The 288,358-nt window shown below is 37.1% G+C and overlaps 1 protein-coding gene and 1 pseudogene across 3 annotated transcripts; both read left to right on the plus strand.

Moving 5' to 3' along the window:
• The first annotated feature begins 52,532 nt into the window (after positions 1-52,532).
• On the plus strand, positions 52,533-189,956 carry TRPC6 (transient receptor potential cation channel subfamily C member 6). 3 transcript variants are annotated; one of them, XM_036862392.1, is made up of 13 exons: positions 52,533-53,012; positions 131,752-132,526; positions 157,108-157,293; positions 159,178-159,342; positions 165,136-165,352; positions 171,180-171,413; positions 173,862-174,126; positions 175,370-175,565; positions 176,373-176,576; positions 178,240-178,314; positions 185,673-185,756; positions 187,551-187,626; positions 188,329-189,956. In XM_036862392.1, the coding sequence occupies exons 1-13, from the start codon at positions 52,843-52,845 to the stop codon at positions 188,478-188,480; spliced, it is 2,799 nt and encodes a 932-aa protein (XP_036718287.1). In that variant the 5' UTR covers positions 52,533-52,842; the 3' UTR covers positions 188,481-189,956. The 3 variants fall into 3 exon arrangements, with proteins under 3 accessions (XP_036718287.1, XP_036718289.1, XP_036718290.1); XM_036862394.1 differs by lacking the exons at positions 185,673-185,756; positions 187,551-187,626; positions 188,329-189,956 and adding an exon at positions 183,885-184,116; XM_036862395.1 differs by lacking the exons at positions 185,673-185,756; positions 187,551-187,626; positions 188,329-189,956 and adding an exon at positions 179,011-179,105.
• Positions 189,957-249,721: 59,765 nt separating this feature from the next.
• LOC118899392 lies at positions 249,722-250,788 on the plus strand (annotated as a pseudogene).
• The last annotated feature ends 37,570 nt before the right edge of the window (positions 250,789-288,358 follow it).

A 288,358-nucleotide genomic window follows, 5' to 3' on the forward strand; every position in this document is an offset into this window, starting at 1 on the left:
TTAAAATTTAGCTTAATAGAATATATCAAAATTTCCTTTAAAGTTAATTCTTTTTCTGTCATCTCTAAGAAATATTTGCCTATCCCCAAGGTCATAAAAACATTCTTTTTTGTCCCTTAGGGGTTTATAAATTTTACTAGTCTTCTTAAAGGAAAAAACTTTTGGCTTTATTGATGTTCATTTGTTTTCTATTTCATTCAATTCTTATTTTATCATTTTCTTCTTTCTAATTTCTTTGAATGTTATAGTTTTCCTTCTATCTTCATGAGATGAATAATTAGCTCATGCATGCTAAGAGTTTCATCTTGTCTGATAAGTTGCGCTTAAGGCCATAAAATTTCCTCTAAGCACAGCTGTAGCTTAACTCATGAGTTTTACTTATTACCTATGTTTTTCTCGATTGTCAGTCCATTCTTATCTTTTAATGTCTGTATGTTTTTGATTGAATGACAGCCTCTGTGTGTAAAAATATCAAGAGAACATTTGAGGCTCTGGTAATGGTATATTCATCCAGAAAGGATTTATTTTTTCTTCTAGCAGTCTTGTTACATTAATGGCAGACCACTTTAATTCAATCAGGGATTAAGCTGATTTGAGGCTAGAATTTTGGCTCTGTGAGGGCTCAGATTATGTCCAGTGTGCTCTTTCTCCTGGGGTACATAGTTCTTTATGTGCCTCCTCTAAGCCAAAAGTGTTCAGTAGCAACTCCCCACCTTGACAAGCCCTGAACTCCATTGATTTTTTTTTTCCCTTCACAGTCAGACCATTGAGAGCTTAAGCAATGCTTGTTTATCTCTATGCTGCCACTTGAGAACTGGCAAAATACCTAGAGGAGACCATCAGTATGAAGGCTTGGTTTACCTCTCCTTGCTACGTTAGTCTTTGATACCTTGGCCACTCAGTGTTGATTGTTTTATTAGCATTCTTATGCCCTCAAACATATATTTTATCCACCTCTGTTAGTTGTTCTTATCTTTAAGATTAGTCTGATAATCTTCCATATGCCAAAGCAGAATTCTCTACCAGTCTTCTGCAGAACAGCCAAAATAATGTTTTCAAATCATGGATCAGATCAGATCACTTTTCTAATTAAAGCCTTTTGAAAGCTTTTCAGGGCACTTAGAATAAAACTCAAACACCTTACCATAATCAACAAGGCCTCACATGATCTGGCCCCTATTTACCATGTAATCTCTTCTAACACTGTCTTCATCTTTTACTGTGTTCCATCTATCATGGTCATCTTTCTGTTCTCAAACACACCAAACTCCTACCTGCCTTGGAATCTTTTGTTCTTTTTGTCTGGAGCACTCCTACTCAAGAGGGTCACACGGATGATACCTTCTTATTATCCAGGACTCCACTCAAATGTCATCCCATCAAAAAGGCCCTTCCTTGACCAGCCAGGGCTATACAGTACAGCTCAAGGGGACATGATTCACATCATGGTCTGTGCAATGGCACTGGAGTTGAGCAGTGCACAGCCTGGTGCAGCTTTGTACATCCATCCTGAATCACGCTGTCCAAAATTGCTCTCTACCATGCTTGAGCACAGAACTTTATCATTACCTGAAATAATGTTATTTATTCATTTACTTTATAGAATGTGTAGTTGCATGCTGCCATTTTTATCCCAAGAAGGCAGCGCCCTTGCCTTATTGTTCACTGCTATATTCACTGAGTTTAAACCTGGAACGTGGTTTGGCACTTCATATATATTTGTGTAATGAATACAGGTGGTAGGAGTGTCTTCATGCTGATCATAGGTTATAGATCTTGTCGCCCAGGTTTTGTTTGCTCTGCTCCTATAGGGGCTCAGTGGCTTATACTGGTTTCTTATAACAGATGTTAGGTGCTTAATAAATATTTTTTGAATGAAATTATTTTAAGGATTCAATAATTAAGATGGTATAGTATTCATGCAAGGATAGGTAAACAGAAATATAGAGCACAAGAATGCAGACAATTTCAAAAAGATTTTTATGTAATTAAAAGCAAAATGAATGTTTTGTCAATTAATGGTACTGGAGAAATGGTAAATTCATATGGAAAAAAGTGACCCTTTACCCTCTAACTTACACCATATATAAAAATTTATTTTAGATGGGACATAGACTTAAATGTGAAAACAAACTGTAAAATTCCTTGAGGAAAACAAGAGAATAGCTTTAAGACTTGGGGTATACAAATATTTCCTAAACAGAAAACTAAAACACTAGGCATAAGAGAAAAAAAATAAATTAGACACTATCAAAATTAAAAATCTGCTCATCAAAAAACATCATTAAGAAAGTGAAAAGGCGGACTTCCCTGGTGGCACAGTGGTTAAGAATCCGCCTGCCAGTGCTGGGGACACGTGTTCAAGCCCTGGTCCGGGAAGATTCCACATGCCGCAGAGCAACTAAGCCCGTGCGCCATAACTACTGAGCCTCCACTCTGGAGCCCGCGAGCCACAACTACTAAAGCCTGCATGCCTAGAGCCCATGCTCTGCAATAAGAGAAGCCACCGGAATGAGAAGCCTGCACACTGCCATGAAGAGCAGCCCCCACTCGCCGCAACTAGAGAAAGCCCGTGCACAGCAACGAAGACCCAATGCAGCCATAAATAAATTAATTAATAAAAAAAAAAAAGAAAGTGAAAAGGCAAGACATAGGCTGGGAGTAGATATTCATAATTCATAAATCGGACAAGATCTTGTATCAAGACTATATAAGGAAAAATAAAGACAACCCTAATTTTTAAACACAAGCAAAATAAAATATCTCCAAAGCTGATAAATGTGTAAAAAGGTGACCAGCATAATTCATCATCAGGGAAATGTAAATTAAAACCATAATATACCACCACACATTCTCCCAAAGGACTAAAATTTAAATGGCTGACAATACCAAGTGTACTTCCAAGAATTTTGAGCAGATAGAAAGCTTTTTAAAAAAATAATAGCCCAAACTGGAAACAATCCTAAATGGAGAATGGAGAATGGTGTGAATACACTATAAACAGTGGATATATGCCACATCATAGAAGAATGTTAAAACATTTTGTTGAGTGAAAGAAGTCAAAAGAGTGCATAGTATGTGATTTCTTTTGTATGAGGGTCAAGAACAGACAAAAATGATCTGTTAGGATTGATTGGGAAGATACATAGGGAGTGATGAAAATGTTCTATATATATATTTTATTTTAATTGGAGTGGTGGTTACATGAATGTCTACGTAAGAAAAATTCATTGAACTATACAATTAAGAGTTGTGCATTTTACTGCATGTAAATTATAGTTCATTAATAATTAGACTAAATAAAAAAGAGAAAATATGTATTGAATTGAGAAAAAGGAAATTGTTTACTACATAAAAAGTGTTCAACAAAGGGTGTAATACATTTTTCCTTTAGAACCACATTTATCTCAGTTGATTTTAAGCACTTATTAATGCTGCATGTTGCTTTAAAGTAATGACATATGCTAAAGCAACATCATTTATATTCAGAATTTTGAGCCAAAATTTTAAACTCTTTTTAACTGAAGAAAGAAGGAAGCCATGATTTCTACCCTACAAACAACAGAAATTGTCCTGTCAGACTGTTGCAAATAGACTACACCATACTGTGGACAGGAGTTATGAACCTATAATAACAGCAAGGTGACCTTCCCTCTGGTTCCATGAGATAAACAGCTTAACATCCTAATAAGTTACACAAATACTTATCTCAGCAGCAAAAATGGAACATATTTATAAACCATGCTTTGTACATTTCACATATTTCCTTTTATGGTTTTCAAATTCTGTCATTTTCCTTCTCTCTGTATCTCTCATACTGACCCCCTACTTTTTAATTCTTAAGAGTCACACCATCATTCAAGACCTTGAACATTTCTCAGGGAGAGTGAAGATGGTATAATAAAGAAGCATGATGACACTTTCCCCAATTATTATTTGATTCTACTTTTAATACTGGCATCCACAGATTCAGGGGCCTCTGCCGGGCCCAACAAAGCATATTATGACCCGTGATATTTAAACCAATTTCCCACTTTATTCTCCATCTTCATCACGTGTCCTCTTTTAAGCCTTCATAATATTTTTGTCCCAACTCTTTTCTCTATCATTTTTCTCATAATCCCCTTTACAATTCAAGATAATGACTTCCTATTGCATTTTTTACTGGTGACTCTTCACTCAGCCTTTCTGGATTTGTATAGTATTCTGTGTTTAATATGTACCTACTGTCTTAAGATATGGTATAAATATAGGGTTACCTAATGTTCTGGATATTTCTGTTTGCTTTTCCAGGTCTACTCTCGACCTTTGCCACTGGGCTCTGTGCCTTAGGAGACTGACTACTTTAACTGTATCACTCATATTCCTTCACTCTCTAGATTCTGGTTGGATTTTGCAGGTGACTTTTATTGGCCAGATATTAGTAAACAGGAATAGAGAGAAATGGGGGTATTTATTTTGGGGGTATTATAGTGGCTGCATTCCTTTATCTAAGGCCATGGTTATTGTCATATGACACCTCTCCCACAACTATAAATTTTGCTGAGTTCTCTTAAAAGCTACCTCTCCTTACCCCTTCAAGCCAAAGGAGGGTAGAAGCTTCCTGTGATTTCTAGCCCCAGGATTCTTCACCACTCCTTATGAGTTCCAGGACTTGCCTAAGCCTCTTAAATCATTTCTTCATAAAAGTCTCTTTGCTTTCTTTTGGTGTGCTATCTCCCAAGACCGTGATTAATCTGTTTAATGTAAAACAAAAGAAAATGAGACTTGAATATGTGACCATCTCAAAAAACATGAGTTGTTTTCCTCAGTTTTAAAATAATTTATCTCTATTGCATTTCTAGAGGATGTGTGTAGAGTGCAGCTGCAGCCTGGCAGCCTCATGGAAAAAAAGCCTCTGTCTAGCCTTTTTTAAAAATGAGATTTACCTAGCTTGCAGCTTTGGGCTCCAGGTTCACTGGAGATTTGAATCACAGAGCCAAGAAATCAGAACCAGAAGGGACTTCAGCCATCATCTAATAAAATACTGATTTTTCAACCATATTAATTGGAAGCAGGTAGGGTCCTAGTCTGTGGAACTAATGGAGGAGCTGAGCATATAAGATTTCAATATCCCTTGCAACCCCCTTTTCATGAGCAGCTCCACTTTTATCAGTCTTGCAGCTTGAGCTTTTATAAGTATTTGGGTTTGAAATATGTCATTTAAGGTCAAACCCCTGAACACAAATATCATGGAAATAGTAAATAATAGCTAGGATTATATAATGATTACCATATATTGGGATAACTGCTTTACATTCATTATGCCATTTAATTATGTCTACATTCCCCCCCACCCCCCACAAGAAAAAAGAGTAATGAAAGCTCACTCCAGACTGTGGGGATTTTACTGAATATGAGTATATAACTCTATGCTGTAATGTTTGTCCCTTTCAGTTGACAACTGTCAAGAGGTTAAGAATATGAAAAGGGTACATACTGAGATATCCCAAGATGTCTTTAAAGCTTACTCACTGGAAATATTTTATTTCTCTAATTAAATTCATCCCTGAAACAGTATCCCTAGTTGAATTTTCTTCACGGTGAACTGACTTGTGATGAGGGTTTGCTTTCAATGAACATTTACTGAACATTCGCTGAACATCCTCTATGTGTCAGATACTGTCCTCTCAGTGATAGAAAGATGAACAAGGACAAGCCTGTGCCCTCAAAGAACTCACAAACGTGAATATCAAAAAGGGACCATGCAAATATGAAGTGTTACCTAGGTCAACTGTAGCTCCTGAAGGACTCTTGGAAACCATCTAGCCCATCCTGCTCATTTTATACATTAAACCCAATTCTAAATGATGTCTGCAGCTCCCAGATCTTCTGAATTCATGGGCTCTTTAGTTTAATGTTAAAATTTAAATGGCTACAAGTCCTCATTCCTTGTATTGAGGGACTAGTGTGTCTTGCCAAATGTATACAATTTGTCAGGGATTTAAATTTTTATGGGCCCATTCCACTCCTATGTTTTTAAGAATGCTTGGTCTTATTCAAGTCTCCCTTTCTGCAATCACTCAGTCCTCTGTCTCTGAGATGTTCAAGAGATGGAACATAGTTCCTCGTCTTTGATGTCTCTGAAGCATCACCCACACAAGGCTGTCAGCAGGTTTTTTTTTCTTTTTTTTTTTTTAATTTTTAATTATTTATTTATTTATTTTTATTTTAATTTTTTTATTTATGACTGTGTTGGGTCTTCGTTTCTGTGCAAGGGCTTTCTCTATTTGCGGCAAGTGGGGGCCACTCTTCATCGCGGTGCGCGGGCCTCTCAGTATCACGGCCTCTCTTGTTGCGGAGCACAGGCTCCAGACGCGCAGGCTCAGTAGTTGTGGCTCACGGGCCTAGTTGCTCCGCGGCATGTGGGATCTTCCCAGACCAGGGCTCGAACCCGTGTCCCCTGCCTTGACAGGCAGATTCTCAACCACTGCGCCACCAGGGAAGCCCCCTGTCAGCAGTTTTGAGTGTAAGGGAGTGGCACACTGCAGCATACCAAATCACATAAAATTTAATATTTAACTTTATGGTTCATAAAAGTCACTCGTGCATTCCCTATGTGAGGAATCATGTGGAAGAAATAGTGTAATGAGCTAGTACTTGAAGAACAATAGGATTTATACATTTAGAAACTGGGGAGAAGGGCATTCGGAGAAGAAATGCTAGAAACAAAGGTAAGAATAGGGAGTGGGACATGAACAATGATCTTTCATGAAAACACCTTTCCAGATTGTCCACCACTATTCCTTCACATACACTCTTAATCTGGCCACAACAGAGGCTTTCACTGGCTTAGGGATAGTGGTCTGGCTAAATTGAGGATGCACGTAAGAGTACTGTGGATGAAACTTGGGCAAGGTAGTTTTGGGGAAAATAAAGGAGAACTAGCTAAATTTAATTTTATTGTATTTGTTAGCTAGATGAAGGTTTTTTTGAACAGTGGAGTGTCATGACTAAGCCTGGCCTGTCCGGAGATTAATCTGGGTAATCTGGGATAATATGTGTGGTGAACTACAATGTGGAGAGGGTGAAGGGGGAAGCTAGTCATGGTAAACAATGGGATGTGCCCCCAAATAGGGGGAATGCTACTGGGAGTGTTGTTCATAGACAGCCTTCAGTTGTCCAGCTTGCCATGGATTGGCTCAGCTACCTTGGCCAAGGTCAGGCCGCTAGCAGGAGCAACTCATATCCAATAACTACTTATGCAGGACTATAAAGGCTTGCATATCTTGTCCCAACTTGGTACAACTCAGAAGAGTCATCTTGGCTTCTGAGCTTCCCAAGGGGTAGGGGCTGAGCTCAGGCTGTCCTTGGACCTGACTGTTGCTTTACTTCTCTCTCTGTTCTCTCCTGCTTCCTTCTCTTCCCTTCCACAGGTATTGATCCCAAGGGAAATTCTTAATAAATATCCTGTATCCTAAACTCCATCTCAGAACCTGTTTTCCAGGGAAAACAATCTGTGACATTACTCAGGATATGATTACACTACTAGTCTAGATGATGGGCAATAAGGACATAAATTAGTGTCATTTGGAATAGAAAGGTCAGACATAAAGAAGTCAGCTCATCCATTGAATGGTTTTGCTATCATGTAGACATCGCTGGGGATTCTGTAATTAGGATTCACTAGGACCAAATATATGTGACTGCAAAAATGATTCAGCCTAGTCCATTCAAAGTATATGTGAAAACATAATGAGTGAATAAATTAATGAATAAATCAACAAGTGAAACAGATGTGGCAAGTCCATTTATAGTTCCATGAATGGAGTGGGACCAGAAATACAGATTCTACTGTTTGGAGGGCTATAGTAATAAGACACAGAGAAGCTGACTGGCTGTCTTTGTTCTCGAATCTGATCCTGCTGTACTTGTATATACAAAAACTGGGATGAGTAAAGCAGTGCAGAACATTTTCAATGAGATATTTACTTTGCTACATTTGCAAGTCCCATGAACGCTAATCAGGGATTTGAGATACCCTAAATAGGTGCATCTTATCACCAGCTGGGAAACCTGAAATGGCCCTTTTTCCCAATTAAGGAACGCGCTTTATAAAAAGGTACACTGAAGCTTCACCTAACCAGATCCAAATATTTGTAACTGTGAAGCATCCAGGATTTTTTTTTAAATCAACACTTTTATTTTATGATCTAGTAAAAATAAAGCAAGATGATAAACAGAATTTACAGTAAATGAGCTTGTTCTGTTGTAATGTGTTTCTTCCTACTAAAGGTTGAGAGTAAATAAAACCTGACTAATTTTAAATATTTTAGTTGGGCACCAGCTAACTGGTTTGTTATCCTATTAAGGAAAGATAGTTCAGAGGATAGCATAATTTCTACACTGGTAGAGGCAGCTTTCTACCCTGAGTATGTCCATACCTCAGACATAATAGTTCTTAAACAGTAAAATATACTTAATACCCAAAAGAAATTCATTTTTGCTCAATATGTTATCATCAGGGCCATGTTTATTAATTTCAAAAATATTTATTGAGTACTAAACATGTACCAAATACCATGCTAAGCAGAGGGATTTAAGTTTATGAAAGAATGAAATCAGCTAAGAAGAGAGGGAGGAGGAGGGAGATGAGGAAGGAGGAAAAAAGAGGGAATGTCTAAAAAGAAGCAATTTTTGACAGTTTCAATGTTTCCGAGGGTTCAAATACAGTAAGAACCAAAAAGCACCCATTAGATTTGATACCTGGCTCATTATAAGTAACTTTTGAAAATTGGTTTCTGCAGGGAAGAGGCCAGAGTGTAGTGGTTTCATATTAAGGAAGAAACTGGACACAGCAGGTTCTGAATAGTTTTCAGAGAACTCAATGTAAAGCAAAGGAAAAATGCTGGGGATGACTTGAGGAGAGGAATCAATGTAGAGGAAGAAGATGTTTTCAGATGTGAGAGAACTGATCTATGCTGAGAGGAAAGAGCTACTAGAGAGGAAAATTTGGAAAATACAAGACAAGATAAATGATGAAGTGAGATCCCCCAGGAGGCCGCCTGGGATAGGACTTTGAGGACAAATGTTGGGATCAGCTTTGGAAAACAACCATAATAATAGCAGTGATGGTGACTATTAGGTATTGATCACTGCATGACACACCTGCCTCAGTATTACATATTATTTACTCTTCCCCGCAAAGCATGGTCAGATGTGTGTAACTATTACTCCATTTTTATAGCTGAGGAAAGTGAGACACAAAGAGGAGAGTGTAGATGCAGATGAGTTTTTAGTTGGGAGAAAGATATCAAGGTATTTATTGCTTGTAGACCTCACTTTGGCCCTAGAAAGCAGAAGGCAAGGAAACCTGCTGAGAATGAGGAGGAAGCTTACACAGTAAAAGACTGGAGTTGGATTTCGAAGGTTGGAAATAGTTGTGAAGGGGCTGAGAGTGAGCTCTACCTGGAAATCACAGGAGACTCCCTGAGCAGAAATAGCTGAGTTTCAAGATCACGGATTTTCACTATTTCCAATTAATTTAGCTGTGAAGCATTGGCTCCTAGAAGCCGAGAGGGTGAACGTTTAGCATTGACACCAGGATCACAGTCTTTATCTGCACCACTAAGAACTTCTGACATCGTGGAGGACATCAGTGTGCACATGTTAGCCCATAGAATACTCCATCATCAACGTTCCTTGACCCTCTCTATTCCAATTGTATTCCTGGCCACTTCGTTTCATCCACTCACCCCATGGACGTTTCATGAAGTTTATTATGAAGCTTATTCACACAACATATCTACTGGCACCTCATTACTTCCAACAACTTAAATTCCCTATCTTCCCCCAAGCTATATGATTCTTCTTATCTCATCCTGTTCCCAGGTTTAATCATTTTATTAATTCATTGATGCCCTTCCAAGCTACTGCCTCCTACCTCCTTGCACATGCTCCTCCCTCTGTCTAGTATATACTTTTCTATATATATATATTTTTGCCTGACGAAAGCTGTTCCACATCAGCTTTTCCAGGAAGCCCTCCAAGTCCCCTCATCCCTAAGTTTATTTTTTTAGTTATGTGTCTCCCCCGATGCTCCTTCCCAGCTCTGCATAACTCCTCACATCCTGCAAAGTGATGATTAGTTTATTTTCTGGTCTCCCATACAACTAAATGATCAGGCTCTTGAAGCCTGAGATTGTATTTTTGTTTAATGTCTGTACGCATGTATCCTTGCATAGTGACTTATAGTTTATTAAGTAATTCCTTAATAAACACTTGAAAGGTATAATCAGTTTCTTTTTAACATTCGAGACCATATAAATGCTTCTCTACTCAATTTTGTTTGAAATTTCAACTTCATTTGAAAACGAAATTCTGAATCAAACACCCATTCTTTGTGTAAGAATTTAATAAAACTGATTAATATACCAATTTTTAGTAACCTACACCAGTATTCAGACTCTTGATGCTGTGTTAATCCTTTTATTTATGATTTCTTAAACAGTGATACATCACATGCAATTCCAGAGAAAGTATCTCAATATTAACATCAGTGATGTTAGCACTGGACTGACAAAGTTATTGTACTTCAAGGAAAGTTTTTTTTTGTTTTTGTTTTTGTTTTGTTTTGTTTTGTTTTATGCACTGGGTATCCAGTGCATAGTCTGCCTGATTTATCTTGTGTGGAGTACCATATACGGAAACTAGATTACGGGTCCATTATAAACAAATATAATTCAGGAGCAGCCATGCGGAAGAGATGCATTAGGACAAGGTATGGGGAAAGGGTGTGGAGCTTCCATGCCTTTCCCTAATATGCCACTCTCCCAATATGCCACTCTCCCAGCACCTCCACTGGTTCACCAACCTGGAAGCTCGGAAAGAGTTTTTTAAAAGGGAATTATCTATCCTCAATGGAGATGAAACATTATTTTCACCATTGATAGAGCATTTTGCTATTTAGAAATGGTGATAAATAGTTGGTCTTTAAAAGTTAAGTTTCACCTATTGAAGAGTTGTTTAGCATTTCTAAGAAAAAGTAAGAGTATAGGAGTAACAATGTAGTACAAAAGTTTGAAGAAGTTTAGAATTGCATCATTTAAATCTGGAAGTTTATGATGCATTCCGCACCTGATACGTCACTGCCTCCCTCCATAACTGATCTATGTACAGAGCTCACAGAGTGGTGGTCCTTTTGACAAAAGAACAATCTGATTCTAATGTCACTGAGCTGCCTGCAGATGTCACTGAGAGATAAGGCCAATGGCTCTGCACCTGTCTTCCTCTCCTCTCTCTGGACAACTGTTCTCTCAAATAAAGAGGAAGAGAACTAACATTTTGTTGTCTATTATGTGCCCGACCTTCTTCTAATTTATTTTATGTTATCTCATCTTATCTCATCCTCACATAGTACTACAATGTAGGCATCCCCTAAAATTTATAGACATGGAAACTGGGGGCTACCTACATTAATTAGAAATAGTGAGACCCCCTGAAAGGAGCACAGGCTTTGAGTTCAAGCATTGGCCTTAACCATTTCCCAGATATTATCTGAGGCAAACTATTTACTCTCTCTAATCCCCAGTTTTTTAATATGTAAATAATGATAATAAATATCTCCCTTAGAGCGTGATTTTGAGAGTTAAGGTAACATATAAAGCACTTAGCACAGTGCTAGGAACATAAGTATTACTACACAGATATATATTATTATGTTAAATTATTTAGAGTCTAACATCTGTATGTATCTATTGCAGGAAAGTCAAATATCTCTTATTAACCCGGTCTTGAGCAGGTCATTTAAGTTCTACAAGTTTCTGCTTCCTTAGTTGTAATATGGAGATAATGTAGCTATTATAAAGACACAATGAGATGATTTGTATAAGAGTATTTGCAATAATAATATTTTAGTGTTTTCCACTAAAATTACCATAACTTCTACCACTCCTTCTATACCTAGTACTTGTACTTCTATAACCATGTCAAGAGCTTTCTCCACATGATTTCATTTAAAGCTCACAAAACCTTTGATATAATGACCTTTTTTATCCAGTATTTACAGATGAAGAAATTAAAGCTTAGGGAGTTTAAATCACTTTCTCAAGGCAACAGAGCTAGTAAGTGGTAGAGTAACTTGGGACATAAAGGCACTTTACAAAGTAGTTTGCCAGTAGAGACATGACATGGTGGTAGAAGTTAATTGTATCATGTAACAGAATGTTTAATACTCTCAGCAAGCATTTGGAAATTTTCTCAAGAATTCATACTGAAGCTTCTTACCTCTGAATTAACAGGAGCTTTGGGCAGTTATGATTATCCCAACATAACTCACCCTGGAAGGATATAGGTCCACTGCTAAGGCAGTAGAGGAAACCTTCACATACATGCCCAGAGCAATGGGGGCTCAGACATTGATGGAGGCAGTGTTAGGCACTGGAAAGAGCCCTGACTTTGTTCCACACACAAATGGACTAGAAATCAGCTTTGCTATCTTGTGGCTTTAGAAAGTTAGCATTCTATACCTCATTTTTCACTATCTATAAATTAGGAATGACTGTACATTAATGACTTCATTAACTTGATAGTACAAACAATGACTCATAACCCAGAAGATTTGCAAGAAAATAACTAGAAGGTCAGGGCATGTCTGCAAACCTTCACCAGGGAAATGTCATTAAAATAATTGTTCATTGGTGTGGCCCACCTTATGATCCAAATATCCAGCTTGAATTGGAACTTGTTTCATGAAAGACAGAAGAGCCAACATGAAGGGGGAAACCCATACAAATTGTAATCTGAGAGATGGGAACAAAACATAGCAATATTGGTTACTTAATAGCCCTCACAAATGAGATGTGTCCAATCTGTTAGGATGAAGCATTACATGAAGTTATTCCTTGTTTTTGTATGTGTGTGTGTGTGTGTGTGTGTGTGGATCATTTTTTTCTGCTTCATTAATATATTGGTACTTATTAACCCAAATCATTTTGGTATGCCCTTACTGCCACCTCACAGAGTGGAGTGCAGAAGAGAGAGCCTTTTGAGAAGGAGCCTTCAAACAATACTAGAATAGCACTCACTCCCCTTGTTCTGAGTCAAAGTTAACAAAGGAACATCACAATTCACATTTAGATCTGCCTATGGGGGAAAAGTGCATTGACAATAAAGTGTTCAGGTATTTTCTATCTCTAAGACAGAGACTCTTCACAATTTTTCAATAGTTTCCCATGCTGCTTATGACAGGAAAAGAATGTGTTTGTCCTACATCTGCTGTCACTGTGGCAGCTGTTTTCCGCTGGGTAATGCTAGTCTCTTGTGTATTTTGCCCCGCATGAGTCAGGTTCTCAGGGCTTGACCACCTTGAGTCACTGACCAAATATTGTCTCTGGGCCTACAAAGCAGAGGTATTTTCTCAGAAAGTGCAGCTTCCCCCCACACATCAGCCTACTCTTACACACAGAGCATGCACATTTTGGACAGGAGAAATAAATGTACTTGGAGAACTTCTTAGACCCTAAGGTTAGCATGTAAGTGCCCAGAAAATTATAAGAAAATGTACTCTTAAAAGAAATCCGTTTTGTGGCCCTAGGCAGGCCATGGGAAAAGTGACCTATGCCAGTACTTCCCATCATCCCTCCTGTGACCTTGTTCCTGCTTCTTGATTCCTCAGATCTGTGTAAACCCGACTGAATCCCAGTGTTGCAAGACAACTTCATAGCATAAATTCAAAATTCACCTGAATATTTTAGTCTGACTTAATAATTTTCCAACTCTAGAAGTAAGTGAACACTGAACACACTCAATGCACACGTGTCCACACCACATCTCAGGACAGGAGATGACCATCTGGACGAATGAGTGAAGTCTTCTATTTATGTAGCATTTCATAAGTTCAAATTCATATGAGCACAAAGTAGACAACATACTCATGGAAGCTCAGTTAGACACATTTTTCTCTTAAAGGCTGTCCCTCACTTATCAGTTTTCTTCTATCAGCTTGAGTTCACTTGTGTAAAATTCACTTTGAATTTACTTGCATAAAAACATGAGTAAAATACAACTTTTTGAAGACTCCCTGGAGGATACAGAAGAGATTTACCTCACAAATCCCACAGTCAACAATTTAGAAGAAAAGACAACTGACTTTTTTCAAGTTCTTTCTTAGCCAGGGATCCTGGGACTAGAGGAAATGGAGTGTTTCCTCTCTTTTCTTCAAGTAGCATCACTGACACCTCACTGATGCTTGCTTCCTTCCTTTCAGATTTTCCCTTGGGAATTTGAAATATTCCAGCCCTTTTGGAGGATTTCTTTGTCTCACCTCAAGAGACTTATAAGCAGATTGGCCTTGCTGTGTGAGAGATTCCTATACTAGGTCCTAAGGGACAAATTGCATTATTATTTATTATGTAACAATATGAAGAATATTCTTATTGTCATGTGATAGTGCAGTAACAGTATGCTATAGAGTGAGGAAGTTTTTTTAATATTTAGGACAATTAAAAATAAAGATAAACCACAAACTTATATTATTTATAGATTAGAGATCTATCTAGAAATAGTACTCTATACTCTTCTGTGGAATAACTGGTTAATTATAATCAATAATTGAAAAATTATTTAAAAATCTAGTATACAATGTCATAATCAATTATCAATAGTGATTCTAAAAAGAAAAAATTACAATAGTTGTTAGTCTTTGTTTTGGAAAAAAAATTAGCTGTACTGTATTTGAGAATGTTTCTCAGACAGAAGACATTTGATTAAGGTTAATCTATTTTGGCACTGGGATCACACCTTACATGTGGTCATATAAATGGTTTAGAGGAGCTGGATGCTTGATAAGTCAGCATCTAACTGGGAAAAGAGAAACACTTTATCGTTTTCAAATAGAGTAAATTTAATACAAGAAATTGGTTATACAGGGGTAGAAATGATTTTTTTTAAAAAGCCAATAGGAGGTGCTGAGGCAACTTATAGATTAGCAACAGCAGGAAGATAACAGAGAAATGATTCCAGACTCTAAAAGCGAGGGCTGTTTGGAAGTTGCCAGAAGAAGATAGGAGTTACTGGTTGAGAGCAGAGAACACAGCTTTTTAAGATCTTGAACTGTAGTGAAGATCTATCTGCTGCCAAACACCATAAGAAGAAGACAGAGAGGGAGGGAAAGAAATACCCTGGCTTATCCCTTCCTTCTGTCCTCCTTTCTTCTACCAATGACACCAACTAGTCAAAATTACCATGAGGCCAGAGGAAAGAGGTGCTAGGAAATGTAGCTCCCCATAACACAGAGTATAGGAAGGAAAAGGTAGGAAATTAATCTAAGAGAAAATGGAGTGTTGACCTGCATTAATGCTATTTTGATAATCTGTATTTGTGCTAAGAGGCTAATAAGGCATAAGTTTTGTGAAAAGCATTTAGAGGGGACATAGACATTAACTTTTTCCATTGTCCTTCATCACTCTACCAAGCTCTTCTTCATCACACCCATCCTTACTCTTTTACTTCCTTTCTTAAAGAAAAGCTGTCCTTACTAAATCCAAGTTTCATAAATCTAACTGCACTCAGATGCTGTACTGCCATAATTATATTTCATCTATTAATTCATGGATCCTCCTCTAACACCCTTCTCTCCCCCATTCTCCCACTTCTCTCTCTCTCTTTTTCTTTTCAGCCAAGACTGTAAATATTTATGCACACAACATCAGATAACTTAAACATACAAAGCAAATACTAACAGAACTGAAAGGAAAAGTAAACAAAAATACAATAATAGTAGGGGACTTCAATACTCCATTACATTAGATAGATCATCCAGACAGAAAACCCATAAGGAAACAGTGGATTTGAACAACACTATAGACAAAATGGGTCTAACAGACATAAACAAACATTCCATTTAACAGCGCCAAAATACACATTCTTCTCAAGTACACACAGAACATTCTCCAGGATAGACCACATGACCTTCAAAGCAAGTCTTAGCAAAATTAAGAAGACTGAAATCATATTAAGTATCTTTTCTGATCACAGTGGAATGAAACTAGAAGGCAATAGCAGGGGTAAAACTAGAAAATTCACAAACACCTGGAACTTGAACAACATGTTCCTGAAAAGCCAGTGGGTCAAAGAAGAAATCAAAAGGGAAATCTGAAAGTATCTTGAGACAGACAACAAAACAAAACAAAATAAAACATACCAAAACTTATGGTATGCAGCAAAAGTAGTTCTGAGAGGGAAATTTATAATGATAAATTCCCATATTAAGAAAAAGAAAGATATGAAATAAACAACTTAACTTTATGCCTCATGGAATTAAAAAAGAAGAACAAAGTAAGCCCAACTTAGCAGAAGGAAGGAAATAATAAAGACTACAGCAGAAATCAGTGAAATAGAAAATAGTGAAAGAATAGGAAAAAATCAAACTAAGCTTTTTTTTTTTTAAGATCAACAAAATTGACAAAATCTTAGCTAAACTACCCAAGAAAAAAAAGAGAAAGACTCAGATAAAAGTAATAAAGAAAAAGGAGACATTACATTTGACACACAAAAATCAAAGGATCATAAGAGGCTACACTGAACAATTATATGCCAACAAAGTGGACAGAAGAAATGAATAAATTCCTAGAAATATACAGTATACCAAGTCTGAATCATGAATAAACAGAAAATCTAAACAGATTAATAATGAGTAAGGACATTGAAAATCTAGAAACAATCTAGAGTCTAGAAACAATAAATGCTGGAGAGGGTGTGGAGAAAAGGGAACCCTCTTGCACTGTTGGTGGGAATGTAAATTGATACAGCCACTATGGAGAACAGTATGGAAGTTCCTTAAAAAACTAAAAAGAGAACTACCATACGACCCAGCAATTCCACTACTGGGCATATACCCTGAGAAAACCATAATTCAAAAAGGGTCATGTACCACAATGTTCATTGCAGCACTATTTACAATAGCCAGGAAATGGAAGCAACCTAAGTGTCCATCAACAGATAAATGGATAAAGAAGATGTGGCACATATATACAATGGAATATTACTCAGCCATAAAAAGAAATGAAATTGAGTTATTTGTAGTGAGGTGGATGGACCTAGAGTTGGTCATACAGAGTGAAGTAAGTCAGAAAGAGAAAAACAAATACCACATGCTAACACATATATATGGAATCTAAAAAAAAAAAAAAAATCGTTCTGATGAACATAGGGGCAGAACAGGAATAAAGACACAGGCATAGAGAATGGACCTGAGGACACGAGGAGGGGGAAGCATAAAATGGGACGAAGTGAGAGAGTTGCATTGACAAATATACACTACCAAATGTAAAATAGATAGCTAGTGAGAAGCAGCTGCATAGCACAGGGAGATAAGCTCGGTGCTTTGTGACCGCCTAGAGGGGTGGGATAGGGAGGGTTGGAGGGAGACGCAAGTGGGACGGGATATAGGGATATATATATATACATATAGCTGATTCACTTTGTTTTACAGCAGAAAACAACACAACATTGTAAAGCAATTATACTCCAATAAAGATGTTAAGAAATAAAATAAATAAATAAATAAATAAATAAATAAATAAATACCATTTCACTGGAGATTGCAAACCTCCCCATTGAGGGAGAGTTCCTGTCTCTGTCAGTTTACTAGTGAATGTCGAAAGAGGAGGAGAAAAAAATTGTTCTCCTTTAGATAGTAATGGTTAAAGAAAGGAAAATAAGAGAGACATTTTTATGCTTATTTCATTTTAATTTGGTGATTCTGCCTTTTTTCAATGGACTTTTTGGACTTTCCCTCATTTCACCAGAAAAGACATACTTCCTCCTTACTTCCTGAAAGTAAAGGTCATGGAATGTTCTAGAATGCTTATTCTAAATTTCTTCAAGTGGCAAAGAAAACATAAATTCTTTCTTTATTGATCTTGGCAGGAACACGGGAATAGCACCGCTCCCCAACCGTCTCTACATTTGTGATTCTCAAAATGTAGTGTGCATAAATACAACCAGGGAAGTTTATTAAAATGTGAATATTCTCATTCTGAGAATTCTCATTCGGTATGTGTGAATGAAACATGCTGAAGTCCAGGAATATGCATTTTTAATAAGCTTTTCTCTGGATTGTTTTTCAGATGGTCCTTGGATTCCACTTTGAGAAACACTCAACATAGTGTCAAGTACCTGTACATAAATTTATAAATTCAAAGAAATAATAAACTCAGAAATAGCTTCAAAAAATAAAAATAAACAAGTGGGACTGCATCAAACTAAAAAGCTTTTTTTTTTTAATTTTATTTATTTATGTATTTTTGGCTGTGTTAGGTCTTCGTTTCTGTGTGAGGGCTTTCTCTAGTTGCGGCAAGCGGGAGCCACTCTTCATCGCGGTGTGCAGGCCTCTTACTATCGCGGCCTCTCTTGTTGCGGAGCATAGGCTCCAGAGACGCAGGCTCAGCAGTTGTGGCTCACGGGCCCAGTTGCTCCGCAGCATGTGGGATCTTCCCAGACCAGGGCTCGAACCCCTGTCCCCTGCATTGGCAAGCGGATTCTCAACCACTGCACCACCAGGGAAGCTCAAACTAAAAAGCTTTTACACAGCAAAAGAAACAACAAACTGAAAGGCTAGCTATGGAGCAAGACAAGGTAACCACTATCCATGTATCCGAAAAGAGATTAATGCCTAAAACATATTAGAAGTTCATACAACTCAATATAATAACAAAAGAAAAATAATTAATTCTATTACAGACCTGAATTGGCAAAAGGTCTATGGGCAAAGGACCTGAATAGGCTCTTTTACAGAGAAGACATACAAATGTCCAATAAGTACATGAAAAGTTGCTCAACATCAGTAATCATCAGGGAAATGCAAATCAAAACCGCAATGAACTATCACCTCATGCTTGTTAGAAGGGGTATAGTAAAAAAGACAAGAGATAACAAGTGTGAAGAAAAGAGAACTTTTGTGCACTGTTGGTGGGAATGTAAATTGGTACAGCCATCATGGAAAACAGTATGCAGGTTCCCCGCAAAATTAAAAATAGAACTACCATTATGAGCCAGCAATTCCACTACTGAGTATATATCTGGAGTTATATGGAATCACCATTTCAAAGGGATATCTGTACCCCTCATGCTCATTGCAGCATTATTCATAATAGTCAGGACATGGAAACAACCTAAGTGTCCATCATAGATAAATGCATAAAGAAGAGGTCATATATGTATACAATGGAATATTATTTTGCCATGAGAAAGAAGGAAATCCGGTCATTTGCAACAAAATGTATGGACCCTGAGGGCATTATAATAAGTAAAATAAGTCAGACAGAGAAAGACAAATACTGTATGACCTCACTTTTATGTGGAATCTAAAAAAGCTGAACACGTAGAAACAGAGAGTAAAATGGTGATTGCTAGGGACTGAGGGGTGAGGGAAATGAAGAGATTTTGGTCAAATAGCACAAACTTTCAGTTATAAGATGAATAAATTCCTGGGATAAAAGATACAGCCTGGTGACTATAGTTAATAATACTGTATTGTATAGTTGAAAGTTGCTATGAGACTAAAGCTTAAATGTTCTCATCATAATAAAAGCAACAGTGACAAAATGGTAATATGTAAGGTAAAGAATGTGTTAACAAACTTTTGTGCTAAACATTCTGCTATATATATGTGTATTAAATCATCACATTGTACACCTTAAACTTACACAATGTTATATGTCAATTATATTTCAATAAGTAATATGTAAGGTAAAGAATGTGTTAACAAACTTTTGTGCTAAACATTCTGCTATATATATGTGTATTAAATCATCACATTGTACACCTTAAACTTACGCAATGTTATATGTCAATTATATTTCAATAAGCCAGGAGAAAAATAATTTTGCTGCTGAATTTGCTTTTATTAACCTCTCTCTCCTTCATATTCTCTCTTTACTTGTAGCTGTGAAGCCAGTTCCTCTAAGTTTTCCTCTTTCTTCTTAAATGGGCAAGGGATAAATTTATTATCTTGATGGGAAGGAGACAAGAAGAGGAAGGCAAGGCCAGGTGGGGGGAAATAATGGACTATCTTTCTTGGAAAGAAGAAGTTGGAAGGTAGGTCCCAACATCTCCAGTAATCTCTCAGGGCAAATCTTCTATTTTGTTCCAACTAAATGGATGCTAGTAACTATGAGATTCCTTGGAAATATGCCATATTTCCCTTGAAAAAGAAAGAAAATCTAATAAAAGATCATATAGTTCCCAGTAGAGTGGATGCTGTCAGCCCCTACCCTCAGGCCCAGCTACAAATCAGATACCATATGCAAGCTGTGCTCATAATGCAATGAAGCTGAGCTGGGTGTAATGTCACCCCTACCAGTGGTTGTAAATTACTCAATTACTCAATCAGTATTATCGAGTCTTGTATAGCTTTATGTCAAATGGCTAAAATATGGGAAGGAATTAAGTTCTTTGGTGTGAGTTTTAGTAACACTAACAATTGGCCACTCCCATGGAAGATAGTCTGTCCAATCTTTTGGGTTCCAGAATTTCTTTCTCTCTGCTAGGTCACGACTCTGCCAGGCATCTTGTACTGTACTTAAGCCAGCTGGCTGGGACTTGCATTCTTTTCTCATTCCTGCCGAGCTTTGTTTCTTTGGACTCAGCTCTGTTATGAGTATTCCATGGTTCATCTCAGAAAGACATTATCCAGGGTATGTCTCTGCCATCTGGTTGCTATGTCTTTCTCTGCTCTGCCCTCCTGAAATCAAACCTTTGCTTTGTTTCTTGAACTTGAGGCTTTGCTACTTGATGTGAACCCTGGTAGCCACCCTTTCCTAGGGTCAAAAATTTCTAACCCTGGTGGCGTCTCCTCACTTCTGCTAATTCTTTCCTCCCTCATACGTCTTCCTTGGAAGAGAGAACATGGATGGGAGCAAGCAACTGAAATAGTTAAAGCATGCTCTTAGAAGACAGGTTTTCTGTGGCTGGAAACTGCTTATACAATTACTCAATCAGTATTATCGAGTCTCTACTCACACTGTTCCCAACTGTGCCAAATATCTAGGAAGGAGACATAGGAAGGATACCCATAGACCCAGACTCTAAAGAGTTTATGATCTAATTGAACAGACGTATAAACAAGTTATTAAACCTTTGTTCCAATCTGAACTCTGTCACTAATGGTGTGACTTTGAGGCTTAAATAGATAAAGCACTTGTCTTTCCTATAGAATACGAATATAAATACATGGAGCAGGAATTGGAGCCACAGAGAAGCTGCCCTTAACCACTGGAGAAGGGGCCCTTGGCACAGAGAGAGGGAAAAAAATACCCTGGTTTCTCCTTTCATTCTGCCCCCCAAACTTCAGGGAATGCCTCCCATTAGCTGAATCCTGCTGGAAACCAGCTTACTCAGAACTGGGAAGTGAAGCTGGAAAAGTTTATCCTCCATTCCCTCACTCTCCCTTCAATGAAGCCAGGGAAAAAGATTTAAGGGCAAGCATGGCATTGGCACAAGCACTTGCTGTAGGTGTAGTGTGTTGGGTTGGGTGGGGAGTAGGGTTAGGGATGTGTAGTGTATATGTGCTGGAGACAGAGATGACACTGGTGGGGGACAGAAGTGCATGTGGGGGCCCTAGGAAGAGTAAGTCCAGGACAGTAGCCAGTGATCATGTTTAAGAAAACCAGATTGAAGCAATGGCAATAGGGAGTCATTGCTGATTACTGAGCGAGAGCAGCGACAAGATGTGTGATATAGTGTCCAAGCCAGGGCCTTGCAAACACTGGTGACATTTAGAGCCAAACAGATTTAGTACTTAAAATTTAAGTGATGGCTAGTCTCAATAATCTACCTGCTGGTCTATCTGGGTAGTAAGAAATGGAAACCCGTACTTTTTAAAAAAAGATTTGATTTTGTAGAGCAGTTTAAGTTCAAAACCTCATACCTTTCATGGCAATAATTTACGAATGCAAAGGAGACTCTCTCAAGAGTTTTCCTGATTTAGTCATAATTAAAATATACCTGAATTTACTCGGTAAATATAAGACGGGATTAAATGATTATTTACAGAAATTTTTACACGGCTGCTTTGAAAATTTATAGTGTCATAAAATTCAGCTCTATTTCTAATGAATTTTCTTAGCTGTCTCTGTGTAATATAAATCTGGCTATCTCAAATGACAGATCATGAAGCAGAAAAACCTGTGTGTTTCTTCCCACACAGTAAATTGGTAGTGGTGAGGTTCATACTAAAGAGTTTCTGTACTACTCTACAATGTTGTTTCCTTCCCATTTATCTTGCTCGCCCACTGGGCGCTGAGCTCCTCTGGGGCAAGATGTATCTTATTTTCTGATGCCCAGGACCTAGCACAATGTCTGGCACACAGTAGGGTCCGAGTGCATGTTTGACAATTTGCTCTCATTTAATCAACTGCAGAATATTCTTACCAATGATGTCGCAAGAGGATACTCTTTCCGTCTCTTCTGTTTCTCTGATGAATTGTCCAAATGGGACTTGAAGTAGTGCTTCTGACAAAGGGTGGACTCATTTTCCCCTCTCATGCTCTCTGATCTGTATTCAGATTTCCCCTGTACCATGTAAAACTAGTCTCTACTCATGCGAAATTAGCTTCTCTGACTTCAGCATTCACATTTGTGAGCTCACCATAGTTACATTCAGAGGGCTGTGAAGGTGAAAGAAAATCACATAGCTGGAAGCGAACAGTAATGATTAAGCATCTACTATAAGCCTGGCACTGTCAGCCATTAATCCGCTAGAACACGACTTATTCCCAGTGCGGTAACACTTTGGACTGCTTTCCAGGTGATATGGAAGTCTCACTGAATTTGAAGCTACAGAGTTAACTTCAAGGAAGTTGGCTAGGTGTACTATAGCTGTTGAGCTAAGTATATGAGCACCACATGCATTTAACAATTCTTTTCTTCTATTTATTTGCCATGGCACAAAGTCCTACTGGTTCTTCCTCTGAAATATGCCTTACATTTCATCTCTTCTATCTATTCCCTTTGCTACCATATAACCATAGGCTCTCAACCCCATGCTGGATTACTGCAATAATTTCGTTATCTCTTCAACACCTATATTTCTGTCCTTCCATTTCCATACATGCCTGCTAGATTTATCTTTCTGAATAATCTGCTCTAAATCTTACTTTGATTAGAATTATGGTTATAAAGTTTAGGATTTCCAAGAGTGTTTCCAAGCAGTCTCAAAAATAGAACAAAATAAAAGCTAAAAACAATTTTTACTTTTTTATTTAACATTTTAATAAAATGATTTTGAAAATAGCAGTATAGACATCTTTCAGAATATAGGATATTACATCAATTTGGTAATTTTTTGCTTAATATAAAATTCATTAGTGCTCATATTTTTCTCTCCTGACTCGGATCATTAAAAAGTTTACCATAGACCAGTATTCAAAAACACTAAAATATACGTGTCCTTTAACAGGTGTTTGGAACCAAGGGCAATCTCTAAAACCAACTCCAGTAAATAGTTGAGAAATTTGGGGGTTGGGAAGGCAGGATAAAGAAAGGGAATAATTTCTCCCATAAACGCCACTGAACTAGTCTTTTTCCCTTCCTATTCCCTCCCCACCTCTCTAACCTAAGGGACTGTCCCACTGTGCCACTCACCCCGTGGAAGATTTCCATCCATCATTATCCCTGATCACATACATCCTGCCTAGCTCATCACTTAGACTGGGGTAAACAAAGATGGAAAGGCCATGTATCCCAGATCATGAGCTTTGGACTCGAGTAACTCTGTGTTAGAAATCTCAGGTCTACAGCTTAACTGTATGACAGGAAAGTTTCTTAAAATATCAGGGTAAAAATGTCTAGTACACATAGTTCTTGATGTATCAAAATTGCTCAATAATTGGTAGCTCATATTATAACTATTTTAGGACATGAGAACAGGAATCGAAAAGGTGAAAATATTGTTTCAAAGCTGTTTGTATGTGCTTAGTCATGAACAAAAAAGAATTAAAGATTCTGAGTCACCTTCTTTATTTTCTTTCTCATGAGCCATTTTGTTGTTGCTTTGTCTATTTTGTACAGAGCAGAAACTGTATTTCCTCTTACCAATATGCAGAGAATGAGTTCTGATTTTTCCTAACATCTATGTTAGTTGCCACCAGAGCTCTGACATTAATGGAATATGTCACATTATTTCAGAGAAACAAAAATTAACTTAAAATTCGCCCTTAATTGTTAATTCCATATATATATAAAGGCAAATCAAGGAGGATGGGAGTAGGCAAATCCAGGAAATAAGGATCATAGTACTAGTGGGGGAATGTCCAATAAATCCTCAGAGGGAGGCTCAAAGGAAAGAGGTGCTGCTTAAGCAGAATAGTAAAGGTCACCCTTGCTTATTTTTGCTGTTTCAGGGAGAGAAGAGGCAGACTTAAATATATTCAAGGTATTAAAACAGAATGAAGTTGAGACTGTCTGGGTTATCTGACTGCTGGACTTTTTCAGTTCCACTGCATTCTAAATAGTGTCCATCTGTGCAAAGTGTTGAAAACACACACTGAGAAAACAGAGGACACGGAACCACAAAGACGCCGTGGAAAACAAACCAAATTTAAGAGAGCTGAGACGCAGGGTTTATGTCCTTACATATGTAACTATCAGTAAATGTCATAAAACAAGGTACATCCTGAGCCGGCACCTTATGAAAGTTAGTTTAAGTCTCTTCTCGAAAAATCTGTGAACTTCTAATACAAAATCTAAGAAAGCAAACATTACATTGAAACATAGCACCAAATTTCTATTTTATTTTATTTAAAAAAATTTTTATTGGAGTATAGTTGCTTTACAATTTTGTGTTAGTTTCTATTGTACAACAAAGTGAATCATCTATACCTATACATATATCCTCTCTTTTTTGGATTTCCTTCCCATTTAGGTCACCACAGAGCACTGAGTAGAGTTCCCTCTGCTATACAGTAGGTTCTCGTTAGTTATCTATTTTATACATAGTATCAATAGTGTATATATGTCAATCCCAATCTCCCAATTCATCCCACTGCCCCCTTTCCCCCTTGGTATCCATACTATTGTTCTCTACATCTGTGTCTCTATTTCTGCTTTGTAAATAAGGTGGTCTATATCAATTTTTTCAGATTCCACATATATGCATTAATATACGATATTTGGTTTTCTCTTTCTGACTTACTTCACTCTGTATGACAGTCTCTAGGTCCATCCATGTCTCTACAAATACCCAATTTTTTCCCTTTTTATGGCTGAGTAATATTCCATTGTATATACGTGCCACATCTTCTTTATCCATTCCTCTGTTGATGGACATTTAAGTTGTTTCCATGTCCTGGCTATTGTAAATAGTGCTGCAATGAACATTGGGGTACATGACCCTTTTTGAATTATGGTTTTCTCAGGGTATATGCCCAGTAGTGGAATTGCTGGGTCGTATGGTAGTTCTCTTTTTAGTTTTTTAAGGAACCTCCATACTGTTCTCCATAGTGGCTGTATCAATTTACATTCCCACCAACAGTGCAAGAGGGTTCCCTTTTCTCCACACCCTCTCCAACATTTATTGTTTCTAGATTTTTTGATGATAGCCATTCTGACCGGTGTGAGGTGATATCTCATTGTAGTTTTGATTTGCATTTCTCTAATAATTAGTGATATTGAGCATTTTTTCATGTGTTTGTTGGCTATCTGTATGTCTTCTTTGGAGAAATGTCTATTTAGGTTTTCTGCCCATTTTTTGATTGGGTTGTGTGTTGTTTTAATATTGAGTATGAACTGTTTGTATATTTTGGAGATTAATATTTGTCAGTTGCTTTGTTTGTAAATATTTTCTCCCATTCTGAGGGTTGTCTTTTTGTTTTGCTTATGGTTTCATTTGCTGTGCAAAAGCTTTTAAGTTTAGTTAGTTCCCATTTATTTATTTTTGTTTTTATTCTCATTACTCTAGGAGATGGGTCAAAAAAGATCTTGCTGCGATTTATGTCAAAGAGTGTTCTGCCTATGTTTTCCTGTATGCAGAAAACTATAAGATACTGATGAAAGAAATCAAAGACTACACAAACAGATGGAGAGATATACCACGTTCTTGAATTTGAAGAATCAACATTGTGAAAATGTGTATACTACCCAAAGCAAACTACAGATTCAATGCAATCCCTATCAAATTACCAATGGCATTTTTCACAGAACTAGAACAAGAAATTTTACAATTTGTATGGGAACACAAAAGACCTTGAATAGCAAAAACAATCTTGAGAAAAAAAAAAAAAAAAAAAAAACCCAGAGCTGGAGGAATCAGGCTCCCTGACTTCAGACTGTACTACAGGGCTACAGTAATCAAGACAGTATGGTACTGGCACAAAAACAGAAATATAGATCAATGGAACAGGATAGAAAGCCCAGAGATAAACCCATGCACCTATGGTCACCTAATCTATGAGAAAGGAGGCCAGAATATACAGTGGAGCAAAGACAGCCTCTTCAATAAGTGGTGCTGGGAAAACTGGACAGCTACATGTAAAAGAATGAAATTAGAACACTCCTTAACACCATACACAAAAATAACTCAAAATGGATTAAAGACCTAAATGTAAAGCCAGACACTGTAAAACTCTTAGAGGAAAACATAGGCAAATTTCTATTTTAAATCTATATTTTAGAGTGAAGAAGCTTTATCTAATAGAGTACTGATTTATCCAATATCTAACCTGAGATATTTACATAATAGTATATTTCTTTAAATGTGTGTGTCCCATACATTATCAAAGCAACTGACAGTGAAGACTGGAATGTGAGAGAAATACTGGTGGGTCATTCCCTCACCAGGAGAAAAGTTGCAAAGTGTGAAAAACAAGTCTTAGGAGAAAGAGCTGGAGTGAAGGCAAAGAGAGACAATCACTTAGATCAGATCATTAGCTGAACTGAGATAGCTCATACTTATGACCTTTACTCTCCTGGAACTCTAGGTCATTTGGGTAAACAGTGGGATCCTAGGTCAAACCTGGGAAGAATGGAAGTGAGGGACCACAGCTAGAAGCGGAACACAGAACTGTGAACAGCTTAGAACACTGCACTGTTAACAAGTGAATGTTAAGCCCTCAAGGTAGTTGTGGGTGATGCAGAAAGGTAGGATGGGATTAGAAAGCATTCATGATGTGCTTAGATCTACCCTGGATGGGTCCGCCTGGTGACTTGAAAGTACCATTACAGCATCTTCTCCATCATCTTCTATCTGTTACTGATAGAAGAGTCACCGCACCAGACACTCATCCCTGCCTATGAGCCACTCAGGGCCATCCTTAAATCTTTTCCATCTCAAATCTTAACATATATTATCATGCTAAGATTTAGTTGTGAAAAGAATGGAAAAGAAAAACCTAAGCTAGAGGACTACAAAATGAAAATTTGTTGGAAAATTTCTGTGACGTTTCTGTACTAGTAAAGTGGGAATTTGAGGCTGTTATTAAGGTAGGTTAGACCACTGAATTTCCTCTTACAGTGTATATGTAAAGGAAAATTAGGTTTTAAACATATTTTTGTTTGGTAGTTTGTTTAATAATCAATTTCATTTTGCTCAAAATGGTTTAATATAAAGGTACGAATGACTTCTGGAAAGCATTCTTAGCTTAGATCATACCATTTTAGAGTTATAAGGCTCTTAGAAATAAAGCAATCCAACATTTAAATTTTGTAGTGGAGAGAGAAAAGACCCCAAAAGATGAAAGAGACTTAGACAAAGTCATATAACCCATTCATTTATTCCTATTTTAATGGCCTATAATGTGCCAAGTATGTGTACTAGATAATGACAAAGAATACAGGTATTCTCTGCCCTACCTCAGTGGCCTTACTACTAAACTCCAGGTTCTGGGTACACCTCGAAGCCCCTAGATCCTTCTGGCTACACCATCTTCTTCAGAGGAAAATGGTGCCAGGTTGTTCTTAATGTATAAAGAATCAACTAATTGCAATCTGCCTGCCTGGCTATTGGATCAAGTCAAAGGAAATCTATATCAGGTGGCACAGTCCAATTTGAAATGCCTGGACACTATCAAATTTGTTCTTCGGCAAGGATAGATACTAGAAAAACGTAGGTGGATAATGCAAGCTTTGTTGACCAGTTTGGAGAGCACTAGACTCAGATTGGCTATATGGAGATAAAGAGATTCCCTGATTTTGTCCCCGTAGTGAATGCAAGGTGAAACAATAATATATTATTGTCTGAAGGTACCACAGTTTATTTATCCATTCACTTACTGAAGTACATCTTGATTGCTTCTAAGTTTTGATAATTATGAAAAAACATGCATGTACAGGTTTTTGTGTGAACATAATTTTTCAACTTCTTTGGGTAAATACCAAGGAGCATGATTGCTGTATCATATGGTAAAAGTATGTTTAGTTTTGTTAAAAAACGTCTAAGTGTCTTCCAGAGCAGCTGTACCATTTTGCATTCCTACGAGCAATGAATGAGAGTTTCATTGCTGCACATCCTAGCCAGCGTTTGGTGTTGTCAGTATTCTGGACTTTGGCCATTCTAATAGGTATGCAGTGGTACTTCTTTGTTTTTAAATTTGCATTTCCTTGATGACATATCATGTGGAGTAACTTTTCAGAGGCAAATGCTTATTTTCCATCTGTATATATTCTTGGGTGAGGTGTCTGTCTGTTAAGGTCTTTGGGTCATTTTAAAATTGGGCTATTTGTTTAAAAGTTCTTCGAGTTTTTTGGATAACAGTCCTTTATCAAATATGTCTTTTACAAATATTTTCACCCAGTTTGTGGCTTGTCTTTTTATTCTTTTGATGATGTCTTTTGCAGAGCAGAGATTTTAAATTTTCATGAAGTCCAGCATATCAATTTTTTCTTTCATGGATCATGACATTGATGTTATATCTAAAAATTCATCACCAAACCCAAGGTCATCTAGATTTTCTTGTGTTATTTTCTATGAGTTTTATAGGTTTGTATTTTATATTTAGGTCTGTGATTCATTTAATTTTCATGCAGAATGAAAATTTTTGTTTAGATCTATTATCTTGTTTTTAAATTTTATTTAATTTAATTTTATTTTTTTTAGATCTATTATCTTTTTGCATGCAGATGTCTACTTGTTCCACCACCATCTGTTGAGAAGAACTTCTTTTCTCCATTGCTTTTGCCCCTTTGTCAAAGATCAACTGACTACATTAATATAAATCTATTTCTAGACTCCCTATTCTGTTCCATTGATCTATTTGTCAATTCTCTCATGATTACCATACTGTCTTGATTGTTACAGCTTTATAGTAAGTTCTGAAGTTGGGTAATATCAGTCCTTGAACTTTGTTCTTGTCCTTCAATATTGATTTGGTTATTCTGGGTTTTTGCCTCTCTATATAAACTTTAGAATGTTTGTTGATAGCCATAACATAGCTTGCTGAGCTTTTAATTGGGATTGCATTGAATTTATAGATCAAGTTGGGAAGAAATGACATTTTGACACTATTGAGTCTTCCTATCCATGAGCATGGAGTATCTCTCCATTTATTTAGTTCTTTGATATCTTTCATCAGTGTTTTGTAGTTTTCCTCATATAGATCTTGTACATATTTTGTTAGATTTATATCCAAGTATTTTTTTGAGGGGTGCTATTGTAAATGGTATTAGTTTCTTAATTTCAAGTTTCACTTGTTCATTGCTGGTATACAGGAAAGCAATTGATTTTTGTATATTAACCTTGTATCCTGTAACCTTGCTCTAATTGTTTATTAGCTACAATAACCTTATGGTCAATTCTTTGAGATTTTCTTTATAGATGACCATGTCATCTGCAAACAAAGACAGTTTTATTTCTTCCTTCTCATCTTTATACCTTTTATACCTTTTATACCTTTTATTTCCTTTTCTTGTTTTATTGCATTAACTGGGACCTCAATGTGATGTTGAAAAGCATGGTGAGAGGGGATATCCTTGTCTTGTTCCTGATCTTAGTGGGAAAGATGTAATATTTTTCTACCATTAAGTGTGATGTTAGCTGTAGGTTTTTTGGTAGATATTCTTTAACAAGTTGAGAAAGTTCCCCTCTATTCCTAGTTTACTGAAAGTTTTTGTCCTGAATGGGTATTGGTTTTTCTCAAATGCTTCTTCTGCATCTATTGATATGACGAAAAAATTTTTCTTTGTTAGCTAGTTTATGTGATGAAACTACACTAATGATTTTGAATGTTGAACTAGTCTTAGATACCCTGGATAAATCCCACTTGGTCCTAGTGTATAATTCTTTTCATATATTGTTGAAATCAATTTGGTAATATTTTGTTGAGGGTTTTTTTGTATCTATGTTCATGAGAGTTTGCTCTGTAGTTTTTTTTTTCTTGAAATATCTTCGGTTTTTTCTAGTCTTCTGAAAGAGATTGTAGAGAATCGATATAATTCATTTATGAAGTGTTTGATAGAATTCAACAGTGACCTATCTTGGCCTGTTATATTTTGTTTAGGAAGGTTACTTATTATTTATTAAATTTCTTTATTAGATATAGGCCTATTCATACTATCTATTTCTTCTTGTATGAATTTTGGAAAATTGTGTCTTTCAAGGTTATCTACGTTATCAAATTCATGGGCAAAGAGTTATTTACAGTAGTTCTTTTTTTTTTTTTTTTTTTAGGTTGATTATATAACATTTACTAAAATAATGCTATGGGTTAATAGAAAAAACAAGGAACCAAAGAATTAAAATGCAAGCTATGTAAAATCCCAACTAAAACCCAAAATTATCTAATGTGTTCATACATTAGTTAACTAAAAGCCCAAGAAAGACAAGACGCCCAATATAATAAAACACTGCAAAACAATTGGCATTTTTCAGTTAACAAAATTGTGGATTTTTCATTTTTTATCCTTTATCAAGAAAAAATTCCTTTTGAATGTTATATGACACATATAAAACTGGATAGAAAATATATTATAAGTGTGGAATAATGGATGTAAATAAATTATGTTGCATGTTTCTTATAGGCTATAGCTTGGTTATAGTACATACATAGCATGAAATTACTAAGATAATAAAGAATAGACAAAAATACATGTGAGCTGTATGGTAACATACAAGCAACACTCCATCTACCCATTCTAAAAAATTGTATAATACTGTCAGAAAAAAAATTCGTAGTATTTCTTGATTATTCTTTTAATGTCCATGGGATCAGCAGTGATGTTCTCCCTTACATTTTATTTTTCTTTTCTTTTTTTATTAAAATATTATTGATTTACAATATTATATTATACAATATATTATATTAGTTTCAGTGTACAATGTAGAGAGTCAATGTTTTTATAGAATATACTCTCTTTAAAGTTATTATAAAATATTGGCTATATTCTCTGTGCTGTACAATATATCCTTGTATCTTATTTTATACATAGTAGTTTGTACTTTTAATCCCCTACCTCTATTTTGCCCCTCCCCATCCCTCTCCCCACTGGTACCTACTAGTTTTTGCTCTGTGAGTCTGTTTCTGTTTTGTTATATTCATTCCTTTCTTATATTTTTTAGATACCATAAAAGTGATAACATACAGTATTGTCTTTCACCATCTGACTTATGCAAATGACAAAATTTCATCTTTTAAAAAATGACTGAATAGTATTCAATTTTATATATACATACACATATATATCTATATATATGTATATATAGATATCATTTCTTCTTTATCCATTTATCTATAGATGGGCACCTAGGTTACTTCCTTATCTTGGCCATTGTAAATAACACTGCGATGAACATTGGGGTGCATGTTTTCTTTTCAAATTTTTGTTTTTGTTTTCTTCAGATATATACCAAGGAGTGGAATTGCTGAACTATACGGTAGTTCTATTTTTAGTTCTTTGAGACACCTCCATACTGTTTTCCATAGTGGCTGCATCAACTTACATTCCCACCAACGGTGTACGAGGGTTCACTTCTCTCAACATCCTCTCCAACATTTGTTATTTGTGTTCTTTTTGATGACAGCCATTCTGACAGGTATGAGGTGATGTCTCATTGTGGTTTTGATTTGCATTTCCCTGATAATGAGCAAGGTTGAATATCTTTTTCATGATTATTATTTTTTATTGATGCATAGTTGCTGTACAATATTCTGCAAGTTATAGGTGTACAATATAGACATTCACAATTTTTAAAGGTTATACTCTATTTATAGTTATTATAAAATATTGGCTATATTCCCCCAGGTGTACAGTATATCCCTGTAGCTTACTTTTACCTAGTAGTTTGTACCTCTTAATCCCCTATGCCTATATTGTTCCTCCCCCATCTGTCTCCCTAATGATAACCATGTTTGTTCTCTATATCTGTGAGTCTGCTTCTTTTTTGTTTATTCTATAGTTTGTTGTATTTTTTAGATTCCACATATAAGTGATATCATACATTATTTGTCTTTCTCTGTCTTATTTCACATAATGCCCTCCAAGTCGATCAAGGTTGAGCATGTTTTCATGTTGCTGTTGGCCATCTGTATATTTTCTTGAAAAATGTTTATTCTGGTTTTCTGCACATTTTTTAATCAAGTTGTTTTGTTTTTTTGAATATGGAGTTGTATGAACTGTTTACATATTGTGGATATTAACCTCTATCAGACATACCATTTCCAAAAATTTTCTCCCATTCAGTAGGTTGTCTTTTCATTTTATCAATGGTTTCCTCTGGTGTGCAAAAGGATTTAAGTTTAACAATGCCCCATTTGTTTATTTTTACTTTTGTTTCCTTTGTCTGAGAAGACAGATCAGAAAATATTGCTATGACTTATGACAAAGAGTGTTCTGCCTATGTTTTCTTCTAAGAGTTTTATCGTTCCTGGTCTTACATTTATGTCTTTAACCCATTTTGAGCTTACTTTTGTATATGGTGTCAGAAAATGTTCTAATTTCACTTTTTTACATGTAACTGTCAAGTTTTCCCAGCACCACTTATTGAAAAGGCTGTCTTTTCCCCATTGTATATTTTTGCATTCTTGTCATAGATTAATTGACCATAAGTGCATGGATTCATTTCTGGGATCTCTGTTTTGATATAGTGACCTTTGTGTTTGGTTCTATGTCAGTACCATATGGGTTTGATTACTGTAGCTTTATAGTCTGAAGTCAGGAAGTGAGATACATCCAGCTTTGTTCTTTTTTCTCAAGTTTGCTTTGGCTACTCAGGGACTTTAGTGGTGTCATATAAATTTTAGAATTATTTCTTCTAGTTCTGTGAAAAATGTCATGGATATTTTGATAGGGATGCATTAAATCTGTAGATTGCTTTGGGCAGTATGTACATTTAAAAAATATTAATTCTTCCATGAGCACAGGATATCTTTCCATTCCTTTGTATCACTTCCGGTTTCCTTCATCAATGTTTATAATTTTCAGAGTATAGGTCTTTAACTCTGTGGTTAAGTTTATTCCTAGGCATTTTATTCTTTTTGTCGTAATTCTAAATGGGATTTTTTTTCTTACTTTCTCTTTCTGATAGTTCATTATTAGTGTATAGAAAAGCAGCAGATTTCTGTATATTAATTTTGTATCCTGCAGTTTACCAAATTCATTTATTAGTTATAATCATTTTTTAGTGGCAACTTTAAGGTTTTCTGTATATAGTATCATGTCATCTGCAAATACTGACAGTTTTACTTCTTCCCTTCTAATTTGGATGTCTTTTATTTCTTTTTATTATCTGATTGCTGTGGCTAAAACTTTCAATACTATGTTAAATAGAATTGGTGAGAGTGGGCATCCTTGTCTTGTTCTTGAATTTATCGGGAAGCCTTTCAGCTTTTCACTGTTGAGTATGATGTTGGCTGTGGGTTTGTCATAAATGGCCTTTATTATGTTGACATATGTTCCCTTTATACCCACTCTGATGAGAGTTTTTATCATGAATGGATGTTGAATTTTGTTAAATGCTTTTTCCATGTCTATTGAGATAATCATGTGATTTTTATCCCTCCTTTGTTAATGTGGTGTGTTACATTTATTCATTTGCAGATATTGAACTACTCTGCATCCCTGGGGTAAATCTCACTAAATCATGGTGTATGATTCTTTCTATATGTTGTTGAATAGGATTTGCTAATATTCTGTTGAAGATTTTTGCACCTATGTTCATCAGAGATATTGCCCTTATAATATTCTTTTTTGGTAGTGCCTGTGTCTGGTTTTTGGTGTCAGGGTAACTGTAGCCTCATAGAATGAATTTGGGAGTGTTCCCTCCTCTTTAATTTTTTGGAATAGTTTGGGAAGAATAGGTATTACCTCTTCTTCATATGTTTAGTAGAATTCTCCTTTGAAGCTGTGCAATCCTGGGCTTTTGTTTGCTGGAATTTTTAAAATTACTGATTTGTTTCACTACTGGTGATTGGTCTGTTCATATTATCTATTTCTTCCTGATTCAGTTTTGAAGATTTTAGTTTTATAGGAATTTATCCATCTTTTCTAGATTGTCCAATTTGTTGACCTATAACTATTTTTAATATTCTCTCATGATTTTTTGTATCTCTGGGGTATCAGTTGTAATTTCTTGTGGGGGGTGGCTCTATTTTATCTATTTCTGCTCCAATCTTCATTATTTCCTTACTTCTGCTGACTGTGTTTGTATTCTTTTTCTAATTCCTTTACATGGTAGGATAGGGTGTTTATTTGAGATTTTCCTTGTTTCTTGAGGTAGGCTTGTATTGCTATGAACTTCTCTCCTAGAATTGCTTTTGTGCATCCCAATGATTTTGGAAAGTTATGTTTTTATTTTCATTTGTTTTGAGGTATTTTCTGATTTTCTCTTTGATTTCTTTATTGACCCATTGCTTTTTTCAGTAGCATGTTATTTAGTCTCCACACATTTGTGTTTTCCCCATTTTTCTTTCAGTAATTAATTTCTACCATTTCATACCATTTCATACCATTGTGGTTGGGAAAGATGTTTAAATAACTTCTGTCCTCTTAAATTTGTTGAGGTTTGTTTTGCAGCCCAGCATGTGATCTATCCAGGAGAATGTTCTATGTGCACTTGAAAAGAATGTGCATTTTGCTGTTTTGGGGTGGAATGTCCTGTAGATATCTATTAAGTCCAACTGGTCTAACATGTCATTTAAGACCATTCTTTTCTTATTAATTTCCTGTCTGAGTGATCTGCCCATTGATGTAAATGGGGTGTTGAAGTCCTCTACCATTATTGTATTATTGTCAGTTTCTCCCTTTATGTCTGTTAATATTTGCTTTATATATTTAGGTGCTCCTATAATAGGTGCATATCTGTTAACAAATGTTATATCATCTTTTTGTATTAATTCCTTTATTGTTATATAATGCCCTTCTTTGTCTTTTGTTATAGACTTTGTTTTAAAGTTTACATTGTCAGATATGAGAATTGCTACCTCTGCTTTCTTGTCATTTACATTTGCATGAAATATCATTTTCCATCCCCTCACTTTCAGTCTGTAAGTCACTTAGACAGCTGTCATTTCTTTCTAGTGTATTTTTCATTTCAGTTATTGTATTCTTCATCTGTTTGGTTCTTCTAGTTTCTCACTCTGTTCATCTAATTTCTCTTTAGTTCTTTGAACATCTTTATGATCCTTATCTTGAATCTTTATTGAGTAGAAACACTTAACTCTACTTAGCTCTTCTTTTGGGGCTGTCTTATTCCTTTGTTTAGAACATATTCATCTCTTGCCTCATTTTGCCTAAATTGTTGTTTTTAATTTCTATGTATTTGGTAAGTTTGTTATGTTTCATGATCTTGGAGAAGTGGCCTTTTGTAGGAGATATTCTATGTGTCCGAGCAGCGCACTTCCCTCTGGTCACCAGGGCTATACGCTCTAGGAGTGCCCTCTATTTGTGCTGCATAATTCCTCCTGTTTTGGCAGGCTGACTGCTGGTGGTCTGGCTGGCATGGCCGGCCCCAAGTCTGGTTGGTTGCCAGGCTTTGTCTTATGCAGAGACTGCTGGCCACTGGTGGGCAGGGCCAGGTTATGAGGCTGCTGGCTGTGGGGCCCTGGGGGGTCCCAGGGCTAGTGCTGACCTACTGGGGCAAAGCTGGGTTATGAAGTGTGTGGTTGTGGACCTGGTGGTCTAGTTTCTACCTGCTGGTGGGAAAGGACAGTCCCTGGCACAGTTGGCTGCAGGGTCTGGGGTGTCCCCAAACTGGTGCATATCCACTGGTGGGTGAGGCTGATCCTGAGGCTCAGTGTCAGTGCACTGCTGTGCAGAGCAGAGTCCAGGGGTCTCTGACTGCAGGGCCCTGGGGGGTCTCATGCACTAGTGCCGGTGTGCTGGTGTGTGGGGCCAGGTTCTGGGCCTTCTGGTGGACAGGGCAGTGTCCCAGGGTTGCTGTGGGTCCATGGGTTCTTAAGGCAGTAGCCCTGTTGGTGGGTAGGACTGTGTCTCCACCCAGCTAGTTGCTTGGACTGTGGTGTCCCAGTACTGGTGGGCATCCCAGTAATGGACAGGCTGGTGGATGGTGCTGGGTCTCAGTGCTAATAAGCTATCAGGAAGATTCCAAAATGGTACTTGTCAGCACCAGTGTCCACTTGGTAGAACAAGCTCACCCAAATGGCTGCCATCAGTGTCTAGGTCCCCTTAGTGAGCTCCAGTTGCCTCTTGACTCTCTGGGAGACTCTCCAAGATCAGCAGGTGGGTCTGACCCAGGTTCCTTTCAAATTATTTCTTCTTCCTAGATCATGTGAGATTTTGTGTGTGCCCATTAAGAGTAGAGTCTCTGTTCCCCACAGTCCTCTGGCTCTCCTGAAAGGAAGCACCAATGGGCTTCAATGCTAAATGTTTTGGAGGTTCATCTTTCTGGTGCAGGGCCCCTAGGCTGGTGAGCCCAGTGTGAAGGTTGGACCCCTTGATCCTTGGGGAGAACCTCTATAATTGTAATTATCCTCCCATTTGTGGGTTGCCCACAGGGGGTATGGGTCTTGACTATATGCATCTCTGTCCCTCCTACTGTCTCATTGTGGTTCTTTATATTTTTAGTTGTAGAAGATCTTTTCTGCTATTCTTCCAGTTTTTCTCATCAATTAACTCTTCTCTAAATGTTTGATAGAATTTGCCAGTGAAGCCATCTGGTCCTGGGCTTTTGTTTGTTGGAAGATTTTAAATCACAGTTTCAATTTCATTGCTTGTGATTGGTCTGTTCATATTTTCTATTTCTTCCTGGTTCTGTTTTGGGAGATTGCACCTTTCTAAGAATTTGTCCATTTCTTCCAGGTTGTCCATTTTATTGGCATATAGTTGCCTGTAGTAGTCTTTTATAATCCTTTGTATTTCTGTGGTGTCCATTGTAACTTCTTTTTCATTTCTAATTTTATTGATTTGAGCCCTTTCCCTTTTTTTCTTGATGAGTTTGGCTAAAGGTTTATCAATTTCATTTATCTTTTCAAAGAAACAGCTTTCGGTTTCATTGATCTTTTCTATTATTTTCTTTGTTTCTATTTCATTTATTTCTGTTCTGATCTTTATGATTTCTTTCCTTCTACTAACTTTGGGTTTTGTTTGTTCTTCTTTCTCTAGTTGCTTTAGGTGTAAGGTTAGGTTGCTCATTTGGGATTTTTTCTTGTTTTATGTGGTAAGATTGTATTGCTACGAACTTCCCTCTTAGAATTGCTTTTGCTATGTCCATAGGTTTTGGATTGATGTGCTTTCATTTTCATTTGTCTCTAGGTATTTTTTGATTTCCTCTTTGATTTCTTCAGTGATCCATTGGTTGTTTAGTAACATATTGTTTAGCCTCCACGTGTCTGTGTTTTACAGTTTTTTTCTTGTAGTTTATTTCTAAGCCACTCCCTCTTTTAAAACATTTCTTACAGGGCAATTCTATTGCCAAAAAATTCCCTCAGTTTTTGTTTGAGAAATTCTTTATTCTCCTTCGCTTTTGAAGGATAATTGCACAGGGTACAGAATTCTAGGTTGGTAGTTTTCTTCTCTCAATACTTTCCATATTTCACTCCACTCTTCTTGCTTGCATGATTTCTGAGGAGTTGGATATAGTTTTTATCTTTGTTCCTCTATAGATAAGGTATTTTTTCCTCTGGCTCCTTTCTGTATTTTTAATTTATCTTTGATTTTCTGTAATATGAAAATCATATGCCTAGATGTTGGGGGTTTTGTTGATTTGTTTGCATTTATCCTACTTGTTGTTCTCTGCAATTCCTGGATCTGTGGTTTGATGTCTGACATTAATTGGGGGAAATTTCAGTCGTTATTATTTTAGATATTTCTTCTTTTCCTTTCTCTCTTTTTTCGTCTGGTATTCCAATACCACATATGTTACACCTTTTGTAATCATCCCAGAGTTCTTGCATATTCTGTTCTGATTTGTTTCAGTCTCTTTTCTGTTTGCTTTTCATTTTTTGGAGGTTCCTACTGAGATATGTTTAAGCACAGAGATTCTTTCCTCTGATGTTTTCAGTTTACTAATAAGCCCATCAAAGGCATTCTTAATTTCTACTCTGGTGTTTTTGATCTCTAGCATTTCTTTCTGGTTCTTTCTTAGAATGTCTATCTCTCTGCGTATGTTGCCATATTGAAGCTGAATCTGACCTCTGTACCTCAACACTGAATTAAATCTCAGAGAAAGAGTTTTGGGTGAAGTAGAAAAGAATAGTTTTATTGCTTTGCCAGGCAAAGGGGGCCACAATGGACTAATGCCCTCAAAACTGTGTGTCCCAACCTGGAGGGTATAGTGAAAAGTTTTATAGTAATGGTTCAAAGAGGGCACGATCAGCTTGTGAACATTCTTTTGATTGGCTGTTTGTGAGGTAAATGGGAGTCAGCATCATCGTGCTTGAGGGCAGCATACTGTTAATTTCACTCACCTGATGGGGGTTTCAGTATCCACAAAACAGCTCGAAGATATTGTTATGTATATCCCTAGATGGGGAACCAGGACCTTGCCCCAAGGCTGCACTATTGTTTCCATATCCCCTTCCTTTCCTAATTAGCAATGGTTTGAACCTACTCCTTGGAACTCAGGGACGGTCATGGAGGCTGAATGAAGACTATTTTCTGTAATCAAGAAATGGGGGACACAGAAAGGCTTTTGTACCCAGGAGCCCCACATGGTCCTGCTCAGTATCAATATTTCCTTATATTTATCCATTAGAGCCCTTAGCATAGTAAGCATGTTTATTTCCTGGTCTGATAATTCCAATATCCCTGTCATATCTGAGTCTGGTTCTGCTGCTTGCTCTGTCCCTTTAAACTTTTCTTTTTTTGTCTGTTAGTACGTCTTGCAATTTTTTTTCTTCATAGCTGGACATAGTGTACTGGGTAAGTAGAATGGTTGTAAGTAGGCCTTACACAATGTAGTGGTGAGATGTGGGGGAGGAGGGGAAGTGTTCTACAGTCCTGTCATTAGGTTTGAGTCTTTTAGTGAACCTTTACCACTGGAATGTGAACTTCACACAGGCTTCTCAGTTCTCCTCACTTCTTAGGCTTTCCATCCCCCCACTCAGGTGAGACAGGATGACTGGAGTGGACTGGGATACCATATTCGAGTTCACTCCAGTCATCTCCCATATAGAGGCTAGAGGAGGTTGGAGTGGAGTATTTCCTTTCTTCCACATGGAAGACTAGATCCAGCTGGAGTCAAGTATTTCCCTTCCCCCAGGTCAGTTAGGCTCTGATAAATCACCAGCAGATTAAGCTCTGGTTAACTAGTTTCTCCTGAGGTCAGACTTTATTAAGAAGAAAAGAATGCTCTGGAATATTTTAAAAATGGTTTCCTTTCCACTTCCTCTGCAGGAAGTACTGGGGGATTTTCTTCCATATTTACCGTGAGAACCTGGTAGAGTTTCAGAAGGTAGAATTCACAAAAGTGTGGGGGCCTTCTGGTGACTGGCTTTCCTGAAGGTTGAATCTCTCAGATTGCTCACACCAAGCAGCAATTTGTTAATTGCAGTTTAGATTTTCCTACTCCACCACTGGTTCCCATGGTGGTTCCTGCTCCAGTGAGTATGATTCTCTGTATTTGCTCCTAGGTCTCTTCAATTTAGGGGAGCAGCAGTTTGCCCTGTGAGCTCACTTCTTTTATGGATCTAACAAGAGTTGTTAAGTTTTCAGTTTGCTCAGCTTTTTATTTGTTGTTAGGATGCAGTGGTTTCTTCCAAGCTCCTTAAAGGCTGGACCAGAAACTGAAAGTCTCAATACATTTTAAACAAATATATTGGACAAGTAATGTTTGACTGAGGGCCATCTCGACTTGGATTTGAGAGGGTGATCAGGGATATCCAGACAAATAAAATTTCAAAGAATTTTTCCAAAACTGAACAAAACCAGGTTCTTGGTCTAACTTACAGATGTTTAATATACTCACAGAGTTTACATCCCTGTCTATTTCCACTACGTGTAGCAGGAGGCAGTAATCACTCTGGAGAGGGCCCACTGGAGGAAATGTTGTGTTATAAAAATAAACTTTCCACCTTTTTATTTTCTCAGTAACTGACAGAAACTGAGTTATCTTTGGAACATAAAGCCTTTTAAAATGAATTTCAGAAATATTTTGGTATCATTCAGCTGGGAAAAAACAAATTTTCTCTCTCCATATTTCCCTCCAATTCCCAGGGGGCTTCTAGGGCAGAATCACAGACTAAAAATAGCTTAGACTAATTTAGGCTCAGTTAGACAAGCTATTTATCCTGTTGTGCATAGCTGCTTTTTTTTCTTTCCTTTTTGGACATTTAGTCATTCCATTAATGTTATGAAAGCATCTATGTGGTATGAACAAGACTGCTGTACATATTGAGTCACTTCCTTGAAAGTAATGCTCAGAATTCAACTTTTGTTGAGCATCTATATTTGTCTTTCCAACTGCATTTTGTTACACACTGTTACCACATTATAACCACAAATCCTTTATCATCTGCCTAGTTACAGAACAACATATTCAATTATGCAAACAAGTACATTCTCAACATCTAAATATTTTGGTTGTAACTGGAGAAAATTAAATAGTTTTATACATTTCCCTTTCTTTAATTTCTCAGTTTCATAGGTCACTGTATATTGAGTATTTGCATCTAGATGTTTCTGTAGTTTTTCCCTGCACATATAGAGTTTATTTGAGTGAAGATACTTTCTTCATTTCTTCCTTGCACACTGTGATCATTATTCATTAATGTTTCATCCATGCTTAGGTTTCTTACTCATTATATCTTTCAAGTTCTTCCTTGAAATTTTCTTCAATTTATCTAAAATATGTCTATCCTCTCTATTTCTTCATATGGCTTTTTATGAACATCAGTTTGTGATTCTTTCAGTGTGTAGAATAGCTATAAAGACTAATGGCAAGTGTGTACTTTCCATAGTTAAGTACTTTCTGGTTATGCACTCTCTTAACTATGTTTTAAGTTAACTATTCCATCTTTCAGCAACTTCTAAGTCTTGCCTCACTTCATCACCCTTGTCCCCAACAAGTGTCAGGTTCTGGGGTGCATTATATTTTGCTAAATTAATAAAGGGTAAAGTGGTTGAATTGGTAAGACCCAAGGCATATTTTTAATGTGGCAAATAATCCTTGAGTACTAATTACATGCCAGGCATTGTCCTCTGGGCACTAAGAATTCATCAGTAAAGTAGAAAAAGTCCCTGTACTCAAGGATCTCATAATCCAGTCAGGGAGACAGCCAATGAACAAATTAGCATTAGCTATAAAGAAAACTGAGAAAACAGGATAGAGAGTGATGTCCTGAATTTCTTTTTCATTGGATACACATTTTTAACTTTGATATTCAGGGAGGGCTTCTCTGATGAGGTAACAATTAAGCAGAGACACAAATGAAGGCAAGGAGTCAGCTGTGTAGGTATCTACAAGGAGGAGCATTTCAGATGGAGGGAACAGGATGGTCAAAGGTTGGAAGGCAGAAGTGCTCTTGGCATGTTTGAAGAAGAGCCAAGAAAGGAAGTGGAAATGAAGAACCACATTGGCCATTCTCTGAAGTGATCATATCTGCTAATACCTCCTTGCCAAAGCAAGTAATACAGCCAACCACAGAATCAAAGGATGAGAAAATTGACTCTGTCTCTTTAGCAGGAGAAATTACAAAGGTACGTGGCAAAGGGCATAGACAGAAAAATGGATGAAAAATTGACATTATCTTAGGTAATCTTTGCTCACACACCTAATTATTCACTTAGAGTAAAAAAAAAACAGGAATTAAGAGATGAATGATCTTTTGAGTGTTTTCCTTTAAATTACTAATGCACCAAATAGCTTGTTTGATTTTTTAATATTAAATCCTCCTTACATTCTTAGGATAAGGTCAATTTGTTCATCATGTACATGATATTTATGTATTTATGTTTTTGGTTTGCTTATATGTGTTTAGGCTTCTGGATGGACTTCTGGAGATACATGAATGCATAATAAGTGAGATTGGCCTGTAATTTTCTTTCTTACATGGCCTAGTTTGTTTTGATATTAAGACTATGTTGGTCCTATGAAAGTAATTGGAAAGTACCCTTTTTTACTATTCTGTGTATAAGTTGGTTTCAGACTGGACTCATTGTTTCTTGAAATGTTTGGTAGAATTTTCCTATGAAGTCATTTGGTACTGTTTTCTTTATGGGACACTTTTAAATGCTGGTTCGATTCTTTAATACTATAGGACTAGTAAGAGTTCCTATTTCTTCTTGTGTTAGTTTTGATAAGTTGTATTTTTCAAGGATTTTGTAGCTTTTGTATGGTTATAACTTTGTTAATAATATTTTTTTTCCATTAGTGTCTATAAGAGGTACAGTGATATTCCCTTTTGCAATTCTGGAATTGCTTTTTTTGCCCCTTCTCTCCTTTTCTTGATAAGTCTTGCATTACATTTATCAATTTTATTAATTTTTTTAAAATTGGACTTTTTATTTTATATTTACATTGAATTTTATTCCTTTATTTTCTGATCTCATTTATTTCCTTCTACTTTCTTTGGGATCACTTTGCTTTTGTTTTTATTACACCTTGGGATGGGTGCTTCAATCATTAATTTTTCACCACTCTCCTTTTGTAATATATGAATTTAAAGCTGAATTCTCCTCTAAATGCTGCCTTAGCGTCATCTCTTAAACTATGAAATGTATTTGTGTTAGCAAGATAGGATGGGCTATTAATCCAAAAATCAGTGTCTCAGCATAGTAAAGATTTATTTTTCACTCATGTATGAGTCTAATGTGGGTCAAGTAGATCTCATGGGCCAGTCTTCAGGTGGTCACTGAAACACCCAGGCTCCTTCCGTCTTAACATATGCCAACCAAAACTCCTGCTCTGAGAGAGTCACTATGGAAGAGAATTTAAGAGTAAGAGGGATTTATGGCTAGGTATTGAAGTGTCATACATAATTCCCACCTCTGTTCCATTGGTTAGTGTTCTAGTTACTGAAGCTGTATAACAAACTACCCCAAAACTTAGTAGCATGAAATCACCATTTTATTACATTTACAGATTCTGTGGGTCAGGTATTCCCACAGGGTACATCAGGAATAGCTTGTCTCTGTTCCACAAAGTCTGGGGCCTCAGTTGGTAAAACTTGATGGCTGGGAGTCACTTCAAGGCTCAGGACTGAAATCATGGCTGTCTCCATGCATATGTCTGGCTGTTGGTGCTGGTTGTCAGCTGGGACTTTCAGCCAGAATACCTGCCTCTAGCCTTTCCACGTGGTCTGTGTTCTTCACAGCATGAAGGTCTCAAGGTATTTGGACTTCCAGTAGGGTCACTGCAAAGGCAAGTGACCCAGGAGAGTTAAGTGGAAACAGAAAAGCCTTTTCTTACTTTGCCTTGGAAGTTACTCATCATTGTTTTTGCTGCAGTCTAATGGTTATAAGTGAGTCATTAAAGTTGATCGCAATTCAAGGGGAGGGGGCATAGGCCCCATATATCAATTGGAATAGTGTCAATTAATGTACAGAAATGTTTAGAACCCCCTCATAGTCAGTTACATGGCCCTTAAGTGCAGAAGAATCTGATAAGTGTTACTTTCTTACATGCTCAGAAAGAGGAAAATGAAACAGAGTTTGGTGAATATATCACAAGTAGATGCAGCAGGATATTTTATCATTTATTAAAAAACCATTATGAGCTACTCTTTGACTGATATTTTAGTATTTCAGGTATGTTTATAAAGGGTATGTCCTACACTCTGTGCAGGGGTTAGCAATTTTTTTCTCTGAAGAGCCAAATAGTAAATATTTTAGGCTCTGTGGGCCACATATGGTCTTTGTAACAAATTTTTCTTTATTTTTTCACAATTCTTTTAAAATGTAAAAACCATTTTTAGCTCACATTTCATTCAAAAACAGGTCACAGGCAGAATTTGGCCCAGTTTGCTGGCCCCTGCTCCAGTTCATTGCTCTATATATGACTATTAGGTCAAGTTTGCCAATTGTGTTCAACTCATATCTTTCAATAAAGAAAGATTTCCCATGTGAAACATGAGAAGAGGCATGTTAAAATCTCTGAGATTGTGGATTTATTTCTATTTGTAGGTCTATTAGTTTTTGCTTTATACATTTTGAGGCTTTATAGTTGAGAATTGTTATATAAGCAATTTCTGCTTAACATCAGTAATATGCCCATGGAAAAATGACATTATATGCAAAAACACAAATGGGAGCCAATTTATCATTATTTTAATGGAAAAAAAACTATAACGCATCTATGTCAATGGCAAACGCTCAACCAATTTCCTAAAATGTTACTAAAACACAGTAAAAAACTTATTTGTAACTATCTATATGGCTATAAACTAACATGTTAGGCTACAAAATGTTCAAAACACCACGTCCTAATCACCAAAAAACTAATTTATTTGTTAACCAATATCTGCTTTGTATGAAGTAAGTCTCTTTTAGCATCAATAATTCCTGAGATAAACATTCCCTTTGTTGACACTCTGAATGCTTTTCAAAACATCTACTTTTATAGCACAAAAATAATGTTACAGATCAATATCTCTTGTGAATATTGGTGTAAAAATCCTAAATAAAATATTAGCAAGCAAAATTCTGCACCATATTTAGAACATAATATATAATGATCAAGTGGAATTTATTCTGGTACTGCAAGAATGGTTCAGTATTAAGATATCCATTAATATAATGGAACACATTAATACATCTCAGGATAAAAGTCATATGATTATCTCCATAGTTACTTGGAAAGCCTCTTAAAAAAATGCAAAAACTCAAGAAAATAGAAATTAATGGACATTTCCTTAGCATGTGCACGTGCGCACACACAAGCGTACATTTGTATGTATTTGTATTTAATCTACATTACTACTGACAATGTACTCGTGGTGTTAACCAATGTAATTAGATAACAGGAAACAACTAGAGTAATAGAAATTTGAAAAAAATAGAAAATCTATCTCTAGTTCAAATGATATGATGGTATTCCTAGAAAACTAAAGAATCAGTGATAAACTGAAACAATAAAAGAATTCAGTAAAGTATCAGGATATAAAATTAAACTAGAAATCAGTGGACTTCATGTAAGCAAAAATAACTGTTTAAATAATGTAATGGAGATAAACCATATTCAAAATAGGTTGATAAAATTTTAAAACGGGATTGTGTTTAGAAAGAAATGTGTAAAAATTATATGAAGAAAACTTTAAAATGATTTTACAAGACACGAAAATAGATACGAGCAAATAAAGTCATCCCTTGTATTTGAATATAACTTAGAGTCAACAACAATATGAAAATACTTATGTATAGTTATTCATTATAGCATCATTAATAATTAAAAATATCAGATACAGTCTTAATATCAATACATTGCATATTATTTGAACAAATTATGAATAACTTTCACCAAGTGATAACCAATTTTTCTTAAAGGGCCAGATAGTAATTTTTGGCTCATACTGTCTCTGTTTCAACTACTTACCTCTGTGGTTGTAGAAGTCATAAACGGTCTGTAAGCAAATGTGCATGGCTGTGTGTCAATAAAACTTCATTTACAAAAACAGATAGACGGTAGGATCAGATTTTGCCAGTGGGTCACAGTTTGTCAACCTCTGATTTACATAATGGAGTACTATGTGCCTTTTTAAAAAAAAAAAAACTGACTCTCTATAAACACATGGAGTAAGTTTAAAGAGGCCAAATAAAAAGGGCCTAATCAAGGGCCATTCGAGTATTAACATAAATAATGACAATAATGGATTATAACACTTTTAATAAAATATATACCCATGAGTTTATGGAAAATGAATGAACGAATGGTAAGGAAAGAAAACGTCTTTCTTACAGTAGAATGTCAACAAATGAATATGGAAGGAATGATGGTATTAGAGATATCACTATTTTGTAACCATCATAGTAATAATTAATTCAGACAAGAATCATCAATGGATGCTAAAACTAGTGGGTATAAAGTTTGGTAAGGAACAAGGTATTTGTTTTCATAGACCCAATGTTATCACCCTATAAATTACTTATTAATCACAAAGGGAAAATAATAACTTCACAGTAGAAACCAGGAGAATACCATCTTAACCAAGTGATCAAGGTTAACATCACCAATAATGGACAAAATGATATATGCTTCCTGATGTGCTGCACCGAGGAGAGCATAATATCACTTTTGTGGTATTCCTACCCATCAATCTAATGATGAAGAAGTGTCAGATAAACTGAAATTGGGGGGCATTTCACAAAATAACTGACCTGTACTTTCAAAATACCAACTTCAGGGTGAAGACAAGCTGAGAAACTGTTCCAGATGAAAGGAGACCAAAGAGACATGGCATGTGAATGCAATGCATGAACCTGGACTGGGCCCTGGACCAAAAAAAGAAAACTGCCAAAAAGGACAACCTTGGAACAATTTGCAAAATCAGATTAAGTTCTGGAGATTATATAAGAGAATTGTATAATGTTAAATTGATAGCTGTACCTGAATATCCTTGTTCTTAGAAAATTCACATTGAGGTATTTCGGGGTAGAAGGGAATGAGGTCTTCAGCTTACTATCCAATAGGTTAGAAAAAATGTTATCTGTGTATAGAGATGATGATGTACCAAGTATGGAATATAAATAAAAATATAACAATTAGTGAATTTGGATGAAGGGTATATGTCAGTTCCTTCTACTTTCTATAAACTTTTCTGTAAGTTTTTACTTGAAATTATTTCAAAATGAAAATTTTAAAAGAAAGAAGTAACATATCAAGCTACCATCTTGCCACAGCAGGAGGTTCTCAATAAAACTTCCTACTTCTACGTATTTGTGATTTTCGATGTTCCACCTATTGTATTTGAAATGTAAATCAATGAAACACACATAATTTTGTTAAAACTGTTGTTTTTAGTTTGAGTATGTAAATATTAATTTATCACTTAGAAATAGTGTCCAAAAATGTATTGAGAACTAAGTACTTTCTATAAAGTTTGGGTATTGAAGGAAATTGGAAAATTATTAATAGGGGGGTGCTTTGTGTGGTATGACCGTATTTTCTAAGAAATTAAATATTTTGTCACTATGAAGTTCGAAAACTCGGGAGTTTCTCCAGTGAAATCTGAAACTGGCCCCCCATACACAGAAGGCAAGGAGAGACTGAAGAAAGAGCAGACCACTCCAGATTCGTCGGTGGCAGGATTAATAACCAAGGCTTGTCTTGGGCAGCTGCAAGAGATGAGTAGATCTCTGCTTCCACCTGCCGGAATCTTAAAAGTTTATATATAGATCTTAACTGGGCCCAGTCATGTATACAGTCCAGATGATCTCAACAACACATGGTCTCTCAAGGCTGTGTCCTTGAAACGGGTCCCACTATGGGTATTTCCATACATTGCAAGGACAGGGGAGGGTGTAGGAGTCTCCGATTGCTCAGGTCCAGCTTGAGGGTCAACTGGGAGTCATGTCCTCTTGATGACCTCCTCTAACATAAGTAACCCTTTTTATTTCTGTCACCAAAATTATAATTAGAAGTGGGGTGATTGTGTAAACAAAACAAGACAAACAAACAAACAAACTAAACTAAAATATGTGGCATTTCCTCAGATGCCAGGTGATGACAGACAAGGAATCTGTTATCAAATGCAGGAAAGAGGGTAGTTCAAGAGTAACTGGTGTCATGTGGTAGGAAAAAATGGCAAAACCTGTCACCTTCAATTACTTGGAAGACAGACAATGTACCTAATGAGGTTTTAATTGTAAAGAAGAATTGAAAAAAACTAATGTTCATAGCAAATGTTGGTTGCTGTTGGCTACATTTGGCAATTTAATATAAGAAAGAGATGATCTCTAAATAGTATTGGAAAGTTTGCAAGCAAAACTGAAAGAGAATAGAGTCCTGAAATGCAGAGACCTGTAAGGTTGAAGAGGCTGTTGGTTTTCATCCCCAGACAGTAAACTATAAAACTGTGAAATTATTTGAGCCCCAAAGGCCTATAAATCTCAGTCTTAACATCAAGGATCAAATCCTTGATGCTTGATCCTTGGCTATTGCTAGTAGATAGGAAAAACTACTGAAATTTCTATGCTTGCCTTTATAATACAACAATGTTCCAAACACATTTCTTACTCTACAGTTCTAATAATTTTCAGCTAAAAGTCTTGAAATTTTTACAGTAGGCAATTATATCATCTGTAAATTAATAGCTTTATGTTCTTTTTCAAACTTTTCCCTCTTATTTATTTATCATGTTTTATTTAGCTTATTATAGAAGTTCTTAGCTAATAATTATTAATAATGATTGTAACATCTTTATCTTATTCCTTACATTGATGAAAGCATCTCTGGTATTTCTCCATGTTGGTTTTATCTGAAATAGATCATCACCATGTTAAAGACATGCCTTTTTACTAAGCTTTTTTGAAAAAAAATAATAAATCAGGAAAAGATATTGTGTTTTATCAATTGTGCATTTTGGATCCACTGAGATGATAATAAGTTTTTGAATTTCAGCCTTTTTCTTAAAGGATCTTAGAGGTCATTTAATTTGCCACAAATACATTCATTTATTTTATAGCATATGTAAAAAACTGAGGTCTATGCTGCATTTGAATGTGTTGAGTGATAGGAAACTAAATACTTATAAAGTAACTCCCTCCATTTTTGATATGTCTCCATCTACTAGGCCTGGGTGACACTGATCCATAGGTCAGCAGTCTTCTCAACAGTCTTCTGACTACTTACAAGTCATTCCTCCATTACTCAGTCCATATTTTTCAATCTTGCTGACAAATATATTATACGATGCCCTTGGCCAATAGTTTACTGAAAGCATTCTAATAACTCTATTAAAAGAGAGATTAATTTAGTTGAACATGACTTGTTCTCAGACCATGGTAATCACAAGTGCTTAAAAAATACCCATACGATAATGTTAGAATTTTGGATAGTTATGTTAAGCTCAAATCAAAGAAAATATTAAAGTCGGTTGCTACTTTAATTTTACTGTTTCTAATATTTAACATAGTAAAATTTTAATATCTGCAGTAGAGGTTTAAATGTAATTATTACAACCCCTTTACTTTAAAAATTAAGCAATTGAGGTTCAAAGATCTGATATCACCTGCAACTATTTCACTCAGTCCAGAATTTACAGAGGTCCTTTATTTATAGAAGATCAAGCCTTCTGAAGCTTCTAAGGTGCTTTTGTTTTTTTCCCTGTGGATTCTACATGCATTAGAAGTCAGGGCTCTGGGTCTCCATGCTTTGAATTATCCGCACGAATTTCCGACTAAACTATTGTTTGTAGCTGTTGGCCAGCTAACCCCAAATTGCATTTCCCAGAAAAGCTGTTGTGTCAGTGGCTTCCCATCAACAATAGCACCTCATAAACCGCAGCTGCCCAAAGTCTTCAATGTAACACCTTCTTTTTGAATCATTAGGCATCTAATAATGTTTTCTCAACCTTTTGTCCCTGATGCCAGTAGCAATATCATTTTCTTTCCCTTTGGGGTCTTAGCCTGAGACCTTCTAGAGGGCAACTCTTTTTCTTGACTTTTCAAAATACTGTGTTATATCAAAATCAATCAATCAAACAAACTGCAGGTATGTATAATGAGGTAAAAGTCATCTCTTAATGGCATCCCTCCCTTTCCACATAGAGACACACAGTCTACCTTCATCTCCATATCTTGGACCTACAACTTGGTGTTCTTTTTTTTTTTTTTTAATACCATAAACATACTACATAAACATACATAAAATTGCATAGCAATTTTTTTAGCTCATGAAAACTATACTTTCTTTACTCATCCAACTATTTTTTAATTTTTAACTTCATTCACCAATTTTCTTCATTACTCCAGATCTACTCAGCAATGCCTCACGTGATTAAAAAATATATTAACTGTCTGGGTTGTCTTTGTTTCACTGTTTTTTTTTTAACATAATTGAATAGATAAAACTTCATAGATAAGCATAAAATGCAGAAAATTAGAGATTGAGGAGTACTTAGTAATTATATATCTGCCTACTGATTAGTAAAGGAGGCATAGAGAGATTAGATGTCCTCTCTCAAGTCATACAGCTTCAGTTAGGGGAATGGTTAGAACAAGGCTTTCAGCCTTCCAATCTAATGCTCTTTCCACTTCCTCATATCATTAAACTGTTTCAGAATCCTCTAATCCTTTGTACACCACCTTCTCCCTCCTGGGAAAATGTCCCTAGGATTTATTGGTCCTGTACTAACTATATTTAAGAAACAGAGAAAAGCATGTCTTATCTTGCAAAGTGATAAGTTGATATCACATTATAAGTTTACTGTAATAATTTTTTCAGTGTGAAGGTTGCTACCTGAGAATGAAAAACTTCATTTTTTGAAATGAAACACTTCATGAAACACTTCAACTAACACCACTGGTCTTTTCTAACTTTTCTTTAACTCATAGAATTTGAAATGTCAAAAACATTTGAATATTACCTTCCCCACTAAATTATTTACTATACTTGATGTTCCCAAACAGATTACTTTGGCACTATTTAAATTAAACATTTATTAACTAACTCATTCAAGCATCAAAGCTACTGAGTTCTTACAGATGGCAACTGCCACAGACAAATTTCACTATGCATAATTATTAGGCGAAAGTAAGAACTTTAAACCATGGCTCCACATGATGGGAAATCAAAGAAGGAGATTCTTAAATCCGGAATAATGTACTTCACAATGATGGTGATTAGTTTTTCAGGGTAAATGTTCTTTTAGTGGCCAAGACTGTTTTCTTATTTTTTCTGTACTGCATCCATCCATCTATTCATTCACTCATTCCACATACCAGTGACAAATACAGACGCAGGCCCTCAGCATACAACAGTTCCTGTCCTCTCTGAGCTTTAGTTCTTAGTGTACTGGCAAAGTCAAAAACACTAAATTTGTGACCTCTTTTCTCCTCCATCAAGTTCACTGCTTTCACACTTCCAACATCCATTTTATCATCCACCTATTTATGGGAAGCAAAAGTACCTTCTTTGTCAACAGAATTTCAGACTGTCTGGCTTTCTTCAATCCTATTGCAACCAGTTTCTGATCTTTTCATGTCTGGCTCCTTGCCCTGTCCATCTCCACTTAACTAGCACCTGCCTGGAAAGGTCTCTTTTAACCTCCTAATAATCTTAAGTAGTCAGTCTCCAGTTACTATCACATCAACCTGTCTTATTTTTATTGTAGCCTTTTTCTCTGATACTTTCTCATTTGCTCATTTAATCTCTGTCTCCTTCTCTTCCAGGAAGGCAGACAGGCACCTTATCTGGCTAGTTTGCCTCTGAATCCTAAAATGGTTCTTGGCACACAATTGGGATCAATTAAATATTTGTTGAACTAATGGATTCCTAAATGACAACTACTCGAACTACTACAGATAGTGATTCATCCTTGTTGAGTTTCTTTTACTTTGCACATGTATGAAGATTAAATCTGAATTTAAAACTAAGTCTTAAAATTAAAAACAGTTCGGAAATGTGGGAAACATCTGGCCGAGAGATAATTCTGGCATTTGCAATGATGGAAGGAAAGTTTTTCTCTGAAGTAAGCAGGTTGTTGGTCTCTATTGGTATCATCGGAAAATGCCTATTTTTGTTGATTTGCTCAGGAACTGGGAACATTTGGCATTGGGAACACAGAATGTTGTTCATTTTAAAGTGAAGAGTTATAACTTCGGGGGTTGGGAGTGGGAGAGAAAATGTCCTAAGAAATGAAGGCAGACAGGAGAAAGGAGAGGCTCCTGTCTCTTTTAAAAAAGAGTTCTTTGAGTCTTACTTAAGAGAAGCTTCCTAGAAAGTTCTTAATTTGTATAGTTTCTATATAAGCAAACTCTTAGGCCTCCCCCCCTCCCCCAAAAAAGTGCATGTGTGGCTCCACCTACTTTAGGTTCATCTTGGCCCTGAAAGTTGCGGCTACACGACAGGCTTTGGCTGCTCTCTGGAACGTCGTTCCAATCCCTTTAAAGGTGGAATCATGACGGAGGATGCGGGGGAAGAAGGCGGGAGCCGAGGGCTGGAGAGTCTCGGTTGACATAGTAACTCTTCAGCTCTGTCTCCCTTGCTCTCAGCTCTCAGGTTCCGCTGCCACCCGCCGCCCCGCCTGCGCTCGCTCGGCCCGGGAGCCCCGGCCGCCTCCTCGAGGGGTCCCCTGGCCGGACGCACCCCAGACAAGGCCCCTTTGCGACCCGCTGCGTGGTGACTTCTCCCAGGGCCAGCGGGTGAGCCGCTCGCGGAGCTCAGCTCGCAGGGCGTCTGCGCTCCTCGCCTCACCCTCGCCCCCTGGGCACCAGTCTGCCGCGGGCCAGTCCGGCAGGTGACGCGGACCCCTCCGCACCGGGTCCCCGCTGGAACTGCCGAGGCGCCTCCCCCAGGAGCTGGATCCCGGCCAGTCGGGCGTTCCCGCCATGAACCAGACCTCAGCATTCGGGCCCGGGAGGGGAGGCTCTCCCGGGGTGGCTACCCCGGCCCGCGCGCGGCGCAACGAGAGCCAAGACTATCTGCTCATGGACTCGGAGCTGGGAGACGACGGCTGTCCGCAGCCCCCTCTGCCTCCCTACGGCTACTACCCTTGCTTGTGAGTGCGGGCGCTGCGGGCAGGCCGGGGGTGCTGCAGGCGGGAAGTGTGCGCTCGCCGGAGAAGACTCTGGGGCTCCGCACGCGTCTGCCTTCCCAGGGCCGCGCGAGCCGGGCTGAGACCCGAGTGAGAGGAAGGCGCGCGCGGATCTAAGGTTTGCTCCGGGCGAGCACGCACGGGTAGGTTTTCCCGAGAGAGTGGGACCGTGGGGTACCGACGCCAATACAGGTGATAGGTGTCTGTCGGTTTCTTTAGTCCCAAGTAATCGGGCGCCCTCAAAGAGACCCTGTGTCACTGCGCCAAAGGCATGGTCTGGGCGGGGGACTGATGCAAATTTGCGTCCCCTGAGACTCTTAGCAACTGTGGGAGGGACGACCAGAACTCTCGGTCCTGGGCGCAGCTCGGCGCTCCTGCCGGGGGAACTCGAGAACCCGCGCGCCCGCCCTCTGCACGCTCCCCGCCGTAGCCCTTCAGGTGGCGCGCACAGGTCCTCGGCTACCAGACGGCCGCAAAGTTCGAAGGTGCGCGTGGGAGGGGGTGCACTTACCCCAGGCATCCTCTCCCCAGCCTCCGGTTCGCCGGGTTAAGTAGGAGAAATAGAACCTCTAGGCCTTCCCACCCATAGCGCGAAGCTTTTACCAAGGGCGTCCGGGGGAGGCGAGCCTGTTACAGGTGCGGGCCGGAAATTGATAATTGTAGAAGCCAAAGAAGGTCGTCTGCTGTGGACCCTGAGTGACTACGAGATTTTATTTAAGAATCTGGAGTTTCTTTTTTGGCGGGGGATGGGTGGCAGGGGCAAGCAGAGGACGGAATGAGGAAGTCTCCCCTCCCCCACACGCCTGGGACCACAAGTGCAGCTGGCAGATAGCGTGTCTGCCTCTTTGCTCCTTTAGTTGATTGGGCAGTCTGGTTTCTTGACATGTCACATCCATCCGCATGCGGTTTCCCGAGGAAAGCAGTTCTCAGTAGCAGTTCTGTAAGCAGCTGTAGAGGGGTGTGTGTGTGTGTGTGTGTGTGTGTCTCACTCTCGGGGAATGGGGGGCAGGATGGATGGGTGCACCTTCAGATCATTGGTCAGGGCTGCCCAGAGTCAAGGCCTGCTGTAGATCCCTTTCCCAGTAAGAAGTGAGCCCTGGGAAATGGTGCATCTAATTTTTCCCCTAGATAAAAGAAAAAAAAAATTGGAACTGGTTCCATTCATCTACGTGCTGTATGGTTTGAAAGCATTTACTGTTACTTATTTTTTTCTTTAAAAAAATTAAGATATATTTCACATTTCATAAAATACATCCATTTAAGTTGTACAGTTCAGTGGTGTTTAGCATATGCACAGATTTGGGGAAACCATCACCACTATGTTATTCCAGGACATCACCCTCAAAAGAAATCTTGTACTTGACGTTAAATTAGAAAATATTTCTGTGTCTTTTACTACAGAACTTCTCAAATTTTAATGGCATATGAATTACTTATGGAGCTTGTTAAAGTGCAGATTCTGATTCAGTAGGGTCTAGATGCAGCCCAAATTTCTGCCTTTCTAACAATCTCTGAGAAGATGTAGAGGCTGCTGGTCTGTGGAGCACACTTTGAGTAGCAAGGAGATATATGCCAAGAAAAAATAAAAATAAATAAATCAATTCTGGATATTCTGAATGCAGCTACTTTCAAATTTGTTTTGAGGGTATGTTTAAAACATAGATGGACTTTTTCATTGACTTAGACTTAAGATCTACCCTTAAGCCTGAGGGTTATGTTTGTTAATGTTACCTGTGGGTAAGTTAAGCAACTTATAAAAGCTATACTGCTTTTTAAAAATTAGACTGTTCCATAGACAAAATCTTTTTTTTCTCTTTATCACCTAATCATTCTACAGTCACTTGTTACTGTGTGGGGAAAATAATTTGACTTTAAACACTTGTGGCTATATGTTAGTAGTGAGAGAGACTAAATAAAACAATAATTGCAAGTTGTCCTGAAAAGTTTCCCCAATGCTTTCTTCAAATGTGGTTTACTGCCTTATTGATTTATCTAGTTTTCACATCATCTACTATTTAGAGAATAAATATTTTTCTCCCTTCATTCAGGAATCCTAGATCACTCTTAATGGATAGGCCTTGGCAGTAGAGAGATGAACAGAAATATTTTAATGTGCTTCAATTCTTAATGAGCACCCCCTGTCATGTCAGAGGTATGATAGTAAATTTAAGAGTGAGCCATGTTTCCAAGTAAGACTTTGGTCTTGTCCAAATCTATTATTTCCAAAAGGTTCTTAGTTACTTTTCATCACTATTTATTCTGGCAAGGTTTTTATTTTTTCCAGTTGAATAATCAAGTAACTGAAACATTTTAACCAATAAACAATAGTACTTCACACCTGTGATGTATGAGAAAGAATGAAAGAAAATTATTTCCCTCTGGTAGAGAGTACAAATAAGAGCTTCTATATGCTTTTGACTTGTAATTTAAACAATTGCTTGTATATTTTCCTAGAGTGAGAAGCATTATATTTGTGAAAGTGGCAATCACTAGTATACTTTAGATATGGGTACTGCCATTATCTCAAATCACTGAGATTTTTTCCCTTGTAAGATAACAGATTTTTGCAAATTGTCAATTCTGTGGGATAAGTTCTATGACTTGCTAAAATATTGCGTCATAGTTCACTTATGTAGAATGATTTTTACATATATTTATGAGGCTTTTACTACTGAAAATTGTGGCAAATTATCTTATTTGAGAGCAATTACATATTCTCAGAACTTAAGTGTAAGAAGTAACATTTTGAAGTGGTGCTTAGAAGAAAAAGATTCAAATTCTCCCTTTTTTCAACTTCTAATTGGAAATCAATTAATACAATCTATTTTGATCAGTTTGTAATGATGGTTAGCAAGAAATGTCCATGTCCTAGGAGGATCCCAGGAGTTATATCAGAGAGTTCCTTCATTTAGAACTTAAAAATGTCTCTAGTCCATCCCTTCTGAACATGGAGAAGAATTCTGGACATAAAAAATGTTAAGTGTTTCTAAATTCTCAACATCTGAAACAGTCCAACTGAAATTTCTGTTTGGAAAAGACTAATTATGAATAATGAAACAAACTGTAAACTAAAGCTCTGGCAAAACAATAGACTGAGATATTCTAAAAAAAATTACGGTTACAAACACCTAGCAGTACTGGATAAAATAATCTAAATGATTTTAACGTGGTACCCAATTTTGCAAAAAATAAAAGGGATTACCATTTGCTAAAAGCAAATAAGTTAAAAGCCAGAGTATATCCTGTGAACCGATGCTGTGGTTGCCCCAGTGATGATGGATCTGGGTGACCAGGAGGTTGGAGTCTAATGTCCATGTGAGATGGAGAAAAGCTAAGGCCTTGGTTCCAGATGAGGCAGAGAGTTGGAACTGAGACATCCCTGTCCACTGCATAAAACCAGGACCCTTATTTTAGTGAAAAGTTAGGCTAGAATAATATGCCATCAGCACAGAGTGAGAACAAGAAACTTTGTTAGTAAGAGGAAAAGGAATCTTCTCCTAAGAATTTCATTCTTTGGGCCTGAACATCATGTGACTCTATTTTTGCTTTTGTATTTTACACTACCTAACTGACCTAGAAATCTTCAAGTTGAAAAATACTCCTGAGGCTCCTAGAAGAGTAAAACAGAAAACCATTCTGAAAGTATAGTACCAGCTATCTAGACTGCCAAGGATTTTCAAGAAAACAGCAAGCCCTGCTAAAGATATGCTCACTATAATACATGACGAAACACACAAGGAAACAATCAACTAAGAACAAAAGTTAGCAGACAGTACAGTCCATGAGGGAGAGTTAACATGTGACATAACAGCAGTATTGGATCCTTAATAACTTGAGATAATATAGCAACATGAAAGAGAATATATAAAATGAATATGTATAAAATGTTGACAGTATATAAAGAAGTTAAACCCTAACAAAGAATGACTTATTTTTAAAAAACAGACAAATAGAAAACCTGTAAGTGAAAAATATAATTTTGAAATAAAAACTCAATGGAAGGGTTAAAAATGCAGATTAGCCATGGTATAATCGATGGTAATACCTAGAATGCAGAGACATAAATAAATGGAAAATATAAACATTACTGAGTTAAGAAACAAGAAGGTAGGAGTTCCAGAAGGAGAAAATATAGAGAATGAGGGAGAGGCAACATTTGAATAGATACTGGGTGATAATTTTCCAGAAGTGATTAACTCTCATGTTTATGAAGTATAAGAATATTAGTGCGATACAGAATAATAAACCCATTTAAATGTATTATATTGAAATTGAAGAACACTAAAGATAAGAAATATAAAAATGAACCAAAATATAAGAGATTCAAATGAGTAAGTTTTAAAATTCAAAATAAGAAAATACACTCATAGTGTATTTTGATACCCAGGTTATGCAATGTATAGCTTATAAAAACTATGGTTTTTCTTTTACATGAAGCATTGTTTACTTTCTAGTTATTAGTGTAGTTTTTTATACAAAGTCAGTGCTCCATTGCTGGTAGGATCTCTTTAAACATGGATATGGACAAAAAGGGATTCCAAGTGTCATTAAATCATGGTCTTAGGAGAAACCCAAAGAGATTCTTAATTGTATACTTTAATTCATATTATGAAACAAAAATGACCTTTTAAAAAAATGTTTTAATGGGTCATGGATCTTTTTAAATTTTAATTGACCTCAGGATGGTTTTGGATGAAACCCATCTATGAGCCCTAGGACCCAGACTTTGAACTCTTGATTTAAGAGAGGTAACCTAAGGTCAGAGACCACAGATAAATAGACTCCCCCAACATAGCCTTCTTTTCTCCAGGCAAAATAAAATATGCCTTGAATTCATTTATGTATTAAAAGGGAATGAAAAATTCAGACTGCAGGCTAGAAAATGTTTTCTGACATTAACTGCTGATAGAGTACACGAATCCCTTGAAAAAGTTTAGGACTGAAGTTAGAGTATGGACTCAAGCCTATGAATCACATTACATTTTTGTTTTTAATAGAATTTTTTTTAAATTAATTAATTAATTTATTTTTGGCTGTGTTGGGTCTTCGTTTCTGTGCGAGGGCTTTCTCCAGTTGCAGCGAGCGGGGGCCACTCTTCATCGCGGTGCGCGGGCCTCTCAGTATCATGGCCTCTCTTGTTGCGGAGCACAGGCTCCAGACGCGCAGGCTCAGTAGCTATGGCTCACGGGCTTAGTTGCTCCACGGCATGTGGGGTCCTCCCAGACCAGGGCTCGAACCCGTGTCCCCTGCATTGGCAGGCAGACTCTCAACCACTGCGCCACCAGGGAAGCCCCACATTACATTTTTATGTGCTTGTTATCCCTCCATTATTTTTGCCTCCCTATGTCTGATAAATATGTCTATTCAAACATCCGTTTTACTTTTTGCTCACAAATCTCTTTCTACCAGACTGTATGCCTCTAGTCCTTCATTTCTCTACTCTTAGCATAGTATCTAGCAAAGAGAAGGTATAAATTAATTTATTCCTCAACAAAGACATTATCCTCTCATCAGTATTTATTCTAATAAGGAATAACGTGATGCCAGCTCTTTTCATAAAATAGCATCTGAGTCCTTTAAGGAAGACAGAAGAGTGAATGTCCACATAGAAGGAGATACCCAGATCTTATATTCCAGCTGCCTGTCCACTGAGATTCACCTTCTTCTGGGGGATCTGTCACTAATTACTATGCCACTACCATGCTGCTCTCCTTTTAGCTCTAGCCCCAGACTCTTCCCTTCAAGTTCCTTCTCCTCACCTGAGATGAGGCTGTATCTTTATCAGTACTTGTCAAATGCTTAGGAATAACCAAAGAGAATTAACATACAGAGAAAAACTCCTGGCTGGCTATAACTGTCTTTCAGCTCATTTGTGGAGTCTCCTAAGGACTGACCCCTGCCTAACCCCAAGTTTTATCCAACTGGCAGAGAGTATTCTTCCCTCCCCTCCTCAGACCATCCCCAGACAATCTAGCCCTTAATAGTCAGTGTTCCATAAATTGGGAGATTGGGACTGACATATACACACTACTAGATATAAAATAGATAACTAATAATAATCTGCTGAATAGCACAGGGAACTCTACTCAGTACTCTCTAATAGCCTATATGGGAAAATAATCTTAAAAAAAAGAGTAGATATATGTATATGTATAACTGATTCACCTTGCTGTACACCTGAAACTAGCACAACATTGTAAATCAACTATACTCCGATAAAAATCTTTAAAGAAGTAAAAAAAAAAAGAAAAGTCAGTCTTAACCCAGATGGACAAAGGAATACCACCCTCCTCCCTTTACCCAGTGTAAGATATGCCTCTCAAACTCCATTTCTTTTTCTAGGATCTCCTTCTTTCCTGGATCATTGACATTAGGTATATCTACTCTTTTAAGCAGAGATCCTACCACTTACCCACACAGGTATGGCTTCACTCTCTGACCCATAGGGGCAGTTACCTTAGAACACAGCCACTCAGCAGCAGTACAAGGGATTTCCAAGTAAAATCAAGGACTCATTTCCTTATAAGAACACACTTATCAAATGAAAAATAAAATCAATCAAATAGAGTACGTGTGATATCATGATTTCTTATGATATCACAAACATATGTAGTGGTTTAGAATTCAGAGGGAATGCTAGTATCTATTATGTCCTTTGAAAAAAATAGCATCTATAACCATAAAGCAAAGATGTGGACCTTGATTAAGGGTATGCAGTTTGGAAGCTGCTGTGCTAACAGAGGAAAAACAAGTGTAAAAATCACCTTTGGATCTGCTTCCCCTTCTTCATTTAGGAATCAACAACTCCTCCAGCTGCCATTTGGATTAATGGTGTGTCTCTTTTAACTGACCACTTTAAAGGTCTGTGTTCTGCATGACAGAAACCATCTATTTTGTTTCTAAACCTCCCCTGGCTTGAAGTAATCAACATCTGCTGATAACAATTTATTATCACGGAACATCTTTTTTAGGGGTCCAACACCATAGGTTGTGGAGTTATTTCCAGATGTGCTGAAATGCCCACATTTATTCTGTAACATAATGTTTGTTTACCTCTAGGAAAACATTGCGTAATTTTTTTTCTCTAGACAGTTATGTTCCTTGAGTTATAAGAAGTAAGTTGACTTCATAAGGCAATTCATCTTTGCCTCTTAGAGAGTAAATCATAAAAGGAAAACATTTTCTTGAGTCCATTCTTGTTTTTTCTCCCTCTTTCATAAAAAATGCTAAATGTAATTGGAACCAGTTGGATAAAATTACCGTTTGTGATCGCTCTTTGTTTAGGAAGCTTCTGCTGGCTTTCAGGACAGGCAGAAGTGCTCATCTATATGTCAAATTTCAATTAAACTTTGACATCTAAAACTTGGTATGCTGTTTAAGACCCTTAAGGTATTGGAATGGATTGAATCACATTTCTTATAGAATGTCCTTTTGGAGCAGCATATAGAAATGAATGGCACAAATACCCAAACAACACGTTAGTTGCAGTCTAACTATTCTCAACCTAATTCAGGTAACTCAGCCAGGACAAAGAGGAGTAGTGGTACTGACTAGAGTTATTTACAGGTCAGTGCAAGTTGCTGTTTCTGTAGAGGACTAGTCTAAAGTATTTATGTATATTTTTGGGGACTAACATTTTTTGAATACCTACTCTGTAGCAGGTCCTTTTCTAGTTGTCATACAAATGTAATTTGCTCTTTGGAGCAGCCACTTGGATATTTTTAATGTCTATTTTATAAATGACCATGCTGAAGTTTAGAGACATTAAGCAATGTTTAGAAAGTTACACGGCTGGAAAGTTGTTGTCAAGTGGACAAAAACCTATACATTTTAGGTAACGCAGGCTGGAACGCATAAACAGAAGGGCTGGCAGGTTGCACAGAGTCCCCTAATCTCCCGGCATCCCATATAATCATGCCTGTGCCCGGCACAGCTGGGTACGTGGTGGGTGTCCTCTTGGAGAGCACACTCACTTCCTTCTCCTCTATCTTCTCATACGTACTTGAGAAGCCACAGGTTGGCTCTGATCTACGGCACCAAGATTCCTGACCTGTGCTCCTTTTATCTAAGTTCTTCTCTGGTGAGGGAAGAAGACAGGAAGAAAGGTTATGAATAGCAGTAATATATGTGTTTCACTTCTACCTCTTCTTTCTATTGAAATCTTAATCATCCGTGAAGATCAAGCTTTATATTCCACTAATTCATTAATCTGTTTATTCATTCATCTTTGTTGACCTTATATGATTTTGTCACATAATAATAAAAATAACTAGATTTATTAGGGATTTCTATGTGCTAGGCCCTCCTCTAAGTGCTTTATACGTAACACATTTAATACTTCCAGCAAATCTCTGTTTTACTGATGTTTTAATGATAAGAAAGAAAAAAGTAAAAAAATACCACAGCAAAGAGAGGTTAAGTGACTTGCCAGGGATTACACAGCCAGTAGTTGACAGAAATGAGGAGAAAGAAAGGAAAGAAGGAAAGATTCTATCACTTATCTAGACACACAGTGAAACTAGGTCTTGAAAAACTGCCAATCTTTGTCACCAAAGGAAGACGGTGAATGCATCAAAACTAAGTAATCTGTAAATTGCTTACTAATTTTAGCAATGGTACACAAGTTGATCATGACTCTTTTAAGATTACAAAAGAGGAAGCTTTCTTTTACTCTTGATTTCTATCATGTGGATGAAATTGCTTCTTTGCTACGAAACAGGTTGTATCAGAAAAACTGACCTGACTCAAATGGTAGTGTGAAACTGGATTTCAATGCAGGATTTGCATAATGTTTAAAGCATTTTACATATCTGAAAGTATATATTGCCCCAGAAATCAATTACAGCGTGGATAGTTATGTTAAGATTGATTGCCTTTTCAAGGCAGATTTCATGCTTCAGTTACAGAAGCTCTGGTTGCAGCATAAAGAACATCTTGTCCTGACATGTATGGGTCAGCACAAAACCTTTGCACAAAACTGGGAAGAGTTCTCTTCATGGGAATTACTAACAAGATTATCTTGAGAATTATAATAGGATTTGGAAATGACATGATTTCTAAAACTCTTTTAAAGATTCTTTTAGGCAGTTTAAACTGTTATAGATAAAACTTATTTTTATTATTACTATGTTAAACTCTCTGAAACAGAATTTTGCATTGAATAGGTTGAAGGATGGCAGTAGTTGCTATGAAAAGCTGATTCCCGGGCACTGTAAGAATCTTCTCTTCTCCCCAGGAAAATGTTTTCTGCAGGACCCCTTTTCTTGGAGGGGCATTCAGGGCCAGACTCTGTATTTCATCTTGAAGAATGCATTAATTTCTTTCAACAAATATTTGTTTAGCTCCTTTGATGTGCTTAGCACCGTATTTGGGAACCACTGATACTGTATTTCATAGAGCCCAGGGTTGTATCAATTTTAACCTGTCCTGATGTTTTATGTGCCTTTGAAAAACAAGAAAAAAAGTGCTGTATCAATTAAATTATACCTTAGATTTTTATATTATAACTATTGAAATAGATCTTTATACTTAATTAGGTGTAGGTTTGGGTCATATATAACTCTTACACACATATGAAAAAAAAAAGTCTAAACAAAATAAATTTAGTTAAGGTATTCCTAAAGCTTCTTCATATTCAGAGATGAACTTTCCTGAGTCATTTTCAACTCAAAATTTTTAATGTCTATGTTTCTCCACACGGTCTTGTCCTTTTTGCCAAGAAGACATTGGTGATGCAGCATTTCTTTAAAGAATCCAAAGAACCATGATAGACCAAAAGCTTTCGGTGCTAGGCAGTTAAACTGACTTTGCAATTATATAGAGCTAGACTATTTTGACTTAGCAGTTCCTGAATGTTGCTGAACAAATCTGATTCACCATCATCCCCATGTATGATCCACTCTCCCCAATACACATATGCACATACACACATGTATTTGTTTCTTACGCTTGAAAGGAATTCTTAGCTACTGTTTCCAGGATTTATTTTCAAGCCACTGTTATCCATTATGAAACTTTGGAGCCATTGTTTTTAATGCTTGTACATGCACTGCTAAAGGAAAACTGTCATGATAATGACTGACACCCAACTGGCAGCACTGATAAGCCATGTTCTATTCCAGAGAAGTTAAAGTGGGAGAATTATGTATCCTAGAATCAATGAAATTTGGTGTTTGGTCTGCCAGAGTCAGGGTAAATGAAAGAGAAGGTGAGATATGAAAGATTACAAGGCAGACAATACACTTTATTATCTGTCCAGAATTAGAGAAGTTTGAACTTTATTCTCTGACTTTAAAACACAGATAAGACTATGCCAGTCTTTTGCCTTATATTTATATTAGCTTATTTGATCATCACAGCAAACTTGTGTGATGGGTAATATTATTTCTACTTGTAAATGAGGAAGCGAGTTCAGAAAGGTTAAGTAACTTGTCTAAGAATTTATGGCTCTCAAAAATCTGAGCCTGTACTTAAACTCCTATTTGACTGTTTTGTTTGTTTGCTTTTGACCCTCACTGTCTGAACTTCTTCCCCTCACTGGAATGGCAGCTCCATGAGGGCGGGGATACAGTCTGTAAACAGTGACTAGCGTTTGGTAGGGACTCAATCAACGTTTGCTGGATGAATACAATGTCTTCCTTATACAAAGTGGAAGGCCAGTAGATTGGCCTTATCTCTAAAATTCTTTTCTCTTTGGGCTTCATACAGTTTTGTGAGACTTTGCCTTTAAGATACCACGTTTTCATTTTAGCCTTTTCAGAAATACTACAGTATTGGAGTTTTGTATTCTTGCAGTGTAGGTCATTTAATGAATTCTAAGAACTTTGTGATATATCTGCTTGATCCCTAAAATTGTGCTTATCAAATATTTTTAAATAATCCTGCAAACAAGAAAATATGAATATAAACCATTTATTTTTTTACATTGTGTTGATAGAACACTCATGGAGATTAGTCTTTTTTGTTTTTACTAAAATGGCAACAGGAAAGGTTCTTGTCTTTTTATTTAAATTAAGTTGAAAAAGTTTGTGAAAACTGAACTTCCTGTGACCAAAGCTCATTACATCCTGAGAAGTCTTAAATACTTAAATGAAATAATCCAACTTAAAATCGAGAAAGTGAGAAAAGAATGGTTAAGTAAAAATGATTTTAAAATTACATGTTAATGATATTGTAACTTTGATTTGGATCACATTGTGCAGGGCAAAACTTACACATTTAGTTGATTTTCATGGTAATCTGTCTTCTAGAAATTAGATCAATTATTCTCAAATTGTATTGCAATCCACCTTACGCTCAGACTTAGGCATTATCCTCACTTTCTTACATGCAAGAATTTGATATACCCTCACTAGAAAATTGCAGTGAGATATTACTAAAGGAATAGTGTTGCACATCGACTGATGTAAACACAGAAAAAATCAGCAGCCTCTTGTCTAAACATGTACACCAGATGATGAGGATTAAAAAATGTTTTTATCAGTGGTTTGAGAATCTGGCTATATATTAGAATTACCTGGATAATTTTTTAAAAATATAGATTCCCTAATAATTACGAGAGTTCAAATAAATCAGTATTTCTGGGGGTTATGGCCTAGGAATAATATTTTTAAAAAATTTCCCTAGTTGATTCTAATATGTAGTCAGGTTTAGAAACTTATTGTTTCAGCTACTTTAGATTCACTATGAAAACCAGAGTTAGGAACTAAACCTAATTTCAATCAAGAAAACCATTACAGTGTATTCATCCATGCAAAAATGTGAGATTGAAATTCATTTTTCTACCTAAGATCCAATGATTAGTTATTATCAGATAAATTGAAAAATAGTATATTTTAATTCAGCAGATTCTCATCAAATACCTGCTATAACAAGATGCTATTCTTGATATATTTTAGGAGCATAAGTGATGAGATAGGAGATATGCTTGATGAGATGTCAGGAGAGTAGCATGTTGTTTTATGAGAAAAACTACCTTTCCAGTTTGTTTCTTAAATCAAAACATGATGCAATAATTTTATATTTAAATTAGAGGAGAAAGTAATTTATTTGAATTTTATTTTTATCTTAATGTTGACCTTCTTTCTGATTTGAATTATCTGTATTTTCAGAAAATATAGAGGAAGTTTGTCCTTTTTAAATCACCCAAGATTTTATGGGGTAAAATTTTCCAAAAGGGTGAAAATTTTGCTATTAAATAAGCTTATTATCACTTAACTGGATTTCTTTTTCTGAATATTATGAGATTTTGTAAAACTTTCTTGAAATTCTGCCTCCAGTGGAATAGATAATCTTCATGGTCATCCTGTTACAAAACAACTAGATTCTGTGTAAAATATAATTTATATTTCTGTGCTTGTAGGAAGCAAGGGAAATCTTAACCCAACCCCTGTATGCAAACACGAACATGCACAAGTCATAGGCTTCTATCAGAGCAGCAGTGAATGCTTGAAAGGTGGAATTCCATAAATAAGGTGCTAATGTCAGCATCGTGGTCAGGAGACTCTGCCTTGGACCTGGTAATCCTCAATTAATCCAGGTCCTCTGCGTTCTCTACAAATTGGTAATCTTTAATTGTGAGTATATATTTAATTTACCTTAGATACACAAGAAAACAGCCATCCTGAGTGGGAGTAAACAGAAGTAATAAGCAAGATATAAAACCCTTAAGGACTTCAATATAAGGATTAAAGATAAGAACATAAAATTACTTTGTTTGAACTGTATAAAGACATAAAGATGGAATCCCAAAAGTGAACAAGCACAAGAAAACTATCAAAAATGAGCAAGCATAATTTTAAAAGATTTTTATTGGGATATAGTTGATTTACAATGTTGTGTTAGTTTGAAGTAGGTGTACAGAAAAGTGAATCTGTTATATGTATACATATATTGACTTTTTTTAGATTCTTTTCCCATATAGTCCATTAAAGAGTATTCAGTAGAGTTCCCTGTGCTATATAGTAGGTCCTTATTAATAATTTATTTTATGTATAGGAGTGTGTATCTGTCAATCCCAATCTTCCAGTTTATCCCTCCCCCTTTGCCCCGTGGTAACCATAAGTTTATTTTCTGCATCTGTAACTCTGTTTCTGTGTTGTAGATAAGTTCATTTGTAGGCTTTTTTTAGATTCCACATATAAGTGGTATCATATGATATTTGTCTTTCTCTGAGCAAGCGTATTGAAAAAAATGACAAGACAACAATACAGCTTTCAGAAAAAAAAAAAACAACAACAAAAAACTATTGAAATAAAAGTATCAATGGACCAGAGTTATTCATGGAAGATTAAGTGCAGCTAGCAAGAGAATTTATAATTTGGGAGATAGATATTAAAAAGTTTCTCAAAATGCAATACAGAAAGATAAGAAATGTAAAATATGAGAGAGGTTAAGAGATATAAAGGCTAGAATTGGACAGACCAGTTTACATATATTCAAAGAACCATAAGCAGGAGTAGGGGCAAGATGGCGGAAGAGTAAGACGCGGAGATCACCTTCCTTCCCACAGATACGGTAGAAATACATCTACACGTGGAACTGCTCCTACAGAACACCCACTGAACGCTGGCAGAAGACGTCAGACCTCCCAAAAGGCAAGAAAATCCCCACGTACTTGGGTAGGGTAAAAGTAAAAAGAAATAACAGAGACAAAAGAATAGGGATGGGACCTGCGCCAGTGGGAGGGAGCCATGAAGGAGGAAAGGTTTCCAGGCACTAGGAAGCCCCTTTGCGGGCAGAGACTGCGGGTGGCAGAGGGGGGAAGCTTCGGAGCCGCGGAGGAGAGCGCAGCCACAGGGGTGTGGAGGGCAAAGCGGAGAGACTCCCGCACAGAGGCTCGGCGCCAACCAGCACTCACCAGCCCGAGAGGCTTGTCTGCTCACCTGCCGGGGCGGGCGGGGGCTGGGAGCTGAGGCTCGGGCTTTGGTGCTAGCTGGGAGGGAGTCCGGGAAAAAGTCTGCAGCTGCCGAAGAGGCAAGAGACTTTTTCTTGCCTCTTTGTTTCGCGGCGCGCAAGGAGAGGGGATTCATAGCGCTGCCTAAACGAAATCCAGAGACGGGTGCGAGCCGCGGCTATCAGCGCGGATCCCACAGCAACAGGGGCGCAGAGGGAAAAATGGAGAGATTCCCGCACAGAGGCTCAGTGCCGAGCAGGGCTCACCAGCCCGAGAGGCTTGTCTGCTCACCCGCTGGGGCAGGCGGGGCTGGGAGCTGAGGCGCGGGCTTCGGTCGGATCGCAGGGAGAGGACTGGGGTTGGCGGCGTGAACACAGCCTGAAGGGGTTGGCGTGCCGCGGCGAGCCGGGAGGGAGCCAGAGAGGAGGTCTGCAGCCACTGAAGAGGCAAGAGACTTTTTCTTGCCTCTTTGATTCCCGGCACGCAAGGAGAGGGGATTCAGAGCGCCGCCTAGACGAACTCCAGAGGCGGGCGCGAGCCGCGGCCATCAGCGCAGACCCCAGAGATTGGTAGGAAACGCTAAGGCTGCTGCTGCCGCCACCAAGAAGCCTGTGTGCGAGCACAGGTCACTCTCCACACTGCCCCTCCCGGGAGCCGGTGCAGCTCGCCACTGCCAGGCTCCCGTGATCCAGGGACAACTTCCCCGGGAGAACACACAGCGCGCCTCAGGCTGCTGCAACGTCATGACGCCTCTGACGCCGCAGGCTCGCCCCGCCTCCTCCGTACCGCTCCCTCCCCCGGCCTGAGTGAGCCAGAGCCCCTGAAGCAGCTGCTCCTTTAACCCCGTTCTGTCTGGGCGGGGAACGGACGCCCTCAGGCGACGTACATGCAGAGGCGGGTCCAAATCCAAAGCTGAATGCTGGGAGCTGTACGAACAAAGAAGAGAAAGGGAAATCTCCCACAGCAGCCTCAGAAGCAGCGGATTAAAGCTCCACAAACAACTTGATGTGCCTGCATCTGTTGAATACCTGAATAGACAACGAATCATCCCAAATTCAAAAGGTGGACTTTAGGAGCAGGATATATTAATTTTCCCCTTTTCCTTTTTTAGTGAGTGTATATGTGTATGCTTCTGGGTGAGATTTTGTCTGTATAGCTTTGCTTTCACCATCAGTCCTAGGGTTAGGTCCGTCCATTTTTTTTTTTTTTTTACTTAAAAAATTTTTTTTTCCTAATATATGTTTTCTTAATAATTTTTTCCATATTTTCTATTTTTAGAAATTAAAAAATTTTTTAATAAGTTTTTTCATATTTTTTATTTTAAAAAATTAAAAATTTTTTTTCTTAATAAATTTTTTTCTTAAAAATTTTTTTCTTATTTTTTACTATAAAAAATTAATAAATCTATTTTTAAAAATTAAAAAAAAATTTTTTCTGAATACATTTACTCTTAATAATTTTTTTCTTATTTTTTATTATAATAGCTTTATTTTATTTTATTTTATCCTCCTTTTTTCTTTCTATTTTTTTCTCCCTTATATTCTGAGCTGTGTGGATGAAAGGCTCTTGGTGCTCCAGCCAGGCATCAGGGCTGTGCCTCTGAGGTGGGAGAGCCAACTTCAGGACACTGGTCCACAAGAGACCTCCCAGCTCCACGTAATACCAAACGGCAAAAATCTCTCAGAGATCTCCATCTCAACATCAAGACCCAGCTTCACTCAACGACCAGCAAGCTACAGGGCTGGACACCCTATGCCAAAGAACTAGCAAGACAGGAACACAGCCCCATCCATTAGCAGGGAGGTTGCCTAAAATCATAAGGCCACAGACACCCAAAACACACCACCAGATGTGGACGTGCCCACCAGAAAGACAAGATTCAACCTCATCCACCAGAACACAGGCAATAGTCCCCTCCACCAGGAAGCCTACACAACCCACTGAACCAACCTTAGCCACTGGGGACAGATACCAAAAACAACGGGAACTACGAACCTGCAGCCTGTGAAAAGGAGACCCCAAACACAGTAAGATAAGCAAAATGAGACGACAGAAAAACACACAGCAGATGAAGGAGCAGGGTCAAAACACACCAGACCTAACAAATGAAGAGGAAATAGGTAGTCTACCTGAAAAAGAATTCAGAATAATGATAGTAAGGATGATCCAAAATCTTGGAAATAGAATAGACAAAATGCAAGAAACATTTAACAGGGACGTAGAAGAACTAAAGAGGAACCAAGCAACGATGCAAAACACAATAAATGAAATTAAAAATACTCTAGATGGGATCAATAGCAGAATAACTGAGGCAGAAGAAAGGATAAGTGACCTGGAAGATAAAATGGTGGAAATAACTACTGCAGAGCAGGATAAAGAAAAAAGAATGAAAAGAACTGAGGACAGTCTCAGAGACCTCTGGGACAACATTAAACGCACCAACATTCGAATTATAGGGGTCCCAGAAGAAGAAGAGAAAAAGAAAGGGACTGAGAAAATATTTGAAGAGATTATAGTTGAAAACTTCCCTAATATGGGAAAGGAAATAGTTAATCAAGTCCTGGAAGCACAGAGAGTCCCATACAGGATAAACCCAAGGAGAAACATGCCAAGACACATATTAATCAAACTGTCAAAAATTAAATATAAAGAAAACATATTAAAAGCAGCAAGGGAAAAACAACAAATAACACACAAGGGAATCCCCATAAGGTTAACATCTGATCTTTCAGCAGAAACTCTGCAAGCCAGAAGGGAGTGGCAGGATATACTTAAAGTGATGAAGGAGAAAAACCTACAACCAAGATTACTCTACCCAGCAAGGATCTCATTCAGATGTGATGGAGAAATTAAAACCTTTACAGACAAGCAAAAGCTGAGAGAGTTCAGCACCACCAAACCAGCTTTACAACAAATGCTAAAGGAACTTCTCTAGGCAAGAAACACAAGAGAAGGAAAACACCTACAATAACAAACCCAAAACATTTAAGAAAATGGGAATAGAAACATACATATCGATAATTACCTTGAATGTAAATGGATTAAATGCTCCCACCAAAAGACACAGGCTGGCTGAATGGATACAAAAACAAGACCCATATATATACTGTCTACAAGAGACCCACTTCAGACCTAGAGACACATAGAGACTGAAAGTGAGGGGATGGAAAAAGATATTCCATGCAAATGGAAATCAAAAGAAAGCTGGAGTAGCAATTCTCATATCAGACAAAATAGACTTTAAAATAAAGCCTATTACAAGAGACAAAGAAGGACACTATATAATGATCAAGGGATCGATCCAAGAGGAAGGTATAACAATTGTAAATATTTATGCACCCAACATAGGAGCACCTCAATACATAAGGCAAATACTAACAGCCATAAAAGGGGAAATCGACAGCAACACAATCATAGTAGGGGACTTTAACACCCCACTTTCACCAATGGACAGATCATCCAAAATGAAAATAAATAAGGAAACACAAGCTTTAAATGATACATTAAACAAGATGGACTTAATTGATATTTATAGGACATTCCACCCAAAAACAACAGAATACACATTTTTCTCAAGTGCGCATGGAACATTCTCCAGGATAGATCATATCTTTGGTCACAAATCAAGCCTTGGTAAATTTAAGAAAATTGAAATCGTATCAAGTATCTTTTCCGACCACAACGCTATGAGACTAGATATCAATTACAGGAAAAGATGTGTAAAAAATACAAACACATGGAGGCTACACAATACACTACTTAATAACGAAGTGATCACTGAAGAAATCAAAGGGGAAATCAAAAAATACCTAGAAACAAATGACAATGGAGATACGACGACCCAAAACCTATGGGACGCAGCAAAAGCAGTGCTAAGAGGGAAGTTTATAGCAATACAAGCCTACCTCAAGAAACAGGAAACATCTCGAATAAACAACCTAACCTTGCACCTAAAGCAATTAGAGAAAGAAGAACAAAAAAAACCCCAAAGCTAGCAGAAGGAAAGAAATCATAAAGATCAGGTCAGAAATAAATGAAAAAGAAATGAAGGAAACAATAGCAAAAATCAATGAAACTAAAAGCTGGTTCTTTGAGAAGATAAACAAAATTGATAAACCATTAGCCAGACTCATCAAGAGAAAAAGGGAGAAGACTCAAATCAATAGAATTAGAAATGAAAAAGGAGAAGTAACCACTGACACTGCAGAAATACAAAAGATCATGAGAGATTACTACAAGCAACTCTACGCCAATAAAATGGACAACCTGGAAGAAATGGACAGATTCTTAGAAATGCACAAACTGCTGAGACTGAACCAGGAAGAAATAGAAAATATGAACAGACCAATCACAAGCACTGAAATTGAAACTGTGATTAAAAACCTTCCAACAAACAAAAGCCCAGGACCAGATGGCTTCACAGGTGAATTCTATCAAACATTTAGAGAAGAGCTAACACCTATCCTTCTCAAACTCTTCCAAAATATTTCAGAGGGAGGAACACTCCCAAACTCATTCTACGAGGCCACCATCACCCTGATACCAAAACCAGACAAAGATGTCACAAAGAAAGAAAACTACAGGCCAATATTACTGATGAACATAGATGCAAAAATCCTCAACAAAATACTAGCAAACAGAATCCAACAGCACATTAAAAGGATCATACACCATGATCAAGTGGGGTTTATCCCAGGAATGCAAGGATTCTTCAATATATGTAAATCAATCAATGTGATACACCATATTAACAAATTGAAGGAGAAAAACCATATGATCATCTCAATAGATGCAGAGAAAGCTTTCGACAAAATTCAACACCCATTTATGATAAAAGCCCTGCAGAAAGTAGGCATAGAGGGAACTTTCCTCAACATAATAAAGGCCATATATGACAAACCCACAGCCAACATCGTCCTCAATGGTGAAAAACTGAAACCATTTCCACTAAGATCAGGAACAAGACAAGGTTGCCCACTCTCACCACTATTATTCAACATAGTTTTGGAAGTGTTAGCCACAGCAATCAGAGAAGAAAAAGAAATAAAAGGAATCCAAATCGGAAAAGAAGAAGTAAAGCTGGCACTGTTTGCAGATGACATGATACTATACATAGAGAATCCTAAAGATGCTACCAGAAAACTCCTAGAGCTAATCAATGAATTTGGTAAAGTAGCAGGATACAAAATTAATGCACAGAAATCTCTTGCATTTCTATACACTAATGACGAAAAATCTGAAAGTGAAATTAAGAAAACACTCCCGTTTACCATTGCAACAAAAAGAATAAAATATCTAGGAATAAACCTACCTAAGGAGACAAAAGACCTGTATGCAGAAAATTATAAGACACTGATGAAAGAAATTAAAGATGATACAAATAGATGGAAAGATATACCATGTTCCTGGATTGGAAGAATCAACATTGTGAAAATGACTCTACTACCCAAAGCAATCTACAGATTCAATGCAATCCCTATCAAACTACCACTGGCATTTTTCACAGAACTAAAACAAAAAATTTCACAATTTGTATGGAAACACAAAAGACCCTGAATAGCCAAAGCAATCTTGAGAACGAAAAATGGAGCTGGGGGAATCAGGCTCCCTGACTTCAGACTATATTACAAAGCTACAGTAATCAAGACAGTTTGGTACTGGCACAAAAACAGAAATATTGATCAATGGAACAGGATAGAAAGCCCAGAGATAAACCCACGCACATATGGTCACCTTATCTTTGATAAAGGAGGCAAGCATATACAGTGGAGAAAAGACAGCCTCTTCAATAAGTGGTGCTGGGAAAATTGGACAGATACATGTAAAAGTATGAAATTAGAACACTCCCTGACACCATGCACAAAAATAAACTCAAAATGGATTAAAGACCTAAGTGTAAGACCATACACTATCAAACTCTTAGAGGAAAACATAGGCAGAACACTCTATGACATACATCACAGCAAGATTCTTTTTGACCCAGCTCCCAGAGAAATGGAAATAAGAACACAAATAAACAAATGGGACCTAATGAAACTTAAAAGCTTTTGCACAGCAAAGGAAACCATAAACAAGACCAAAAGACAACCATCAGAATGGGAGAAAATATTTGCAAATGAAGCAACTGACAAAGGATTAATCTCCAAGATTTACAAGCAGCTCATGCAGCTCAATAACAAAAAAACGAACAACCCAATCCAAAAATGGGCAGAAGACCTAAATAGACATTTCTCCAAAGAAGATATACAGATGGCCTACAGACACATGAAAGAATGCTCAACATCATTAATCATTAGAGAAATGCAAATCAAAACTACAATGAGATATCACCTCACATTGGTCAGAATGGCCATCATCAAAAAATCTAGAAACAATAAATGCTGGAGAGGGTGTGGAGGAAAGGGAACTCTCTTGCACTGTTGGTGGGAATGTAAATTGATACAGCCACTATGGAGAACAGTATGGAGGTTCCTTAAAAAACTACAAATAGAACTACCATACGATCCAGCAATCCCACTACTGGGCATATACCCTGAGAAAACCATAGTTCAAAAAGAGTCATGTACCAAAATGTTCATTGCAGCTCTATTTACAATAGCCAGGACATGGAAGCAACCTAAATGTCCATCAACAGATGAATGGATAAAGAAGATGTGGCACATATATACAATGGAATATTACTCAGCCATAAAAAGAAATGAAATGGAGGTATTTGTAATGAGGTGGATGGAGTTAGAGTCTGTCATAAGAGTGAAGTAAGTCAGAAAGAGAAAAACAAATACAGTATGCTAACACATATATATGGAATCTAAGGAAAAAAAAAAAGCCATGAAGAACCTAGTGGCAAGACGGGAATAAAGACACAGACCTACTAGAGAATGGACTTGAGGATATGGGGAGGGGGTGGGGTGAGATGTGACAGGGTGAGAGAGTGTCATGGACATATATACACTACCAAATGTAAAATAGATAGCTAGTGGGAAGCAGCCGCATAGCACAGGGAGATCAGCTTGGTGCTTTGTGACCACCTAGAGGGGTGGGATGGGGAGGGTGGGAGGGAGGGAGATGCAAGAGGGAAGAGATATGGGAACATATTGTATATGTATAACTGATTAACTTTGTTATAAAGCAGAAGCTAACACACCATTGTAAGGCAATTATACCTCAATAAAGATGTTTAAAAAAAAAAAAAAAAAGAACCATAAGCAAAGAAGAAAGGGAATGTAGTTAAGAAACAATTAGAAAAGAAAAATAATGGCTAAGTTTTTTTCAGAATTGATGAAAGATATGAAGCTACAGAGAAAGGAGCCACAACACATATGAAATAAGATAAATAAAAAGAAATTCACACCGAGATACAAGGAACTGCAACTACATTATAAAAAAATTATTTAAAAAGATCTTATAAGCAGCCAGAGAGAAAAATACAGATTATGGACCAAAGAAAGAGAATTTTCTTCCAGCAAACATCTCAACAGTAAGAATGGAAAGCAGAAGATAAGAGAATGATATATCCAAAGTCATATTAATATTTTGTACTCAGGAACAGTCTCTTTCAAGAAAGAGTTTGAAATAAAAACATCTTCAGGGAAAAAATATAAGAAGAGTTTATTACCAATATACTTACATGAAAAGAACTTGTAAAGGATGTACCATACTTCAGAAAGATGGAAACTTATCCTAGGATGATGGTCTGTGATATTAAAGGAATGAGAGCAATGAAATTGATAAACACGTAGATAGCATTAAATAGTCATTCTCCTATAATATAGTTGTGTTTAATTTGTGTTTTAAAAAAAGGACAGAACTAAAGTACTGAACAATTTCATGTAAACTGGGAGGGAATTTTCAGACTTAAAAAATTCTAAAGTCCTTATGTTGCTTGAGAAGGGGTGGGGCTTAAATTAACTACATTGTAAAATTTCAAAGGAAGTCCATACAAGAATAGAAATAGAGTATATAACTGTACAAATCGGAGAGGGAAAATAAAAAGAAAGAGGAAAATGAATGGACAGAGAACTTGAAAAAAAAGCAACCAAGAAAAAAGCCGCCTAGAAAAAAAACTAGGATAAATTCAAAGCAAAAGTAAGATGGTAGAAACAAGTTCATATGTATCAGTTATGATAATAAATATAAACTGACTAAATTCACCAGGAAAAATTCCCAGAGATTTAGAGAATAGATTTTTCTTAATCTAGTTATTTTTCATTTAAATATGAGACATACCTAAAAAATAAGAACATGAAAGACTGGGAATCAAGACAGCAACAAAGATGTATCTGGCAAACACAAAGAGAAATATTGGTAGGTATAATAACATCAAACGAAACAAATGTTTTAAAACAAAAATCATTAGTAGGGAAATAGAGGCAACAGCAAAATGATAAAAGTTATAATTCATCTTGTGGGTATTGAAGTTAAAAATTTGCATACCCATCATAATGTAGTCTTAAAAATATAAAAGTGAAGATCAAAGGAACTGTAAGAACAACACTGACAAATCTGTCATCATAGTGGGAAATCTCAATTTTTGATAGGTTGAGCAAATAAAAACATTTAAATAAGAAAAACTTGAAAGTAAAATTATCAAACATTATTTATTGGACATATATGGAACCTGGCTGTTTAAATAATATCCACTTTTTTTCAAGCACATGTGAAACATTAAAATTTGTTGAGATAACTTTATGGTCTAACACATATAAATGTTACTAAAGAATATATATCTCACAGAAAGACTATCCTATCATGATACATTTGAATTAGAGATGAGTAACAAAAATAAACTGTTCCCATCAACTTAAAAATGTATATGTATAAATATACATATATATATATATATATATGTATATATATGCACTCATACACACACATTTCATGGAGCAAAGAAGAAATCATAATAGAAATTTTAAAATACTTTAAAATAAATTACAATGAAAATAGCAAATTGTAGTAGTGGCAGTAAGATTTGGTACTTAACCTTAAATGCTTAAATTAGAGGAAACAAAAGCTAGCAAATATTTTTATTTTGATTGTTATTTTTTGTGTGTGTTTATTCTCTTCTGTGCTCTCTTTTCATAAATTGAACACTTAGCTAATGAATAAAATTAATCTAGTTATTTTTCATTTAAATATGAGAGATACCTTAAAAATAAGGACATGGAATAAAATTAAAAAACAATAAAATAATGGAGATCAACAAATCCAGAAGTTTATTATGTTCAGAAACTAAGAAAGTAGAAAAGGCTGGTGAGACTTATCCAGAAAAGAGAATTCATAGATAAACAATATTAAGCATGACAAATAGATATATTCACAGGTACCTGAAAGATTGAAAAAAGAGATAATATGGAATGATAGAACATAATAACAGTTATCAGAGGTTGAAAAGGTATGATAATAGGCCAAATTTATGCCAACAATTTGAAAATTTAAGGCACAATGTTCAATTTTTAGAATAATAGAACATATCAAAATTGACTCAAGAAGATTATATAAAAATCTTCTCATAAAGAAAAGACACGGTCAGAGAGTTTTATAAATAAAACAAATTTCCTAAGGATAGATCACTTCAATCTCACACGAACTCTTATAGGGAAACCACTGTAACCATGATACACAGTCCAAAACGAGTATAAGGAAAGAAAGTTATAAGACAATTTTATTCATCAGCATAAATGTAAAACTTTCTAAACAAAATATTAGTAAACCAAACCCAGCGGTTTTATTCTAAGTAAATAATCTAATTCATCAGATCAATAAGTTGAAGGAGAAAAGATAAGATATATGATCATCTCAATGATAAGTGAAAAAGCATTTGATGAATTTCAGTATTAATTCACAGTAAAGCTCAATAAAATAGGAATATCCCCATATCTACATGAAAATATTCTGACACATTTCTTGTAAAATTCAAGAGTAAGACATTGATAACCACATCACTGCTTCTATAGTGTGTCCTGGAACCTTAATAAGCACAGAAGAAAAGAGAAAGAAATAAAAATGATAGGTTTATAAAGGAAGAAATAAAACTGCCATTATTATATAAGTATTGTAGCATTATTTATAATAGCCAAATCAACCTAGGTGTTCATCAATGAATGAATGGATAATGAAGATGTGGTGTATATGTTTAATGGAATATTATTTAGCATGAGAAAGAAAGAAATCCTGTCATTTGCAACAAGAGGATGGACCTTGAGGGCACTATGCTAAGTAAAATAAGCCAGGGAAAGACAAATATTGTACTGGTATCACTTATATGTGGACTCTAAAAAAAAAAATCAAAATTATAGAAACAGAGTAGAAAAGAGGTTGCCAGAGGATAGCGGGTGGGGAAATAGGGAGAGGTTGGTAAAAGGGTACAAACTTTCAGCTATAAGATGAAAAAAGTCTGAGTCTGAGAATCCAGTGTAACATGGTGACTATAGTTGATAACATTGTATTGTATAATTGAAATTTGCTAAGAGAATAGAATTTAAATATTCTCATCAAAAAAAGAAAAGATAAATATGTAAATATGTGAGGTGATGGATATGTTAATTAACTAGATGAGGGGAATTCCTTCACAATACATATGTATATCAAATCATCATGGTGTATACTTTAAATATCTTATAATTTTATATGTCAGTTATACCACAATAAAGCTGAAATAACAACAACAAAAAACCCCTGCCATAATTAGCATAAGATTGCATAGTAAAGCCCCCAAATTCTGCAGACACATATTACAAATAATAAGAGAGTTTAACACATTGTTCTAAGATCAACATATAAAATCAACTACATTCATTTATATTAGCAATGGGCTGTTAGAAATTACAAAAATTACTATTCACTGAAAAAACAATACTTAAGACATCGGTAATAAATCTAGCCAAAAATGTGTATACTTTAATGGAATAAAATTTAAAATTATACTGAAAGATAAAAGGTGGTTCATGTAAATGCAAATATACTAAACCATCTTCACACATATTAAAACTTGATATTTTAATGATGTCAGCTTTTTTCCCAAATTAATCTATAAATTAACATAATTTCAATGAAAATTGCAAGATTTTTTTCTTTCCAGAAGATTGACAAGTTGATTCTAATATTTATACATATGTGCAAAGAACCAAATTATAGCCAATGTCCTGAAGAAGAATCATCTGGAGGGACTTATCAAATATCAGAATACATATTAAGGTTTTAATAATTAAGCTGGTATGACATTGCTGTGATAATAGACTAATTGATTGAATTAAATTTATATGAAAGAGGTGGCTGGGCAGATCAATGAGGAGAAAGCTGATTTTTCATTAAATAGTGTTAGAGAAATTGGATATCCATATGGGGGTAAAAAAGCAGAAATTGGATCTCTACCTCACGTCCTACAACAAAAATCCACTACAGATGAATTTTTAGAAGCAAAACATCTGTCTCTGTTTTCTTCTAAAAATTTTAATGACTTGGGGTAGAAAAAGATTCTTATGGCACACAAAAGAATCACAAAACAGAAATCATAAAATTAATAAATTTAATCTATAAAAATTAAGAAACTCTGCTTACCAAAAGATACCATAAGTAGAAAAGGAAGACAAGATTACAGACTGGAAAAAGATACTGACAGCATATAAAATACTTGACAATATATAAATTCTCTAATAAATGGGCAAAGACACACACAGCTTTCTCACAGCAGCAGAAACACAAATGACCAATAATCATCCTTAGTCATATTAATAATCTGGAAAATGCCAAAACAATCACAAAGAGATACCATTTGACATCCACTAAATTGGCAAAAAATAAATGAGCTCAATAAGATTAAGTACCTATGATGATGTAGATCAATGAAACGATATACCCAGCATGTAGGAGTATACATCAAAGGGAAACAACCTTGTTAGAAAAATAATTTGGCAAAACTTAGTAAAGGTGAAGGTGAGAATACCATACAACCCAACAATTTCACTCCTTGGCATATACCTAAAGCAGTGGTCTTAATGTTGTTCAGGTTGGTTACCCTAAAAGAATGTTAACATCTGAAAGTTTTCATCATAAGTTTAAATAGTTGCAAAGAATGTAATTGCCAGTATATTGTGAAATTAATGTTTATAAATAAAATGGATCCATTACTTTTAAAATTGTATTTTCATCACCATTAATTAAAAAATATATATGTTCTCATCACCATTAATTTAAAAATATATACTTTCTTTAATTAAAATTTTTTACTTCCTTTTACTTGAAATCATACTTTTACATAACTTAACCATCATGTCACAACATATTTTTTGAAGGCTTTTTATTGATGATCCTATAAAAGTTTCCTGAAACAAAAGAAAATCTATATAAAATTTTTAAATTAAAAAAATTACTCTGAGTTATTATTACAATTAATAATTACAATAACAACAATAATAGCTAACACAGACAGCATTTCCTATGTGCCAGGTACAATTCTAAACATTTTTTACATATATTAACATATATAATTTTAATTTAATTTATATTTTTTATGTATATCATTTAATGCTTACAATAATCATAAAAGGAACTTATCATCTGCACTTTACAGATGAGGAATTTGAGGCACAGAGAGATTAAGTAACTTTCTCAAGATTTCACAGCTAGTTAAGTCGTGGGTTCAGGATTGGATTCTAGACATTTTGGCTCCAGTTATCAGATTTTTTTTGGATCAAAACTTCATATATTTTGATCAGTACTATTACAGTTTATTTTTTGTTTACTAATGACTGGAAATGCATCTCCTAAAAAGATGAATGGGGACACTTTTGGTGCCCTGATTAAAAGAGGCTTAGTTTGAACTTTGGGACATTTATTTAATGTTCAAGAAGCCTTTACACCTTAGGGCAATGCCAAGAATGAGTGAGAGTTGTGCTTCTCCTTTGCAAAGTGAGAGAGGGGAGATTGTGGAATGAGCGGTGGGAAAGATGAATCAGTATGACTAATTGACTACAAGCATATTCTGAGGGAAATCTAAGGGAAGTTTTAGAAGAGAGTACATGTAGATATGGAGGATTTGAAAATAGATTTCAGTAAAACTATTTCTGTCCTTGCACCTTTTGCAAAGTCGTTGTGTGCTCCATGGGTAGGGGTGCTCCAGTTTAAAGAGAGAAGCCCTAGAGCAGGGCTTCTCAAAGTGCATGCCCAGCATCACCCTGCAGCTTGTTAGGAATCCAGATTATCAGGCCTTACTCCAGACTGACTGAATCAGAAACTGAGGGTGGAGTCCAGCAGCCCGTGTGGTTTTTATTTTTATTTTTTTAATGTGCAGCCTGACTTTGGGCCATTGTTCTAATTGCCATAGACTCTACACAGCTCTCAGGGCATGATGCTATTTTGTGCTATCGTTATGATTTCATCCAGTTGAAAGCATCACCATTGTAAGATAAAGTCCAATTTTAAAGATCTTAAAATGTAAAAGAAATGGGTGTCTTTGATTGAATGAAGTATTGCCTTGCCTTGCCTTGCCTTGCCAGAAGATTTGTCCTATGTGAAGGAAAGAATTGTGGCTTCCTCCCCACTGTGTTCCTCTCACCCTTCAGTACTTAGTTACGTGGGAGGTGTTGAGTAAAGACTTGCTGAGTGCACATCAACATTAGGCTGCTTTGTTTATTACATGTTCTCTGGGTTCTTACTTTTCTCTTCCCTTTTCTGCCCGGACAAGAGCCTCATCCTGAGGAAATAGTAGATGCTCAATAAACATTTGTGGATTCATTGACCGATTATGAAAGGAGCCATAGGCTGGTGTCAGGAATTGGAGTCAAGTAGGAATTGAGAACTTGGTGGTGTCTTTGTATGGAAGAAGGGAAATAGCCACTGCTTCTATTCCGGGACAGTGAGAAAGGGGAGAGTATCCTTTGCTGTGAGAAATATGGAGTTAGAGTCAAGAGAGAAGTCTCTGATTAACCAGTATTTGTCTCTCCATTATCTGAACTCATGCTGTTTGACTTTTTTCCCCTTGTATCTTCACTAGTGTATAATCTCAGTGAATGAGGGACTTGGAGACCTTTTCTACTATATTCCTAGTGCCTAGAATGGCACCTCTCTCATAGCAGACAATCAATCAATATGTTTCGAATAAACAATTGAATAATGTGTCAATTGAGATTTACTAAAGCCTGAAAGGAGTTTTGATGTGTGGAAAATTGTTTACAATAATTAATGTTTTAATTTTATTAATTTACATTGAGTTGCAAAATTTAAACCCTAGTGTTTCTCAAGCTTTTATTTTTAAAAAATTTATTTTGTTATAATTGACATATAATATTATATTAGCTTCAAGTGTACAGCATGATTTGATAAGTATATATATTGCAAAAGGATCACAGTAAGTCTAGTTAACATCCATCACCACAGTTACAAATCTTTTTTTCTTAAAAATCTATTTTTTTAGCAACTTTCAAATATATAATACAGTATTATTGACTATAGTCACCGTGCTGTACATCACATCCCCAGGACCTATTTATTTTAGAACTGGAAGTTGGTACCTTTTGATCCACTTCACCCATTTGCCCACCCCTCACCCCCCTCCAGTGGCAACCACCCGTCTGTTCTCTGTCGCTATGAGTTTGGTTTTTGTTTTTGTTTTTTGATTCCACTTATAAGTGCAGCAGCCTGTGTTTTAACAGGCTCTCCAGGTGATTCTAATACATGCTAAATTTTGAGAGCTACTACCCAAGAGAAAATTTTACCCATGTGCCCCAGAATATACATACAGGAATGTTCGAAACATTGTTTCTAATATTGAACAATTATGCAACATTACTGAGAAGAAATTGTAGGCTGCCTGTAGGCCTGCGGAGTTTGAAAACAAATTAACAGCGGAGGGTATTAGCAGAGCGGAACCACTCAATTTCCCTCACATTAGATTCCTGATGGGGGTGCGGGGTGCGGGGGAGTTCCTTGGACCCTGGCAGTGTGTGCATGGATAGACATTCTCCATTTCTATAGCTCCATTCAGTAAACAGTATATGTTTGCCCTCTTTTCTCAGGCCAGGCCACCTTTTCCTTACTGTAAATGTACAAGTAGAAAGTGGAGTAAAGAAGGTAAATACTTAATATGAACCTAGCAGGGCATCCCTAGGCAAAAGCGTGAAGAGGCCCGATCTGCTCTCACCTTCGCTCTCCATCCTCTCCATGCTCACCTCCTCCTAGGCTGTGCTTCGCTTACTCAGTTATGCCAGAACCTGTCTCTCCTCCCGTCCTGTCCTCCTCTCTCCTCCTCCCTCCAGCTTCATTCCCATATATCTCATCTTCACCAACCTCACTCCATTCATATTTGACTTTTAAAATTCATTAATTCAACAAATGTATGGTGAACACCTGTTATGCAGTGAACTGTGTACTAGGAACAAGAAATTAAAAAAGTGAACGAGACATACATGATGCTGGCTTATGGAGTTGAGATTTTAGTTATGGAGATAACCAATTATCAGCTTTAAAATTCTGTAACGTTTTCCTACCGAAAGTCTAATCACCCTTCCATTCTCCTTACAATTAATTTTCCTGATACATCAGCCCACCCGCACATCCTTGTAGGCACATGGGGACGAAGAGAGGCATCATAGTATCCTCCGCATTTCGTACAGCATCTGGTCCAGATGAAACCCTCACTCCATGTTTAACAACTGCCTGACTCAACGTGTTCTTGTCCTTATTCCATTCCATTCCCTTATTCCATTCCAGTCTCTGTTGTACTATTATTATTATCATTATCGGTTTCTAACACAGCACTGTGGAATAGAACTTTCTGCAGTGGTGGAAGAGTTCTATATCTGCCCTGTCCAATATGTCAGCCACTGGTATTGAGGTCTTGAAATGTGATTAGTGCAACTGAGAAACTGAATTTTTAGCTTTATTTAATTTTAGTTAATTTGAATTAAAACTTAAATTGCTACGTGTGGCTAGAGGCTACCATATTGGACAGTGCTGTTCCAACACCTTTACACAGGTTAGTTTTCCAGATTTCTGGCAGAGGACACTTTAATAAAAAACATACTATGTGGGGGACATTGTCTTGAGCATTTTACACCTCTTAGTTTATTTAAACCTCACTATAACCGTATGAGGTAGGGTTTAATGGACATCCTTGCAGTTTAAGATGACACGTTTAAAATAAAATTCTCTCATAATGACGACTTGAACCGTGCCACTCAGTGGGAGAATCAACAGAACATGTAAGATCTTATTTGGAATTGACCTTCTTTAATTTTGTTCCTATTTATTTTTAAATTTTCTTTTTGTTTCATTGGAAAGATAATCTCAGGTTTAAGCAAGTTTTACAAGTTGCTTTGTTGTCATAAAACTGAATGTGTACACAAAAAGGTGGTTTTTTTTGTTTACATAGATTTTTTTATGAAGTTATTATCAATGTGACCTTTTCACAACTACTCAAGTGGAGTCTTTTATCATAAATACCCAGAAGGCACAGCCTATTTTTATTTTTATTTTTCCTATGAGCCACTTCAGATGCTCAGCACATCCCAGCCCATCCTCTCCTTGCCTCTCCTTCAGGACCCACACCTACTCTCCCCGCCATACCCATGGTCACACAGCATACCTTGCAGGCTCCAACTGAACCAAATTTACCTTTCCCAGAGACCACACCTCCAGCCACTGTTATCTCCGTATAGATTAGGAAATATAAGCTGACACATCTAAAGTAACTTTCCCAAAGTCACACATAGGTAATTGTCGGACCTGGGATTCAAACCCAAGCAGTCTGACTCCAGAGTCTATATTCTAAATCCTTACTCTGTACCCTCTAGTAAGATATTTTTAATACCCACTTCCAATATCATAATCCAAAGAGTCAAAAACAAGGACAAAGGCACATTTCTTACTACATTTCAACTCAAAATAGTAGGTAGCTACCTACATACGGGTATGAATTGCATTATTTAATTATGCAAACTAGGATTTTTGGTAGGAGTATCTGGGACAAAATTTAAACCACTTATTCTAAAATTTCAGGTTGTACAGAAAGAAGCATTTTCATGAAAGGAGTAAAAAGGAAAGAGAAGAGAGAAAGAATTTTAAAACACATGATTTGCAAAGGGATTTACCCTGGCAATATTTTGGGACTCAGGATGAAGTCATAGCTTCTTGAATTTAGGGAGTGCCCCAAAATGATCATTACTAAATATATGATGGCTCATTCACATCCTAACAAATCCCTTGAAATTGGGTGATTTCCCCTGGTTTCTTCCCTTCCTCTTTGTACCTTTTCCTTTTTCAGTTCTTTATTTTTAAATTTCTTACTTTTCTTCCTCTTCTATGACCTGACCTATCCATTTTCAGGAGGGTTAGAGGAGAAAGAGAAATCAGAATTAGGAACCACCCATAGTCCAAGCAGATTTGGAATTTTAGTATCTCAAGATGTTTATTTCACCAAAGGTTCACTTCACTCATCTTGGCAACTGAGGCCATCTTTTTGTGATGTTATGGTATATCTTAGACATTTGTGAGGTGTGCCCCAGGCAACTCATTAATAACGAGAGTTAAAGGACCAACATCTTAAAGGAATTTGCTTTTTTTTTTAAAATTAAATTTTAGGGGACTTAAGGTAATCCCTAGAATCCCCTGATATTGACATGCCTTTTCATATGTTTTCCTGAGTGGAAGAGAGAGAGGACGTGAGGCTTGTGTATAACCCAGCCTGTACCATCTATATCCAGTCCAAGGAAGCTTCTCTCCCTTTTGATATTCACCAGCTCAGGTGTAGAGTGGAAGGATAAAGGGATGAGAGCCACTGATCTCGAATGTACTCAAGAGTCTGCATGAAAGTTAAAAGAAAAAAAAGGGGGTAGTGGTTCTGAGTAAATAAAAGAGTTGGCATGAAGCTCATGCATACCATTTATGAGTGCTCATCTGAACCTAAATGAAAGACATATTGTATGTATTTGTAATGAGTTTGATCCTTTACTTTTAGCCTATGGTGTATCAGAAACAACAAATGAGAAGGGGGAGACAGCACTTGAGACTTCTTACTTTTCTGTCAATTAATTTCAATTTGCCTAACAGGTTTATATCAAAAAAGATGAGTTACTCAAATAGAATATTATTAGTGTAGGAGGAAAAGTCCCACTTATAGCATTGATATTTTATTGGCAGCATGGTTTAATCGTTGACGTTTATAATGCTATCCTTGAGTCATCAAAAGAAACTTAAATTGAGCATTCTGAACATAATTTAAGAAAGGGGAGATGTATGCAATGCATTTTAGAAAGATTTTAAATCTAACATAGTTAACAAAAATGTTCATGCTATAAGACGTGGGTGTAAACTGTAACGTTCCCTTATGTGGATTAGTTTGTTGATGCCAATCAAATGCAATCTGAGGCCTTACTATGGGACAACTCGATATACTGGCTTCTACAGACTGACTTCCTCCTTCCTTCTCCAACATCATCTCTCCTCACCTTCTTCCCAATTTTTGTGCTCTCACAATAAATGTACTGATAATTTTGACTGCTGTGCCTTTCTTTAGGCTATTCACTCTGCCTAAATTACCCTTGTCTCCTTTTTTATCAGGCACACCCCTTCAGAGGCTCCTTCCCTGAACCCTCCTCTCCACTCCAGGCTGGAGTTGCTTCACCTCAGAGCTCTTGTCATGTTCTGAGCAGATCTCTTTCATTCCTTTTACAACACCATAGTTCAGTGATTCATTCCTGCATCTGCTGTATGGGACTTTTGGGTATTCAAGGGCAGGGGCTAGGGCTTAGTTATTACTTGCTAGTTGCAGAACAGTGTGTCATATACAATATCTAAAAATATCTGAGGCATGGAAGGCTGGTTGAATGAATCAATCTTGCCAACTCAAATGTCTAGGCAAGTCATGAAAACAAATAAAGCAAGTCTGATATAAAGGCTGGGGGTGTTGGGGATGTAGTGACCTTGAGAAGATGCCCTATGTAAAAATGGCAGTCTCCACTTAGCCCTGGTCAATTGCTACCATGAGGCACTAGAGTTCTGTGTTCCTAAATCCTCTGGTTTTTAAAGAGAAGCCAGAAGTAAGATTTTATATGTGCAATGTCCTGGTTTTTAAAACATCAAATGGTCCAAAAGGACTATAGATCAGATCTAACTCCCAGACTGACAATTTTTAAAGATTTAGAATGAATAAAAGGTCAGTTTCCATGAAACCTTAATTAGAGGTTGAATAAATTTTGCTTGCTAATATACCACTGTAATGAAACCTACCACTCTATTGATCAAAAAAAAAAAAAAAAAGAATGTTATTATATCTTGGTGGCATATAGGTTTTAATTTTTATTTCTCAACTTGGACTTACAGATGTTACTTTTCCACAAGATGGCTAGATGTTGCTTTGAAAAAGAACTGTAAAAAAAGAGTGAATTGATGCTTTTAGAGAAATAAATCTTGAAAAATCACTGTAATAAAAATACCTCCAAATTATCAAGAAATTCTGTTAACTCCCTGGTAAAAAACAGTTCACCTTTACTTAAAGGTACATTCATGATATTACGATTTTTAAGTTTTATTTACTCTGTTAAAATCTATAAAGATAATTTCATGGAAAACCACTCTCTAGGGAATAACTGGGATAGTGCTCCTCAAAGTTTTATGAATAAAATTTTATTTATATAAAATTTTCAACCTTTTATATCCCCAACCACAGGGAAAAAAAATGGCTGGTTCTCATAGAAATCTGGTACAGCCCACTGTAAGCACAAATATTCTTTGACATCTGTTTTACATTAAAAGTTTGCACCTTATTCCATAATGTTCCCATGTTTATCTGAAAATAGCTTTCCACCACCCCTTCTTCCAAAAGGATGTCATATGTTTATCTATAGCTTTGTGTGCTGTTAGGTCTTGTCACATGCTCAGTGGTACTCATACAGGATGGGGGAAAGCCAATGATTCACATCAGTGACTATGAGCAAAAAAAAATGTCAACTCAACCCCTTCCCAAACTCAGACCATGAGCAAATACACTGAGCACACAGGAACTTCCTAGACAGGAAAAGGTAGTTAGGGGAGCCAAGAGGAAGCCTTTTTAACATAATAGAATACAAGGAAGGTCCCTTTCGGCATGGTGAAAGAGTAGGATGCAATATGGCAATTTTGAAGAGAGAGGTATTTGGAACGGAAGAAATAAGATGGAGCCGCCCATATGTTCCACGACCAGTTGACACCAAGCATAAAGCATCCTGCTTTGAAGAATAGGTGAAGAAAGCTGATTTCACCAACAAGAGAGTCAGTTGTATCACCTAATGAATACACACTCCACGTCCATAACCAGTCACAGAGAAAGAACTCGAAAGCCTGAACTCTCCTGTCCTCTGCGGTATCTCTACAGCCTAGCACAGGGCTTGTCACAGTGAGGGCTCAGTGAATATCAGGTCACACTGTGCTAGCACTGAAAATCATAATCAGTAGGAAACAAGAGGAAGTAAACACTAATGCAGCCTGAAGCAACTAAATATGTGGAATAGAATCTTTGTGGCCTGTTTTAAGACTGAAGTACAGAGAACAAGACACCCTTAGGCCAGTGAGGGGACAGAGCAGGAGGACTAGTGCCCACACCCAGGGTAAAGAAATAGGACTGGTGTCTCTTGAGGGAATAGCCAATTCTGATAGCTGGGCCAGCTGCTATCTGTCTGAGCTTGGAGATTAAAATAAATTTCTTTCATTTTTAGTTAATAAGTAATTTTTTTGATTGGTTGTATTTCATTTTGGTTTTAAATTTTTCATCACTGTTTGGGTGAGACCAGAAAAGGATGCAGTGAGGCAAATAACTTGTCTTTCTTGTTGCCTGGCCCTGGGCAGCTACCAGCTGAAATTGACCAGGGCACAGAGGTTACTGTAGAGGTCAGTTTCTCTCCTTGTAGCCAGGAAGACCCCCCATATACCCAATCCATATATACTTCATACTTAGAGTCATACAGGCATGGGAAACATGAAGGATTCCAGCATACTCAGGCTGTTGCTTATTCTCTTAATAGGTTAACTTTCCATGGTTGCTCAACTTTCAGATAAACTTAGGTGTCTAGTTAATATACTAAGCATAAAATAAATGCAAATGAAAGTTTAAAAGCATGAATATATGCAAATCAAAGCTTTTTTTGTACAGCTTCTCTGAAACTGACCCCTCAATAATAATAAAAAAAAAGTAAAAAGGAACAATTTCCACTTTCAGTTCTTCCTGTTGAAATGACAGTACATGGTCTCATACATCCTTTCCATTGCATATACTGGTCTGTCTGCCTGAAATGCAAACTGTCTTCCTTCCTCTTCACTTAGAGAACCTCTTTCCATCTTATCCATGTACTTTAAAATCACCTCCCTGTGAATTCAGCTCCAACTCAGGCTGAGTTCAGTGTGTCTGTTTCTGTATTTTCATGTTCATTATATAAACTTCTAGTGTAGCATTTAAGCCAAATATGAAAAATGCTCACATGAACATTTTTCCCACTGAAGTATGAACACTTACAACAGCTTCCAGGACAGAGCAGAAGTTTACAAAATACTTCTTGTTTGCAAGTGTCTTATTTTCCTTTGTGTACATCCTTTTACTATGGGCTTCGCATTTGGAACATGACAAATGTTAAGTGAATTTTGGTGGAGAGAATGAAGTACGGGTGTATTTACTCTTCTAGAACTAACTATGGGAGCCAAAGAAGACATGAATACAATAAAGGAACTTTTCGATACATATGTGATAGAATATTTTATAATTCTTAGTGGACCTGATACAGTGTATGCTGAGATCTCAGCAGGAGAGCTATTTGAGAAGGGAAGAAAGCCGGAAGCTATTAGGAACACGGTCTAGGTTGATTCTAAAGTTTTGATTAGAAGTCTCGATTATAATGTCCAAAGGCATGGGACCAAATTACTTTGTTTAGGTGAACATCGGCATCCAAAAGGATCTGTTCTAACAGGTGGGTGAGGCAGCAGGAGTCAACTGGTAGTGAGACATTTAGATTCATCCTATGGTGTCATCTTAATTATTATTATTTTTATTTTATTTTATTTTATTTTATTTATTATTATTTATGTATTTATTTATTTTATTTTTGGCTGCATTGGGTCTTCATTGCTGCCTCGAGCTTTCTCTAGTTGCCGCGAGCGGGGGCTACTCTTCATTGCGGCACACGGGCTTCTCATTGCCGTGGCTTCTCTTGTTGCGGAGCATGGGCTCTAGGCATGTGGGCTTCAGTAGTTGTGGCATGTGGGCTCAGTAGTTGTGGCTCACAGACTCTAGAGCGCAGGCTCAGCAGTTGTGACGCATGGGCTTAGTTGCTCCGCGGCATGTGGGATCTTCCCAAACCAGGGCTCGAACCTGTGTCCCCTGCATTGGCAGGCGGATTCTTAACCACTGCACCACCAGGGGAGTACCTTAATTATTTTTTATTCATCCAATTTGAAATGAGATACCAACTCTAAAAAAGATTCAAGGAGAGGATTACAAAGCCTAGTTGGGGAGAAACATAAGAACAAAAAAAGGCTGTATCAGGGTTGGCAAATGTGGAATAGGTTATAGGGAAGAGTATAGCTCAGGGGGAATTTGGTTTCTGTACCAGGCCTGTTTCAATTCTTAACTTCACAGGCTAGAGTAATTGCACTGGTCAAGACTAGCTCAGGTTCATGGTGTTGAGCACCAGCTGTTGAGTCAGGCATGCAAAGAAGGGACTAACTGCCTCTTTTTTGATTACATTCCACCCCATAGCTCTTATCGTACTTCCCATTAATACCCTACTTCCTGTTTTCTGCAAAACCAGACTTTAAGGAAGCTTCTCTTTTCACATTAACTGAATACAACTTAGTTTCTTCTCCATTTTCAGGGAAAAAAAATGATTTCCCAGTCCTGATATTTTCATTTCATTTCTGCCACTTGAAGCAGAAATCCACACTGGATAAAGTCCAACAATATTTGTAACTATCATTCTTGTTCATGCAATAACGTTTACACATATGTTTTTCTAGGCACTGCCTAGAACCCAGAATTAGACCTGATCCTCATTTATTGGGGAAAGATAAATACTCAGTACTAATACAACATAATAATGTAGGAATTGTAGAGGAAATATGCAGAGTTTGAGACACATAAGCAATTAGACAGAATTTTTAAAAATTGAGTAATCTGAGGGCTAAGACAATTTCTTTTAGAATTTGTGGTTGGAGTATTGACCACTGCTCTCTTTCTGTTTGGGGCAACAAATAAACAAACCTAAATGGAAAGAAGAGAAGATGTCTCAAAAGCAAAACTTGAAGTTTCTGGCTCACTGCCTTAGTATCTGTTTTGTGCCAGAATAGATTGACTAAAGTTTTATTATTTCATCCAAATGTTTCCTGGACCATTTTGGTTCTTGATATAAACCACCAAGACAGAAGGTGACAAAAATATTTAGAGCCAAGTAATTTTGGAAAATTCTGCCTCATGTGGCTTTATTATTATTTTTTCAAATATAGGTCATTTTGTGTTTCAAATATGGGTTATGTTGATTTCTCTTTATCATCTATTTCTTTTGTCTCTTACAGCCAGGGGTAGCTAGCTGCACATTGGAAAATGTGCAGTGAGTGGCCCTGGCTTCATTTAGTTAAAGGCAATCAAAACCAACTAAGTCCTGCAAATACTTTATAAATTGTAAGTAAATTGCATGATCTTACTGATGTCCAGTACTGCGAAGGGTCTGAGATTTTACTTCACTTGCAAACTTACAAGATGGCCTCTCATAGCTGCATGGATACTGGTAGAAGACACAAACCTCCTGGGTCAGAGATAAAGGACAGTTTATTACCCTAGCAGTAACAGTGGCCAGAGCATTCTCATTTTTGGATTGGTTCCCCAAGCTGCAGTTTCCACAAGGAGACATGAGAGGTCGAGATGGTGCTGTACTCACAGTGAGTTGCATTACAAGAGAGAAACTCTGAGTTTAGGGAACCTAAATCTTTTGAAATGGGCAATAACCATGACTGCCCTTGTGCTCTGGAGAAATACACCATTTCTGTCTTCCAAGGCTCTTTGCTATTCTAACATCCTTGGAGTTACAGTTTATAGCAAAGGACAATCATTGCCACACACATAAAATATGTAGAAACTCTAGACTTATCTGTGAATAATTGGATTTTAGGAGCCTTTTTAAGTCAATAATTGGTAGAGACAATATATTGGAGGAAAAGGTGATTTTAAAATTATTTGTAACTACAGAAAAATATTACAGACTTATGACTGTATAAGGAAGTAGTGAAAAGCAATTTAACTTAGGTTTGAAAATGTTGTCAGGTTTTTCTAAATGTTATTTCTCAGGAGAGCAATTTAAATAACATTACTCATTTTTCAATAAGAGAAGTTATGCTCCCACAAGAAAAATAGTTTAAATGGTCAAATCTAACATATTTTAGGCTTTCTTTTTGACAAACTGTTTACAAATTTATTTTTTAATATTGTCACCCTAAATTGGCCATAAATATAGTTTACTCTAATGCTTTAAAGTTTGTCATGCTTAATGAGTGCCAATTCATGATATTCAGTTAGTCCTTTTAATTCATTTAGTAGTTTCACTGAATGTATTTACTGATTAAATGTTAAATACTCATTTTGAGGACGCTAGAAATTGAACTATTTTTTATAGAAGTATGTTGACTTGAAAATATGTTCTTATATGGAGAAGCTATTTTCTGATTACTAAAGTACAGAAGCATTTTCTCCAAGAAAACTAGACTGTAGAACTTGACTACTTTATCCTAAATACTTACATATTTAGAGTCATATAACTGCTCTTAATGAAAATGATTGTTTTAACTTTGGCTAATGCAGCACCAAAAATTAAGTGTTTCATTTTTAAATCACATGGTTCAATTTCTTTTTAATATTACAATCCAATAAAATGTAAGAATCATCTCTTATCCCACAACAATGTTAAGTGAACCTAGTGAACACATAATTTAGCCTGTGTATTATTTTTTTAATAAAAATGAAACATCAACATGAAATATTAAAAAGTACTACTTTTGATCCAAACACATTTTTCTAAATTTTGAAAGTTTATACCACCTGCTCTGCATGTATCACATACATTTTTACTTAATCTGTTTGTGTTTTATGATGTATCACCTTATAAAGTCTCTAAGAAACATTTATATAAACAATAATATAGTATTCAACTGCCCTTTGTCATTTTTTTATTAGTGCTTATGGAATATATTATAAATTTAGCAATTGAAAATAATTTTTCTTCTTTCTTTTTGTTGCTTAAAAACACTACTCTGTTTTAGAGTTATAAAAATTATTATCATTAGTTGCACAAATATTTTCATAACAGCATTAATAGAAGTCAAATTAAAATTAAGAAAAAGTATCAATACATCTGAACTCTAACAAATCAAAATATAATTCTTTTAGTTACCTTCATGTACCTATGCATATATATGTATTATTTTCCATCATAGTATATAACTCTGAACTTTCTAAATGTAATTAGTATTATACAAATTTTTTCACATGTATAATATGTATTTTTTATAATAGTTATGTTGAAAGTCACATAAAATTCTACTGAGGAACTTTTTTATTAAAGAATTAATTATTATATGATTAATTATTTCCTTATTGTTGGACACTTGTAAGTTGATTCTAAATTTTTGTTCTTATGCCTAGTATTTTGAAAACCATCCAACATAACATATTTTTTTCCTTTAGACTTTTTTTTAGACTAAATTTCAAGAAGGAGAATTCTAAAGCACAAAAACTTAATATATGTTCATGATTCTTAGACCATATTATTAAATTATTTTCCAAAAAGGTTTTTCCAATTTCTGTGTCATCAGTAAAAAGGGATGATACAAATTTCACTTCAGTCGTATACCTTTGGTGATATCATTCTTTTTATTGGTAATTTAGTATATGAAAAATAATACCTCATTTTAGTTTTAATTTGCTTTTATTTATTAGTTGATTGACTGTTTTTCCAAATTTGCTTGGCTTGTAGTATTTTATAATGTGTGAATTGTATTTCTGTGAATATTGTCTATGTATTTATTATAGTCATTATTATTCTCCTCAAAATTTTATATAAGCTCTTTTCAAAATATAGTAACTAACCCTTTGCTGTCTTATTCAATATAGTGTTTTTCTTTCTACCACTTTCTTTTTACTGAATTTATTTTATTATAAACATTTAAAACTTTCTTTTCATTATGGTCTCTTCTATTTCATCAAAGTTTATTAACATAAGATCTGATAAATATTAAATTCCTTTTTATTGTCCTTTTTTGCTATTTTCTTGGGTTTGTTTTTATTTAGTAAACTAAATAAAACTCATGTAAATATTTTTTTACATATAAGTTTTTTAGTTATATGGTATTATATGAAATGTAAGTAATATAATTATTTTTCCTTATAGCTGATTTATTATCCTCACATAATTTCTTTTTCAAAAAACTAATTTTTTTGCTGTGGTAAAATACATATAACATAAAACTTACTGTCTTAAACATTTTAAAGTGTACAGTTGAGTGGTATTAAGTACATTCATATTGTAGTGCAAACACCAAACATTCCAGAACTCTTTTTATCCTGCAAAACTGAATTTCTGTATCCTTTAGAAAATAACTCCCATGACTCGCTCCCCCCAGTCCCTGGCAACACTCTATTTTCTTTCTTCCTTTTTTTTTTTTTTGTAATCTCCCGTTTTTTCCACTCTCCAGCCTCTGGTAAATCACCATTCTACTCTCTCTAACTATGCATTCAGCTTTTTAAAATAATATGTTCCACGTATAAGTGGGAACATGGATTTTGTCTTTTTGTGTCTGAATTATTTCACTTAGGATAATGCCCTCAAAGTTTATCCACGTTGTTGCAAATGACAAGATTTTGTTCTTTATTAAGAGTGAATACTATTCCTCTCTCTCTCTCTCTCTATATATATATATATGTCTTTATTCATTTGTCTGTCAATGGACATTTAGTTTGTTTACATATTTTGGTTATTTTGAATGATGCTGTAATGAACATGGGAATGCAGATATCTATTCAAGATATTGATTTTATATTCTTTGGATATATATCCAGAAGCGGGATTGCTGGATCATATGGTTTTTCTACTTTTAATTTTTTGAGGGACCTTCATACCGAATTCCATATGGCTGTACCAATTTTCATTCCCATCAGCAATGTACAAGAGTTCCCTTTTCTTCACATCCTTGAGAACTTTGTAAACTTTTTACTTTTTAGTAATAGCTATCCTGACAGGTGTGAGGTGATATCTTATGGTTTTGATTTGCCTTTCCCTGATGAGTAATGATGTTAGGCATCTTTTCATATACCTGTTGGCCATTTGTATGTTTTCTCTGGGGAAATGTCTACTCAGGTCCTTTGACCATTTTTTTTTTGTTGTTGTTTGTTTGTTTGTTTGTTTGTTTATACTGCAGGTTCTTATTAGGCATCAATTTTATACACATCAGTGTATACATGTCAATCCCAATCGCCCAATTCAGCACACCACCATCCCCACCCCACCGCAGTTTTCCCCCCTTGGTGTCCATATGTCCATTCTCTACATCTGTGTCTCAACTTCTGCCCTGCAAACCGGCTCATCTGTACCATTTTTCTAGGTTCCACATACATGCGTTAATATACAATATTTGTTTTTCTCTTTCTGACTTACTTCACTCTGTATGACAGTCTCTAGATCCATCCACTTCTCAACAAATGACTCAATTTCGTTCCTTTTTATGGCTGAGTAATATTCCATTGTATATATGTACCACAACTTCTTTATCCATTCGTCTGTTGATGGGCATTTAGGTTGCTTCCATGACCTGGCTATTGTAAATAGTGCTGCAATGAACATTGGGGTGCATGTGTCTTTTTGAATTATGGTTTTCTCTGGGTATATGCCCAGTAGTGGGATTGCAGGGTCATATGGTAATTCTATTTTTAGTTTTTTAAGGAACCTCCATATTGTTCTCCATAGTGGCTGTATCAATTTACATTCCCACCAACAGTGCAAGAGGGTTCCCTTTTCTCCACACCCTCTCCAGCATTTGTTGTTTGTAGATTTTCTGATGATGCCCATTCTAACAGGAGTGAGGTGATACCTCATTGTAGTTTTGATTTGCATTTCTCTAATAATTAGTGATGTTGAGCATCTTTTCATGTGCTTCGTGGCCATCTGTATGTCTTCTTTGGAGAAATGTCTATTTAGGTCTTCTGCCCATTTTTGGATTGGGGTGTTTGTTTCTTTAATATTGAGCTGAATGAGCTGTTTATATATTTTGGAGATTAATCCTTTGTCCGTTGATTCGTTTGCAAATATTTTCTCCCATTCTGAGGGTTGTCTTTTCGTCTTGTTTATGGTTTCCTTTGCTGTGCAAAAGCTTTGAAGTTTCATTAGGTCCCATTTGTTTATTTTTGTTTTTATTTCCATTACTCTAGGAGGTGGATCAAAAAAGATCTTGCTGTGATTTATGTCAAAGAGTGTTCTTCCTATGTTTTCCTCTAAGAGTTTTATAGTGTCCAGTTTTATATTTAGGTCTCTAATCCATTTTGAGTTTATTTTTGTGTATGGTGTTAGGGAGTATTCTAATTTCATTCTTTTACATGTAGCTGTCCAGTTTTCCCAGCACCACTTATTGAAGAGACTGTCTTTTCTCCATTGTATATCTTTGCCTCCTTTGTCATAGATTAGTTGACCATAGGTGCATGGGTTAATCTCTGGGCTTTCTATCTTGTTCCATTGATCTATGTTTCTGTTTTGGTGCCAGTACCATATTGTCTTGATTACTGTAGCTTTGTAGTATAGTCTGAAGTCAGGGAGTCTGATTCCTCCAGCTCCATTTTTTTGCCTCAAGACTGCTTTGGCTATTCGGGGTCTTTTGTGTCTCCATACAAATTTTAAGATGATTTGTTCTAGCTCTGTAAAAAATGCCATTGGTAATTTGATAGGGATTGCATTGAATCTGTAGATTGCTTTGGGTAGTATACTCATTTTCACAATGTTGATTCTTCCAATCCAAGAACATGGTATATCTCTCCATCTGTTGGTATCATCTTTAATTTCTTTCATCAGTGTCTTATAGTTTTCTGCATACAGGTCTTTTGCTCCCTAGGTAGGTTTATTCCTAGGTATTTTATTCTTTTTGTTGCAATGGTAAATGGGAGTGTTTCCATAATTTCTCTTTCAGATTTTTCATCATTAGTGTATAGGAATGCAAGAGATTTCTCTGCATTAATTTTGTATCCTGCAACGTTACCATATTCATTAATTAGCTCTAGCAGTTTTCTGGTGGCAGTTTTAGGATTCTCTATGTATAGTATCATGTCATCCGCAAACAGTGACAGTTTTACTTCTTCTTCTCCAATTTGTATTCCTTTTATTTCTTTTTCTTCTCTGATTGCCGTGGCTAGGACTTCCAGAACTATGTTGAATAATAGTGGTGAGAGTGGACATCCTTGTCTCGTTCCTGATCTTAGAGGAAATGCTTTCAGTTTTTCACCATTGAGAATGATGTTTGCTGTGGGTTTGTCATATATGGCCTTTATTATGTTGAGGTAGGTTCCCTCTATGCCCACTTTCTGGAGAGTTTTTATCATAAATGGGTGTTGAATTTTGTCAAAAGCTTTTTCTGCATCTATTGAGATGATCATATGGTTTTTATTCTTCAATTTGTTAATATGGTGTATCACATTGATTGATTTGCGTATATTGAAGAATCCTTGCATCCCTGGGATAAATCCCACTTGATTGTGGTGTATGATCCTTTTAATGTGTTGTTGGATTCTGTTTGCTTGTATTTTGTTGAGGATTTTTGCATCTATATTCATCAGTGATATTGGTCTGTAATTTTCTTTTTTTGTAGTGTCTTTGTCTGGTTTTGGTATGAGGGTGATGGTGGCCTCATAGAATGAGTTTGGGAGTGTTCCTTCCTCTGCAATTTTTTGGAAGAGTTTGAGAAGGATAGGTGTTAGCTCTTCTCTAAATGTTTGATAGAATTCACCTGTGAAGCCATCTGGTCCTGGACTTTTGTTTGTTGGAAGATTTTTAATCACAGTTTCAATTTCATTACTTGTGATTGGTCTGTTCATATTTTCTGTTTCTTCCTGGTTCAGTCTTGGAAGGTTATACCTTTCTAAAAATTTGTCCATTTCTTCCAGGTTGTCCATTTTATTGGCATAAAGTTGCTTGTAGTAGTCTCTTAGGATGCTTTGTATTTCTGCGGTGTCTGTTGTAACTTCTCCTTTTTCATTTCTGATTTTATTGATTTGAGTCCTCTCCCTCTTTTTCTTGATGAGTCTGGCTAATGGCTTATCAATTTTGTTTATCTTCTCAAAGAACCAACTTTTAGTTTTATTGATCTTTGCTATTGTTTTCTTTGTTTCTATTTCATTTATTTCTGCTCTGATCTTTATGATTTCTTTCCTTCTGCTAACTTTGGGTTTTGTTTGTTCTTCTTTCTCTAGTTTCTTTAGGTGTAAGGTTAGATTGTTTACTTGAGATTTTTCTTGTTTCTTTAGGTAGGCTTGTATAGCTATAAACTTCCCTCTTAGAACTGCTTTTGCTGCATCCCATAGGTTTTGGGTCGTCGTGTTTTCATTGTCATTTGTCTCTAGGTATTTTTTGATTTCCTCTTTGATTTCTTCAGTGATCTCTTGGTTATTTAGTAACGTATTGTTTAGCCTCCATGTGTTTGTCTTTTTTACGTTTTTTTCCCTGTAATTCATTTCTAATCTCATAGCGTTGTGGTCAGAAAAGATGCTTGATATGATTTCAATTTTCTTAAATTTACTGAGGCTTGACTTGTGACCCAAGATGTGATCTATCCTGGAGAATGTTCCATGTGCACTTGAGAAGAACGTGTAATCTGCTGTTTTTGGATGGAATGTCCTATATATATCAATTAAATCTGTCTGGTCTATTGTGTCATTTAAAGCTTCTGTTTCCTTATTTATTTTCATTTTGGATGATCTGTCCATTGGTGTAAGTGAGGTGTTAAAGTCCCCCACTATGATTGTGTTACTGTCAATTTCCTCTTTTATAGCTGTTAGCAGTTGCCTTATGTATTGAGGTGCTCCTATGTTGGGTGCATATATATTTATAATTGTTATATCTTCTTCTTGGATTGATCCCTTGATCATTATGTAGTGTCCTTCCTTGTCTCTTGTAACATCTTTATTTTAAAGTCTATTTTATCTGAGATGAGTATAGCCACTCCAGCTTTCTTTTGATTTCCATTTGCATGGAATATCTTTTTCCATCCCCTCACTTTCAGTCTGTATGTGTCCCTAGGTCTAAAGTGGGTCTCTTGTAGACAGCATATATATGGGTCTTGTTTTTGTATCCATTCAGCCAGTCTATGTCTTTTGGTTGGGGCATTTATTCCATTCACGTTTAAGGTAATTATCGATATGTATGTTCCTATGACCATTTTCTTAATTGTTTTGGGTTTGTTTTTGTAGGTCCTTTTCTTCTCTTGTGTTTCCCACTTAGAGAAGTTCCTTTAGCATTTGTTGTAGAGCTGGTTTGGTGGTGCTGAATTCTCTTAACTTTTGCTTGTCTGTAAAGCTTTTGATTTCTCCATCATATCTAAATGAGATCCTTGCCGGGTAGAGTAATCTTGGTTGTAGGTTCTTCCCTTTCATCACTTTAAATATATCATGCCACTCCCTTCTGGCTTGTAGAGTTTCTGCTGAGAAATCAGCTGTTAACCTTATGGGAGTTCCCTTGTATGTTATTTGTCGTTTTTCCCTTGCTGCTTTCAATAATTTTTCTTTGTCTTTAATTTTTGCCACTTTGATTACTATGTGTCTCGGCGTGTTTCTCCTTGGGTTTATCCTGTATGGGACTCTCTGCGCTTCCTGGACTTGGGTGGCTATTGCCTTTCCCATGTTAGGGAAGTTTTCGACTATAATCTCTTCAAATATTTTCTCTGATCCTTTCTCTCTCTCTTCACCTTCTGGGACCCCTATAATGCGAATGTTGTTGCGTTTAATGTTGTCCCAGAGGTCTCTTAGGCTGTCTTCATTTCTTTTCATTGTTTTTTCTTTAGTCTGTTCCACAGCAGTGAATTCCACCATTCTGTCTTCCAGGTCACTTATCCGTTCTTCTGCCTCAGTTATTCTGCTATTGATTCCTTCTAGTGTAGTTTTCATTTCAGTTATTGTATTGTTCATCTCTGTTTGTTTGTTCTTTAATTCTTCTAGGTCTTTGTTAATCATTTCTTGCATCTTCTCAATCTTTGCCTCCATTCTTATTCCGAGGTCCTGGATCATCTTCACTATCATTATTCTGAATTCTTTTTCTGGAAGGTTGCCTATCTCCACTTCTTTTAGTTGTTTTTCTGGGTTTTTTTCTTGTTCCTTCATCTGGTACATAGTCGTCTGCCTTTTCATCTTGTCTATCTTTCTGTAACTGTGGTTTTTGGTCCACAGGCTGCAGGATTGTAGTTTTTCTTGCTTCTGCTGTCTGCCCTCTGGCGGTTGAGGCTATCTAAGAGGGTTGATGGGAGGCTCTCCTTTGACCATTTTTTAATCGGATTGTTTTTTCCCCTTCTATTTAGCTGTAAGAGTTCCTTATATATTTTGGATGTTATATACTCTTATCAAATAGATAACTCAAATATTTTCTACCATTCTGTAGGTTGCCTTTTCATTTTGTTAACTGTTTACCATACAGAAAGTTTTTTGTTTGACGTAGTCCTATTTGTTTATTTTTGCTATTGTTGCCTGCTCTTTTGCTGTCAGATCTAAAGAGTCCTTGCCAAAGCAAATGTCAGGGAACATTTCCCCTATGTGTCTTTCTAGGACTTTATTTCTCAGGTCTTATGATTAAGTCTTTAACCATCTTGAGTTGATTTTTGTGTCGTAAGATAAGGGTCCAGTTTCATTCTTTTGCATGTAAGACAGTAGTCCAATTTTCCCAGCACCATTTATTAAAGAGACTGTTCTTCCCCCCGTTATGTGTTCTTGGTGGCTTTGTCAAAAATTTCATGACTGTATACTGTGGGTATATTTCTGGAGCCTCTATTCTGTTCCATTGATCTATGAGTCATTTTCTTTTTTAATTCAAATACTGTACTTTTTTTTTATAATTTTTTTTAACATCTTTAGTGGAGTATAATTACTTTACAATGTTGTGTTGGTTTCTGCTGTATAACAAAGTGAATCAGCTATGTATACATATATCCCCATATCCCCGTCCTCTAGCAACTCCCTCGCACCCTCCCTACCCCACCCCTCTAGGTGGTCACAAAGCACCAAGCTAATCTCCTTGTGCTATGCAACTGCTTCCCACTAGCTATCTATTTTACATTTGGTAGTGTATATATGTCAGTGCAACTCTCTCACTTTGTCCCAGCATACACTTTCCCTGCACTTCCCCTCCCTGTGTCCTCATGTCCATTCTCTACATTTGCATCTTTATTCCTGTCTTGCCCACAGGTTCATCAGAACCTTTTTTTTTTTTTTTTTTTTAGATTCCATATATATGTGTTAGCATATGGTATCTGTTTTTCTCTTTCCAACTTACTTCACTCTGTATGACAGACTCTAGGTCCATCCACCTCACTACAAATAACTCACTTTCATTTCTTTTTATGGCTGAGTAATACTGCACTGTATATATGTGCCATATCTTCTTTATCCATTCATCTGTTGATGGACACTTAGGTTGCTTCCATGTCCTGGCTATTGTAAATAGTGCTGCAATGAACACTGTGGAACATGCTTCTTTTTGAATTATGGTTTCTCAGGGTATATGCCCAGTAGTGGGATTGCTGCATCACATGGTAGTTCTAGTTTAAGCTTTTTAAGGAACCTCCATACTGTTCTCCATAGTGGCTATATCACTTTACATTCCCACCAACAGTGCAAGAGGGTTCCCTTTTCTCCACACCCTCTCTAGTATTTACTGTTTGTAGATTCAGTGATATTGGCCTGTAGTTTTCTTTTTTTATGACATCTTTGGTTTTGGTATCAGGGTGATGGTGGCCTTGTAGAGTGAGTTTGGGAGTGTTCCTCCCACTGCTGTATTTTGGAAGAGTTTGAGAAGGATAGGTGTTAGCTCTTCTCTAAATGTTTGATAGAATTTACCTGTGAAGCCATCTGGTCCTGGGCTTTTGATTGTTGGAAGATTTTTAATCACAGTTTCAATTTCAGTGCTTGTGACTGGTCTGTTTATATTTTCTATTTCTTCCTGGTTCAGTGTTGGAAGGTTGTACTTTTCTAAGAATATGTCCATTTCTTCCAGGTTATCCATTTTATTGGCATATAGTTGCTTGTAGTGGTCTCTCATGATCCTTTGTATTTCTTCACTGTCAGTTGTTACTTCTCCTTTTTCATTTCTAATTCTGTTGATTTGAGTCTTCTCCCTTTTTTTCTTGATGAGTCTAGCTAATGGTTTATCAATTTTGTTTATCTTCTCAAAGAACCAGCTTTTAGTTTTATTGATCTTTGCTATTGTTTCTTTCATTTCTTTTTCATGTATTTCTGATCTGATCTTTATGATTTCTCTCCTTCTGCTAACTTTGGAGTTTCTTTCTTCTTCTTTTTCTAATTGCTTTAGGTGTAAGGTTAGGTTGTTTACTTGATATGATTCTTGTTTCTTGAGGTAGGATTTTATTGCTATAAACTTCCCTCTTAGAACTGCTTTTGCTGCATCCCATAGGTTTTGGGTTGTCATGTTTTCATTGTCATTTGTTTCTAGGTATTTTTTGATTTCCTCTTTGATTTCTTCAGTGATCACTTGGTTATTTAGTAGTGTATTATTTAGCCTCCATGTGTTTGTATTTTTTACAGTTTTTTTTCCTGTAATTGATATCTAGTCTCATAGCGTTGTGGTTGGAAAGATACTTGATACGATTTCAATTTTCTTAAATTTACCAAGGCTTGATTTGTGACCCAAGATATGATCTATCCTGGAGAATGTTCCATGAGCACTTAAGAAGAACATATATTCTGTTGTTTTTGGATAGAATGTCCTATAAATATCAGTTAAGTCCATCTTGTTTAAGGTATCATTTAAAGTTTGTGTTTCCTTATTTATTTTCATTTTGGATGATCTGTCCATTGGTGAAAGTGGGGTTTTAAAGTCCCCTACTATGATTGTGTTACTGTCGATTTCCCCTTTTATGGCTGTTAGCATTTGCCTTATGAATTGAGGTGCTCCTATGTTGGGTGCATAAATATTTACAATTGCTATATCTTCTTTTTGGATTGATCCCTTGATCATTATGTAATGTCCTTCTTTGTCTCTTGTAATAGTCTTTATTTTAAAGTCTATTTTGTCTGATATGAGAATTGCTATTCCAGCTTTCTTTTGATTTCCATTTGCATGGAGTATCTTTCTCCATCCCCTCACTTTCAGTCTGTATGTGTCCCTAGGTGTGAAGTGGGTGTCTTGTAGACAGCATATATATGGGTCTTGCTTCTGTATCCATTCAGCCAGTCTGTGCCTTTTGGTTTAAGAATTTAATCCATTTACATTTAAGGTAATTATCTCTATGTATGTTCCTATTACCATTTTCTTAATTGTTTTGGGTTTGTTTTTGTAGGTCATTTCCTTCTATTGTGTTTCCTGCCTAGAGAAGTTCCTTTAGCATTTGTTGTAAAACTGGTTTGGTGGTGCTGAATTCTCTTAGCTTTTGATTGTCTGTAAAGCTTTTGATTTCTCCTTTGAATCTGCCTGAGATCATTGCTGGGTGGAGTAATCTTGGTTGTAGGTTTTTCCCTTTCATCACTTTAAATATATCCTGCCACTCCCTTCTGGCTTGCAGAGTTTCTGCTGAATGATCACGTGTTAACTTTATGGGGATTCCCTTGTATGTTATTTGTTGCTTTTCCCTTGCTTCTTTTAATATTTTTTCTTTGTGATTAATTGTTGATAGTTTGATTAATATGTGTCTTGACATGTTTCTCCTTGGATTTATCCTGATGGGACTCTATGCACTTCCTGGATTTGATTGACTATTTCCTTTCCCATATTAGGGAAGTTTTCAAGTATAATCTCTTCAAATATTTCCTCAGACCCTTTCTTTTTCTCTTCTTCTTCTGGGACCCGTATAGTTCGAATGTTGGTGCGTTTAATGTTGTCCCAGAGGTCTCTGAGACTGTCCTCAATTTTTTTCATTCTTTTTTCTTTATTCTGCTCTGCAGTAGTTATTTCCACTACTTTATCTTCCAGGTCACTTATCCATTCTTCTTCCTCAGTTATTCTGCTATTGATACCTTCTAGAGAGTTTTTAATTTCACTTATTGTGTTGTTCTTCATTGTTTGTTTGCTCTTTAGTTCTTCCAGGTCTTTGTTAAACGTTTCTTGTATTTTCTCCATTCTATTTCCAATATTTTAGATCATCTTTACTATCATTACTCTGAATTCTTTTTCAGGTAGACTGCCTATTTCCAATTCACTTGTTTGGTCTGATGGATTTTGCCTGCATATTGCTCTGTCTTCTCATTTTGCTTAACTTAATGTTTTTGGGGTCTCCTTTTCTCAGGCTGTAGGTTCATAGTTCCCATTATTTTCATTGTCTGCCCCCAGTGAATAAGGTTGATTCAGTGGGTTGTGTAGGCTTCCTCGTAGAGGGGACTGGTGCCTGTGTTCTGGGTGGGGCTGGATCTTGTCTTTCTGGTGGGCAGAGTTGCATCTGGTGGTGTGTTTTGGGGTGTCTGTGAACTTATTATGATATTAGGCAGCCTCTCTGCTAGTGGGTGGGGTTGTGTTCCTGTCTTGCTACTTGTTTGGCTGGGGCGTCCAACAGTGGAGCTTGCTGGCTGTTGGGTGGAGTCGGGTCTTAGCTTTGAGACGGAGATCTCTGGGAGAGCTCTCGCCAATTGATATTATTTGGAGCCAGGAAGTCTCTGGTGGTCCAATGTCCTGAACTCAGCTCTCCCACCTCAGAGGCTCAGGCCTGACACCAGGTTGGAATACCAAGACCCTGTCAGCTGCACGACTCAGAAGTAAAGGGAGAAAAAAACAAAGAAAAAGAAAATAATAATAAATTAAAAAAAATTTTTTTTATATTCTTTTTTTTTTAACATCTTTATTGGAGTATAATTGCTTTCCAATGGTGTGTTAGTTTCTGCTCTACAACAAAGTTAAAAAATTTTTTTAATTATTAAAAAACAATAATAATGATATGAAAGAAGAGAGCAACCAAACCAATAAACAAATCCACCAATGATAACAAGCGCTAAACACTAAACTAAGATAAACATAAAAATCAGAAACAAATCAGTTCCAGACAACAGACCCCAAGTCTACAGTTGCTCCCAAAGTCTGCCACCTCAGTTTTGGGATGCTTTGTTGTCTGTTCAGGTATTCCACAGATGCAGCGTACATTAAGTTGATTGTGGGGATTTAATCTGCTGCTCCTGAGGCTGCATGGAGAAATTTCCCTTTCTCTTCTTTATTCTCACAGCTCCTGGGATTCAGCTTTGGTTTTGGTCTCACCTCTGCATGTAGGTCACCCTCAGGCATCTGTTCCCATCCAGACAGCCTGGGGTTAAAGCAGCAGCTGATTAGCAGGCTCTGGCTCATTTAGGCTGAGGGGAGGGAGGGGTACAGTAGTTATAATTGGAATGCGGGGTGAGCCTGTGGTGGCAGAAGCCAACGAGATGTTGCAACAGTCTGAGGTGTGCTGTGTGTTCTCCCAGGGAAGTTGTCCCTGGATCACGGGACCCTGGCAGTGGCGTGCCTCACAGGCTCCTGGGGGGGAGTGTGGATAGTGACCTGTGCTTTCCACACAGAATTCTTGGTGGCTGCAGCATCAGCGTTAGCGTTTCATGCCCGTCTCTGGGGTCCAAGCTGATAGCCGTGGCTTGTGCCCATCTCTGAAGCTCGTTTAGGTGGTGTTCTGCCTTCTGTGGGCAGATGGGGAAGGAGTCCCCTCTCCTCACGCACCCCAAAATAATGGTCTCTTGCCTCTTAGGCAGGTCCAGACTTTTTCCCAGACTCCTTCCTGGCTAGCTGTGGTGCACTAGCACCCCTTCAGGCTGTGTTCATGCAGCCAACTCCAGTCCTCTCCCTGGGATCTGCCCTCCGAAGCTGGAGCCTCAGCTCCCAGCCCCCACTTGCCCTGGTGGGTGAGCAGACAAGCCTCTTGGGCTGGTGAGTGCTGGTCGGCACCGATCCTCTGTGCAGGAATTTCTCTGCTTTGCCCTCTGCACCCCTGTTGCTGTGCTCTCCTCCATGGCTCCAAAGCTTCCCTCCCCTGCCCAACCCCCATCTCTGCCAGTGAAGGGGCCTCCTACTGTGTGGAAACTTTTCCTCCTTCACAGCCCCATCCCAGAGGTGCAGGTCCCATCCCTATTCTTTTGTCTCCGTTTTTTCTTTTTTTTTCTTTTGCCCTACCCTGGTACGTGGGTATTTTCTTGCCTTTTGGGAAGTCTGAGGTCTCCTGCCAGCATTTAGTGGGTGTTCTGTAGGAGTTGTTCCACATGTAGATGTATTTTTGATGTATTTGTGGGGAGGAAGGTGATCTCTACGTCTTACTCCTCCACCATCTTGAACGTCCCCCCCAAATACTATACTGTTTTGATTGCTATAGCTTTGTAATACAGTTTGAAATCAGGAAATGTGATGTCTCCAGATTTGCTCTTCTTGCTCAAGATTGCTTTGGCAACTTGGGGCCTTTGGGGATTCCACACAAATTTTAGGATTGTTTTTTATATTTCTGTGAAAAATGCTACTGGAATTTTGATAGAGATTGCACTGAATTTGTGGATTGCTTTGGGTGTATAGAGATTTTAATAATATTAATTCACCTAATTTATGAACATGGAATACCCTTCTATTTATTTGTGTCATCTTCAATTTCTTTTATCAACATTTCATAGTTTTCAGTGTATAGCTCTTTCACTTCCTTGGTTAAATTTATTCCTAAGTATTTTTTTTATTTTTTTATGCTATTGCAAATGGACTTGATTTTTTAAATTTCTTCTTCAGATAGTTTGTTGTTACTGTATAGAAATGCAACTTATTTTTCTATATTGATTTTGTATCCTGCAACTTAACTGAATTCATTTATTAGTCCTAACAGTTTTTTAGTGGCGTATTTAGGGTTTTCCATATATAAGATTATGTTTAGCTTGACTAACTAAGGAAAAAAGAGAAGACTCAAGCAAATAAAATCAGAAATAAAAAATAAGACATTACAACTGATACCACAGAAATACAAAGGATCATAAGATACTACTATGAATGATTATATGCCAACAAATTAGATAACTCAGAAGAAATGGATCAATTCCCAGAAACATATAAACTACCGCATCTGAATCATGCAGAAATGGAAAATCTGAATATGCCAATAACAAGTAAGGAGATTGATTTAGTAATCAAAAATTCCCCAACAAAGAAAAGTCCAGGAGTAGATGGCTTCACTGATGAGTTCCACTGAATATTTAAAGAGTTGATAGCAACCCTTCTTGAACTCTTCAAAAAAATTGAAGATGAAGGAACATTTCCAAGCTCATATTTTGAGGCTAAATTACCCTGATACCAAAGGCAGACAAAGCCATTGTTAGGAAAAAAAATTACAGGCCACTATCTTGATGAATGTTAATGCAAAAATACTCAACAAAATATTAGCAAACTGAATCAACAGCATAGCACATTAAAAGGATTATGCACCATGATCAAGTGGGATTTATCCCTGAGATGCACTGATGGTTGAACATATGCAAATCAATAAATGTGATACACCACATTAACAAAATGAAGGATAAAAATTATCAGATCATCTCAATAGAAGCAGAAAAAGCATTTGACAAAATTCAACACCCATAATAAAAACTCTCAAACAGTTAGGTATAGAAGGAATGTACCTCAACATAATAAAGACCATATATGACAAGCCCACGGTAACATCATACTCAATGGTGCAAAGCGGAAAGCTTTTCCTTTAAGATCAGGAACAAGACAAGACTCTTGGCACTTCTATTCAGAATAGTTCTGGAAGTCCTAGCCAAAGCAATCAGGCAAGAAAAAGAAATTAAAAAGCATCCAAATTGGAAAGGAAGAAGTAAAATGGCCTCACAGAATTTGACATAATTTCAATAAATAATTCCTTTATTTTATTATTCCTTTGATTTTGTAATATATCCTTCTTTTTTCATCAAACTGTTGAATACATGGAGTGTATTTCTAGGCTTTGCGTTCTGTTCATTTTACATAGAGTTTAATTTTGCATTTTACTTGCTCTTTAGTCACTTCAGGAGATTAAAGCAGACATATGTAGTATTCAGTTCCTCCTACTAGTAGGCCTTACTCTTTATCTGAACATCACACCATCTTTTTTAAAGAAAACTAGGTTTTCCTTTAATAAAAAAGTGATATTTGAGCAGGAAATAAATTAGAAAATATAGAAAGGTAATAAGGAAAACTTTAAATCTCACTGCATAAGCCCTACCCTCAGTACTACTCCCCAGAGTTACCCACTGATATTTCCTTGCATGTCCTTTCAGAAAATGTCTATACATATGCAGCCCTATGTATATATATTCTTTTTACAAAGCAAAATCAGATTATTTCTTCATACTTTTCTACACTATGATTTTTTTACTCAACAGTATATGTATTTTGTAGAATCTTGCATTTTATTTTTTTTAAGATATGGATTTTTTAATAATAGTAACTTTTTAAAAATGTATTTATTTGGTTGTGCTGGGTCTTAGTTGCAGCAGGCAGGCTCCTTAGTTGTGTCTCATGGGCTCCTTAGTTGTGGCTCACTGGCTCCTTAGTTGCAGCATGTGGGCTTCTTAGTAGCAGCAGGCAGGCTTCTTAGTTGCAGCTCGTGGGCTCCTTAGTTGTGGCATGCATGTGGGATCTAGTTCCCTGACCAGGGATCGAACTTGGGCCCCCTGCACTGGAAGCATGCAGTCTTATCCACTGCACCACCAGGGAAGTCCCGAATCTTGCATTTTAGTAACTACATATAGATTTATTCCATTCTTTCTAGTAGCTGCATTGTATTCCATTGTATAGAAATAATTTCTAAAAAGTTTTTAATAGTTCTTTTATCTCAGTCTTCTTTTTATAAATAAGCATGATTGTTTATGAATGCAGCAATGGAAGGGTATGGGCTTTGCTGTCACATAGGATTGAAGTCTAATTTTGGTTAAATGGCTTGTTTTCTCCTTGGACAAAGTACTTAACCTTTTTAAATCTCACTTTCCTCATCTGTGACATTAGTATAATATGTATTTTGTTAGGCTGTTGGAAAGATTAAATGAGGTAGTAAATGTTTAATGCCTAGTGTATAGTACATGAAGAGAAGAAAGGAGAGAACTATATTTAGAAAGCCTACTTTGTTGAAGTTCACTTGGTTTCTGGTTGGTTTTATAAAAATCCTATTTTACACCCATTACTGAAACAATAGATTCAAAGTATATGGCAAGACTTCTGTGCTCTGAACAGCCTTAAGGAATCTTAAAGTCATAATTGGCATCCCCTAGAGACAGTTTACATGTGATAAGTATGTGTGAATATATTTGAATGTTGTATATTTATTGCCATAACAGTTCTGATGTTGAAATTGGCTAGTAGTCTCATTTTAGTGCCCCTTAGTTTGTTTTATAGTCATGAATATCAGAAATTAATAAATAGGAGGAGAGAGGCAGCAGGCTAGGAGAATATAGCGCCTATTGAGACCTAAGAAAATATAACTGTGTAAAATATACCTGTTCCATTCTCCATGTCCCTGTGTTAGTCTTTGTCTGGCCTTTGAGCTGTCTCTTAGGACACAAGTCTGAAACACTCACAGGAAGATTACCACCTGGATGTCTTTTAGAAGAGCCTGTCTTCTATACAAGGTTTCTGGTAACTCACTGCTTTCTAAATTACAGACAGGAGAGACATTCTTAAGACTAAGCTATAACAGTAATTGATGGCCGCCTGGGGGTATGCTTGGCATAACCTTCAGGGATCATAAATTCTCCTTAGTTTGAACCAAGGAGGTTTTGGGGATTTCTAAATCAGGTACTAGAATTCTGAAAAATTTTCCTGGCAGCAGAGTTTTTTTCCCTTCCATTCATCCTGTGCACACTTTGGAGAACTTGAGCTGCTTTGTTATTTCCCATATCAAAAAAGGAAAATTTTACTATGGTAGTTTATGAGCGCCTAGGAATCTTAGGCCCCGCCTTGCTCCTAGTATAAAGATACTTTGGGGATATTGAGAACCCTGGGTATAAAAGGCCTTTGTCTCTTTCTGTGGTGTCTCTCTACCTGGGACCACAGCCTTGAGACTCTGTCTTATTTTTCTTCTCTTATTTATTCATTCAATCATTTATTTATTTATCAGCACTTTCGCACTCACAATTGTAACCCAGTGTATAGATCCAAGTTTCTTCCTTTTAAGACTACATTTTAATGGGGAAACCTGACAAATACATAAGTTAAGCAAACAAAGTAATTTTAAAGAGTGGTAAATATTACTTTAGGAAAATAAAGTTGTGCAGTGGGACATAATATGATAGGTAGGCTGTAGAGCTTCCTTAGCTAGGCTGTGCAAGGAAGTACTGTCTGAGGAGCAGAGAGCTCTATGTAAATCTGGAGGGAAGTTCATTCCATGTAGACTAGAGAGACCCCAAAACAGGAGTGGGCCTGGCATATTCCAGGAACAGCAATGGCAACAAAGCCAGTGTCCCTGGAGCAGAATAGAAAATAGGGAGAAGAGTGAGCCATATATAATCAGACTGCTAGTTACCTATTTGATTTTTTTTACTAATCTGCCTTGGGAAAGAGTTTAACACTATTTGATTGCATTGGGAAACTATTGGAGTTTGTTTGTTTGTCTTTTACCAAAACAAGTATACTGTCTGATTTTATATTTTGAGAAAATATTTGGACCTCTGTGTAAGAGGCAAGAATGGATGCAAAAGAGCAGTTATGGAGTTATTGTGGAAGATCAGGGAAGTGGTGATGGAGGCTTAGACCAGGATTTTACGAGTAGAAACATTGATAAGTATTAGGTTCCAAATATATTTTGGAGGCAGAACCACTGAAAAATTTATTGATATATAGGTATTAGATGTAGGGGAAAGACAGAGATTAAGGACTACTCTAAGTTTTCTGGCCTAAGGTCGATGGTGGGACCATTTGCTGAGTTAAGGAAAATTGGGAAACAGGAAAAAATGGGATATAAGAGTACCATTTTGGTCATATTAACTTTTAAATGAGTATTAGGCATCATGAAGTGGGATCAATGGCCTCAGGGATGAGGCTAGATCTGGGTATATTGATTTGACATTTAAAGCCAGATACTGGTTGAGCTCTTCTAAGAAGTGAGTGGAAATAGAGAAGAGAAAGGGAACCAGAACAAGGACCCTGGATATTATAACATTTAGAGGTCAGGCAGAGGAGGAGGGGCTGAAAAGGAGAAGCTAGTATGATAGGAGAAGAACATGGGAATTTGGTATCTCAAGAACCTAGAGAAAATAAATCTTTTAAGAAGGTGAAGTTCTTATTTGTGTCTTTGATGCCAGGACAACAAGCAGGATGAGTATAGATGAATTGACTTTGAATTTTCACAATAGAAGTCAATAACCACCTTGGTGAAAAGTGTTCAATTCAGTAGTTAAATACAAAATCCTGATTAGAATAAGTTGAGGAGAGTATAAGGTTGAGAGGATGGAGATAATAGGTCTATTCAAAACTTTTGAAAACTTTTGCTACCTGGGGGTAACTTTTTTAAACCAAACATCCAGTGCCCTCTTTTTGCCTCTTCTTTCCCACATTAACCTGTTGAACATACAGTAAATGCCTCCTTATCTGACCCTAATGGGACTAGTAGTTAATAGCTTAATTGGAAGAGTGGATTGAATCAGAGAATTATGAAAAATGTGTAAAGTTAAAACACATCAAGATTGACTCACCAGTATTTTGATGTCGTGCTCTTATGATGCTAGTCATATTACCTTCCCCAGTTTCAGTACAATGATGTATAAAATACTACACAACCTTGTACCTATACAATATGTTTTGAAATTGTAATCTTTTTCATACCTTCAGCGTTTGTGTGTACCGTGAAATAGTATAACTCATTAGAAACGTGACCTAATTTAAAAATGTACATTTCCTATACTTTGGGAGATAAGCCTATCTAATAAAATCATCTTTTGGTATCAGAACATTCTAGAAAGGATTTTTATATAAAAACAAAAGACAGTTTAGGAATAACACATCTGGAAAAATCCACTCCGTAAAAAATAACTGTCGTTATTGATCTTGACTTTAAAAGGAGAAAGGGAAACTAAGATATATAACATTTTTTTGAAAGTTAAAAAGTATATATCATATATAAACTTCTAAGGACAGAAAATATACCATAGTTAACTTATGTTCAGTGTTTAATACAATTTCACATGGAAGTTAGCACTCAAAACTTTTATGGGGATGATAGTGGTCCTCTCTCCATTGGAGGAAACAATTCCATTATTTAGAGGTGTCTGCATTATCCCCACGAGTAGTCATTGTTCAAAGGAAAGATGCAGAATGGGAGGGAGAGAGATTCATATTTACGCTTTTTCATTAATTTTGATATATATTAAACACTCTCCACGTCCCAGAAATTGTGTGAGGGCCTGGGGAAAAAACGGTTCTTGTCCTCTTGGAACTTACATTCTACCGTGTGATGAAAATACATTGTGATAAGCACCCTACAATGCAGCTAGTGAGCACAAAGGGCTATGGAGCACAGAAGAGAAGTAGCTGCTCCTATCCTAGGGGATCAGGGAAGGCTTTCCTGGTGTGTTCCTTAGTCCCCATTCCTGCTACCTTACTTTAGGTCACCATTGTCTTACACCCAACTTTTAGCCATAGTCTCCTAACTGGTCATCCTGCCTCCTGTCCCTTGCTTCTGTCCACTGTAAATCTAATTTAGAAGCTTTCAGTGTCTCCACATCACCCTCCGGATTAAGTCCAAACACAGCATTGTATCTCAAAAAGTCTTTCTTAGTTGGGATGCCATTTCCTCCCATCCTAATCTCTAGCTATCCTGTTACACAAGTGTAACTAAACTACCTTGAGTTCCAAGGACATGTTATGTTCATGCTCATCATCTGCCCCTTGTTCATGTACTTCCTCTTTCTAGAACATTCTCTTCTCCCTTACTGCACCTGTACCTGGCTAATTCATTCTCGTTGTTTAGGTTTCAGCTCAGATGTATTCATCCAAGCCAGAAATATTAGTGTCATCCTTCTCTCTTCCCTTTATCTTGTCCTTTCCATTTAATCAATCATCAAATCCTAAAAATTCTAAGACTAAGCATCTTTGCTGTGGATTATTTACATTTTTTTCCTACTTATTAAAAAAAACCCTGCAACATTGGTATTCTTACTCCCCTGGTGAAACTGAAGCTAAGAGGGATTAAGTTACCAATTCAGGATCACATATTTAATAGGTCACAAACCTGGGATGCAAATCAAATTCCATCTGACTCCAAAGCCAAAATGCTCTACCACATTGCCTTTCCACTACTTTTCCAGACTAATGACCATTATGTCTTTGTTCCAAAAATATTATTACTTTGAGATGTTTAATTTCATTTTGTTTAATTGTTTCTTTCATGGTTATATAAAATCAGTGGCTAACAAAATTGGGCACTAGACTTTTACTTTATATTTCTAAGGGATAGAAAGTGAGAAATAATTGGAAAGTGAATGAAGCAGGTGTGTTCATTTTAAATCAAAGAAAAATAAATTATTTAAAAAGTATTTCAGGCTGATGTCACTTCATATGTGGAATCTAACAAAGTTGAATACACAGAGGCATAGAGTAAAATGGTGGTTACCAGGGACAGGGAGGGGGGAGAAATGAGGAGATGTTGGTCAAAAGGTACAAAGTTGCAGTTATGTAAGAAGAACAGGCTAGAGATCTCATATACAGCATGATAATTATAGTTAATAATTCTGTATTGAATACTGGAAATTTGCTAAGAGAGTAGATTTCAGGTCCCTTACCCTCACAAAAAAGGCAACTATGTGAATAAATGGATATGTTAATTAGCTTGACTGTAGTAATGATTTTGCTATGTATACATATATCAAATCATCATATTGTAAACCTTCAGTATAATCAATTTTTATTAAAAAATAAATAAATAATAATCAGGCAAAAATGTGATTATAGTTATGAATCTGCTATTAACAAATAAAAATTTTAAAAAATATTGCAAGTGAACTATAGGAAATTCTACCACCCACCCATAGATAACCATTGTTATCAAATTTTGCTGTATTTTATAAAGATCATATTTATAACACTATACTCACATATCATACTTCTTGATACTCACTGTTTTGGGAAATGGGGAATATTGAAATGAAAGACCCAGTCTTGAAATCAAAGCTCTTACAATATGGTAGAATTACTTTTTGACTTAAATACATTCAGATCTAAGGGATAAAAAAAGGTCTGACAGACAATGAAGTCCCCATCTCTTGGTAAATTCACCTGAGTCCCTTGATGAGCCCACAGTCCCAAATTTGTAAAAGTAAGACTACAGTAAAAATAAAAAGTAATACAAATGAGAGTCTACTTTTAGATTGGAGAAATGCTAATGAACCAATTGGAGGCAGGCCGCTGGCTATCACTGAGTAATTCCACGTTGACTTTGGCAAGGACAGAGCCTGTCTAGCTTAGAGAGATAGCTTCCAAATTAGCCATTATAATTTTAGAACCACAAAGGAATACAGGGGCAGAGAAGTGAGAGAGGAAAGAATGTTTTCCTCAAATTTTGACATGGGAGGGGCAGAAAATTTCACGTGGAATCACTGTATCCAATTTTAATCTTTTAATACATCAGAAAAATTTTAAACAACTTTTTTTCTATTTATATATACATGACAAATAATCATTGCAAGCAGAGCAGAGTATTCGAGTAGTGATTAGATACATTTTTATGTCAAATAAATAGGTATGGTCTTTTTCAATTTGTTCTGTTTCAATTTCAGCCAGAGCTAAGTATTTGTGAAGTGAACAACTGTCTAACCTAAGGGGAAATATGGAACATTTGCTTGTCTACTCTCTACTGAAGATTGAAATTGGTTTTATCACGGAGTTAGTCTCCGAAGATTAGTGGAATCTATATTTTATTTCTGCTATTGTTGATTTAAAATATTTCAGAATAAAGACAAAAGAACAGAAAATTCCAGGTAATGGAAGACAAGGGCCACTGCCTAGCTTCCAGTCTTCTAATATATCTTACAAACAGTAAGGAACAAGAAAGGGTAAATAAAATTTCACAGAAACCATGCTCATGGTATAACTTGAAAACAGAGAATGATCAAACTTCAAAATAACAGTAATAAAAAAAGGAAAAAACCTACTAAATCCTAGTGCAAGATGTCATCTTCCTGACTCTCCTCCTTTACCCTGGCTTGCTTTGGTGCAAGCAAGGACAGACCAAGAAAAAAACTACAGGGAAGAGAGAAGAAGAAGGCTAGTGAATACTCTCTCATTGATCTATAACTACTGTCAGAAATACTAAGCCGACCCTAAGTCTGAAAAATACTAAAAAAGGTGCCCTGGTAGATCAGAGCCTGAACTATAGGTAAAGGACTATAGGGGATGTATGGTTTCAAAGAGCATTCTTCAAAATGTGTACCATCTGGGGGAAAGGTAAAAATGATGTGAAAAGCCCCCTTTGGCTATTAGGTAGTGAAAGATAAAAGAAGTGAAAAAGAAACTTCACTTCAAATTTCTGGTTACCTATTGTCTGTCCTGGAAGACAATAGATAACCAGAAATTTGGAGGATATACAAGCTCATCTCCCACCACCAAAATAGCAACAATCCACTAACCTATCTGAGCTTTGAAATACTGACAGAGAGGGTGCAATTGAACTAGGAATCTTGTACAACAAAAAAAAGGAACAGAAAAAAGGTCCAGTTGTCCTGAACCCTTACCAAAACATGGTATGATCATTCTCTTTAACTTTAGCCATCCTAATAGGTATGCAATTGTATCTTATAAAGGTTATCATTTGCATTTCTTTAATGGCTAATAATATTGAGCATTTTTTCCTATGCTTATTTGTCATTGATATTTATTTTTTGATGATTTCAAATCTGTCAAATCTTTGCTTATTTTTAAGCGGGTTCTTTGTTTTATTGGATTCTTTCTTGCCTTTTTAATTGAATTTTTATTATTGAATTTTGAAAGTTCTTTATATATTCTGGATGCAAGTCCTTTATTAGATAGGTAATTTGCAAACATTTTCTCCCTGTCAGTGGCTTTCCTTTTAATTCTCTTAACATTGTCTTTCAAGAAGTGAAAGTTCTTCATCTTGATGAAGACTAGTTTACCAATTTTTTAAAATTCATGTATTATTATTTTGGTGTCATATCTAAAATCTTTTGCTATTCCAAGTTGTCAAATTTATAGGCATAAGGTAGTTCATAATATTCTCCTATTATCCTTTTAACATCCGTAGAATCTGTAATGATGTCACGTTTTTCATTCTTGGCATTGATAATTTGTGTTTTCTATCTTTTTTGTTTCTAATCTGGTAGAGCTTTATAGATTGCATTGATTTCTAAAAAGAAACCCTCTATATAATGCTGTCACTGAAGCTACACCAAACAATTTCTTATAGGCAGTCAATCCAGGTTATATCTACTCATGCTTTCATCCATTCAGCAGACATTTACTGAGAATTTACTAGGTGCATTGAGAATACATTAGGAAAAAGACCCTATACCTTTATAGAATCTACATTCTTGTGAGAGAGGCAGACAGTAAACAAGATAATTAAAACACATAGATGTTGTGATATGTGGCAAGATGAAAAAAAAGCAGGGAATGTTAGAGATTAGGATTTTACCTTTAAATAGTAGCCAGGTAAGGCCTCAATGAGAAGGTGAAGACCTAAAGAAACTGGGGGTGTATACTCAGATACCAGGGGCAGAGTTTCCAGGCAGAGGGTAGAAGAAGTGCAAAAGCACCAGCACACTTGGTACATAAAGGAAGAGCAAGGAGGTCAGTGTGGCTGGAGAAAAAGGATTGAGTGGGGTTGGGTTCCAATACAGGGTCGATACAGAGAACCAATACAAAGTCAGATTGTGCTGGGCCTTCCTTATAGGTCATAGTAAGGACTCTGCTTTTGTTTTGAGACAGGGAGCCTTTGTAGGGCTTTGAGATGAGAGATGATACAATCTAACTAACATTTTAAAAGTATTACTCTGCTATGTGGTAAGAATAGTCTTTCTTGGATGGTGGTGATTGCAAAGAGGCATGGGAAGCAGGATGGAAACTATAGCAATAATCTAGATGAAAAGGCCTGGGCTAGGATGGGAGCATAACACCGGGATTTTTTTTTTTCTTGGGTAACTAGAAGATTGGAGTGCCATTAACTGAGATGGGGAACAAGATAAGAGAAGCAGTTTTGGAGAAAACATATTGCCGAATGTTTTCCCCCAGTTTTCACCTGATTTCAGGTTATTCTGCTTAGTCTGTATCCTCAAAGCTGTTGAAAATGAAGATAAATATTCTACTTATTTAAAATAAAGAGAATCAAATTAGCATTAACTGTAATGGCCCTTAGAGATTGCTTTAAAAGCAAGAAAATAGAAGACCAGAGAGGAAAACTGATGCTTTTCTCTGAGTTGAATTGGTGGTAAACATCGGAGTGACCCAGTTGGCTCAGTGCCACAGTAACATCAATGAGTGGATTTACTCATGGATTGTATTACTACTCTGGGCTTCAGCAAAGAGATGAAGATTATAGACTCAGCCAACTCTTTGGCCTTTTCTGCTTTGACCTGGCCACAATCTATATGGGAATAAATTTAGCACCAGCTATGGAAATATCTGAGGAATAATAATTGTTTGTTAAATTTGATCTTTATCGTAAGAAAGTTCCTCTTAACAGGACCAGAAACTAATTTCCTTTAACTAACTAATTTATTTTAAGGTAATAGCATCTTGGAGTGAAAATGAGTCAACAGTTCAGGGTTATAAGAAGCTATTTAACATTGGGCAAGTTACTTTGGGCCTCAGTTTTCTCATATAGAAGGTAACTATATAATTTTTAAAAATAATTTATATATATTCCCTCTTACAGAAAAGTTTAAGGCAGATACCTGAAAAGTGAGAAAGTTGAAAGAGACAATTTCTAAGTGCCATTCTGATACTTTCAGTCTGTGCTTCTACTATTATTGCCTTGGTAGATAAAGTGAAAGTGATGCAGAAATGTATCCCATACATTCAGACATTTAAGTAACTTACATTCACTAAGTGACTGATGGCAATAATAATCATAGAATAGGATGCTTAGAGAGACTATGACCCTTGGGCAGGGTTCTCAATTTTAAACGTTCTAGCAGAGCAATATAATGCAGTTAATAAAAAATGGTTTGAGTTATAACTATAGGAACTGAAGTTCATTATTACCATAAAAGAAGAACTGTAAGTTAAGAATAACTTCTCTGTAGAATCGTAGACCCTTATTTTTTGTTCACGTGATACCAAATCCTCCAGAAGTTAGTCAGCTAGGTTTGCTTTGTGTTGTATCAAAGCAATGACTTCACTGGTTTCACTGAGTTTGTTTTTTCCTTTTCACCTTACTTTAGAGAAGTCATATAACTTTTATAGCTCAAGTTGTCTTGAAAGTCCCATTTTAAATAGAAGCTCATTGACCATGCCTCTAAAAGTTGAATATAGCTGAAAATGGAGATAGACACATTCCATCCTTGGCTTAGCATAACTAGTAGCTTTACAGCTAGTACGGCTAGTCTCGCTACGTAACTTCCAGTGTAATTCAGTGTTTTGTTTTTGTGAAATTGGTTTTTAAAGATACAGACAAAAGAGGAGATGAAGTGAAGACCTTGGCTGATAACCTACATCTAGAGGACTTATGGAATAAGTAGGAAAAGGGTGAGCCCCCTCTCCTCTCTGAGGTGATTTGCCTTGACCTACTCCTTTGTAGCAGAGTCACGAGCAGCAGAAATCTGGCCAGATGCCTTGCCAGATGTCTGGCCAGCTGCTGCAGCTCTGGTGAGCCCCGTGTTTCCTAGGACTCCAGGCGATCCGTCACCGCCTAACCTACAGGGGCCCTTGTAAACTGTCAGGAAAGCTGGAGCCAGACAGTGAACCACAGACTCTGCTCTTCTTGTCATATCATAGGAGCCTTCCCCCAACAGTGTAACAGTGGCAATAATAGTTCCTTTTCCTTATTCTTCCAGGTTTGTGCTAAGTACTTAATTTTTCCAAACTAATCTATATTATTTAGGGCATACAAAGATGGAAAAGCTATAACAATAAAGTTGGAAACGTTTAACCCAAAAGCTAGGTGGTGGTGTAGTGGTCACTTGTTGGAATGCAGGGGGAGATAGTACTAATTCAAAATGGGCACACAGAGATTTCCAAAGTTATCAGTGGTCTAATTCTTAGAGGACGGATGGGGGGCAGGGTTGGTAAATGGTGTTAATTTTATTATTAAACTTAAATTGTAGCTCTTTTCAGCATGTATGTTTCTCAGTAATAAAAATAAGATTTAAAAAATGAAATACAATATCTGCAAAGCTAAGTTTACAATCTTGCTTTACTATTTGTTACTAGTATGAACTCAAGGAGTGTTCTATAGATCATAACTAGTTCTAGGTACTGTAGAGAATTCATAAACAGTTTTTTAAGGTACTCAGTCTTAGCTTTTTTTTCAGCTGTATTAAGAAATATAACAACAACAAAAACAACACTTTTCCCTATGCATACCATTTCTGATCCTTATTGATCACCGAACATTTCTTCATGTGTAAAGTGGAAGAACAAAGCCAACTTTACCAACTGCAGTGAAAAGTAAATACAATAACATCTATAAAGTGATTGGCACATAATAAACTCTAGTAGTTGTCGGTTCTCATCCTCCCAGTTCTAGTCAAATTAATATAAAATATATGTTCAGGGGCTTCCCTAGTGGCGCAGTGGTTGAGAATCTGCCTGCCAATGCAGGGGACACGGGTTCGAGCCCTGGTCTGGGAAGATCCCACATGCCGCGGAGCAACTAGGCCCGTGAGCCACAACTACTGAGCCTGCGCGTCTGGAGCCTGTGCTCCGTAACAAGAGAGGCCGCAACAGTGAGAGGCCCACGCACCGGGATGAAGAGTGGCCCCCACTCGCCGCAACTAGAGAAAGCCCTCGCACAGAAACGAAGACCCAACACAGCTAAAAATAAATAAATAAATAAATAAGGCTGAAAAAAAAAATGTTCATAAGTGTTTTCCCAATAATTGTATTTATACTATTTTGTTTTTTGTTGAGAGATAATTGACATATAACATTGTATTAATTTTAGCTGTACAACTTAATGATTTGACATTCGTATGTATTGCAAAATAATCACCACAATAAGTTTAGTTAACATCCATCACCACATATAGTTACAGATATTTTTTTCTTGTGATGATAACTTTTAAGATCCACTCCCTTAGCAACTTTCAGTTATCTTATAACTGGTAGTTTGTACCTTTGGCCCCCTTCACCCATTTTGACCCCACTCCCTACCCCCTGCCTCTGGCAACCACCCATCTGTTCTCTGTGTCTATGAGTTCAGGTTTTTTGTTGTTGTTGTTTTGTTTTGCTTTGTTTAGATGCCACATATAAGTGAGATTGTACAGTGTTTTTTTTTTTTTTTTCTCTGTCTGACTTATTTTACTTAGCATAATGCCCTTGGGGCCCACCCATGTTGTTGCAAATGGCAGGGTTTCCTTCTTTTTTTTTTAACAGCTGAATAATGTTTCATTGTATATATACATCACATTTTATTTATCCATTCATCCACCTATGGACACTAAAGTTGTTTCCATGTCTTGGCTGTTGTAAATAATGTTGCAATGAACATGGAGGGGTGCAGATATCTTTTTGAAATAGTGATTTCATTTTCTTTGAATACATACCCAAATGGGATTACTGAATCATATGGTAGTTCTATTTTTAATTTTTTGAGGAACTTCCGTACTGTTTTCCATAGCAGCTGCACCAATTTACATTCCTACCAACATTGCACATGTGTTTTAATTTTACTTACATAAATTTTATATAATTTTATTTATAAAGCTAGAAAAATTATAGTAACTATATCGTGAACTTACAACTTTACTTGACACAATTGGCATGCTCAAAATCAAACTCTACCAAATTGCCATGTTTCATTCTCACTGAGGGTGGACAAATATATTTGAATTTATTACAAGTAAAAATTACTTTAAAATACAGTAGAATAATAATAAAAATGAAGACTATTTATTGAGCACTTATTATCAAGTAGTAAATGCTTTACATTATCTTTACCTCAATGAGAATAATAAGAGTACTTACTACATAAGATTGTTAAGCTTCCTTAAGACTTGCAGAGCACTTAGTATTATGCAAGGGCTATAACTGATATTTCCAAATAAAATACATACAATATTATAATCCTCCCACAAATCCTGTGAAATAGGGTCATTATTATCCTTATTTTGGAGGAAGCCAGGGAGTCAACAAATGGGCACATCAGAACCTGAATCCATGTCTGGTTACTCAAGCATTTGTGCTTTAAACCACTGTGAATCTGAAGCATTTGATGAAAATTTACGAATTTGGTCACAGGATGAGGAAAAAAAATGTGTAGCTTTACAAAGTCTGACGTTGCTATACTAGGAATGGTATAAAGGACAGAGTTATATAGATTAGTTTTGAAAGTCATTGGGGCAACATTTACTATTTATGATGATTTCTAACACTTTGCCCTATATTTCAAAGGAACCAGCCTATTTAAAAGAGAGCATTGTGGATTATTGGAAGATCTTAGTTGTATCAAGTGAGTATATAAAAATTGGTTGATTTAGCCTTGTGACCATTCTAATATTCAGACATAAAATTATTTTATCCCACAGATTCATGAGCTAAAACCTGATGTGTTGTTAATTAGATTACATCCTTCTAGGTAGGAGAAATCCTAAATGAATACACTATCATTTAGTAGGAAGTGAAGCAGATGTGGTTACACCTTCAGCGTAGTCTGTCTACCTTCCCCTCAACTGCCTGAATGATGCAGGGACATTATGAAGAGTCACCCTTACTTGGTAAATACAGGATACACTTTTCAAAATTTGACTCTCTGACAGCACAGGAAGCCTGTGTAGTATGGTTGTTATACATTTGGTCATTGATGATAAATGATATTCTAATTGTATAGTAAAAAATAAGTTCTTGATATGGAATAAAATGGGTTGGGAAACTCCTAAAAATGTGACAAAACAGACTGCTCTTCATTAATTTTTCTTTTCATACTTTTTTCTTTCTATTACTTATTCATTCACTTGTAGATTCATAGACATTTTGTGCCTGGCTTGTGCTTGGCACTGGAAATTGAAGATGGATTTGGGTTTTAAGAGCACATGTAAGGGGGACTTCCCTGGCGGCCCAGTGGTTAAGACTTCACTTCCAATGCAGGGGGTGCGGGTTCGATCCCTGGTTGGGGAGCTAAGATCCCACATGCCTCACAGCCAAAAAACCAAAATGTAAAACAGAAGCAATATTGTAACAAATTCAGTAAAGACTTTAAAAATGGTCCACATCAAAAAAATCTTAAAAAAAAAAAAAGAGTTCTCAGAAATAACTAATTTTCTTGTCAACTGCATTATTATGAACTTTCATCAAATCTTTAACCGTGGTCATTTTTAAGTCTTTTGTCATTTACAGACAGTTCTGGGTGTACTCTGATGATTTTGCAAATATGTTCCTATAAAAGGGTTTCATCTTCAAGAAATTCATGGAAAAGACTCTGACAAGTACAGGTTTCTGGTAACTGACTATACTGCTGAACTGAATGAATAAGCATTTTCAGAACTCTAATGAAAAACTGATGAACTCATAAAAGTGCTAACAAAAGATCAAGATAAAAAAAAATTAATTACATGGGACTGAGTGAACTGATGAGGATGAGTATAATTTTTGTGACTTTCTGTCTGAATTTAAAAAAAAAAAAAATCCCACAAGGACTCAGAGGCAAAGAATATACAAATCAATTTTCACTGCAAAGTAAAGGAGCTGTTACAGTGGAGGATTACTGGACTGAATGTCAATATTATGACATAGTATGAGTGTGTTTCATGTTTGGTAATTGCAATCATTGTTGCTTTTGTTGTGGTCATCCATGTACAATGCTTGGTGTCAGTCTATTTATGTCTTGTAAAAATAAAATACAGTGTGTGTGTGAAAAAAAAAAAAAAAAGAGCTTATGTATACAAGAAGGGTAAGGGAAACACACAATCAAGGGATGAAGAGAAAAGAATAAAACATAGTTTAAGAACAATGTGAGCAAGAATGAAGTACAGAATATTCTGAAGATTAAAAAAAAAACTAAGACAATGAAAATGACTTGTTAGCCATGTTTACATACAGAGCAAGGAGAAAAACAAGGAAGGGCCAATCTGTTATTTTAGGCACATGGTACAAATTTAAGAGATTGCATTGGGGAAAGGAAAGCCATTTAATGACTACTTACCTTCCACCTTGTTTATTAAACAGAACATCTTCAAACTGGAAAGCTTTGAACAATTATAGTTAAGAAGGGTTTGAAGTCTATAAGAGATGAGGCGTCGAATTGCCTTAAGCTGAATGTCATGAGTCACCAATTTCATAGTAACCCTGCAAAGTAACTACTATTCCCCACCCCCCATCCACCCATTAATAGCTAAGGAATCTGTTGCTCAGAGAGATGATACAGCTAGTAAGTGACAGAGTCCAGATTCCCAACAAAGTCCTTCTTTCTTCAAAACAATGTTCTTCCCAGTATCTGGCATAGCTCCCCAGAGTTGCCTCAAGTCCAGATTCCTAAAGACTCAGTTCTCAGTAACCATAAATTTATTCTTAATTTTTCTAAACTTGTGAACTTGAATTATGTAAGCTCCAAATGCCTCAGAACAAAACCCCTTGAGCTGGAGACCCAATAGTTGAGTTCTGAAGCTTGAATCTCCTAAAATGGAATCCTTAGCTCGTTGGGAGTTACCTAAATTTTCACCTTTCTGCCCTAAGGTATAAATGCTATGTGTTGAACTGAGATCAGCAATGGAACCCAGACCTCAACTTCTAAACCCTGAGCCCTCAATCTTCAGTTAAACTGAGCCAGGAATAAGAAGTCCCTTGGGGGAGGGAGCTCCTGTACATTCCAGCCATAATGGACATCTTTCCATTTTCTCTGGACTACTGACTTATACAAGTATGGTTCTCTTTGCCTGGAGTGTTTTTCTCCTCTGCCATCCCTTCTGCTAACTTTTCCTTCTTTCTCACAAGAAGGGAAATGTCTTCAGAAGGCTTTCCCTGACCAACAGATTGAGTTGAAAACTCCTTGGTATTCATTTATATGGCACATTATACCTTTTCTTTAATAACATGCATCACCTTCTAATCTTCTGTTTACTTTTCTCCTTTCTGCCATGCCTTAAGTGTCTTTCCTTGCTGTATTCCCCCATGTGCCTAGCATAGTGCCTGGAAGAGCAAATATATGAACTGATGAATGAGTGAACTGTTAAGATCCTGATGGTGGATGTGAGGTGTGATAGTGGTATCTAAAATTGTGCTGAATCAGCAGCAAAGAAAGGCATTCCATAATTTTGTTTTCTAAATAAATTAAAATATGTGCTGCATCCTTTAGTCATCTTTCTCTATAGTTGTACTCTCTTATACACTCCAGGTGCATATAGACTTAAACCTGCATTGTGAGTGGTTGGATCTAGCCCCGGAGGTAGAGATTGAGAGCATGTTCCAGATTTATTATTGCAGTCTAGCACTGTTATCTCCAGCAGTCAGCAGCTTCAGCCTGTGTTGAACACACAATCTCAACAATTCTGAATGTTTCTATATCACGTTACCCTCTTTCTCACCCTCAGAATCAGAGTTGTTCCTCCTAAGCCTCATATGAACATTAACTTAAATGCAGATGGATGAATCTTAGTTAAAGGCTCATTTTTTAAAATAATGGACTGCCTGAAATTGAATGTGGGTATCTTTCCTGACAGATAGTTTATAGAGGGAAAATTAAGCTCAGAAAGGTGAGAACTGATGATGCATCAGTGACTCATAATAAAAAATTAAACACATCATTTTCTCTATGCATATGTTTTCATCAGTGATTTCTGAAGGATATAATCATGGCAAAGTCAAACTCACCTAGAGAGCATGTGTTGGGTGTTGTTGGCTTGGCTCTCATCATCCACTCTCCACCCTTTGCACACTCTCCTCTGCCTGGCAGGTTGGCATCAATGCAGACTGTGTAGACGGCATCAATGGGCTCCTTTGTCCCCAGCCCTTGGGTTGGGTACAGCCCATGGGAGAGCCCCTCCATGATATCAGAGGGCAGGAGAGTGAGGTCAAGGTATCAATTCCACTAGCTCTCTCCTGGTGGGTTGGCTGTTACCCTCAACCAAAAGTCAGAAATGCTGTCAAGTGGCCCTTGCCTTACAGTTACCCTGTTTAACTGCTTATAACTTCTTCTTCCTTTTGCCCCTTCAGGCTGAAGCCTACACTGTCCTAGACCGGGTACTGTAGGGCACCATGCTGGATTTCCCAAACTCCTGCCAACACATTCCTAGAGTCTCTTCATTAAAGTCATCAGATTACCCAGTTTAGGTATTCTGTCTTTTTCCTGCCTGGAATCTGTCTTATACAGAAGTTATTGTTGAACGGGAAAATATGCTTGTGTAATACACAGGACTATGACGGCTGTTGATAATAGAAGCAAAAGGTTTAAACCTGTTTCTTTGATGAGATAATTGAGATATATTTTGGTTGTATTACACATAAACTTTTTTATATTTCCAAGAGTACCCTATCAAAATAGATCAAAATAAATGCATGTGCCCAGAGATCTACAAAAGAGCATTTCAAAGAAGGATGACATGACACATGAAATAAACCACAAGCTGAAGGCTGAAAAGAAACAATGAAATTTCAAACTTAGTTGTTTTACAAAAAGTAAAGTTTCTATAACTGTTCCATTATTTGCTCATGTTTTCATTTTCTCATATAGTTTGGTTTCTACTTTGTACAAGTGAGATGTCAACTGGTGATAAAAATAAACAAACAAAAAATATATAACATGCACAAGACATTTTTCAGTCACACTTTTGCTGGTTCCCAACTAAAAGTGACAAAGAGTTCAGGCTTCTATCATTTTGTTTCTCAGAGTAATAAGGCAATGTTGTGATGTAGTGTGACTGATCAAATAGAACGTTAGTGTTTGATGAAATGAGAGGAGTCCATGGGGAAAATCGAAGCTAACTGAATCAAAATAAAGAACTGTTACTTTGAAAAATATCTGGATGTTAAAGGGATTTGGTAATGCATTGTGAAGATGGGTGTGAAGATGGGTGGTTATGCTCTATGCGCAGTGTCAAGGACAGACAGAGCAATAGAGGTGAGAGAATATTAGTTTTGCCTTTAAGGACAAGAAAATCTCCACTTCTGGATCAAAGACAAATCACAAGGATGCCATTTAAAAAATATGCCTTTCAATTTTCTTCATACCCTATTGAGCTTGATGCTTATTTGAAATGAATACAAACTATTATATGTACTCTAGGACACATTGTGGTTAAACCTTCATGTTGTGTGCCTTTTTTTTTTTTAATAGGGTTGTATATCGTAGTGATTTGCTATCGGCTTAATAGAGGACAAACAGGCTTTGACTTTTATTCCTTTGACAAGAGGGACTCATGCATTTGAAGTTATGTACGGAGCACTTGCAGTGTGCCTTTCTACTAAGTGCTGGGAATCCAGTGGTGAATAAGGCAAAGTAGTCCTTGCTCTCGTGAGAGAAAGGAAAACCACTCTGATTGTTTATTGCTCCCTCAACCCCAGAAGAAGGACCAGGAATGTGTGGCTAGAGATTAAGTAGAGTAAAAACAGTCTCATTGTTATAAAATTAGAATAAAATTACTTTTATCATTTATCCTCCTAAAGTAGTATGCAAAATTGCTAGTTGTGTTTGTTGTTAATCTCTAAATATCTACATCTAATTTTTCCCATGGGTAATTGTGCATGTAATTTTCCCCATGGATAATTGTGCATGTAATAAAATATACATTCTAGAATTTTCTTAATTTTCACCTTCCTAGGATACATCTAAAAGTCTACTCCTGTGGCTCTTCCATGCTGCCTGGAATAGTTACGTGCCATTTATGTTTCAACACTTCTGCTTTAGTAGAATTGTGCTTTATTTAAATATTTCAAGGATTTTTGAAGCAAAAAATAAAAGTGAAGCTAGATACTTAATATAGAGCTTAGTTTGTATAGGAGCAGTTCTATTTGATAAAAGTGCATCATATTTGAACAGGATGTAGAGGAAATTACTGCACATGCTCTGGCCTCAAGCACACAGTCCATTTGACTCAGAAGCTAATTCACATTGCTGGCACTTTCAGTAGAGATGGATTATTCCATCTCTCACTATCTGGGGCAACAGGCACTATTCTGCCAGCAAAAAGAATAAGGAAAATGAGGTATGTAAAAACTGTTGTTTTCATGACCTAATCAATATTTGAGTACCATGGGGGCAGTGGCTAGATACACTCTTCCTAGAACTGGTATTTATGTATTGTGATAAAGCAAATTACAAAAATACAGTCATGAATATGTAGGTTACTGAACATTCAGCCATGCTAAATATAGCTAAAAGGATGAAGAAAACAATCCTAATAAATATTTTTCTTAAATAGAAGAGCCCACTTTGCAAAAGTGTGCCCTTTAGGTGGAACGAAAGTGTGTCTTTTGTTGACATAATACTTTGGGCTATTGTTCCTCTTTCTAGTAGACGATTTTTCTAGGTTACATTTGCAATTAATGTACAGTTCTACAATATAGCCTTATAAAATCCATTCTATAATCTGGCAACATCTAGTATCTTTCTTGAAAGGCTTCAAATGTTTGTCATTTAAAAAGCTGTTTTACACATTTTGCTTTTGTGTTTGAAAGTCAAGGATTAAGCAGCACCACTTATGACAAAATACTATACATGAAGCCTTTTGTTGCTTCTTTAGACTGCAGTTGGGAATGATAAGGAGACAGTAAAGCATGCATTTTGTCAACGTGCAAGCACTTTCCCTTTATCTCACTACCCATGCAAGGAGTACTGCCTTCATTGAACATTTAAGAGTTTTCTTCCTAAAACAATCTTAAACACCTCTGTAAACATTCTTTATCTGGCTTTTTCATTGACAGAGTGCTAAAGAGATGATGATGATCCAGGCCTTTTAATAAAAACATATCTGAAAGTTATGTAACTGCAAATGATTAAAATTTGTGATAGAGAGAGGAAAGGATTTGAAACTGAAGAAAACATTTTCCCTGGAAATGTCTTTCCTGTTCTTCAAAAGGATGGAAGTTATAGGTGTGAAAGCCATAATAGTTTAGAAGGAAATAGGATATATCCTTAGGATTAGTTCCTTACCAGTATAGAGCTTGCCATTATTCAAATTAATAACATTAAAATCATAAATCATTATTTTAAAAGTTTAGAATTAAAGATGTCACAACTCAGGCTTATTCTACCTCAATGTAAATTTAGAGGTGTTATATGAACAAATAAAACTTTGGAAACTAGGTTAAAAATTGAGATATGAGTAAAGTTACTAATCATAATTTTTCTTTCTATTAAAAGACAAAAACCACTTATGTCAATTACCATCACAGTCCTTGGCTTTTCATGGGTTTTCTAATTGAATAACAGCTGAAAAATTATAAAGTCAGTGTCCTTCTTCTTCATAAAAATGCATATTCTTATGGCTGTAAAAATGATGAAATCCAAATTTAAGTGCTTTCCACATTCATAATTTCAATTGACCCTAGAAGTAATCCTGTAAATTAGGCTGGTATAATTATTTCTCTCAATCTTATGGAAAAAAAAGAACAACAAAGAGGCTTGATCCTTCGTCTTTTGGTACTTGGCATTATTTTGTGTCAATTTTGTGTCTTTTTTTTTTTTTTAGTTACAAAAAAACCTTTCTTGCGCTACCAGTACTTTCATCTCACTTTTATAAATCCCCTGATCCTAGGTCTTTTCTCCTTTAATTTTACAGGTTTTCCTTTTCAAAACATTAACCATGTTCAACAGATACCTCCCCTCCCCCTAACCTTTGAACTTCCTCTTGTCTACAACAGAAACTATGGAAAGTAATTTATACAGAAGACAAGAGAGGAAGTGAAAGGCTAACGAGGTTATTAGAAGTCAGAAAAGTGACTGAAAAAGGGAAGAAGGTTCAGAATTTCAGAAGGAAATGATGGATGGTTGCTCATGCAACAAATCTTGGTGACTTCTTATCTCTTTCACTTCATCCATCCTGTTAACTCAGAAATAATGCTGCTCTTCTAGAAACTCACCTCTAAGTCAAGAGTCACCTTTTGCCAAAATCAACATTAGACACTGGCTGATTCTTGTAGGAGAAAATTACATTCTCTTTGTAAAGACTTTAGAAATAATATTTATTTTTTAAAAATGGAAAAGAATATCTCCTAAGGATCACTAGTTATTTGAGGAAAAACTTTAATATAAAGTATTAAACAAACATAAAAAATATAAAATATAAAAACAAACATAAGAAAAGCAACTTAGGAATAAATTCTCTGAAGTGTTCTGATCTGTGTTAGAGTTTTTATCACTGATGTCCCCAGAATTAGATAAGATACTGTGTCTTTGAAAGCAGAAAAGGTCGTATAAACAGAAACATTTGAAGAATAAAAGATGTTCTTAAAAATTTAATAGCAGAAAAAAATTTTCAAAAGATATATTAGAGGATAAAGTTGAAGAAATATTTCAGAGTACAATGCAAAAAGATAAACCATTGGAAAATAGAAAAGATAAGAAAGTAAAAGGATATTCCAGAATGTCCAACATCCAAAACAAAGGAGTTCCAGAAACAAAGAACACTGTAAGCAAGAATCAAAACTATCAGAGAAATAAGTCAAAAATATTCTTCAGAAAAGAAGGACATGTTTTTCCACATTAAGAGGTTTACTGAGTGCCTAGAACTATAGAGGAAAAGAGATTCCCTTCAATAAAAAAGATCTTGTAATTGTAGGGCACCAGAGAGAAAGAGAACTTCTAGAATCATACTCCTTGATAACAACTAACAAAAACTAGAATCTAACAGAACCAGACTTTCAAAATTATTGTCATCCTAGAATTCTCTACTCAGCCAAGCTACCAATTAAGTTTGGAGGTAAGACAAAGTCATTTTTAGACATGCAACCTTTCAAGAAATTTATTTCCTATGCCTGCTTTCTCAGTCAGCTCCTGGAGGATGTACTCCATCCTCCAGGGAGTAAACTAAAAAAGAGGAAGATCTGAGATACAGACAATAAGGAACCCAACACAAGAGCAAAGCAAACAGAATCCTTGGAATGATGCTAAAAGGAAGATTCAAAGACAACATATATTCACCAAGTCTAGACAGCAACTGGTCCAGAAGAGCAGATCAGAAGGTGACAGGGAGATTCTTCAAGAAGCTAAAATTGAAAAAAACACATAGTATGTTGAATGTATTAAAAGAAGATTTATACTGAAGGAGAAGAGTTTTGTTGAATTTCATAAATACATAGAACATTAAGCATATGAATACAGAAAGATGATTTTTAAAGACTGGGTTGCAGGACACAGGGAAGCTGCACCAGAAAAGATACCACAGTATAGTATATACTACTTGTCATACCTATAGCTAGCACCTGCATTGTCATAATGTAAATAGCTACCTACCAAAAGTTATGATATAACTATACTGGAATGATAAGGGACCATGAAGCATGTGTGTGTGTGTGTGTGTGTGTGTGTGTGTGTATGAGAGAGAGAGAGAGAGAGAAAAGGATGTGAAGGTAAGGTGGGAGATTGTGAAAGTGAGCTAGATACTCAACTTTCATAATGGGAAGTCTGTAGATAATACCAAATCTGGAAAAGCAAGAAATAGCAATATTATGAAGTTATATGGATGTAAGGATTTAAATTATAAAATAATCAGCTAAAATAGTTGAAATATATTTCCTTTGGGGATCAGGATATGGAGAAGGTGAAGCATAAGTGACTGCTGTTTTTTGTAACAAGCTTTTAGAGTGTGTAAACATGCACATGCATAACTTGGGTACAATTTAAAATGGAATTAGAAACAAAACAATAGCTATAGAAAGCAAAATAGATATATAAATCATTCTCTTATTACTTAATAAAAGCTATGGATACATTATCTAAAGATCTATCTTAAAAATTATTAGTATTATAGCATATGTTTGGCTATGGCCCTTAATGTCATTTTTTAAAAATTTACATAGCTGTCAGTAAAATATCAGCCTGGTTAGTTTTGAAGAGGCCATGGCTGGCTAAAGGGTTCACTGCTGAATGAAAATCTATGAAAAAATTTTGTGAATATGGCAGCATACTCTTGAAGCTCCTTGGAGAGCCACAACCTATTTCTGAGTGGCTGACATTTTGCTAACTTCTTTGGACATCACACTGCCATTGTCAACATTGCCTGGAGCTTTGGTATCAAGATGGTTAAGGGTTAGTATGGAAAGAATATTAGGTTCTCTTAGCCTGGCTGCATCGGAGGGGAAGATGGCTTATGGGGTCTTTGGATCTATTTAAATTCTCTTTATATGGGGAAGTTTGTGACAGTCTTTGAAGAGGGATGGCTTTTAGAACATTTATGAAGAAAAGAAACGTCTATGACATTAATCATCAATCACACCTGTCTTCTTCTTTTCAGGCTCCCCTTTAACCTGGCTCTTCCGTATTCTGCGGGAAGTTTTCCTTTTCGGGTTTCCAGTTAGTGATAGTGACAAAGCTTCAGCCCTTCAAACTCAAAAACACCATAAGACGTAAAGTTATGAATCACTAGGGAAAAAAAAATTCTCATTGTAGCATTTCGATCAGAGAAGGAATCACTTTTTCTTATCACAGAACGAAAGCCAACACTGAAGGCTGGCCACCTCTTTGACCACGGTCTCCATCACAGACTCATTCCTTCCCACTTACCACCTGGATCACAACTTTCTCAAGTTACCAGTGATTTTTAGAACAATGCCTAACAGAGTCCAATCCATTAATTGTCCCTGTTAATGAAACCTACGCTGTCGCATAGTTGATCCCTCTGCTGGAGAAAGCTCTCTACCTATACCTGACCTCATCACACTCTCCCCAAACACATGGTCACCTGACTCCTGCTATCCTTCCATTTTCAGCATGTCACTTTCTCCCAGAAAGTAGGTTAGATGCCCCTGCTGTAGGTTTATCATGACAATTAAACAGCTGATAACAAGGTAATGTGCTAATTGCCCATTTTCTCCCTTTGAACTCCCTTTGAAGATTTTTAAGGACAGAAAGGTTTCTTTTTTTTTTTTCACCGTTGCTTTTTCCAGACCTTATATAATGCCTGGCCCTGGCATAGGAGGGACTCAATAAATATATGTTGACTTGAATGGATTTGCTATTTTCCTGCTTATTTTTTATATTTTCACACTCTATGTCGTAATGGTGACATTTTGGGTCTTTCTTATATCTATACTATCTGCGACTGAAAAACACACATTAATCTCTGTGTGCATGGCACAGAGAGATTATGGGAATTGCCAGAATCTCCACCCCAAATTAAAATGTTAAAATCTGCAAAGTGCTTGGCTTTCTAAAAAGAGAAGTTCTTGGAATCCATTAACAAATAAATGCGTCTTCATTTGTATTATAGTTGGTCTAGAGATGATGAGACAACATCTAATATACTTGAGGATTGCATTAGATGAATGGTAGGTCATTTTACACACTAAAATGCTCTTAATATGATTTGTTCACAATCTTTCTATTTTATTACAGCCGGGGCACCGACAATAGACTGACCCACCGGCGGCAGACAGTTCTCCGTGAGAAGGGAAGAAGGTTAGCTAACCGAGGACCAGCATACATGTTTAATGATCACTCAACAAACCTATCTATTGAGGAGGAACGCTTTTTAGACGCAGCTGAATATGGCAACATCCCAGTGGTAAGGAAGATGTTAGAAGAATGCCTCTCACTCAATGTTAACTGTGTAGATTACATGGGCCAGAATGCCCTGCAGCTGGCAGTGGCCAATGAACATCTGGAAATTACAGAACTTCTTCTCAAGAAAGAAAATCTCTCTCGTGTTGGGGATGCCTTACTTTTAGCTATTAGTAAAGGTTATGTTCGGATTGTGGAAGCCATTCTCAGTCATCCAGCTTTTGCTGAAGGCAAGCGGTTAGCAACAAGCCCCAGTCAGTCTGAACTCCAGCAAGATGATTTTTATGCCTATGATGAAGACGGAACACGGTTCTCCCATGATGTGACTCCAATCGTTCTGGCTGCCCACTGCCAGGAATATGAAATTGTGCACACCCTCTTGCGGAAGGGTGCTCGGATTGAACGGCCTCATGACTATTTCTGCAAGTGCAGCGAATGCAACCAGAAACAGAAGCATGACTCCTTCAGCCATTCCAGATCTAGAATTAATGCCTACAAAGGCCTGGCAAGCCCAGCTTACCTGTCATTGTCTAGTGAAGATCCAGTCATGACAGCTTTAGAGCTTAGCAATGAGCTGGCAGTGCTGGCCAACATTGAGAAAGAGTTCAAGGTAGGTCTTTAAAAGTCGAAGTCAAGGTATATTTACAAGCTTCCACTATGTACTCACACTCTGCTAGGTATCGTAGACAGTAGGCAATTTTATATGTTTTTTTTGCCAACAAGCTCTTTATTATATAGAGTAAAAGTTGTGATCACTACCATTTGGAGATGATCTACTATACACTAGACATTTTACATTTATTATGTCTAATTCTTATCACAACCTTGAGAAGATCTTAGTTCGTTTTCAGAGGCAGAAATGGAGGCATAGAAAGGTTAAGTAAGGCCCAAGATCCACAACTGGTAAAATGACAGAGCTGGGATCAGAATCCATGGATGCTGATCTCTAAAACCCAGATTCTGTCTCCTGTAAAACACTGTTTTTATATTCAGAGCATGGTGATAGCTGCTGTTGAGGTCAGAAAGATGAATATGATAAAGGAAGTCGTAGTTTGACTTGAGAGACAGATGCATGCATGCATAAATATAGTATAAAGAGAAATGAAACTACTAGATAGGGCTATAAGCTGTGTGCTGTCGCAGTTCAGAGAAAGCAGTATTTAATTCTGATTAGGTATCGGGGAAGTTACGTGTAAAATGGTATTTCAGCTGTATATGGCAGAATGAGTAGCATTTTGGAAGGCAGAGAATGAGGGAAAAGATATTTTAGGCCAAGGTAACATCCAAAACAAAAGCTTGTAGATATGGAAGAAGTAGTCTCTTTGAGGGAACTTTGCTGCAGTCTCTGAATAAAAGGTAAGTGGAGAGATACTGTGTCAGATGCTACCATCTTCCCCATGGTTTGTGCTACATCTGGAGAGGGTGAAATTTCAGATTCCTAGTCTAAGGTCACACACCTACACACACACACCTTTAAATTCCTTCCATAGGTTATCTGACCTGTCTTACAGTGTTCATCACGTTCTGCTGTACGTTATTGTTATTTAGGGTGAGCTTTTCTCCATTACTCAGCTATACACTGCTTGGAATCAGGTCTGATTCATCAAATACAGTATTACACAAAGATAAATATTGGTTTTATTTTCTCTGTTCTCTATGCTATGAGAAAGCATGTCTCTACATTCCACATTTTGGGGGTCTCTCCTGTGCAGTTTCTCGGTGCCTCTGTCATTGAAGGAACACTGTTAAACTCAGCATGGTATGTCATGTGTCCATCTATCCTTGGGTCCTATCCATCCAGGCAGGGAGGGGGAGGCAAATCGTGACTGGAACCTTTCAATGGCCCCCAGAATGGAGGATGCTGCTTTTCCTTTAGTTACCTGGTAGCTGAGGGTACAGGACAAGCAAATGATCTCTTACAATCCTGTCTCAGTCGTTCCTACTTCTCACTTTACTCCCAGGACTCAGTGAGTCAGAGAGCTATGCTATCTTCAATTAGAGAAGTTTCTTCAAAATCTGCTCAATATTATTTTAAAATTTGTATTTAATTTTTTTGAAATTTCACTGCTTAGGTTTCAACATTTCTGTTTCTGTAATTGTATCTTTGTTTACACTTCTCTAGACCACAGAAGAATATTACATTCTTCATTCATTCATTCACTTGCTTACATCTTTTGAGCCCATGTTTGTACCAAATATTGTACTGGGGAGAGTTGAGAAGGGAGGATGGAGATGTAGCACAAACACAAAGACAATTCAGTCAGTAATTCTGCCCTCAATTAGTTTGTAATCTAATAGGAGAGGAAAGACCTGTGTGTAGGAACTATAATATAAGGCATGACCTTGTGGAGTGAGGGGGCGGGCAGGTGGGCCAAAGGTGAGAAGAATCACATCTAACCAGAATGTGAATTTTTCACTGTCCCTAAATGCATTGCATAATGTAAGAGCCCCTTTAGGATTAAGAGGATTTAAAGATCCAGACATTCCTTTATTTGTTCACCACACATTGTTTCTGCTCAGGAGGTGCGAGGTATACGGATCAGGCACTTTCCCTCCATTCATACTTTGTCTGTGTAGTTCCACTCTCTTTGGCAGCTACCTAGAGCCTCTACTCAGGCTTACTCTCTGCTTAATGCCCTGCCTCTGTGAAGGTTTGAAGGCAAAGAAAAACAAATCTCTCTGAAAACACAGATCTCTTTAATAGTATTTTATCACTAATATCGTTTAAAAGTCCTTCTCAAATATTACATTAGTTTACTGTTAAAAGAGGGTAGCAGTTCAGAAAAATGTTTTTAAAAGTATATCCTAGAACTCGACCATCAGCAGTTTTTCTAATTAGAAATTTGACTCCAAAAGTTCTTGTATTACACAAGGAGAAAGGCCAGTTCTTGGCTTTTTTAAAAAAATCTTTGGCAAATACAAAATAAAAAAGCACAAGGTTTTCTTTCTTACCAGACAGAACACTCTAAAACAAATATTTCATTCTCCAGACTAGTTTGGTCCACAGAGGCAAGAAAAGCCTCATATGAGGATGAACTGCCATTGCCTTTGTGTGTAAACTCAGGGAAAGCACATCCTCCATCCACCACCAGCCACGGTGTTGTGATGCTAAACCTGTTCCCAGCAGCCCAGCTCAGTTTACAACAGGATGGGACCTGACAGGGCTAAAGAGATTGGTGTCTCTGGTGAGATTTCTTGCTAAGTCTGCTGCTCTACTCTTCAAAAATAACTTCTCTTTTCTTACTTTAAAAGAATACAGTTGATCCTTGAACAAAATGGGTTTGAAGCGTTCGGGTTCACTTATATGTGGATTATTTTCACTAAATATAGACTACAGTACTACACAATCCCAGGTTGGTTGAATCCATAGATGTGGAACTGTGGATACCGAGGGTCCACTGGAGAGTTGCATGCAGGTTTTCAACTGCGCAGAGGATGGGTGCTCCTAACCTCTGCTTTGTTCAGAGGTCAACTATATATGGTCATGTTAGAAAATAATAATATAAAAATGAAGAAAAGTTTAAAAATCATTTCTATTTTGCCACCAAGAAATAAACACTGATACTGCAAACATGCCAGCACATATCCTTTTATTTGTATTTTTAGTAGTCAAGTCCCTTACAGTCTCAGGGAACAAAGATTGAAGAGTCTGGACCACCTGAGTCCTGGGATGCCTCACAGGGACCTGAGAGATTGTATTGGCCGCAGGCAATCCTTTCTGCTCATGGTCTTTAAATTCTTTTGCTTCTTTTTCACCTGAAAGACATTTTTTTTTTTTTTTTTCCGAGATTGTGGAACTTTTTTTTTTTTTTTTTTTTTTTACTTTAAACATCTTTATTGAAGTATAATTGCCTTACAATGGTGTGTTAGCTTCTGCTTTATAACAAAGTGAATCAGTTATACATATACAATATGTTCCCATATCTCTTCCCTCTTGCATCTCCCTCCCTCCCACCCTCCCCATCCCACCCCTCTAGGTGGTCACAAAGCACCGAGCTGATCTCCCTGTGCTATGCGGCTGCTTCCCACTAGCTATCTATTTTACATTTGGTAGTGTATATATGTCCATGACACTCTCTCACCCTGTCACATCTCACCCCACCCCCTCCCCATATCCTCAAGTCCATTCTCTAGTAGGTCTGTGTCTTTATTCCCGTCTTGCCACTAGGTTCTTCATGGCTTTTTTTTTTCCCTTAGATTCCGTATATATGTGTTAGCATACTGTATTTGTTTTTCTCTTTCTGACTTACTTCACTCTGTATGACAGACTCTAACTCCATCCACCTCATTACAAATACCTCCATTTCATTTCTTTTTATGGCAGAGTAATATTCCATTGTATATATGTGCCACATCTTCTTTATCCATTCATCTGTCGATGGACATTTAGGTTGCTTCCATGTCCTGGCTATTGTAAATAGAGCTGCAATGAACATTTTGGTACATGACTCTTTTTGAACTATGGTTTTCTCAGGGTATATGCCCAGTAGTGGGATTGCTGGGTCGTATGGTAGTTCTATTTGTAGTTTTTTAAGGAACCTCCATACTGTTCTCCATAGTGGCTGTATCAATTTACATTCCCACCAACAGTGCAAGAGTGTTCCCTTTCCTCCACACCCTCTCCAGCATTTATTGTTTCTAGATTTTTTGATGATGGCCATTCTGACCAATGTGAGGTGATATCTCATTGTAGTTTTGATTTGCATTTCTCTAATGATTAATGATGTTGAGCATTCTTTCATGTGTCTGTAGGCCATCTGTATATCTTCTTTGGAGAAATGTCTATTTAGGTCTTCTGCCCATTTTTGGATTGGGTTGTTCGTTTTTTTGTTATTGAGCTGCATGAGCTGCTTGTAAATCTTGGAGATTAATCATTTGTCAGTTGCTTCATTTGCCAATATTTTCTCCCATTCTGATGGTTGTCTTTTGGTCTTGTTTATGGTTTCCTTTGCTGTGCAAAAGCTTTTAAGTTTCATTAGGTCCCATTTGTTTATTTGTGTTCTTATTTCCATTTCTCTGGGAGCTGGGTCAAAAAGAATCTTGCTGTGATGTATGTCATAGAGTGTTCTACCTATGTTTTCCTCTAAGAGTTTGATAGTGTCTGGTCTTACACTTAGGTCTTTAATCCATTTTGAGTTTATTTTTGTGCATGGTGTCAGGGAGTGTTCTAATTTCATACTTTTACATGTATCTGTCCAATTTTCCCAGCACCACTTATTGAAGAGGCTGTCTTTTCTCCACTGTATATGCTTGCCTCCTTTATCAAAGATAAGGTGACCATATGTGTGTGGGTTTATCTCTGGGCTTTCTATCCTGTTCCATTGATCAATATTTCTGTTTTTGTGCCAGTACCAAACTGTCTTGATTACTGAAGCTTTGTAATATAGTCTGAAGTCAGGGAGCCTGATTCCCCCAGCTCCATTTTTCGTTCTCAAGATTGCTTTGGCTATTCGGGGTCTTTGTGTTTCCATACAAATTGTGAAATTTTTTGTTCTAGTTCTGTGAAAAATGCCAGTGGTAGTTTGATAGGGATTGCATTGAATCTGTAGATTGCTTTGGGTAGTAGAGTCATTTTCACAATGTTGATTCTTCCAATCCAGGAACATGGTATATCTTTCCATCTATTTGTATCATCTTTAATTTCTTTCATCAGTGTCTTATAATTTTCTGCATACAGGTCTTTTTTCTCCTTAGGTAGGTTTATTCCTAGATATTTTATTCTTTTTGTTGCAATGGTAAACGGGAGTGTTTTCTTAATTTCACTTTCAGATTTTTCGTCATTAGTGTATAGAAATGCAAGAGATTTCTGTGCATTAATTTTGTATCCTGCTACTTTACCAAATTCATTGATTAGCTCTAGGAGTTTTCTGGTAGCATCTTTAGGATTCTCTATGTATAGTATCATGTCATCTGCAAAGAGTGACAGCTTTACTTCTTCTTTTCCGATTTGGATTCCTTTTATTTCTTTTTCTTCTCTGATTGCTGTGGCTAACACTTCCAAAACTATGTTGAATAATAGTGGTGAGAGTGGGCAACCTTGTCTTGTTCCTGATCTTAGTGGAAATGGTTTCAGTTTTTCAGCATTGAGGACGAAGTTGGCTGTGGGTTTGTCATATATGGCCTTTATTATGTTGAGGAAAGTTCCCTCTATGCCTACTTTCTGCAGGGCTTTTATCATAAATGGGTGTTGAATTTTGTCGAAAGCTTTCTCTGCATCTATTGAGATGATCATATGGTTTTTCTCCTTCAATTTGTTAATTTGGTGTATCACATTGATTGATTTACGTATATTGAAGAATCCTTGCATTCCTGGGATAAACCCCACTTGATCATGGTGTATGATCCTTTTAATGTGCTGTTGGATTCTGTTTGCGAGTATTTTGTTGAGGATTTTTGCATCTATGTTCATCAGTGATATTGGCCTGTAGTTTTCTTTCTTTGTGACATCTTTGTCTGGTTTTGGTATCAGGGTGATGGTGGCCTCGTAGAATGAGTTTGGGAGTGTTCCTCCCTCTGCAATATTTTGGAAGAGTTTGAGAAGGATAGGTGTTAGCTCTTCTCTAAATGTTTGATAGAATTCACCTGTGAAGCCATCTGGTCCTGGGCTTTTGTTTGTTGGAAGGTTTTTAATCACAGTTTCAATTTCAGTGCTTGTGATTGGTCTGTTCATATTTTCTATTTCTTCCTGGTTCAGTCTCGGCAGTTTGTGCATTTCTAAGAATCTGTCCATTTCTTCCAGGTTGTCCATTTTATTGGCATAGAGTTGCTTGTAGTAATCTCTCATGATCTTTTGTATTTCTGCAGTGTCAGTGGTTACTTCTCCTTTTTCATTTCTAATCCTATTGATTTGAGTCTTCTCCCTTTTTCTCTTGATGAGTCTGGCTAATGGTTTATCAATTTTGTTTATCTTCTCAAAGAACCAGCTTTTAGTTTTATTGATTTTTGCTATTGTTTCCTTCATTTCTTTTTCATTTATTTCTGACCTGATCTTTATGATTTCTTTCCTTCTGCTAGCTTTGGGGGTTTTTTGTTCTTCTTTCTCTAATTGCTTTAGGTGCAAGGTTAGGTTGTTTATTCGAGATGTTTCCTGTTTCTTGAGGTAGGCTTGTATTGCTATAAACTTCCCTCTTAGCACTGCTTTTGCTGCGTCCCATAGGTTTTGGGTCGTCGTGTCTCCATTGTCATTTGTTTCTAGGTATTTTTTGATTTCCCCTTTGATTTCTTCAGTGATCACTTCGTTATTAAGTAGTGTATTGTGTAGCCTCCATGTGTTTGTATTTTTTACACATCTTTTCCTGTAATTGATATCTAGTCTCATAGCGTTGTGGTTGGAAAAGATACTTGATACGATTTCAATTTTCTTAAATTTACCAAGGCTTGATTTGTGACCCAAGATATGATCTATCCTGGAGAATGTTCCATGAGCACTTGAGAAAAATGTGTATTCTGTTGTTTTTGGGTGGAATGTCCTATAAATATCAATTAAGTCCATCTTGTTTAATGTATCATTGAAAGCTTGTGTTTCCTTATTTATTTTCATTTTGGATGATCTGTCCACTGGTGAAAGTGGGGTGTTAAATTCCCCTACTATTATTGTGTTGCTGTCAATTTCCCCTTTTATGGCTGTTAGTATTTGCCTTATGTATTGAGGTGCTCCTATGTTGGGTGCATAAATATTTACAATTGTTATACCTTCCTCTTGGATCGATCCCTTGATCATTATATAGTGTCCTTCTTTGTCTCTTATAATATTCTTTATTTTAAAGTCTATTTTGTCTGATATGAGAATTGCTACTCCAGCTTTCTTTTGATTTCCATTTGCATGGAATATCTTTTTCCATCCCCTCACTTTCAGTCTGTATGTGTCTCTAGGTCTGAAGTGGGTCTCTTGTAGACAGCATATATATGGGTCTTGTTTTTGTATCCATTCAGCCAGCCTGTGTCTTTTGGTGGGAGCAGTTAATCCATTTACATTCAAGGTAATTATCGATATGTATGTTCCTATTCCCATTTTCTTAAATGTTTTGGGTTTGTTATTGTAGGTGTTTTCCTTCTCTTGTGTTTCTTGCCTAGAGAAGTTCCTTTAGCATTTGTTGTGAAGCTGGTTTGGTGGTGCTGAACTCTCTCAGCTTTTGCTCGTCTGTAAAGGTTTTAATTTCTCCATCACATCTGAATGAGATCCTTGCTGGGTAGAGTAATCTTGGTTGTAGGTTTTTCTCCTTCATCACTTTAAGTATATCCTGCCACTCCCTTCTGGCTTGCAGAGTTTCTGCTGAAAGATCAGCTGTTAATCTTATGGGGATTCCCTTGTGTGTTATTTGTTGTTTTTCCCTTGCTGCTTTTAATATGTTTTCTTTATATTTAATTTTTGACAGTTTGATTAATATGTGTCTTGGCGTGTTTCTCCTTGGGTTTATCCTGTATGGGACTCTCTGTGCTTCCAGGACTTGATTAACTATTTCCTTTCCCATATTAGGGAAGTTTTCAACTATAATCTCTTCAAATATTTTCTCAGTCCCTTTCTTTTTCTCTTCTTCTTCTGGGACCCCTATAATTCGAATGTTGGTGCATTTAATGTTGTCCCAGAGGTCTCTGAGACTGTCCTCAGTTCTTTTCATTCTTTTTTCTTTATCCTGCTCTGCAGTAGTTATTTCCACCATTTTATCTTCCAGGTCACTTATCCTTTCTTCTGCCTCAGTTATTCTGCTATTGATCCCATCTAGAGTATTTTTAATTTCATTTATTGTGTTTTGCATCGTTGCTTGGTTCCTCTTTAGTTCTTCTACGTCCTTGTTAAATGTTTCTTGCATTTTGTCTATTCTATTTCCAAGATTTTGGATCATCCTTACTATCATTATTCTGAATTCTTTTTCAGGTAGACTACCTATTTCCTCTTCATTTGTTAGGTCTGGTGTGTTTTGACCCTGCTCCTTCATCTGCTGTGTGTTTTTCTGTCGTCTCATTTTGCTTATCTTACTGTGTTTGGGGTCTCCTTTTCACAGGCTGCAGGTTCGTAGTTCCCGTTGTTTTTGGTATCTGTCCCCAGTGGGTAAGGTTGGTTCAGTGGGTTGTGTAGGCTTCCTGGTGGAGGGGACTATTGCCTGTGTTCTGGTGGATGAGGTTGAATCTTGTCTTTCTGGTGGGCACGTCCACGTCTGGTGGTGTGTTTTGGGGTGTCTGTGGCCTTATGATTTTAGGCAGCCTCCCTGCTAATGGATGGGGCTGTGTTCCTGTCTTGCTAGTTGTTTGGCATAGGGTGTCCAGCCCTGTAGCTTGCTGGTCGTTGAGTGAAGCTGGGTCTTGATGTTGAGATGGAGATCTCTGAGAGATTTTTGCCGTTTGGTATTACGTGGAGCTGGTAGGTCTCTTGTGGACCAGTGTCCTGAAGTTGGCTCTCCTACCTCAGAGGCACAGCCCTGATGCCTGGCTGGAGCACCAAGAGCCTTTCATCCACACAGCTCAGAATATAAGGGAGAAAATAATAGAAAGAAAAAAAGAGGATAAAATAAAATAAAATAAAGCTATTATAATAAAAAATAAGAAAAAAAATTATTAAGAGTAAATGTATTCAGAAACAAAATTTTTTAATTTTTAAAAATAGATTTATTAATTTTTTATAGTAAAAAATAAGAAAAAAAATTTTTAAGAAAAATATTTATTAAGAAAAAAAAATTTTAATTTTTTAAAATAAAAAATATGAAAAAACTTATTAAAAATTTTTTTAATTTCTAAAAATAGAAAATACAGAAAAAATTATTAAGAAAGCCTATATTAGGAAAAAAAAATTTTTTTAAGTAAAAAAAAAAAAAAATGGACGGACCTAACCCTAGGACTGATGGTGAAAGCAAAGCTTTACAGACAAAATCTCACCCAGAAGCATACACATATACACTCACAAAAAAAGGAAAAGGGGAAATTAATATATCCTGCTCCTAAAGTCCACCTTTTGAATTTGGGATGATTCGTTGTCTATTCAGGTATTCAACAGATGCAGGCACATCAAGTTGTTTGTGGAGCTTTAATCCGCTGCTTCTGAGGCTGCTGGGGGAGATTTCCCTTTCTCTTCTTTGTTCCTACAGCTCCCAGCGTTCAGCTTTGGATTTGGACCCGCCTCTGCATGTACGTCGCCTGAGGGCGTCCGTTCCCCGCCCAGACAGAACGGGGTTAAAGGAGCAGCTGCTTCGGGGGCTCTGGCTCACTCAGGCCGGGGGAGGGAGCGGTACGGAGGAGGCGGGGCGAGCCTGCGGCGTCAGAGGCGTCGTGACGTTGCAGCAGCCTGAGGCGCGCCGTGTGTTCTCCCGGGGAAGTTGTCCCCGGATCACAGGAGCCTGGCAGTGGTGAGCTGCACCGGCTCCCGGGAGGGGCAGTGTGGAGAGTGACCTGTGCTCGCACACAGGCTTCTTGGTGGCGGCAGCAGCAGCCTTAGCGTTTCCTACCAGTCTCTGGGGTCCGCGCTGATGGCTGCGGCTCGCGCCCGTCTCTGGGGTCCGCGCTGTTAGCCGCGGCTCGCGCCCGCCTCTGGAGTTTGTCTAGGCGGCGCTCTGAATCCCCTCTCCTTGCGCGCCGCGAAACAAAGAGGCAAGACAAAGTCTCTTGCCTCTTCAGCAGCTGCAGACCTCCTCTCTGGCTCCCTCCCGGCTCGCCGCGGCACGCCAACCCCTTCAGGCTGTGTTCACGCCGCCAACCCCAGTCCTCTCCCTGCGATCCGACTGAAGCCCGCGCCTCAGCTCCCAGCCCCGCCTGCCCCAGCGGGTGAGCAGACAAGCCTCTCGGGCTGGTGAGCGCTGCTCGGCGCTGAGCCTCTGTGCGGGAATCTCTCCGTTTTTCCCTCTGCGCCCCTGTTGCTGTGGGATCCGTGTTGATAGCCGCGCGGCTCACACCCGTCTCTGGATTTCGTTTAGGCAGCGCTCTGAATCCCCTTTTCTTGCCGCGAAACAAAGAGGCAAGAAAAAGTCTCCTGCCTCTTCGGCAGCTGCAGACTTTTTCCCGGACTCCCTCCCGGCTAGCACCAAAGCCCGAGCCTCAGCTCCCAGCCCCCGCCCGCCCCGGCGAGTGAGCAGACAAGCCTCTCGGACTGGTGAGTGGTGGTTGGCGCCGAGCCTCTGTGCGGGAGTCTCTCCGCTTTGCCCTCCGCACCCCTGTGGCTGCGCTCTCCTCCGCGGCTCCGAAGCTTCCCCCCTCTGCTACCCGCAGTCTCTGCCCGCAAAGGGGCTTCCTAGTGCCTGTAAACCTTTCCTCCTTCACGGCTCCCTCCCACTGGCGCAGGTCCCGTCCCTATTCTTTTGTCTCTGTTATTTCTTTTTTCTTTTACCCTACCCAAGTACGTGGGGATTTTCTTGCCTTTTGGGAGGTCTGACGTCTTCTGCCAGCGTTCAGTGGGTGTTCTGTAGGAGCAGTTCCACGTGTAGATGTATTTCTACTGTATCTGTGGGAAGGAAGGTGATCTCCGCGTCTTACTCTTCCGCCATCTTGCCCCTCTCCCTGAAAGACATTTGAAAAATTCTGTGCTCATGTGCACATTTTAAAATTGGCATCTAAATATTTTTATTTTTAAGTTTAAATATTTTTAAAAGATACAGTTTCTGCATAGTGTAAGTATTGACATTTAAAAATAGAACTCTTAAAGTGCTCCTTCAGATGTATCTAGGGGCCTTTAAGTGCTGTGATTTTATGTGTACCATCACCTATTTTAAAAATAAGTAAACAACCTCCTTTTTAACATTCAGAATAGCTACATCTTTCCTTTTCTCCCTGAGCTTGTATTTCCAGTCCAATTTCCTCCACAAATATGATTCCTGATGTAATAGCTTTTTATTGTGTAAAGTCTTTTATAGATCACCCAATTACATATATAATATATATGATATATATTATATAACACATATTAGCAGTATATTTGATCAAAACTACATAAGTTGAACATAATTTTTCAAAATAACAAATATGTACAAATTTTGAAAAGTAAATTTTAAATATATGACACAGTTCTTATTGGAAATGAATTTTTAATGGGATTAATCATGTCCATACTTTTGTTATGTATTTAGTGAAAGAAAAAGTTATAGCCTGCTAAAATAACTTGATTTGTCAGCTATCATATTATTTTAGTTTTTGTTAATAGGATATATAAATTAATAAAATTAAATATAAATTATTTTATGTAATAAAATTAAAAGAGCTGACTATAGTTGGAATAACTATTTCTTGATGTGATTTGATAACTGCCTTACTGAATTACCCACATTGAATCTGAAAGAAATCACATAAAAGTTTTATCCATGTGTTTTAGCCAATATCCTATGAAAATTTTGAGTCCTGGAAACCATTCCAAATCACATTAAAAAGAATCATCCTCCTAACGTTTTCTGCCTTGCCCATTTGAGATGTCTTTCCTTTAAGCTAATAATACATCCAAAAGATGAGTATTAATAGTTTAAAAGAATCACTTACATTTAAATACATGAAGAAGTGATTTTTGTATTCAGTATTCCCTACTGATGCCTTCTTTGCCGTCCTTTCATTCAAGAAGGATGCATTCTTTGACAGTTGTTGAAGAATGAAGAGGCAAAGTACATTAAACAAAAATTATCATTGTTCCTATCACTACACTGCACCATACATCTAAATTTAGAACATCCCAACATGAACCAGCATGTTGTATTTCGATCATTAAGCTTCATCTTCAACAGGAATGTGTATTAGGGCAGGAAAATACGGGAAGCCCCTCAGGTCTATGGTACCTGGGTTAATTATTAAAGGGGAATTCTCCATTGTTTGCTACATGGGTGAGTGAGAGTGGGGAATTATTTTGTAAAGGGGTGAAAGATCTATTTTCAAGGAAATCAGTTTTAGGAAAGTTGAAGATCTGGAAATTGATTCCCTTAAAACTATCAGTGTTCTCTGGCTCCTTGGAAAGCCTTCACATATCTCTGTTCAAAGGCAACTAATCTATTTTATGAGAGTTAGAGAATGAGAACTTTCACAAAGATTTTGTAAACTCCAATATATAGCTTCTCTAAGCTCCTCCTAAATTCTCTTTTTCCATAATTAACCCATAGTCCTTTAACAAAAGAGGCCAGAGTAGTTGCTACTGAATTCCTCAGGCAATTGTAGTCTTGCACCCTGAATCTTCTAAACCGAACAAATTGCGCTCATTACCCGTATCATCAGGTCTGGAGCTGGCTCCATGCGGGGGTGACAACCAGACCACAGCAGAGAAATCTAACAATTAGATGGAACCACAGGAATAAGAAGAAAACCAATAGGCTTGAGGGATTGCAGGTCTTCAAAGTGAATGGGGGAGAAACCAGATTTAAAAGTTTTCACCCATTCAAGTTTAATTTTTATACTGAATTTTTATAAATAATTTTTTGCTTTGGTAGCAAGAGACCTCAGCCACCTTAAACTTAAACTTGGGCTAAGCCTAATTTTGGCAACAAACACCAAATCGATTAAAAACACACACACAGAATTTTGACTGTTTTTGATCCTGGTGAAGGAGAGCATAACTCCTGGTTTTTCTCCTTGACTCAAGACTAAGAATTATCATAAAGACAAGGAGATCAGTACCAGGGATGGTTTTTCAGCAAATGCATTCTCCCAAATTTAGAACTTCCTTTTAGTATATCAATATGTACCTATGACTTATGTCTCTAAACCCTTTTTTGAATATATTTATATTTTAGGTTGTTTGTGGTAATAAACAAGGTTTCCTTTAATTACCCTAAAATTACCCCCTCTATGCATCAGAGTTTGCCCTCTTCCCTGTCATTCTAGATAAGCAGCTTTTCTGAAGCTTTTCCAGATCCTTCATGTCTTCCTGAGGGGTGTGTATCTAAACAGGCACATGGCCCTCCAGATGCCTCTGCCACTGACTTTGAGGAAAGGGAAGACACTCTGCTGTGTCCGTTTTTAAACTGTTGCTATGTTCTGGCGTTCAAAATGTTCAAAAATTCCTGGCATTGTTTGAAAAAGAAATACCCTCTAAGAAACTGACTGAGTTGAAAAGCAGTTTTTGTTAGCAGAAAGGCAGTGTGACTATTATCAGACCTTAGCAGGGCGACAAAGGTGTCACTTGCATGCTAAATAGCCTACAGAAGCACAGGGCAGGGATCCAGACCAAAGGGGAAGGAGGAAATGGACCATTGTTGAGCTTCATGAATTATTCTAAGTGATTTACACTCTAACTTTATGATATAGCAGCATTTAAGTTCTCCATAATTAGGAGAAATTATCAAAAGGCCAGAAAATAAAGTAGCCTTTCAAGATCATGGCTGTTAAGTAGCAGAGCAAAAATTCAAACACAGGTATGTTTTATACCCAGTCATGCTCCTTTCTTTATATGACACAACAAAAGTTTTGGTTACCTTCTGTGTGCCACCCACTGTGCTGGAAACTCAAAGGTGAGTAAGATACAGTCTTTGTTCTGAAGTATATTTGAGCCTATTCAAGAGAGACGGATACATGAACAAATGCAGTAAAGTGTATGAGTCTGTTTGTTCTTGCCTTTGAATTTCCGATCAGTTTAAATAGATGGGCAGAAAAAATCCATTCTGGCAAAATTTTAGATCTAAGGCAAGTCAACAGTTAGGGATGGAAGTTACGTGCAACAGTTTGTACCCTGAGAGACCTCAGCCCCTGAAGCACCTGTTTACCTTCATTGCTGCCCTTCAATCTTCCTAGCTTCAATGGGACCTGAGAATTTCTATGCGAAGGAAAGGATAAAACCTGGTTATCAAACACTCTATTAAGTTAAATAAGTATCCACTGCTGTGGCAACAATCAACATAAAAGTCAGTAGCATCTGACAAAACTAGGAAAATGTCTGTCTTCAATTCTTGTTTGAAAATGTATCTCATCTCTTTTTACCTTTTCTTTAGAGTAGTGTCTGATTACCTTTTATGTCCCTCACAACCCCACATATTAGGTGCTGTAAAAATGCTTGTTAATCATCCTCACATCAGCTGTGACAGGGCTCAATGATCAATGTGCCATTGAGTGACAATTATTCTGAAGAGCCTTAGAGTTACTTATGGTCCCAGGAAGCATGGCTGGTTAACTCGATCACTAGATAGATAATGATACTCTGTACTTTCTTTACTCTTTAGGAACATAATCTCATTTTACCAAACTCCCATTTTAGTAAGACTGCGGTATCTATCACAGCACTAGTTGCTGATTGCTTGCTGAACATTTGTAGAATATTTGTTGAAAGAATGAATGAATGAATAATCATTTTATTTTCAGTACATTCAAGTGATACCCAATGTTGATGAAAATAATCCATAAACAATCTACAATAGGAATAGAAAAGAGTTTTATTTGAGGACTATAGCCTGGAAGACAGCCTCTCAGATAACTCTGAGGAACTGATCTGAAAAAGCATGGTTTTCAGCACAGTATTATATCTTGTCAGAACCAAGAACATTAAACAAATCAGGGATATGTTCCTTCAAGGTTTGAAAAAAAAAAAGATTAGCATGTACACAGCAAGTCAGTATGGCCTTGGCACCTGGGAAGGGAGTCTTATCATCGAAGGAGAACTAGCATTGGCTTCCCAGGAAGAGAGGCATTTAATCTTTACTTTTAAAATGGACATTCTTTACTTCTGGTCAATGTGCCCTTTTCTTAATAATTAAAGCAGGTGCACAATGTATGTTTGACAGGCCACAAACAGGCTATTTTAGTTAGCATAAAATTCAAGTTAACTTATGTATAAGCTAGAATGACTTACCCATACCTCAGTATGTGGAAATATCTTTTATCCCCAGGAATCCCATCATGGCTTTATTATTTTTTAGCACAATTTTGTGCCAAGGTACTGAGACTACTTGGATATTGTTTATGAAATGATGGAAACAACAACAATAATAATTGCCATTGATTCATCCCAACCCTGGGCCTGGAAGTGGCATTTGTTATCTCATATAATCTTCACAGTAACCCTAGGAAGTAGGTACTTACATTACCCCTGTTTTACACATGAGAATTTTGAGGCTTTAAGGGATTAAGTAATTTGCCCAAAGTCATGCAGCTAGTAAGTGTTTGCACCTAGTTTCAAATCCAGGTCTGCCCTTCTCCAAAGCCCACAGGGTTGATTAGTGAGAATTAAGGCATGCATTTCCCCCCACCCTCTTAATTTCTATAAAGCAAATGTTATTCTATGTATAGATCCAGACATTAAAATTACACACCATAACATATCTTCTACTATGTAAAATCCAACTAAGATGACCCTTTGACAGGATACTTTTAACAGGGTATTTTATGTCTATTAATCTCTAAACTCTGTTCTATTAACCCACTATCAGTCACCTCTTTATAACTCAAAGGTTAATAGGCAAGCACCCACTTCTAATTTATTAATGTATGGTGTGGGTGTGTGAGCCAAAGGCAGAATTAAATCAACCGCCAGCTTCACTTTTTCAAAAAACCAAAATCACAGTGCTGTGTCTGGCTAATGAACTGCCAATATCTCATTTTAAGTGAGTTTACATTTCAATTTGAGAAAACTTAAAATATGAAAATATTTGTAAGTGGATTCCCAAGGTGAAAAAAGCATGCATTTCTAAAAGCAGTCTTATTCTTTATTTTTTAATTGTTGGTTTTTGTTTTGTTTTGTTTTTGCTTGGAATATGTCTTGAGAATTAGCAGTGAATTGGAAACAATTTTTTAAGTCAAGGTATGAAACAGCACAGAGCTCCTGTACTTTACTTTTTCAGTCCACGTGGTTTCTACTAAAAAATGTTACTCTACACTTGAAGGGTCATACCCTCCTTTGAAATACCTAATTTCACCTGAGCTTTTTTTGAATTCTAGAGAGTATTGGTTTTGAGTCTTACATTTTTATCTCCAAAAGAACTAAAGATACATCTAGAATTGAGTGCTACAAACAAGAAAGGCTAGATGCATTAAATTTTGTCATAACTCCATAGGTACCTACAAATGTCAAGAAATGGCCTGTTTTCAGATCTTGCCCTTGATGGTATAAATAAAATAATTATGTTTTATCAAATGCTTGCTATGTGCTTTGCAGTGTGTGATTTCTTTAACAATTACTCTCACTAAGCCTTAGTTTTCTCATCTGTAAAATGAAAATAATAATAGCACCTACCTCATAGAGTGATTTGAAGCTACCTAAGATCACATGGCTATAAAACAGAAGAGCTGGGATTTGATTACAGGTATATCTAACCTTAAAAGCCCAAGCTCCTAACCACTGTAATATGGAATAGTGGGCATGGACAACATATGTATTGATACTTCCACACCTCAAAGTTCTTCCCCATGACCTTAATTGACTATTTCATGAAAGGGGTAGAGCTGTTTCCTTGTGACCTTATTTATACTATCTGACCAGATACCTGTTTAGAAGTAGTTTGAGCCGTTCTCAGTTAAGACAGAATTTGTTTTATTAATTTTATTTTATAGAATCTGTTTGAACCTACAGTTAGCAAAGTGAAGCTTGGCATGATTTATGGGGAGGAGCCCAAGAAGGTGCTTTGCAAATACCCAAGGTGAAGCTGTTTTCCATTTAGCGCCCCCGCAAATATTACCTATTGATTCACATCCAGAGCCTCTCATATTTCTCCAACATCTTTCTCTCTTGATCCCTGCAAAGAATCTTTTTTTTTTAACATCTTTATTGGAGAATAATTGCTGTACAATGTTGTGTTAGTTTCTGCTGTACAACAAAGTAAATCAGCTATATGTATACATATATCCCCATATCCTCTCCTGCTGGAGCCTCCCTACCACCCTCCCTATCCCACCCCTCTAGGTCGTCACAAAACACCAAGCTGATCTCCCTGTGCTAAGCAGCAGCTTCCCCCTAACCATCCATTTTACATTTGGTGGTGTATATATGTCAATACTACTCTCTCACTTCATCCCAGCTTCCCCTTCCCCCTGACCGTGTTCTCAAGTCTGTTCTCTACTTCTGTGCCTTTATTCCTGCCCTGCCACTAGTTTCATCAGTACCGTTTTTTTAGATTCCATATATATGCATTAACATACAGTATTTGTTTTTCTTTTTCTGACTTCACTCTGTATGACAGATTCTAGGTCCATCCACTTCATTACAAATAACTCAATTTCATTTCTTTTTATAGCGGAGTAATATTCCATTGTATATATGTGCCACCTCTTCTTTATCCATTCGTCTGTCGATGGACACTTAGTTTGCTTCCATGTCCTGACTATTGTAAATAGTGCTGCAATGAACATTGTGGTACATGACAATTTTTGAATTATGGTTTTCTCAGGGTATATGCCCAGTAGTGGGATTGCTGGGTCGTATGGTAGTTCTATTTTAAGTTTTTTAAGGAACCTCCATACTGTTCTCCATAGTGGCTGTATTAATTTACATTGCCACCAACAGTGCAAGAGGGTTCCCTTTTCTCCACACCCTTTCCAGCATTTATTGTTTCTAGATTTTTTGATGATGGCCATTCTGACTGGTGTGAGGTGATACCACATTGTAGTTTTGATTTGCATTTCTCTAATGATTAGTGATGTTGAGCATCCTTCCATGTGTTTGTTGGCCATCTGTATGTCTTATTTGGAGAAATGTCTATTTAGGTCTTCTGCCCATTTTTGGATTGGGTTGTGTGTTTTTCTGATATTGAATTTCATTAGCTGCTTGTATATTTTGAAGATGAATCCTTTGTCAGTTGCTTCATTTGCAAGTATTTCCTCCCATTGTGAGGGTTGTCTTTTCATCTTGTTTATGGTTTCCTTTGCTGTGTAAAAGCTTTTAAATTTCATTAGGTCCCATTTGTTTATTTTTATTCTTATTTCCATTACTCTAGGAGGTGCATCAGACAGGATCTTGCTGTGATTTATTTCATAGAGTGTTCTGCCTATGTTTTCCTCTAAGAGTTTTACAGTGTCTGGCCTTATATTTAGGTCTTTAATCCATTTTGAGTTTATTTTTGTGTATGGTGTTAGGAAGTGTTCTAAATTCATTCTTTTACATGTAGCTGTCCAGTTTTCCCAGCACCACTTATTGAAGAGGCTGTCTTTTCTCCATTGTTTATTCTTGCCAAATTGTCAAAGATAAGGTGATCATAGGTGCTTGGGTTTATCTCTGGGCTTTCTATCCTGTTCTATTAATCTATATTTCTGTTTTTGTGACAGTACCATACTGTCTTGATTACTGTAGCTTTGTAGTATAGTCTGAAGTCAGGGAGCCTGATTCCTCAAGCTCCATTTTTCTTTCTCAAGATTGCTTTGGCTATTCAGGTCTTTTGTGTTTCCATACAAATTGTAAAATTTCTTGTTGTAGTTCTGTGAAAAATGCCATTGGTAGTTTGATAGGGGTTGTATTGAATTTGTAGATTACTTCGGGTAGTAGAGTCATTTTCACAATGTTGATTCTTCCACTCCAAGAACATGGTATATCTCTCCATCTGTTTGTATCATCTTTGATTTCTTTCATCAGTGTCTTATAGTTTTCTGCATACAGGTCTTTTGCCTCCTTAGGTAGGTTTATTCCTAGGTATTTTATTTTTTTGTTGTTGCAGTGGTAAATGGGTGTGTTTCCTTAATTTCTCTTTCTGATTTTTTGTTGCTGGTGTATAGGCATGCAAGAGATTTCTGTGCATTAATTTTGTATCCTGCTACTTTAACAAATTCATTGATTAGCTCTAGTAGTTTTCTGGTAGTATCTTCAGGATTCTCTATGTATAGTATCATGTCATCTTCAAACAGTGACAGTTTTACTTCTTTTCTGATTTGGATTCCTTTTATTTCTTTTTCTTCTCTGATTGCTGTGGCTAAAAGTTCCAAAACTATGTTGAATAATAGTGGTGAGAGTGGGCACCCTTGTCTTGTTCCTGATCTTAGTGGAAATGGTTTCAGTTTTTCACCATTGAGAACGATGTTGGCTGTGGGTTTAATGTGTCATTTAAAGCTTGTATTTCCTTATTTATTTTCATTTTGTTTAATCTGTCTGTTGGTGTAAGTGGGGTGTTAAAGTCCCCTACTATTATTGTGTTACTGTTGATTTCCCCTTTTATGGTTGTTAGCATTTGCCTTATGTATTGAGGTGCTCCTATGTTGTGTGCATAAATATTTACAATTGTTATATCTTCTTCTTGGATTGACCCCTTCATCATTATGTCATGTCCTTCCTTGTCTCTTGTAATAGTCTTTACTTTAAAGTCAGTTTTTCTGATATGAATCTTGCTACTCCAACTTTCTTTTTTTTTTTTTTTAAAGATTTATTTATTATTTAATTGATTGGTTGCTATGTTGGGTCTTCGTTTCTGTGCTAGGGCTTTCTCTAGTTGCGGCAAGCGGGGGCCACTCTTCATCGCGGTGCGCGGGTCTCTCAGTATCACGGCCTCTCTTGTTGCGGAGCACAGGCTCCAGACGCGCAGGCTTAGCAGTTGTGGCTCACGGGCCCGGTTGCTCCGCGGCATGTGGGATCTTCCCAGACCAGGGCTCGAACCCGTGTCCCCTGCATTCGCAGGCAGATTCTCAACCACTGCGCCACCAGGGAAGCCCCCAACTTTCTTTTGATTTCCATTTGCATGGAATATCTTTTTCCATCCCTTCACTTTCAGTCTGTTTGTGTCCCTAGGTCTGAAGTGGGTCTCTTGTAGACTGCATATATGCAGGTCTTGTTTTTGTATCCATTCAGCCAGTCTGTGTCTTTTGGTTGGAGCATTTAATCCATTTACACTTAAGGTAATATTTGATATGTATGTTTCTATTACCATTTTCTTAATTGTTTTGGGTTTGTTTTTATAGGTCTTTTTCTTGTCTTTTGTTTCCTTCCTAGAGAAGTTTCTTTAGCATTTGCTGTAAAGCTGGTTTGGTGGTGCTGAATTCTCTTAACTTTTGCTTGTCTGTGAAGCTTTTGATTTCTCTGTCAAATCTGAATGAGATCCTTGCTGGGTATAGTAATATTTGTTGTAGTTTTTTCCCTTTCATCACTTTAAATATATCTTGCCACTCCCTTCTGGATTGCAGAGTTTCTGCTGAAAAATCAGCTGTTAACCTTATGGGGATTCCCTTGTATGTTATTTGTTGCTTTTCCCTTGCTGCTTTTAATATTTTTTCTTTGTGTTTAATTTTTGTTAGTTTGATTAATATGAGTCTTGCCATGTTTCTCCTTGGGTTTATCCTGTATGGGACTCTCTGTGCTTCCTGAACTTGATTGACTATTTCCTTTCCCATGTTAGGTAAGTTTTCAACTAAAATCTCTTCAAATTATTTTCTCAGACCCTTTCTTTTTTTCTTCTTCTTCTGGGATGCCTATAATTCGAATGTTGGTGCACTTAATGTTGTCCCAGAGGTCTCTGAGGCTGTCTTCCATTCTTTTCTTTCCTTTGTCTTTATTGTGCTCTGTGGCAGTTATTTCCACCATTCTTCCAGCTCATTTATCCATTCTCCTGACTCAGTTATGTTATTGATTCCTTCTAGAGTATTTTTAATTTTAGTTATTGTGTTGTTCATTACTGTTTGTTTGCCCTTTAGTTCTTCTAGGTCCTTGTTAAACATTTCTTGTATTTTCTCTACTCTATTTCCAAGATCATCTTTACTATCATTACTCTGAGTTCTTTTTCAGATAGTTTGCCTATTTCTTCTTCATTTATTTGATCTTGTGGGTTTTTATCTTGCTCCTTTGCCTGCAAGATACTTCTCTGTCTTCTCATTTTGTCTGATTTACAGTATTTGAGGTCTCCTTTCCCTAGGCTGCAGGTTCATAGTTCCTCTTCCTGCTGTTCTCTGCCTGCAGTGGAGAGGTTGGTCCAGTGGCTTGTGTAGGCTTCCTGATGGGAGGGACTGGTACTGGTGGGTGAAGCTGAGTCTTTTCCCTCTGCTGAGCAGGGCTATGTCAGGTGGTGTGTTTTGGGGTGTCTGTGAGCTTAGTATGACTTTAGGTAGTCTGTGTGCTGATGGGTGGGTTTGTGTTCCTGTCTTGTTTGTTGTTTTGTGTGAAGCGTACAGCGCTGGGAACTGCTGGCAGTTGGGTGGAACAGGGCCTTGGATTCAGATAGAGACCTCCGTGAGAGCTCTCGGTGATTAATCTTCCCTGGGGCCAGGAATTCTCTAGTGGTCCAGCTTCCTGGACTCAGTGCTCCCACCCCAAAGCCTCAGACCCGACTTCCAGTCGAGGAACCAAGACCCTGCATGTCACTCGTTCCCACAATAAAGGGGATTAAAAAAATAAAAAAGACTAACAAAACTCCAGACAAATGGTAAAAAGTAAAATCAAACAAAAACAGAAGGAAACATACACATGTACAAAAGAAATAAAAATAGAACCAAATAAAACAAAAAACAAAGACCAACCAGTCAAATAGAGGAACTCAAAGGCGAAATCAAACAATTAGGATCAAAACTAACAAAAACACAAAACCAAAGCAGTGTGCCAACTGAAGAATAAAGTAAGGAAACAGAACCGATAAAAAGGATTAAAAAAATAATAATAAAATAAAATAAAAAGGGAAAAAACACAGGACAACAGAAAAGCAAAGTAGAAATGGAAATATTTTTAAAATAAATAATATATTAAGGAAAAAGAAGAAGAAAAAAAATAAGGGAAAAGAACACAGAACAACAGAAAAGCAAAGTAAAAATAGAAATATATATTTAAAAAAGTTATAAAACACGAAGATCCCAAAAGACTAAATAAAAAAAAAAACTAAAACAATAACAACAAACAAAAAAAGAAAGAAAAAGAAACAAACAAAAAAGCCAGAACCAACAACAGAATGAATGAAAACATGATAAAATTCATAGTAATAATTATGTTTCCCTGCGGTCTCCACTGTAAGTGTCCTTGCACACACCGTGAGACACAGCCCACCTCTGCCTCCCCAAGAGGCCCTCCTCTGCCTCTGGGCTGGTCTCTGGACCTGCTGTGGGCCCTGTGGGAACCACTCAGACTCTGATCGGGCCCAATTCCTGCGTGTGCTGGCCCCCAAAATCCACAGCTGCCAGAGCTAGACTGTTTTCATTTGTGGGAACACTCATTGTCTACTCAGATATTCCATAGACACAGGGTCTACCTAGCTGATGATGGGGGTTTAATCTGCAGCTTGAACAGCTGATGGAAAGATTTTTGATCTTCTTCCTTAGTCGCCCTGTTCCTGAGGTTCAGCTTTGGTTGTATCCCCACCTCTCCCTGTGGTCCACCCACAGGAGTCTGGTCCTGAGGCTGCCTTGGAGCTCTTGGGTCTGCCCCTGTGAGGACCGGGCGCAGAGGTGGTATGGCTGCTTGGATCACAGGACCCCTGGTGGCACCAAATGTGCAGGGAAGCTGGCGGCCACGGGCACAAGAGACATGGCCCAAGTGAGGGTCTTTTCTGGTGTTCAGCATGAGACGTGTGAGGGCCAGCCCTGAGAGGGCTTCTTTCATTGGTGCTGGTGTGTGGGGAGAGAGAGGTTACAATAGTGGCTCCTCCCCCTGTGTGTGACTCAGCAATAGTGCCCTGCTTCCATGGCAGTCCAGTCTTCCTCCATAGGCATTCCCTGCTGCGGATTTCCTCCCTCCCGTCCCCTCAGTCTGTCTCCCCACAGCCAACAGCAGTTCTCGCTCTGGGTCTGTTCTCCAATCCCCACAGTCCAGCTCCCAGCCCCCTTACACACCTGTGAACACACGTCCCAGTCTGGGGCACGTAGGACTGTGGTACAGACCACCTGTATATTTCTCACTCTGTCCCATCTGCCATAGATCAGCCGCTTCACCCTCTTCTGACAGCCTCAAATGCTTTTCCCTTTTGTCCCAATCGATTTCCCTGTCGGGGGGGGGGGGTGTTCCCTGAATTCGGGAATCTCTCCTCTGCTTCAGCTCCCCTGCCCCAAGGTGCATGTCCCATCCCGCTTCCTCTCCTCCTCCTTCTCCCTCCTTTTTTTCATACTACCCAGTTATTCAGGGATCTTTATAATCCTTTCTGGTGTTGAAGGTCTTCTGCTGGTGTTCAGCTGGTATTCTGTGAGAGTTGTTGCATCTGTAGATATATTCCTGATGCATCTGTGGGGAGAGATGAACTCCACGTCCTCCTACTCCTCTTTTATCTTAACTCCCCCTGCAAGGAATCTTTTTATCCTACAACACAACGGTGGCTTCAAGATGGAGGAGACAACTAATTCTGAACCTGCAAAGCTGGCGTTAAGAGTAAACTCTTCCATGGAGGCAGTGACCTCAAGGGACCTTAGTTTTTTGATGTGCAAAATGGGACTAGTATTTCTCTGGCTTGCCTCCCAGTTCTTCGTAGATCAAAATAGAGAAGCATTCTACAAAAAGACAAAGTGGCATAATTCTTATAGGCAAAGGGTTTAGAGCAAAACAGGGTTATGTTTAAAGCCTCATTTTGATACTTAGTGGCTGCATGATCTTGGGCATATTATTTAACCTAAGTGATCAAGGAAACTGAAGATTAAATGATAATATGATCCACTTGGAATGCAACAAGTTCTAGCTAATAGGTTTTCTTTATTAATATTGGGTTATAAATGGCCTTATTTCAATGTAAGAGAATAAAGAGGAAGGAAATATCAGAAAGACCTGAATGAAGATATGAATGCATGGTGTATGTAAGTTCAAAATGAGTTTTTGGTGTTTAAATATGATCTGTACTCTCTAAATCCTCCCAAAATACCATTAGTTCATCAGCAGTAAATTACAGTGAAAGCATTTTCATTAAATTTCCTTTTCTTCAAAGAGAAGAATCTCAATTTGCAGATTTTATATTAGATCTCATCTTTTGACCCTGTGTTTGGTACATAATGTTCCTCGGTAACAATTTAGTAAATAGATAAGTGATATCTGTTTGCTTTTGTCTAGCAAATATATATTATGTGCCTAGCTGATGAAGTTATGAACATAAGAGATATATGTATTCAAAATAGTGTGAGCATGCTGTGGGAAACATTGCTTACTTTATATTTCTCCTGAATCAGCAGATGAGTTTGGCACAGTGCAGTACTTATTGATAACTTTGGTTATGTTTTAGACAAATTTCCTCTTTCAGCATATAAAGAAAATCTTTATTGTGCTAGGATATTTCAGAGATCACTCAGCAGAATAGCAATTGAAGATGTTAAAAGAATAGTAAACCTAAAAATAGAGTTTTTTTCCTCTACAGACTGTCAAATCACTGATAAATTCTGCAGCATAACATAGTAAAATTTGCTACTTCTACATTATTGGTTTTTGCTTTGCTTTGTCTTTCCTAGAATGACTACAAAAAACTGTCAATGCAGTGCAAAGATTTTGTTGTTGGACTCCTTGATCTGTGCAGAAATACCGAAGAAGTAGAGGCCATTCTGAACGGGGATGTTGAAATACACCACAGTGGTGGAGATCACGGTCGTCCAAATCTCAGCCGTTTAAAACTTGCCATTAAATATGACGTAAAAAAAGTAAGGTCAGGCCTGAAGCCCCTTTTACATTATTTCAGTTTTTATTGGTGCTAAATCAGGATGAAGGGTTGGCAAATTAGATTGAGCTGGGTTTTTCTAATTAATTGCACTAGGTAGGTTCTCTAACAATTCTAAGTGCCTGGTTGTGAGGCATTTAACCTACACTAATACCAGTCTTTAAAACCTACACTTGTGTATGCAGTGATTGACGCTTTCTTTGACTTAACTAATGATATAAAAATGACTTTGTGTGTTCAAACTACAAAGCATTTGTTATAGGATAGGAACATCATTATTTAAGACCCAACTCGGTTTTCCCATTTGTTAATATATTCCAATTCCAGACCAATGCCTTCTATTCCTTCTTTAGAGCATTTGAATCTCCTTCATCTTTATTTGTGGAGTATTTTTATCTCTGTCTTCATGTGGTGCCCCCTATCCTTGACTGCTTTCTTAGGTTATGTAAGATATCTTTTACAAAAAACAGTTTTTAAAAGTAGGTTTTCTAATAAAAGTAACACAGACTTATGGTAAGCTTTCAAACAATATAGACATGCCCTCTTTCTGTCTTCTCAATTCTTAAAGGAGAGTAGTTAATCAATATTATATTTCTCTCCATAAATTTATACCTTGGACATCTTCACATATCAGTAAATAAACATCCACTTAATCTTTTCAAAGGCTGCATATCGTTATGTTTATTTATATCGTTATGTTCATTTAGTCAGTTTACTATTTAAGGGTGTTTATTATTTTCTTTATTTTTTTGTTATTTCAAAACGTTTGTTAAATTTCCCTTCAAAAAAGGTGCACCAGTTTACACATGTCAACAGTGTGTGAGAGGGATTATTTCTTCCACTCATAATGGGTACTATTATTTTTTTCTTTTTTTAAAATAGATCTTTATTGGAGTATAATTACTTCACAATACTGTGCTAGTTTCTGTTGCACAACAAAGCGAATCAGCCATATGCATACACATGTCCCCATATCGCCACCCTCTTGAGCCTCCCTCCCATCCTCCCTATCCCACCCCTCTAGGTCATCGCAAAGCACCGAGCTGATCTCCCTGTGCTACATAATGGGTATTATTAAACCTTACCATTCTGAGAAGACAAACATTGTATCTTGATTTAATTATCTTCCAGGTTAACCATCCTTAAGAAACATTTTTAGTTCCTTTATATAACCTGTCCTTTGTCTAGTTTTTAATATTCTTTACCAATTATTATTTTGAGTTGTTGCTTTTTGTATATTAAATAATGCAGCTCTCTGTCATATGTAGGGTTCATTTGTAAGCAATAAATATGTAAGAATAAAAAAATTCTGAAAAATAAAGAGTGAAATTTAATTATAAAATTTTGTTAATTGAAAGAGTTTATGGTGCAGGAATAAAAAGAAGTATCAGTGGAATAGAATAGGCAGTCCAGAAAAAGACCCATATGCAAATGGGAGCCTAGTATAAAATAAGTTTAGCATTTTAGGTCAGTGCAGAAAAGGTCGTATACTTTAAAAAAAAAAGTATTTAGACATCTGATCTAGCAGGATCTTTATATCACTCCTTCTAGATGGGCAAAACATAAAAGTCCTGTTGTAAAATATTGATGAATCTTTTTCCAATATTAAATTTCCAAAATTTGTTTATGCTTTGAAACGAAACCCATTAGTCATAAAGCAAAAGTTGGAATCTTTGAATTTATGTAATACATATTAGAACCCCCTGCCATCTTGCTTGATACCTGTCCGCTACATATTTTACATTTGTTCTTTAATTCTAACAATATTTTTCATGAGCAAGAACAGAACATAATATTAGAATGCAAGAAAAGAGTTTATGCTGAATCTTTAATCAAGCTGTTAAATGTTTTGTCACTCCCCTCCTAGTTTGTAGCTCATCCAAACTGTCAACAGCAGCTTTTGTCCATATGGTATGAGAATCTTTCCGGTTTGCGGCAGCAGACCACGGCAGTCAAGTTTCTTGTGGTCCTCGCCGTTGCCATCGGACTGCCTTTCCTGGCTCTCATTTACTGGTTTGCTCCATGCAGCAAGGTATGTCTGTGAAGCCTGCACCTCTGTTATCTCCTAGAAGTGTATTTGGTTTATATATCAGAGCCAGTTAAACAAAGAAAATTCTATTTCCCAAATAAAAGTTTCAGGGAAGTCAGAGTTGGGTTTAAATAATCTTATTGTTTTTAATATTATAAAAATAACATATATTTGCTATAAGAAATAAAGAAAGCAATGGAAAGAGAAAATTCACCTGTAATATTACCACTATTAATATGCCAAAGAAAACCTCAGTATATTTCCTATTTGTCTTCTCTCTAGTTACGCCTATGCATATATTTTTACATTTTTGATGAGGTATGAATTGAGCAGATAATCTCAAATAACACCCTAAAAGAACATGTTTCCTTTTGTTATTTCTCCTCTGGCAAAATTTGAGATGAAAGGTTTTGTTTTTTATTTATTTTAGTGAATATGACCAGATAAATCTTAATATAAATAAAGGACAATTGTGTAAATATTACTATAATGCTTGTTTCAATGAAGACTATTTGTTTTAAGGACAGAGTACATTGTAACCTGACAACAAAGATAACCTGTTTTTTGGGGTTTTTTGTTTTTGGCAAACTCTGCCCAGAATTTGATGAAATTAATTTGTTCAGATGGACCTAGCCTTTCATTAGTGCGACAGAAGAAGTTTGGAAAATGTTAACCTGTCATTCTGTTAAGAGGCATAGAGATTTGTCTGCCCTGCATTGCCAACAATCTTATTCTTCATGTTTTTGAAGCCACATTTCTGGAACTGTCTAAGTTTCAACTCTTAGAGTCAGGCTGAAATAACTCTAAAGCTATGTGGCTGAAATGTCTGCTGGACCATCTATTTATGTGCCATGTAGATATGCCAGTTGAATCACTTGCTGTTGTTAAATCTGGGCATGACTCATTTTCAAATATTTGTAGCATGTGGGTGCAAAGACATATATCACCATTACCAACATATTTTCTTCTTATTATTAATTAGTCATATATTTGGTGATTTAACCTTATAGGAATGTTAGTAAGTGGCTCATGGTAGGAAGCTGGTTTAAAGCCTTTTTCACATAGTGGGAACTTCATAATTACTTCCAGTGATGATGATAGGAACTGCTGGAAACTTGGCATTTTCTCCTGAGGGTAAAATCTGTCATCATAAATGTTTTTCCCTTAAATATATAAGGCCAAAAGTTGGCCTTATATATTTATAAATAAAATATAAAGGAGGAAAATAAAATGAAAATAGTGATATTTACTAGAATTAGAAATTTATAGCATGGATTTTTTTCTAGAAAGTTTTCTTTCTAGATTTTTCTTTTCCTCCCTTTTTCATAGGAATGACAGATTTCACTTTGAAAAAAGAATTAATTCTCCTTACTAGAACATAGGCTACATCTATGTATGTAGTCTCTGTTCTGCTTCTACTCACATTTCCTGGGTCTTCAGAGATTTAAGCTGAATTAAAAGTCGGGGGGGGGTGCTCTGAATTATCCTTGTTATTACCCTGTGATCAGTTAAATTATAATATCTCTTCTAAAGTGAATAATTGTCCCTCCCCATATCCAGTGAGTTCAAAAGCATAATGCCTTCCAGAGTGTTTGGTGTTTTAACAGACTAGTTTTGGCAGTCCTTAGAGTTGCACATTTCTTAAATTTTGATTGAATCCTAATTAACCTGATTTCCTTCACTATTTCTTCTTCCGTGGCCATGTTTCTTTCTGGCATCTGTTTTCCATCCTCGTTTATGAACCCTGAGGCAAATAATCAAATTAAAAGGACACTGTCAAGGTATTTTTTCTCATATATAAAATCTATTTTACTGTTATTTAATGTTTGAAGCATGATGATAAAATCTATTTTACATTTTTCCCTTTAGTAATATATATAAATATTATTTACAGTTTTAGAGAATTGATTTTTTTAAATGGAAGGAGATTGCTCAAGCTATATTGATGCTTTTATTTAAAATATTATTTAAAATATTAAAAAATTCCAAAGCATCCATGAAAATTAAGCGAGATCAAATTGCAGGCCTATGCACCTTGACAGAGTCCCTGTTTCTATTTAAAGTTTGGCTTTCTTTCCTCAAGTCTGCTCTTTTCTGTAAGAAATTCTTTTTGCCCTTACTTGTTCTCTTTTTCCACCATAACCCAAAGTGTTTTATACTCACTATAGTAAAGATAGGTCATGCTGTGATTTCAAATCATTTTGGCTTAAGCTATCTTCAACCTTTTCTGCTACTATTGGTATTTGATAGTTATTTGATCATCAGTAAATACTTAAAAAGAGTATGATATAATATTTAAAAGCAGGTATTTCTTTCAGTGCTTACTTTCAGTCATTTTTCCAGGTGCATCAATTTTTCACCTTGTTCAATGTTTCTTTACAGTTATTTTTTTAGAAATCTGTTTACGTTACAGAATATATAGATGGCAAATTTTACTAAAATGAATAACTCACTTCAGTTCCTGAAGTCCATTGAGTGGTGCCAGAATCTCCTTTAGTTTAAAGAGAAACACAACTCTCAGTGATTTGTAATAAGAAATAGAAGATATGACTATCCAAACACACCATTTTAGTTTCCTGTCAACCAACTTTTTGTTTGTTTTTTGTTTATGTGTTTACTTGTTTTATTTTTTTAAATTTTTATTTATTTATTATTATTTTTTAAACATCTTTATTGGCGTATAATTGCTTTACAATGGTGTGTTAGTTTCTACTTTATAACAAAGTGAATCAGTTATACATATACATATATCCCCATATATCCTCCCTCTTGCGTCTCCCTCCTACCCTCCCTATCCCACCCCTCTAGGTGGTCACAAAGCATCGAGCTGATCTCCCTGTGCAATGCGGCTGCTTCCCACTAGCTATGTATTTTACGTTTGGTAGTATATATTTAGTAAGCAACAAAAGTCCCTGGTTTGATTCTCTTCTCTCCCTTCTGAATAAAATAAAGGAGTCATATTGTGTAAGAACCAGGAACCCAGGGAAGAAGGAAGGTGAAGCAGGTCAGGAGCGAGGGGCAGATCAGACACCGTTCCCTGAATAACTGAACGTTGGCTTTAGATGTGTCCAGACAGCTGAACTCAAGTTCCAGACCTCTCAGGCTTGAGGCACACTCTAATGTGGGTAGCTTTATTGTCACCCCGTTTTATGTCTCCAGCCTTTTCTCTTCTCCTTCTCCTATTTTAATTTGTGCTCTCTTGAGTTTTTCGTAATTTTGTATTTTGAAGGCCGCCTCTGATTCTCTCCTGAACAAAGCAGGGAATAAATAAGTTTTCCATGGATTTTACTACTAATAGTCAATGCCCCAATCCCAGTTTTCCACAACAGTCAAATAAACTGAGAACTTTAAAAAATTAGTTTAATATTTATAATAATAGCTCTTTTCACCAGGAAGATATTGAACCTTGCAATAAATGATTAAATAAATCTTGTACACATGATTAAATCTTATATAAAACATGATTAAATAGCCATGATTACAATAAATTGTATATAAAGCAAATGTAGAATTAAAATTGTATATGTGGCACACCATAGGAAAAGAAATTAAAGTCGCATTAATGTTCAGTTTTTAGTAGTCCATATTTTTTTAAAAAACATTGCTAAGGACAATAGGCAAAAAAAAATCAAACCTACTTTCTCTCCCATTTGTTTTAACTTTATTTGAGAGTTCTATTTAAACAAGATCTTAAAGAAACACAAAAAATAGTCTTTGATTCAATCTAATGAGCATTTACTTATGGAAGTATGGTTTTTGGACAACATTTTTACAGCAACCTTTTACAAAGTAACTTTGGATTGGGTCTGCAATATATCTAACTGTATAGATCCATTGGCTTAAAACTAGATAGATAGAGCGATTGATCTAGATAAACACACACACACACACACACACACACAAACATGCATGCACGCATGCACATGCACACCCTGATATTCTGCCTGGCCTAAGATTCTAAATATCAAGAGAGAAGGGACTAAACTATGTGATTCATCCTAGCTCTAACTTTTATGATTTTGAAAACCATATAGACAGATAAAGTGTGTAGGAACAGAGAACATTGATTGCATTCCTACCATTATAGCATTTAGCTTTTTAAAATCTTAGAACCGTTTGTTCTCTAAGAATTTACGTATATATATATATACTTCAATGAGAAAATATGAACTTGTTTTGTAAACCAAATAGAAACATTAACTCAAACAAGTATGCCTGGGTTCAGATTCCAGCTCTACCACTTATAAGCTGTGTGACCTTTAAGCTAGTTTCTGGACCTCACTTCCTCAGTTTCTTCATCCATAAAATGGGCATTTCAGCAGCATATACCTCTTTGTATTGTTGTAATTATATCATGAAATTAACAGGGTAAAGCATTTAAAACAGTACATCCAAGTACTGGCCAAGTGTTGGTGGTATTATTATTAATTTTTACATTTTTCTGTAATAATAAACTCGTTTGAGAAGCTGTCGAAAGCTAATGGCCCTCTCCTAAGAAAAAATCCTTGCATACATGTATTTGAGTTTTGTTTACCATTACAGGGGATACACAGAGCCCTTGAGACACATCCTGGGCACACACCATCCCTCTGCCCAGCTAGGATTCGTGCATCTTAGATGGAAATGATTCCTGTACTATAGATGCACAAGAGCTTTTATTGTCTCCAAATTTCATATGAAGAATCTGACTTTCACATAATTTAGGAAATTCACTCATTGCTACTCAGCTAATGAGGGAATGAAACTGGAACCTGAACCTAAAATGTGTTGGTTATGTGACCAGAGATGTATGTAATTGCAATCTGCATTTTTTACCACACTGATGCAATTCTAAACAAAAAATCCCACAAAACTTTTTTTTTAAACCTTTTCCCGAAGCCTATGAACAGCAAATATAAAGTGATTTCCAATAGGCTTTTGAAAATATAAAAAACGGTTTGAAGACCCTACAGCCACCCTTACAAACTGCTCCCCTTGAGTCCCCGTTTCCAGCCTCTGCACCTGAGACCCACCCCCTACTTGGTTTCCGTCGCCTGGGCCAACTCCAGTGAATTCACCCATTCTTCCTCAAAACTCCCTTCCCAACGCGAGACCAAATGTTTTAACCTTTTGCTCCTATCCCATATTTAAAGATTTAGAGACGTTAAAAAAAAAAAAAAAGACAGACACTTGGACTTTTTTCAGTCCAGTGTCATTCCAGGACATCTTTCCAGTATGTGATGGGAACTGCCCTGCTGTCCTGTCCTGGGCTGGGAGTTCTCTTCTTGGTACTCCTGACTCTTACTCCATTTACAGCATCACTTGAAGCCTGATTTGCACCCATGTCAGTGAAATACACATGAGGACAACCAGCAGACAAATATCAACCAAGGGTGTATACACTGTAAAGCAGATTCAGGTTAATATTTTCATTGCTGCTTCCTCAATACTTCACACCCACTAAATTAGTTTTCTTTTTATGAATAGTGGTGATACTATGCTCTGCCTTTTGTCATTACTATATTCATAAAATATTTTGTCAGTATTATATATAATATCTTAAGAACTTAAATGTCATTGAATAGAAGTTAATTTATTTAACTATCAATCCAGAATATCAGCATATGTAGCTGAGCAACGTGACCAAAATTTTATATCAGCATAAGGAATTATTTTTCTATTATTAGTTATATAAAGGTACATAATTATCTTAGGAGACCATTGGAATGCACAGATATTTATTCTTGTGTATACGCATGTGTTTTGCAAAATGTACAGAACAAAGCTAAGATTTTCTTTTGGTGTGCGTTGTGGCAGATGGGGAAGATAATGCGTGGCCCATTCATGAAGTTTGTAGCACATGCAGCCTCCTTCACCATTTTTCTGGGACTACTAGTCATGAATGCAGCTGACAGATTTGAAGGCACCAAACTCCTTCCTAATGAAACCAGCACAGATAATGCAAAACAGCTGTTCAGGATGAAAACCTCCTGCTTCTCATGGATGGAGATGCTCATTATTTCCTGGGTAATAGGTAAAGACTGATTTTTCTGTCATCATTTATTTTTACAGCCTTAGCAGTAGGACTGAATGACACTGATTCCCTCACACATCAGTTATACAGATGTATACAGCATGATACAATGCTCCACACAGCATGAATTTGTTGTTGTTGTTTTTAAAGCACAGTTATCTTGGGTTCATTATCAGTACCACAGTCTTCTCACATGCCACATGCTTTTTAGATTTCCAAGAAAAACCCAGGAAGAAAATGAACAGGATAGTATGAATCAAACCCTGCCAGTGATGAAAAACTGCCATTCGTGTTTTAGGAGAGCTGTGACTTCAAGTTTAAAAATAACCACATGATTTTACATTGCAATTTAATAGGAACTGAAGGTAGTAGTCACTCACATCTATTGAACATTTGTTATGTACCAAGAACTGTTCAAATCACTTTACATACATCATATCACACACTCTGTTTGTGCCTTAGTGGTCCAGTCTGTCATATAATAATGTCTACACTACAGCATTAATGTGAGGATTAATTTGCTTTAGATCTCCCAGATGGTAAGTGAAACAGAGGGAATGTGGTCTTAATTACTATGCTATTTGTCTTTAGAATCAATCATCCATATGGCTTGTCATTAAATATAATGCAAATGAAAGATATTTCAATTGGATATTTATGAATGAATAAAGTCAGTAGCTATTACCTACCTAATAGCTGTCTAACAAAGTGCCCTCATTAGGTAATGAGGATACTGAAGTGAATGAAATGCAGTCTTTATAGTCAAGGAAGTTAAGTCTGGGGGGAAGGGGCAGGTCAATAAGTAAATCAATAAAGAAAACCTATGTGACACATACTGTAACGGAGGAGCTATTAGGGTGTTATGAACACACATAGATTGGGCATCTAAATCTGAATGGGGTGAGGTGTGGACGGGGCAAAGGAGGCCTCCCTGAACAGTATGTTCAATCTGAGACTTTGAAGATAAGGACATGTTAATCCTACAGAGTGTTTATGGGGAGTAAGGACACTACAAGGCATGGATGCAAAATGTTAGATGCAAAGATGCAAAACTAGGCCGACAGCTGGCACCTCATTTGCAAAGTCATGTGTTAGGTCCAGCTATAAGGCAGGTTCACTTATGGATGTGGGTGATGGGAGATAAGGGTGGTGACATGGCCAGAGGATGATTTTCAGCTGTTGGTGATGTGATCCATCACATTTTAGAAAGGTCACAGTGGTTGTGAGGTAGAGGGTGGCTTTGGGGAGGGGTGAGTGTGGAGGCTGAGAGACAATTGAAGTGATCCCTGTGAGGAACATGGGGCCAGAAGTCAGGGCGTGGGGAAAGGAGTTGAGAGCTTCTTAAAAGACACGCTTCAAAGAACTTGGTGATGTATTGTACATGGAAAGGGAGAGCTGTGGATTCTGCCTTGGATTACTAGGTGGTGACTGCAAGTCTCTAGGAGGAAGAATATAGAGGGAAGATCATGCTTGAGACTGGGAGAATGAAAAGCTGGTAGGTAAGTTTGGGTTGTGATTGACTTTGAAGTGCCCATGGGATTTCCAGTTGAAGATGTCCACTAAAATGCAACCCCTGGGAGAAGCCAGGCTGTGGATAAAGTTTCAGCAATCTTCATAAGGCCCTGACTATGCATGAAGTCACCTAGGGTGTACATGTGGAGAGTGTCAAGAAAAGAGGGCTCAAGGAATCTTTATACAAAACCATTGGTAGCCCATAAACTTGGTTCTCTTCCAGTGATCTGGAGAAGCATCTGCAGTCAGTTTTATATCACTTCTAGGGCAGGGGATGTCTTCTTGGCTTCCTCATACTGGGGCTGATAGGATGATCAATTGAAATACTACGAAGCACTATACAAATTACCATATGATCATTTTAAATGCATATGAGGTAATTCAACAGCATTGAGAGTTATTCAAAACTTCTGAATCACTTCATTTCCTGGAAATGTTCCAAGGAGAAATATAGTGTCTTAACATGTGAATTAAACCTTAGATAAAGAAGAGTTTGATTTTCCACTTTTTCTTTTTGAATTTAATTGATATTTACCTTATAACATAATGCTATAAGAAATAAATTACATTTCACTTTGAATACTTGATTTAAAATAAGAATGATCATTTGGACATTACCTTTACCTCAAGCTAAGAGCCTATATGTTATAGGTTTTTTTAATGTTAGTATGTTTAAAGTACATATTACAGCACTTGGCACATAGGAAATGTTTAATAAATTTCAGATAACTATGATTACTATTAAACTCTTCATTAAGAGTTCATGTGTTTTATATGGAAGTGGTATTTCCTACTGAAGACATATTAAGCAAGATATGACACTTCAGTTGAAGATTAAACTTTGAAAACATTAAATTTTGTGTAAGAGGATTAAATACAATGAATGTTCATTTTATTCTTTATCAAAAATAATTGACTCTCCTCATACTAATATTTTAATATAAACATTGGAAGTTTTTCCTTTTTCACTTGGAAACCTAAACCAAGAATGTTAACTTTTAATTTTATGAATAAAAGCATTTTCCTTGGAACAACTGGCTGGATAACCTTTGCGTCTGAGATTCAGAGATGATCTCACAGTATTCATTTAAAGGGAAAACAAGGAACAACTCAGAATTGACAGCTGATACTTTGTAGCATATATTAGACTCCTGGTTCAGTTTCTGACACTGGTATTTATTTTTCTTTTTGAAGTTATTCTTGAAAGACAGTTGCTGTACTTTCTGGAAATATTAATAAGAAGTGGACTACTTAGGTCAAGATGCTAGTTGGCTTGAGGGAAAAGACTGACATTATTGGTCACAGAAAGCAAATTTATATAATTTTTAGTAGACAAAAAGTTGAAAGGCTGGATGATGGAATTGACATTCCAGGAGATCTTGACAAGGCTGAAGGGCAAGCTGAAACCAATGAGAAGTGTAGCAGGAACACAGGGAGGGGGAGACACGCTTGATGACACTTCACCTAAGGAGCACTTTTGAACCTAATGTCCAGTGTGAGCTGCTGAGGAAGCAAATGCAGTGCTGGGTTGACCCTTCAACAGAAGGAGAGGACTGCAGGCAAGGGCCGTAATTACATCCCTGCTCCACGCTCTGGCCACACTCCGTCTGCAGGCAACTGGCAAACTAGGGAGCATCCCAAATTGAAAACAACCAGAAAAGGGAGTGGCTCTTCCACGGAACAGCACTTGTGGGAACTAGGGAAGCTTACTCTGGAGTGTGGAGGTAGGGCAGAACCCCGGGATTGTGGAGCCAGAGGTTTGGTTATTTGGAGGGCCCCCTTTAGAGAAAAAGAAGACAAAACAGAGCCCTAGGAGGAGCCTGGGCAGATAAGGCATCTTGAAGGTTAAATTTTATTAGTTTCGTGGGAAACCTGCCTCTGCTGTAGAAGCATAGATTTAATGAGTGCACAGGAGTTTGTGCTTTGTTTTATTCTGTTTTGTTTTAAGAAATTTAAAGGCAGAGAGAGCAGACTCATTCTCTTCTCTCAAGGGCAGAATTAGCACTAACAGGTCCACAGTGAAGGGAGGCTTCCTAAAAAGTCAACAGTGGGATGAGCCATCTTCAGAAGTAGTCATTCAGGACGAATTCAAGCAGGGGCTCAACCCTGTGGAGAAGTCCCCTGCTTGCTGGAGAAGTTGGACTAGATGGGGGATTTCAATCTATGCTTGGCAGCTCCTGGGGGTCCACAGGGGAAATAAGACGGGAACTCTTCCTTCAAACAGAAGAGTTCGCTGTATCTGTTTTACTTTTTAAGCTTTGGTGAGATATCATTTTTACCAAAAACTGTATATCTTAAAGAGAGAGAAGATGGAGAAGTGAGAGGAAGAAGGAGAGAAGCTTTGAAAACAACTAAACGATATGAATTTAAACCGCCCTTTAATCCCTATTCTTCAGTTACTCTAAACTACCCTTTTGTCCTGTTGAGGAAGCTGGCAGGAATCCAGGGACCACAAAAAAAGGCTGCCCTCAGATTTTTTTCACCCCTGCTCATAGTTGTGTGCGTGCACGTATGTGTGCATGAGTGTACACATGTAGTGTTTCCTGTTTTAAATCTGATCCACTAAAGTATATATGAATTCAATTCTAGTCTCCTCTGAATTTGGAATAATTCCAAATAAGTAAGTTGTGTGCTACATTGAATGATCATTTTGAGAAAAGCACATAGTAAGCTGTTGGAAGAGCAGAGACCATGGCTTTTTTAAACCCCTGAAGGGCTCTAAAGTCATTCACATGGCAGGTTCTGTGATAAAGGTTCATGACAAATGTGGGGACTTGGAGAAGGTGGTAGGTAGGAGAAAGGGGAGAAGATTAATTTCAACTAAGGGACCATGGAGACTTCTTGATGGAGGTAGGCTTTGATGAATTGTTGGAGTTTGGCTTGTATTTCTCCAGATGGCTCTAGGAGGAGGCGGGACATCAGAGCATAGGGATCTAAAGATAATAGGGGTAAAGTAACTTCTTTTTTTAATAAAGTAAGATTTTTCAGATGAAAAAAGAAAATGTGTGCCAGACATAGAAAATTTTAAATAGTAAATGCTCAATCAATGTTAGTTATTTTTTCAAGTGCCAGGCACTGTGCTGTGCATTTTACATGTGTTATTTAAGTCTCATAACAATCCTGTGAAGTAGGTACAAACTACTATCATCCCCATTTTCCAAATTGAGTTTTAGAAAGTTTAAATAAGTTACCAAGGATTACACAGCTAATAAGTGGAAGAGCAAAGTCTCAAATCTGCGGCAGTCTAATTCCAAAACCTATGCTCCTGAGTACCACATTAAGTTTTAGAGCAAATATGCAACATTATTAATAATTCCACCATCAAGAGACAACTACTATTAATATGTTCCTGTAATTACTGCTGGTCTTTTATATGCTTTTTTTAAACATAAAGTCATACAATATATAACATTTTTTACTTAGCATGCTTGAATGTTTATGACAGAAACATTTTCCAATGTGTATTAGTCCAGGTCCTCCAAGAAGCATATGCAAGACAGGATTTAACGTACAACAATGTTATTAAGGAAATTCCATGTGAGAGAAAATGTGAGAGAACTGAAGAGAGCTGCAAGGGCTGTAAGACTGGGATGCAAGTCTGATCTTGAGGGAAGGAGAGAGGGAAGGAAAGTAGGGTAGAAGTATCCTAGATCTCCATCCAGTCTAAAGAAAGTTTAACAAGGCCGTCAGGAAATCCTTGAGCTAAAGTCAGCCATCAAAGGAGTCCCATGTCTCTGAAGAAGGAGTGCCCTCAGTCATTGTTGGGGAGCAGCCCATGGGAAGCATGGCCTTAGGGCAAAAGTGGCAGTAGTTTTCAGAGTGCTGTAGCTGAGGCCCATGGCCAATTAAATTCCTGTAGTTGGAGGTCTGTGAGGTACATTCTTGTGGCCACTATCCCATGGTAATTAAAATATCATATGAAATGGCTGCATAATATCCCATATGTAGACATTCCATGGTTACTTCTATTTTGAGTGTGTGAATGTGGGTGTGTTTGTATGGTTTGATTATTATAAAGAACCCTACAATGAACATCTTATTAATGTATTTTTATGTATAGAATTAATGGGTCAAATCATGTTTGTTGATTGAATGCCCTTGATGAAATTTGTCAAATTGCTATAAGGTAATGCACTGATATTGTTGGACTCTAGGATTTGTGGGGACAGGATAATTATGGCTGGATGGGTGGGATGAGGCCAAATTTTGAAGGGTTTTGAATATCAGCCTGAGATCTTCCAAGTTTATTTTGTTTTATTGAAGAGCTAAAGCTGGAATGAAGTTGGATTGATATTTTAACCTCTTTCTAATACAGGCATGATATGGACTGAATGTAAAGAAATTTGGACTCAAGGCCCCAAGGAGTACTTGTTTGAGTTGTGGAATATGCTTGATTTTGGAATGTTGGCAATCTTTGCGGCATCATTCATTGCAAGATTCATGGCATTTTGGCATGCTTCCAAAGCCCAGAGCATCATTGATGCAAATGATACTTTGAAGGATTTGACAAAAGTCACATTGGGAGACAATGTGAAATACTACAATTTGGGTGAGTTTATAGGACACAGTCAATATAAGTTTATAAAATGCAGAATTTTCTTATAAAAGTACACATCAGTAACAGTTTGATTACTACTCAGCTCTCATAGAATTGTTGGTCAGTTTCCAGCTTCTTCAGAGTATCTGTATCTGAAGAAGCATGCTTTCTACCTCTTCCCTTGATATTTCTTCTGGCTGGAAACCTCTTTTAATCACAAGAATCATCTCACTTTATCTCTGGGTTTAATTGGCTAACCACAAAACTTCATTGAGAATGCCTGTATTATGTCTTGGATTTATTTTTTTCCTCTTGTCCATTAAAAATAGTACACATTTAAGTACCATTTCCATTTAAGGCATATAAACTATTTGAAACCAAAGGAACCATTGGAGGCTCTAGAGGGCCCCCAATAAATAACACCACTTTTTCTCACCGAGTCTTTGAAACTAGATGAGAGATAAAACCAAAAGCGAACACGGAGGCCAGATCATCACCTCTAATACTGACAAAATTCAGGGTGGATGACATAATTCTGAGTTTATTAGCCAGCCGGCTCAGTAATATTGAACCCCAAGCTTAGGCAGATGTATGGACAGCAATGGACAGGGCAGTCTTCCCCAAAGAGGGGTATGGCAGCAAGTGTCTGATCATGTGAGATTCCCCCATGGAAGACCAGAGGAAAATTCTCAAGAAAAAAGAGGGCAGAGCTGAACCAAGTATGCTCAGTTTCCACCCCAGTTTAGCAATCAGATAAGTCATTCCACCTCCCCAGGAGGAAAGTGACTAAGCGATAGAAATAGATTCAGTTATTTGCTTAGGGAAAATCTCTCCTTGTAGAAACCTAGAGTGGGGAAAAAAGATTCTCTTTGAATACTTATTTCAGATCCTCTGATAAGACGTCAGTTAACAAGTCAATTGACATCTCTATGGGTTTTACTGGCTATATCACATAGGGATTTCTATTTTATTATTTCTTTTTAATATTTATTTTAATATTTAATTAACAACTTTTAGTGCATAATGTAGGGCTTTTATACAAGGATATACAGCACAGGGAATGTAGCCATTATTTTATAACAAAAATTTTTATTATATGGAATTTTAAAATCAGAACTATCTATTTATATATTGTACTTATATTCAAAGTGCTATAAAAAAGGAAACTGCTTTTATGAGTTTATTGTATCCTTTCCTGATTCCACTTCTCAGCAAATAAGCAAATACAAATTTATAATTATATTTTTCCTCTTTCCTACATACTGCTTTTCTTCATAATGGTTTCTTAATTAGGTTTTTGATGACCTGATGTAATAATGCCAGAAAAATTCATAAGTGAATAATTACTACATTTTTATGTTAAAAATAGACTTGAGTGACCAATATAAATTACTTTAGTAAGTTAAATAACTCCAAAAGCCCCAAATTACATTATAGTGTAATTACAGTTTAAGAATAAATAATGATATCATTTATTTAGGGCCTTTTTTTCTTTTATTATAGTTTAAGATTAAATAGTAAATGCTATCATTTAGTTAGTTGCAAGCAGTTTCTAAACACTGAATGTATGTTGACCCACTGGATTCTCACAACAGATGACAGAGGTAGAAGCTGTATTATCTCATTTTTAGAGATGGGAAAATAAAACTAAGATAAGTAATTTGTACCAGTTCTTCCAGCTGACTTATAGATAGATAGGTAGATAGACAGGTAGATATTGGAATTTTTACATATGCTGAGTCCACAGTTTGTACTTTTTTTTTTTAACATTTTTATTGGAGTATAATTGCTTTACAGTGGTGTGTTAGTTTCTGCTTTATAACAAAGTGAATCAGTTATACATATACATATACATATACATATACATATATACATGCTTTATAACAAAGTGAATCAGTTATACATATACATATACATATACATATATCCCCATATCTCTTCCCTCTTGCGTGTCCCACCCTCCCTATCCCACCCTTCTAGCTGGTCACAAAGCATCGAGCTGATCTCCCTGTGCTATGAGACTGCTTCCCACTAGCTATCTATTTTACATTTGGTAGTGTATATATGTCCATGCCACTCTCTCACTTTGTCCCAGTTTACCCTTCCCCCTCCCCGTGTCCTCAAGTCCATTCTCTAGTTGGTCTGCGTCTTTATTCCCGTCTTGCCCCTAGGTTCTTCATGACCATTTTTTTTTTTTTTTTTTTTAAGATTCCATATATATGTGTACTCTTAACCATTATGCTATACCCTATGGAAAACTTCCAGCAAACCAGGGGGGTAATTTTCTCAGTAAATTCAGAAGCTCAAATCCACCTGACACTTAAAGAAGCCCTTTAAGATAAAAGACTTCCGTCAGGAACTGGATTGCTAATGTAATTTTATTTCTATCCCAGAAAAGAAGTTACCTAAGTAAAAAACTTAAATAAACTCACCATAACTCTTGTCTTTCCTTTCTCCTAGCCAGGATAAAGTGGGACCCCTCTGATCCTCAAATTATATCTGAAGGTCTTTATGCAATTGCTGTAGTTTTAAGTTTCTCCAGAATAGCCTACATTTTACCAGCAAATGAAAGCTTTGGACCTCTGCAGATATCACTTGGAAGAACAGTGAAAGACATCTTCAAGTTCATGGTCATATTCATCATGGTGTTTGTGGCCTTTATGATTGGAATGTTCAACCTCTATTCCTACTACATTGGTGCAAAGCAAAACGAAGCCTTCACAACGTATGTGCTTTCAGATATTTTGATCATGGAGATGGTCAATTAAATAAATGTTAGCTTAACAGTGTTCATATGCATCCATGGCATAAATAATGTTTTGGTAAAGACTTCATCTCCAGTTACTCTTTAGCAAAATGAGAGGATTTTAAAATGGGTTGGAAGAACTCAATAATGTAGGCAACCTCCGTAATATTAAGTAATTGTAGCTAACATTTTTAAGGCTAGGAACTACCTCACACACATCATTTTATTATGTCTGTTTCAGAAAAAAAAAGGAAACTGAAGTTCAGAAAAGTTAAATGATGTGCTGAACACTGCATAGCTGCTAGTAGGTAGAAAAGCCAGGACATAGTCCCTTGTCCACTAACTCTAGCATCTGTGCTCTTCACTGCTGTGTCCTTCTGCTTACTACAGACTCCTGGGATGCTGACCATGAGAACAGCTGCTTCCTAATTCAATTTGTTGGATCTTATCACTGAGACAATCCAATTTATCAATAGTGACAAGAGTTTTAACTTATGTTCACCATAGACACACATGTTTTTTATGAAGTGTGTTTGGAATACATTATTCAAATGTTAGGTATTCAGTGTTACAATAAGTATTGACGGAAGCATAACCTATTACCCATATTCCTGTAAAGTTCAGTTTATGAGAGAAATTAAACCACCTGGGCTAAGCAGAGGGGCTTAGTTTAGGGTCAATAATTATGCCTAAAGCATTGAAATTCCTATGTAAGACATGTCAGTGATTTTGGTAACATTGACTATATTTATATTGTCATATTTTCCTTAAGACACCTTAAGACACATACTATTGTAATCTTTTTATTGGAAATTAGTGGAAGTATAGATGAGCAGGAAACCCAAAAGGACTCTAACAGATAGCATTATTTTTTATTAAGTAATACATTTAACACTTCCATTGCCAAAGCTATGGATTATTTAAATGTTAATATCTGTGGTTATGTAATTATGCTAGCATTTACTGAGTGCTTATTATGTTCCAGATAGTGAGCTATGTGCTTCATATACACAATATTTCCTCATCCTTGCAACAATCCTAGAAATAAATAATTATTGTACCCATTTTACAGAAAAGAAAAATGAGGCTCAGGGAAGTAAAGAGTTTTCTCATGAATATCTTATAATTTTCAAAGACACTAAAGCAACTCACTTTTATTATGGTACCATTTTTGTTTATTTGTACACTTTATCATTTCCTTTCTCTCCTTCTTTTTCCCCAGAGTGGAAGAGAGTTTTAAGACACTGTTTTGGGCTATATTTGGACTTTCTGAAGTGAAATCAGTGGTCATCAACTATAATCACAAATTCATTGAAAACATCGGTTATGTTCTTTATGGAGTCTATAATGTTACCATGGTCATTGTTTTGCTAAATATGTTAATTGCAATGATCAACAGTTCATTCCAGGAAATTGAGGTATAATCTCTATACATTTGTATACTATGTGTTACATGTTTTAACTATTCCAGGGATCAACTCAGCATTGGTGGCGACAGTATAGACTACTTTCCATCTGTTCTTTCCCTTTTTACATACTTCTTTATATACTGTATATACTGTAGAAAATATCTATATTTTTGTATACTTTATATACAGGAATCTAGAAAATTTTAATGCTTTGCTTCCAAACACAATATCTATGGGTGTGGTGGGATAGTAAGGCGTAAGGATGAGAAATGTTGTGTGATTTGTTATTATTATTTACAAACTCTTTAGAGTTTAGAAATACTATATCAGCATGAATTTATACTTTATTTTAAAAATTATTGCTTCCGAATACCACTATTCTCCAAATCTTGTTTTGAGTGATGTTCAGAATTGACCGTTTCTCAAATTCAGAGTGATAGTATACATTTTTATTCCAGAAATCTTGGTCTGTCTCCCAAATTAATCAAAGTAGTGATCTGTTGCAGAATTAAAAAGTGAATAATTTTTCATAGTGTTTTCTGGAATGTAGGAAAATGCATTTATATCTTTCAGTGTATTTATAAACACATGCAAGTTTTGATGTCTATAGATCTATAAGCCTGATAAAATTTTAGGCAGATTTAGGAAAGAGTGTGTGAATAGTACCTTAACACTTTTGAAAAAATCTTGGAGTGGTCTTTGGGGTCTGAGAGTGTTGTAGGCATCATTACTTCCATCTAGTCATGCAATGTTAGAAGCATCCCAGTAATTCTTTTTATGCATTTCCTGGCTGAACTGTCATATGTATTTGTGTAGGATGATGCTGATGTGGAGTGGAAATTTGCAAGGGCCAAACTTTGGTTTTCCTACTTTGAGGAGGGAAGAACTCTTCCTGTTCCCTTCAACCTGGTGCCAAGTCCAAAGTCCCTGTTTTATCTCCTACTGAGGCTTAAAAAATGGATTTCTGAGCTGTTCCAGGGCCATAAAAAAGGTTTCCAGGAGGATGTGGAAATGAACAAGGTGATTTGACTTGATAATTTAAAATTATATTTTTAAATGCTGAGACCATTATAACCACTGTGCCACATCCCTTTATAAAGAAGCAATCTGTGATGACATGTCCATCCATTCCCAAATGTAGTCACTTAGCTCAGAGCAGTCCTTTGGCTTGTGTCTGTTTATTAGGAGCACACTGGACATTTCTGCTTAAAAATATAAGAAAAATTCATGAAATGTAACTAAAATAATGTATTACATTATCTGGAGTGGGTACTGAAAGGGAGAGCTATTCTGGGCCCCATTTCTGCTGTTGTGGCTACACGTCCCTCACTTCACCTTCAATTTATACAGCTAGGTATATTTATATACCTCAATTTATACAGCTTCAATTTTTTGCATGTTCAATTTATACAGCTAGCTGATTATGACTTGGGGGAATCTGACAGACAAGTAAGTCCTACATTGGAACGTTCAGAAATCAATTGCTCACATGTAATATGGGAGACCAGGTTTGGCATTAAGTAGTTCAAGAAAGAAATATCTAAGGAGACTAACTGGAAACAATAATCCCATGAGGCAGTACCATCTTAAGAAGCCATGAAAGAGAAGAGGTCTAGTGCTTAGATGAGGGAGTAGAACAATCACAGTGGGTTTAGAAATGTGTGGAGCATGCGGAATGCTGTGTGAAATGCATGGGGGTGGGGAGGTTACTCTCAGCAGGGAACTCTGCAGGGGACAGAACTCTATATCCAGAAGGAGCACTGAGAGACTAGATGCCTCCAGAGGAGGAGGGCCAGGAAAGGAACAGGTGTGGATATGGTGTCATATTATGGGAATGTGAAGGAGCTGGCTGCTTCCAATTCCCAGTTTTAATGAGGAAACACATTTAATTTTCTCTTCAAAAATAGGAAGAGAGGCAATGGGCAAAAGTTGCAAATACTTCATTTTTAGTTCTATGTAAAAAAAGAAATTTGTAACAACAAGATCTGCCCAACAGAGTGGTGGGCTGTCTTGTGAAATAGTGAGCTCCTCATCATTGCAAGTAATCAATAAATGTTAGCTGACCAACATTAGGAATTTATAGGTTTTTCTACACTGGTGGGCAACTGAGCCAAATGATTGTAAAAGTTCCTTGCAGTTATAAGATTCTATTATTGAATGATTTGCTACTTACTACATGAGATTCTCAAGTTAAGCTCCCAGAGCTCCAATTTCCTCAACTGTAATATGGGATCAAAAATTGCATCTACATCATGAAAATCAAATCAGATAAATATGTAAAAGCGCTTTGAGAATTCTAAAGCCCTCTTTAAATGTATTATCATTATTTTGTATAGGAATTTTGGAAAAATATGCCATCTTTAGTGCTCTCCCAGATGTATAACTTACAGAACTCAGTGTGTTGAGTGGCAAAATTTTCCCTCACTTTACTTAATGTTATTAAGTGTGTAGTTTACAGGTGTGATTAGATCTGCAACCCAAGACAATTCAGTCTCCAAAAGGAAATGTCCAAGTACTCACCAAAGGGAAGACCTCAATAAGAATATGTTTCTCTCACTGAAACTTGCTGGAGAATTGGACCAGATGGCTTTTAGAATATGGAATAAAAAAAGAGTGAAATTCGTTTTATAATTCCCAATGTAAAATTAGTGATTGTACTTATTTTACTCTCTGTCTTTAAAAGAGAAATGAAGAAAAGAAATTTGGAATTCTGGGAAGTCATGAAGACCTTTCAAAATTATCACTTGACAAAAAACAGGTAAGATTACATTTGAAAATATGAAGCCACACATAGGTTCAGGCTTTCTACTCAGAGAAAAGGACAGATGTTCAGAAGCAATTTCAAGAAACAGTAGACACATTAAAGAATTAACAATTTAACAATGCTCAAAGAATCTGTTATTGAGAAGTGAAAATAAGGCTGTGTCCTGTTAATCAGCAAAAAGAATTACATGGCTGTCTAAGACAGATAGTAAACACGTATATTGGGGTAATTATGGGTGATGGAATATAGGAATTATGATGTAAAGAAGGGAAAATTAAAACAATAGGGACCTGATGGAGATATAATTAACTTAATTCTCGGCAGCTCAAGTGGAGATTATGCACACCTAACAGAGCTTCATTATTTGTCAGTAATCGAGAAGCTGTCAAAAAAAGGCACCCTGAGAATTTAATGGCTCCTGTCGTCAGCCCAGTTTATAATGAGCAATGTACCCTGGAGCTGCATCAGCTCCGTAATTTGAAGTGGCAAAATCCCTGATGCTGAGGACTTTTGCTTCATTCTGGCAGCAGGCACATAGTAGGGGTACAATAAATGCGTGTTGCTGAGGGAAATTATGAGTGAATTAATTAGGAGAAGGGCAGTGTATCAGGTGGGACTTGCATTCAGTTGCACATATCATGGTGTTTTCAACAAGACAGTTGTTTTTCCCCCTCTCATTTAACTCTCCAGAGTTGGCAGTACAGGACTGTTGTCCGGAGTAAGTCTCTGTGATTCTCCTGGATTTTTTTGTCATAGTCAGATGCAAGATGACACCTTCACCTCCAGACATCACACCCACTTTGCAGGCATGAATAAGGAATGGGGCAAAGGAAAAGTGGGCCACTAGCTGAATCACCCTCAGAGATGCCTCCCAACAATTTCTGTTATTATATCTCATTAACCAGAACTCTGTTACAGGGCCACCCCATGGGACACAAATGCCAAGGAGGGATGCTATTTTGTTTTGTTTTTAAGCCAAGTATGTTACCTCCTCCAACAAAATAGGAATACTCTTATGCATTGATGTAGTATTGATATAGCCAGATCATTGAACCAAGTAGTCAGAAGATTGGGATCTCATCTTATCTCTGCCCCTTTAGCAATTCGTTTGACTTCTCTGAACCTTAATTTCCTCATCTACAAAATAGGAATGATCAAGTTGTACAGCCCATCACACAAAATTGTTGAGAGGATTCAGCTGATGCTTTGTAAATCACAAACACTATTATACAAATGGTGAAGTACTTGTTATAAAGAAGCAGCTTTTTGTTATTTGGTTATGAATAACTCAATAAAAATTTTTCAAGAATAGGTCAGTGTAAGTTGGATTTTATAGTTTTCCAGTAAGAAATTACTTGTGCTGAAAGTATGATGAATGCATGATAACAATAAAGCGTTGGACAAATATGAGAAAAATTCAAGGGGGATCAACATGCCATTTTTTCTTTACGATAGAAACTATAGTGTCTTTCAAATCAAATAATTTTATTTTCTTTGGAGTTTCTCAGAAAATGTAGAAACTTAAAATTTGTTTTAATCATCTGGAAAATACTTTTTATATTTTTTAAACATGGCTTGGATTACTCTACACTTTCCGATAGCACATATTTCAATCCCAGGTGAAAGCAAATTCTTTAACAGCAATACTAAGCCTCTGGTATCTGATCACAGTGGTAGATCAATAAAATGTTGATTCCAATGTCAGCTGAACCTTCTAGAGACCCTTTTGAGAGACTGTTTATTGTGGCAGCCATGGGAATGTAGGGCTCATGTTTTCTTTCAAGAGAGCCTGCTTCAGGGAGTTCGGTCAGCTGACAGCCTCCGGCTGCAGCATCTTTGGGGTCCCCTCAGCTTTCCCACCATGGCCATGCTCTTTAGGTCCCGGATAGTTCATGCCAACACAGGACCTCTCTTGGGGTACTCTGCACCGCAGCTCCCCGTTGGGCTGGCTGACTTTCTCAGACAATCTTATTACCTTTCCCTCTTTCACAGGTGAGTCACGCCTCACAGTCTGGGAGCTTTTTCTGCCTTTTGCTCCCACTTCCCATTATCTTTCACAGGCATGATTCTGAATACATCTCATATTTCTCACTTTGTCTTGGCATTTGATTCCTAGAGGACCAAATCAACACAAGTGTCTATTTTCCCTTACCATTTAAGCTTGTGGTGAACAAAACTGAGGCATATTTCACATAGCTTGCTTTTGCTTGATACATGAACTATATTCCTGAGAAAACGTTTTTTAAAGCAACCATTTGTAGTCCCAATCAGTTTTGCCTGTTGTTGCTGAGATGAACTCCTACTGGAACACATTTAATGCTGATATGTACTAAGAAAAACTCTCATGGTGTGTTTTCCCTAACCCAATTTGCATGGCTTTTGCTCATTCTTTTTCATAAAGTCTATGTCTAAAATGGCACAGTTACGTTTCTAGTTTGCTGGGGTCTTCTTTCTTGACTCCTTGAAAGTTAAAGTGGTTAAGTCGCACAAACCTTCCTTCAAATCTACTCCACGGACACTATATAAATCAGTCAGATGAGCCATATAAAAATACCTTTTAGCATATCTATTTATTATCTTTAATCATCTCCTTCAGCTCCGAATATCACTGACTTTGGTGGTTAGCATTAGCTTTTCGGACATATAGTCTGAAAGGACAGCATACATTAATATTCAGTCTCTGCCATACTGTATTACATGTGTAAACCTGAAAATGCCAAATAATTTCTTGAATATTTGCTCTGTTCCAGCTCTAGATCAAACCCCCTTCAAGTTGTCAGTTTCAGAGCAGGTTTTACATGCCATGGACCGTAGGCCAGTATGGAGCATAGACGTTATTTTAGCATTTTGGGTCCATTCTGTACTGGATTGAATGAGATGTGGAGAATTTTTTTTTTTAATCAGTTACATATCCAGGAACTATGTCCTTTAGCTTCTAATTAGGTCAGGGGCTTTCTTTTTAGTCATCTGATGAACCAGTTATATAATGTAGTGGTTCCAATTTGTTACTATCACCAGATGAATTTGTACAAATTACCCATCCTCTTCTCCAGGTCTATAGAGTTAAAATCTCTGGCCATGGGGCCTGGAAATGTGTATTTTAATAAGTCCTTAGGAGATTCTAATGCTCATCTGGGTATGGGAATCACTGAGTATTTCATTCCCTGAATGACTTAGTCAGGGACATGAACACATCAGTAAAAAGCAATATTCAGCAAAGTGTCTCCAAAAGAAATAGAGCAGATTAAAACTAACCATGAAATAGGCCTAAAGCCACATAGTAGATATTTATCCTTCTGTACAATAATAATAGCTGTTGACACTTATACAACATCTACTATGTCAAGCTACTCATTCTACACACCTTATCTCTTTAATCCTCATATTAGCTCTAGAAGGTAGGTAATATTATTTTCCCTATTTTATACATGAGAAACCTTAGGTTAACAGAGGTGAAATGACTTGCTCAAAGTTCCACTTCAGACACATGACAGAGCCAGAATTCAAATCCATATCTGTTTGATTTCAAGCAAGAGCTTTTACAAGAACTGTACCACATGGTTTCATGTCATATGTGCACCCCCTGCTGACTGATCATATTTCCTCTACATTTTCAGTTCATTGCTTTGATCCCAGCCTCAGACCCCTCAATGTGGGGAATGGGAGACTGACTCCTAGTACTATGTCCAACAACATAAAAAATTCCCAAGACTGAGGCTTACTTGTTATTCTTAATGAATAACAAACAAGTTATTTAGTGTTCCTCACTCTAATCCTACAATGAAGCTGCAGCAAGATGAGAAATGCTAATATCAAACTAATTACTAGGATTAAAAAAAAAAAGAAACATAAAGAATGCAGGAAATGCGGTAGAAAGTATGGGGGAAAAAAAGGACAGGCAGTGCTTTATTCAGAATCGGAGTGTGTATTTGCATTAGACAGGAAGAAAGCTTACACCCAGTCCTTCCTGCTTCTACTCAACAAGCTCCCCTTTCCCACTCCCATCGCATTATGCGTCAGTGCCATCTATATATGTCCAAATCACTAAGGTTTAAATGCTATTCATATTGCCAACTGAATTCCCTTGGCTTCCCAGTCTATTTTAGTAGCTGTACATCAAAACAAATATAAATTAGAATTTTCTGCCACCAAGTGGTAATAATGCTTCTTTGCACCATTGGGTAAGTTTCTTCTTACATATTACTCCTTTGTGTTATTAAATTTTTAAACATGTATTTGTTGAATACCTACTATATATCAGAAACTGTTTAGAAATTTTTGCTAAACAAATGTTTTATTTGCATCCAAATTCATACTTCAGATTTAGAGCAGAACTCTTCACATAAAAGTGATCCAAATGAATTTGTAACTGTTTAGTCATATACCATTTAACTATACTAGTGGTTCCCACTGAGAGGTAATTTTGATTCCACACTACCAGCAGTCCAGGGTGCATTTGTAATACCTGGAGACTTTTTTGGTTGTCACAACTAGAGAGGGGAACTGTTATTGGCATCTAGGGCGTCAAGGCCATGGGTGCTGGCAAACATTGTACAATGCACTGGAAGCCCCCCACAATAAATAATTACCCAGCTCAAAGTGTCAAAAATGTTGCAGTTGAGAAATCCCAGGCTCTACCCATTGGGTGCATGCAAAGAGTAGCTGTGTGTTATAAAACTGTACAACACACTGTAGCTGCAGTCATTGACACATCAAGATCTACAATCCGGAAAATCTACAATTATACCCATTCTCAAATGAACAGAAAACTGTTTTCTGGCTTTCTTGGTACTGTTACCTCTTCTGTGTCATCCAGGGTATTAATTTGTAAGTCATCTGCCTCAGACCTTAAAACCATGTTTCAGATTTATCTTTCCTGTGTGGTTGAGCTGCAGCCAATTGGTTCATGAACCTATATTGTACACGTCTTGTATAGCAAGTTGTCCAGAAACCAAATGAACTCTATAAGTGACCCGAAAGCACTTCTCCCTTCATTCATTTCACCAACCAACAACTTCTGAGCACTTACTATCTGCTGGACAGTGATGGCTCTGAAGGCACTGAGATAAACTAAACAACATCCCTCCTTCTGTAGAGCCCAGGAGGATGTAGACAATAACCATGTAAACAAGCCAGTGAATAAAGTAATTGGCAATTGTGAAGCACGTTATGAAGGGTACAAAAGGCCTAGCTTGCTCAAGATCTATTTTCATGGGGTAGGCAGAGAAAGCCATTTGAGGAGCTTATGTGTTGAGCTAAACTCCAGAGGATCAGACAAAGCAAGTCAGACAGGAAAAGAGCCAGGAAAAGAGTGTTTCAGGAATTGGGAACAACAAACCTTAAATTAGAAAAGAGCAAATGAAAAACAGCCGGCATAGTGTTAATATAATATTAAGTTTCCGAGAAAAGGATTATTGCCATAGGCATGGTGGGTTGTGGAGCTGCCTTAATTTGGAATGATTGGCACAACGAGTATTAAGGTCCACACATTCATCTCTAAAAAATCTCAAAGAAGTATAATTTTTCACTTTCTTTTTTCCATGAACACCATATGGATGTGTTAGTGGCCTCTAACAAAAGAAGGAGACATCAAATTAATGATTTGCCACCATGAGGCTGTGCATTCATGAAGAGATGGACGTGATGCACACAAAGATTCCCTTTGCCCGGATCCTTTCGCTCTGATTATGAACCTGTCCTCACCCTCCATGCTTTATCATAAAAACTGGGGGATGGAAGTGATGACTCTGGTCGTCACGTTTAATGATGTCTTTAAAGCATAAATCATAGTTTGAAATCCAGGAATCATATCTAATATATTAAATATCATTATATTTTATAATATTATTAAAATAAATGATTATGTAATTTGAAAATAAACATTAAAATATTATTAAAATATGTTGAAGTTTGCATTTGTTTCACCAATTCATAAATTAGTAGGACTTGAAGGACTGTAGAGGTCAACTAAGGCATTCCCTTCACTGTCAGAAGAGATTGTAGGGTTTCAGCTTCTCACCTAGTATCCCACAGCTAACTTGTGGCAGAGCCAGATTTGAGTTTTCAGGTTTCTGTCAAGTGCTCTTCTACAGAACCCAAGCCGCCTCTCTGGTTAATTTGGTCAATTGTAAAATTTTATCTTAATTCTTTAAAAGTTAATATAAAGTTTAAAAAAATACGGTAATTTTGCTGACATTATTAGAGAGGGTGAAAGAAAAAGGCAAATAGCTACATGGAAAAGGATGCTATCTAAACAATATCTTCACAATGAGTATGAATCTTGTCAGCCTTGCCATACTTTTCCTATTACTATAACTCAGCTAGATCATAGTTATTTATGTTATTCATTAAATACCCAGAACATAGCACAGCACCTTACATATAGAGGTCACTCACACATACCTGTTTAATGGATGAATGTGTACATAGCTGCTTGAATTCAGCATGTGGCCATTTAAAGCATCAATGCATTGAAGTTAAGTCAAGGATTTTAATTGAGTCTCATTGAGCTTTACCTGTAGCAACTTAGATGTCATTGGGAAATATAAATTATGGCTGTCTTAGTAGATAGTCTTGAAGTTTCTTTTCCCCTGGAAAAGAGTTTTGCACCCCCAAAAATATATATTTGGAGATGCTGTGTTTTGCTCAGTTTCTCCTACTTATTTTTGTAAAACCATTTTTTCCCTTTAGAAAATGCCTTAAAGAGGTTTTTAATCATCCTCTTAGCATGTTAATATGGTACTTTACCACCTCTCTTGCAGATTACTTTCCTTGTTATTTTCCTATTCAAGCAAATGTATTATTTGAAAAGTGCTGCCCAGATAGGATACTATATATATCCTAAAATTCAAATGGTTTATTAGTGCTTTCTTGGCACCTGAATCCTATCCTACAACAAAGTCTTACCCTGGTGTTTCTTCAGGAGTCTTATCACAGTCTCTACTGCAGGTGTGGATGGTGTAGTCAATCATGCTAGACTGTGGATCCCTCATCAATGGACTTCTGAGATCACCACCATTATTTTCTCAACTTGTTTGCCTCTTGCTCCACCAAGGATGTATCTGTGGGAATGTTAAAGCATGACTCTCATGACAAAATGATTGATAGCCACAAAGTCTAAGAGAGTCCTCAGACAACCTCTAATAGACACTGAGAGGCTGAACACACCTAAAGTGTCTATGATTTGTCTTGGAAGACAGAATATTAAGCAAATTAAGTTAAAATGGCACTATACATATAGAAAAGATTATTTATATATATGAGACTTAGTTCACATATATAACTGAGATAAATATCATCATATTTTTAAAAAGTTAAATAATAATCAATTTCTAATTCTTTTCAAAATACAGTTTGGACATAGTAAACAATCAAGTTTAAGAAGTTCAGAAGATTTCCAGTTAAACAGTTTCAATAATCCTCCAAGACAATATCAGGTAAGCATGAATTTTTAAAGAAATAAGACTAGTTATTGGTAATATTTAGAAACTCAAACTATGTGATTATTTAAATGAAAATGAACTGTTATGATATTTTTCTCAATATCAAAATAATACACTAATTCAAAAAAATATTTATTGAGTAACTACCACGTACCATGCACTTTCTAAGTACTAAAGATATAGAAGTGAACGAAATAGATGAAGTCTTGCCATCATGGAACTTAGAGCCTACATGTTTATTGTAAAAAGTCTATCTTACTAATGTGAATTCTCCATTGTTGTTCTTTTCCAAGTTGTTTGGGTTATTCTGTTTCTTTGCCTTTCCATATAAACTTTAGAATTGATTGTGTATTCCAAAATTGTGACTGTGTTGAATCTATAGATTGATTTGAGTAGAACTGTTGTCCTAACTATATAAAGTCTTCCAATACATGAACACAGCAAAAAAAAAAAAAAAAGTCTATCTTACAAAAAACATAAAGAAGAGAGTAAAAAACCCCACCACTGAGAAGTAGACTACTTACTGTTCGTGAATATTCTGCCAGATGATTATATGTATGTATATAATTTTACATATATTTTAATATTATTATAGAAAGGTATATGTAATATATATAAATGAGTTAACAATACTTATAGAATGAATAATAGTTTTTCACTTCACAAAACATATATTCATATTCATTTTAATGGATGTACTATATTCCTTTGTACAAATAAATAATTCTCTATTGATGGACATTTAAGGTTTATTTTTTTTTCACTATTATAAGTAGGACTACTATGAACATACTTGTCCATGTACCTAATTACATCATTAGGATAAGTTCTTGAAAGTGGGATTTGACTATCATTTAGTTTAGGGTTTAGGTAGTAAGATTTGGTTTAGCTATATATCCACCCAGGACTTCCTGCATATGTGCTGAGCCTCTTACTATTTATGAAAAGTACGTAGTAAAAGCAGTATCCTCATGGTGGAAGCTCAGGTGCTGGAGAAATATTGTTACATTGAAGCTAGCCATTCCTAAATTATTAGCAAGTATAAAATCAAAACTGGCTCCATTTCTTTGTAATGGAGGGGAAAAGCCATAAATGAGGGCACATCTGCTTAACTTTCCATTTCCACATACAGAAGTGCACACCTCTGACCTGCCCAGCTGTTAAGGCTGTGTCTTGTTCTAACACTTTTCAAGTAAAATACAAGCAATGAACATCAAGGATTAGATGTTTGCTCTGAACTTATTATTTTCTCAAGAATTAACTTTTGAGTCATTCGTCCTGGTGATGTGAAAATTACTTTTAAAATCTGGAGATAGGGCTTCCCTGGTGGCGCAGTGGTTGAGAGTCTGCCTGCCAATGCAGGGGACACGGGTTCGAGCCCTGGTCTGGGAGGATCCCGCGTGTCGCGGAGCAACTAGGCCCGTGGGCCACGGTTGCTGAGCCTGCGCGTCTGGAGCGTGTGCTCCGCAACAAGAGAGGCCGCAATAGTGAGAGGCCCGCGCACCGCGATGAAGAGTGGCCCCCACTTGCCGCAACTAGAGAAAGCCCTCGCACAGAAACGAAGACCCAACACAGCCAAAAATAAATAAATGAATAAATAAATAAATAAAATTAAAAAAAAAAAAATCTGGAGATAGTATGCATCCCCTACCAGATAAATCGTCTTAATCTTTCATAGCTATCATTTCTGAAGTGCTTACTAAAGAGAGAAAAAATCAGAAACTTATTCCAAATGAGAGATTTATCATGAACATAAAACTAAGATGGATTTCTCTTTTCTCTGTCTAGAAAATAATGAAGAGACTCATTAAAAGATATGTATTACAAGCCCAGATAGATAAGGAGAGTGATGAAGTGAATGAAGGTGAGTTGAACACAGGGACAAGTCAGCCCCTGAGCATGAGCCAGGACCTGGGGCCTGAAGCAGAGCTGAGGGAGAGCTGGAGAGATGGGCGTGGGAAGGGTGACCTTCAACAAGAGAAGACAGGATCTCACCAACCATCAGTACTGCTACATACTGGGGAAATACGCTACTTCTCCGCAGTTGGGGGCAGATGCCACTTGCTAGATAAGTAACTACAGTCATCTCTTGGTATTCGTGGGAGGTTGGTTCCAGGACCTGTGTGGATACCAAAATCCACGGGTGCCCAAGTCCATTATATAAATGAAGTAACTACTACAGTCTACCCTCCGCATCCACACACGTAAAACCCGAGGATAGGGAGAGAGAACTGTATTATATCCGTGGGGGGCTTGGAGGGAGAAGGAAGTGGTTGGGGATAGTGAGGGTCCGTTGCCCCCAAACCCTGTAACATTTGCCACCAATGTTTCCCTTCCACTGACTTCAGGAGGACTACGTTATAAGTTTTCTCTATAATCTTTTCACTAACCAAAATACTGAGCTGAGAAAATAGAAACCTGCCCCCATTAAAAAGTGATTTCCTTTGAAAGGATTCAAAACACAGATGTGTGTGGCATTAAGGCTGATTTCAATCTACCCCAGAATCACTAGTTTCTCTGCATTATGTATTTACAATTGACTTCTTATCACTCTTGTTTTGCAAAGGGGAACTGAAGGAAATTAAACAGGACATCTCAAGTCTCCGCTATGAACTCCTTGAAGAAAAAACTCAAAATTCAGAAGACCTGGCAGAACTTATTAGAAAACTTGGGGAGAAATTATCAATGAAACCAAATCAAGAGGAAAGCAATAGATAATGCAAAGTCTTTCTTTAAAATTCATATTTATTTGTCCACTTGAAGCCATGTTATTTTCTGATTTATTTTTTCAAGTGCCAATATGACCAGCTTTTAAAGAAGAAAAAGTTCAAAGATAACTTGGGTCATCCTATTATTTGGAACTCTACTATTTAATATTTTTGGTGATTAAATTTCATTATTCAGGCTAAAGATTGCAGATTATGACAAAAATTATGCCCAGTTGTTTGGTGCTTGTTTTGTAAACTGCTTTCTTGGGTACAACTACTGTGATGATGTGATTGCCATGTAGTGTCTGCCTGGGAATCATTTCAGCTGACAGGGCAGACACACCATGTTGTGGTATTTTCCCTGATGGAGATTTCAGGTACCTTCTTGCCTGCTCTATGGATCCCTTGCTGGTGACTTCCAGACTTGAAATCTAGAGAAAAATAATCTCTTGCCATTTAGAGAATACTGTTTAATCATCTACCCTTCTTAGCCCACACAGAATATGATTGATAATATCTGTGCAAAATGGGGTTAAATCTTTCCTAAATTTTCTGATTCATCTCTTTGAAAATGTTACACTTACCAGTGAAAAAGTATTTCCTTCACTGAACTCTGGAAACAGTTCAGTTCTCTGTGTGTGTGTGTGTGTGTGTGTGTGTGTGTGTGTGTGTGTTTGCACATGTGCATGTGAAATACTTGTCCTATTTTCTTTTGCAGCCAATACAGACACTCAAAAGCTCTTTATATTATACTTTATATTGTACGATGTACAATTTTTTATTTTATTGAAAAATTATTGGCCAAATAAGAACACTTTATTGGAGAAGTATCAAAGCCACAAACAATTATCGTTATTTGCTTCAATTATAGTACAATTTTTGTGCCATTTCCAAGGGGCTTTACAGGTGAATTCCTACATTTGGCCTCAAATGTAAAGGAAAAAACGTGTTGAGGGAACTTGCAAATACTTAGTATGTCCTACCCTCCTCTCAAAATATATAAAACAGGAATTTGAATTCATGAGCATTTACCAAGAGGTTGCTATTACTTACTGATGATGTGAGGCCATATCTAAAACAACTAAAAGAAAGAAATGAAGGTTCACTATTCAGCTACCCAAAGACTGTCAACATTTGGATGATGCTGGGGATTGACCTGAAGTGCTGCTTTAAATTCAATAAAGAGAGGCTTCAAATGCAAATTTTAAATTTCATTTTAAAGATAAAATGGTCACAGAGAATCTATTTGGCCCCAACTTTGATTTAGTTTACATCAAAAAACCTTTATGTAACCAAATCAGAAAATACCACTGAGATTTTTATATACAGTGATTTTATATTTATGGTTATTACTTATTGAGAAATTATTTAGTGATACAGAAAAGGTCTGTTTTCAAATGTTTTGTGACAACATTTGAATCAGAGTTTTAAAAAATCAACTTCATAACCAAATGCACTATCTGCAAATTAAAATAATCTAAATGCACAAAGCTTGTGTGTCATGCCATGCAAGAGATTGGCCTCCAAGCCAAGGAGCGCTCTATGACAGCAAATGGGCTTGACTCCAGAAGATTCTGGAAAAGGTATTTAGATTTCTCAGTGTCTTTTAAATTGGGTTGACTTGACAAGATGTAAGTTTTAGGAAATGCAACAGGCATGACGATGAGTTCCTCAGTAAAAGGCACTGCCATCAAGTGCCACCTGTTATTGTTCAAATTTAAATGTCCTGAAGTCAACACATTTTCCTTGAAGTGCAACTGAATTGGCATCTCTTCTAATTTCCTTTTAATTGGAAGATGAAAAGACAACTCAAGCATATTTTAAGAAAGGCTTTAAAAATTCCAGCAAGAACTTAATTCAAGGCATATTGGCAAAGGATTGTCAAAGCACAACGATCCTTCAAATATCTCAAGACCACTGGCTTTAAATCCTGTATTCATGTTGCAGTTAGCTTAATCTTTTAAAATTAGGTGGTTAAGAAATTTAAATGTGTTTATCCAAACTGCTGTCTCTCATATTTCTTTTCTGTGGTTTGGTGCTTTCTGGAAGTTTGGGTACCATAAGGAGGACAGAACAATGGTATCTGGCACTCTGACCATACAGCTACTCCCTGAGGGCCAAGCCCTGCTGACTCCTCATGGCAGACCATCCACCAAAGAACAAAATGAAGCCCCTGGTTTTGTACATCACTGCCTAGTTTTACTCTCTGCTGTTCTCATTACTTTGAGACTGAGAAATAACACAAATTCAATATGATTTTACTAGGGATATAAAATGAATCACCAGAATCTACTGCCTGCTTAAAACTTTGCCAGGGATTAAAAGGAATAAAAAATGTGTCTGACCTCAAGGAACCTACAACAAAGTAAAGAAATAAGACTTAATACAACTATAAGAAGTGTTTATTGAGCACCTACCATGTGCCAGGCACTGTGATAAATGCTTTCCATGCTCTATATAATTAAGTCTAACTTAATGCTTACAACAGCTGTATGAGGTAACTATTGTTACTATACTCGTTTTAGAAATGAGAAAACAGAGGCTTTTAGTGGTTAAGTAACTTGCACATAGAGGCAAGTGTCAGAACCAGGAACAAAACCTAGGCCTGCCTCACAGCAGAGGCCTCACAGTTACCTGGGATCTTGAACAGCTATTTTGGAGTGTGGTTGTCTCATTGTGAAGCTTATATTTCAACCTCTAGGTTAGGAAAAATGGGCTGTATCTGAAAATATTCCATTCTATACCCAGTCCAGAGATACACAATCATGTTAATCATGACAGGCTAGGGGTAAAAAGAATATTGGGCTTCAAAATGATTGCAGATACAAAAAAGAATAAAAGATGGAGATGTATATTAAGGAGTGGGGATAGTGTGAGCAAGGCCAAGAGTTGGGCATGAGTGTGGGACACTAAGGAAGAAATAGTGAATTCAGTGGCTGTGACTTGGTGAGAACAGATTGACTTTATTTGGACAGTCTCTGCCACCCATCCAGCACTATTCCAGTATTAATCTTATCACTATGTGAATAGTAAAAGAAAACCCAAAACTAAAATTTTAATTAAAATGGAGAGACTATACAGTAGTATTTGCCAAACAGGCAGCCTGACCTATTAGTGCCCCAATAGAATCACTGTCAAGACCAATTTCCAGCTTTGGGCCAAGGGTTTTCTCTAAGTGCCACATTCTAAGTATGGCCTGCATCTATTCTGATTCTAACAAGCAGATACAGCCTCCTTCTTCACTCTGAAACCGTCCCTCGTCATTGTGTGCCAGGCAGGGGTTATGAAAGCCATGGCAGCTGTCCCCACAGTCTGTTGAGTGGTGCTGGGTGGGAGGTCCTACACTGTAGTTAGAGTCTCTGCCCTTCAGTGCAGAGGGTGCAGGTTGAATCACTGGAGAACAAAAAAGGATGTGAGTTCCTGACCCAGACCTCTGTGTTGTACTCTGGAAACTTACCTGAGCAAGTTAACCAGAGGTTGTGTAGGAGCACAGCTCGGCAGCCTACCACTGGCAGAAGTTGAAAATTCAGCCAAACATCTGTTACCGTACACAACATTGACTTATATTCTGAGTCTTTACTTTTACATGTGACTAGCTGAGGTTAGAGATACACCACAAACTCTATGAAAGACCCAGGTAATTAAGGCAAATGTATTGTTTTTCTTGAATCACTAGAATGATTGCTTGAAGTTTCTTCTTTGCTCTATTTACAGCAACAACTGTAAACGTTTCTATGGAAACTTTTAAAAATACTTCTCCAGGATGAATATGATAACACCTATTCACAAGTCACAAAAAGCTTTCATTTTGGAATCAATTTTTGTAGAAATTTTGTACAACTGAGTAAATAGCTAGAGACATTGACCAACTGTATGATAGGCTTTTTTTATATTAGTGCCACTTGATAGATAATTTATCCAGTGTAAGTGGATCATAGGGATATCGATTCATGTTTTTCAAACTCTTTGAAAATGACAGATCAAATAGCCCACATATTCAATGGTAAGGGGAGTTCTACATACTAAGGAGATTACATAAGTCACGGTACTAAAAATTAGTTTTTCAGATTCATCATAGTTGTAGCACTCCCTAAGTATCATGTTATCGAAGACACTGAAGTAAAAACCAAGAGAAAATAGGTATGTACAGAATCTAAGAATGCTTTACCTTTCTTCTTTTTCTAATGCCCACTCTGAAAGCCAAAGGCTTTTGTCATTGTCCACTGATAAACTGTAGGAACAGTGTGTAAAAAGTAGGCAGACAGGCATGTCCTCTAGTAAATGCACAGAACATTACTTTTTTTCCTAAATCATTAGAGGAAGCCTTGATGATGACATTCGAGAAGTGAGTCTTGAACTTCACTGCCCTGCCTTTTTGTCCTCATCATTGTTCATGAAAATAGACTTTCATAGCACCACAAGAACAGACTCAGAATAAATTAAGTTTACTAATTATCATGTCTGAGACTAAAAGTACTATGGCAATGCTCTGCTTTTGCCTTAACCTTTCCAGTATTTTGTGATTCAGTCATCCGACATTTACCTTTCACTCTTCCTCAGAAAATGTACTCTCAGAATAATTGGAAAAGGTCAAATTTCAGTGTTACCTTATATTTCAAAAAATGTTAACATGTCATATCGTCGCTACTATTAATATGTAGAAGAATATATATACACACTATACATATATATAGTTTGTCATTATATTTAGTCTATAACCATATAATGCATATATAATATATGCATGTTATGTATATATATATATACACATATATACATGTATATATATATATGATCAATGACATTTTTCAAAGCATAGTAATGATCTTAGAAAAAACATTATGCTTACAAATCTGGATTTTATTTTGTTTCTTTTCTCACTTGTCCTTTTCTTTCTTTTTTCATTTCAATGATTCAACTTTTTTTCCTAGTCTCTATATGTTATCTACCTCTTCTACTGAGTTCTTTTCAGTCTAGTAGCACAGAGTATAGGATCTAGAGCCAGAAAATATGGGCTTGAATCCCAGCTCTGACAATTACCAGCTGTGCATTTTTCACTAAGTTGCTTAACCTTTCTGGGTCTCATTATCCAAATTCCATGGATTAAAAAAAAAAGCTAACATCATCTCCTGCATAAAATTTCTGTGAGGATGAAATGGGTTAATACCTCTTAGACTCAGAAAATCGTACTTGGCACATATAAGCATTCAGTTAATGTTAGCAATTGTGGAGAAAGGATATGGCTCTCAAATTCCTTTTTCTACCCTGTCTTAAATCTCTCCCTCTTAAACCTCATAAAATCTTATGACATTTAAGTTTCAACTCATGTTTCTCTGATTGGTTGATACACAGTGTCTGGAGCATTGTGCTGAGAAGGAATCTGAGGCCCCTGTGGAGAAAAGGAGGAAAGAGAGATACAGAGACAATTAACAATGCTTGCCATGCACATGGGAAGTTGGCCCTCATGCCACATATTTGCCATCCTTGAAAAAAAGGAACCATATTTGAGCAATATTTTGGAAAATTTCAAGGCATATTTGTTACTTTTCACTGTAATAATTTTGTTATCATTTTAAAATAATATCATAAGATGGTTTAGGGCAGGTACCATATTAGATTCAACTCATAAAACTTTTATTTAAAACCTATTATATTCATTGCAATGTGCTGTGAACCAGTGCCAATAGCAGTACTAGAAACAGAATACAGAACTGACTTATAATTAGTAGTTCGATGAGGCCTATTTTAATTTATTCATCCTAGAGAGCTATACAACACTTGGGAAGAAACTCTTCAGCATCCACAAAGTAGGAAATGAAGCCTGGACTCATTTGTGTTAGGTTTAGTTTACCTGCTAGGGTTTGTGGTTTCATCTCATTTCTTAGAGGACATACCAAACCCATGTAAGGAAATCTTGGCATTCCTGATTGATTTCTACCTCCTTCTTGGAGGGTAATCAACATGACTCATTCACTTCATACTTTTGTCTAATAAGATAGTTATCCTTTGGCTCAAGAAGTAGTAGGCAGTAATGAATTGATCCCATGCCAGCTTTTTTCTTATTAATTCATTTATGGGTCTAGCCTATTGAGTTTTCTCAAAGACGTGATTCAGTCGTCTTTCACGATTGACTAAGAGGATACTGTTAATCCTTGGCTGCGTCATTAGTTCACTCAGCGTTTAGCCTCACTGATGATGAGGAACGGACTGTCATAGTTTGTTGCTTCTCCCTGATGCTGTCCATTCTGGAGCCCAGTTACTTTTCCTCACAAACCCCTAACTCAGGTCTGACCCTGGAATATGTTTGAGTTTTTCTCTCTTAAACCGAAGACATCTGGCTGATGGCTTAAGAGCTCGGTAGGCTTTATAAAGATAACCTTGGTGTGAGGAGTGGTCAAAGGCTAGAGCGTTTTGAACGTCCATCCTTCAGGACAAATCAGAAGTCCTGAAGTATTGTTTGCGCTTGGAAATATCATTTAATATGTTACAGGATCAGCACATTTGAAAAAAAAACAACTTTATTCTCTAAGCAATCTGGGCTGAGGTTGTGGCATTATGGGAGAATAATGATTTTTCCAGCAATTCACTAATACCTATTGTTAGAGAATCTGGACATTAATTGTAGCCTATCTGCAGCTGACTGTAACCAAGGATCATCCCGTTCCTCCTCCTCCTCCAAGCAGGGGCCAGGCCTGCAGCCTGCTAGTATTTTACAATATATCATGAAAATTGCAAATATACTAATATCAAATGCATTATCATAAAATTAAAATAATACAATATTCAGTGTGCTTTGACCTGTGCTTTACAAGAGATGCATCTAATGCTATTGATACTTTCATTCCAGTGATTTTTATGCATCTCCATGCCCGGTGCAGCACCTGGGATGTTGTGGGTGTCAGCAATAGGGGTTTATTCAGTCATTTCACTTAAAATTCAAACAACAATCAGGACACAGTTTCTGCCCTCAAGGAGTTCTTAGTCAGACACAGGAGTCAGTCATGTCACCTGTCAGTTCGATGCCATGAAAGCCCCCAGGAGGAGCATCAAGGTGTGGGGGGGAGGAAGAGTGCTTCATTTCAGGTCAGAGAGGCTTCTGGTAGGAAGTAGCATACATTTCAGACAAGCCTGCATTAGGCTGAAGCATTGCTCCTTTTACCCTCTGGGAACAGCGGTATTGGAAGTACATCTGTGGCTTGGCACGCTCCTTGTCTTTATGTAGCCTGTCTTAAAGAACGTTCCCCAGAAGCAGACTTGGAATGAAGCTATGCTTCCATGCCCAGGACAAACTGATGAAGAGTTGGGGAAAGCAGGACAGGGAAGAAGAAATCCACACAGCTGTCTGACGCAGGCAAAACCCCGCTAAGGGTAACTTCAGCCTGGTCCTGCAGAGGAATTCTGAAGTTCTGCCTCTGGACTTTCATGCCCTGGCCCATCAGTCCTTTGCTTAAGGGCTGACCCAGGGTGATGCAAACTCCCAGGCATTTAATATATAATATAAACCTTCAGTGGCCCAAGGGCAGCCTCCCAGAGAACACGTCAGGTGCAGGCATTTAGAAGCAGACGCACACAGATGTCAGGAGGAGATGCACTGTAAAGAGGTCTGCTGGCATCTGGAGAAGCACTGACAGCGTCCACTCCACTCCCAATGTACAGTGCCAAGGATGGTATTCTTTGTAACCATAGATTGTGTCAGAATTCTAAAATGCTACTTGGTTTTCTATGGATCTTTGGAAATTTGAGAAATAGTATCTGTTTTTGAGTCTGCAGAGGAGATGTTTAAGATCTTCTTGAAATCAAGGAGATTCTGGGTTACTTGTACTTGGTGGTTTAACCCCACGTGTGTACCCTCCAGAAACAGGGCTGTTTCCACAGGTGGCTGCTTAATTCATTAAGCTAAATAAGTGTTGAGAGTTACACATACATCCTGGACCAACATACCTCATGAGGCAGCTAGGTCCTTCAAATTGCCCACCAGTTGGTATTACTTTAAGTAGAGGTATAATATGTCCCTCTGAAATGTAATTTTAATAAGGGTGATATATTAACCAATTATGAACATCAAACTGAATGAATTTATCTAGACCTCTAAAGAATGAGACCCAGAATTGGTAACTTTAGATGTAGGTGGGTCCAAGAAAAAATCCAGAATATGGGGCCATTCAATTAGACACTTTACAACCAAGAATATCATAGCAGTGTCCCTGGCTTAAGGCACAGCAGAAATGTAATAGAAGGCTGTGGAGAATGCAGGAGCCAAGGGCAGCCTTTGCAAAATGCATCAAGGAGCACCAATGACTGATTTTTCCCTTGCATGGCCTACTTCACCATATTCATGGTGCTATTGCCGCCAAAAAAGACTTTGCATAACCCTTTGAGAACCATAACCCACGGATTTATGTCACAGGCACTTTCAGTGTTCCCAGCACATACTGGGTGCTCAAAAAATATTTTCTGAATGAATACATTTGTTGGATGAATGTATTTGGTGCCACTTGATACCCCAACAGGGCTTGCTATACCTCGGGAGAAGAAAAATAGAACAGGCTTTAGGCAGAGAAAACTCCTGAGGGAGACCTGTTCAAGACTTGCTGGCCAAACACTTTGACATGAGACCCCCAGTAACCTCCTGCTGGCTTGGTCAGCAGTGCGGTCTAGTGAGGGACACAGATCTCTAATGCTGCGAGGCTCTCTTTATCTGGCCACCATAGGGATCTACCCATAGACTGAGAGAGAGAACACACAAATCTGCCTTGACTTGGGCTCTTTGTTTCCCCACTTTTTGAGGACTGTATTCTGGTCCCAACCTTCTGGGTATCACCTTTCATCCACACCAGAAGAGAGATTAGAGTTGAGATGAAGTCTGCCTGGGTGACACCGTGCAATCAGAATTGCCAGGGAGAAAGGGGCAGCGGGAAGCAGCCTTTATCTCTGCCACCTTGGTTTCCTTTATCATCAGATGAGGGGAGTAATCCTTGCTGTACACTTGACATCCTGAGATTAATGTGAGGTGAAAAAAAAAAAAAAAAAAAAGTGATGTCTCTAAAGTTTTTAAAAATTTCTCCACAGACCAAGACAGCTACCCTGAACAGAAAGTCAGTGATGGCATTCTACCCCTTAAGGGTTGCCATTTGCTTGGAATAATTGAGACTCTTCTACCAAAATCTCATTGACAACTAATGGGAAGAGAGCAAATATCAACCCAGTCTTTGACTGGTTTCCTCGAAGGTGGTAATCTGTGGGTCCATGGAATCCTGTGACTTTGGCTTTTACCTCTCAGAATTCCTTTCATTCTCTTTTTTTAAAAAATTGAGATATAATTGACATATAACATTATGTTAGCTTCAGGTGTACAATATAATAATTCTATATTTGTGTATATTGTGAAGTGATCACCACGATAAGTCTAGTTAACATCCATCACCACAGTTACAATTTTTTTCTTGTGACAAGAACTTTCAAGATCCACTCTCTTAGCAACTTTCGAATATACAATGCAGTATTATTAACTATAATTACCATGTTGTACATTACATCCAACTTGGGCTTTTTTTGTTCCCATTATGCCTGGCTGCTAGCCAAACCACAAGGTATTCTATACAGACCTGGGAGGTCACACTGACACAGTTCAGGCAGGTTGGCGACAGGATGTGTGAGGAACCGGGCAGGATGGCCCCAGCCTGCTGGTGCCAATGTGTGGCAGTGTGGTTCAGAGAAACACACAGAGCTTCAGAGACAGATCTGAAGGGAGACCCCATGCTGCCACTTACCACCCCCCGTGTGAGCTTGGACTAACGTTGAAACTTTCTGAGGCTCATTTTCCTCAGCTGTTTAACAATGCCTTCCTCATGAGGTCAACGTGAGGATTAAATAAGAATATGTGCAAGAAGCACTTCATCTTTTTTTTTTTTTTTAATTTATTTATGTATTTTTGGCCGCATCGTGTCTTTGTTGCTGCACGTGGGCTTTCTCTAGTTGCGGCCAGCAGGGGCTACTCTTCAGTGCGGTGCGCGGGCTTCTCATTGCGGTGGCTTCTCTTGTTGTGGAGCACGGGCTCTAGGCGCACGGGCTTCAGTAGTTGTGGCTTGCGGACTCTAGAGCACAGCCTCAGTAGCTGTGGCGCACGGGCTTAGTTGCTCCACAGCATGTGGGATCTTCCCGGACCAGGGCACGAACCTGTGTCCCCTGCATTGGCAGGCGGATTCTTAACCACTGCGCCACCAGGGAAGCTCAGCACTTCATCGTTGAGGATCTTACAATTGAGCATCTCTGTCAGACGTTGGGTGATACAATCCTCAGACATCTTTTACCCCTCCTCTTCCCCAGACACCCAACTCAGTTTTTGAAAAATTGAAGTAGTGTTGATTTACAATGTTGTGTTAGTTTCAGGTGTACAGCAAAGTGATTCAGTTATACATACATATATATTTATTTTTTCAGATTCTTTTCCCTTATAGTTTATTAAATATATTGAGTATATTTCCCTGTGCTATACAGTAGGTCCTTGTTGGTTATCTATTTTATATATAGTAGTGTGTATATGTTAATCCCAAACTCCTAACTTATCGTCTTCCCCCTTTCCCTTTTGGTAACCATAAGTGTGTTTTCTATGTCTGTGGGTCTATTTCTGTTTTGTAAATAAGTTCATTTGTATTGTTATTTTAGATTCCACATATAAGTGATGTCATATGATATTTGTCTTTCTTTGTCTGACTTACTTCACTTAGTATGATAATCTCTAGGTTCATCCATGTTGCTGCAAAAGGCATTATTTCATTCTTTTTTTTATGGCTGAGTAATATTCCACTGTATAAATATACCTCATCTTCTTTATCCACGTATCTGTTGAAGGACATTTAGGTGGCCCAACTCACTTTTGAGATACCTGTAAAATAATCTCAGGACAAGCCTCAGGATATGCATCTGGGCCAATAAAGACCAGGCTAAGATGTGTGCTGACCTTTGCCAGGTAGTTGGGGGAGGGGAGTGGTCCAGAGGCACATCAAGGTCCATACACCCCCTTCTCGTCTGTAGGCCTTGGTTCATCTGGATCTGAAGTTTCCCCTCCAAACTTCACAAATAATTTGCCTTCAATATATGGCTGCTCTTTCTGATAGAGACAACAGCTTCATCCTGGGCTTTGTTTTCTGATACCCCTGGGGTCCCAATGGCAGGGGCTTAATTATTGGCACCCCCAATCTTATGACTATTCCTCAAAGTTACCCCCCCCACAGACCGAAGGGCTCTATGCTGAGTCTTAAACACAGTGGCATGCGGAAACCCCACTGGATCAGAAGCCCCACCTTGACACCCCTTTGTGAGCCCCTTGTGCTCAGGACTCTTGAGTCCCTTGAGTTTCTGTGCCCCACCCAAGATACGGTGCTGAGAACGGCAAGTCCAACACTAATTTCCTGTGGAACAAATATGCACTGAGCACTCATGTGTATGAGGCACTCCTCTGGATGGTGAAGTGCACGGGAAACCTCTGCCTCCTCATGGAACCTGCATTCAGGAAGGGATAGTAGACTAGAAGCAGAATAAATAAGTGAAGCACACATTGTGTAAAAGGGTGACATGGCTATGAAGAAAAATAAAGAGGTGAGGGAGTTGCAATTGAAGGGTAAGCTGGGACGAAGAGAGAGAGTGGCATGGACATATATACACTACCAAATGTAAAATAGATAGTTAGTGGGAGGCAGCCGCATAGCACAGGGAGGTCAGCTCAGTGCTTTGTGACCACCTAGAGGGATGGGATAGGGAGGGTGGGGGGGAGACGCAAGAGGGAGGGGATATGGGGATAGATGTATATGTATAGCTGATTCACTTTGTTATACAGCAGAAAGCTACACACCACTGTAAAGCAATTATACTCCAATAAAGATGTTAAAAATAAATAAATAAGTAGAGTGGCTAGAAAAGGTCTCATGAGAAAAGACCAGAAGGAGGTAAGGGAGGGGATTTAGCAGATGTGTGAGGAGAACATTCTCGTGGGCGAACCTGAGAGCAAAGACGCTGAGACAGGAGCGTGTCTGGTGTGTTTGGGGAACAGCGAGGAGGGGAGTGTGGCTGGAGCAGAGGGACGGAGGGGAAAGCAAGAGGAGATGAGGGCAGACAGGAAACAAGTGCTGACCAGGTTGCTGGCCTTGAAGCCACAGATGGCAGAGGCTTTTATTCTGAGTGGCATCGGAAACCGTAGCAAGATCTTCAATCAGTGAAAGCAACATTCTTCCCCAGTTATCTCTCTGGGGCCTGATTCTTACCCTCATTTCTAGAAGCTGAGCCCTGTCTTTCTTCATCTCACATTGCCATCATCTCATGAATGGCACGTTGGTGAGGAGATGCTGGGAGCATCAGAACTGGCTGGGTCAGAGCCCACCTGGTGACGTTCTCTGCACACCTTTGCTCTTGACATACCTGCAGGAAATGAACTGGGTCAATCACATCCCTGTTTATACTCTCCCTGATTGCAGCTTATACATGCAGGCTTCTAGCTGAATCTTTCTTTCTCTCCTTTCCCCCATCCTTTCCCCATAATTTCCTTGAAATGGGCTATTTTGCCCTTATCATGTCATGAAACTGGCACCAGTCTCAGGGCTTTCTAAATATCTGCTAGAAGCTAGTGACAGATGCCAAGCTGCCTGGTGATTAGTGGGAAGATTCTGTATCCCCCTCTCTGCCCATTTCTATCAAGAAATTATAATAAAAGTAACATAGTGCTTGCCTCAAGAATTATAGGTCAAGAGGAGAACAGATAAAGGAAGGAAGGAAGGAAGGGAGGGAGGGAGGGAGGGAGGAGGGAAGGAGAGAGAGAGAGAAAGATTTCATCATCTTTTTTCTTCATGAAATTGACTGACTTGAGCCAGTATTTCAGAACAAGATGCGCTTGGTTACTCAGGGGCCAGTATGAGCCATATACCCAGGTCACCCTCCAGCATCACTCTCTGGCTGAGGGAGGAGTGATGCTGTGGTTCTTCAGTTAGCTGGCCTGGCTTGAGGACCAGCATGTCTTCCAGCTTCTGAAGCAGCCTACCTGGCAGCCCAGAGCACTGTGCTGGCTCCGTAGCTTTTCCAAGGTCCCTGGTGACCTCTCATAACCCTGCTTATAACCATGGCCTTTGAGAAGGGGCCCTGAAGACTGTCTGAAGAGGGAATGCAATTATGGCCTCGACTTGTATAAGGGCCACACACAAGTTTCTCCATCATATTATCTTCCCCAATAATGTGTGGGACTCTGCTGTGGTATTTGAGTTTTGCAAGTAAATGTGTTCAAATATAACATGAAGAAAATCTAAAATTATAAAGGTTTTTAAATGATAACATTTTTATTTTATAGTTTGAGATTTTATCATTTAAGAATCCTTATTATTTGTAGAAGATTTAGTAAGATCAGTCAGCAACAGTTGTCATCTATGAAATACACATCAATGCCAGATTCTGTGCTAGATCTCTCCCTGCTGTCTCATGTAATCTTCAGACAACCCTATGAAGGAGATATTATTGTTTTATCAGAGATGAGAACATTCAAGCTCAGTTAGATCACATAATTTGCCCAAAACCATGCAGCATTAACTGTACCTCATATTAATGAGGTAGAATCAGGACTTAAATACAGGTCTGAAAACTACAGTGCTGTGGAAGCAGTGAAAGTGTTGGGAGTTAAAATGCCTGCGATTCGTAGAGCTGTGGTGGCTTCTCTGGACAGAGGGTGGTTTGCAAGTGTTTAATGGTGTTGCACAGTAGGTGTAACAGTGTTGCACAAATGGAAGGATGTATCTCAGCTCCCACTTCAGTCCCCACCCCACTTGCTATCACAGCCCATGGAGAACACTGCTCCTGAGGGGGACGGTGACAGCAGAAGTCTGCAGAGCCCCCCCGTCACAGCCACAGCTCCCGCTCTGCACTGCCGTGTCGTGAGATCACAAAAACAAAAAACTTACTTTGGTTGGTTCCAAAGGTCCAAAAATATGAAGCTAACATACAAAGAGTGGTTTAGCTGCTTACCCAGTTAGACTTCTCTTCCATTCCCTTATCATATGGGTTAAAACAAACGCTAGCTCCACAGTAGGAAGAACTTGGAGCCTGAGTTCCGCAACTGATGAAAGAGAGACACAGAAGATTCTGATGAGTATACAGACCAAGCTGTGTTTAATTCTCTTAGCAGAGCATTTAACTCCATACTAAATAGAGATGACTAAAAGATTTATTAAGAATCCCTGTGCCCCTCCGGTCATTTTTATATATTTGGATCCCATCTGACTATTAAAGTCAAATTTCTGATACCCATAGTAAGAAAAAATAGGTGAGCCCTTGGAGAATACCTGTTTAATGCGTACTGTTTTTCTCTGGGTGTGCTTCATGTGATAGCTTACACATTTGCTTATATTAATCTTCACATCAGCGCTCATATTGAGGTTTAGAGAAACAAGGAGCTAACATTTTTCTGGCTTGAGACCATGATTCTAATCCCAGATCTTTTGATGCCAAGGCTGGTACTTTATGCATGCATTTTCCATAGCAATAAAAGAAGAGACTATCTCCAAAACGAAGAGTGTTGAAGCAATCTTCAGACGCTGGTCAAGTTGCTCCTGTCCATCAGCAGCGAAGTTAGGCAAAGAAGAACAAATTGTCTTTCAATTTACCAGGCAAGGAGAGCAGCAGAAAGCATCTTGAAAAATGTCAGCCACTAGAGGGTGCCATTGCCCTTCTGTGCACACGTGGTAAAGCACTCTTATGATGCTTCCCCAGCCTGCCTTCAGGAAGAGGTCCAGGTGAGAGGTCCCCAAACTTCTGAGGATATACGCCCCTGCATCTGCTTTCCTCAAAATTCAAGAGATCAATAAGAATATTTTCCTTTAAGCAAGTAGGGAGTTTCACTTTATGGATACAGATAACTTGATGTCTTTGAAGCTGTCTTCAAAAGATCTTTTAACTCACTAAAAAATATTTTTAAATGACTAAATGAGACCCAGGAGGAAAACAATAGCTCATATTGTCTTTCTTGAAATAACTTTAATTTCCTCTTTCAGGCAGAAAGGATTCGTTTGTAAATAATCAGCTTTGCCTAGTTCTGTCAGGAGAGCCAGAGAGTTTAAACTTTGACAGAGAATGATCTCTAACCCTATTCCGCAACCACCACCAATTCTAAATTCTCATCCAGCCATTTTACTGGACATGGGAGTAAAACAGTGGACAATACAGGGACTTCTGTCAACAGTGAGCACTTAATAACTGCTCACTTAATAAATCAATCGAACAAATGATTGACTGACTCAAATCTCTGCTTAAATACCACCAACAGTAACAAGGTGATGGAAACCTTCCCCAGTTACGCCTCCTGCCACGGTCTTGAGCTGTCCGCCTTATACGTATCAGTAGTGAGCATGTTGAAGATCAAGCATAGATGACGTTTAGATTTGTCCTTTGCCTGTCCGTGGTTACAGACACAACTTACGCTCCTGGTAGATGCTTTATAAATACCTGATGAGTTGAATAAGTAGGAGCTGGCTCTAATTAGGAGTAATAGATGAAACTGAGCCCTGGAAAACTGAAGATGGAATAGTTTAAGTGGGAGAGAGTAATGGTAAAATCTGCTCCTTTGTGTAATCGCCTCCCATCAATAGCAGTGGCTGTCCCCTACCTTAATTAACTTAGAAAAAGAAATAGCTCGGCCCAGAGGCCGTCTTGCAGGGATGCTATGAGAGGATGAGAGAGATAGGAGAAGCACAGTAAAGATGCCCTAATGGGTTTTCCACATCTAGGTTGATTGACTGTTGAGAAAAGAAAGAACAGCTTGTACTATTCTGGGTAGCATGAGCACTATAATTTGTGACAGCTATAGGTCATGTATCTATTTTTCTGTCCGACAAGGACAAGGAGTAGCTGGTGGGTGGTACAAACCAAGATTGGCTTGTTCAGGCTGTAAACTATGGAGATAGAGCCTTGGTTTTGGGTCTGAGCTATACAGGAGATAGAGCGTGTGGTTCATGCTTGCATGTCTGTGCAAACTTAACTGGAGTTAACAGATTTCTGGCTGCAGGTGGGAAAATGAAGCTTAATGATTCTAAGAGCTCTGTCCCTAATTTCCTTCTGAGCATGAAAAGAAAGTCAGTTTTACACTTCTCTCTCCCCTCTCCACTCCCACTTTCAATTCAATTAAGTCTAACAAACAACAACGGAGCTCTTAACACCTCGCACCATGCTGGGCACTGAGGCAGTGAGGTGAGTGTGGCCTGCTCCCTGCACCTCCAGGACTAGTTTTATCCAGAAGGCAGACAAGTGATCATATAGAGTGGCAATCGTTGACAATAGATCAATGCATAAAAGCTACAAGATGCAGTACAGAGAAGGGAGCGATTTATTCTATTGCTACAGATAAGGAGAATTGTAGAAAACGTCTCAGTTCGTGGATATGAGAACATCACACTAAGGAATGAGAATGGCTTTCCGGCACATACTCCTAACGTTCCCCTCCTGTAAATTGATTAGAAAAGAGCTGAGAGGTGAAAGGACTCGTCTAGATAGCAGTAGGTTCCTTCCAGCACGCCCCAACTGTCACCCTCCCTTCCGTGCCAAGGGGTGAGCTTCCTTATTTGGCCTGTTCCATTGGCAGCTGCACCACTCACGCTCCCAGGATGGTGCCGTTAGGGTCTGTGCACCCAACTTTATTTCATTTCTTGATTTTTTTTCTCCTACAAAATCGTGATCTTCATTTTATCTCCTTTAGACAATAAGAGAAAAATTCTGGCAAATGCATTCAGCTAGAGTGTTCTTGTCTTTTACAAGCCAGACGTGCCAACATTTCCCTTAAGAAAAGGGCATTGTCAAGATCCATGAAGTTAAGCCACAGGGTGAATGCATGTAATTAAAGCCGGTAGTTTAGAGGGTCAGGCACACAGGGTTTCCTGACATCTTCTAGTTGTTCTTTACATGCCCATTAAGTCTGTCCTCATTTCCCCCTAACCCTCCTCTCACAGGCCCTCTCCCTGTCTGCCTGTGATACCTCAACAAAGTCCTCATCATACAAACTGTCAAATTTTGACAAAACTAAAACAGTTTAGTCAAAGTTTGATGTCCTTTATTCAAGGGAAACAATCCATGGGTTGGGGAAGTACATTGCTCACAAGCAATGGAGCATTCTGCCCAAGAGATTTGGGGCAAAAGTGAGTTTTAATGAGAGTTAGAAGCAGCAATATAGAAACAGGGCATAACTGGCTGGAAGGTCAAGGTCAAGGCAAGTGGGTCCTATTTTCTAGGGAAAGGTAAAGTAGCTAAAGCTGAGTTGGAGGATTGCGATTGGTGTTTGTTAGGTTTCCTTGACAAGTGTTTCCCATAAGTGCAGGCTGAAGTAGGTTTAGATTTGTGATCTGGGCTGGGTCACTGGGATGGCCTCCATCTTGAGGTCTTGATATATGAATTAATATTATCGACACCTGACACTTCTCCAGAAAAAAAAAATGGCAAAGAGGAAAGTCCTGATGTCCTCTTGTTACAGGAGTGTCAATGTATTCACTTTGGGACACTGATGCAGAATAAGCAATATAAGGATGGAAAACAAGTCTGTGTATCTGGAAAAAAAAATCTCATATTCTTGGAATAAATCCATGCCCTCAGATCCTTAATGGAAGAGAGTAATAAATCCATAAATAAAAATATAAATTGAAGTAAATTCTCCATGCTAAATGAAGAAAATTCAAGGAGATTTTTAAAGAAATTACATGTAACAACTGGAATATTCCACTGTGCAGCAGCAAGTCCTTTTACATTTGAGGACAGTCCCCTGAAGCCAGATGGAGCCTCAAGATTGTCAGAAAACCAACAAATGTCCCCACAAGAGTATTCCTCTCTAATCCTAGGATTTGCTGTATCAGCCAAGCACTTAAGTCTTTTGCATTTGATTTAGGCAGTTTTCTCTACTTGAGTCTGTCATGCTCATCTATGTGGCAATGACACACTCTCCTCCAGAAACGAGTTGGCAAAGGGGTTCACTCTGAAGCAATTCAGGTTATGTTTAGGCTGCAGCACATATCAGGAAGCCTCTGAACATATATGCATCCTGGAGGGGTTTGCTAAGCATTGGATGGGGATGTGGAACAGGTTTAAAGACAAACCACAACTTAGGAGGCCTTCAAACCAAAGGGCGGTGTGGACTCATGACTGTTATGGTGTGTCAGGTAAACAGGAACCTTTTATTTAGCAAAAGCTTGGAAGTTTTAGTGTTGCGGAAGGAGACATCCAGGGACACAATCCGCTCCCCTTCATTGCCAAATGAGTTCAAACTGTGACCTGTTTTTCTCTGCCACCATGAGTTGGTCTTCTGATGAGACTCAGTTGAACCTGGGAAAAAGGAACTAAAACAATTAACTGTACACCTCACAGTCTGGATCTGGTGGCAACACTTAAAGTTGACGGCAGGGCCTAGATTTAAACCCTCATGTTGCCAGAGACGCACCCGGGACAATAAAATCAATTTTGTTTCCAGTCTTAGCAACCTAAATGTCCATTGACAGATGAATGGAAAAGAAGATGTGGCACATATATACAATGGAATATTACTCAGCCATAACATAAAAAGGGTAAAATAGATAGCTAGTGGGAAGCAGTCGCATAGCACAGGGAGATCAGCTCTGTGCTTTGCGACGACCTAGAGGGGTGGGATAGGGAGGGTGGGAGGGAGGCTCAAGAGGGAGGGGATATGGGGACATGTGTATGCATATGGCTGATTCACTTTGTTGTACAACAGAAACTAACACAGCACTGTGAAGCAGTCTTACTGCAATAAAGATGTATAAAGAAAAATCAGATTGTTTCCAGTCTTAATGGCTCAGGCTGCAGGAAGCTCCATGGAGAGGAGCAGCAGGGATCAGGCCTATTCTACTTGAGACTGGGACCTCAAGGCTTTACTCATTAGACAGAGGACAGCAGCCTACATCCTTTTCATCACTCCACCTTGAATTTTGCACATGTCAGGCCCTGAGGTGTTACCTGTGGAAAGTTACCCTGCAAAAGTCAGGATGGACTCTGGGGGTTTTGTGGTAAATAATTTTGGCAAATATTAACTATTTTATTCCCTCTTGAAGAGTCACAATATTCTTGGTCATTTTAAAGACATGAGAAATTCTGAAGTCAAAACATTTTCATTTTTTTGTATTCCTTTACATATTTTTTGGTCCAGCGTTTTCAAAATTTCTTTAACCATTGTTAAAAGATAAACTGAGGCATATTGAACACCTTAAGAGTTTATTTGAGGAAAATCAATCTATAACAGGCAGCACCAAGCTGAAGTGGTTAGGAGTACTCCAATAGGAGCTAGAAGAAAGACTTATAAAGTGAAGAAGAAGAAAAAAAATTTACTGATTATCTATGGCTTAAATCCCAGTTGGCTGTTTGTGATCGGCTGTCCTTAGGTATCAGTTCCTTAATCTTGAGGCCGTTACAGGCTTAGATTTGGTTTGCTTGCATAGATCACCATGATGTTAGAGTCGCCTCAGTCTAATGGCCTTCAGGTTTAATTAATTTGACACCATGGAACCCTTTTTGCAGACCAATTATTAGCATCTCAAGAAATGACTGTTCGGGGCTTCCCTGGTGGCACAGTGGTTGAGAATCTGCCTGCCAATGCAGGGGACATGGGCTCGAGCCCTGGTCTGGGAAGATCCCACATGCCGCGGAGCAACTAGATGTGTGAGCCACAACTACTGAGCCTGCACGTCTGGAGCCTGTGCTCCGCAACAAGAGAGGCTGCGACAGTGAGAGGCACGTGCACCGCAATGAAGAGTGTCTCCCACTCGCCGCAACTAGAGAGAGCCCACGCACAGAAACGAAGACCCAACACAGCCAAAAATAATAAATAAATAAATAAATAAATAAAAATTAAAAAAAAAAAGAAATGAGTGTTCGGCAATACACATTTCTATTTTTTAAAATGTTTATTTAATTTTTATTTTTTAACATCTTTATTGGAGTATAATTGCTTTACATTGTTGTGTTAGTTGCTACTGTATAACAAAGTGAATCAGCTATACGTATACATACATCCCTAAATCCCCTCCCTCTTGCGTCTCCTTCCCACCTTCCCTATCCCACCCCTGTAGGTGGTCACAAAGCAACGAGCTGATCTCCCTGTGCTATGCGGCTGCTTCTCACTAGCTATCTATTTTACATTTGGTAGTGTATATATGTCAATACCACTCTCTCACTTCATCCCAGCTTACCCTTCCTCCTCCCCATGTCCTCAAGTCCATTCTCTACATCTGTGTTTTTATTCCTGTCCTGCCCCTAGGATCTTCAGAACCTTTTTTTTTTTTAGATTCCATATATATGTGTTAGCATATGGTATTTGTTTTTCTCTTTCTGACTTACTTCACTCTGTATGACAGACCCTAGGTCCATCTACCTCACTACAAATAACTCAATTTCGTTTCTTTTCATGGCTGAGTAATATTCCATTGTATATATGTGCCACATCTTCTTTATCCATCTGTTGATGGACACTTAGGTTGCTTCCATGTCCTAGCTACTGTAAATAGGGCTGCAATGAACAAAAAAGGCACACAAAAGTGGCAAGCACCTCACACAGCAAGTTAACATGATACAGAGCTACCTGCAGGTGAGGAAGGATACAAATATTTGTGTAAATCCATGATCTCAGAGCCTCAGGGAATACTAGGATGTAGGCGGTCAGTACTGGCCAGGTGATTCCTTGCTTACAAGTGAGGGTGTACTTGGTGGAAGTGATAATTTCAGCTCAAAGGAAAGGTTATTTGCACAGCGGGGGCTCCAACGTTTAGATAGTTCCATCAGACCCCAAGGGGGCTCTACCTGTCAGATCACAAAAGCCCTGGGCAGGGTGGATCCTGAAACCTTATCAGAACCACACGATGATTCGCCTCGGGTGGGCCACATGTGGAACAGGCCTTGTGGCTCCCGCATGGCCCACCTACAATACTATGAAGAATAAGAGTAAAGGGAGGGAGGGGGAGACCACACAGACTAAGATCAGCAGTTTTCCTTTCACTTTAATGATCACCAGTTACAGCTGATTTGGAATGGGAGCCCTGAGCATAAATTGAAGGCCTCTGCCCTGGGAGGCCTGAATTGGGCTCACATTCTTCAAGCCCTGCTGTAGTTAAAATTTATAGCTCTGCTGTGGATGGGAGTAGCCTTAGGAAATAGAATTCCTAGTCTGAGAGTATAGGGATAGCTTGGGGACAAACAACACATTACTTGAGATTGTTTACCAGAGATCTGGGGAAAATATCCAAGGGAAAAAAATTCCTCAAGAAAAACAAGCCCTGATGGAGTTTCTTACTCTTTCTGGCTTTTTTCCCCATAGACTAACACCAAAGGCTCCTGTGTTAGTTTGGATCCTCCTAAAAGCAGACTCAAGACAGGATTGGATGCATAGGAGACTTACTGTAAGGATAAAGGGGAGAGAAAGTGAGAAGGTGGGCAGAGACGGGTACCTGTGAGGGAAAGGGGGCAAGAAGGACAGTCCAGTCGGGTGGGAAGGGACTCATTGGACCTGGAGTGCATGTGTCTTCACTGCACTAGCCACCTTCTCCTTGTCTTGTCTGATGAGCTCAAAGTCACTGATCAGGTTTACCAGGTTAGTGTGATCAGGTTTACCAGGCAGCTGAGCTTGGGGCACACTGCCGTCTGTCTCCAGGATCCGTCTTGTTTCTGTAGAGGCCAGCCTATGACTTAGATGGAGATATGACAGGGTCCATGAGCTCTGCATCTTTTAGGTATTTAATGGAGGCACCATCCCTCTCAGGATGAACTATATCAATCAGCCTCTGAAATTTGGCTTAGGTCTGGGAACTGAGCAAGGAATTTTGACTTTGTATTGGGATAGCTGTCTTCAGCCTCATGATCCTCCGTTCTTCCCTTTTCTGGCTGTAGGTTTTTACGACTCCCTTTCTGGCTGCTGTCCATTTTGCTCCTGGGAACGATATGCTCAATTAACCATCTACAAAACTCCCTGAAGATCAAGCCCTCCTGACTGCCCTTTCTACCTGCCAGTTATTATGGTAATTATGGTCTCCTGGCTTCTGGCAGTTGAGTGTTAAGTGCTGCCACCTAACATCTAATACCTCAAGGTTCTGTCAGCCCCATAGACACTAACAAGGCCAGCTCTGTCAGCTCTGTGACTTCCCCTCCCACTGTAAGCACTGGCCTGCAGAGGAGAGCTCCCACCAAACTGCTGTCCTTGTCATCAGTACATTCCTGATGGCCTTGGTGAATGGTGTGTCCTCTGGGCCTTCCTGCAAAACAGAATTCTGCTGGCTCTTCTGCCCTCACAGAATATATCCATGCTGGCATGTCCACATCCCTCAGCCCCTTTATTCCTTCCTCTGCTGTCTTCCAGGACTCAAGCATTTGCACTTTACTCAAACTGGGCCATCAATTTCTCCAGGTTTCCAATAGCCACCCTAGTAGTGAATTTGCCTCATCCCCTAGGGTCCTTGCCAGGGTGGGTGTTAAATCCAGGGTCTTGAGAAATTTCCCCCAAGTCAATGAATTCTTGCTTATCCACTCTTTCATTCCATCACCCTTGATCAAATACCCTCAGAATACAATAGTGGTATAGGCTAGCCAGTTTTTGTGGCTCCTCCTAGTATATAGTCTCTTCTTTCTCTTATCAGACCCAGCATATCTTCAACTGGTTATCAGTCTGGATTACAGGAGATGAAGTAGGAGTAGCTCTTATGGGGGGTGCCTCTTGCATTGTTGGGAAGAAGTCTCTGCTGCATCTTCCAGTATAGGGGAAAATGTTAGCTCTTACTAGGGAAGGGTAGTTACCAGCTACAAGCTCTGAGGATTGTCAAGGGGGCTATGGTGTGTGTACAGAGCCAACATTCTCATACTCATTGTCATACTTCTCGATGCCCTCATCCCATTTTTCAGGGTCCCAAGTTTTCTCAACCTTTTCCAAGCTTTCTCACTATTTTTTACATTTTAGGAGCTCCAACTTCAATATTCAGATCTCTGGTCAGCTACTCAGCTGTGTCAGCTTTCCCACTGCAGGAGATAAGGTATTAAAGAAGCCCTCTGGCTCTCACACTTAGCCTTTAAATGCTTGTTAAAGGTCCTCAGTTTTTCATTATCCTTGCATAGGACATCACTATAGTTTGGCAGTCACTGACCAACTTCTCTGTCCCCCAGACATTGCACCTCCCAAATTTTTCAAAAACTTGAATTGTGTACTTGCAGTGTTGTTCCCCTCCATGGGGGAGTTTCTCCAGGACACGACTTGTGAAATCTTTATCATCTGAGATGACACCTTGTGCCAGAGACTACCCATGTACTATATACACCATTCAGGATGGCATCCTCCCTGGGCAAGGAGCAAGCCAGTACCAAATTGCCATCTTACTGCCTTTTTCTTGGATCACTCCAGGATCCACTTGTGTTAGTTCAGTTCCTGTGAGAAGCAGATGTCAAGATGAGATTTGACTTAGTGAAGGAGATGTCAATGAAGAATTAAGGGGACAACACCAGAGATGGCAGGGAGAGCCTTTAGGCCATGGTACAAGTCTTAACCCTGTGAAGACAAGGAGGTCTTGAGAAAGTGAAAGGAACTGAGTAGTAAGAGTCTCAGACCACAGCCCAGTTCTATGAAAATTTCAGCCAGTTGGAAGTTCCCAACCAAAGCCACCTGCTAAAAGAGTCTGTGTTTTGCAGGAACAGTCCTTCATTAGTTCTTTGACTACACTCATCTATTAGCGGGGAAGAACCCATGGGAAGCATGGTCCTAGCATGCCACCCAGAAGAGCAGCAGCTGAGGCCACCAGTCAATTATGCTCCCTGCAGCAAGAGATCTGAGCGTCATATTTTCCTGGCACCACAACCTCCCTGATACAGTGTGGCTGTCCTCAAGACCTACCTGTCATTGAAGTGGCGTTCTGGAGGAGTCTGTCCACACCTTAAAGAGGCCTATTCTGTAGACACCTATTATCCCTGTGACTGACTCCTACCAAAACTGAAGGATGAAGTAGCGCCTCTTTTCTGTTAAAATTTAATAGAAAAGTAGAAACCAGAAATGAAGAAGGGTTAAGTCGGTGTTAGCCAGAGAGGCTGCAACAACAAACAGAGAGAGGACTGCAACAGCCCCCAGCATGATTTAGAGAAGGACAAATGTTGTCTGCCCTTACTCTGCCTTGCATAGCTTGGGAGTTAGAGCTTTAAAAAGAGAGGAAAAGGAAGTATCCCAGAGGCAGATCATGCTTCTTCTGGTCTCACCCAAGCTAAGAGTGCAAGAGCCTCCCTCCTCCAACTCCACCCAACTGACTAACAAGAGGAACAGAGGAGGAGATGAGATTAATCTCCACTAGGAGATTTGAGTTTTAAACTTGATAGACTTTTTAGTTTAATATATATGTTAAAAAAAAAACAACCTTAAAACAAACACACGGCCTAACTCAAGAGGTCAAGAATCATCAATATCTTTTAAGCCTCCTATGGGTTTACCACTCCATACTGTGTCCTTTTTCTTTTTCTTTTTTTTAACATCTTTAACATTGTTGTGTTAGTTTCTGCTGTATAACAAAGTGAATCAGCTATATGTATACATATATCCCCATATCCCCTCCCTCTTGCATCTCCCTCCCACCCTCCCTATCCCACCCCTCTAGGTGGTCACAAAGCAACGAGCTGATCTCCCTGTGCTATGCGGCTGCTTCTCACTAGCTATCTATTTTACATTTGGTAGTGTATATATGTCAATGCCACTCTCTCAATTCGTCCCAGCTTACCCTTCCCCCTCCCCATGTCCTCAAGTCCATTCTCTACATCTGTGTCTTTATTCCTGTCCTACCCCTAGGTTCTTCAGAACCTCTTTTTTTTTTTTTAGATTCCATATATATGTGTTAGCATATGGTATTTGTTTTTCTCTTTCTGACTTACTTCACTCTGTATGACAGTCTCTAGGTCCATTCACCCCACTACAAATAACTCAATTTTGTTTCTTTTTATGGCTGAGTAATATTCCATTGTATATATGTGCCACATCTTCTTTATCCATTCATCTGTCAATGGACACTTAGTTCGCTAAACTTGATAGACAAAAATGACCTGGGGTTGAAAAACCTGCCCAATATATCATGAAAGACCCTGCTCCTGAGCAGGAAGTGTTGATATTGACCACCAGCAGTGAATGGAGAAAATTAAAACCATTTCAAGGTTATGTGCCTCCAAATTGAGACAGTCCAACAAGCTAATTATAAGAATTTGAAGTTCTCCTCAGAGCCATGAGGAGACATAAAATTTTTTAAAGGAAGAGGGTCAATTGATCATATTCACATTTAGATGGATCACTTGGCACAATGTGAAGAATGGGTTGTAGGTGAGTATGTCTGTGTGTGGGCAAATGGCAGGGGGAGAGCATTTGGAAATCAAGCTAGAAGGAGGCAAAGCAACTAGAAGGTGGAATAGTGTTGGTGGAAATACAGACAAGAGATGAATTTTGCAAAGTGAATTGAATTAAAAGTCCTTTGTAGTTAACTGGATATTGGGGGTGGGGAGAGGTGGAACAGTCAGAATAATTTCCATGTTTCCAGCTTGAGCAACTGAGTGGATGGCACTGCCATTCACCTAGATAAGGAACATGGGAAATAGCATGTTTGAGGACAAGATAATGATTTTATTTGCAGACGTGCTGATTTGAGGTATTTGTAGGAAAGTCAAATGAAAGATAATGTTCAGTAAGCAGCTGTAAATAATGATCTGGACTTCAAGAGGAAAGAGTAGGATTTGGGTGGGAGATAGATACTTTAGAGTCATCAGCTTATATATAACAGTTTAAACAATTGACATGAATAAGAATAACCAGAAAGAGTAAGAAAGTAAGAGGTACCTGAACAGAATCCTAATGGTGCCAATACTGAAAGGGTGGACAGTAAAAGAGAAGGTTAAAAGAAAACTCTAATAAGGAGTGTAAGAGAGTCAGGACATGCTGTTCCTAAGAGAAGAGATGGTTTCAAGAAGGGGGAAGGAGTGGTTATCACTTTCAATATGTGGTCATGTGGCATTTGAATGTAAAAGTGACTTTGGATTTAGCAAGAAGAAAATCATTGGTGACCTTGATAGTTGTAGTTTCAATGGAGCTGAAGAAGATGAGCCCAGATTACAGAGGGTTGATGAGTGCAAGGAAGCTGAAGAAGTGAAAACAGATGTAGAAAACTACACTTTAGTAGCTAGAAGTTTATCATATTGGAAAGAGGTTATTATTATTAAGATAGGAGACATTTAAACATATTTAAATTCTGATAAGCCTCAAGTTGAAGAAATGAGAGAGATCATTAAAGTAGGATAGCAAGTTATCTGTGGAAATAAGAGGACTTGCAGGAGTACAGAGGAAGAGCTTATCCTTGGACAGGAAGGCAATACCTCTTTATTTAATGATCAAGAAAGAGGAAGGATGCCAGTGTGGGTTCCATAACTGTGTGAGTTTGGTGGGAGGGTATTTAAGGAGTTACTGTCTGTTGGCTCTTATTTTCTTATTTGAAGAGATTATAGTTGAAAACTTCCCTAACATCAGAAAGGAAATAGCCAGTCAAGCCCAGGAAGCACAGAGAGTCCTATACAGGATAAACCCAAGAGAAACAAGTTGAGACAATATTAATCAAATTAACAAAAATTAAATACAAATAAAAATATTAAAAGCAGCAAGGGAAAAGCAACAAATAACATACAAGGGAATCTACATAAGGCTATTAGCTGCTCTTTCAGATAAAACTCTGCATGCCAGAAGGGAGTGGCAGGATATATTTAAAGTGATGAAGGGGAAAAACCTACAACCAAGATTACTCTCCCCAGCAAGGATCTCATTCAGATTTGACAGAGAAATCAAAAGCTTTACAAACAAGCAAAAACTAAGAGAATTCAACACCACCAGACCAGCTTTACAACAAATTCTAAAAGAACTTCTCTAGGCAAGAAACACAAGAGAAGAAAAAGACCTCTAAAAACAAACCCAAAACAATTAAGAAAATGGTAATAGGAACATACATAGAGATAATTACCTTAAATGAAAATGGATTAAACACTCCAACCAAAAGACACAGACTGGTTGAATGGATACAAAAACAGGACCCATATATATGTTATCTACAAGGCATCCACTTCAGATCAAGGAACACATACACACTGAAAGTGAGAGGATGGAAAAGATATTCCATGCAGATGGAAATCAAAAAAAAGCTGGAGTAGCAATATTCATATCAGATAAAATAGACTTTAAAATAAAAACTGTCACAAGAGACAAGGAAGGAAAGTACATAATGATCAAGTGATCAATCCAAGAAGAAGATATAACAATTATAAATATTTATGCACCCACTATAGGAGCAAATCAATACATAAGACAAATGCTAACTGCCATAAAAGGGGAAATCGACAGTGACACAATAATAGTGAGGGACTTTAACACTCCACTTACACCAATGGACAGATCATCCAGACAGAAAATAAATAAGGAAACAAAAGCTTTAAATGACAGAATAGACCAGATAGACTTCATTGATATTTATAGGACATTTCATCTGAAAGTTGCAGACTACACATTCTTCTCAAGTACACATGGAACATTCTCCAGGATAGCTCATATCCTGGGTCACAAATCAAGCCTTGGAAAATGTAAGAAATCTGAAATCATATCAAGCATCTTTTCCAACCACAACACTATGAGATTAGAAATCAATTACAGGGAAAAAAGATGTAAAAAACACAAACACATGGAAGCTAAACAATATGTTACTAAATAACCAAGAGATCATTGAAGAAGTCAAAGAGGAAATAAAAAAATACCTAGAAACAAATGACAATGAAAACATGACAACCCAAAACCTATGGGATGCATTAAAGGAGTCCTAAGAGGGAAGTTTATAGCAATACAGTCCTACCTCAAGAAACAAGAAAAATCTCAAATAAACAATCTAACCTTACACCTAAAGGAACTAGAAAAAGAAGAACAAACAATCCTAAAGTTAGTAGAAGGAAAGAAATCATTAAGATCAGAGCAGAAATAAATGAAATAGAAACAAAGAAAACAATAGCAAAGATCAATAAAACTAAAAGCTGGTTCTTTGAGAAGATAAAATTGATAAACCTTTAACCAGACTCATCAAGAAAAAAAGGAAGGGGGCTCAAATCAATAAAATTAGAAATGAAAAAGGAGAAGTTACAACTGACACCACAGAAATACAAAGGATCATAGAGACTACTACAAGCAATGGTATGCCAAGAAAATGGACAACTTGGACGAAATGGACAAATTCTTAGAAAAGTACAACCTTCCAAGACTAAACTAGGAAGAAATAGAAAATATGAGGAGACCAGTCACAAGTAATGAAATTGAAACTGTGGTTAAAATTTTCCAACAAACAAAAGTCCTGGACCAGATGACTTCACAGGTGAATTCTGTCAAACATTTAGAGAAGAGCTAACACCTATCCTTCTCAAAATCTTCCAAAAAACTACAGAGGCAGGAGCACCACCCAAACTCATTCTACAAGGCCACCATCACCCTGATACCAAAACCAAAGATATCACAATAAAAGAAAATTACAGACCAATATCACTGATGAATATAGATGCAAAAATCCTCAAAAAAATACTAGAAAACTGAATCCAAAAAACATATTAAAAGGGTAATACACCATGATCAAGTGGGATTTATCCCAGGGATGCAAAGTTTCTTCAATATACACAAATCAAACAATGTGATACACAATATTAACAAATCGATAAAAACCATATGATAATCTCAAGAGATAAAGCTTTTAATAAAATTCAACAGCAATTTATGATAAAAACTCTCCAGAAAGTGGGCATAGAGGGAATCCACCTCAACACAATAAAGGCCATACATGGCAAACCCACAGCAAACATTATTCTCAGTGGTGAAAAACTGAAAGTGTTTCCTCTAATATCAGGAACAAGACAAGGGTGCCCACTCTCACCACTATTATTCAACATAGTTTTGGTAGTCCTAACTATGGCAATCTGAGAAGAAAAAGAAATAAAAGGAATCCAAACAGGCAAAGAAGAAGTAAAACTGACACTGTTTGCAGATGACATGATAGTATACATAGAAAATCCTAAAGATGCCACCAGAAAGCCACTAGAACTAATTAATTAATTTAGTAGTCACAGGATACAAAATTAATACATAGAAATCTCTTGCATTTCTATGCACTAACAGTGAAAGATCAGAAAGAAATTAAGGAAACAATTCCATTTACCATTGCAACAAAAAGAATAAAATACCTAGGAATAAATCTACCTAAGGAAGCAAAAGACCTATACACAGAAAACTATATGATACTGATACAAAATCAAAGACGACAGAAACAGATGTAGAGATATACCATGTTCTTGGATTGGAAGAATCAATATTGTGAAAATGACTATAGTACCCAAAACAATCTACAGATTCAATGAAATCCCTATCAAATTACCAATGGCATTTTTCACAGAACTAGAACAAAAAATTTTACAATTTGTATGGAAACACAAAAGACCTCGAATAGCAAAAGCAATCTTGGGAAACAAATATGGATCTGGAGGAATCAGGCTCCCTGAATTCAGTCTATACTACAAAGGTACAGAAATCAAGACAGTATTCTACTGGTACAAAAACAGATATATAGATTAATGGAACAGGATAGAAAGCCCAGAGATAAACCCACACTCCTACAGTCACCTAATCTATGACAAAGGATGCCAGAATATAAAATGGTGCAAAGATAGCCTCTTCAGTAAGTGCTGCTGGGAAAACTGGACAGCTACATGTAAAAGGATGAAATTAGAACACTCCCTAACACCATACACAAAAATAAACTCAAAATGGATTAAAGACCTAAATGTAAGACCAGACACTATGAAACTCTTAGAGGAAAACATAGGAAAGACGCTCTTTGACATAAATCGCAGCAAGATCTTTTTGACCCACCTCCTAGAGTAATGAAAATAAAAACAAAAATAAACAAATTGAACCTAAGTAAACTTAAAATCTTCTGCACAGCAAAGGAACCCATAAGCATGATGAAAAGACAACCCTCAGAATGGGAGAAAATATTTGCAAACGAAGCAACAGATAATAGATTAATCTCCAAAATATACAAAGAGCTCATGCAGCTCAATATCAAAAAAACAAACAACCCAATCCAAAAATGGGCAGAGGACCTAAATACACATTTCTCCAAAGATGACATACAGATGGCCAACAAACACATGAAAAGATGCTCAACGTCACTAATATTAGACAAGTGCAAATCAAAACTGCAATGAGGTATCACCTCACACTGGTCAGAATGGCCATCATCAAAAAACCTACAAAAAATAAATGCTGGAGAGGGTGTGGAGAAAAGGGAACCCTCATGCATTGTTGGTTGGAATGTAAACTGATACAGCCACTATGGAGAACAGTATGGAGGTTCCTTAAAAAACTAAAAATAGGACTACCACATAACCCAGCAATCCCACTACTGGGCATATACCCTGAGAAAACAATAATTCAAAAGGACACATGTACCCCAGTGTTCATTGCAGTACTATTTACAATAGCCAGGACATAGAAACAACCTAAATGTCCATTGACAGATGAATGGATAAAGAAGGTGTGATACATATATACAATGAAATATTACTCAGCCATAAAAAGGAACGAAATTTGGTCATTTGTAGAGATGTGGATGGACCTAGAGTCTGTCATACCAAGTGAAATAAGTCAGAAAGAGAAAAAGAAATATTGTATATTAACTCATATATGTGGATCTAGAAAAATGGTACAGATGAACCTATTTGCAGGGCAGTAATAGAGACACAGACATACAGAACAGACATGTGGCCACAGGGGGGAAGAGGAAGGTGGGATGAACTGGGAGATTAGGATTGACATATATAAACTACCATGTGTAAAATAGACAGCTAGTGGGAACCTGCTGTATAGCACAGGGATCTCAGCTTGGTGCTCTGTAATGACCTAGATGGGTGGGATGGGGGGGTGTGGGAGGGAGGTCCAAGAGGGAAGGGATATATGTGTACATATTGCTGATTCACTTCGCTGTACAGCAGAAACTAACACAACATTGTAAAGCAACTATACTCCAATAAAAAGAGAAGACTTCAAAGAGATCCATTTCAACCCATATCATAATTAAAAGGCAAAAGTAAAAGATAAACAGAGAATTCTAAAGGCAGCAAGAGAAACCAAATAGTTACATACAAGGCTAGCAGCAGACATTTTTGCAGAAACTTTGCAGGCCAGAAGGGAGTGGCATGATATATTAAATTGCTAAAAGGGAAAAACCCGCAACCTGGGATAGTCTACACAGCAAGATTATCATACAGGATTGAAGGAGAGATACAGAACATCTCAGAAAAGCAAAAACTAAAAGTGTCCATCAGTAATTAACCTACCCTAAAAGAAATGTTAAAAGCTCTTCTCTAAATTTAAAAGAAAAGGTTACATCAAGAAATAAGATTTATAGAAATGGAAAAATCTACTTAGTAAAGGTAAATATACAGTAAATGTTGTCAATCCACCACTTGAATAAGCTAGTACAAGGATTAAAAGAGAAAAATTGTAAAATCAACTATAGCTAAAATAAACATTTAAGGGATAAACACGAAGATGTAAAATATGACATCAAAAACACAAAATGTGTGGGAGGGAACTAAAAACATCTATATCTTTTAGAATGTGTTTTAACGTAAATGACAATCAGTTTAAAATAAGTAGATATAGTTATATGTAAATGTATATGAACACAATAGTAATCACAAATCAAATATCTACAATAGATATAGAAAAACTAGAGAGAATGAAACACTAGAATACCACAAAAGAAAATTATCAAACCACAAGGGAAGAAACTAAAAGAAGAAGAAAAGAACAGAGAAGAACTACAAAAACTAGCAGAAAACAAGTAACAAAATTGCATAAAGTACATACCTATCAATAATCACTTTAAATGTCAAGAGAATAAATGCTCCAATCAAAAGACATAGGGTGGCTAATTAGGTTAAAAAGAAAAAAAAAAAAGAAAAACAAGGCCAGTCTATATGCTGCTATGTTGCTTACAAGGGACTCAATCAGAGCTAAAGACACACAGAGACTGAAAGCAAGAGGATGGAAAAATATTTCATGCAAATGTAAATGACAAGAAAGCTGGGGTAGCAATCCTCATATCAGAAAAAGTAGACTTTAGGGCTTCCCTGGTGGTGCAGTGGTTGAGAATCTGCCTGCCAATGCAGGGGACACGGGTTCGAGCCCTGGTCTGGGAAGATCCCACATGCCACGGAGCAACTAGGCCCGTGAGCCACAACTACTACTGAGCCTGTGCGTCTGGAGCCTGTGCTCCGCAACAAGAGAGGCCGCGACAGTGAGAGGCCCGCGCATCGCGATGAAGAGCGGCCCCCGCTTGCTGCAACTAGAGAAAGCTCTCGCACAGCAATGAAGACCCAACACAGCCAAAAATAAATAAATAAATAAATTTATTTAAAAAAAAAAAAAGAAAGAAAAAGTAGACTTTAAAACAAAGTCTGTAACAAAAGACAAAGAAGGGCATTATATAATGATAAAGAGATCAATACAAGAGCAGTATATAATATTTGTTAACATATATACACCTAAAATAGGAGCACCTGAATATATAAATGAAATACTAACAGACATAAAGGTAGAAATTGACAATAATACATAATGGTAGGGGACTTTAATACCCCACTTAACATCAATAGACAGATCATTCAGACAGAATACCAATAAAGAAAGTGGTCTTATGACAAATTAGACCAGTTGAACTTAATAGATATCTATAGAACATTCCACCCCAAAACAGCAGAATACACATTCTTTTCAAGTGCACATAAAATGCTATCCAGGTTAGACCACATGCTATGGCACAAAACAAGTCTCAACAAATTTAAGAGGACAGAAATTATATACAGCATTTTCTTCTGACCACAAGGGTATGAAACTAGTATGGGGGGAAAAATACAAACATGAAGAGAGTAGATAACATGCCATTAAAAAACCTGTGACCAATGAAGAAATCAAAGAGAAAATCAGAAAATACCTCAAGACAAATGAAAATGAAAACACAACTTTCCCAAATCTAAGGGATGTAGGAAAAGCCCTTCTAAGAGTAACATTTTTAGTAATATAGGCCTACCTCAAGAAACAAGAAAAATCACAAATAAACACCCTATTGTACCATCTAAAGGAATTAAAAAAAAGAACAAACAAACCCAAAAATCAGAAGTAGGAAGAAAACAACAAAGATCAGAAAATAAATACATAAAATAAACATTACAAAATCATAGAAAAGATCCATAAAATCAAGAGCTGTTTTTTTGAAAAGATAAACAAAATTGATAAGCCTTTAGCCAGGCTCATTAAGGAAAAAAGAGAGAGGACCCAAATAAGCAAAGTAAGAAATAAAAGAGGAGAAATTACAACTGATATCACAAAAATAGAAATATGAACAGTTACATAAAAACAAATTGGGCCACCTAGAAGACATGGATAAATTTGTAGAAACATACAGTCTTCCCAGATGGAGTAGGAAGAAATAGACAATCTGAACAGACCAAATACTAGTAGTGAAACTGAGTTGGTAATCAAAAAATCCCAGCAAGCAAAAGTCCAGGACCAGATTGCTTAACAGGGGAATTCTGCCAAACATATAAAGAAGACCTAATACCTAAGCTTCTCAAACTATTCTAAAAACTTGAAGAGGAGAGAACACTCCCAAATTCATTCTACAAGGACACCATTACCCTGATACTGAAACCAGTCAAAGACACTACAAAAAAAAGAAAATTACAGGCCAATATCTCTGATGAATAGAGAGGTAAAAATCTTCAACAACATATTAGCAAATCTAATTCAACAATATATTAAAAGGATCATGCACCATTATCAAGTGGGATTTATTCCAGGGATCCAAGAATGGTTCATATCTGCAAATCAGGCAATGTGATACACCACATCAATAAAAGAAAAGATAAAAATAACATGATCATCTCAGAAGCACAAAAAGCATTTGGCAAAATTTAACATTCTTTCATGATAAAAACTCTCATGAAAGTTGGTATAGAGGGAACATATCTAAACAAAATAAAGGCATTTATGACAAATTTGCAGCTAACATCTTACTCAATGGTGAAAAGCTAAAAGCTTTTCCTCTAAAATCAGGAAAAGCACAAGGATGCCCACTCTTGCCACTTCCATTTAACATAGTTTTGGAAGTACTAGCCATAGTACTCAGACAAAGAAAAGAAATAAAAGAAATCCAAACTGGAAGAGAAGTAAATCTGTCACTATTTGCAGATGATATGATACTATATATAAAAAACTCTAATGTCTCCATCAAAAAACTATTAGAACTAATAAATGAATTCAGTAAAGTTGCTGAATTCATTTATTAGTAATCAACAATTAATATACAGAAATCTGTTGTTTTTCTATACACTAATAATGAACAATCCAAAAGGGAAAGCAGTAAAAAAAATCCCATTGAAAACCACATCAAAAAGAATAATATACCTAGGAACGAACTTAACCACAGAGGTGAAAGACCTATACTTTCAACATTATATGACACTGATAAAGGAAATTGAAGGTGATACAAAGAAATGGAAAAATATCTCATGTTCCTGGATTGGAAGGATTAATATTTTTAAAATGTACATACTACTCAAAGTAATCTATAGATTTAATGAAATCCCTATCAAAGTATCTATGACACTTTTCACAGAAATAAAACAAGTACTCCTAAAATTGATATGGAACCACAAAAGACCCCAAATAGCCAAAGAAATCTTGAGAAAAATGAATAAAACTGGAGGTATCATGCTCCCTGAGTTCAGACTATACTGCAAAGCTTCAATAATCAAAACAGTATGTTTGACACAAAAACAGATATATAGATCAGTGGAACAGAATAGAGAGCCCAGAAGTAATCCCACATATTTATGGTTAATTAATCTATGACAAAGGAAGCAAGAATATACAATGGAAAAAGACAGTCACTACAATAAGAGGTGCTGGGAAAACTGGACAGCTACACATAAAAGAATGAAATTAGAATATTTTCTCACACCATATAAGAAAAATAGACTCAAAATGGATAAAAGCCCTACATGTAAGACCGGAAACCATAAAATTCCTAGAAGAAAACATAGGCAGAACACTGACATAAATCATAGCAATATTTTTTAGACCTGTCTCCTAAGGCAAAGGAAACAAAAGCAAAAATAAACAAGTGAGACCTAATTAAACTTAAAAGCTTTTGTACAGCAAAGGAAACCATTGGCAAAATGTAAAGACAACATACTGGAAAGGAGAAAATATTCTCAAAAGATGTGACTGATAAGGGGTTAATATCCAAAATATGTAAACAGCTCATAAAACTCAATATCAAAAAACAAACTACCTGATTAAAAAATAAGCCAAAGACTTGAATAGACATTTTTCCAAAGAAGACACACAGTCAATAGGCACATGAAAAGATGTTCAACCTCCCTAATCATTATAGACATGCAAATCAAAACCACAATGAGATATCACCTCACACCACCACAGAATGATATAGTCATATAATGACTATTATCAAAAAAATAAAAAATAAATTGTTGTTGAGGATGTGGAGAAAAGGGAACCTTTTAATTTCTGTTGGAATGTAATTGGCGCAGTCACTATGTAAAACAGTGTCAAGGTTCCTCAAAAAACTAAAAACAAAACTACCATATGATCCAGTAATTCTACTCATGGGTATATATTTGAGGAAAATGTAAACAACAATTCAAAAAGATACATGCAACCTAATGTAATAGCAGAATTATTTACAACTGGCATGATATGGAAGCAGTCTAAGTGTCCATCAACAGATGAATGGATAAAGAAGATGTGATACACACACACACACACACACACATACACACACACACACACACACACACACACACACACACACACACACACACACACCATGGAATATTACTCAGCCATAAAAAATGAAATGTTGCCATTTGCAACAATGTGGATTGGCCTGGAGAGTATTATGCTAAGCAAAGTAAGTCAGACAGAGAAAGACAAATTCTGTATGTTATCACTTATATGTGGAATCTAAAAAATAAACAATGAATACATATAACAAAACAGAAACAGATTCACAGATATAGAGGACAAACTAGTGGTTACCAGTGGTGAGAGGGAGCTGGGGGTGAGGGAAAGATCGGGGTAGGGGAATAAGAGGTACAAACTACTATGTATAAAATAAATAAGCTGCAATGATATATTGTACAGCACAGGAAATATAGCCAATATTCTATAATAGCTTTAAATAAACTATAGTCTATAAGTATACTGAATCAATATGTTGTACACCTAAAACTAATCCAATATTTTAAATCAATTATACTTCAATAAAAAAAAGAGGAAAACAATAAGATCACTAAAACATATATGATGTGTTTAAAGGTACACACATTAAAATATATAAGACCGTAGCTAACCTAATTAAGAAAAATAGAAAGAAGATTCAAAGACAAAAAGGTTGAGCACTAAAAGAAAAATGTATTCTATCAGAAATTATTGAGTACTTTGAAAAATATGGCAACAGATTTGAAGAGATAAATGAGATGTATAAATTCATAAGGAAATATGAATTATCTATCTCAGGTTATTTTTTTTTTTTTTGGAGGTTTATAGTCTTTTATTTATTTATTTATTTATTTTTTTAAACATCTTTATTGAAGTAAAATTGCCTTACAATGGTGTATTAGCTTCTGCTTTATAACAAAGTTAATCAGTTATACATATACAATATGTTCCCATATCTCTTCCCTCTTGCTTCTACCTCCTTCCCACCCTCCCCATCCCACCCCTCTAGGTGGTCGCAAAGCACCGTATCTCAGGTTATTTTGATAACACTTTGATTTCTTGTAAAGCATTGATCTGTTTAGGTTTTCTAAGAGTTAATTTCTCACAAAAGGCCTACATAGTCACTGAAGTGTTTTAAGCAGAGAGGTGAAGTGATTAGAATTGTATTTTAAGAGATTATTCCCTCCCTCTATCTGGGCCATTCCTTATTCTGAAGCCAGAGAGAATGTTGGCAGAACTCTACTCTGTGCTCTGTGGTGACCTAAATGGGAAGGAAATCCAAAAAAGAGGGGATATGGTATATGTATAGCTGATTCACTTTGCTGTACAGCAGAAACTAACACTACATTGTAGAGCAACTATACTCCAATAAAATTTAATTAAAAAAAAAAAAAGAAGTTATTGCAAAACACCAAAGAAGGATGTTGGTGGCTTTGACTGGGGTAGTGGCAGTGAAGTTAAAGAGATGTGCACAGATTCAAAAGGTATTGAGCGTAATCAACATGATTGGTGATTAAGTGGATGAAGGGAAAGGATGGGGATTGCACACAGCAAATTGATCATATTCATTCTTTCACTTGTCTCTTTCCCTTGATTGTCTTCATAGCCCCAATACCTAGCATAACATCTATCACATAATAAATATTCTGTGAATTGTTCATTGGTTCACTCAACACATATTTATTCTCAAATAACACTCAAGAGATGCTGATCTATTTTCTGGGTGTTGCAACTTAGACAATAAGTGTTATAAAAATTATCTAGATGTAAAATTTGCTAAGGAAATAAAAAATTTTAATAAACAGACCATGACTCTTGATTTTCATTTAAAAAGACTGTAGTGAATGCATTATCAAAATTCTAAGAATTTGAAGAGTGTGGGTTGACATTGGAGTGGCCATTTTCCACAGAAAAAGACTATTAACTTATGACCCTATTCACAAAGATAGTAGAGAACAACTTTTGGTTTGTCCATACTTGATAAAACATAAGCCCATATGAATGAATTTGAAATGAAATCTGGGGTTTTAAAAGCATATTAGAAAGTACATAATAACTAAGCATATTGAAAATGCAATAGACTGTTATTCTGCCAGCATACAATAAGTCTCAACTTGTAGTCAAAATTCCCAAATATTCAAAATGTTTTTTTTTTTAATTTTCATAACTAAAAGCCTTTTCTGCTTGCCCCAGACAGGGTTCCTTGACTTCCTTTCCTCTATTACAGCACTTACATTACATAAAAATAATTGGATTTTTAGTCAGCCTACTTTCACTTGAGTTTGAACTTCCTAAGGACAGCAATAATGGCTTATTTATTTTTATGTCCTCATGGATAGTATTTAGCACACAATCAATGTTTAATAAATATTGAATAAATGGAACTCTGCATCACTGCTCCCTCCAAAAAAATATCTTTGGATTGTCAAAGAATGAATGAGTTGAGAGAGAGATGCAGTTTAAAAATGCTCCTGTTCTTTTTACCATGAGATACTGCCAATTCAACACTTACTATTTCATGACTTAGTCTCCCAATTTCTTCTTTTTGTCCAGGGTTTCTCAGTCTCAGCACTGTAGACATTTGGGGCCAGGTAGTTCTTTGTTGCAGGGGGCTTCCCTGTGCATTACGGGTTGTCCAGCAGCACGCTTGGCCTTACCCACTAGATGCCAATAGCCCTCTCCTCGTTGTAATTGTGAAAAATGTCTTCATGGATTTCCCTGGCATTCCACTGGTTAAGACTCCATGCTTCTACTGCAGGGGACGTGGGTTCCATCCTTGGTGGGGGAACTAAGATCTCACATGCTGCGCAGTGCAACCAAAACAAAACAAAAAAATCTTCAGACATTGTCGAATGTTCCTTGTGAGGTAAAATCACCCTAGGTTGCGAACCACTGCTTGTATGTGCCTGGGACTTTATGGTACAAAGCAGTAAGGAAAACAAAACAAAACAAATCCTTGTGTAAGGTCAGTTGGCATGAACAAAATTACATGACTCCAAAGTGAGAGAGCAAACCCAATTCTCAGTTGAGTTACAATGGGAATAAAGCCTACTCTAAAGGTTTGTGGTGGGAATTACATGTGATAAAATGTGTAAGAATGCCTGACATACTTTTCTTGGCTCATATTGGCCTTGTGAAGCACTTGTTGAATCTGAATGCTGATTGATGTAGGATGTCTTTAGAAAGAGGTGTAATTTAGCAAAAACTGGCAACAAAGTCATTTTGGGTTTGCTGTCAGCATGTTTGGCTGCTTTAGTGGTGTTTTTCACATTCCATTGTTTCTAGTTTCCATCCTCTCAATCTTTTCTCACATGTCCACTCCAGTTGCTGCATTAGCAACCCATGCAGAAATCATGCTTGTCTACCAGTGCGCTTAGGTAAAACTCCTGCATACAGTGGGGGAGAGATGCCCGTTAGCAATTTAATTATTTCAGGATAGTTCATAATGTCAGCAATAACCTGCCTCCACTGGCATGTGAATGATGTTTTATTTTTAAAGTTTCCACTTAAAAATAAATTAAGACCAACATGATAGTCTTCATATTTAGAACAATTTCCAAAGGAAGAATTATATTATTTACATCAACATTATTTATAGAACATTGTTGACATGCAAAATGAAAGGTTGAAATGGCCTATTTTTAGTATTTGGAATCCTCTCAGCTTTTTATCTTATGTTATCATTTATAAAAAAATAAAATGATAGTTTAACCGTTTTTAATAGAATTATTCACTTTAGTCAAATTTTAATTTAGTCATGACCTATTAAAATTCATTTTGACATAGATGGAGCCTCACTATCACCAAAGTCAACATTTGACAAAAGTCATTACATGAATCTAAATACTGATTTTCTAAATTTTCTAGAACGCTTTCACTATCTTTAGTGTTGACTCTGACTTAAAAATGGAATTAAGGAGAGGAATTAAACCTAACTCTACGTGTGTTTGTTTATTGACAAATCATTGAACAATTACTAAATTATTAAACAAAGGAACACTGTCTTTTAAATTTGATCTTTTAAAATCTATTTATCTCATATCCAAATGTTTGCATTAATCAAATCTTAAACAAGGAGAAGCTTAAAAAAAAAATACACAAGTGTGCAACATGGCATTTTCTAGAAACCTGAATAGAAAATATTTTCTCGAATGGGATATATAGCTTAAGAGGCAGATTCTGCCTTATTTCCCGGCCCAGACTTGAACATGTAAGGTCATGTCGTCCTGCAGAACAGGTCTCCATGGCCTTGGGTATACTTTCATTTTGCTCTGGGAGAAGGAAAAAATAAAAAGAACTGTTTTCTTCTGCTTTCAGGCAGGGGCAGCTCATCTCTTGGCAAGCCTGCTGCATTCCTCCTGGCTTTGGAAGCAGCCCACACAGAGTTCTGGAAGTCTTACTACCCTGGGACTTCTCTGTATGAGAATCGTGTTTGAGACAGGGGCAGTACATAGCCTAAAAGACGGCTACCCGATCTTGCAAAGGTATCATCTGAATGATCAGGTCTTGACTCTACCACCAACCCAGCCCCCCAGTCCCCCAGCCCTCCACCCCTGGCCTTGGTGCAGGTGTCTTAAAAATGTCTCCCTCTTCATTATTCAAGGCTGCCTTGGGGACCTTCCACAAGCCCTTGCTCTCCCAGTTCCACCACTGCTCCAGACACTGCTTCTGATCTAGTCCCTGCAGTCTAGCATCCCCATGACCATGACTCATCATGTCTCATGGCAACTCTTATAAAGAAACCTAATTTTCTTTTTCTGTATGCACAGGGACCAGAGTTGCCCGTGATTGAGGATTTACTCCTCTGGAAGAATCGTAAAGGAACCGTACAGGGGGCCTTACATGCTTAAGGCATATACCTTTCTTTGCAGGTAGTAAGAATCTAATACTTTGGTTTTACAGGCATCAGGACTCAAAGTTGTGTTCACATTCATCTAAGCTTAAAGGCAGAACCAAATACCATTCTCATTTTGCGATATAGTTTTGGAAAAAAACAGTGCTGTTCCTTGTCAATGCTGTCTGCGGTAACAATAAAGATGTCTGCACCAGGCATTCTGGGAAATAGCGAGATAGTCCCTTGTCAGCAGCTGGATTGAAGTTACTTACTGTGGCAGGACTGTTTAGTTGCAGCTGAAAGGAACTGGAAAGAATGATGAATCTGGAGACAGACTAGTAATAATAATTAATAACTCCATAGATCATGTTTTTTAATCCTCATATAATCCTTTAAAATAGGTATAACTATTATCCTTATTTTAACCAAAGCATTAAGTAGTTAAGGAACTTACCTACTGTCTGACTAATCCTTAATGGAGGCATGATTCAAACGCAACTCTGTGATTCCAGCATCTCTGTTCTCCACCAACAGGCTCTCATGCTCCAGAGAACATAGATTCATATTAGTCCTAGTTTTGGAACTTAGCTGTGACTTCCTCTTGTTTGCCTCAGTTAATTTACTTATTTAAAGGGTACAGCAACACTTATCTCAGAGGACCTTTGTGGAAATGACAGAGATTATGGATGTAGGAGTGAAAATATTTAGATTTTAGGATCTGTCACTGTTATAACAGGATGTGGTGCGTTGTGGAACTTATGGTAATACTGTGGAGTGACTTCCAAGAGATGCTTTCCATAACTGAATTTAAAGGAGTATGTCTCTATCTTTGTGCCCCGAGTTTTTTGGAAACTCAGTTTGACTTACAGATTATTTTATGACCAAGTTGAGTTTCAAACAAAACACTTTGACCTGGGCTTTGCCAACCTGGATTAACTGTCAGTTTGTCACTCTGATCCTTAAAGGGGAAACAACAAAGATTGGGACAACATCTGGCATGCTTATCACGGGCAGTCATATGGTCAAAACAAACTTGGAGCTTCAGTCAAGGTTTGTACTTGCAGAAGAAAAACTAATGCTATTTAATAGCATTTAAGAAACTGGATACTAACATTTCCTGAATACTGCAAAAACTACTAGATACTGGAAATATTGGCTAACCAAGGGAAATAAGATGTAAAATAAGAGTGGTTGAAAAGAAATGATGCAGCTTGAGGGCTGGCCCATGGGAAAATCATGTGAATGCCACTTTATAAGCACAGAAGCATTTCTCCTCCCCCAAATTTGTACAGTATGGATATCTTTTTCTCTGTTGGACCTATTTAGAAACCATTTTCTCTTTATTTTCTTTCTCTGCCCCCATTTAATTATTTAAATCACTTAAAGGAATTAATTCCAGGTTCTAATGTATTTTTGTTGTTGTTGTTTATTCTCTGGCTTCCTCTCACTAGGATGTGAGCTACCTGTACAACAGGCTGTGCTTTTTTTTAACTCTGCCTGAGATTCTGCTATTGGAGAGTCCTTCTTTGGTCTAAGTATCACTCTTTTAAACCTATCCTTCTTTTTTAAAAGGGAAGCCATTATGAAGGGAGGCCAGGGGTACTACTAGCATGAGTGATTTCTTCAGTTTCTCAGAGTATTTTACTTAAGTGTTCTGTAATGGAAGTAGAACTTGTTTCTAAGTCAAACTATTAAGTCATGTCAAATTTCAGCCTTGCCACTTCCTAGCTTTGTGATTGTAAGTGAGTTACATAAGCACTCTGCAACTCAATTTAGTCCTAGATCTAACAGTAAAAATTATAACAACTTTGTAGACTATTTCATGTAATTCTTATGAGATACTGGAAGAAATGCATGTAGATCTGGGTTTGTTATACAGGAAACACTTGGTAAACTGTTTCCTGCCCTGCCGCCACCTTTGTTCCCCAGGATTATTCAATTCCAATGTCTGGGAGATAGAAGGAAAAGGAAAGTAGGAAGCTAGAAGTGGCTATCACCTTAGGAATAGTCATGCCAGTTTTAACTAAATTTAACCAACATGTTCTCCCTTGGGTTATTACTCTAGCTATTGGCAGCCTTCTCATGCTGGAGGGAGCAGTTAGTATTTAATTTAGTATTAGCAGTAGTATTTAGGGACAATCAGCAGTTAGTATTTTTAAAATGATGGATCACTTTTTTTTTTTTTTTTTATCTGGGGCTTTACACTATAGAGATGAATAAGGCAAAATTCCTTCCTTCAAGGAGATTCCAGTCTTGAGATAGCAATTCTTAAATTTCAGGTTTCACACAGGCTATACAGTCTGCTTGTTTATTCTGGACATAATAATCAGTAGGTAACATCTGATCAAAACATGTTTCCTTCAGGTTTTCCAGACTAAAGTCTCTCCCTTCACAGAGTGCAAAATTCTGGAGCCTCACCCCAAAGCTTGTGCCAGTGTTGGAGAAGAGATCAAGCTCTTTCCTGAGGAAACAACATTTTCCTCCTGCTGCAACCCTTCTTGCTACTCCCTCCACCTCATGCCGGAAGGGGCTTCCCGCCTGCCCCTCTGTCAAGGCAAGTCTACAAACCCCTCTCTCCATCTTCCACAGCATAGTGGCAGCCTGACCCTTTGCAGACTTAAGAACTACACCACTTAACTCTCACTAAAACCAGCACAGTATCCGTGCTTTAAGAAATTCAGTCCTGTGGTAGGTAAGACAGAAATAGAAAACAAGGCACAGCCTGCCTTACAGGCAGCTCACATTCTAGTGAGAAGAGGGCAGAGAATAAACGATTAGAGCCCAGATTTACTTCCTTTAAGGCATTTAAATAATTAAAAGGGGGCAGAGAAAGAAAATAAGGAGAAAACATTTTCTATAATAAGGCAGTCAGGAAAAATGATATTTCAGCTTTAAAAAAGCAAGTCATGCAAAGAGCTGGAGAAAGAGTAATTTACCTGGGGAGCCAGTGGGTTTAAGGCCCTGAGGAAGAAAATAGCTTGGTGCGTTTAGAGGAAACTGAAGGGATTGTGGGCAACCTGAGAGAAGAACATTTGGGGGAGGAGGCTGAAAAGTGGTTTGGAAATGGAAACCAGGGGAGAGAGCAGTGTACCTCACAGCCCTCTTCCCCTTCTTCATGGAACAGACTAGATGAAGATATCCTCACGTGAACATAAGGACACCTGATTCTTGTCTTGAGGTTCAGTTTCAGAGGGGAAAGGATTACAGTGCCATCGGCCACACCAGTTTCCTCTGAACCTGCCAGAGGGCAGGTAGAATGAGACAAGCTGCCTTGACTCCTCACTCAATTCCCTGAAGGAGCCCCTTCATCTCAAAGACCTTGCCTGACCTTTTGAAGATGCTTTTCTGTTCAATCCACCAGGGCTTTGCCACAGCTCATACTAAGCCTAGGAACTTTAGTGATAATACTGGAATGTTTTAGTGTTGGACAACTATTCACTAGTTTGGCTTAGAAGGAATATTGGAGTCTAATTTATTAGACTGAGGAGATTAAGGACCATTTCTAGAGAGCTGTCAAGGAGCCCAAGCTCTTCCTCTCCTCTTCCTGAAGTTCTCTCCTCATGTCCATGTGCCCCAATTTCCCCCATCTACTCTGTAATTGACTGCTCTTTGCAATGACCTAAATATGCCATCACTTGACAATTTTCAATAATCTACAATCATCCATTCCTACTGGCCACATTACTATCCAAACTCTTTTCCCAAAAGAAAAAGATAATTTTAGCTTATGCTTGATGTTGGGATGGGAGTGGAGAGATGAATCATTAAAAAGAATCACACTAAGTTGTAAATAACTTACTGAGATTCCACTTCATACCTCCCAAAGATATTTCCATTTTTGGAGAATAGTCCAATACCTCACAAAATAATAATTCTCTGATGGTAAAATCCTAGAAAAGGTAACTTTGACTTTGTGTATATTAAACTTAGCTGAGTTCAATCAAAGATTAAGAACTACTGATGAGATTTCAGGAACTCATCTAAGTTTTGATTCTACTGTCTCACCTCATAATCACCAGTTCCAAATTTACATAAAACATTCTATTAAGTAAAGATGAATTTAATGAAATAAAATTAACTCTTAATCTAAATGCCCAGCTTCGTTCTAGCAAATGTCAAGCATATTTGTATAATTAGTGTAGAATTTATTTTGGAATGGTTTTTAAGCATTAGAAGATGTGGGCCAATAAAAAGAAATGAAATTGAGTTGTTTGTAGTGAGGTGGATAGACCTAGATAGAGTCTGTCATACAGAGTGAAGTAAGTCAGAAAGAGAAAAACAAATACCGTATGTTAACACATATATATGGAATCTAAAAAAGAAAAAAAATGGTCATGAAGAACCTAGGGGCAAGACGGAAATAAAGATGCAGACCTACTAGAGAATGGACTTGAGGACACGGGGAGGGGGAAGGGTAAGCTGGGACAAAGTGAGAGAGCGGTAGTGTATATATGGACATATATACACTACCAAATGTAAAATAGCTAGTGGGAAGCAGTTTCATAGCACAGGGAGATCAGCTCGGTGCTTTGTGACCAGCTAGAAGGGTGGGATAGGGACGGTGGGAGGGAGGGAGATGCAAGAGGAAAGAGGTATGGGGATATATGTATATGTATAACTGATTCACTTTGTTATAAAGCAGAAACTAACACACCACTGTAAAACAATTATACTCCAATAAAATAAAATAAAATAAAAGTGACTGTGAGGTCAAAAAAAAAAGATGTAGGCCATTGATTCACTCAAGATCTGTATGATCCTGTTTGAGCAGTTTCTTTATTCTCTGGGTCTTTTTCCTCATTAGTAAAATGATGGAGTTGAACTAGATATATAATTTTGGGGATTACAGGAATGTATGATTCATATTACTTATTAGTCCATGAAATACATACAATTTTTAACACACTAGCTAAGTCACATAGGCTTCTTTTGATACAGTCTTTCAGTAGATACTCATCTTAATCACAGCATCTTTCCTATAGGCAGTGGAAAATGTTATTGATCTAAAAGGTATAATTGTTCTACTTAATAATGCCTGAACTTTATTCCAACAAAGACAAGATTTTTTAAATTATAGCAGTAAAAAAAACACCTGTAATAGGAACTCCCCTGGCGGTCCAGTGATTAAGACTCCGTGCTTCCAGTGCAGGGGGTGCGGGTTCGATCTCTGGTTGGGGACTAAGATCCCACATGCCACGTGTCGTGGCCAAAGAAACAAAACAACCCCCCCCAAAACCACCTGTAATATAATCATAATACATTTTGCCAAATATATATTTTCTTAATCTTCTATTTTTATATTTGCTTTCTATGTGAAGACAAAATACCAGATTCATTTCTTTTGTTCTACACAATGAGATTCTTTATCCTACAGAGCAGCGTTAAAGTACATTCAGCAAAAGCCGGATAGAGTTTATGCACTGCCATGCACACAGCTAGGCAGAAGCAGGGCTCTGAGGACAATCTAACATAATTTGAAGATTTTTATACAGTTGGCTGAGTAGCATGACCCAGGAGTTAAATTGAGTAAGGATTTTGATCAGATTAGATTTCTGATGACAATGAAAAAGAAAGCTGGAAACAATCCTGAAAAGAAGAAACTCATTCCTTAAATCTGCTACTTTCATCTTTTCCTTTTAACGGTCCATCAAAACCCCTCATTCCAGCCTTTTCTGTTCTTGAAACTTTGCTTGGTTTTGATTTAAAGCTCAGTTGCATCTCTTCCTGAAAGATTTATCATCTAGCCTAATTCCTAAGTAATAGTACTTGTTTCTAAACATCTTTTCTTACTCCAAAGAGTATTCATATTTTATATTTCTTTCATCTGCCCTAACATCCTTCCAAATTGTACAGTTTTGCCATTTTACTCTAAAGAAAATTATTTTCTGTTTTCCCAGAAAAAGCTCATTTTTCTATCTGAATTCTCAGAGTCCGAACATCTTTGAAGCATGTGGGACATTAATTACTACAAGATACCTCCTTAATTCCTGAAATTCAGGCTGTTAGTCTAAGGAAAGAGGTCAAAACTCAAGTCGAAATGTAATCATCCATGCATTTTAATTTTGTACCAAATTTTTCCTATGTGAAGTTATCATGTTACTTACTGAAATTTCTGTTTTTTATGTAACTAGTGGATTGCTGAAGCTCCCTGTAGAAACTCTACACTGAATAAAGAGATGCTTCTATACTTAAGCTATTTACAATTTTTAAAGAAAAAAGACAGCTCATGCTCCCTACCATATTTTCTGGGGATTGAGTGTGTTTAGACATAACTCCAGCTACTAACTTTAGTCTGGAACAAGTCTAGTGTTAGTCACCACCGCCAGACATGGTTCCTGTCTCTCTATTTAAATACTCAACAAATGGATATGTCCACCAATGCTGCTGCTATTGTTTTGTTATCATTATCATTACCATCATTATTATCATTTACCATGTAATGTACTAAGTGCTTTATAATACTTCATTTAATATCCACAGCAGACGCTTTGAGGTAGGTAATATTTTCTTTATGCTACATTTAAGGAAAATGAGGCTCAGAGAGGTTAAATAACCTTTCAGAAGTCCCACAGTTAGAAAGTAATAAAGTTAAACTGTATCAGTGATCCCCTAGAGCTTGTGTTTTGCATTGTATCATATGATTTCCTTGGAGGCTGGTATTCCAAGGATACACAGAAAAGTAAAGCCATATTGTCTCCAGGGACCTAGGATTAAATGGATTTCACAGTTTCCCCCATGTGTCCTTAATGCCCCATTATAGTCCTGGAACTTCTCCCATCTAACTGGAATCAATTTTCCCTTCTTAGTAAGTTTAAATCACATTTAAAGCATACCCCTTTGGCCTGTTTTCATTTAGCCCAAACTGTTCAAGCTCAAGATAAAATTAAGTCTGCTTTCAACAAGTTAAGTATCTGCTCCATGAGTGCTCTGATTTTTTGATCCATAGTTTGTACATCTTTTTGTTGCAAGAAGCCCAATTCAAATTGGCAAAACAATAAGGAAATGTGTTATCTCACATAACAATAAACCCAGAAGTAATGTGGGCTCCAGGGTTAGTCATATCATCCTCAACACTGTCTTCAAGTATACAGAATAAGCATTTTCTTCTCAATAGCAAAGTGTTTGTAGCAGTTCCAGGAGTTGCCCCCAGAAATAACAGGGTCTAGTGGAAGAAGAGGAACCATCTCTCTTTACTGATCTCTCTTAGGAGCAGTAAAACTTGTAGAATGAAGATGGAATTCTCATGATTGTCTGGGTGTATCGATGTTGGACAGTCAAGAACATTGTCATTTCAATTTGTAGACTGCTTCTACCCAGGTAGATTCACACCTAACCATAGCTCTCACATATATAATTGTATAACAATGCTGTTAGATGGATATTACTTGATTTCCAGTTCTACAGATGTAGAAACTGAGGCTCAGAGAGGGTAAGTGTCTGTCCATAGTGAAAATGCTAGTACATTGAATGAGGCGTGAGGTGAATGGGCAGGGATTAGCAGCTAGTGATAGAGTTATTCCTTTTATTTTAAGACATGACCCCCAAATCCAAATTTTCTCTTCAATTTTATGGCCAGAATGAACTGTTGAAGATACATGTGTGTGTGTATATTTTCCTACTCTTTATTGACTAACCAACTTCTAAAGTAGTGGTTCTCAACCCTGGCTGCTCATTAAAACAAAAGCAAAACAAAATAAGGCAAACAAATAAATACTTTTAAAGAATACTGGTGCCCATGCCCTACCTCATAAAATTAAATAAAAATCTTTGGAAATGGGATATAGACTTTTTAAAAGCTCCCTCAGAATATTAATGTGCATCCAAGATGTGAATCATAGTCCTAAAAATAAAATCTAAGCTTCTATCTTGAAACAAGACTCATCATAACCTGACCTCTCCTTCCTGTGTCACCAGTGAGTCTTTTGCTTCTCTAACCTGGTCCCCTTGGGGCTCTATACTCTAAAAGTACCAACCTGTTTCTGAACAAATAAGTGTACCAGACTCTTTCATAATTCTGAGCCTCTGCACATATCTTTTTGCCTGAAATGCTTGTTCAACTACTACATATCCCTAACCATAGGAATTTGATGAACCCCAGTTCAGCCTTTTCATTGTAGCTCAGATATAACATCATCAAGAACATCTTTCTGGACCCTACCTCATTAAATAAAGATAATCACTCTTTCTGCTGTGTTTCCTCATTTTTCATTTACATGTCCGAGTTGCAATATCAAATTCACATACCAAGCGAAGTGAAACTGAGTGTCATGTCTCCTCCAATGGGCCATAAGCTTTTTTAAGGACAGATACCAGATTTCACTATCTTTAGGTACTTAGCATGATGCCTAGCACTTGGAAACCACTTAATAAATGTTTGTTGAATTAATTTCTTTTACTTTTTCCTCAATTTCAATAAAACATTTCCTTTTAATTATTATTTTATTTGCAAAAGACATCCTCTCTTCTAGGCATTCCTCTTTTTAAAACAACAGAGCAGAGGCATATTTTTTATTTTATAATCTACCTGTACATAGTCCAAATGTTTTTCTCACCATTTATCATTCAATCTTAGCAAGAGAATCTTGGGCTAACTTACCCCCTGATAGCTCCACTAAAGCAAATGGAAAAAGAATCACTCTTTCCCTTGGAAGAAAAATCATGCTGTCACCAGTATAGCAATTTGATAAAAGTCCACTGTGTTCTTGTCTATCACATTTCAAGTTTGGAGCAGGCTAGAAAGTCTGACAGTCATTTTGTATTTAATCAGTGCAGGAATAAAACAGGGCTGTCTGAGTACTGTGCAATGGTTTTTGTAATATATCATTGAAAGTGGCAATCTGATTTGTGGCTAGTCTGAAAAGACAAGTGAATATTGCCACAGATACATTATATTCAAAGTGTATATGGAAAGTTAAGCAGATTTTTCATACTCTTCAGTCTAGCTTTCACAAGAAGATACTACCAAATGGAGAAAAATCAGTATGCAATCCCAGATTGAGAGGACTTGCAAATCTGTGAATTCAGAGGGAATAAAAATCATCAAAAATGATAGAAGGATTAATGACATGGAATGTATTCCTGTGAAACATAGATTTAATTATTTACAAAGGAAGACTGAGGCATTTTTATTGGTCTTGGCAACAATTTTTTGGCTATGACAGCAAAAGCAAGGGATAAAAGCAAAGACAACAAAAACAAAAATAAACAAGTAGGATTACATCAAAGTAAAAAGATCTCATAGAAAAATAAACAATTAACAAAATGAAAATGCAACCTACAGGATGGGAGAAAATATTTGCAAACCATACATCTAGCAAGAGGTTAATATCTAAAATATATAAGGAACTCATACAACTAAATAGCAAAAAGAAAATACAATTTAAAATGGGCAAATGATGTGAATAGATATTTTTCCAAAGAAAAAATACAAATGGCCAAAATTACATGAAAAGGTGCTCAACAGCACTAATGATCAGGGAAATGCAAATTAAAACTACCATGAAATATCCCCTGACATCTGTTAGGATCACTATTATCAAAAATACAGGAGATTAAAAAGTGTTGGCAAAGAGTGGAAAAAAGGGATCCCTTGTACATTGTCTGTGGGAATGTAAATTGGTGCATCCACTATGGAAAAGAGTATGGAGGTTCATCAAAAAATTAAAAATAGAACTACCATATGATCCAGCAATCCCATTTCTGGGTATATACCTGAAGGAAATGAAATCAGTATCCCCAAGAAATATACACACTCCCACATTCGTTGTTATTCACAATAACCAAGATATGGAAACAATGTAAGTGTCTGTCAACAGATCAGGATACAGAAAATGTGAATATATATATATAATTATATATATACACATACATACATACATATACAATAAAATATTATTCAGCCATTAAAAAAAGGAGATCCTGCCATTTGTGACAACATGGATGAACTTTGAGGACATTATGCTAAGTGAAATAAGCCAGACACAAAAAGACAAATTCTGTATGATCTTGTTCATATGTGGAACCTAAAAAAGTCAATTCATAGAACCAGAAAGTACAACAGTGATTACCAGGGTACAAACTTCCAGTTGTAATAGGATTCGTTTCTGAGGATCTAATGTAGAGCATGCTGACTATACTTAATAATACTTGAAATTTGCTAGAGAGTAGATCTTGAGTAATCTCACCACACGTACAGAAAGAGGTAACTATGTGAGGTGATGGATGTGTTAATTAAGTTGATTGTGGTAATCATTTCACAATGTATACATATATCAAATCGTCACGTTGTACCCTTTAAATATATACAATTGTATTTATTACTAAGAAAGAAAGGAGAACAAAACTATAACAAATATATAAAAGAAGAAAGGATTATACAAATGTATAAAAGAAGAAGAAAGGTGGGGTGATGTATTAATTAATGTTCTCCAGAGAAACATACCAATAGGATGCATGTATGTGCAGACACACATACACATGCGTGGATATATATATATATATATATATATATATATATATATATATATATATATATATATATATATTGAGAGAGAGAGAGAGAGAGAGAGAGAGAGAGAGGGATTTATTATAAGGAATTACCTCATGTGATTGTGGAGGCTGGAAAGTCCAAAATTTGCAGATTAGGCCAGTAGACTAGAGACCCAGGAAGTAGATGCTGCAGTTTAATTCAAAGGCAGCCTGCTGGGGGAACTCCCTTTTCTTTGGGGAATACAGTCTTTTTCCATCAAGACCTTCAACTGATTAGATGAGACCCACTCATATCATGGAGGATAATATTCTTTACTCATAATCTCATCTGAAAAATACCTTCACAAAAACTTCTAGAATAATATTCAACCAAATATCTGGGTGTAACCAGGCTGACACACAAAATTAATCATCACAGATGATATTTGAGACATTTCTAAATAAATAAATAAATAAAAGCAATCTTATTCACTCAGAAAATAGGCAATTATAGTCTAAACTATAAGGGGGAAATGAGTGAGATTGAGGTTGTGCCAGGATCCACTTTCTTCTTCACATTAGCACCAAGAGACACAGTGAGCAGAAGGGAGCCCTAGGAAAACAGGATTATTACCTTGGTCACTATGTTCAAAACTGGTAGACCAGTTGGTTCCTTGCCCTTCCTGACTTGAGCTGAGCAATGGGCAGCAGCAACATTAGCTCACAGGTTACAGCTCTGCAGGGACACAGGGGTGGGAAGGGCAGCACAGAGCTCTTGGAGGAGAAGGAATCACACACTCCTAGGAGTCAAGCTGAGGGACACCACACTTACTGGCCCATCTCTTACTTTACCATGATCACATAACCAGCACCTAGCAAATGGAAAACAGAAATTCTTAAATTCAGAGATAAAAATCACAATCAAAATCACCAGCCATCTGAACAAAATATGCAAGGAACTGTAAAAAGAACAGTTTGACTAAATAACAGAATGTCAAGGAATAACATGGCATGAGATGATACTGGAGCATTAGGAAAGTAGATCATGCAGGCCTTTGTAAGCCAAGAAAACATTTTAACTTCATCCCAAGGGAAACAGAAATCTGTTAAAGGGTTTTCATCTTTGATGTAGCATGACAAATTAGAAAACAAAACAAAACAGATCATATGGCTGCCAGTGGAAACTAGTTTGGAGGGACTTTCCATTTCCAGTTATGATAGAGTAGGTAACCAAAAAAACTTTCCAGTGGTTACCAGTGGGGAGAGGGAAAGGGAGAGGGGAAATATAAGGATAGGGGATTAAGAGGTACAAACTATTAGGCACAAAATAAGCTACAGTGATTTATTGTACAACACAGGGAATATAGCCAACATTTTATAATAACTATAAATGGAGTATAACCTTTAAAAATTGTGAATCACTATATTATATACCTGTAACATGTAAAATTGTACAGCAACTACACTTCAATTTTTAAAAAGTTCTAGATAAAATATAAAGTAATCAAATGAACTAGAAAGAATATATGCAACATTGAAGTCAAATCCACATGAAGTCAAGAACCCAGATAGATAAAGGGACATAGAAACAAGCTTTTGGCCTGGGTTCAGCTAAACCTGCAGAACTTGAGCTTCGTTCTTCATTCTTTTTGGGTACAGGCAAAAGAAGACAGGGCAAAACCAACTAAAGTAAAGAAGATAACAAGAGACTCTGCCCTCATGAAGCTGGTACCTAAACTCATCTCCTCCTAATCCCTCTCTTGTTAAGGAAAACTGCCTCTTTCAACCATGGCACTGAGTGAAGGGGGAAAACACCCCTGTGAAATGTAACATAAGCTGACTTTCTCATGGATTTGCACGTCAAATTCCCATGCCTGGGTAAAGCAAAATACCTTAAGTTGTGATTTTAGTTAAAATGATCCCACACAGGTAGTGCCTCTAGCTGCTAGAGAAGTAAAGCAAATCTGCATTGAAGTAAATTGCCTTTATCCTACACATCAAAGAATTCCCACAAAAAAACATATGATGAAAATGTGCAGCTCACAGTAAAAGTATGATAAAAATAAATTACTAGACACTAAATAAAACAAGCCATCATGCGTGAAGACCAGACAAAATAATAAAGAGTTGTAACAGACTGGCAGATAATATGGAATAGTTGTTTACTATATTTAAGGTAATTAAAAAAACCCTTAAATATCAATGCAGGGAACAGGAAACTAAAATGACTTAGAAAAAAGTATCAAGTAGCAATTCAATAAAGAAATAAATAACTAATATTTAAAATAATCAATGGATGGTTGTTACAACAGCTTAGACAAAAGTAAAGAATTTGTGAACTGGAAAATATATCAGAAAAAGAAATCTTCATTGTAACAAAAGAGGCAAATATATGGAAACCAAGAGAGATAACATACATAAGGGATAGAATAAGAAAACCTAATATATATCAATCCAGACTCCCAGAAAAATAATAGGACAGAGGCTATATTTGAAGCAATAATTGCTGAGAATTTTCCAACTCTAATAGAAGACACCAATTCACAAATACTAGAAGTTTAATAATTTTCTAGTAGGATAAAAACAAGTCTATATTTAGGCACTCATCTGAACACCAAACATAAAGATATATATTAAAATCATACAAAAATACACTTTTAAAAAGGATAATAGCCTGAGAATTGACTTGTCAATAGCAACACAATGGAAGGGAAATTATAGTGAAATAAAATCTTCAACATGTTGAAAAAAATAACAATTAAAATATTTAACTAGATGCTTCTGGTAACTGCAAATCAGCTTGTTGTAAGTCAATACTTCCTCCAGAAACAACTAGAAAGACTAAACAAATACAAAGTAAAACAAAAATCTGTTTGAAGGTATCAAAGACCTATCCAGGCACCAAGGGATTGAGGGACCAAGCACAGGGAAGTGATCTTGACATCCACTGTCACTTTTCTCTCCGAGGCATTTGCTGACTTTAGATGATTAAAGACTGAGAAACTGAGCAGAGCTTTGAGTGGTCTTATAGGGCTGGGGAAAAATAGAGCTCAGGGCCAGAAGGGATGGGGGGGACTGATAAACACCTCAAACTGTCCGTTTGAACTCCCAAAGGTCTACACTATAAGAATAGAGGAAAATTAGAAATAAATACAAACCCTGAAGCCCAGCTTGGAAACAGTTTTAATTTTTAATTAAACTGAAACAATCTGTTCCAACCTTAACTGGTTGACAGAAGCAAAGTAAATGATTTTTCTTCAAAAAAAAAAAAAAAAAAAAAACAGATTAGCCATCAGAGAAATGCAAATTAAAACCACAATTTGATACTACTACATACCCATCAGAATACCAAAAATTAAAGAGACTGACAATTCCAAATGTTGGCAAGGATGTGAAACTGTCATGTGTTATTGGTAGGAGTACAGACTCGTGCAAACACTTTGGAAAACTGTTCTGCAGAATCTATTAAATTTCAGAACATGCACATACTTTATTCCCAAACAATTCCACTCCTAGGTATATAGCTAACAGATCAGTATATGTACATAGAAGGATATATGTAGGCATACCACTTAGTATTATTTGGAATAGCCTCAAGCTCGAACAATCCAAATATCCATCAACCATAGAAAGGATAAGTAATTTCTAATATCCATACAGTGGAACACTGTAAACAATGAAAATGACCAAACTATTGCTACATACATGGAAGAATCTCACCAACATAATATTATACAAAATAAGGTAGAAACCAAAGAATACATAGTATGTAAAATTATTTATATAAAGTTTGCAAGCAGGTGACACTAATGCATGGTGTTACATATCGAGATAGAAGTTACCTCTGGGAAGGAGGGGGAGAGGAAGGTCATTAGGGAGCTCCAAATGTTCTCTGTCTTAATCTGAGTAGTGGTTACCCTGGAGTGCTCAGTTTGTGGTAATTCACCAAACTGAATACTCATGAATTATTAATCATCTGCATGTATATCATATTTTAATAAAAATTATTTTAAAAGGTTATACACAGTGAAAATATCTTTCAAAAATAAGGGCAAAATAAAGACATTTTCAGACAAATATAACAGCATAGAGCTTGTTAAAGGAGACTCATTAAAGTAAGTTCTAAATCATGTAATTTATGCAAAAACTGATATCAAATAGAATGTGATACAAGAAGGAATAGTGAACAAATAAATTATTAATTGTACAGATAAAGGTAAATCAATGTTTATCGAGTCAATAATAATATCTTATTTGGTTTTTAAAAAGATGAAAATAAAACATTAAACAATAGTATATAATTTGGAAGTAGGTTTAAATGGAATTGAAGTTTTCTGAATTCTTATACTGTTTGAAAAGCAAGTAGGACATTAATTTTAGTTTTTGAAAAGTTAAGATTCATGTAATAATTTCTAGCCTAGCCTCTTACAGAATAAAAATGGTGTAACACTTCCAAACTAGTGGAGGAAAATAGGAAAAAAGAATCAGTCCAAAGGAAAACTAGTGAGGAAAGGAAATAAAATATAGAAAGGAAAGAACAAGTAGAAAGCATAAAATGATTTGGTTCCTACAAACCAAAATAATCGTTATCACAGCAAATATAAATAACTTAAATTCCCCAGTTTAAAAACAAAACAAAAATGCAGATTAAATAATATAAAAATCAATCCTAGGTATAAACTCTACGAAAAAACTATTTAAAAGATAAGAAAAAAGATAAGGATACAGAAAGGTTACAAGTAAAAGAATAAAAATTATATTTTAGTCAAATAATAACCAAAAGAAAACTGTTCAAAAACTATGTAAATATCAGGCTAAATGGACTTTGAGGCAAGGTATTCATAGAAATGCAGACGAGAACTTGATACAAATTATAAGTTCAATTCACCAAGAATTAACTCTTTAAAAAATTTGGTCACTTAGAACAGTGGAAGATTTTTACACACATATTTATTTCCCTTGTTCTGTGAGTTTTTGTTCTATATGTGTTGAGGATGTAATTTATATGTGCCTAAAAATTTGTAGATTAAGCAGATAATCAGTAAGGTATAAAATATTTGAATAAAATAATAAGCTAATTTAATGAACACAACATAAATACAACATAAAACACTAAACCACAAAACAGCAGGATATATATTTGTTTTGTCTAGCCTACATAGAACATTTACAAAAACAGACTGCAGACTGGACAATACAACAAGGCATATTTCTAAAAGGGACAATAGAGATTTTTCTCTGATATCAATAACATTAAGCTGGAAATATTGATAAAAAGGTGGCTAAATAAACTCTGTATGTTTGGAAATTAAGAAATATACATCCAAATAATTCATACGTCTAGAGGAAATCACAATGAAAATTAGAAAGTATTTAGAACTCAATAGATACTATATTAAAACATGTGTCATATGATTAAAGAAATAGAGATAATTTTTACAGACTTAAATCTTATATTAGGAAAGAAAAATGGCTAATATTTATTGAGTTAAGCATTCATCTTTGGAAATTAGAAAAATAAGAGCAAAATAAACCCCCCAAAACGGATAGGTAGAAGGAAGTAATAAAAGTAGATGTGGGAAACCAGTTAAAGATTAGTGAAATGTTCAATTGGAAGTAATCTCTTTAGTGACATTGGAGATGGAGAAAAGAAGACTAAATCGAGAAATAATATGAAGCAGGAAGAGGGGATGGGATGAACTGGGAGATGGAGATTGACAGATATACACTACTATATATAAAACGGATAACTAATGAGAACCTTCTATATAGCACAGGGAACTCTGCTCAATGCTCTGTGGTGATCTAAATGGAAGGAAATCTGAAAAAGAATGGATATATGTATATGTATAACTGATTCACTTTGCTGTACAGTAGAAACTAACACAACATTGTAAAGCAACAATACTCTAATTAAAAAAAAAAAGAAATAGTATGAGGCAGGAAAAAAATCTCTGCGAATCAAGTGATATAGAAGAGTGAAGAGAAGGGAGATTTTAAGGTGTATTCCCCAATTCTGGGATTAATTCAAATTCTTTTCCACTGGGAATTAATGAACAACTTGACCAAATATAGGAAATACATGTTGAATGCAAACATTACCAGTACTGTGCCATTCTACATATTGGGTTTTATTAATTCTCATGACCGCCCTTTGAACTGCACCTGTTAATATTTTCAGTTAAGCTGAGGCTTCAAATCTATTAACCAACTCAAAGCTAGCATTTGTGTGTGTGTATATATATATATATATATATATACACACACACATATTTATGTATATATATATATTTAAAAATATATACATATATATATATAACTGAGATTTCAATTGGGTCTTGCATTTAAGAGTCCATATTTTTTCTAGATTCCATTTCAAACATGTTAATTTGAGTTGTCATAAAAACACCTAAGAAATCTCGGCAAGTGCATATGATCTGACTATTCCAAAAAATAGTCAAATATAGGATGAAGATATATTTCAAATGAGCAACTTCATCAGCATGTTACTGAGTTGCATCTGTGATTTTTTTCTCATAATTCTCTTTATTTTTCATGATGATATAGGTGTGTTTCCTTTCCCAACAATTACTTTAATGCATGTAAAAAGCAGGGATTTATGAAACGCAATACTTTACAACGTATAAACTCTGGTTTCAATGTGCTCTGTTTGTTGATTTATGAATAACTTGTAGAATTTATTACAACTTTAAGGAGCTAAAATGAATGAATCAAATCAAAATCCAGTGTCCTTAAAAGTCCTCTCAAAAAAAAAAAAAGAAAAGTTAGCAGTCTTCCAACATATAGATTAGATTGCTTTACCTGGGGTAACACAAGGCTCAACAGAGAGCAGTCTCTACCTTTTAACAAAATAATCTTGAAAGAGAAACCTTATCAGAGGATGAAAACAGTAATTGTTCAAGGGAATTTCCAATAAATAATAATTTTACATAAATACTGTTTTTTTTTTCATGAAACCTTTCATACCTGTCTAATCATACACAATGAAGAAACAAATAGAAATGCATTATTCTGCCATGTTAATTTCTGACAGCAAAACTGCTCAATGAATCCTAAAGAATATGTAACCACACATGGATGCTTCTTCCTTGTGAAACTAAAAAATTGTTAGAGTAAAACTGAATATGCAAAAGAGTTCAGGGGAAAGATATTTTTTAAAAAATCATTTATAGAAAAATAAGATAATTTTTCAGGATATAGAAGGTAATGCTAAAGACATAGAAATTCCACTTTTTACATTCAACTCTCAAATATTCAGGGATTAAAAACAAAGCTAGTTCCAGTTCAAGATGGTGATGAAGGAGGATCCTGAACTCAACTCATCCCAGGGACATACAGAATCTATAGCTACATATGGAACAATTACCTCTGAAAAAATACTAAAACTAGCTGATCAACTCCTACACATCAGTAAACAAGAAAATAACCCACACTGAAGTGGTAGGAGAGGCTGAGACACATTCTTTTTTTTTTTAGTTGAAATCGGTTGGCCAAGATGACAGAAGTAGGAAGACCCTGAGCTCACCTCCTCCCATGGGGACAACCAAATTACAAATATTTATAGAGTGACTATTGATGAGAATGACCTGAAGACTAGCAGAAAACATCTACAACCAAAGATATAAAGAAGGAACCACAATGAGTCAGGTAGGATGGGTAGAGACTTGGTATAGTCAAGACCCATACCCCTGGGTAGGCAACTTACAAATGGGTGAATAATCACAATTGCAGAGGATCTCCCCAAGTAGTGAGGAGTCCAAATATCACTTTGGACTACCCAGCCTAGGGGTCCTGTACCAAGAAGAAGAGCACCCAGAACATTTGGTTTTGAAGGCCAGTGGGACTTACTTTCAGGAGAGCCCCAGCACTGTAGAAAACCAGGACTCTGCTCTTAAAAGTCGCACACAAAATCTCACATGCTCCAAGACCGAAGGCAGAAGAAATAATTTGAAAAGTGCCTGGGTCAGACTCACTTGCTGATCTTGGAGAGTATTCTGGAGAGGCACAAGGCAACTAGGACTCATGCTCAGAACATAGATGCAGGCAGCAGCAATTTTAGGGAACTCATTCTACCATGCTGGTAAACACAGTTTTGGAGTCCTCCCTCTAGCTTATTAGTGCTGCAGTCCAGCCCTGCCAGTCAGTAGGCACCAGCCAGTAAGGAACAGTCCTTGGAACCCCGAAGCCAAGCAGCTAACTACATGGATACACAGCTCTCCCAACCAGAAGACAGGCTTCCATAGACCTCGACTGAGCACCCCAGTCTCCTGAGACACAACACCATACAACAGAGGGCCCTGGACCTGGCCCCACCAACCAGCAGGCCAATACCAGCTCCAGGAGCCCCAGGGCCCCAAAGCCAGAAACCCTGGGCCATAGATCTGCCCACCAACATGTGAACACCAGTCCTGGGACCACCACAGCCCCAGAGCCAGCCACCCTGGGATTTGACCCCACCCACCAGTGGGCCAACACTAGCCCAGGATCCAGCCTCACACACCAGCTGGCTCACAATTTGGGCCCCAGAGTAAAAGAACCCAGGACCCGGCTCCACCCACCAGTGAGCAGGCAATAGCCCTAGGATCTGGTCTCATCCAACAGTAGGTGGGCTCTAGCCCTGGTACCCCCTGGTACGTTCCCTACCCACCAGCAGGAGACCCTAGCTACAGCACACCCTGGGGCCTTCAGCCAGCCATGTCAGGCACCAGTTCCATCCACCAGTGGGCCAGCACAAGCCCAGGCACTGGCCTACCCACCAGTAGGCGACACCAGCTCTGGGACCCCTGGTCCTGCAGCCAGCTATCCTGTAACCCGGTCTTGTACACCAGTGGGCTGGCACCAGGACTGGGACTCCCTGGGTCATGCAGCCAGACAACAGGACTCAGCCCCACCCACCATTGGTTGGAGCCTCCACACTAGGCAGAGCCTGGCAACCAACCAGGCCAGGAGTCAGCCATGCCTATTAGCATGCCCACAGCAGTCAGCTCTCCCATAAGAGAAGGGCCCATGCAGCCCACATAGAGGATACTCCTAGAGCATATAGCTCTGCTTAGCAGAGGAGAGTGTGCTGCTGGGTTCCATAGGACATCTCCTGCATAAGACCACTTTTGCAAGATCAGGCAATGTAACCAATCTACTAATTTCATAGAAGTAAAACCACTGAATTAGGCAAAATAAAACAAAGGAATGTGATCCAGATGAAGGAATAAGATAAGACCCCAGAAGAAGAACTAAGTGAAGTGGAAATAAGCAATCTACCCGATAAAGAGTTCAAGATAAGATTACAAAGATGCTCAAAGAACTGGGGAGAAGAATGGCTGAACACTGTGGGAAGTTTAACAAAGAGTTAGAAACTATAAAGATGAACCAAACAGCACTGAACAATACAGTAACCGAAATTAAAAATACATTAGAAGGAATCAAGAGTAGATTAGATAAGAAAGAGGAATGGATGAGTGAACTGGAAGCAGAGTAGTGGAAATCACACAAGCTTAACAGAAAAGAAAGCTAGCCAAATTGAACAATACTTTAAAAAATCATACACTTTGATGAAGTGGATTTATCATAGGGATGCAAGAATGGTTCAGTATCTACAAATCAACCAACGATACATCACATTAACGCATTGGAAAAAAAATCAAGTGATCATGATCATCCCAAAAAATGCAGAAAAAGCTTTTGGCAATATTTAACATCCATTTATGATAAAAATTCTCAACAATGTGGGTATAGAGGGAACGTACTGTTAAAAAGGCCATATATGAAAACCCATTGCCAACATTATACTCAATGGTGAAAAGCTGAAACCATTTTCTCTAAGTTCAAGAACAAGACAAGAACACCCACTCTTGCCATGTTTATTCAAGATGGTATTGGAGAGTTCATGCGGGACTCCGGAGCCGACCGGGAGGTTCTGCGGGACCTCGTCCGAGTGAGTAGCCGAGGCACCGCCCGCGCCCCGCCGCCGCCTCCTGGCGGTTCATGCGCTGCCCAGGGGAGCGAGCTCCGAGCATCTTGTGGTGCGGCCACTCCTCGGGGCCAGGAGCGGGGAAGCCGAGCGCGAGAAACCCCTGGACCAGGCCTCAGCCTCTTCCCGCCGACCGAATCATCATGACCCACTTCAACAAGGGCCCTTCCTATGGACTCTCGGCCGAAGTCAAGAACAAGATTGCTTCCAAGTATGATCATCAAGCAGAAGAAGATCTTCGCGATTGGATAGAAGAGGTGACCGGCATGAGCATTGGCACCAACTTTCAGCTGGGCTTAAAAGATGGCATAATCCTCTGTGAACTCATAAACAAGCTAACAGCCGGGCTCAGTGAAGAAGGTCAATGAGTCCTCATTAAACTGGCCTCAGTTGGAGAATATTGGCAACTTTATCAAAGCTATTCAGGCTTATGGTATGAAGCCACATGACATATTTGAAGCAAATGATCTTTTTGAAAATGGAAACATGACCCAGGTTCAGACTATGCTGGTGGCCCTAGAAGGTCTGGCTAAAACAAAAGGATTCCATACAACCATTGACACTGGAGTTAAGTATGCAGAAAAACAAACAAGACGTTTTGATGAAGGAAAATTAAAAGCTGGATAAAGTGTAATTGGTTTACAGATGGGAACCAACAAATGCGCCAGCCAAGCAGGTATGACAGCCTATGGGACTAGGAGGCATCTTTATGATCCCAAAATGCAAACTGACAAACCTTCTGATCAGACCACGGTTAGTCTGCAGATGGGCACCAACAAAGGAGCCAGCCAGGCGGGGATGTTAGCCCCGGGGTACCTGAAGAGACATCTACGATCAGAAGCTAACATTACAACCCGTGGACAACTCGACAATTTCTCTACAGATGGGTACCAAGAAAGTCGCTTCCCAGAAAGGAATGAGTGTATATGGGCTTGGGTGGCAAGTATATGAACTCAAATACTGTGCTGCTCCCACAGAACCTGTCATTCACAATGGAAGCCAAGGAACCGGAACAAATGGGTCGGAAATCAGTGATAGTGATTATCAGGCAGAATTCCCAGATGAATATCATGGCAAGTACCAAGATGACCAAGTACCCCAGAGATTACCAATATAGAGACCAAGGCATCGATTATTAGATTCACAGAGGAGCTCAGTATTTAGCCCGTTGTTTTTATTCAGTGGGAACCAAGCTAGCCTTGAGTAATTTTTACCTTGTCTTCCTAAAACACTATTATGCTTATTGTACCTAAAGGAAATACTGCCTTACATACATTCCTTTTTCCTTTTTCTGCCTCTTCCCTAAATAGTTGCCTTTTAGTGCTGTAACAGTTAAATCCTACAGCATAACCAATAACTCGCATATGAAGTAAAAAGGAGTACGGTGAAAGGGGAGTACTCTTGTACAGTCAATTCTTTTATTAAAGATCTATGCATTTTTACAATCCTCTACTTAAATTGGTATTTTCAAACAATAGGAAGCTTTTTTTTTTCTTTTTTTACAGTTTAGTATCTGGTTTCTACATGGAAGACTAAACTCATGCTTATAGCTGTGTGCTCTTTGCCAACTAAATTTAAGATGCAGCATTTTAGAAATTTATATATCAATGTTTCTACAGTATTGTTTGCTAATTTTTAAATAAAGTCCTGATCAGTGTGCATTTGTGATTATATGTGTACTCATTCTTACATAAGCCGACAAGATCTTTTCCGAGTGGTGTTTTGAAAGGAGTGTGTACAAAGCTGGCCTGTAGCCATTGATGTCTGGGGGGTGTGTTTGCTCTTCCTGTTTGTGCCAATGTATTGATGTAGAGTTGCTCTGTTGTCTTCCACTGTATTTATTGCTGCATTTCTCAGCATAAACTTATCCCATTGTATTTTTTATAAATAAATATATTTTTGAAAAAAAAAAAAGAGATAGTATTGGAAATCCTTGCCATAGAAATCATACAACAACAACAACAACAAAAAAAAAATCAACTGAATCCAAATAGTAAGGAAGAAATAAAACTGTCACTGTTTCATATGGCATGATATTAGATTGGCCAAAAAGTTCGTTCGGGTTTGTGCGTAAGCTGTTACAAGAAAAACCTGAGTGAACTTTCTGGCCAGCCCAATACTATATATAGAAAACCCTATAGATTACATCAAAAAACTAATAGAAATAATGAATTCAGTAAAGTTTCAGGACACAAAATTAATATGCAGAAATCTGTTACGTTTCTATACACTAATAAAAATGTACTAGAAAAAGAAATTAAGAAAACAATCCCATTTACAATTGCATCAGAAAGAATAAAATACCTAGGAATAAATCTAACCAGGAGATGAAAGACTTTTACTCTGAAAACTATAAGACACTGATGAAAGATATTGAAGATAACATAAACAAATGGAAAGATATACCATGCTCATGAATTGGAAAAATTAATATTGTTAAAATGGCTGTACTTCTCAGGGCAATCTACAGATTCAATGCAATCTCTATCAAAACACCAAGAGCATTTTTCACAGAACTAGAACAAATAATACAACAATTTGTGGAAATAGAAAAGAGTTTGAGTATCCAAAGCCATCTTGAAAAAGAAGAACAAAGGTACAAAACGCCCCACTTTTAAACTATACTACAAAGCTACAGTAACAAAACAGTGTGGTACAAGCTCAAAAAGAGACACATGAATCAATGGAACAGAAGAGAGAGCCCAGAAATAAACCCACACTTATATGAGCAATTAATTTATGACAAATGAGGTAAGAATATACAATGGAGAAATGAAAGTCTCTTCAATAAGTGGTGCTGAGAAAAATGGACAGCCTCAATTAGCTTTCTTTTAAGGGAAAATTGTCTAAAATATGTAAGCATGATTATGTACAGATTGATATTCTCTTTTTATTTTTATTTTATTTTCCCCTTATTAATTTTTTATTGAAGTATAGTTGATTTACAACATTATATAAGTTTTAGGTGTACAGCATAGCAATTCAGTATTTTCTCAGATTATACTTCATTATAGGTTATTACAAGAAAATGTCTATAATTCCCTGTGCTATACAGTATATCCTTTTTCTTTATTTATTTTATAAATATGAGCTTGTATCTGTTAATCCTATACCCCTAATCTGTCCCTCCCTTCTCTTCCTTCTCCCCTTTGGTAACCACAAGTTTGTTTTCTGTATCTGTGAGTCTGTTTTTGTTTTGCATATGCATTCATTTGTATTCTTTTTTAGATTCTACATATAAGTGATATCATACAGTATTTGTCTCTCTCTGCCTGACTCATTTAATGAAACATAATATTCTCTAGGTCTATCCATGTTGCTGTAAATAGCAGAATTTCTTTTTATTTATGGTTGAGTAATATTACATACCACATCTTCTTAAGCCAATCATCTGTTGATGGGCCCTTGGGTTGCTTACATGTCTTGAATATTGTAAATAGTGTTGCTATGAACATTGGGGTTCACATATCTTCCTGAATTAGTGTTTTCATTTTTTCCACATATATACAGAAAAGTGTAATTGATGGATCACACGGTAGTTCTTTTTTTCCTTTTTTAAGGAACTTCAATACTCTTTTCCATACAGGCTTCATCAGTTTACATTTCCAACAACAGTGTACAACAGTGCCCTTTTCTCTACATACTCCCCAGTATTTGTTACTTGTAGACTTTTTGATGAGAGCCATTCTGAAAGGGTGAGGTAATACCTCATTGTGGCTTTGATTTGCATTTCTCTAATAATTAATAACATTAAACATCTTTTCATGTGCCTGTTATCCATCTGTATGTCTTCTTTGGAGAAATGTCTATTTAGGTTTTCTGCCCACTTTTCCATTGGGCTGTTTTTGTTGTTGTTGTTGTTGTTATTGAATTGAATGAGCTGTTTGTATATTTTAGATATTAACCCCCTGTTGGTCACATCATTTGCAAATATTTTCTCCCATTTTGTAGGTTGTCTTTTTGTTTTGTTGATGATTCACTTTCCTGTGCAAAAGCTTTTAAGCTTAATTAGGTACTATTTTTTTTTAATTTTTGCTTTTATTTCTTTTTCCTTAGGAGACAGATCCAAGAATATATAGCTACAATTTATGTCAAAGAGTGTTCCACCTAGGTTCTCGTCTAGGTGTTTTAGGGTTTCAGGTCTTACATTTACGTCTTAAACCATTTTGAGTTTATATTTTTATATGGTGTGAGGGAATGTTCTAATCTCATTGTTTTTATATGTGGCTGACCATTTTTCCTAGTATCACTTTTTGAAGAGATTGTCTTTTTTCCATTGTCTATTCTTGCCTCCTTTGTTGTAGATTAATTGACTGTAGGTGTGTGGGTTTGTTTCTGGGCTTTCTATTCTGTTTCATTGATCTATGTGTCTGCTTTTATGCCAGTACCACACTGTTTTAATTATTGTAGCTTTGTAGTATAGTCTGAAGTCTGGGAGGATTATTCCTCCACCTTTGTTCTTTTTTTTCAGGATTGCTTTGGCTATTCAGGGTCTTTTGTGTTTCCTTATAAATATTAGGATTATTTGTTCCATTTCTGTGAAAAAATGTCATGGGTATTTTGATAAGGATTGCATTAAATCTGTAGATTGATTCGAGTAGTATGACCATTTTAATAATATTGAGTCTTCCAATCCAGGAGGATGGGATATCTTTCCATTTCTTTGAATCATCTTCAATTTCCTTCATCAATGTTTTATAATTTTCAGAGTATAGTTCTTCCACCTCCTTTTTTATGTTTATTTCTAGGTATTTTTGATGCAATTTTAAATAGATTTTTTTTTTTACTTTCTCTTTCTGATATTCCAATATTAGCGTTTAGAAATGCAGCAGATTTCTGTATATTAATCTTGTATCCTGCAACCTTGAATTCATTTATTAGTTCTAACAGTTTTTTTGGTGGAGAGTTTAAGGCTCTCTGTATAGAGTAATCATGTTATCGGCAAAAAGTGACAGTTTTACTTTTTCCCTTCCAATTTGGATACATTTTCTTTCTTTTTCTTGTCTAATTGCTGTGGTCAGTACTTCCAATACTGTGTTAAATAGAATCGGTGAGAGTAGGCATTCTTGTCTTGTTCCTGAATTTAGTGGGAAGGCTTTCAGCTTTTCACCATTGAGTTTTATGTTGGCTGTAGGTTTGTCATAAATGGCCTTCATTATGCTGAGATATGTTCCCTTTATACCCACTTTGATGACAGTTTTTATCATGAATGAATGTTAAAATTTTCAAATGCTTTTTCTGCATCTATTGAGATGACAATGTGATTTTTGTCTTTCCTTTAATTAATGTGATATATCACATTGATTGATTTGCATGTGTTGAACTATTCTTGTGACCCTGGTATAAATCCAAATTGATCATGGTGTATGATCCTTTTACATATTGTTGGATTCAGTTTGCTAATATTTTTTAAGGATTTTTTCATCCATATTAATTGAAGTTATTAGCCTGTAATTTCTTTTTTTGTAGTGTCTTTGTCTAGCTTTGGTATCAGGGTAATGGTGGCTTTGCAGAATGAATTTGAGAGTTTTCCTTCCTCCTCAGTTTTTTGGAATAGTTTGAGAAGCATAGGTATAATTCTTTATGTTTGGTAGGATTCCCCTCTGAAGCAATGTGGTCCTGGACTTTTGTTTGCAAGGATTTTCCTCATTACAGATTCAATTTCACTTTTAGTGATTGGTGTGTTTAGACTGTTAGTTTCTTCTTGACTCCATCTTGGCAGGCAGCATGTTTCTAGAAACTTGTCCATTTCTTCTAGGTTGTCCAATTTGTTAGCATATAACTGTTCATAGTATACACCTATGATTTTTTTGTATCTCTGTGGCATCGGTTGTTATTTCTCCTCTTTTATTTCTTATTTTATTTGAGTCCTCTCTCTTTTCTTCTGGGTGAGCCTGGCTAAAGGTTTATCAGTTTTGTTTATCATTTCAAAAAAACAGATCTTGTTTTCATTGATCTTTTCTATTTCTTTATCTCTATTTCATCCATTTCCTTTCTGATATTTATTATTTCATTCCTTTTGCTGACTTTGGGTTTTGTTTATTCTTCTTTTAGTAATTCACTTAGGTGGTAGTTTAGGTTGTTTAGTTGAGATTTTTCTTGTTTCCTACAAAAGGCCTCTATTGCTTTGAATTTCCCTCTTAGAACTGCTATTCCTTCTTCCCATGGTTTTTGGAAAATTGTGTTTTTATTTTTATTTATCTTGAGGTATTTTCTGATTTCTTGGATTTTATCACTGACCCATTGTTTTTTGTTTGTTTGTTAGTTTGTTTGTTTTTCATCACTCTACATTCTAAGACATGCCAGTTATATTTTAAATCCAAAAAAAGTAAAAAGTATACCAATGCAAAAACTAAATTTATTGTCATCTTTCTGCAGTTTAAATATATTTAATCTTTTTTTTACTTTTTACTGTAAAAAGTTAGATAAAGAAAACCTGAACCTCAAATGAAAAATATTACTATTTTTGTTATTTTTTTCTCATAGAATTGGATTGATTATTTCCCAGTCAATCCCATTTTTTTCTGTTTTGGCAGGCAAAAACTTCTTGTACATGTCTCATGGATGTCTCTTTATGGCCTCAAGATGGAGCATACTATGAAACTTGAATACACAGTTTCCTTGGTTTGTTGCAGTAGAAAGCTTTACACAATGAAGGAGGAAAAAACAAGTGAGTGGCAAATTCATGTTAATGTTTGTTTGAGGAGGAATTCTTTTACTTTGATGTTCAAGGCAAAAGGCAGATTAATAATGCAGAAATCTTCCCACCAAGTATCTACAGAGGTTGAATTTTCTGTAAGTATGACATATATAAAGTTTATATATAGATGTATAAGAATGTGTTTGTGTGCAGGTATATACTGTACATTCTTAGCTGAATTCTCCAAATAGAATGGAAATATCCATAGGCACCAAAAAAAAAAAAAAAATCCTAGAAGTCTGATGTTGATGGAAGCCCCAGCATTAAGGGGATGGGAGCTTATCACACAGGTTTTGGCTACAGACTTGATTTGGTCTTACAAGAAAGAAGAAATTGGAACTAAGACTTTTGCATAAGGCCATGATCCTCAAATAGGTGAGCACTTAGTTTAAAAAGATGAGAGAAATCCACTCATGTGGACCTCCCAAAATTTACTTTTGCTGTCCCTGGTGGTTTTTCTCTACTCCTTCAGACCAGAAGGGCTGGATCTAGCTTCACAGCTTATTCTCTAGGTATAAAGGCCCCACTTATACTATCATATTTTCTTAAAGAATAACATTAGGAATATGGTTTCACCCTATTCTTCTAGCCTTCTCTCTATCAGGTATGAGTCAATATTAATGTATTGGATTAAATAGCTGCAAGTAAAAAAGAAAAAAGATCTGGACTTTAAGACCTGGTCTCCATTGAGGAAAAAGGGGGTTTTGGACCAGGATAGAGGTAACTCTATGGATGGAAAGAGGAGGAACAGCATAGTGTACTAATTAAGGCAGGAAGGTAGGCAGGCACAGGGAACATTAATCTGGGATCTAAAATCCAGGGGGAAGATTGAGAGCAGAATTCAGAGCAGCATCTTGAAAGTCATGACTCACTAGCTATGCTTGGAACAATACTTAGTATTAATAATAATAATATAATAATAGACAATATTTATTAATTATACACTATGTGCCAGTTGTTTCACTTATGGTGTTTCATTTTATCCTCAAGAAATTATATATCTTAGTAGATATCACTGTATTCATTTTAGAGATCCTGAAGTTGAAACTCACTAGATTAAGGTGTCTTCCCCAAGTTCCAACAGCCAATAAGTGGAGGATCTGGCCCTGGAGTCCAGATTTGTAGGAGTCTAGTGTCCATACTCTCTTCATTACTTCTTTGCCTGTTTAACAGCCTTGAGGTAATTTGGCTAAGACTACCTTCCAAAATAAGGAAAAAAATGAGTTGATATGTCAAATTTAATATGTCAAAGCTGAGCTGCAAATCAACCCTGCCCCCTCACCCACCACACACACGCACACACCAATTCTGTTTCACCTGCAACCTTTCCATCTGAGCTGCTATTACCAATAATTTTAGTTGCTGAGGTCATAAACTTTGGAAGTATCTTTGGCTCCATTTTTAGCTATGTCCCACAGATGATCTGACAAGGGAACCTAGCAGACTCTACCTTCAAAATATATCCAGAATCTGACCACTTTTGGTCAGATTCTGACCAGAATTTGATCACCATGTTTCTTGCTACCACCTTAGTTTGAGCTCTCGTCATCTTTTACTTGAATTTTTGTAATAGCCTCCAACATAACAGACAGTGAGTCTTCTAAAAGTAAGCAAAAGCTTGTCATTCCTAGGCTTAAAACCTTGTAAAGGCTCTCCAAAGCCTTCTATTATCTGTGTACAAGCCCTCCCTGTGTCCCACATCACAGACCTAGGAAGGTAAGAAGTTAAGTGTCTTGCCTAAAGTCACAAGGCTTATAGTTATAAAGATGAGTAGAACCCAACTCAGTGCAATAAGACAAGAATGGTAAGTTTCAGGTTTTTCCAGTCACACTGACAATTTATTCAATTTAATTCATAGTGGAGAAAATGTGGGAGAGGACTGTTTTCCCTACCAAAATTAAAATTGGTCAAAGGCAGTGATTAGTTCTTCTAATTCTAGAATCTTCCCAGGATCTTTCTTAAATGAAGGAATAATTCCACCTCAAAATGACCAAACGTGTAACGCAATGACTGACTTTCAGATTGTATACTGTATTTAGGTAATGGAGGTCATCCATCAGTACTTGTCACCATCAGGATTCTACTACTAGTCTTCCCTGTGCCATGCCCAGCAAGTCATTAAGAAAATCTTCTTAACGAAACAATGGTTTCATTGTTTCAATGTATAATGATGGTTTATACGTTTATAAACAGGAAGTGCTTAATAATAATAGTATAACAGATGATGAAACTATTAGTTCTATAATATCTTTAGACTCCTAAAACTCCCAGCAACTTTTTGCTAATGTCTACTACTCTGCTGAAAATGTTCTCTTCTCCTCATCCTCCCTTCTACTTCTAAACACATGTGAAATAAACTCTGTTAATCTGAACTCCCTCCTTAAGAAAACAATCACACACTTTGCACTGAACCTGGTTCAGAATGTTATTTATTAAATCTACGGTGGATGCTGAAAATGAGAGTTCCTTAATGAACACTGGGTAACATGGAGGCCCCATTTCCTGGGGCAGCAGGCCCTATTTGTACCTTTTCCCACAAATAGAGGACGTAAGTGCAGATCAAGTAGGTAAGGTTGTAAGACAAATGCCCATTGTCCTTTTGTATTATTCCAACCCTGCTTATCAGTTTGCTTGATTCTAGAGAAGGGGATTCTGTTGATATTAATTTCTTTGGTATGCAATATTTTTATTAGTGCCCTTCACCAACATGATATTTCTGATAGTGGCAAGAGATAGATGTGAATAGACTAACATAATAAATATTGTGTTATATACCTACATGTTAATAACCCTAAGAAATATCAAAAATGACACTCTTTTCAACCAATCAGTTTTTTTTTAATGTATTTAAAAATAATATAATAAGTACGATTTTGGGTTCCATTCTCTGAGTTAAAAGTCTTTTGAATGCTTTATGTCATTTCACTCTAGAGAGCTGTTTATAAAATACTCACTTATTCTTTCTTATTTCATAAATGGATCAAAAAGGGGATCAAATCATTTGCTCACAGATACAGAACAATGTTGGCACCAAGTCCTATGATTCCACCACTCAACATAGAGACACATGAGGCCATTTGTGAAGTTATGATAAACAATGCATCAGTGGAGAGAGATGGAACCAGAGACCCTAAAAGCTTTCCTTGCTCTAATTTTCTTGATTGGAAGCAGCATCAAAATTGCTCCCCATTTTCCACAGTGAAAAACACTGCTTTTGAAGCCATTCTTAAAAGGTTATATTATGGGACGCTGTCTGTGAAACAAACATTTCCCAGGTTGTCTCCATCCCTAACAACCCACTTGCACTCAAGAGGGTAGTTTGTTTTTCACTTCGCTTAAAGGATTTGGTCAGAAACTGGAAAATAGAATATCCTCAACAGAGAGCTCCTTTCATCTTTTGAAAAGTAAGATGGAAAACAAAATCCAGGAAACTCTTTCAATAACATGGGGATAGTGCCTGGGGAGGTTATTTAAAGGCTGGGCACAGTGTTCTAGCTTGAATGCTTAACAGCCTCATTCCTGGTCATGTCTCTTCCCAATACTCTGTTTCAATGGTATTGAACTCATTGCAGCCCTTCTGAAATGCAGCCTTGAGGTGATAGGGAGAGCATGCTGCTTCCTCTGCCTCTAATATTCTTCTCTTTGCCTGGATAACAAAATGCCATAGTTCAGAATTCACCTCATCCAGGAAACTGTTGTGTTTCAGTGTCCCTCCTCTTGTGCTCCTATACATTCCTATACTACTCCTATTGTAGCATGCCTTACAATTTATTAAATTTACCTGTTTATGTTTATGTTTCCCTCTACTGTAAGCTCTCTGAGGGTGAAAACTATGTATGCCTAGAGCCTAACACATGTTTTTACTCAAATATTTGTTGAATTCATAAAAGAAGGAAGTATGGTTTGCCTTTTTCCTCTTCCCATCTCACAGTCCTCATATTGTCATGTAAAATATGAGAAAATTTAGTGAATTTCATAGTGCTTTAAATCATTTTTTTCTTCCCCATTAAAATTTATCTGTTCATGATCTCATCTATCAGAGTCTTGATCTACATGCCCATTTGTCTAATAGTGGCTCACATTTCCCCACCACCTTCCCAAAGTGGTGACTTCAGGCAATCTAGGCATTGAGGTAGATGATGTTTCTGTCCAAATCATACCACAAAGGGCCTGCCTGATTTATCAACACATATGCCCTGTTGCAGCATTATGACACTTAACTTTCAGATGTATGGGCTTTGATGTTCTGCCAATTGGTACAATCATTCTTTTTCCTCGGGAAAATATCTCTAATTCAGAGAAAGGTTATTTCACTAATTATAAATATTTGTCTGAAATTTCTAGATTTTGGAAAATACTTCTGAGATTATTATGTTTTAACTCTCAAATTTGTACATGGGTGTTTTTCATAAAAAGACATAACTTTGACAATTCCGTCTAGAGCAAACAACATGAAAAAGATTTGGTATCAGAAAACTACATTGTTTCTCTCCATGGGAGAAAGTTTAAAAAATGCTGGAAAGAAAAATCTTCACTTCTCAATTGTTTAAGAGCCAGGGCTTCTTGACACTTTGCGCCTCTACTGTTGACCGCCTTACACAGTTTCTTGGACTTAAGGTTTAAGGTTTCTGGATTATAAACACAAAACAGGACAGAATGTGGCTACAGCAGCCAATAATGTCTGTTTTAAATTGGAACCATTCTAAGGCTGCCTAAGCCTTCAGATACTGTTTGAAAAAGACTGAAGAAAACAGATTGCCAATAAGGGAGCAGGAAGAAGCATATTGCTAGTCTGGAGAATTCTCTGCAAGCCAGGCAAGCACACATTGACTGTAGGTGTGTTCTGTGTGGGGTAATAACAGAAGCAAATCCTTGTAGGTCTGGTGGCATTAAATCAGCTTCTAAGATACCTAAATTTGGGCTGGGCATCTAAGTTTTAGCCCTGAGTGGAATGGTAACTTATTTGGCAGCACCAGGAGTATAAAAATTATTATAGAAACTATTCCTTCCAACAAACAAACTTCTTTGCCCACATTACATTAAGTTCAACTTTTAAATTCTATTTATTTATTTAAATTTCTATTCTAATTCTGGAATTATCCCCCTGGGAGTTTAGATGATTTTGACCTTTAGGACTTTGCAATAACAACTATAAAAGCTAAGAGAGAGAAATCTGAAGAAGAATCTCCTGCCAGGACATTTCTCATCTGATCCTTCTTAGAAGTGAATTCTTAGTGCATCAAGGAATTTCCTCTCTTCTGTCCCTTCACCCTGGGAAGTAGTAGCAAATTGTTATCAGTAATACGTGGCACTTTACGTAGAACATTTACATGCAATATCTTGGTCCCATCAATATCCCTGACGTCAGATAGGACAGTTGTTACTACCCCAGTTTAGGAGATAAGGAAGTTGGCTACCAAAAAAGCTAAATGACTTAATCAAATTCATTAAAAAAATGAAGGATAGTGAAGATAAGATGATAATCCTTGCTTTCTGTCTCTAGAACCAGAGATTGTTCCACCAGTGGTTCCTGTCTCTCTTATTCCCCTTATGAGATGCTGATATATACAATTATCCATATATTAAGAAGCACACATTAGCCTCTTAATAGATATTTGTGTAATTAACTAAAGACTATTATACGGAGGGAGGAGAAAACTTACTGTATGTCTGGAGAGTAGAAAAGTACCTAACACACAGAACCTCATTTAATCCTCGCAGCTACCCCATGAGGCAGCTACTATTACCATCTGCATCTTACAGGGGCAAAAAAAACAATGAATTTTTGAGATGCTTAGGTATGTAATTTATGGAGACATTATTATGTGTCTGTCATATGTAATTTGCTTTACATAATTGTTCCATTTAATCTTCACAAGAATCTTATGTGATAGGTAGTCTCACAATTTTTCCCATTTTATTTTACTTTTATTATTTAATTAATTAATTAATTAATTAATTAATTATTTTTGGCTGCATTGGGTCTTCACTGCTGTGTGCAGGCTTTCTCCAGTTGCGGCGAGCGGAGGCTACTCTTCTTTGCAGTGCGAGGGCTTCTCATTGCGGTGGCTTCTCTTTTGCGGAGCACAGGGTCTAGGTGTGCGGGCTTCAGTAGTTGTAGCACACGGGCTCAGTAGTTGTGGCACACGGGTTTAGTTGTTCCATGACATGAGGGATCTTCCCGGACCAGGGATCGAACCCGTGTCCCCTGAATTGGCATGGGGATTCTTAACCACTACGCCACCAGACAAGTCCTTTCCCATTTTACAGAAAACTGAAACTCAGAGAAGATAAGCAATTTGCCCTGGGTCAGACACAGAGCTGACTTAGATGCAAATTTTTATATTCTGACCCTTTTCCACTGTACAAGCGTGGGTCTCCTCTGCTGAACAAGCCTTGGCTCATAGGCCTGTGACAGCTGGAGTCAGCATTTAACCTCGGACATCATGGGCCGTTCTGTTTCATACAGACTGTGCTGCCTCCTGAGTAACTAGGTGCACCGTGAAGGCTTGAAGTATAATAACAACTGGACACTGTTAAAATCTTTGTTCTATTGAATGTTCTATAGGAATCTTGTACTCAATATAAATAAAACAAAATTTCAAAATTGGTCTCGTAGAAATTCTCTAAATGAAAAGAAACCATAAGTTCTGCTTTTTGAGACTCGCGTTTGTTTTCTTATTTTTCTGTGGTCAATACCACAAACTTGCAGAGTCTTCATATTCCCCATTAACATCAAAGTAGTTGCTGACAGACATTAAATTCATTTTTATGTGTAAGCAGGAATCAGCCAGACTGTGCTTATTTTGTAAAGAAGACTGAGAGGAATGTAAAATCCTTACAAGTGAGATTATGATCTCAAGATCTATATGTAAATTACAAATTTGTACTTTCCTTTAGCAGACAGGAACACCTAAAACTGTGGTTCCCAAACTTTTTGGAGTTGTGAAGTTCCATAGTGCAATTTTTTAGATTTCAAAACATCTGTGCCTTCCTCCTTCAAAAGTAATACGGAAATGTGTGCAAGTTTTCTAATTTAGAGTGAATTTCATGTTAAGATCTTTTTGAAAAGTTAATGACAGTACCTGAGATAGTTGTGCTGTGTTGTAAAACAAGAATTTGGAATCACTTGTTAAGTACTACCCAAAACCCCAGCTATATAATTTCAATAAAAAATCAATCATGGCAAAGTTGATTTGTGGAAGCAAAGGGCCAAAAATATCATTCCTCAAACAAATGCTATTCCATCAGCATTTAGTAAAATAGAGGAGATGGGATATATTCATAAAAACTATAATTTAATTCAATTATGAAAATATTTTTTAAGAATCGATTTTATGCCCAGAACTATATAGGATCCTGTCTTTGATACAATGATGAATAATATATGGTTTCTCTCATCTTGGAAATTACATTCTAGTGGAGGAAATGAAATACACGAATGTAATGGTTTAAATAACATGATTTGGGAATTATGAGGCTGAAAGAGATACATTCCAGGGAGGAAAATCTGGAATGGATCCTTGGAGAAGATATTAGAGATGTGCTTCCTCCTCACTTAAAAAACAAGGTGGGGGGGAGTCTGGGTTCATGCCAATCAGGATGCCAGTCCAGTAGAGTATGTATCAGCCTTAATTCTACTTTACCGTTCTGAAGCATTTGATACTTTTAACCACTCTGTTCTTCTTTCTTTAAATTGTCTTCTGGTTTCCCTTCTCTCTGACTTTCTCTATCCTCAATTTCTTCCCCCTTTTCTTCCATATAATGTTTCCTACCAGAGTTCCTATAAGCGTCTCTCTTACCACGCCTTGCACTTCCTCTGGTGACAGCATTCTTCATACTTCCACCATATGCTTATGTCTCCCAACTTACATCACCAGTTCTAGCTGTTGCCTGAATGCTAAACTTGTACATCTAACCATCGACTATATACAACCACTTGGTTATCTCACTGATGTCTAAACTCAGTATGTTCAAAACCACATTTGATTTCTCTCAAACATGCTTGTCCTTCTGAAATCCCTACCCCATGAGTGGCATTGCAGTCCACTGAGACATTGGAATATCCTAACCTCATCTCACTCATTCCTCTTTTCAGAAAGTTAGCAAGGCCTATGGATTCTACTTTGTCAGCATACTGTTTTCCTTGGGTCCATCCTGGTTATAACCTCAGTAACAGCTTCAATTCAGGTCTGGAAGTAGGCTTCTTTTTGTATCCAGCTGGTCCTCATCTATCTTCTTGCTACAGAGGAAGACTTCTAAATTTAAAATCCAACTATCTTTGCCCAATATTTATCCTGAATATTGTGTGAAGTAACAGGGGGATATCTAACTCTGGGTGTCTTTGCACAAAAGGCTCCTGCTTATCTCTCTGGGGTCAATACTCAAGCCTCCTCCTTCATGCCCTGCTTCTTCATCCATTCCCCCAGCCTCCAACCCAAATACACCAAATTATTTTCAGAGAAACAAAAGCATTGTGCTGTTTAATGCCATTGTACCTACCAGCACAATTTTGCCTAGAATTTTATTCTGTCCTCTCATGTAGTTATTCAGCCTTAAAAATTCAGCTCAATTATAATATATTCCTTCATTGCCCACAGTTTCATTTATATGACCTTTCTCTGCTTTGATAGAACAAATGCATACTGTTATCAATATTGCTTTTTATTTATATGTCTTCCCTTCTCACTAGGCTGATGTTTATTTTAACCTTTTGGGAGAGTCATTTACACTTATATCTTTGAAATTCTAATAAATACTTTGGAACTATTTTCTAGAAAAATGTAGAGTCACATAAATTTTTCACACAATTTCCAGTGATGTGCAGATATCTATCCAAGTATTCAGGCATAAATCCCCAGGGACTCTAGACCAAGTGCCCCTTCTTAAACAGTAAGCTCCTTGAGGATAAAAGCTATATTTTTTCCTTTAATTGACTTTATTTTCCCAGTATTTAACACAATGCCTAGCATAAATTAGTCTCTCATCATTAATAAAAAAAATTTATTAAATGAGTGAAGGGTAAGTCTTTGACATTTGGATATGGCAAAGGGTCTAAGGAAAGAAAGTGATCTTTTAAGACAAATGAAACAGCTTGATGGATTACGGTTTTAACTTCATAGATAATATGTAATTAGTTATCTTTGCAAGTGGTTAAAACAGTAGAGGTAAGATTTAGGACTCAGTTAATTTTTCCTCATAAAGTTGAAACTATAAACTGGAGGCTTCATAAGCCTAACCATTTACCTGAAAATTATTAAATGGATAAAGTCTAAGAATATCTTATTTTTGGCTGCTCACCTCCAACGTGCTTGCTTTCAATGCCTATAACTGAAAGATAAGTAGACTAGTCTATGTAATTAAATAATAATGGAATTAAGGATATGATCACAATTTAAACATCACTCATAGTGTGTTGCATCATCCTAAATCTGATACAAGGAGTGTGTGAGTTTCCGTGTGGTGCACTAGTCATCCACAGTTGTCTGGTTGCCCTGAAAATTCATTCTTACTTCTCCAAGAGATGAGGAAAAAATTAGATTACAATAATTGCTACAATAGTATGTGTCAAAAGAGTTGACTATATTGGCATAAGAATTCAGTCCAAGAAAAACACCCAAACTAGTTTTTCTCCTACCTCCAACCCTTAGAATGTTGTTCTAAAGCTATCTCTGCTCCAGAACAATAAACAATCAAAATGATTCATTCCTGATCTTGAATACACATTAACACCTTCTTTCCTTTGGTACTAAAATCTGCTTAATAACATACACTTGAAGCACACTGTTTTGATAGTAGTTAGACATTGGAGTCAGATAAACTGGGGTTCAAACCCCGACTCCACTAATTTTAGCTGTGGTATTTTGGACAACGCATTTTACAGGTAAGGAAATTGGGGTTTTGAGAGTTTAAAATTTAGGTTTACAAAATGGTACCCTCTAAATTATTATTATTTATAAAATGGTACCTTACATTTTAGTATGTTTTGCACATTAAATCAGAAAGTAACTTATGTAGAGAATTGGATTTGACTTTGCAGGATGAATTTCTTTTCATGGCTTCTAGTCAGAAAACCGTGAGTGCAATAGCATGGCAGCCCAGATTTTAGAATTCCCGGTAATGACATAAAATGATATAAATTGCAAATGCACACTCCAGTGATCTCTCATTGAAGACCCTTAATAAATATTTACTGAATGAACAGCAGAGTTTAAAAGGAACACATGATAAATATAGTAGTCAAACATTGAATGTAGATAGGCTTTCCTAGGATATCATCACATGATTATTTGACAAATATGAAAGATGTGGTACAAAAAAAGCTCCCTGTTGTCACATAAACTATTAGAATTAGATGTGTGAATAAAACGTGAATTATGAGATCTAGAAATTGCCTTGAAGGGAGATCAAAACTGTTGTGTGACAACCACCGCTTGCTAAACTTCACATCAGTTACTTAATACTTAGAATATTTAAATTTTTTTTATGTATTGCATAAGACAAATATACAGTAATTGCTAATAATGAATGGAGAGAGGGATTTTGTTAAAGCAAACATTTGCTAACTCCAAAGCAGGGCGCTAAAGAAGAAGACAGTTATGCCTGGTATGTTTATATTTTAACTGGCTTTGAGCACAACACATGCTATTTCTTTTTTTCTTTTTTTGTCTTTCTCTGTCTGATTAATTTCACTAAGCATAATACCCTCAGGACCATCAATGTTTCTGGAAATGGCAACATTTCATTCTTTTTTTATGGTTAATATTCCATTATATATATATATATATATATATGTATATATATATATATATATATATACACACACAAACACACACTTACATTTATATATATTTCACATCTTCTGTGTCCATTCATTTGTTGATGAAAACTTGACTATTGTAAATAATGCTGCAATGAACACAATGAACATTGGGGTGCATATATCTTTTTAAATTTGTGCTTTTGTTTTCTTCAGATATATACCCAGGAGTGGAATTGCTGGGTCATATGGTAGTTCTATTTTTAATTTATTGAGGAACCTCTATACTGTTTTCTGTAGTGGCTGTAACAATTTATATTCCCACCAACAGTGTAATAGGATTCCCTTTTCTCCACATTCTCACCAACACTTGCTATTTGCTGCCTTTTTTTTTTTTTTTTTACATCTTTATTGGAGTATAATTGCTTTACATTGTTGTGTTAGTTTCTGCTGTATAACAAAGTGAATTAGCTATATGTATATATATATCCCCATATCCCCTCCCTCTTGTGTCTCCCACCCACCCTCCCTATTCCACCCCTCTAGGTGGTCACAAAGCAACGAGCTGATCTCCCTGTGCTATGTGGCTGCTTCCCACTAGCTATCTATTTTACATTTGGTAGTGTATATATGTCAATGCTACTCTCTCACTTTGTCGCAGCTTCCCCTACCTCTCCCTGTGTCCTCAAGTCCATTCTCTACATCTGTGTCTTTATTCCTGTCCTGCCACTAGGTTCATCAGAACTACTTTTTCTTTTTAGATTCCATATATATGCATTAGCATATGGTATTTGCTTTTCCGTTTCTGACTTACGTCACTCTGTATGACAGACTCTAGGTCCATCCACCTCATTACAAATAGCTCAATTTCATTCCTTTTTATGGCTGAGTAATATTCCATTATATATGTGTGCCACATCTTCTTTATTGATTTATCTGTCGATGGACATTTAGGTTGCTTCCATGTCCTGTCTATTGTAAATAGTGCTGCAGTGAATATTGTGGTACATGTCTCTTTTAGAATTATGGTTTTCTCAGGGTATATGCCCAGTATTGGGAATGCTGGGTCACATGGTAGTTCTATTTTTAGTTTTTTAAGGCCCTTCCATAATGCTCTCCATTGTGACTGTATCAATTTATATTCCTACCAACAGTGCAAGAGGGTTCCCTTTTCTCCACACCCTCTCCGGCATTTCTTGTTTCTAGATTTTTTGATGATGGTCATTCTGACTGGTGTGAGGTGATACCTCATTGTGGTTTTGATTTGCATTTCTCTAATGAGTAGTGATGTTGAGCATCCTTTCATGTGTTTGTTGGCAATCTGTATATCTTCTTTGGAGAAATGTCTATTTAGGTCTTCCACCCATTTTGGATAGGGTTGTTGGTTTTTTTGATATTGAGCTGCAAGAGCTGCTTCTATATTTTGGAGATTAATCCTTTGTCAGTTGCTTCGTTTGTAAATATTTTCTAAAATTCTGAGGGTTGTGTTTTCATCTTGTTTATGGTTTCCTTTGCTGTGCAAAAGCTTTTAAGTTTCATTAGGCCCCATTTGTTCATTTTTGTTTTTATTTCCATTACTCTAGGAGGTGGATCAAAAAAGGACCTTGCTATGATTTATGTCATAGAGTGTTCTGCCTATGTTTTCCTCTGAGTTTTATAGTGTCTGGCCTTACATTTAGGTCTTTAATCCATTTTGAGCTTATTTTTGTGTATGGTGTTAGGAAGTGTTCTAATTTCATTCTTTTACATGTAGCTGTCCAGTTTTCCCAGCAGCACTTATTGATGAGGCTGTCTTTGCTCCATTGTATATTTTGGCCTTCTTTGTCAAAGATAAGGTGATCATACATGCGTGGGTTTATCTCTGGGCTTTCTATCTTGTTCCATTGATCTATATTTCTGTTTTTTTGTGCCAGTACAATACCATCTTGATTACTGTAGCTGTGTAGTATAGTCTGAAGTCAGGGAGCATGATTCCTCCAGCTCTGTTTTTCTTTCTCAAGATTGCTTTGGCTATTCAGGGTCTTTTTTGTTTCCATACAAATTAAAAAATTTCTTGTTCTAGTCCTGTGAAAAATGCCGTTGGTAGTTTGATAGGGATTGCACTGAATCTGTAGATTGCTTTGGGTAGTATAGCCATTTTCGCAATGGTGGTTCTTTCAATCCAAGAACATGGAATATCTCTCCATCTATTTGTATCTCTTTGGTTTCTTTCATCAGTGTCTTATAGTTTTCTGCATATAGGTCTTTTGTCTCCTTAGGTAAGTTCATTCCTAGGTATTTTATTCTGTTTTTTGCAATGGTAAATGGGAGTGTTTCTTTAATTTCTCTTTCGGATTTTTGTTGTTAGTGCATAGGAATGCAAGAGATTTCTGTGCATTAATTTTGTATCCTGCAACTTTACCACATTCATTGATTAGTTCTAGTAGTTTTCTGTTGGCATCTTTAGGATTCTCTATGTATAGTATCATGTCATCTGCAAACAGTGATAGTTTTACTTCTTCTTTTCTGATTTGGATTCCTTTTATTTCTTTTTCTTCTCTGATTACCATGGCTAGAAATTCCACAACTATGTTGAATAACAGTGGTGAGAGTGAGCACCCTTGTCTTGTTTCTGATCTCAGAGGAAATGGTTTCACTTTTTCACCATTGAGAATGATGTTGGCTGTGGGTTTGTAGTACATGGCCTTTATTATGTTGAGGTAGATTCCCTCTGTGCCCATTTTCTGGAGAGTTTTTATCATAAATATGTGTTGAATATTGTCAAAAGCTTTATGTGCATCTATTGAGATTATCATATGGTTTTTATCCTTCAATTTGTTAATGTGGTGTATCTCGTAGATTGATTTGCATATATTGAAGAATCCTTTCACCCCTGGGATAAACCCCACTTGATCATGGTGTATGATCCTTTTAATGTACTGTTGGATTCTGTTTGCTAGTATTTTGTTGCAGATTTTTGCATCTGTGTTCATCAGTGATACTGACCTGTAGTTTCCTTTTTTTGTAACATGTTTGTCTGGTTTTGATATCAGGGAGGTGGTGGCCTCATAGAATGAGTTTGGGAGTGTTTCTCGCTCTGCTATATTTTGGTAGAGTTTGAGAAGGATAGGTGTTAACTCTTCTCTAAATGTTTGATAGAATTTCCCTGTGAGTTCTGAAACTCATAGAGTTTCAGAACTCTAATGAAAAACTGATGAACTCATAAAAGTGCTAACAAAAGATCAAGATGAAAAAAAAATTAATTACATGGGACTGAGTGAACTGATGAGGATGAGTATAATTTTTGTGACTTTCTGTCTGAATTAAAAAAAAAAAAAATCCCACAAGGACTCAGAGGCAAAGAATATACAAATCAATTTTCACTGCAAAGTAAAGGAGCTGTTACAGTGGAGGATTACTGGACTGAATGTCAATATTATGACATAGTATGAGTGTGTTTCATGTTTGGTAATTGCAATCATTGTTGCTTTTGTTGTGGTCATCCATGTACAATGCTTGGTGTCAGTCTATATATGTCTTGTAAAAATAAAATACAGTGTGTGTGTGTGTGAATAAAAAAAAAAATAAAATAAAAAATAAAAAATAAAAAAAAATAAAAAATAAAAAGAATTTCCCTGTGAAACCATCTGTTCCTGGGCTTTTGTTTATTGGAAGGTTTTTTTTATCACAGTTTCAATTTCAGTGCTTGTGATTCATCTGTTCATATTTTCTATTTCTTCCTGTTTCAGTCTTGGAAGGTTGTACTTTTCTAAGAATTTGTCCGTTTCTTCCAGGTTGTCCATTTTATTGGCATATAGGTGCTTGTAGTAGTCACTCATAATCCTTTGTATTTCTGCAGTGTCAGTTGTTACTTCCCCTTTTTCATTTCTAATTCTGTTGATTTGAGTCTTCTCCCTTTTTCTTGATGAGTCTGGCTAATGGTTTATCAATTTTGTTTATCTTCTCAAAGAACCAGCTTTTAGTTTTATTGATCTTGGTATTGTTTCCTTCATTTCTTTTTCATTTATTTCTGGTCTGATCTTTTTGATTTCTTTCCTTCTGCTAACTTTGGGTTTTTTTTGTTCTTCTTTCTCTAATTGCTTTAGGTGTAAGGTTAGGTTGTTTATTTGATATTTTTCTTATTTCTTGAGGTAGGCTTTTATAGCTATAAACTTCCCTCTTAGAACTGCTTTGCTGCATCCCATAGGTTTTGGGTCATCATGTTTTCAGTGTCATTTGTTGCTAGGTAGTTTTTGATTTCCTCTTTGATTTCTTCAGTGACCACTTGGTTGTTTAGCAGCATACTGTTTAGCCTCCATGTGTTTCTATTTTTTACAGCTTTTTTCCTGTAATCGATATCTAGTTTCATAGCACTGTGGTCGGAAAAGACACTTGATACAATTTCAATTTTCTTAAATTTACCAAAGCTTGATTTGTGACCCAAGATATGAACTCTCTTGGAGAATGTTCCATGTGAACCTGAGAAGAACATGTATTCTGTTGTTTTTGGATGGAATGTCTTATAAATATCAATTAGGTCCATCTGCTCTAATGTGTCATTTAAAGCTTTTGTTTCCTTATTTATTTTCATTTTGGATGATCTGTCCATTGGTGTAAGTGGGGTGTTAAAGTCCCCTACTATTACTGTGTTACTGTCAATTTCCCCTTTTATGGCTGTTAGCATTTGCCTTATGTATTGAAGTGGTCCTATGTTGGGTGCATAAATATTTACAATTGTTATATCTACTTCTTGGCTTGATCCCTTGATCATTATGTAGTGTCCTTCTTTGTCTCTTGTAATAGTCTGTATTTTAAAGTCTATTTTGTCTGATATGAGAATTTCTACTGCAGCTTTCTTTTGATTTCCATTTGCATGGGGTATCTTTTTCCATCCTCTCACTTTCAGTCTGTATGTGTTCCTAGATCTGAAGTGGGTATCTTGTAGACAGCATATATAGGTCTTGTTTTTGTATCCATTCAGCCAATCTGTGTCTTTTGGTTGTAGCATTTAATCCATTTACATTTAAGGTAATTATTGATATGTATGTTCTTATTACCATTTTCTTAATTATTTTGGATTTGTTTTTGTAGGTCTTTTCCTTCTCTTGTGCTCCTGCCTAGAGAAGTTCCTTTAGCATTTGTTGTAAAGCTGGTTTGGTGGTGCTGAATTCTCTTAGCTTTTGATTGTCTGTAAAGCTTTTGATTTCTCCATCAAATCTGAATGAGATCCTTTCTGGGTAAATTTATCTTGGTCGTAGGTTTTTCCCTTTCATCACTTTACGTATGTCCTGCTACTCCCTTCAGGCTTGCAGAGTTTCTGCTGAAAGATCAGCTGTTAACCTTATGGGGATTCCCTTGTATAGTATATGTTGCTTTTCCCTTGCTGCCTTTAATATTTTTTCTTTGTATTTAATTTTTGATAGTTTGATTGATATATTCCTTGGCATGTTTCTCCTTAGATTTGTCCTGTATGGGACTCTCTGCACTTCCTGGACTTGATTGACTGTTTCCTTTCCCATGTTAGGGAAGTTTTCAACTATAATCTCTTCAAATATTTTCTCAGACCCTTTCTTTTTCTCTTCTTCTAGGAGCCCTATAGTTAGAACGTTGGTGCATTTAATGTTGTCCCAAAAGTCTCTGAGACTGTCCTCCGTTCTTTTTACTTTATTCTGCTCTGTGGCAATTATTTCCACTATTTTATCTTCCAGGTCACTTATCCATTCTTATGCCTCAGTTTTTTTTGTTATTGATTCCTTCTATAGTATTTTAAAATTCATTTATTGTGTTGTTCATCATTGTTTGTTTGCTCTTTAGTTCTTCTAGGTCCTTGTTACACGTTTCCTGTAATTTCTCCATTCTATTTCTGAGATTTTGTTTCATTTTTACTATCATTACTCTGAATTCTTTTTCATGTAGACTGCCTATTTCCTCTTCATTTGTTTGGTCTGGTGGGTGTTTACCTTGCTCCTTCATCTGCTGTGTTTTTCTCTGTCTTCTCATTTTGCTTAACTTACTGTGTTTGGGGTCTCCTTTTCACAGGCTGCAGATTCATAGTTCCTCTTACTTCTGGTGTCTGCCCCCAGTGGGTGATTTTGGTTCGGTTGCTTGGGTAGGCTTCCTGGTGGGGAAGACTTGTACCTGTGTTCTGGGGGGTGGGGCTGGATCTTGTCCCTCTGGTTGGCAAAGTCGCATCTGGTGGTGTGTTTTGGGGTGTTTTGGTGTCTGTGAACTTAGTATGAGTTTAGGCAGCCTCTCTGCTAATGGGTGGGGTTGTGTTCTTGTCTTGCTAGTTGTTTGGCATGGGGAGTCCAGCACTGGAGCTTACTGGCTGTTGGTTAGAGCTGGGTCTTATTGTTGAGACAGAGGTCTCTGGGAGAGCTCTCACTGATTAATATTATATGGGGCCAGGATGTCTCTGCCAGTCGAACATTCTGTACTTGGCTGTCCCACCACGGAGGCTCAGGCCCAACACATGGCCGGAGCACCAAGACACTGTCAGCCACATGGCACAGAAGAAAAGAAAAAAAGAAAAAAAACTGAACAGACAGAACCCCAAGACAAATGGTAAAAGCAGAGCTAAACAGACAAAATCACAAAAAGGAACATACTCACACACACTCAGAAAAAGAGAAAAGATAAAAGAAAGAGACAACCAAACCAATAAACAAACCCACAAATGAAAACAAGCACTAAAAATGAAACTATGATAAACATAAAAACAAAAACAAATCAAACACAGAAAGCAAACCCCAAGTCCACAGTTGTCCCCAAAGTCCACAGCCTCAATTTTGGGTGCACTCCTTGTCTATTCAGGTATTCCACTGATGCAGGGTTTACCAAGCTGATTGTGGGGATTTAATCCACTGCTCCTGAGGCTGCATGGAGAGATTTCCTTTTCTCTTCTTTGTTCGCACAGCTCCTGGAGTTCAGCTTTGGTTTTGATTCTGCCTCTGCTTGTAGGCCTCCCTCAGGCGTCTGTTCCCTGCCCAGACAAGAAGGGGTTAAAGCAGCAGCTGATTAGGGCTCTCTTGCTCACTCAGGCTGGGGAGAAGAAGGGGTACGGTAGTCACAATTGAGATGTGGGGAGTGCTTGCAGTGGCAGAGGCCAGTGTGAAGTTGCAACAGCCTGAGGCGCACCATGTGTTCTCCCAGGGAAGTTGGCCCTGGATCACAGGACCCTGGCAGTGGCGTGCTGTACAGGCTCCCAGGAGGGTATGGATAGTGACCTGCACTTGCACACAGGACCCTTGGTGTCAGCGGCGACAGTGGTAGCAGTCCGTGCCTGCCTCCAGTGTCTGAGATGATAGCCGTGGCTTGCAACCATCTCTGGAGACTGCTTAGGCAGTGCTCTGCCATCTGTGTGCACACAGAACAGGAAGCCCCTCTCCTTGCATACCCCAAAACAATGGTCTCTTGCCTCTCTGGCAGGTCCAGACTTTTTCCCAGACTCCCTCCTGGCTAGCTATTGCACACTAGCCCACTTCAGGCTGTCTTCATGCAGCCAACCCCTCCTCTCCCTGGGGTCTGTCCTCCAAAGCCCGAGCCTCAGCTCCCAGCTCCCACCCACACCAGTGGGTGAGCAGACAAGTATCTCAGGCTGGTGAGTGCTGATTGGAACTGATCCTCTGTGCAGGAATCTCTGCTTTGCCCTCCACACCCCTGTTGCTGTGCTCTGCTCTGAGGCTCTGAAGATCCCCCCACATCCCCACCAGTCAGAAGGCGTCCTAGTGTGTGGAAACTGTTCCTCCTTCACAGCTCCCTCCCAGAGGTGCATGTCCCATTCTGATTCCTTTGTCTCCTTTTTTTTTTTTCTTTTTTCTTTTGCCCTATTCATGTACCTGGGGACTTCCTTGCCTTTTTGGAAGTCTTAGGTCTTCTGCCAGCATTCAGTAGGTGCTCTGTAGGAGTTGTTCCACATGTAGATGTATTTTTGACGTATTAGTGGGGAGAAAGGTGATCTCCATGTCTTACTCCTCCACCATCTTGAAGGGCCTCTCCTAAGTTAGTCAATTCATGTTATTTCTAAATGGAATTCTTGATTTTGGAAAAGCTTTTCCCCCCCATAAATTCTGTACTGATTTTGGACCAATTTAGTTTTCCTTGGCAATACTTGTCAACATGTCAACATCTGCATTAGCAAAATTATTTCCATTTAACTGTCTTGTGTTGTCTAATACACTTCTTCTTGGTCTAATCTAGTGTCCAAGCTTGACCAATCGTATCTATGAGAACTCATCAGTCCATGGATGGCTAAAGGGATAGGCCCAGGAGGCTAACTTTTTTAGCATTTGTGCCAGATTTCCCCTTCCACAGTTGATTGAACCACGTCTGGGTACCTGACTTAAGAAAGTGATGTGGTCTGGTGCAAAACAATGAACCAAGATGCCCAGGAACATCAAAAATGTCAAAAGAAAAAGCTAAAGATGATAAGTCATGACATAGAAAGAAAAGGGTGAGACCATGATGGTCATGTAAAACTAAAGTAATGAGGTAACAGAATTTATGAGGAAACTGGAGTGGTAGAGAGAGAGAAAAAAATAGAATTAATGTATATAGAGAAGGTGAGCCTTCAAAATAAAGAGCCGGTGTTGCCCATAAGAGAGCAAAGGAAAGTTGTTGCTGGATTTGAATTCCTCAGCCTAGTTCAGCTTATGGAGATCTTTTCATTAACTTCTTATATATATGAAGTAACTTGACTGATTCTTTGAATTAACCTAGCCTCTACTGTGTTTTCCTAGCACCGAAACTTCAAATAAATTAATGGCACACTTGTATGCCATGGTATAATACATAGAAAGTTCTACTTTACCTGAAAAGTAGTTGTCCCCCAAGGACACACACAGCCCCCACACATGATGACCCATAAAATGTATTAATGGCGCCCATCAACACAACTTGCTCAATCCCTCTCTTTTTGGATCCTAGGAGAATGATGGTCTGGAATACAGAGCAATGGATGTGTCCTGGCAGTTTGTGGTTAGGATTAAGGAGGAATCTTTCCCACAAAGAATTAATAATTTCAATAGAGGTTAAGGGCAGAAAAATACGTAATCCATAATTATAAATACTAAGTGTTTTTGGAGGGGATCTTAGGGTGATTGAGACCACTAACTCACTCCAAATATCCAGTCTCTGCCTTTTCTTTACTAAGAGGACCCTGGTCGTGTTTAGAGCAGCAATGACCCCAGCTATTGGGTTGGCCAAAAAGTTCATTCGGGTTTTTCCGTAAGATGTTACAGAAAAACCTGAACAAACTTCTTGGCTAACCCAATAAAATGTGACATTTCTCAATCAGTTTTATAGAGCTGTGTCATAGCATTTTGGTTATCAGCAGAATTTTGTGAGTAGGACTTTCAGAAGGATTCTGAAAAGGAAGATACGCATCTGGGATTTGTTTCTTCTTTATTTCCTCTTCCAGCTTCTTGTCTAGAATGAAGATATGATGACTGGACCTCCAGTAGCCATCTTGGACCATGAGGTCATTGTGAAAACAAAAGGACTAGTAAAGCAGATCGATAGAAGGAACATGTGTCCCTGATGACCACCGAGATACCCTATCAGCCCTGGGCTGCCTACTTTGGGGCTTCCTCTACATGAGAGAAAAGTAACTTCTATCTTACTTAAGCAACTATTATTTTAGGTGTTCCACTATATGCAGTTGAATTGAATCCCATCTGAACAGCCTGAGGGTGTTAATAGTATAGGTGCTGGGCACCTCTGACACTTCCATGCTCCTGCTTCTTCCTGCTGCACACTGCTTCTTATCACTGGAATCCTCTGGTTGCAATGCTATATGACAGTTTCTACTCCAGTTTATAAAACACTGGAGCACACACAGACTTATTTTCATTGACCTCCAACAGAGTTTTAGTAAAGCAGCAATGGAAAGCAGCAGTTCTCTTCCAGCAAGCTCCTTATACAAACAGACATCTGTTGGACCACCCTATCAGTTATTAGAAACATCTGAATCCTCACCAATGACAACAGGTTAGGATTAATCTGTGATTTCTGACTCACAAACGTTATTTTATCAGTTGATGCTTCCTACCTTGAAACATATATACAAGTTACAAGTGTCAGGACAAGTGAAACATTTAAGGAAAGGGTATGTTTGCTTTCATCTCAATTCCTGCTTCCTTTTCACCAAGAGATGCAGGTAAGAGAAGCTAAAAGTTTTCCTGGCTCTGGATCAGTTAACAAGTACAGCATTCAATTCATCACAGTGTAAACACACGACACTGGCGGGAGGAGGTAAGCATCAGGTTGGTAGTAAAGCCTGTTCCTGCCCAAGAATGAATGGCACCAGCCTAGCCAGCTCCTCTGGGCAATGGACAAACAAGCAGAAGATAAGAAAAAGTTAGGGAACTTGAGTGCAAGGACAACAAGAAGTCTCTACTCACAGCAACATCATGCTGACCATTCTTTGGAGTCAGGATTTTCTCTTCCTTAGGATAATTTATCATGACCTTGAGGTTGAACCCCTTACTGTTCACAAACAAAGGACACATCAATCAGAAAAAATTTTAGGCCCATCCACTTTGTTCATCTATTAGACAAACCAGGAAAACTTTTACACTGTGTAGATTAGCTCAGCAGTCTACATGATTTTAAATTTATTTCTTATGTATCCTGAATACTGGCACACATCCATCCTTTTTTTTTTTTTTTTTTTTACAGAATGAGGAACTTATAGCCACTACATATTAGTTTGTGAGGGGAAGGAGCTAGGTATGCAAATCCAAAGGTTTCTCCTCCACCTTCCCATAACATTTTTATAGATCTAAGTGACTTGTCCATGGTCAAAAAAACTAGTACTAATGAACCTTAGATCAAACCCAGATCTCTCTGATGCCATGGTGGAATTACATATATGAGTCTAATGGATTGGGTAGCTTCATTCCATTTCATACTGCTGGGAAGAGCTTCCCTCTGAAGATTAAAATGAACATCTCCCCATCTAGCTCCCAGAAAAAAAGATGAATCAGCCACCTCTTAGTATCACTTCAGTCCTCTAGTTGTCTCCTTGGTCCAGCTGCTGTCACAGTGACCAGCTCTTAAGGCAACCTCCAAACACCTCATCTCATGCTGATGCAGGTGCAATGTACCCCTCACTTCCTCCCTGGGGTGGGATGCAGTGGGACCACACATAATTTTCACACATGCATAACACAGAAAAACAAGGGTGTCAATGCTCTGTAGAACACACCTTTAACCAATGGAAAAATATCATAGATAATTCTTTGTCCTTCATTTCCACAGATGTACTATTCTGAAATGCAGTTTATATAGCTTCTTAACGATTGCCTTTTGGGATCAACATTCTCATCTTCGTTACTCCTTCCCTGCTTCCCTGTAGTGTAAGGGGAGGCACATTACTGATGATATTAAAGCATTTCCAAACATGTCATTAAGAAGTCACTATCATAAAGTATATTTAACATAAATTATGCTGTAGCACATCATGAACGCCATTAAATTTGAGAAAGCATGGTATTTTAATGAAGAAGCAATGATGAGCAGGTATCCAGCATAAAAAAAGTAAAAATCCAGACTATTATTGCTAGAACTGTCCTTATAAATGATTTTGTTCAACCCTGCATTTTAGATATAAGGAAACTATGGCCAGAGAAGTTAAGTGACTTCTCTCAAGTCACACAGTCAATTGATGGCAAAGCTTAGTTGGCATTCAGGCCCCGCCCAAGTCTCAACACTGTGCTTTGTACATTACATCACAATACTTATCCTGACCAGTGACATCAACACGCTGTCCACTGGACAGTTTTGGCACACAGAACGAAGAATGAATTATCAGACCACCACAACTTGATGAAAAATATCCACTAAGGGCTCCAACTTGGCATCCTCTATTCTCCCAATTCTTTCTGGTTGTTAATCAGTTTAAACAGGGCTTTCATTTCAGAAAGAGCTAGCCATGATTATTGTGCATAAATATTCAATCTACCTAATAGCTACATACCCAAATGTAAATTATTTTTAATCAATTCCCCAGAGTGCAATATCTCTAAGGAAATGAATAAATATAATTCTGTTTCTTGAATTGGAGAGTAAGAGGACAGGACTTCAGTGCTTGTAAACCACAGTAACATTTGAGTGTCTGCCCAAAACAGAAGCCAGACTCCAATCCATATGGCTTTCTCCTCCTCTTTGGTTTCTATCAATGAATAAAAAGTTTGCTCCAAAATTCATGTTAGTTTAATTCAACAAACATCTGTTGAGGATCCACTATATGCAAGGAGCATGGAGCTCATGGAAACTCAGCCATATCTTTGAGAATCTGCTCAAGTCCTTTCTCTTCCACAAAAATCTTCCCCAGATACTGTAGCTCTCTCTCGCTGAGTGACAACAGCACTTAAACCACATATAATAATGGAAAAATGTGTGGCACAATCAGTATTACTCTTTCATTCTTTCAAGTAAAGACTTTAAACTCTGCAAAGGCAGGAACTGTATAGGCGTATATTTTGTTATATGCTGTAATCTCTAGTGTCTATACATTACACAGTTTGTGTAAGAATTTATTAATACTTATTGAATTAATTGTTGAATCAGTTAGTCTTGCTCCTCCCCCATATGGTAACCAACTTGTCCCAATTTACTGAGGACTTTCTTGCTTTTTCACCAAAAGTCCTGTATCCCAGGACACTCTTAAATCTCAGGTAAATGGGGAAGGTTGGTCACCCTATTATAAGAGTTCACAAGCTGGTTAACTTGTGAAAAACATGTCTTCTAAAATCACATACCCTGAGACTCTGCTGGGAATGTAATAAATAGTAAATATGTATTTATTATGAGTTTTCTCCCTAGATACTATTCTAACTAGAACTCTTTCAAAAGAGATTGTTTTCTCAGACTATTCCCCAAAATCTACTAACACTACCCTCATATGACTAGAATTATCTTGGAGAATCTTTTATCTGGCAAGAAATAAATTCCTCTGTCATTAAAATCTGACTCACAGAGATGCTCAAGTGACCAAGGATCAGGGCAATTCAGAGGCAAGAGGAGAGCATAACGACCCAGCAATTCCCTGTGAAGAGCCGTGAAAGTCTCAAACATCAAAGTGAGAAGAGGCAATTTCCCTTCGTTATTAGTAAGTGACTATATCTTGTAATCCTTCTTTGATGCAGCAGAACTGGCAGTCCCACTTTTTTGGTCCCACATCCTGAAAGTGTGGTAATAAAAATTGTAGAAGGCATTCTTCATTAGCTCAAGATTTTCTGTTAACTTGTTTGATCCAATTTCCCTTTTATCTTAGATCTCAAATAAGTAATGCAATACATGCATTCTAATTATATTAAAAATAAGAAAGTATATAAAGTAAACAATTTCAAGTACAGTACCCAGTCCACACCCACCCTGCCCAAATCTTTTCCTCCCCAGAGGGAACTGCTGTAAATGGTTTAGTGTGTATTGTTCTTGGATTTTTCTTGAGGAATTCATTCATATATTACATATAAGAACATAATTTCTTCAGAAATAGAATCAACCTTCTGCATTTGCTATTTCACATATATCTCTCAGAGAACTTTCCATTATTAATATAGATTTACCTCATTATGTTTTTTTCTTGTCCCAATACATCTATTAAACAATTATCTTTATATCAACATATGATTCCTAATCTTTTTAAAGAAAGACAAATGGAGGTATATAATTTAAATTACAGGATTTGATGAAACATAAAGGAGTTTTAAACTGTAAAGTACTGTATATTTACAATGGATTATTATATGGTTTCTAAGTTCACACTTCAGGAAAGATAGTACTGTGTGTATAATTCTTAAGTTTACCTTTAATTTACAAACAGTACAATTCACTTAAAAAACATTTTTTTCACAATTCACTTTTTTTTGGTGTACAGATTTCTGTAAGTTTTGAGAAATGTATGGAGTCATAGATGTACCACAATCAGGACACAAAACAATTCCCTCGTCACAAAAATCTCTTCATGTTGCCCCCTTTGCAGTCAACTTTACCCCCTACTACACCCCTGAGAACTACCTTCTGTTCTCTGTCTCTATTGTTTAGTCTTTTCCAGAATGTCATATACATGGCATCATACAATATGTAAACTTTGAGACTGGGTTCCTTCACTTAGCTGCATTTAAAATCATCTGTTTTTTTGCCTAAATCAGGAGCTCTTTGTTTTCTATTGCTGAGCGTCCACTGTATGGACAAAACCACAATTTGTTTATCAATTCACCTGTGGAAGGACAGTTAGGTTGTTTCTAGTTTTTGACGATACTGCTATAAACATTTGTGTGTAGGTTTTTGTGTGAACATAAGTTTTCATTTCTCTAGGAGTCGGCTTGCTAGATCATATAATGATGTATGATAAACTTAAATTACGAAACATTTTTCAGAATAGCTATAGCATTTTGCATTCCTACCAGAATGTATGAGCATTCTAGTTGCTATCCGTCTTTGCTACTTCTTATATATACAGTGTTTTTTATTTCAGCCATTCCTATAGGTGTATAGTAGTATTTGATTGTGATTTAATTTGCATTTTACTAATGGCCATTGATTTTGAACATCTTTTTATGGGCTTATTTGACCTCTGTATATGCTCTTTGGTGAAGTATCTGTTCAAATCTTTTGGCATTTCTTTAAAAAAAATAAGTTTTCTTCTTATTGTTGAGTTTTATTGTTTATTTTTTACTGAAGTATAGTTGATGAACAATATTACATTATTTTCAGATGTACAACACAGTGATCCAACAATCAAATACATTACAAAATGATCACCCTTTTGTAACATATAGGTCCAGTAACCATTTGTCATCATACAAAATTATTACAGTATTATTCCTTATATCAATATTATATGCTGTAACTTATATATTTTAAATCTGGAATCTTCTATCTCTTAATCCCTTTACCTATTTAACACAGCCTCCCTCAGCCCCCTCTCTCTGGCAACAACAAGTTTGCTCTCTGCATCTAAAGTCTATTTCTGTTGTGTTGGTTCTTTTTTTTTTTTTCTTAGATTCCAAATATAAGTGAGATCATACAGTATTTGTCTTTCTCTGTCTGACTAATTTCACTTAGCTTAATACCCTCTTGGCCCATCTATGTTGCTATGTTGTCACAAATGACAAGATTTCACTCCTTTTTATGACAAAGTGATATTCTATTGTGTGTGTGTATATATATATATATACATATATATCACTTCTTTATCCATTCATTAATCTGTTGATAGACAAATAGACTGCTTCCATATCTTGGCTATTATAAATAATGTGGCTGTGAACATAGAGGTGCATATATATTTTTGAATTGGTGTTTTTGTATTCTTTGAGTACATGCCCAGAATTGCTGGATCATACGGTAATTCCATTTTAAATTTTTTGAAGAACATTCATATTGTTTTCATAGTGGCTATACCAATTTAAATTTCCGCCAACAGTGCACAAGGGTTCCCTTTTCTCCACATCCTCTGCAATATTTTTATTTGTTGTCTTTTTGATGATAGCCACTCTGACAGGTGTGAGGTGGTATCTCATTGTTGTTTTGATTTGCATTTCCCTGATGATTAGTGATGTTGAGCATATTTTCATGTGTCTGTTGGCCATCTGTATGTCTTCTTTAGAGAAATGTCTATTCAGGTCCTCTGCTCATTTTTTAACTGGATTTTTTTTATATTGAGTTGTGTGATTTCTTTAGAAAATTTGGATATTTACCCTTATCAAATATATTGTTTGCAAATATTTTCTCCCCTATGGTAGTTTGCCTTTTAATTTTGTTAATGATTTCCTTCCCTGTGCAAAAGTATTTTAGTTTGAGGTAGTCCCATTTGTTTATTTATGCTTTTGTTTCCCTTGCCTGAGGAGACAGATCTAAAAAATATTGCTAAGGCCAATGCTAAAGAGCATACTTACTGCTTATGTTTTCTTGTAGGATTTTTATGGGTTCAGGTCTTACATTTAAGTCTTTAATCTATTTTGAGTTTATTTTTGTATATGGTGTAAGAATGTATGTCAGATTAATTCTTTTTTATGTAGCTGTCCAATTTTCACCATTTGTTGAAGAGGTTGTCTGTTCCCCATTGCATATTCTTGCCTCCTTCTTGTAGATTAATTGACCATCTAAGTGTGGGTATATTCTGGGCTGTCAATACAGTTCCATTGATCTATGTGTCTGTTTTTGTGCCAGTACCATACTGTTTTGGTTACTGTAGCTTTGTAGTATAGTTTGAAACCAGGGAGTGTGATATGTCCAGCTTTGTTCGTCTTCTCAAGATTGTATTGCTTATTTGGGGACATTTGTGTTTCCATACAAATTTTTGTGTAATTTTTTCTAGTTCTGTGGAAAATGCCCTTGGTATTTGATAGGAATTGCATTGAATCTGCAGATTGCCTTGAGTAGTATGGACATTTTAACAATATTAATTCTTCCAATCCATGAACACAGTATATTTGTCCATTTGTTTGTGTCATCTTCAATTTCTTTCATCAATGGCATAATCTTCAAAGTAAAGATCTTTCACCCATTGGTTAGATTTATTCCTAGATAGTTTATTCTTTTTACTGCAATTGTAAATGGAATTGTTTTCCAAATTTCTCTTTCTGATACTTCATTTTTAGTGTACGGAAATGCAACAGATTTCTGTATATTTATTTTGTATACTGTAACTACTGAATTCATTTATTATTATTTATAATATTATTTCTGATAGTTTTTTGGTGTAGTCTATAGTGTTTTCTATGTCTAGTGTCATATCATCTGAAACAGTGACAGTTTTACTTCTTCCTTTCCAATTTGTATGACTTTTATTTTGTTTTCTTGTCTGATTGTATGGATATGTTGTAAAAAAGTGGTGAGAGTGGGCATCCTTGTCTTGTTCTTGATCTTAGGAGAAATACTTTCAGCTTTTCTTGTAGAATGATGTTGACTATGGGCTTGTCATATAAGCCTTGATTATGTTAGGTATGTTCCCTCTATACACACTTTGTGGAGATTTTTTAATCATAAATGTGTCTTGAATTTTGTCTAGATCTTGTTCTGTATCTATTGAGATGATCATATGATTTTTATTCTTCAGTTTGTTAATTACTGCATAACATAGATTGGTTAGCAGTTATTGAACCATCCCTGGAATAAATCTATTCATTTATTCATCCCTGGAATAAATTCCATTTGATCATGGTGTATGATCCTTTTAATGTATTGTTGACTTGGTTTTCTAATATTTTGTTGAGGATTGGCCTGTAATTTTCTTTATTTGTGATGTCCTATCTGATTTTGGTATCAGGGTGATGCAGGCATTGTAGAATGAGTTTGGAAGCATTCCTTACACTTGGATTTTTTTCTTTTTTGACTATTTGAGAAGAATAGGTGTTAAATCTTCACTAAATATTTGGTAAAATTCACCTGTGAAGCCATCTGATTCTAGACTTTCATTTGTTGAGAGGTTTTTGATACTAATTCAGTTTTATTACTTGAAACTTGTCTGTTCATATTTTCTATTGCTTCCTGATTCAGTCTTGGGAGATTTTACATTTCTAGCAATTTATCCATTTCTTCTAGGCTGTGCATTTATTGGCATATAATTATTTGTAGTAATCTCTTATGACCCTTTGTATTTCTGTGGTGTCAGTCTAACTTCCCCTCTTTCATTTCTGATTTTATTTATCTGGGTCTTTTCTCTTATCTTTTTTCTTTTTTTTATGATTCTAGATAAAGGTTTATTGATTCTATTTATCTTTTCAAAGAACCAGCTCTTAGTTTTATTGATCTTTTGTATTTTCTTTTTGGAGTCTCTGTTTCATTTATTTTCAATATAATCTTTATTATTTCTTTCCTCCCACTAAATTTGGGTTTTGTTTGTTCTTTTATTATTTTCTAATTCCTTTAGGTAAAAGATTAGCTCTTTTTTGAGATTTTTTGTTTGTTTGTTTCCCGAGGTTGGCCTGTATTTCTATAAACTTCCCTCTTAGTCCATTTACACTTAAAGTAATTACATATAGGTATGTACTTATTGTCATTTAGTTAATTGTTTTCTGGTTATTTTGTAGTTACTTTTTGTTCCTTTCTTCTTCTATTGCTCTCTTCCCTTGTGATTTTATGACTTTAGTATTATGTTTGTATTCCTTCCTTTTTACTTTTTGTGTACCTATTATTGTTTTGTTTTGTTTTGTGGATATCATGAGGTTCGTATATAACCACCTATGTATATAGGAGCCTATTTTAAGGTGGTGGTTGCTTAACACTGAGCACATTCTAAAAGCACTATATTTTTATCCCACCCTCTTTATATTTTATGTTTGTGACATTATCTTTTACATTTTTCATTTGTGTATCCCTTAGCTAATTATTGTAGATATATATGATTTTACTAGTTCTGTTTTTAATCTTCTTTCTAACTAGTTGATCCATTTACTGTATTTTTGCCTTTGTTGGAGAGATTTTTTTCTTTCATACTTTTTATTCTTCTAATTATGGTGTTTTCATTTCTGTTTAAAGAAGTCAAGGGGAACTAAGATCCCACATGCCACAAGGTGCAGCCAAAAAATATATATATCAATAAAGAAGTCAAATATTCCTTGTAAGGTAGATTTAGTGATGATAAACTCCTTTAGCTTTTGCTTATCTGGGGAACTCTTTATCTCCCCTTCAATTCTAAATGATAGACTGGCTGGATAGAATATTCTTGGTTGTAAGTTTTTCCCTTCAGTACTTTGAATATGTTGTGCCACTCCCTTCTGGTTTGTAACGTTTCAGCTGAAAAGTCAACTGATAATCTTATGGGTGCTCTCCTATATGGAAGCAACCTAAGTGCCCATCAATAGATGAAGGGATAAAGAATATGTGGTATATACTATTTTCCACATCTTTTGTGATGAAAAAATAAATTCATGTGAAATAATTATTACTAACTTCACTACATATTCTGACATCATGTAGTTTCCAAATCTATATTTACTAAAAATTAATTACCATCAACAAAAAAGAATATGTGATATATATATATATATATATATATATATATATATATATAAATAATCATAGAAGGATGGATATAGAAAGCCCTAAGTCAGACAAAGAAAGACAAATACCATATAATCTCACTTATATGTGGAATCTAAAAAAAAACAAAAAAACAAATGAACAAACATAACAAGACAGAAACAGACTCGTAAATACAAATGGGTGGTTGCCAGAAGGGTGGGGACTGGGGGGAGGAGATAAATAGGTTAAGGAGATTAACAGGTTCAAACATTGAGATAAAAAATAAGGTATAGGGATGTAATATACAGCATAGGGGATATGTTCAATAGCATTTTAATAACATTGTATGATGACAGATGGTAACTAGACATATCATATTGATCATTTTGTAATGTATAATAATATTGAATTGCAATGTTGTACACTTGAAACTAATGTAATATTGTAAGGCAATTATACTGCAATAAACATTTTTTAAATAAATAAATAATTTTAAAAATAGTCAATGAGTCTTCTTCACATATGTCCTGGGTGCATTTCAGACTGCTGCCTCTGTGCCTGGACTCAGAGCATGTGAGGTTGTGCCCATGTCCGTTTAGAGAGGAGTCTGTATTTCCTATAGCCCTCTAGCTCTCCTGGACTTAAGCCTTGCTGGTTTTTAAAGCCAGATGTTATGAGGGCTCTTCTTTGCAGTGTAGGTCTCATGGGCTGTGAGCCCAATCTGGAGTTTGGAACCCTTGGTCTTCATAGGGAACCTCTAAGCAATATCCCTCAGGCTCGGGTCACAGCATTGCAGGGTAAGGGGTGGGTCCTGGCAGCCTGCATCTCTTCCCCTCCTACCCATCTCAATATGGGTTTTTCTTTTTACCTTCAGTTGTGTAAGTTGTGTAAAATATTTTCTGCTAGTCTGCAGGGTATTCTCTGGAGATAGTTTGTCTACATGTAATTGTAATTTTGGTGGGTCTGTGGGAGGAGGTGAGCCCTGGATCTTCCTACTCTGCCAACTTGTCCCACCCCATTTTTACTTAATTATTGTAATAGCTTCCTGATCTATCATCATATGGATGTAATAATTTTAACTATTTTCTCATTGGTGCACATTTAGTTTGCTTTTAAGTTTGTTCTTATTGCAGCTCTATTTACAATAGCCAGGACATGGAAGCAACCTAAGTGTCCATCGACAGATGAATGGATAAAGAAGATGCGGCACATATATACAATGGAATATTACTCAGCCATCAAAAGAAACAAAATTGAGTTATTTGTAGTGAGGTGGATGGACCTAGAGTCTTTCATACAGCGTGAAGTAAGTGAGAAAGAGAAAAACAAATACCGTATGCTAACACATATATATGGAATCCGAAAAAAAAATTGGTTATGAAAAACCTAGGGGCAGGGCAGGAATAAAGACACAGATGTAGAGAATGGACTTGAGGACACGGGGAGGGAGAAGGGTAAGCTGGGACGAAGTAAGAAAGGGGCATGGACTTATATATACTACCAAATGTAAAATAGATAGCTAGTGGGAAGCAGCCACATATCACAGGGAGATCAGCTTGGTGCTTTGTGTCCACCTAGAGAGGTGGGATAGGGAGGGTGGGAGGGAGATGCAAGAGGGAGGAGATATGGGGATATATGTATACATATAGCTGATTCACTTTGTTATAAAGCAGAAACTAACACACTGTTGTAAAGTAATTATACTCCAATAAAGATGTTAAATAAATAAAAAAGGCATGTGGATTTTAAATCTGATATATTCAATTTAAAATTGGTGACTTTTTTTTGGAGGGCAATTTGGTAGTATCTGGGAGCACTAGTTCACCATATCCTTACCAACCCTAGATATTAATCTTAAAAAAATTGCCACTATGAAGCAAAAATATATCACACTGTAATTTTAATATTATTTTCCTTGATTATTAGTTAGATAAGTTTTTAAAATCAAATCAACAACTCTTTTTGGAGTATATACGATATGCAATACCTATTCTAAGTGTTCTTATTAGGCTAACTTATTAGATGGGAATATACTGGTAAATAAGACAGACAGGGTCCTCATTCTCATGGAGCTTATATTCTACTCCAGGGAAACATGCAATACACAAATAAAGAAACACACGTGTCAGGTGTTATACATTCTGAGTCAAAATAAGTAGGGAGTGGAAGATAGAGAATCATGTGAGGGCGTGATGTTTTATATAGGGTGAGTAGGGAAGGTATCTCTTACTAGAAGACATTAAAACAGAGACCTGAAGAAAGTGAGAGGATGAGTCATGTGAATATCTGCAGGCAA

This window comes from Balaenoptera musculus, chromosome 8, assembly GCF_009873245.2.
Source record: "Balaenoptera musculus isolate JJ_BM4_2016_0621 chromosome 8, mBalMus1.pri.v3, whole genome shotgun sequence".
Classification (NCBI taxonomy): Eukaryota; Metazoa; Chordata; class Mammalia; order Artiodactyla; family Balaenopteridae; genus Balaenoptera; species Balaenoptera musculus.

Excerpts from the sequence above, each read along its gene's own strand:
- TRPC6 (XM_036862392.1), top strand. The coding sequence starts at position 52,843 with ATGAACCAGACCTCAGCATTCGGGCCCGGGAGGGGAGGCTCTCCCGGG. Across the intron at positions 132,527-157,107 it reads ACATTGAGAAAGAGTTCAAG|AATGACTACAAAAAACTGTC; the intron begins GTAGGTCTTTAA and ends TGTCTTTCCTAG. Across the intron at positions 159,343-165,135 it reads GGTTTGCTCCATGCAGCAAG|ATGGGGAAGATAATGCGTGG; the intron begins GTATGTCTGTGA and ends GCGTTGTGGCAG.